Here is a 288358-nt window from a genome sequence, read left to right on the forward strand (position 1 = left end):
TTTAATAAGTACTCAGGGTTAGAAGAGCTGCTAAAGCAAGCCAGAAGAGTCTGTAGCTATTGCAGGCGGTCATATAAAGCCAGTGCTCGGTTGGCTGAAATTCAGTGGGAATTCCACCTGCCCGTAAACCGCCTGATTTGTTACATGCCCACCAGGTGGAACTCAACTTTGGTAATTCTGCAACGGCTGCACATGCAGCAGAGGGCCGTCAACAAGTACTTGTGTGAGTATGGCACAACGTCAGACTCAGGGTGGCTCTGCTTTTTTCCCCCACGCCAATGAAAGGGTGCATGCACTGTACTTTCACCATTTGAGGAGGGCATAAGGATGGTGAGCCATGACAATGCATGCATCAGTGACACCCGTTGTGTTCCTGCTGGAGCAGACTCTGCATAGCATTATGGACAGGGCACTCAAGGCAAAGCAACGGGAGGAAGAGGAGGACTTATTTTCCTCTCAAGGCCCCCTTTGTGCAGACACCATTCTTCCTTCGCCACAGAAAACACAAGAGGAGAGGGAGGAGGAGGAGGATACTGGCAGTTTTGGAGGCATTGAAGCAGAGGAAAACTTCAGTTAAACCTTAGGAGATGGTTTTCCATCCCCAGAACCCTTGGGTAGTACGTGGCTGGGAGGAGGCAGTTCCAGATACTGTAATCCTCAGTGACCTAGAGGAGTCTGCTTCTCATGCCTCCGCAAACTTGTGGTGCATGGGCTCCTTCATGCTTCAAAGCCTGTGAACGGACCCAAGAATACGTGGCATCAAGGAGAAGGATCACTATTGGTTGGTGACCTTCCTTGACTACCCTTACAAGAGGAAAGTCTCAGAACTCACCCCGTCCCCACAGAGGGTGCAGTAGATGAAATCTCTTGAGGATACTTTAAAGAGGAGTTTATCTAACGTTTTTCCTGACTTTGGTAGGTTACAGTGTCAAACTTAGTTTTGAGGCTTCTGTTGGTCAAGAGAGGAGCAGTGGAGAAGGGGGCCGCCTAAGTGATGCATTTCACAATATTTTTTAGTCCTTGCCGCCCAGGGCTCTTAGCTTCCACATCCCATCAGCAGCATCTGCATCATATGGTGGGACGATTATCTAGGGGTGAAAACAGAGATGGAGAGTTTTACAGTTGACGATCCACTGGGTTACTGAGTCATGAGAATAGACCACTAGCCAGAATGCAATTGAGCTGCTCTGCTGCCCTTTATCCAGGGTGCTTTCCAAACAGGCATTTAGTGCTGCTGGAGGTTTTGTTACTGGTAATAGAATGCGCCTGTTCACAGACTCCATGGACCAACGCTGTATCTTGGCCTAGGCCAACAAGGCCCAGGCCTAGGGGAGCACATTGCAGGGGGGGCAGCACGGAAAGAGTCCCCACCGGCTTGCGCTACACTTTTAGTGAAGCACCAGTCTTATGAAGCAGACTGGGCCAGGAGAAAAATCAATCTAGCCCCCCCATATGTGGCTGGCGGGCGTTCTGCAAGTGTGTGTGTGTGTGTGCGTTGCTTCTAATTTTGTATGATTTAATCTAGGGATGGTGCAGACACAAGGGACACTGGCATGGTCACCTATACCTGTGGAAGGGTAGGTAGTAGTACTTTCCTCCAATCTTTTGCTTACGTCAGTTACACATATTAAGAAATCTTAATTTTATTTCTGTTAATTGCTTATGAGTAAAATAGATGGTTATTTGTTCCTGCCCCCAATCCTTCCTTTGCTCAATGCGTGGACCACCTACCCTTATCACTGTGCTATATGTTTTCTGCTGCCCCACTAGCATGGTTATATGCCTCTTAGTCTTCTTCATACATTTAGAAGAATTTGTGAACTAGAATTATGGGCAACACTGTCAGTTTATTTTTTGCCATCCCCATTAAAGATTTCCTTTACTTTCCTGCCCCATAGCCAAACAGGAAGTGAGAGGAAATGTCTGTAATTTAAGGGAATCCATTGCCCCTCCCCCACATCCCGCAGAACTAGTGTCCCTTCTGGAAAATTTTAGGGTGGGTCGCAGTGGCGGCCGGTGTATATGGGGTGCAGGGGCGCCACCCCCCCCCCATCCATGCGTCCGGCCCCCTAATCTGCATGCAGGGCACCAGACGCATGGAGCTTAATGGGGATTTTTTTTTTTAACATCACCTGATTAGAGCCAGAGGCTCTAATAGGGCGATGCAAAGGGTGGAGCCGGGGCGCAGAGCGTCCCGACTCCACCCATTGTGTGACAATAGCGAATGAAAATTCGCTATTGCCACACCGATCCTCCTCCTGGCCAATCAGGGAACACGTTCGATACACGCTTCCTGATTGGCCGCAAGGCAAACCCCTTGCCATTGGCCGAGGAGGAGGCGGGACCGGAAGTACTCGTGGAGACGCACAGGGGGACAGAGCGAGGAAAAGCCGCCGCCGCCACGACTGAAGAGGAAGCCGCTGCCAGGTAAGTGCATTGGTCTCGGGGGGGGGGGGGAGCCCACACTGGGGGAGGGAGGCACGCTGTGGCACTCTGCAATGATTGGGGACAATGCTGTGGCGCTCTGCAATGATTGGGGACAATGCTGTGGCGCTCTGAAATGATTGGGGACAATGCTGTGGCGCTCTGCAATAATTGGGGACAATGCTGTGGCGCTCTGCAATGATTGGGGACAATGCTGTGGCGCTCTGCATTGATTGGGGACAATGCTGTGGCGCTCTGCAATGATTGGGGACAATGCTGTGGCGCTCTGCAATGATTGGGGACAATGCTGTGGCGCTCTGCAATGATTGGGGACAATGCTGTGGCGCTCTGAAATGATTGGGGACAATGCTGTGGCGCTCTGCAATAATTGGGGACAATGCTGTGGCGCTCTGCAATGATTGGGGACAATGCTGTGGCGCTCTGCAATGATTGGGGACAATGCTGTGGTGCTCTGCAATGATTGGGGACAATGCTGTGGCGCTCTGAAATAATTGGGGACAATGCTGTGGCGCTCTGCAATGATTGGGGACAATGCTGTGGCGCTCTGCATTGATTGGGGACAATGCTGTGGCGCTCTGCATTGATTGGGGACAATGCTGTGGCGCTCTGCAATGATTGGGGACAATGCTGTGGCGCTCTGCATTGATTGGGGACAATGCTGTGGCGCTCTGCATTGATTGGGGACAATGCTGTGGCGCTCTGCAATGATTGGGGACAATGCTGTGGCGCTCTGCATTGATTGGGGGGCATGCTGTGGCGCTCTGCATTGATTGGGGGGCACGCTGTGGCACTCTGCATTGATTGGGGGGCACGCTGTGGCACTCTGCATTGATTAGGAGGCAAGCTGTGGCATTCTGCATTGATTGGGGGGCATGCTGTGGCACTCTGCATTGATTGGGGGCATGCTGTGGCACTCTGCATTGATTGGGGGGCATGCTGTGGCACTCTGCATTGATTGGGGGGCATGCTGTGGCATTCTGCATTGATTGGAGGCATGCTGTGGCACTCTGCATTGATTGGGGGGCACAATGTGGCATTCTGCATTGATTGGGGGGCATGCTGTGGCACTCTGCATTGATTGGGGGGCATGCTGTGACACTCTGCATTGATTGGGGGCAATGCTGTGGCACTCTGCATTGATTGGGGGCACGCTGGTCACTCATTTTTCTGTTTGCGCCCCCCCAAAAATTTTGAGCACCAGCCGCCACTGGTGGGTCGTAAACATGAAGGGGTGTGGCCTTGATGGGAAGGGATAGATCATAGGTTAGGGGGTGCAAGAGTTTAGTCAGGCCTAGGGCAGCACAAAACCTAAATACACCACTGCCGTGGACCGTGTCAAGGTCACTGATTAAATGTTTTTGGGATGTAGAATTTCTGCAAGACTTCTAGGCTGCCTAGTATTGTGGGTGTTGATTTAATCTGGAAAAAAAATTTGGTGTAGGTTTCATGGGCACTATTAAGACCAATTTTTCCGCAATTATTTGATTGGTATATATTATTTACATTTTTGACAGTTAGGCCTATTCTTGCTTTGATCAAGAGTACCTCTATAGCAGTGATGGCAAACCTTGGCACTCCAGATATTTTGGAACTACATTTCCCACATAACAGACTGAATGCCCATGGGTTTTGAAGCACTGCTAATGCTGGATCCTTTGGATTAAGAGAAAAGTATAGGTCTACTTCTCCATTGACTCTGCTTGCAGATAGATCAACCTCTGGTATACCCCGAAACATTGCAATTTGGGAAAAGATCTCTGGCTGTAAGGACAATTCCTGTTAAGATATTTCCTGACGCCCCTTCAGATGAATGGCTGTAGAGGCCCTGGTTATCACCATCATCATCATCTCCAATAGGGTGACTTTTGGGTCTCTCCCATAAACCACTTCCCTTGTGTCCACTGATATTTAAGATGGGCTCCCCGTACCCATCTGCTTGCATCTGTTGTTAAAGGATAAGATCACCATTTTTTTAAAAAAATTAATAAAATGCACATTTTTTTGCAGGTAAACAAAAAAAAATGTAATTTATTAATTTTTAGTAGTAGGAGTCTGGAAAGCATTGTGCCAGTGATCAGCAGATCACTGATACCATGCAGCAGGGCTCCTGTTAACTGTCAGTGCATTTGCTTACCTGACAACTATTAGGGGCTGTAAATTGGGCTCAGGGACTGCAGTTTCTTTGGAGATGGAACTTAAGGTCCTTTCCACACAGGTGTGCTGCTCCACTTCGTTTAGCTGAGGATCTGTAAGCAGACTGCCCATTAAATTGAAGCAGAATGGACTGGTGTCCCTTTTGTTCAGTATTTGTCTGCATTTTGACAGTGAACCTGTGTAGGATCTATGGACTGCCAGATCCAAATAGATTTGGGTCTGTTTACATAAGGCTCCCTCCAATCTGTTATGTTTAGGTCTGGGGAAAAAAAAAAAAAAGGATGCAGGCCTTTCCTGTATATTTCTCTATTTTTTTTTTTTACAAATTTCGGTGGACTTGGAGGTAGATAGAACTTCATGAAAATTATGATTAGGTCCACCAGAAAAACTGACAGGTGGTCCTGATGGTAAAGACCATGTGAAAAGGGCATTAGTCTATTTTTTTTTTTACAGCACCTTGATTGATAGATTTCTTTGTTTTTTTAAGTGTCACATGGACCTAATATTTTGCCTAATCGCATTATAGATTTAAAAGACAAGGCTTTAAATACTTTTTTTTTTTTTTACCGTAAAATCCATTTCTCTGATGTTCATTGATGGACACAGCTTCTGATATTCTTAACCATTGGGTTATACTGTCCCCTACAGGAGTAGGACACTAGGCAGCAAAGTGTCTGGCTACACCTATGGGCAGTCCTAGGGGGTATACTCCCTCTCTGCTATAGGTTCTCCGTTTTGTTACAGTGTCAGAGAAAATACAACTCCACAGAGGGGTGGGTGCTGGATCTGGCGATGAACATCAGAGAAATGGATTTTACAGTATGTCAAAAATCCCATTTTCTCTTTCATTCATTAACAGACACAGTTCCTGCTATTCTTAACCATTGGGATGTCGCAAGGCAGTGTTAAACATGAGGGGTGGGAACAGCAAAAAATTCCCAAGGCTAAAACAGTTGCCAACCAGGCAACAGGGGCTCAACCAAAACAAATGGAGCCCATCTGGAGGAGTCACGCCGTCAATCACGACAGCCGCAGCTTGCACTGCTGGCAGCCGCCGCTCTCCAGACAGAACTTGTATCTTTGTTTTTTTTCCTGTAAGTGCAATCGTTACTCTTCTAATAAATGTGGTAAAAGGTAATGCACTATTAGTCTCTTCCCTCATTTTCATGGTGCAACTTATATGAGTGTCAGTCCAAGAGAAGAACCAGGAAACACCAAGAGTCCCTCATTTATGTATCCAGAGAGAGTCTACACTCATTACATGTTTGGAAACAGTGGGATCTGGTAAGCAGCTCCCCCCACCGTCACACACGAGGGTGGATTCCAACATAGCACTCCCTTTGGTTATCTACAGAGGTCCCTTTGGATTCATATTCTGTCTATCTGCCCTAAATCTACCTAAAGCTGGTAAGCAGTGAATTCACCAGGTGATGGGATTTTCACGTCACGTTCGTTGATTTGCAGCAGCACTTGGTTTTCTCACGGCCACCAGTGATTATTTTTGGAATTTACATGAACACTGGACTTCATTTGCACATTCATCTATTTAGCTTTTTTCTGGTGGAGCTGTTCACGGAAAACACATTATATTGATTTGCAAGAGAAACCAGAGACTTTGTTCACTCACATTTTCATTTGTTTTAAATTGTTTCAACAAATTGTGTGTACATCATTTTGTATGCATGATTGACATTGTTCATTTTATTGCAATTTAGTAGCGCACCAGACTTTTTTACAGCCTTTAAAAGACGGCCGCCGAACTACACAAACATGGCCGCCGCATATACATGTAGTCATTCATGGCAAAGTAGCGGGTCCCAGGACCCCCAGGTACATCTGAACAGTGAGGGACCACCACCCCAAAAACCCATTTTGTGCAGTCGGCAGCATGCCCTCCAGCACCCACTCAACACCCCTAAACAGAAAAAACAGGCATGGTCGCCCCAGGGGGTAGCTAGGCATGGGTAAATGGGGGGGGGGTGACCCACAGAGGGACCCCAATAATGAGGGGGTGACATGAGGGAGGGAAAGGCACTCGATGGTCCAACAAGCCCAGGGAGGGGCCCACCCCGAAAAAAAACACCAGAAGGGACCAGGCGGGCGCCACTCCAGGCAGACCACCGCACCATCTTGGAATGGGGGTGCTGCGGGCCAGAGGTACGTGGCATCCCAGGTCATTACTAGGGCTGTGACCAGGGCTATGCGTCCTCGCGAGGCGTTTAACTCGCCGGCCAGCCCCCGTCCAGTTGGGCTATGTCACGGGCCAACCTAGCGCAGCGCTAAGGTCGGGTCACACTTGCTGGCCAGACTGGGAAGACCGTAAGGATCTAGAATAGATAACTGCCAGACTTGGTGAGGCACTGATTGCAGTTCTCACAGCAACAGAAAATAATAAAAAGGAAAAAAAAAAATCAGTTTAAAAAGAAAAATGCTAGGACAAGAGATCCCAGCAAGGAACTAGGTGCTTACTCCAGAATAGGCAGAAGAAAAAAAAAAAATGAAGGCCTATAGCAGGAAGTGGGAGTATACCCCCTGGGACTGCTCTATAGGCATAGTCAAATTTTTTCCACCTAGTGTCTTACTCCTGTAGGGGGCAGCATAAACCCAAGGGTCAAGAAGATCTGGAGCTGTGTCCGTCAATGAACATCAGAGAAAAGGATGGCGAAATCCCATTTTCGCTTTCGTTGATGGACACAGCTCCTGGTATTCATAACCATTGGGACTTCCCAAAGCAAGTTAAACATGAGGGGTGGGGAAAAAAAACCCAAAAAATTACCAAGGCTAAACATTAGCCAACTAGGCAACAGGAGCTCAACCAAACAACCGGAGCCCACTTGAAAAAAAACAATACACCCTCAGAGGATCAGGTCCTCCTAAACAGCAGCCTGCAAAGCCTTGTGGCCAAAGGAAGCATCCACAGATGCCAACACATCAACTTTATAAAACTTTGCAAAAGTGTGCACCGACGACCGGGTGGCAGCCTAGCAAATCTGCGTCACTGACGCTTGATGATGGAAGGCCCAGGAGGTACTAAGCGCCCTAGTAGAGTGCGCCTTGACAGGGAAAGGAGGAACCTGACCCCTGATGAAATAGGCCTGAACACCCGTCTGTCTGATCCATCTGGAAACGGTCGCAGAGGAAGCAGACAACCCTTTGAGGTCCGCCCGTGAGCACAAATAGAGTCTGACTTCCTGAAAAACTATGTATCTGCCAGGTACACCCTTAATTGCCCACAGCACATCAAAGGCATGCAAGGAAATTTCCTTTGGATGTTTAGGCCTGGGACACAGGGAAGTCAACAGAACGTCTTCATTCAAATGAAAATCAGACAACCTTTGGAAGGAAAGGCAGACAGGGGCGAGGAACTACCTTATCCCTGTGAATCACCAGATAGGGCGGACAGCATAACGCCACCAGTTCAAACACCCTGCACGCAAAAAGGCCACCTACTGGGACAGCGTAACCAGGTATATCTCCCGAATATTTTCAAAAGGAGGCTTCTGTAGAGCTGAAAGCACTAAATTAAGATCCCAAGGCGGCAACGGAGCCCACACTGGAGAGACCCCTGAAGAAAGGTACGCACATGGGAGAGTGTGGCCAAAGGACGTTGGAAGAAAGGCCAACTTCTGTTCAACCCCCTGTTGAAGGAAGGTTAAGATCCAAGCCACCGAGAATGAACGAAGATGAACCCCAAGCAACACCACACAATGAACATCTTTCCACGTACAATGGTAGATCTTCCTAGAGGTAGATTTCCTAGTTTTCAACAGTGTAGAAATCACTGATTCAGATAAACCCCTATCCTTCAACACCTGGCGTTCAACAGCCAAGCGGTCAAAGCCAGTGACTGTAAAGCAGGATGAAAGATCGGTCCTTGGGACAGCAGATACTGCCTGAGAGGAAGCTTCCAAAGAATATCGGCGATCAGCCACACCAGATCGGTGTACCAAGCCCGATGAGGCCAGACCGCAGCCGCTAAGATGACCGGATTCCCTTCTGCCTCGTTCCTGCATAAGCTTGAGAGGAGGGAAGGCGTAAATCAGCCAATACTGACCCCCCACGGGCGCATTTGTGGTGTTCACCAGAGGATCCCTTGAACGAGCCACAAACTTCTGTACCTTTCTGTTGAGCCGAGACGCCAACAGATCTACCTCTGGGATGCCCCACCGGAGACACAACTGATGAAACACCTCCGGATGAAGGAGCCACTCCCCCTGGTTCAACGCCTGCCAATGGAGGTAATCGGTCTGCACATTTTCCACCCAGGAATGTGTATTGCGGAGAGGGCTGAAACGAACCGTTCTGCCCATCTTGGAATGACGGCTACCTCCAGCACCGCAAGGACACTTCTTGTGCCCCCTTGGTGATTGACATAAGCCATGGCCCTGGCATTGTCCAATTGAATGCGCACTGGACAACCCTGAAGATGATGCGTCCAAAGATCCACAGTCTGATCGCTTGGAGTTCCAAGACATTGATCAGTAGTCTGAACTCTTCCAGCGTACAGATTCCCCTGAGCAGAATGCTTTCCGAGAACGCCTCCCCAGCCAGACAGGCTGGCATCATTGGTTACCATTGTCCAATACAAAAGGGAGGAAGGTTTTTCCCAGCCGAAGCACCGGAGATTGAAGCCACCATATCTTGAACTCCCGCATTCTCCCTGACTCAGCCGGATCTGATTGTCCAGACTGCGGAGTCTTATCCCATTTGGTCAGAATCTCCCTTTGCAGGGACTTCATATGGAACTGTGCAAACAGAAACGCCTCTAAATGGGTAGACACCATCAGGCCCAGCACCTGCATGCAAGTCCGGAGGGATGACCATCTGTTGGACAGCAGGAGGCGAATTGCTGCCTACAATTTCTGGAGTTTGTCCAGAGGAAGGACCACTCTGGCTAAGGCCGAGTCCAGAGTCAAGCCCAGATAGTCCAGCTTCGTGGACAGAGCCAGAGCAGACTTATGAAAATTCAGAATTCAGCCGAACTCCCACAGAGTTCATATTGTGATCTCCAGGTTTTCCACCAGAGCAGAGGGAGACTCCGCTCGCAGAAGGAGATAGTCCAGATAGCCCAGTACCGCGATCCCCCGTTGGCATAGCAAAGCTAGCACTTTTGTGAAGACCCAAGGAGCAGAGGCGAGACCAAAGGGTAACGCCACAAATTAATAATGCTCCTCTCACACAGGAAAGCTGAGAAAACGCTCGTGACTGGCACATTTTGGAATGTGAAGGTAGGCATCCTTGATATCGAGGACATGTCCCTGACGCAGGTGTGCCACCACTGTTCTAATGGCCTTGAGGTCCAGGATTGGATGCACTATGCCTTCCCTCCTGGGGACTGAACAGGTTTGAGTAAAAATCCTGAAAAGTTGGAACTGGGACAATCACCTCTTGAAGTAACAGGTCTTGTACCACCTCAAATAGACCCTGTAAGCAGTCTGGGGACAGGTGCAAGTTGTAAAGAAAAAACCTTGCCAGGGGACAAGAGCGAAACTCAATTTTGTAGCCAGACTGAATGACTGTGGACCCACTTGTCTTGCACATGGGAAGTCCACGGATCAAGAAACCAGTGAAGACGTCTCCCCACCCCCCATACAGGTGAGGGTGCACCCTTCATGCTGAAGGAGCCTTATCCACGGGTTTGGAGAAGCCTGATCTTGGCTTTCCAGACCAGGTTCATTTGGATCCTCCTGAAAAGGTTCTGAAAGGCTTCGAGCCTTTGTCAGTCGACCCTGACGGACAAAAAACGTATGAGCTGAGAAGGAAGGCCCACATCTACAACTAGGTTCCTTGCCCTTAGTAGCCTGCAGAATACAAAAGTACTCTTCCCCAATGAGGTCATTCAGGATAGCTTCAAACAGGCAATCTCCTTAGAAAGAAAGATCAGTCAAGGCCTTTTTTGAAGTCTGGCCTGCAGACCAGCGCTTGAGCCAAAAGACACGAAAGACCACTGCCATAACAGAGAGGCGAGAAATCAGGGGAGCTGCATCTAAAAGAGGCATCACAGATAAACTGGAGCCCCAGCTTGTTCGCCAGCTCAGCAAAGGCACGAGGGAGCTATTCCTTCTCTAGGTCACGGCATAAGAGCTTAGCTCACTACCGGTCTCTTGCCGAACCAGCCTGAGTGTACATATTGCGGGCCACAGCCTTCGCCTTACGGTCAGTCATTTCCAAGGCCAGGGACTCTTCAACCAGAATCATGGTGGCCTTGTTTAGTCTGGAAACCAAGGGGACGCTTTGGTCGTCCTCACTCTTTAGCGACAATTCTGTCAAAATAGGCAGGGAAAGGAAACACCTTTGCCACTCTGGATGGCTTGCAAGTGCCAAAAGGGAACTTGTGCCCCTGTGGCAGCTTCAGCTGTGTCCACCATCTTTAGAGTCTTACCCACGGATACAATCAGTGCATCCACCAGCGCCTTTTCGCACTCAGACGTGGATGAATCATCCTCACTATCAAGAGGATTCCAGCTGCTTGGTTGCAGGCCCAGCAGGGTGACCCACGTCCGCCGAATCAGATTCAGGATCAGATGAGGTAGGGGAAGGCAGAGGGGTGCTTTTTTTCTAGCCCCTGCCCGCAAGCCACCTCCACCCAGGACACAAGGGACTCCAGGACTGCTGTCCGTGCATGGATGGATGGTTGGGACCCGGAGGGCCCCGCAGCCTCAGAGAGGGGATCACGTGGAAAAATGTGCTCCAAACACTCAGGGGGACCCCACAAAAGGTGTAAAACACTGTTAAGGGACAACCCCCACTGTGCTGGCAGCACCACCCGGTCGCCAGGCACAAGCACCAAGCGATCCTCAGCAGAGAGGGTGAGGACCTCAACAGACTCATCACCTGCAGAAACAAGCACCTGCAGCCACCAGAATAATGCACTACACATGCGACGATCAGGAAGTAAAATCATCCAGAAGTCAGCACCAGGGGATGAGGGGCTCCCACCGCTGAAATCACTGCCGAAATCACCGCCCACAGGACTCCACTGTCACGGCCACCGCCATTTTCAATGGCAAACCACAGCAAACTAGCTGCTGGACTACACAAACATGGCCACTGTTTATAGGAATACACAGGCTACAACAAAATGGCGGCACCAAGAGACATACAGGGACCCAGGAGGTATACCAGGCCTCAGGGACAGATCCAGGCAGGATGGGAGGTCCTGGCAGGAGCCCCCACCAGGTACAACACCCCCCCCCCAAAGTTGACCGTCCGGTCGCCAGCAGCGCACCTGCCTTGCCCCCGCCCCAGGAACAGTGGTCAGACCACCCAAACAGCCCCAGCATATGTGGAGGGGGGGGGCAGGTGAGAACTCAGCGAGGGGGGTTGCCTGTAGGAAGGAGGGGAACCCGGGGGTCCGACCGTCCAAAGGAGGGGCCCATGTCCACCCGAAAATCCTCCAGGGGTAGAGGGGGGAGACACCTACTAACCATACCAGGAACCAGACGGGCACCGCTCCAGATAGAACCCCTCTCCATCTAAATGGGGGGGGGGGGTCAGTCGGCCAGAAGAAAGACTGTGACTTTGGTCGAGACCCGGTCGCATGTGACCTCAACGCATTTAACTCACAGGCCAGCCTCCATCCAGTGGGGCTGTATAGAGGCAGCCCTAACGCGGAGCCGATGTCTGCGCGCACACTCGCTGGCCAGCCTGGGGTGACAACTGGATCTAAATTATCCAGCCCGTCGCCTATAGGGTTATATCGCACCTTACAGGAGTAGGAAACTAGGCAGAAAAACACTTGGCTACACCTATGGGGAGTCCTAGCTGGTATACATCCCCCTCCCTGCTATAGGCGTTCAGTTTAGTAACAGGCAGTGTCAGAAGTATCAAAATTCCATAGAGGGGTGGATGCTGTGTCATTCAACAAATGGATTTTGACAGACACAGCGCTCCATATTCATAATCATAGGGTTGTCTCAAGCAGTGCCACATATGAGAGGTGGGACAAAAAAAAAAATCCCAAGGCTAAATACAAGAGCCAAATAGGTAACAGGAGCTAGACAAACTGGAGCTCAACCTGAACAATACACCCCCCCCCCCCCAAGACGGAACAGACCCTATAAACAGCAACCTGCAGAAGAAGCAGACAACCCTTTTATAGGCCCATCCGTGATCACAAACAGGGAGTCTGACCGTCGAAAAGACTCAGTGGCTACCAGATACAGCCGGGATGAGTGGGCCTGGGACACAGAGAAGGCAACACAATGTCTTCATTCAAATTGAAGTTCGACACCACCTTCGGTAGGAATGATGGGCATGGACGAAAAACCACCTTATCTTTGTGGATCTCCAGATAGGGGGTACAACAAGATAACGTCGCCAGTCCCGGCACCCTGCGATCAGAGGTGATGGCCAGCAAAAAAGCTACCGCCAGAGAGCGTAAGCAGGGAAATCTCCTGAATAATTTCAAAGGAAGACTTTTTGAGAACAGAGCGCAAAGTTCAAATCCCAGGGGGGTAGAGGAGACCGCACTAGCAGAGTCAAGTGTCAAACCTCTTGAATAAAGGTACGCACCAATGAATGCATGGCTAAGGGTCGCTAAAAGAAGACACCTGACCCTTAGATCAACCTCAAGATCAACTTCTGCTAAACACCTCATTGAATGAAGGTCAAAATCTGAACCACTGAAAAAGAAGGAGGGTTTAGAGAAAGTGGGTGTTGGGTCGCTTCTAACCAAACAAGAGGAGGGGGGGGTCCACCGCAATAAGAGGGCACAGGGGATGTCTCCTGGTTCTTGATGTGAACTGTCCAAGATGGCTGGGTACAAGGCAGCACTGGCGGGAAAACTCCGGGAATTCCGCTGGCAGAAGTGAGATTCAGGAGATTTCCCTGCTTACGCTGTCTCAGGCGGTAGCTTTTTTGCTGGCCATCACCTCTGATCGCAGGGAGTCGGGACTGGCAACGTTATCTTGTTGCCCTACATAAATGCGACTGCAGGTGGCGGCCTCTCACGCTTGAAGAAGGAGCCGAGTACGCATGCTCCGAAACGCGTTGCATCATTTCCGGTAGCCTGCGCTCCATTGCGGCTTCCGGCGAAACCAGCTCCTCGGACCAGCTTCACACGACGTCACTTCCGGGTCGGTGGACGGCCGGATCGTGCGGCTGAAGGTGTTGCTACATGGACTGGCTTTTACCTCTGTGTAAGTTACTATGTGATTGTATGCAATAAAACTTTTCGGCTTGATACAGTGGCGCCTGTTTTTCCTCTCACTGAAAAAGGAGGGTGAACACCGATCGACTCAAAATGTACGCTTTCCATGTACGATAGTAAATCTTTCTAGGAGGTAGATTTCCTAGCCTTCAGCAGGAAAGGAATCACTGACCCAGGTAAACCTCTATTCTTCAGCACCTGGCTTTCAACAGCCAGGCAGTCAAGCCAGCAACTAAAGCAGGATGGAAGATCGGCCCTTGGGACAGCAGGCTGTCTCAAGGGACATCAGTGACCAATCACACCATAACAGTCCGGGACCACCAGAATTACCGCAATCCCTTCAGCCTCGATCCACCCACGGGATCACCAGAGCATCTGTGGCATCTGTCAGAGGATCCTGTGACCTTGCCACAAACCACGGTACCTTTCTGTTGAGCCCAGATGCCAACAGATCCACCTTGGGGGTGCCCCACCACAGACAGATTAAAAACGTCCGGATGAAGGGACCACTTCCCTCTTGGTCCAACGCCTGCTGACTGAGATAGTCTGCCTGCCAGATTACCACTCCTGGAATGTGTACGGCGGAGAGGGCCAGAATGAAGCATTCTGCCCACCATTACACTTTTCGTTCTGCCCTGGTGATTGACATAAACCACCGCCGTGGCACTGCCCGACTGGATCAGTAACTCTGAGCAGAGCTCAGTCCCAGGACACCTCCCCACCCAGACAGACTGGCATTCATAGTGACCACTGCACAGTACAAGGGGAGAAAAGATTTGCCCTACCAAAGAGCCAGAGAGCGAAGCTACCAGGTCAGGAAACCCCTGGTTTCCCAGCTCAGCCGAATCTGATTGCCCAGAGAAGTTGGACACTTGTCTCATTTTACCAGGATCTTCCTTTGGAGGGACCACATATGGAACCACCTCGAAGGTAGACCCCATGAGGCCCAGCACTCGCATGCAAGTCCGGCGGGAGGACCACCTGCTGGACAGCAACAGATGAATCACAGCATGCAACTTCTGGAACACTTCGACTAGAGCTGAATCCAGAGTAAAATCTAGATAATCCAATTTTCTGGATGGAATCAGAGCAGACTTCTGGTAGTTTAGAAGCCAACCAAACCCCTTCAGGGTCTGTATAGTGATCTCCACGTTGTTCATCAAGGCAGAAGAGGACTCTGCTCGCAAGAGGTCATCCAGGTAGCCCAATACAGCAATCCTCCCTCTGACGATGCAACACCAGAACCGGGGCCAACACTTTTGTGAAGACCCAAGGAGCAGAGGCGAGACCAAAGGGTCTAACGCCACAAACAGATAATGCTCCTCTCCCACAGCAAAAACGGAGAAAACGCTGGTGTCAGACACATTGGAATGTGCATAAAAGCTAGAAAATCCCTCTGATGTAGTGATGCCACTACCGTGTGAATAGATTCCATTCTTAATTTCTGTACCCGCACAAAGCAGTTCAGGGCCTTGGGGTCCAAAATCGGATGGACCTTGCCCTCCTTTTTTGGGACAGTAAACAGGCTTGCATAAAATCCCTGAACTGTTCGGATACCAGGACAATCCCTCCCTGAAGTAACAGATCCTGCACTGCCCCGAAGAGAGCTTGCAATCCGTTCGTGGACAGACGTACATTGGAAGGAAAGAACCTTTCTTGTAACCGGACAGAATCACTTTGTGGACCCATTTTTCATTTACCAAGGAGGTCGACGGGCCCGGAAACCAACAGACGTGTCCCCCCCCCACCTCAGGCATGGGTGAGGACGCACTTTCTGCTTGCCAGACCAGGGCCGCTTGGAACCACCTGAGGGGGGCTTGAAAGGTTTTGTCAGTGGACCCTGAGGAACTAAAAAAAAAAACGGAATTTTTGTAAAATCTTACCTGTAAAATTCCTTTCACCGAGTCCTCCGACAATCGCCGCCACTTCATATTCATCACTAATGGGGTTATTGACCTTTGCTCCGCAGGAGTAGCTAGGCAACAAAATGTATTAATATCAAAGCTTTTAGTATATCCCACCCCTAGGGGGTGGTCCCCTCAGTCAATACCTCCCTGCTTCCTGCATTCCCAACTCAGTTTCAGTAGCATAGCAGTAGAGTACATAAACCCCAAGAGGGGTGGGGGCGGCGACTGTCGGAGGACTCAGAGAAAGGAATTTTACAGGTAAGATTTTACAAAAATTCAGTTTTCTCTTACGTCCTCCGACAGTCGCCGCCACTTCATATTCATCACTAGTGGGGACGTCCCATAGCAGTGCAGACATGAGGGGTGGGAAAAAACGCAGCCGCGCCTAAAGCAACGCAGTACCCACATCAGAGAAAAAAGGAACCTTACCAAGGTAAGGAAACCAACTGGGCAACAGGAAAAAAACGTGCTCAACAGGAGCAACAACCCAGGAAAACAAGTAACCTAGGGATAAAGACATCCCAACAGCCAAGGACCCAAAACAAGGGACCCTAAGGCACTGCCGCACTAAGAACTTTGCGGCCAAAGGAAGCATCCGCCGATGCCTGAACATCCACCTTGTAGAATTTGGAAAAGGTGTGAACTGACGACCAAGTCGCCGCCTTACACACCTGGGCCACAGAAGTCTGATGACGATAGGCCCAAGACGTACTCAGAGACCTGGTAGAGTGCGCCTTCACAGGGAAAGGAGGAACCTTCCCCTTCAAAGCATAGGCTTGCACAATGGTCTGTCTGATCCATTTGGCGATGGTCGCAGCCGACGCTGCCATGCCCTTCCGAGGACCCTCTGAAAGGACAAATAGAGAATCCGACTTGCGAAAGGATTTCGTCGATGACAGGTAAACCCTGATCGCCCGAACAACATCCAAGGAATGCAAAGCCACCTCCTTCGGATGCTTAGGTTTCGCGCAAAGCGAAGGCAAGACAATGTCCTCATTGAGGTGAAATTCCGAGATCCTTTTCAGAAGAAAAGAAGGGTTAGGTCGTAAGACCACCTTATCCAAGTGAATCACCAACTAGGGAGAGCTGCAGGACAAGGCTGCCAGCTCCGACACCCTGCGAGCCGAAGTGATCGCTACCAAAAAGGCAACCTTCTTGGACAACAGAGACAACGAGATCTCCCTGATCTTTTCAAAGGGAGCATGCTGTAACACGGACAGAACAAGGTTCAAATCCCATGGAGGTGAAGGATCCCTCCGAGGAGGGGCCAAGTGTCGCACCCCTTGAACAAAGGTGCTAACCAAGGAATTAGACGCCACAGGGCGTTGAAAGAGAACGGCCAGCGCAGAAATCTGACCCTTAATCGTGGCCAACGCCAAACGCTGGTCCACGCCCGTTTGAAGGAAAGCCAACACTCTCGATACCGAATATGAGCGAGGGGAATACCCCCTGGACTCACACCAGGCAAAATACGCCTTCCAAGTACGGTAGTAAATCTTCCCCGAAGAGGCCTTCCTGGCCTTAATCAAAGTGGGAATGACCTCAGGGGAGAGACCCCTATCCTTCAGGACCTGGCTTTTAACAGCCAGGCCGTTAAAGCCAGCGACTGTAAAGCAGGATGGAATATCGGTCCTTGAGACAGGAGATCCTCTCGAAGAGGCAGACGCCACGGAGCGTCGACCGACAGATTCACGAGGTCTGCGTACCAAGACCGGCGAGGCCAGTCCGGCGCCACCAGAATCACCGTGTGCGGTTCCGAGGCTAACCTGCGAAGGAACCTGGACAACAGTTGAATCGGTGGAAAGGCATACATCAGACGATACTGACGCCAGGGTGTCATTAACGCGTCTGAGGCGTCTGCCCGAGGATCGCGCGTCCTTGCTACGAACCTTTCCACCATGTTTAGACAAGACACGAACAGGTCCACATCTGGGGACCCCCACTTCGCGCACAGCATCTGAAAGACATCCGGGTGAAGGGACCATTCTCCCTGGTCCAGGGTCTGGCGACTCAGATAATCCGCCTGCCAGTTCTCCACCCCCGGAATGTGAACTGCCGTTATCGCCGGGACATGCGTCTCGGCCCAAGACAGAATGTCGGCTACTTCCCGAGCCGCTCGGGCACTCCTGGTGCCCCCTTGGTGGTTAATGTAGGCCACCGCTGTGGCATTGTCCGTCTGCACCCGGACCGGACGGCCTTGAAGCCTGTCCGTCCAACGCCGAAGGCAGAGATTTATCGCTCGCAATTCCAGAATGTTGATCGGAAGAGAGGATTCCTCCTCCGACCAAGTTCCCTGGGCGGACAGAACGCCCAGAACACCACCCCAGCCCGACAGGCTGGCATCCGTGGTGATCAGAGGGCAAAAAGACTTGCCCCCCGACACCGCCGGGGACCGGAGCCACCACAGAAGATCCCTTCTGGTACGATGACTCAATGAGATCCGTAGATCCAGAGATTGCGGTCGCCCGTCCCACTCGGCCAGAATCTCCGCCTGGAGACCCCGCGTGTGAAACTGGGCAAAAGGAATCGCCTCGAAGGCCGAGACCATCAATCCCAGACACCTCATACACGTCCGGAGGGACGAGTACTGAATGTCCCTGAGGGACTGAACTGCGTCCTGAAGCGTCCGGAGCTTGTCTTCCGGCAGGAAGACCTTCGCTTGAGCAGAGTCCAGGATCATTCCCAGGTAGGGAAGACGAACCGACGGACACAGAGTTGACTTTGGAAAATTTATCGTCCACCCGAACTCCTGCAGAGTCTGCACCGTGACGGACAGGTCGGTCACCAGGCCCCGACTGGTCGCAGACCGAATCAGGATATCGTCCAGATACCCCAGGACAGAAATGCCATGGGCTCTCAATAAAGCCAGAACCGGTGCAAGCACCTTGGTGAAGACCCGCGGAGCCGAAGCGAGACCAAAGGGTAACCCCACAAATTGGTAATGATCCTCCGCAATGGCGAATCGAAGGTACCTCTGGTGACCCTCGAAAATGGGAATGTGAAGGTACGCATCCTTCAGATCGATGGAGGCCATGAATTCCCCCGGAACCAGGGCAGCCACCACTGAGCGCAGGGATTCCATGCGGAACTTGCGAACCCGCACAAAGCGGTTCAGAGCTTTCAAGTCCAGAATCGGATGTACCTTGCCCTCCTTTCTGGGCACAGTGAACAGATTGGAATAGAACCCCCGAAATCTGTCCCGGTGAGGCACCGGAACCACCACTCCCTGGGCCCGCAGGTCCCGCACCGCTAGGTGCAGATCCTGCAAGCGTTCCGGAGTCAGCTGAAGGTTTGAGGGGAAAAATCTGCCCGACGGCCGAGAGAGAAACTCGATCTTGTATCCAGAACGAACGATTTCCTGAACCCCTTTAAGACGCGGCCGCTATTGTGACCGCGCCGCGCTGTGATGGCCGCTGCAGCCCCGAAGTCTTTCCAACGTGACGTCAGCCGCTATGAGCGGCAGGACATCACATCTGGCGGGAGCGGCTGCGCGGCGCCGGCGGTGGATCATGTGACTCAGCAGCAAGACGGACCGCCACGGCGCCGAGTCCCACAACACATCCAGTAATGTGTCTGTCAGTACACACACACACAGACGCCAGCAGCATGATCGACGGACCAAGTCAGTAATAAAAATCAGCAGCAGTGCAATTATTGGTCCCATCCTCCGACCTCCACTGCCCCCTGCTGATCTCACCACCCCCACTGATTCTCCCCCCCCCACCACCCCTGCCACTGATGCCACCACCCCTGTCACTGATCCCCCCCACCACCCCTGCCACTGATGCCACCACCCCTGCCACTGATCCCCCCACCACCCCTGTCACTGATCCCCCCCCACCACCCCTGCCACTGATGCCACCACCCCTGTCACTGATCCCCCCCACCACCCCTGCCACTGATGCCACCACCCCTGCCACTGATGCCACCACCCCTGCCACTGATGCCACCACCCCTGCCACTGATCCACCACCCCTGCCACTGATCCACCACCCCTACCACTGATGCCACCACCCCTGCCACTGATCCCCCCCCCACCACCCCTGCCACTGATCCCATCCCCCTCACCACCACCACTGCCACCGATCCCATCCCCCCACCACCACTGCCAGCAATCCCATCAACCTCACCACCACCGCTGCCCCCGACCCCACCCCCCCTCATCACCGCCACCGCTGCCACCGATCCCACCCCCCTCATCACCGCCACCGCTGCCACCCCCCTCATCACCACCACCGCTGCCACCCCCTCACCACCACCCCTGCTGCCACTGATCCCACCCCCCTCACCACCACCACCGCTACCACCACCTCTGCTGCCACCGATCCCACCCCCCTCACCATCACCGCTGCCACTGATCCCACCCCCTTCACCATCACCACCGCTTCCACTGATTCCACCCCCCTCATCATGTCTACAACCCCTGACATCTCCTGTTCCATGTCCGCACAGCCCCTGACATCTCCTGTTCCATGTCCGCACAGCCCCTGACATGTCCTGTTCCATGTCCGCACAGCCCCTGACATGTCCTGTTCCATGTCCGCACAGCCCCTGACATGTCCTGTTCCATGTCCGCACAGCCCCTGACATGTCCTGTACCATGTCCGCACAGCCCCTGACATGTCCTGTACCATGTCCGCACAGCCCCTGACATGTCCTGTACCATGTCCGCACAGCCCCTGACATGTCCTGTACCATGTCCGCACAGCCCCTGACATGTCCTGTACCATGTCCGCACAGCCCCTGACATGTCCTGTACCATGTCCGCACAGCCCCTGACATGTCCTGTACCATGTCCGCACAGCCCCTGACATGTCCTGTACCATGTCCGCACAGCCCCTGACATGTCCTGTACCATGTCCGCACAGCCCCTGACATGTCCTGTACCATGTCCGCACAGCCCCTGACATGTCCTGTACCATGTCCGCACAGCCCCTGACATGTCCTGTACCATGTCCGCACAGCCCCTGACATGTCCTGTACCATGTCCGCACAGCCCCTGACATGTCCTGTACCATGTCCGCACAGCCCCTGACATGTCCTGTACCATGTCCGCACAGCCTCTGACATCTCCTGTACCATGTCCGCACAGCCCCTGACATCTCCTGTATCATGTCCGCACAGCCTCTGACATCTCCTGTACCATGTCCTCACATCCTCTGACATCTCCTGTACTATGTCCGCACAGCCCCTGACATCTCCTGTATCATGTCCGCACTTTTAACTATAATTTGCTCTTTTATATATAAAGCCCTGCTTTTATATCTATCTTATTTATGATAGTACACTCTTCAAATTTGCTTTAAAATGCATGGTTTTCCCTTTTATGAACAAGAAAATAATGGCGTTATGGTTTTGGGCCAGTATAATAATGCTATGGGGCTGGTATGACATTTTTTCCAGGGCTGAATTTTATGCCCAGTCCGGCCCTGCCCCTGAGAGGGCCTAAACGAGGTATTCTTCTTACCACGACCAAACGTATTCTTGTGGGTTTGGGGTAAGAGAGTGCTCTTACCCCCAGAAATTCCCTTTATCAGAGTATCCAAAGAGTCGCCAAAAAGGCGGGATCCCGCGTAGGGCAAATTAGCTTAAGTCTTGCGAGAAGATCGGTCAACAGACCAACATTTCAGCCAGATCAGGCGACGGTTCAATACCGCCACACTTGAAAGACGCGCAGCCAAAGGGACTGAATCCAAGTCCGCATCACATAGATACATGACACCCCGATGAATTTGATCCACCATAGCCAAGGTTGTCGGCGGGGCAGAGTCAGCCACCAGGGTGCGCCTGAGCACCTGTGTCCAATCCGCAATAGTCTGGGCTGCCATAATGGAAGCAAAAATAGGCTTCAACATAGAACCAGCAACCGTATAAGCATGACGGGCCAGAGACTCCAATCTCCTGTCCGTAGGGTCCCGGAACACCGGGGTATCCTCAGCAGGAATCGCAGTAGATTTATTTAAAATCGCCACTGCATGATCCACCTGAGGCAGCACACACCAACGCTTATCAGTGGCGGGTGTAAATGGATAACGCAGCTTGAACCTACTCGGCACAGCAAAAGGCTTCTTTAAATTGCGCCATTGCTCATCAACTGCGCGCTGAAATTCCGTAGAGCAAGGAAAAACCTGCGATGTTTTGCGTTTCCTTTGCGTCCCATAAGAGGACATCAAAGCAGGAGGACATGGTTCATCCTACAAATGCAGCGTTTGCTTGATAGAAGCAACTAACTCATCCATGAGTGCAAGCTCTTCAGACGAGCCAGGGGGAGAATTATCAACCCCTTCTACCTCAGCCTCCCCCTCAGACCCCACAAGGTCTAGAGATGAGTGAGACCCCGAGAAGGGCACTCCAGCCATAGCAGCCCCATCGCCCTCTGAATCAGAGGAAATAGACACTCTGGGCCGTTTAGTGGATCGATCAGCCACCAGCATCTGCACCTGAGCAGCCAAGTTTGCCACAATAGTAGCCAGATCAGCCCCCTCGGGGGAAGCAGCAGCCCCTTGGCCCCCCACCAAGGTGGGAGGAAACTTGCAATCCTGAGAATCCATGCCCCAGCAATATTAGGAAAAAAGGAGTACTGTCCCATTAAGATCGCGGCGAGCGCAGCCCACCGCACCCACTGAATACACCGACCCCCACAGGGATAAGAACACTGGGCAAGGAATACAGGAAAATGAAAGGGAAAAACCTGGAGAGATCACACAGGCTGCTGCCACCGATCGCTGTCCCAGAGCAAAAAGGAAGTGATGCAATGACTGACCGCCCTATAAAGCCTATGTAAGGCTACACAAACATGGCCGCTCGGCTGAGGATTCCTGAGGCAAATAGAAAATGGCGCCGACATGTGGCCTGATCGATCGCCGCCAAAACGCCGCGCCTTACCACACAGGACCGGCCCCATAATTCTGCCGCAAAAAAATGGCGGGTCGCCGCACAGCATGCCTAAACACAGACTGCTTCATGCATTCACCCAGCAGAGCAGGAGAGCCCCCCCCCCCCCCCCTCGCAGCCCACACACAGGCAGCAATTCCACACAGGAATCTGACAGGGAGCTCAGCAGCCACACAGACATGCAGGGTCACACAGTCCCAGACTGACACCCAAATAGACAGGTCCCCACATAGAGTTACACTTACCAGTCCGGATGGCGTGGGGAGCCTGCTCCAGTGACCAAACCGCTGCACTGATGACAGGGAGTGTTGCAGCCATGACGCAGTGGAACTGCGGTGCGAAACCGCAATGGCGTCCAGTGAGGTAGCTACCTCACAGATAGCATCCCTGCAGCGAACAGGGATGGGTCGTTCAATATGCAAGGGTAAAAACCTAAGGTGAACGCTCGATGGCAGGCTGGGAAGCCCCTGAGCCCTGGGAACCAGGGAGGCCAGACCGAGACCCAGCTCCGCACGATCATCTTCATCAGAAGAATCTAACTAATGCTGAAAACAAACAGCTAAGTAAAAGAAAGAGAAAAAGACTCAAAATAAAATCAAAAAGAGAATAAAGGCTGAGACTGAGAGCCCCAGCACAGGAAACAGCCAGCCTACCCCTAAGCTAGGCATTAGAAACTGAGTTGGGAATGCAAGAAGCAGGGAGGTATTGACTGAGGGGACCACCCCCTAGGGGTGGGATATGCTAAAAACTGAATTTTTGTAAAATCTTACCTGTAAAATTCCTTTCTCTGAGTCCTCCGACAGTCGCCGCCTCTTCATATTCGTCACAATGGGGTATTAGACTTTGCTCCGAAGGAGTAGCTAGGCAACAGAATATGTAAACATTAAAGCTTTTAACATATCCCACACACAGGGGGTGGTCCCCTCAGTCAATACCCTCCTACTTCCTGCAACCATATCTCAGTTTCAGTGGAATAGCAGTAGAGTATACAACCAAACCCCAAAAGAGGGGCGGGGGCGGCGACTGTCGGAGGACTCAGAGAAAGGAATTTTACAGGTAAGATTTTACAAAAATTACGTTTTCTCTTACGTCCTCCGACAGTCGCCGCCTCTTCATATTCGTCACAATGGGGACGTCCCAAAGCAGTGCAAACATGAGGGGTGGGAAACGCAGCCGTGCCGTAAGGCAACGCAGTCTCCACATCAAAGAAAGGAACTTTACCAAAGGAAGGACACCAGCTGGGCAACAGGAAAAAAACTTGCTCAACAGGAGCAACAACCCAGGAAAAAACAAATAACCCAGGGATAAAAACGTATCCCAACAGCCAGGGGTCCAAAACAAAAGGACCCTAAGGAACTGCCGCACTAAGAACCTTGCGGCCAAAGAAAGCATATGCCGATGCCTGAACATCTACTCTGTAGAATTTTGTGAAAGTGTGTACGGTCGACCAGGTCGCCGCCTTACACACCTGGGCCACAGAAACCCCATGACGACAGGCCCAAGACGTACTCAGACATCCAGTAGAGTGCGCCTTCACAGGCACAGGAGGAGCTTTCCCCTGCAAAGCATATGCCTGTTCAATGGTCTGTCTGATCCATTTGGCGATGGTAGAAGCCGACGCCGCCATACCCTTCCGAGGACCCTCCGGAAGGACAAACAAAGAATCCGTCTTGCGAAAAGACTCAGTCGATTTAAGGTAAACCCTTATCGCCCGAACAACATCCAAAGAGTGCAACCTCACCTCCTTCGGATGTTTAGGCTTCGCGCACAGCGAAGGCAAGACAATATCCTCATTGAGATGGAATGCCGAAACTCGCTTCGGAAGAAAAGAAGGATTAGGTCGCAAGACCACCTTATCCAAGTGAATGACCAGATACGGAGACTTGCAGGACAAAGCCGCCAGCTCCGAGGGGACCACGCATCCTTCAAATCGATGGAGGCCATGAATTCCCCCGGAACCAGGGCAGCCACCACCGACCGCAGGGATTCCATGCGGAACTTGCGAACCCGCACAGAGCGGTTCAGAGCCTTCAAGTCCAGAATTGGACGAACCTTGCCCTCCTTTCTGGGCACGGTGAACAGATTGGAATAAAACCCCCGAAATCTGTCCCGATGAGGCACCGGAACTACCACTCCCTGAGCCCTCAGGTCCCGCACCGCCAGGTGCAGGTCCCGTAAACGCTCTGGAGACCGTTGAAGATTTGAGGGAAAAAATCTGCTCTCCGGCCGAGAGAGAAACTCGATCTTGTAACCAGATCGAACGATCTCCTGAACCCATCTGTCCCGCACGTGGGCCAACCAGGGCTGAAGAAAACCGAGCAAGCGTCCCCCCACCCCAAAACTGGGTGAGGGCGCCCCTTCAGGCCGCACTGTTATGGGCTGCGGATCCGGATTGACCGGACTTCTGTTTTCCAGACCAGGGCTTCTTCTGAGAGCCTTGACCTTTGAACGGTTTGCCCTTGTAGTGCGACCGAAAGGCACGAAAGGACCCCTGAGGGGGCCGAAAATTAGCATGCTTCTTCCCAGAAGCCCCCTTAGCCTTGGGGAAATGGGGCAAGAGAGTGCTCTTACCTCCGGTGATCCCCTTAATCAACACATCCAAGGACTCCCCAAAAAGGCGAGACCCATCATAAGGCAGATTGGCTAAGGTCTTACGTGAAGACTGGTCCACCGACCAACATTTCAACCAAACCAGGCGGCGAGACAACACCGCCACGCTGTGCACACGTGCAGCCAATGGGACTAGGTCCAAGTCCGCATCACACAGATACATGACACCCTGGTGGATTTGATCCACCATATCCAGGGTCGCCGGCGAGGCCGAATCGGCCACTAGGACGCGCCTAAGCATCTGCGTCCAACTTGCGACCGCCTGGACCGCCATGAGAGAGGCAAACAGAGCCTTAAGCATAGAACCCGTAACAGAACAAGTATGATGGGCAAGAGACTCCAATCTCCTATCCGTGGCATCAGGGAACACAGGGGAATCCTCTGCAGGAATCGCAGTGGATTTGTTTAAAACCGCAATTGCGTGATCCACTGGGGGTGGCACACACCACCTTTCATCAGTGGAAGGCGAGAAAGGATAACGCAGCTTGAACCTACTTGGTACAGCAAAAGGTTTGCGCAGATTGCGCCATTGTTCCTTAACAGCGCGCTGAAAATCATCATTGCAGGGAAAAACCTGCGGCGTCCTGCGTTTTCTCTGCGTCCCATAAGCCGCCAAGGCAGCGGGGGGACACACTTCATCCTGCAAACGCAGCGTTTGCTTTATGGAAGCAATCAATTCATCCATGATTGCAAGCTCTTCAGGCGAGCCAGGGGGAGAATTATCAACCCCTTCAACTTCAGCCTCCACCTTGGACCCCACTAGCTAGATCCAGGGAGGAGCGGGACCCCGATAAGGAGGCCCCCGCCATAACAGCCCCATCACCCTCAGAATCAGAGGAAAGAGAAACTCTGGGTCTTTTAGTAGATTGAGCAGCCACCAGCATCTGCACCTGAGCAGCAAGGCCAGCCACAATAGTGGCTAAATCCCCCCCTGGGGGGGAAACAGCGGTCCCCTGGCTTTCCACCAAGGCGGTAGGAAATTTGCCCTCCTGAGAATCCATTGCCCCTATTACAAATGCCGGATAATAAAGGGTTAACTGCCCCTTTAACAAGCGCGGCGAGCGCAGCCCACCGCACAACACACAAGCACAATGAGACCCCCACAGGGCCAATAAAACTGACACAGGCAATGGATAAGAAGGATATAACCTGAGGAGACCCTCGCCGCTGCTGCTGCCTCGATCGGTGTTCCTGGAGAAGAGGAAGTGATGCTGCCAGGGCGCTCTATGAAAGCCTATGGGAGGCTACAAGAAAAATGGCCGCCATGCATGTAGAACATGCGGCCGGAGCGAGTGTAGGCAAAATGGCGCCGTTTGGCGCCGAAACCGCCGCTCCACAGTACAGTAGTGCACACATGTCATCCATGTATAAAAAAACATGTCAGATCGCCGCAGCGATAGCTGTATAGTGCCCAAACATGCCCAAAACATGCCCCACAGCACACAGCTTCTCACACTGACAAGGCTGACACACACAGTGTCACACAGCTCCCCCCCCCCCTTGCAGCCCACAGCATGCAGCCGAGTGATAGGGAGACAAACAGTGTGAACAGAGGCAGGTTACACAGTCCCAGACTGACACCCCCCCAGACAGACAGGTCCCCACATAGATACACTTACCTCACAATGGCGTGGGGGACCCGCACAGGCGAACAAGCCGCTGCACATGAGGCAGGGAGAGTCGCATACAAGACGCACAGAATGGGGGTTAAGAAACCGCACAGGGTCCAGTGAGGTAGCCACCTCACCAATCATCCCTGCACCGAACAGGGATGGGTCGTTCACTGTGCCAGGAGCGTTACCTGGCTGAACGCTCGATGGCAGGCTGGGAAGCCACTGACCCACGACCTGCGACCAGGGGGATCAGCCCGAGACCCAGCCCGCATGATCCTCTTCATCCGAAGAACTAACGCTGACAAAAAGAACAGCTAAGTAAAGGTAGAGAGAAAACTCAAACAAAAAATCAAAAAAGAAGAAAGAGTCTGGGGCACAAAGCCCCAGCACAGAGAGAGCCAGCCACTCCCGACAAGCTAGACATTGAAACTGAGATATGGTTGCAGGAAGTAGGAGGGTATTGACTGAGGGGACCACCCCTTGAGGGTGGGATATGTTAAAAGCTTTAATGTTAACATATTCTGTTGCCTAGCTACTCCTTCGGAGCAAAGTCTAATACCCCCATATGTGACGAATATGAAGAGGCGGCGACTGTCGGAGGACGCAAGAGAAATATATATATTCGATATGTTTTTGTGCCTGCTGAGATTTTCCCAGTCTTCATTATGCAAATAAGCTCCCTAGAAAGATCTGACAACCGGAATAATCAGCTGTGTCATGGCTGCTCTCTTTAGGAAATGAGACATTTCTAACATACCCAGCATTTCTAGTACAGTAAGTTGACATCTCTTATTGGTGCTGCAGATCATACACGCACAGCACCATCTAGTGGCTGGAAGATGACGGAATGTAGATGCACTGACTTACCCAGAAGTAGAAGCCATAAAGTCAAACTGAATGTGATTTTCTGTTTATAAGTGACTAGAAGAAATGTGTGGACCCAAAACAATGCCGTTTAACAAACAGGGTAACTGTTCTTCAGAAATCACAGTTAAATCTTGTTAAGGGAAGAGTTTAGACACAAATTCTGCTTCCTGCAACCCTTCTTTAGGGAACTTGGTCCAAACAACTTCTGTAAGAAAATTGTTCAAACTGCATATAAAAAAAAAAAAGTACATCATAAAGCAGTTTCCAAATGTATTTTAATATCAGTATTTTTTTTTTTTTTTTTTTTAATTCTTGGATGTTTTCTCCTAAACGTTCCATTATGAATTAATACACATTTGTCCTTCAAGTCAAAAATGAACAAAAAAATAAAAATGAAAACAGTATTTTTATTATAATTATTCCTAGAGCAAAGTGAAACCCATATTAACAGAAACTAACTCAGGCAAAGATAAAAAAAAAAAAAAAAAACACTGAGGAGGAAGGGCAGGGTGGGAGTTAGACATTTACCAGGTGAGGTTATTCTTTATATCAGGTTTCATCTATGTTGCAACACTGGTGTCACTACAAGTGATGTTCCATTAAAAAGAGAAACATTTTAAAGACTTCGGTAAACATACTAGCAGATACCACTTTCAAGACCACGTAGCAAGTAGCACCCCATGTCGCAGTATGGTAGTTTACATATAAAAAAGATAGCATATTATAAAGTCCAGTTTGATACATTAGCTGCAGGTTTGTACCAAATAAAGGCTTTTAGGGACTGTCATGGGTGCTTCCATCACCCCCCAGGGCCATGTGTGTATGGGGAAGTTTAATATAGCCAGTGAAACACATCCTTAAGAGAAACAATTTCTAGTCCATGGAATGCAAGTGTCCATGACCATTTCTATCAGCACCACAAAATATTGTGCTCAGTCCAAGTAATGTCCAAAGCACACCCAGCATTTAAAGTGACCTTGTCTTTTGCCCATAAAGTGCAAGCACAAAGTTATTGGATTTTCTCCCACCCCAGCAGCACACACTCGTTTTTCGCTATCACCTTTGGAGCATCAGTAGTAAGGAAAAACAGCACTGTGTAAGCTTTAAAGCAGAACCAAGTCCCATGATCCTTTACACCAAAAAAAAAAAGTTGCCATCTTTACCTCTCTTTGATATGCAGTCGCCATGGTGCTGCACATGGGTATAACTTCAGCCATTTGACAGGTTGAGAGCACAAGCAAATGTGACAGTTATTCATGGCATGCCTGGAATCTACGTGTTTTGGTGAACAGTTGAACTAATGGGTTTAGTCCTACTTCAAGCTGTGTTAGTGCTTGCAGAGGGCTGAGGATTCTCGCTCTGTCACAGCATTTGGCAACTCACCTGGCACCAGTGCTATCACATAGTAGATAAGTAAAGCTGGCCATACATGGATCAAGATAGGGCCAGCAGGAACTAGCCAGATTTCAAACTATGTATGGCCATTCTCATTAATGTGAAGTCGATCCATTGATCAACTTTTCATGAACCGGCTTGTTGGAAAATTTTGCTTTGATCAGCTCATAAGCGTATTCTGACAGCAGGGGAGTCCCAATGTGAGAATACACTGACACAGCAGGTAGGATTCCCCCATCTACCTTGAATGTATACATGAGGGAATTCGTTTATTTTTTTTGTTCAGCTAGCTGGCTGAATTAAAAATAACTGAACCATGTACAGCCAGGTTAATTCACACATTCCTACATACACAAGTTCTGAGTATTTCTTTACTCCAGGCAGCTGAAAAAAGCAGGATAGTATATGCTGCTGGGAAAGTAAGGGAAGGGTATTAAAGCGGAGTTCCAGTCTCCTAGACAAAATTATCCTAATCACATCATTGAGAGCGTTGTAACTCAACATAACTGCAATTGACAGAGCTGGCGGCCATGTGCACATTATAATGACTTACTATGAGGATTTCTCTTTTCTCAGGACAATTCTGGTTCCGGCCATGGAGGATGTGGGCCAGCTGAAGGCAGCCTGGCTTCATTTCCTGGATTTTGTGCAGCTGGCTACCCAGCATGCACCTCGCGCCTGAGCAGTAATGACACTGCAGGCACACCTTGTTGCGGTCAGGAAATCTCGTGACATCTGGGATCAATGACAGATTTCCCAAGAGTCAACGGGCCAGGCTAAAGATGTAGTCGCCTAGGCGGCCGCGACCCGAAGTTGTTGGTAGGGGTAAATGAGAAGCTGTAGCTTTGGAAAACAATTCCAACAAATACATGGAAATATAATCAAGTTATCCAAAAGGCACAGTAATCAGCTTTGTATATGTAATATGGGAAACAATTCTGCCTAAGAAAACCCTTTTCTTTTAGTCTAACCCTTAATATCAAAGACCAAGTTTAACAACCCTTATGATCCAGCTCCCTTTGGTTAATACATTTTTAATAAAGGGCTTATAGGATGCAGAAACACCTCACTTGGTACTAGGATTTGAATACTTGGCTCCTAGACTTCTACGTTTGTCCACTTCCCTTTAAAAGGAAGAACACAAGCACCTTCCTCAACATATTTGTAATTGATACAGGCCACAGATCTACACACATAAAATGTGAAATATGCACTGCACTCCTACTCTCATTTTAACCACAGATTAGAAACTATTTCGAAAGATGTTAACACAGTTTAGGTACAGTTGATTTTATACTGGACATACCACAGGAATGATCAGACATAAAATTGAAAAAAAATTAACTTGGGTTTGCAACACCTCCTACGTGGTCTGTAAAGCCTCAACAACCTACAAACCAACGGTCTGTAAAATGAGTCACTACTGCTGTGACCCCAAACACAGATAGCACGTTTAGTAATGGTTGTTACTAAGGCATCTATATTATTTTGGCTAAGACAAAATTTGTCATTCATGATCAAAGCGCAAAAGGGAGAGTGAGCTTTCAAAACTCCTTTGGTTTCAGCCACTCACAATGTCTGTGAATGTATAGACTCAAATGCCAACAGCATCGATGCCACAGCAGGCATTGTAGAGGTGCAAGCAGGCAAGTTACACACCAGCATTGTGTGAATGTCAGCATTTGCAATGTTTTTTTTTTTTTTTTTTTTTTTCTTAAGACATGTTTCAGCAAGATTCAGAAAAAAACAGAAAGGCTCAAAGCAATTGCCACCAAATGTGAACAGGCTTACAGTGAAATTACATTTTTTTTTTCTTTACAACAGTTTGCAAAAAAGTGTGGTATATAACACATGAAGAACCGCCCGAACTATGTTCGCTGCAACTGAACCATAAACATGGCTCAGCAAAAATCATGGACTCTTCAGGTCAGCAGTTACTACAGCATGCAAGGTTGTCTGCTGCTGAAACACACCAGGATGTCAACCATGGGTAAGGCTTCCTTCTCAGATCCAGATTGCCATCTGTCTAGTATTTCAAACACAGCAAAACTCCAAAGAACAAATATTAAGACCCATAATATTCAAAACTTTTTTTTTTTTTTTTTAAACTGCCTGTAAAAGTTGTACTGTGAAGATGAAAAGAAACACTAACACTTTCCTCTGTCCCTAGTAATATGGATTTCACTTTAATAAAAAACCTATGCTCTGCCAGATTTATCTTCAAAGTGGACCAATCGCCTACATAAAACTGAGGCAACTTCTTTTTTTTTGGTCTGAACCAATATTCTAGAACTAGAAAAAGACAGTGACATGACCAGCTCCTACTAAACTTAAAGAATATCAGTCTAGACTAAAAAATAGATGTCCCCAGTCTCTGCAGGTGATGGATCGACTTTAAAAGGTAACAAAATATCTCCACTTCTAGGAAGGGCCTCTTGGCTTCTTATGAACAAGGGAGGCCGCAGGAATTTCATGTACCTTTCTGGCAAACTCACTTGTATATTTCATTAAATGACGAAAGGGGAATCAGAACAGGTTTAAATATCAATAAGGAGGATGGGGGAGGGGGGGAGGGGCCCCAAGTCCAGTCAACTAGGATCCGGCTCCTGAAAATCTTCTTAACAAAAAGTTTATTTTCGTTTAACGGTTGTCAGCTGAGTAGAGGGATAAGAAGTCCACAGAGAGGGAAGGGAGAGGTTGTATTGTCCAAGTTACAGATCCAAGTCTACTGCCTTGTCATCTTTTTTTGAGGTCCTTGCCAAACATAGACTCAGGCTTCCACCCGACAGGGGTTTTGGATCTGTTGCAAGGCTCCATTTCAAATCCAGCTTTTTGTGGCTCTAATAAGCCAGTAATTGAAATGTTCCATGGAGCACTCGCTGCTCTCCGCCAAAAGGGAAGAAACATATTCCAAGGGAGCCGTGTAACTCCTCTGCTGCCATTAACACAATGTGTAACACAACAGAGAATTAAATCTCATGCCTCATCCATGCTCTCTCAGTTTGACAAGCTGTTGTTAGAGGAAGCAGATGTTGATGCTACTGCAGCGGTGGCTGGGCTATTGGTGGAAACCGATTTACGAATGTGCGGCAGTAGGTAGGGGTCAGATGCTAGCTGGTGGACATCTATCCGATCCTCCTTCCTATAGGCAAGGCAACGTCGGATAAAAGCCTGTTAGAAGAGAGAGAGGATATATTGTGAAAACCAAGGTAACTTCCATCCTTCTGGATGTGCACACAGAAAAAAAGAGTATAGATACCTTGGCTTCTGGGGTCACAACTGGCTTTGGAGGAAACTGGACCTCTGTGGCTTTTAGGATGGTATTCTCTTGTAAGATGTCCTGCTGAGACTGGTTGTGACCAAAAGGCTGCAACACAAGTCAAACATGTTTCTGGTCACTAGTTTTTAATGCAGGAAACAAAAACAATAAAATTGTATTTTTCACCCAGATCTGGATAAACTAGAACCCATCAAGATGACATTTTTGTGTATCCTCCTGGGGAAAGTTTCCCTTTCTGACTTGGTGACTATCATCAATAAGACAGAAAGCAATGGGTAATCCAAAAGTGAACTGATTGCAAAAAAAGCTCTGGCTATACCGACACTTAAAGCTTTTGTTACACTTTATATACATAAACTATTTCCCTTACCAACTTGTAAGGTCCCTGGATATGCTGTAAAAAACTGTATGTAGCGGAGGCAACACTCCGCACTGTGGCCCGGGTGTGGGCTGAAACCTTGTCTCAAATCCGGGACACAAAAGAATATGAGCAGTGTTCAGCCATTCAAAGAAAACTATATATTCTAGCAATGAATACAAAGCTTTCCCTGATTGGCCGAGTCAAAGGTTGTGACATCAGCCCGCTTCTCTGACTCAGCCAATTAGAGGAAGCTTTGTATTCATTGCTAGAATACATAGCTTTCTCTGAATGGCTGAGCGCCGCTGCGATTGACTCTATTGTGTTCAGGGTACGAGACAGGAATTCTCGGCTCAAACCTGGAACATAGCCTCAGCTACGGTTTATATTACACATCCAGCGGCCCCACGTTAGTGAGGGACATAGTTCATTTGGGCCAGCTTGGCCCAAACAAACTATGTAAAGTGAAGGAAAAGCTGGAATTCAGCTTTAAGTTTGTTAGGGTAGACTTAATTTATAAACATAGTGGACATTTAAAGTGATTCTAAACCCTGCTATCACTCCAATATTTAAATAAGGCACACTACCATTCATTTACATCATACCTACTTTAACCACTTGTCACTGGGAGGACGTCCTTGAGTTGCAGTGGTTAAACCAGGGTGCAGGCATCATCCCGATATAAAAATATTCAGCTGATGATTCTCTTTCCAGCAGAAGTGATTTGAGTGGCAGAATCTATCACTTCTGTGAGTGGCAGAAGAAGGTCCTACCCACCTCCCCCCAGGATCATACGGCAGTGCTCGGGAGTGATGCGACCGGCGCCGATGGCTGCCCAGAACAGAGAGTGAGAGGAACAGACATTCTGCTCTCTGTGAAACCAGAAAAAGGAAATGACAAGGTATGTCGTCACTTCTGGTTCCTCCTCTTTGGAGGCCAGAGGAGAGATTTGAGTCCTCTCCAAAAAAAGGACCTGTCAGGGCCCATGCTGTCACAAGAGATGTTGTTCATCCCTTGTGAAAGTTAATCCAAAATAAAAAAGGTGGTTTTGTATAAAATAAAAATTTAACACGCCCCTGTCTAAATGTGAACGCATATATTACTCCTGCACACATGTAAACAGTGATCGAACCACACATATGAGGTATTGTCAGAGCGAGTGCAATAATTCTAGCACCAGACCGCCTGTGTATCTCTAAACTACTAACCTGTAAATGCATTTTAAGTGTCACCTATGGAGACGGGCGCAAATTTAAAAGCATGATATATTAGGTATTTATTTACTTGGCATAATATCTTTTATATTTAAAAAAAAAAAAATAGGTATTATATTGGGTTTTAACTATTGTGTTTAAAAAACCGCTGCACAAATACCGTGTGCCATAAAAATTGCAATGACCATTTTATTCTATAGGGCCTCTGCTAAAAAAAAAAATGGGTTTTAGACTTACTGTAAAATCCATTTCTCTGATGTTCATTGATGGACACAGCTCCTGATTCATCTTAACCATTGGGTTATACTGCCCCCTACAGTAGTAGGACACTAGGCAGGAAAAAACTGGACTACGCCTAGGGGCAGTCCCAGGAGGTATACACCCACACTCCGCTAAAGGCACTCTGTTTTGTTACAGTGTCAGAAGAAAGCCAACTGCACAGAGGGGTGGGTGCAGTATTTGTCAAACAGAGAAATCCCAATTTCTCTTTCATTTATTGACGGACACAGCTCTGAAATCTTAACCATTGGAATGTCCCAAAGCAGTGTTCAACATGAGGGGTAAAAAAATAGCAGAAAAAAATTCCCAAGGCTAACCATAGCCAACCAGGTCACATGAAGCTCAACCAAAACAACTGGAGCTCACCTGAAAAAAAAAGAAATACACCCTCCAAGAGGACCAGGACGTCTAAACAGCAGCCTGCAAAAACTTGCAGCCAAAATAAGCATCTTCAGATGCCAACACATCCACTTTAAAAAACGTTGTAAAAGTGTGCACAGACAACCAGATGGCCGCCTTGCAACCCTGCACCACTGATGCCTGATGACTGAAGGCCCAGGAAGCAGTAAGCGCCCGAGTAGATTTCCCTGTCAAAGTGCCGGAAAACGAAGCCACCTCTAAAAACTGTGTATTCTTGTCCCATTTCACCAGAATCTCTTATTGCAGAGATCTCGTGTGGAACTGTGCAACGGAAGTAGACATGATCAGGCCGAGCCCCTGCATGCAAGCTCGGAGGGATGACAGTCTGCTTGACAACAGAAGCTGAATTGCCTCCTGCAATTTCTGGAGTTTTTCCAGAAGAAGCAACACTCTGAGGCTGAATCAACCCAGATAGTCCAGTTTTGTGGATGGAACCAGAGCAGATGTCTGAAGGTTCAGAATCCAACCGAACTCCCTCAGAGATCGCAGAGTAATCTCCAAGGTGTCCATCAGAGCAGTCAGACTCTGCTCGCTGAGGAAGATCATCCAGGTACCCCAGTACCGCGATCCCCTGCTGACGCAACAATGCTAGCACCAGGGCCAACACTTTGTAAAGACCCGAGGCGAGACCAAAGGTAAACGTCACAAACTGATAGTGCTCCTCGCCTACAGCAAAGCGGAGGAAACGCTGGTGACCGGCACATATTGGAATGTGAAGGTAGGCATCCTTGATGTCGATCGAAGCGAGAAATTCCCCTAGACGTAGGGACACCAATACCATGCAAATGGACTCCATTCAGAACTTCTGTACCCGCACAAAGCAGTTTAGCGCCTTGGGGTCCCGAATTGGATGTGCCTTGCCTTCCTTCTAGGGAACTGTAAACAGGTTTGAGTAAAACCCCTGAAAACATGCCTAAGCCGGAACCGGGACAATCAGCCCATGAAGTAACAAGTCTTGCCCTGCCCCAAAGTGACCCCGTAAGCCACAGATGTCAAACACAAGGCCCTCGCACCTCTGTTCTGGCTACGCCTATGGCCACCCTCTCCTGCATAGGATGTCAGTTTTGTATCAAAAGCAGTGTCAGAAAGTAATACCAACTCAACTCAACCCAAAATACAGGGGCGGGTACTGCTTCCGTCAATGAACTTAAGAGAAAAAGATTTTACGTTAAGTCAAATATCCAGTTTTCTCTCTCGTTCATTGACGGACACAGTTCTCTCTGAGTCATATCAGTAGGGACATCCCAAAGCAGTGCCATAAAATAAGGGGTTGGAACAGCAGAAAAAAACAAGTCCCCAAGGCCAAACACAGCCGACCAGGCAACATAGGACTTATCAGAACAAAAGATGAGGCCCACCTGAAAACAAACAGTAAAACATCCTCAAGGCAGGCCAGGGGGGGGGGGGGGGTCTGGAAGAACCGACTGCACCAACCAAGGTCCCCAGTTGGCAACGGAGGTCGCACTGTAAGAACCAAGTGTCGCACCCCTCTGGAAAAAGTTATGCACCAGGGAACGGGCGGCCAATGGCCTGTGGAATAAAAATTACCAAAGCCGAAACCTTGACAATACTCACAGCCAACTTTTGATCAACCCCCCCGTTGAAGGAAGCCAATATCCAGCCACTGAGTAAGAGCGAGGGGGAGCCCAAGAAGACTCACACCACGCAATACACGACTTTCTCATATGATGAAAAAAAAATTATCAGACGCTTCCTACGCTTTACGCAGGGTGGGAATCACCAAAGCAGACAACCCTCCGTCCTTTGACACCTGGCTTACAACAGCCAAGCCAGCGACCGTAAAGCCGGACGGGAGATCGGCCCCAGAGATAAGAAACCCTCCCTGAGAGGAAGCCTCCAAGGAGCGTCAGCAGCAAGTCTGACCAGGTCGGCGTACCAAGCTCTGCGAGGCCAGTCCGAAGCCACGAGAATGACCGAGATCACTTCCGCCTCGATCAAGCGAATGATTCTTGGCAGCAACTGGAGAGGAGGAAAGGCAGTCAGCAGCTGACACAGACCCCGGCCCATCTGTGAGCACTCTCGAACGACCATGCCGGCGTCAGCCTTGCACAGGTGACCACGCCAAACTTCTCAGCATCGTACATATTGAACCTAGCGAATGTTCTTGCCCATGACAGAGCCCATGGTGCAACCATTGCACCCGCCAGAGGGTCCTGGGAGCGGGCCACGACCTCTGCACTATCCTGTAGATGCGATGCCAACAGGACCACGTCCAGAGTGCCCCCAAAGGAAGGTACAACTGCTGGAACTACTCCGGAGGAAGGGACTATAGCCCTGCATCTGATGGCCTGTCGACTGAGGCAAACCGCCTAGCAATTGTGTATTTTCCCCACCTGGAAAGGGAACAGCGGGTAGAACCGGAACAAGGCACTCTGCCTAACGAGAATCATCACTTCCAAGGCCGCAAGGACACCTTTGGTGCCCCCTTGGTGAATGACAAGCCACGGTCACGGCGTAGTCAATTGAAAGTGCACCAGACAGCCGCAGTTGCCCGATCCAGTGAACTAGGCAAAGCTGGATCGCTCTCAGCCCCAGGACAATAAGTGGTAACCTGGATCCTCCACGGACCATAATCCCGAAGCAGAGAACCTGCCGAGGACTTCTCCCCACCTGGACAAGCTTGCATCCGTGGTGACAATTGTTCAGTAGACAGGGAGAAAGGATTCTAGAGCAAGACTCCCCGGCCACCCGGCCCAGCCGGATCCGCAAGTCCAGACAGTTTGGATTCCAGTCGCCTTCAAGAAGGATTGCCTCCTGGGGGATCCCCAAGAGGGATTGAGGGAAAGGGACCGTCTTGAAAAAAACACAACCATCAGTCCCAGAACTCGCATGCAGGACCAAAGGGAAGAATATGTGTTGGACAGCAACAGTCGAACGCAATCTAAAGTGCCAAGAGTTTTGACCCTGGAGGGAGAAACACCCTGACCGAGGACGAGTCCAAAGTCATGATCAGAAAGTCCAGTCTCATGGAAGGGACCAGGGATGATTTCTGAAGGTTCAGAACCCACCTGAACTCCACCAGAGTTCTCACGGTGACAACCAACTTCGTTGTCAGCACCGTAGGGGACTCCAAACTGAAAAGCAGAGTGGCCAGGAAATAAGGACCGATACGCCCCGCTGCCGCAACAGCGCCAGGAACGGAGCCAACACCTTTGTGAAGACTCTAGAAGCATAAGCGAGACCAAAGGGTAATGCCACAAACCAAGAGATCTTTCCCCACGGCAAAAAAAAAACAAAACAGAGAATCCATAGCTGTCCAGAACATAACGGGATGTGAAGGTAGGCAGCTTGATGTCTATGGAGCCAGGAAACGGATAAAAACTCGATCTTGCAACTGGACCGCATGACCTGAACCCAGTCAGCCTGGGAATCGGGCCAGCCGCAGGTCCTCGACCAGCAAGAACTTCCCCCAACCCCACAGATGGGAGAGGAAGCACCTTAAGGCCGAGTAGACTTTGTCCGCAGGTCTGGAAAAAAAAACAAAAAAAAAAAAAAAACAATCTCATGCACGCCAGACCCGGGCCGTCTGGAACCCACGTGGAAGTCTGGAAGGACTTCGCCCATCGACTGTCGCTGAGGGACAAAGAAACTATGAGCCGACTGTGACGAAGGCCCTCACCCTTGAAGAAAAGACTCTTCCCCCCCCCCCCCCGTCCCGCGAGACTCTTACATGATGTCATCCAGGGCAGCGACAAACAGGCAATCCCCTTGAAAAGGGAGATCCATTAAGACCTTCTTAAAAGTTTGATCCGCAGACCAACACTACACTACGGTCAAGAAGACTCCGGTCAACCACCGCCGAAAACGACAAGGTGACTATACCAGGGAGCCTTGACCAGCACGGCATCGCAAAAAAAATGCAGATAGCACAGAGCGCAGGACAAAGCCCACGCCATCCTATCCCCCAAGTCCTTAAAAGGACGGGGATTCCTCCACCGGAACAATGGTAGTCCCATTCAGCTAGAGACCATACGTCCACCAAAGGCAGAACAGTCCTCTGTACCAGAAACTCCCCCAGAAGGGAACGACTAACGGCTGCTTAGACACCACAGGGGAACGTCTCAGACGGTCCGCTCCTACATGAGCAGCCAGCAAAATGAGCAGCTCCGGATGGCACGTGAGCCGCTGCGACCCCCAAATTGCAGGGTGCCACGCACCGGAAACAGCTAGTGCGTCCACCAGCGCCTGTCGTGGCAGGGGAGGTGGAAAGGTCATCCTCATCATCCGAGGAGACAGGGTGCGAGGCAACAGACCCTGGCAGGGAGGCCCACGTCAGGGGCGGCTGAGCCAGAGACATCAGATGAGTCAGGGGTAGGTGGAGAAACGTTTTAGCGCACCTACCACCACCCCCCGAGCCCAAATGTGTCCTGAACTGCCCAAAAGGCATCGACGGACAATGGAGAGCCCTGCGGCCTCCGTGAGGGGGTCAGGAGGGAAAAAATGGCATGCAGGGTCTATGCTTAACCTGAGGAACCCACCAGCAAATTTTTCAAAGAAGAAAAAATGACAAAAAAAAAACACGACCTCACAGCGCCCCCCGGAGGTCAGGCACGTGCTAAGGGACCCCAACAGAGAGGAAGAGACCACCCTCAAGACTCACTGTCCAGAAAAAAATCTACAGCAAAAAGGCTGAAAACAGGTGTAACCAGATGGCTGCCTCCATAGAAGCAGACAGAGGCTACAACAAAATGTCAGCGGCGCACGGGAATCGCGGTAATCGGGACCCACAGGGTCGCTGCGACATAAGCCTCGACCCCGTCATGTGCGTCCTGGCGAGACGTTTAACTCGCGGGCCAGTCCCAGTCCAGTGGGACTATGTCGCGGCCGAGCCAGCGCGGAGCTAAGGCCTGCACACGCTCGATGACCAGACTGGGGTGACCACTGGATATGGGGGTCCAGTCGCCCAGCCCGGCATAATTGCTTGAAGATCTCACAGGGAAAAAAGTTTGAGAAAAAAAGGCTAGCTAAAAAAAATCTACATAAAAAAATACTTTATATGCCAGGACCAAAGATCCCAGCAAGGAACTAGGTCCTTAATAGGCAGAAAAAAAACTGACATCCTATGCAGGAAGAGAGGGTGTACCCTCCGGGACTGCCCATAGATGTAGCCAGAACTTTTTTCTGCCTAGTGTCCTACTCGTGTAGGGGGCAGTATTACCGTACTGATATGAATCAGAGAACTGCGTCCGTCAATGAACGATAGAGAAATGGCCCACGTCCACGACAGGGCTCTTTGCCCTCGGTAGCCTGCGGAAAAAGGGTACTCTGCCCCCCTGTGAGACCCTAATGATGTCATCCAAGGAAGCTCCAAACAGGCGATCCCCCACAAAGGGGAGATCAGATAAGGCCTTCTTAGAAGTCTGGTCCGCAGACCAGCATTGTCAGGCAGATAAGATGCAGAAGGACCACTGCTGATACAGACAGTCTAAAATCAAAAGGAGCCACATCCAAAGAGGCATCACAGATAAACTGTAGCCCCTGGATCAACTGATCCACCAGCTCTGCTAAGCCAGGGGGAAGCCTTTTCCCTCCAGATCTCGGTGTAAAAGTTTAGCCCACTCATCAGAGTTTGCAACACCAGGGCAATAGTAGATATCGGCCTAAGCCGAACCAAACCATGCATATGAAACATATGGCGAAATGGTGAAACATATGGCGGGCCAGAGCCTACGCTCTTCTATCAACCAGATCTTTAAAGGCCAAGGATTTAAGGTAGCTTTAATTGACCTGGAAACCGCGAGTCCACTACAGGTGGGACCGACCACTATTTAAGTAAGGAGTCCATATAAAGGATACCGCATAGCAAAACGCTTAGGGACCACAAGAGTGCGTTTTGTACAAGCCCACTGTTATGTGACAATGTTGTCAAAGTAAGCAGGAAAAGGAAACACCCCTGCCACAGTGGAGGACTCCGACGCAGCATCTCAGCCATGTTTAAAATTTCACTCTCTGACACAATCAGTGCATCCTCCATCGCGTTTTAACGCACGGCTAGAGGAGCAGAGGAAACATCCTCTTGCGTCCACAGCAGCGGAAACAGATTCAGGATCTGATGGACAGATGAGGCAGAGGAGGGCGGTGGACGATATATACCAAGGTCACCCGGAAAAACAATAAGGGGAGGGCCGCCAACGGCAATCCCGCAAGGGGAAAGCCGACCCAGGGTCAACGAATGGACCACCTACTGGACCCTGCAAAAAATAAGGGGGTCGCCTTCTGAGCCCCTCCATTGAGGCCTGCAAAATAGCCCCCTTAAAAGAGGGTTGCCCGCCGTAAGGCAGATGCACAGGCAGGGTACCCTGATGGTCCTGCAGCGCTAAAGGGGGTAGGTGCCCTCCGCAATAATAGCAACATGGTTGCCATCAAAAATTAAACCGCCCCCACAATGCCACCGCTTCCAAGGGAGGGGCCAAGCTGGCCACATGGCCTAGTAGGCTGCAGCCTCAATTTGTGTGGGTGCCCAGCCGCGAGCTTAGGCGGGGCTGACCACCTAGGGGAAGGTGGACACTCAGGTGGAGGCTTCAGCCACCCTCATTGGGGCCACCCCCCATAGCTCCTGACCAGTAAGCCGCGGCCTTAATTTGGGGCAAGACCAAGCAGCGTGAGGCGCGGACCTGCGGATGCTAAACTATCCGCTCCCCCAGCCCAACAACTGTAGCAGGGAGCCCAGAGGATATCCCTGACCTAGTCACCAACCCCTAGGGAGGGGCCCACATCCACCCCAAAAACCCTCCAGGGGTAGAGGGGGGACAGCTACTTACTATACCAGGAACAGGGTGGGCACTGCTCCTGACAAACCACTGCTCCATCGAGATATGAGTGGCTGTCGGCCAGGAGGAACGCTGCGACTCAGGTGAGGCTAGGTCCTATGCGCCCTCGCGAGATGTTTAACTTGCAGGCCAGCCCCTGTCCAGTGGGGCTATGTCACAGCCGACCTAGCACGAAGCTGGGACCTGCGTGCGCTCACTGGCCAGACTGGGGAGACCACAGGATCTAGATTATCCAGTCCGTCCCCCAATCCAGCAGTTGATATTAGATTCCCACAGGAACAAAACAACAAGGATAGGAACAAATCCATTTAAAAAGGAAAAAAATTGCCAGGACAAGAGATCCCAGCAAGGAACTAGGTCCTTACGCCTGATTAGGCAGAAAAAAAAAAAAAAAACCTGCCTATAGCTGAGTATGGGTGTATACCCCCTGGGACTGCCCATAGGCGTAGTCCAGTTATTTTCCTGCCTAGTGTCCTACTCCTGTAGGGGGGCAGTATAACCCAAATGTTAAGAAGAATCAGGAGCTGTGTCTGTCAATGAACGAAAGAGAAAATATAGAGCAGTAACGTTCTAGCAAAAAAAAATAAAAAGTAGATTTTTACTTGTAGGAGCAAAGGGTCCGAATTGGCTCAGATGGCAAGTGGTTAGTACAAGCAAAAACATAATTTTTATAATTAGGTCACGACTTTATTTACTGCAGCACAGCCCACACTGGGGGTGAGAAGGTTGCATGTCCTCCCCCAGGCCATGCAAAGCAAGGTAAAGCCATCAAAGGACATGTGACCTGCTTCAGCTTATACCCACCTCCAACCAAGGCCATATTAAAAGAGACTGCCAGAGGATTTCCTCTACGGTAAGGCTTGCGTAGAAACTGCTTACTTACAGAGATCAAAAGGAGCATGTATAGGTTTGTGGCAACAGTGCAGAGGCTCTATGAGCCCACAGAGAATTGCCACCAACAACAAAAGAACTACTGGTGACTGTCATGTTACCCAAGTAATTTATTTATAACGATTTTACGCAGGTTTACACAGAAACATGAAGATCTTCTTACTAGTTAATGAGTAAATAGTCTAACATAATTTAATAGGAGTTTTTTGCACTCAAAAGCCTTTTCATGGAGTAGCTAACTGGGTGATGCGGCTCAAGAAGAATGCATCCTGTGTTCCCCAATGAACATTGGAAGAACTATTTATCTGTGATTCTTAATCCTCAATGCACAATAATTGCCAATATCCAAATCTGAGCACTGTGTTCATCCCTGAGAACACAGCGCTCAGTTTAAGACACATCTAACGGATAGAAGACATCATATATCACATTAAAAAGTTCCAGGTAAAGTACCTTTGACAGGACACAAGTAGCTAAGAGAATGCAGCAGTGTCAAACTCCATTCTTGACAGCCAGTGACTGTGATACAATGGATCAGACTCCACACCAGATCAGACTACTTTGAAAATGAATTACTCGGTACAGGACTCAAAGAGCAGGCGAACTTCGCCAAGTACTTTTTCTATTTTAATCTGACTTAAGATTTCTGTAAAATCTGAATGCTAAATGCTATAAGTCAGAAATTAAAAACTTTTGACTACAAGGGCTACCATATTTTAAAAGTCTATTACATTCCTGTCTAGGCACGTTGGAAAATGTCACAGACATTTTTTTACGGTCAGAACTGCTACAACAGTTGCTGTGAATGGTGTGTGTTATAATTGAAAAACACATGGTGGCAGCTAGTATGTGTGCGCGTGTGTGTGTAAAGGGTTAACTGCTTGATCCTTGTGACAATCACTGTTGTCTGTGTCTAGATGGTTGCCCTGCAAGCTAGAAAACCTGTGCAGGGTGAGGCTGAAAGCGCAATCATCAAAACACCACTGTTTTATCTCCAAGAGTACCAGAGTTTAACAGGTGAAAGGAGATGTCAGTAGGGTGCAAATGAACATTACCTTCCGCCCATACAGACACTGGTAGAAAATGACTCCTACAGACCAAACATCAACTTTGTTTGAAATTTTTGGGGGCTCTTTACCAACCACAAAACATTCAGGAGGTAGGTACCTGAAGAAAAACAAAAAAAACCAAACAGTCTTAGGGTTATAGAGTAAAGCCTTTTAAAACACTCCAGGTACCATTAACAACCATGATAGAATACCAAGAGTAACATTGACACATCAAGTTACAATATGTTCACATGTCTTCCTAAAAGGCCTACAGTATTTATCCACAATAAAGACATTCTATAAAGGGAATGTGAAGTCATCATGCCTAAAAAACTGAATTTTTGTAAAATCTTACCGTAAAATTCCTTTCTCTGAGTCCGACAGTCGCCGCCCACTCATACAGTCTTCACCAATGGGGAATTGACTTCCTCTCCTTAGGAGTAGCTAGGCAAAAGACTTGTTAGAACAAAAGCATTTCCATAGACACACCCATGGGGGCTGTCCCACTGGTCCAATAACCCTCCTGCAATAGCCATCTCAACTCAGTTTGGTATCAAAGCAGTTAAGTGTATAAGAGCGGGGGCGGCGACTGTCGGAGGACTCAGAGAAAGGAATTTTACGGTAAGATTTTACAAAAATTCAGTTTTCTCTTACGTCCTCCGACAGTCGCCGCCCACTCATACAGTCTTCACCAATGGGGATGTCCCAAAGCAGTGTAGACATGAGGGGTGGGAAATGCAACCATCAGAAAAGGCAACGCAGTACCCATCTCAGAGAAAGAAACCTTACATGAACAGAAAGGTAACCCTCTGGGTAACAGAAAAGCTCAACTGGAGCAAACAACCCAGGAAAGCAAATAACCAAGGGGTAAACAACCCCAACAGCCAGGGACCCACACAAAACCTGGGTCCCCTACTGGACTGCCGCACAGAGAACTTTGCGGCCAAAGGAGGGATCCGCTGATGCCAGAACATCAATTTTGTAGAATTTGGAAAAGGTGTGCACTGACGACCAAGTCGCAGCCTTGCACACCTGGGCCACTGAGGCTTGATGCCAGAAAACCCAGGACGCACTCACCGACCTGGTAGAGTGCGCCTTGACAAGGAAGGGTGGTACCCTTTCCCGCCACGAATAGGCCTGAACAATTGTCTGTCTGATCCATTTTGCAATTGTCGCCGCAGACGCATCCATACCCTTCCGCGGTCCCTCAGGAAGGACAAAGAGGGAATCCGATTTCTGAAAGGATTCAGTCGATGACAGGTAAACCCTGGATTGCCCTGACAACATCCAAAGAATGCAAGGCAATCTCCTTAGGATGCTTAGGATTCGCACACAGCGAAGGTAAGACAATGTCCTCATTGATGTGAAAATCCGAAACCACCTTTGGAAGAAAGGACGGGTTAGGTCGCAAGACCACCTTATCCCTATGAACCACCAAGTAAGGGTAGCGGCAAGACAACGCCGCCAACTCCGACACTCTGCGAGCAAAAGTGATCGCTACCAGAAAGGCAACCTTTTTCGATAGCAGAGGTAATGAAATTTCCCTGATGTTTTTAAACGGGGAACGTTGTAATACGGACAGAACCAAGTTCAAGTCCCATGGAGGCAGAGGCTCCCTTCTAGGAGGGGCCAAGTGACACACACACCTTGAATGAAGGTGCGAAACTAGACGCCACAGGGCGCTGAAAAAGAACAGCCAGTGCAGAAACCTGGTCCTTAATCTTAGCCAACGCAAGGCGCTGGTCCACACCAGATTGGAGGAAAGCCAACACTCTCGCCACCGAGTATGAACGAGGAGAGAAACCCCTGGACTCACACCAGGCAAAATAAGCTTTCCACGTACGGTAATAAATCTTACCAGTCGAGGCTTTCCTAGCCTTGATTAAAGTAGGAATGACCTCTGAGGAGAGACCCCTGTCTCTCAGGACCTGGCTTTCAACAGCCATGCCATTAAAGCCAGCGACTGTAAGGCAGGATGGAAGATCGGCCCCTGAGACAGCAGATCTTCTCGCATTGGTAGCCGCCATGGAGGCTCAACGGCCAGGTGAACGATGTCCGCGTACCAGGACTGGCGTGGCCAGTTCGGCGCCACCAGAATCACCAATGTTGGTGCCGAGGCCAACCTGCGAAGGAACCCGGACAAAAACTGAATGGGAGGAAAGGCATAGATGAGACGATACTGACGCCAAGGCACCACCAGCGCATCCGAGGCGTCTGCCAGAGGATCGCGCGTTCTTGCCACTAATCTGCGAACAGATCCACATCCGGGGATCCCCACTTCGCACACAGCATTTGAAATACCTCTGGGTGCAGGGACCATTCCCCCTGGTCCAGGGTCTGCCAATTCTCCACACCCGGAATGTGAACTGCCTATATCGCCGGGACATGAGTCTCGGCCCAAGACAGATAATTGGTCACTTCCTGGGCCGCCCAGGCACTCCTGGTGCCCCCTTGGTAGCTACCGCAGTGGCATTGTCTGTCTGCACCCGTACAGGACGGCCCTGAAGATGATCCGACCAGTGGAGCAGGCACAGCCTGATCGCTCTCAATTCCAATATGTTTATCGGAAGGGAGGATTCCTCCTCCGACCAAGTGCCCTAGGCAGACAGGTTGCCCAGGACGCCACCCCAGCCCAACAGGCTGGCATCCGTGGTAATCACCGTCCATAGCAATGGCAGAAAGGATTTTCCTTCCGACAAAGCCGGGGACTGAAGCCACCACAAGAGATCCAATCTGGTTTGGCGACTCAGACACTCTCACGTCCAAGGACTGAGGTAGTCTGTCCCACCTGGCCAGGATCTCCGCCTGGAGAGATCGCGTGTGAAACTGAGCAAATGGTATCGCCTCGAAGGCCGATACCATCAACCCCAGAGACCGCATACAGGTCCTGAGTGACGAGGATTCGTTGTCCCTGAGGGACCTGACCTCGGACTGTAGGGTCCGGAGCTTGTCCTCCGGCAAGAACACCTTTGCTTGAGCAGAGTCCAGAACCATTCCCAAATACGGGAGACGAACCGAAGGAGACAAGGTCGACTTCTGAACATTGATTGTCCAACCAAACTCCTGGAGCGTCTGGATCGTAGTGGACAGATCGTGCAGCAGGCTCTGACTGGCATTCGATCTTAACAGGAGATCGTCCAGATAACCCAAGACCGCAATGCCCTGCGCCCGCAGCAGCCCCAGAACAGGAGCCAGCGCTTTGGTAAAGACCCTTGGAGCCGAAGCGAGACCGAACGGTAACGCCACGAACTGCGAATCCGGGGTACCTCTGATGACCTTCGAATATGGGGATGTGTAGATACGCATCCTTCAGGTCGATAGAGGCCAGGAATTCTCCCGGGCTCAGGTGGCTACCACCGAGCGGAGCGATTCTATGTGGAACTTTCGAATGGGCACGAAGCGGTTCAGAGCTTTCAAGTCCAGAATCGGACGCACTTTGCCCTCCTTTCTGGGCACAGTGAACAGATTCGAGTAAAACCCCTGAAACCTGTCCCGATGTGGCACCGGGACGATTACCTCCCGAGCGAGGAGATCCTGTACCGCTTGATGCAGGTCCTGTAACCGCCCTGGGGTCAAATGAAGATTTGAGGGAAAGAATCTGTTCGCCGGCCGTGAAAGAAATTCGATCTTGTACCCTGATCGAACGATTTCCTGAACCCACCTGTCCTGAACTCGGAGCAGCCAAGGTTGGAAGAAACCATGTAAATGTCCCCCCACCCCCTGAAATGGGTGAGGGTGCCCCTTCAGGCAGAGGCGGACTGGGCCGCCGCACCAGCTTGGCCGGATTATTGTTTGCCAGCCCAGGGCTTTCTCTGGCCACCCTGGCCCTTGAAGGGTTTTCCCTTGTACTGTGACTTGAAGGCACGAAAGGAACCCCAATTAGGTTTAAAGGCGGGACCCCGCTTGCCGCGGAAAAACTTGCCCTTAGGATTCTGGGGTAGCAGAGTGCTCTTGCCCCCAGTGACTCCCTTAACCAATTCATCCAGGGATTCCCCAAAAAGGCGAGACCCCGCATAGGGAATGTCAGCCACCGCCTTCCTGGATTTCTGGTCAGCAGACCAGCTCTTCAACTAGATCAGCTGACAGCTAAGCACTGCGACACTGGACAGGCGCACAGCCAAAGGGGCCTCATTTAAGGCCGCATCGCACAAATACATGACCCCTTGATAAATCTGGTCCACCATCTCCACGGTAGTGGGAGGGGCAGAATCAGCCACGAGTGTGCGTCTGAGCACCTTGGTCCAGTCCGCCACAGCCTGAGCCGCCATGACAGAGGAGAAAATAGGCCTGAGCATGGAACCCGCCACCACATAATTGTGGCGGGCAAGCGATTCCAGCCTCCTATCCGTAGGATCCCTAAATACCGGAGAATCTTCAGTAGGAACCAGTGTAGCCTTGTTCAATCTGGCTACAGTGTGATCCACTTGAGGAGCCACACACCAGCGTGCAACCGTAGCAGACACAAAAGGATACAGAAGTTGAAACCTCCTAGGCACCGCAAAGGTGTGTTTCAAATTGCGCCATTATTCATTCACAGTGTGATGAAACTCAGCGGGGCAAGGAAAAACCTGCGCCATCTCACGGTCCTGTGTGTACCAAAAGATGACACAATGCCCGGAGGATTGGGCTTATCCTCTAAATGTAGTGTTTAATGGCAGAAATCAGCGCATCCATAGCCGCGCCTTCCTCCGGCGTCCCGGGGGGGAATTATCCACCCCTGTAACCTCCGCCTCCCCCTCAGACTCTTGCGGGTCCTGAGAAGAGCGAGACCCTGAAAGGGGCACGATACCTACAGCAACCATGTCACATTTAGAATAAGAAAAAGAAATCCTAGGCCTTTTTCTAGCAGCGCGTTCAGACATCAGCACATCCATTTTGGACACCAAAGACGCCACAAAAGCAGCCAGATTAGTCAGAGTAGAGGATTCAGAAGAACTCGAATCCCATACCGAAGCTGGAGAGAATTTTCTATCCTGAGATTCCATTGCAAAAAAAGTGTTTTTTTTTTATATAAAAGGTACTGGCCCTTTAAGAGCGCCGCGGACCCCCGCAGCACACCGCTACAATGGCTGTGGAACACAGACCCCCCGCAGGGACAAACTGAGCCAGGAAGATTGCACAATGGAGGAAAAGAAAAAGGACAGCAGGATAGAGCCCCTGAAGTATGTTACCAGCTCCTTCGGTCGCTTCAGAGTAAAGGAAGGAAGGGTTGTCACCGCAGAGACTGAACAGAGGCTGCAGGCTAAGGAAACATGGATGCCTATACAAAGCAATGGGAGGCTTCGGCAAGATGGCCGCCGACATGTGCTCTGAACGATCGTTGCCACACACAAGATGGCGTCGCAAGGTGCCAAAATACACAAAACACAATGCTATACAAGCGCCCACAGTGAAGCCAGACATGCTGTCCACACCTAAAATGGCGGACCGGCAGTTTTTAACCCCGCAGCGGTCGCCACGCTAGTCTGTACCTCCAAGTACCTCAGTGACACAGGAGAGGGATCCCCCAAACCCCACACAGCGCAGGCTGTGAGAGAAAAAACCCCCGCAGGGACCAGGATCAGGGAGCCCAAAAACGCACAGACATAGGGGACACCACAGACACAGTGGACTGCCAACCCCAGACAAAGGCAACACACAGAGTGTACTTACCTGTACCCGATGGCGTGGGGTGCCTCATAAGAAAACGGAAAACCGCCCACCCTCAGATGGCAGGGGAGTGCCGCCAGCCAAAAACGCAGGACACCAGGAGTGCACGGACGAACCGTGCATGTGTCCGGTGAGGTAGCCACCCCACAAGGCTGCATCCCTGAGGACAGGGATTGGCCGTTTATGAGGCCAGGGCGAACAAATAGCCTGTGAAACGCTCGATAGCGGGCTGGGATTCCATCTGATCCTCTGTCCTGGAGAACCAGGACGACCAGTCCGATTCCCAGCTCTGCAACTCCATCTTCATCCAAAGATCCGACTAACTAAAAGCTGACAAAATAAACAGCCAGCAATGCATAGAAAAAAACGGAATTTTTGTAAAATCTTACCTGTAAAATTCCTTTCTCTGAGGCCTCCGACAGTCGCCGCCTCTTCATATTCGTCACATATGGGGTATTAGACTTTGCTCCGAAGGAGTAGCTAGGCAACAGAATATGTTAACAATAAAGCTTTTAACATATCCCACCCTCAAGGGGTGGTCCCCTCAGTCAATACCCTCCTACTTCCTGCAACCATATCTCAGTTTTAGTGGAATAGCAGTAGAGTATACAACCAAACCCCAAAAGAGGGGCGGCGACTGTCGGAGGACTCAGAGAAAGGAATTTTACAGGTAAGATTTTACAAAAATTCCGTTTTCTCTTACGTCCTCCGACAGTCGCCGCCTCTTCATATTCGTCACATATGGGGACGTCCCAAAGCAGTGCAAACATGAGGGGTGGGAAACGCATCCGCGCCGAAAGGCAACGCAGTCTCCGCATCAAAGAAAGGAACCTTACCAAAGGAAGGAAACCAGCTGGGCAACAGCAAAAAACAAGTGCTCAACAGGAGCAACAACCCAGGAAAAGACAAAAAAAACAGGGGATACAAAACTTATCCCAACAGCCAGGAGTCCCCAACAAGGGACCCTAGGGAACAGCCGCACTAAGAACCTTGCGGCCAAAAGAAGCATCCGCCGATGCCTGAACATCTACTTTGTAGAATTTTGTGAAAGTGTGCACGGTCGACCAAGTCGCCGCCTTACACACCTGGGCTACAGAAGCCCCATGACGACAGGCCCAAGACGTACTCAAGGATCTAGTAGAGTGCGCCTTCACAGGTACAGGAGGAACCATTCCCTGCAAAGCATAGGCCTGTTCAATGGTCTGCCTGATCCATTTGGCGATGGTAGAGGCCGAAGCCGCCATGCCCTTCCGAGGACCCTCTGGAAGAACAAACAAGGAGTCCGTCTTACGAAAAGACTCAGTCGATTTAAGGTAAACCCTTATCGCCCGAACAACATCCAGAGAATGCAATCTCACCTCCTTTGGATGTTTAGGCTTCGCGCACAACGAAGGCAAGACAATATCCTCATTAAGATGGAATTCCGAAACTCGTTTCGGAAGAAAAGAAGGATTAGGTCGCAAGACCACCTTATCCAAATGAATAACCAGGTACGGAGACTTGCAGGACAAAGCCGCCAGCTCCGACACTCTGCGAGCCGAAGTGATCGCCACCAAAAAGGCGACCTTTTTGGACAACATAGACAACGAGATCTCCCTGATCTGTTCAAAAGGAGCACGTTGTAACACAGATAGAACGAGATTCAAGTCCCAAGGGGGCAGAGGATCCCTCCTAGGGGGAACCAGATGCCGCACACCCTGAACAAAAGGTGCCAACCAAGGAGTTGGAAGCCACGGGACGTTGAAACAGAACGGCCAGCGCAGACACCTGACCCTTTATCGTAGCCAGCGCCAAACGCTGATCGACACCCGTCTGAAGGAAAGACAGCACACGGGAAACCGAGTACGTGCGGGGTGAAAACCCCCTGGACTCACACCAGGCAAAATAGGCCTTCCAAGTACGGTAATAAACCTTCCCCGAGGAAGACTTCCTCGCGTTGATCAAAGTATGAACGACCTCTGGAGAGAGACCCTTCTCCTTCAGGACCTCGGTCTCAACAGCCAGGCCGTCAAAGCCAGCGACTGTAAAGCAGGATGGTAAATCGGTCCTTGAGACAGTAGATCGTCTCGAAGAGGCAGACGCCACGGGGCGTCGACCGCCAGATTCACGAGGTCTGCGTACCAGGACCGGCGAGGCCAGTCCGGTGCCACAAGAATCACCGCGCTGCGTTCCGAGTGCAACCTGCGAAGGAACCTGGACAGCAACTGAATCGGTGGAAACACGTACATCAGTCTGTACTGATGCCACGGGGCCACTAACGCGTCCGACGCGTCTGCCCGAGGGTCGCGCGTCCATGCCACGAACCTACTCACCTTGTTGTTGAGACGAGACGCGAACAGGTCCACATCTGGAAGACCCCACTTCGCGCACAACATCTGGAAGACAGCCGGGTGGAGAGACCATTCCCCCTGATCCAGGGTCTGGCGACTCAGATAGTCCGCCTGCCAGTTCTCCACCCCCGGAATGTGAACCGCCGTTATCGCCGGGACATGAGTCTCGGCCCAAGACAGAATGTCGGCCACTTCCCGAGCCGCTCGGGCACTCCTGGTGCCCCCTTGGTGGTTGATGTAGGCCACCGCCGTGGCATTGTCCGTCTGCACCCGAACCGGGCAGCCCTGCAGCCGGTCTGTCCAGCGATGAAGACAGAGACTTATCGCACGCAATTCCAGAATGTTGATCGGAAGGGAAGACTCCCCCTCCGACCAAGTCCCCTGGGCGGACAGAACGCCCAGAACTCCACCCCAGCCCGACAGGCTGGCGTCCGTGGTGATCACCGTCCACGAGACAGGACGAAACGACTTGCCCCCGGACACCAACGGGGACTGGAGCCACCACAGAAGGTTTCCTCTGGTGCGATGACTCAACGAGATTTGAAGATCCAGAGATTGAGGTCGCCCGTCCCACCTGGACAGGATCCCCGCGTGTGAAACTGGGCGAATGGAATCGCCTCGAAGGCCGAGACCATCAATCCCAGACATCTCATACACGTCCGCAGAGACGAGTGCGGAACGTCCCTGAGGGACCTGACTTCCTCCTGGAGAGTCCTGAGTTTGTCTTCCGGCAGGAAGACCTTCGCCTGCACCGAGTCCAGAATCATTCCCAGGTAGGGAAGACGAACCGACGGACTCAGTGTTGACTTTGGAAAATTTATCGTCCAACCAAACTCCTGCACAGTTTGCATCGTGACAGACAGGTCCTTCTCCAGATCCTGGCTGGTCGCAGACCGAACTAGAATGTCGTCCAGATACCCCAGGACAGAAACGCCCTGGGCCCTCAATAATGCCAGAACCGGTGCAAGCACCTTGGTGAAGACCCGCGGAGCCGAGGCGAGACCAAAAGGCAACGCCACAAACTGGTAGTGATCCTCCGCAATGGCAAATCGAAGGTACCTCTGGTGACCCTCGAAAATGGGGATGTGAAGATACGCATCCTTCAAATCGATGGAGGCCATGAATTCCCCCGGAACCAGGGCAGCCACCACCGACCGCAGGGATTCCATGCGGAACTTGCGAACCCGCACAGAGCGGTTCAGAGCCTTCAAGTCCAGAATTGGACGAACCTTGCCCTCCTTCCTGGGCACGGTGAACAGATTGGAATAAAACCCCCGAAATCTGTCCCGATGAGGCACCGGAACCACCACTCCCTGAGCCCTCAGGTCCCGCACCGCCAGGTGCAGGTCCCGCAAACGCTCTGGAGACAGTTGAAGATTTGAGGGAAAAAATCTGCTCTCCGGCCGAGAGAGAAACTCGATCTTGTAACCAGATCGAACGATTTCCTGAACCCATCTGTCCCGCACACGGGCCAACCAGGGCTGAAGAAAACCGAGCAAGCGTCCCCCCACCCCAAAACTGGGTGAGGGCGCCCCTTCAGGCCGAACTGTTATGGGCTGCAGATCCGGATTGGCCGGACTTCTGTTTACCAGACCAGGGCTTCTTCTGAGAGCCTTGACCTTTGAACGGCTTGCCCTTGTAGTGCGGCCGAAAGGTACGAAAGGACCCCTGAGGGGGCCGAAAATTAGCATGCTTCTTCCCAGAAGCCCCCTTAGCCTTGGGGAAATGGGGCAAGAGAGTGCTCTTACCCCCGGTGATCCCCTTAATCAACACATCCAGGGACTCCCCAAAAAGGCGAGACCCATCATAAGGTAGATTGGCTAAGGTCTTACGCGAAGATTGGTCCACCGACCAACATTTTAACCAAACCAGGCGGCGAGACAACACCGCCACGCTGTGCACACGTGCAGCCAACGGAACCAGGTCCAGGTCCGCATCACACAGATACATGACACCCTGGTGGATTTGATCCACCATATCCAGGGTCGCCGGCGAGGCCGAGTCGGCCACTAGGACGCGCCTAAGCATCTGCGTCCAACTTGCGATCGCCTGGGCCGCCATGAGAGAAGCAAACAGAGCCTTAAGCATAGAACCCGTAACAGAATAAGTATGACGGGCAAGAGACTCCAGTCTCCTATCCGTGGCATCACGGAACACAGGGGAATCCTCTGCAGGAATCGCAGTGGCTTTGTTCAAAACCGCAATTGCGTGATCCACTGGGGGAGGCACACACCACCTTTCATCAGTGGAAGGCGAAAAAGGATAACGCAGCTTGAATCTACTTGGTACCGCAAAAGGTTTGCGCAGATTGCGCCATTGTTCCTTAACAGCGCGCTGAAAATCATCATTGCAGGGAAAAACCTGCGGCGTCCTGTGTTTTCTCTGCGTCCCATAAGCCGCCAAGGCAGCGGGGGGACACACTTCGTCCTGCAAACGCAGCGTTTGCTTTATGGAAGCAATCAACTCATCCATGATTGCAAGCTCTTCAGGCGAGCCAGGGGGAGAATTATCAACCCCCTCAACTTCAGCCTCCACCTCAGACCCCACTAGATCAAGAGAGGAGCGGGACCCCGATAAGGAGGCCCCCGCCATAACAGCCCCATCACCTTCACCCTCAGAATCAGAGGAAAGAGCAACTCTGGGCCTTTTAGTAGAATGAGCAGCCACCAGCATCTGCACCTGAGCAGCAAGGCCAGCCACAATAGTGGCTAAATCCCCCCCTGGGGGGGAAACAGCGGTCCCCTGGCTTTCCACCAATGCTGTAGGAAATTTGCCCTCCTGAGAATCCATTGCCCCTGTAATGCCAGACAACAAAGGGTTAACTGCCCCTTTTAAGCAAGCGCGGCAAGCGCAGCCCACCGCACCACACTCAAGCACAATAAGACCCCCACAGGGAATATGCAAACTGAACACAGGCAATGGATAGCAAGAACAGAAGGATAAAACCTGAGGAGACCCTCGCCGCTGCTGCCGCCTCGATCGGTGTTCCTGGAAAGAGGAAGTGATGCTGCCAGGGCGCTCTATGTAAGCCTATGGAGGCTACAAGAAAATGGCCGCCATGCATGTAAAACATGCGGCCGGAGCGAGTGTAGGCAAAATGGCGTCGTTTGGCGCCGAAACCGCCGCTCCACAGTGCATTAAAACACACATTACATTCCAATATCAGAATACATGTCAGATCGCCGCAGCGATCGCTGTATATGCCCAAACATGCCAAAAAAACATGCCCCACAGCACACAGCTTCTCACACTGACCAGTCTGACACACACAGTGTCATACAGCTCCCCCCCCCCCCCTTTGCAGCCCACAGCATGCAGCCGAGAGATAGGGAGACAAGCAGTGTGAATAGAGGCAGGTTACACAGTCCCAGACTGACACCCCCCCAGACAGACAGGTCCCCACATAAATACACTTACCTCACATGGCGTGGGGGACCCGCACAGGCGAACAAGCCGCTGCACATGAGGCAGGGAGAGTCGCATTCAAGACGCACACAATGGGGGTTAAGAAACCGCACAGCGTCCAGTGAGGTAGCCACCTCACCAATCATCCCTGCACCGAACAGGGATGGGTCGTTCACTGTGCCAGGAGCGTTACCTGGCTGAACGCTCGATGGCAGACTGGGAAGCCACTGACCCACGACCTGCGACCAGGGGGATCAGCCCGAGACCCAGTCCGCATGATCCTCTTCATCAGAAGAACTAACTAACGCTGACAAAAATAACAGCTAAGTAAAGGTAGAGAGAAAACTCAAACAAAATTTTAAAAAGAAGAAAGAGTCTGGGGCAGAAAACCCCAGCACAGAGAGAGCCAGCCACTCCTGACAAGCTAGACATTAAAACTGAGATATGGTTGCAGGAAGTAGGAGGGTATTGACTGAGGGGACCACCCCTTGAGGGTGGGATATGTTAAAAGCTTTATTGTTAACATATTCTGTTGCCTAGCTACTCCTTCGGAGCAAAGTCTAATACCCCATATGTGACGAATATGAAGAGGCGGCGACTGTCGGAGGACGTAAGAGAAAAGACATTTTCACAAAATAAAATCATAAAATAGAAGAAGGCTGAGACTGTAGCCCCAGCACAGGGAAGCCCGACTACTCCTGAACTAGGCAAAGGACAAACTGAGTTGAGATGGCTATTGCAGGAGGGGTATTGGACCAGTGGGACAGCCCCCATGGGTGTGTCTATGGAAATGCTTTTGTTCCAACAAGTCTTTTGCCTAGCTACTCCTAAGGAGAGGAAGTCAATACCCCATTGGTGAAGACTGTATGAGTGGGTGGCGACTGTCGGAGGACGTAAGAGAAATATATTTTAAGTCACTCTGTGTAATAGAAATACTATAATGGGCAGTGCCATTTGACACAAAATTCCCTTCTGAATGCCCCAATTCACTTGTCCTCAGAACACAAGGGATAGCACATCGACCCAAGGCATAAAGGAGGGGTCACTCTGGGTTATGAATAAAAGAAATAATGCGTAGGCTAGCAGTAAAAAATTTCTTCAATGATAAATAATTTAAAAAAATAAAGCTGCTTTTCACTTACCAGTAGGTTCCAGCTCCTTGTGATGTGAGCTCCATGCCATCCACTGAGTTGTAACTGTCATCATCCATTATTTTAGAGAGTCCAAAATCTGTGATTTTTATCTCTCCGCAGGCGGTACCATTAACCAAAAGGATATTACCTAGCATTGAGAGTACATTACATTAAAAAAAAATGTATTTCAAAAGAAATGATTTTTTACAGTATGGGAAAATCTTACAAACAATGGCCGTAGTTTAACAGTTGCCCATTAGTAAAACTTGTATTCCTGGAGAACTAAAAATATGCTCAACTATGTCTCCATGCAAGATGAGAGATTAAATAGGATTTTTGTCTTACCGTAAAACCATTTCTCTGATGTTCACTGACGGACACAGATTCTGATCTTAACCACTGGGTTATACTGCACCCTACAGGAGTAGGACACTAGGCAGAAAAAAAGCTTGAAATATACCCATGGGCAGTCCCAGGGGGGTACACTCCCACTCTCAGCTACATCCACTCAGTTTTGTTATGAGCAGTGTCAGAAGAAATCCAACTACACAGAAGGGTGGGGTGCTGTGTCCGTCAATGAACAGCAGAGAAATGGATTTTACGGTAAGACAAAAATCCCATTTTCTCTTTCATTCATTGATGGACACAGGTCCTGATCTTAACCATTGGGACGTCCCAAAGCAGTGTTAAACATGAGAGGTTGGAACAGCAGAAAGATATTCCCCAAGGCTAAACCATAGTCAACCAGGTAACATGGAGCTCAACCAAGAACAACTGGAGCTTACCTAAAAAAACAATACACCCTCAAAGAGGACCAGGTCCTTCAAACACCAGCCTGCAAAACATTGCAGCCAAAAGGATGCATCCGCAGATGTTTTATAAAATTTTGTAAAGGTGTGCACAGTTGACCAGCTAACCGCCTTGCTAACCCACATCACTGATGCCGGATGATGGAAGGCCTAGGAGGCACTTAGCACCTTAGTAAAGTGCGCCGTAACAGGGAAGGGAGGAACCTGACCCTTAATTGAATAGGCCTGAAACACCATCTGTCTGATCCATCTGGAAATGGTCGCAGCAGAAGTGGACAACCCCTTTCGAAGTCTGTCCGTGAGCACAAATAGTAAGTCTGACTTCCTAAAAGACACTGTAGCTGCCACATCCTTGTACACTCTAATAGCCCGGACCACATCCAAGGAATGTAAGGCAATTTCCTTAGGAAGTTTTGGCCTGGGACACAGGGAAGGCATCATGTCTTCATTCAAATGAAAATCAGAGACAACCTTTGGAAGGAAAGATGGACAGGAGCAAAGAACCGCTTTATCTCATTCTGTGAACCACAACTTAAGGTGGACAAGACAACGCCGCCAGCTCCGTCACCCTGCGTGCAGAAGTGATTGCCACCAAAAAGTCCACCTTCTTGGATAATGTAAGGGGAACCTTCCTAAAATTTTCAAAAGGAGCTTTCTAGAGGACTGAAAGCAGCAAATTAAGGGCCCAAGGTGGCAATGGAGACCACACCGGAGGAGCCAAGTGATGGAACTCCCTGGATAAAAATACGCACCAAAGAAAGTGTGGCCAATGGTAGTTGAAAGAAGACCGCCAAGGCCGAGACCTGCCCTTGATAGTACTAAAGGCAAGGCACTGCTCAACCCCCTGTTGGAGGAAGGTCAAGATCCGAGCCACCGAAAAGGAGCGAGAATGAACCCCAAGAGACTCACACCACGCAACGTACGATGGTAGATCTTCCTAAAGGTAGATTTTCTAGCTTTTAACAGCGTAGGAATCACTAAATCAGACAAACCTCTCTTTCAGCATCTGGCTAAGCCATTAACCACTTGCTGACCGCCGCACAACTATTTACGGCGGCGGTCAGCCCCTCACAGGCAAAGCGACTTAGGGCTACGTCGCTAGCCTGCGAGGCTCTGGGGAGCGAGCGCGCGCCACCGGAGGCACGCTCCCGCTCGGTCACGGACCCCCCCCTGCACGTGTGCCCGGCGGACCCGATGTCCGCCGGGCACTCGCGATCGTCCGTTACAGCGGGAGAAAGGCAGGTGGCTAGTGTAAACAAAGCCGCCTGTCATTCTCCCCTGTGTAAGAATAGTGATCATACGGTTCTGCTATGTAGGACCGTTGATCACTGTTCTTACACATCAAGCCACAACCAATCACAGTTAGAAACACGCCCCTAGGGACACACTTAACCCCTCCCTCTCAAAAAAAGTTAACCCCTTCACTGCCAGTGTCATTTTTACAGTAACAGTGCATATGTATAGCACTGATTACTGTAGTAATGTCACTGGTAACCCCAAAAGTGTCAAAAATGTCAGTCAGGGGGTCCAATCTGTCCACCGCAATGTCGCAGTCCCGCAAAAAAAAAAAAAAAAAATCGCAGATCGCCGCTATTACTTGTTAAAAAAAAAAACAACCAAAACGACAAAAATCTTTCCCTTAGTTAGTAAACGCGATAACTTTTGCGCAAACAAATCAAAATACACTTTTTGCAATTTTTTTTACAAAACATATGTAGCATAAAACAAATTGGCCTAAAATGTTAAAAAAATCTAGATTTTTACATTTTTTTGGGGAATTTCATATAAAAAATGTGAAAAATATTGTTATTTTTGCAAAATTGACGCTCTTTTTTTGTTTAAAGCGCATGATCAAAAAAAAAAAAAAAAAAATCACACAGGTGATCTAATACAACCAAAAGAAAGCTCTGTTTGTGGGGAAAAAAGGACGTCAAATTCGTTTAGGTACAGCGTCGCACGACCGTGCAATTGTCCGTTAAAGTCACGCAGTGCCGAATCGCAAAATAGGCCCTGGTCAGGAAGGGGGTAAAATCTTTCGGGGCTTAAGTGGTTAAAGGCAGTGACTAAAGCAGGATGGAAGATTGGCCCTCGGGACAACAGATCTTCCCTGGGAGGAAGTCTCCAAGGCACATTGGCGACCAGCCGTGGCATATCGGCGACCAGCTGTACCAGATCGGCGTACCAAGACAGACGAGGCCAGTCTGGAGCCACTAAGAGGACCGGAATCCCTTTTGCATCGATCCTGCGCAGAATTCATGGCAGAAGCTTGAGAGGGGGAAAGGCAATAAAAATATTCTTATTATACAGGATTCAGACGATATTGACCCCACAGGCCCACCAGCACATCTGTGGCGTCTGCCAGAGGATCCCGAGACCGTGCCACAGACCTCTGCACCTTCCTGTTGAAACGAGAGGCCAACAAGTCCACCTCAGGAGTACCCCCTCAGAGGCACAACTGATGAAACACCTCCGGATGAAGTGACTATTCCCCCTGGTCCAACGCCTGTCGACTGAGGTGATCCGCCTGCCAAATTTTTCACCCCCGGAATGTGTACAGCAGAGATGGCTGGAAAGAAACGTATTGCTCACCTTAGAATTCCAGGTGGTTTCTTCTTAGGCCACAGATTGAATTTGCAATGGACCCCCCTGAAAATGATCTGTCCAATGATCAAGACAAAGTCTGATCGCTCGGAGCTCCAGTACATTGATTGGTAGTCTGGACTCTTGCAGTGACCAGACCCCCTGAGCAGAATCTCTTCGGAGGACACCTCCCCACCTGGACAGTCTGGCATGCGTGGTGACCACCGTTCCAAGTACAGAGGAGAAAGGATTTGCCCTGGCGAAGTGCCAGAGAACAAAGCCGACCAGATCAGGGACCCACTCATAACCTGGCTCAGCCGGATCAGATTGTCTATAGACTGTGGATTCTTGTCCCATTTGACCAGAATCTCTCTTTGCAGAGATCTCGTGTGGAACTGTGCAAATGGAACCACCTCAAAGGCAGACACCATCAGGCCCAGCACCTGCATGCAAGTCCAAAGGGATGACCGTCTGCTGGACAACAGAAGTTGAATTTCTTCCTGCAGTTTCTGTTTTTCCAAAGGAACACTCTCGGAAAAACTCGGCTAAGGCCGAGTCCAGAGTCAGACCCAGATAGTCCAGATTTGTTGATGGAACCAGAGCAGACTTCTGAAGGTTCAGAATCCAACCAAACTCTCCCTCAGAGTTCGCAGAGTATTCTCCAAGTTGTCCACCAGAGCAGTCAGAGACTCCGCTCGCAGCAGATGATCTTCCAGGTACCCCAGTACTGCGATCCTCCACTGACACAACAATGCCAGCACCGGGGCCAACACTTTTGCAAAGACTCGAGGAGCAGAGGCGAGACCAAAGGGTAATGCCACAAACTGATAAAGCTCCTCTCCCACGGCAAAGCTGAGGAGGCGCTGGTGACCAACATATATTGGAATGTGAAGCTAAGCGTACTTGATGTTGATAGAAGAAAGAAGATCCCCCCCTGATGCAGGGATTCCACTACTGTGCGAATGGGCTCCATTCGGAACTTCTGCACTCACACAAAGCAGTTTAGCGCCTTGAGGTCCAGAATTGGACGCACCTTGGCCTCCTTCCTGGTTCTTGCACTGCCCCAAGAGGTAAGCGGTCTGGGGACCAGCGCAAGTTGGAGGGGAAAACGCCTTTCCGGAGGGTAGGAAATGAAACTCAATCTTGTAGCCGGACCGTATGACTTTGGATGGATCCACTTGTCCTGTACCAGGGGGGTCCAGAAACCAGCGAAGACATCCCCCCCATCCCACATACCGGTGAGGGCGCCCCTTCATGCTGAGGGAGCCTTGTCCGCAGGTCTGGAGAAGCCTGCTCTCTGCTTGCCAGACCAGGTTCGCCTGGATCCTCCTCCTCCTCCGGAGGCCCCGAAGGGTTTTGATCGCTTGTCATGAGACCCTGGGGGACAAAAAAAAGCCGAGAAGGATGGACCATGTTTATGACAGGGCTCCTTGCCCTTACTAGCCTGCAGAAGAAAGGTACTCTCCCTCCCCCTCCCCCCCCCCTGTGAGACCCTTAATGGTGTCATCCAGGGAAGCTCCAAACAGGCGATCCCCTATGAAGGGGGGGGGGGGGGGATCAGATAAGGCCTTCTTAGAAGTCTGGTCCACACACCAGCATTTAAGCCAAATAACATGCCTAAGGACCACTGCTGAGACAGACAGCCTTGCAATCAGAGGAGCCACATCCAAAGAGGCATCACAGACAAACTGCAGCCTCTGGACAAACTCGTCCGCCAGCTCAAAGGCAGGGGGAAGCTGCTCCCCCTCCAGGTCCCAGCATAAAAGCTTGGCCTCTCGGTCAGTTTGTGACACCAGGGCAATAGTAAAAACCGGCCTAAGTGCTGAACCAGCCATAGTGTACATATGGCGTGCCACAGCCTCCGCTTTTCTGTCAGCTGAGTTCTTAAAGGCTCTGGGGACTCAACCGGTATCATGGTTGCTTTGTTTACCTAGAAACCAGAGAGTCCACCACAGGTGGGACAGTCCACTTTTTAAGCAGCGAGTCCTCATAAGGGTACTGCATAGCATAACGCTTAGGGACCACAAGGGGGCTTTTTGGACAACCCCACTGTTTAGCGACAATTTTTCAAAGTAAGCGGGAATGGGGGGAACACCCTTGCCTCTCTGGAGGGCTTATGGGTGTCAAAAGGAACCAACACCACCAATGCCGCATCCTCCATTTTTAAAGTCTCATGTAGATACAATCAGTGCATCCACCAGCGCCTTTTCATGCGTGGCTACAGGAGCAGAGGAATCACCCTTACTATCTGAGAAATCAGGGTGTGTGGACACCGACCCAACAGGGTGACTCATGTCCGCATCAGATTCAGGGTCGGATGAGACAGATGAGGCAGGTGAAGGCGGGGGACATGCATTGCTAGCATGTTTTCCCAGGACCAAATCCACCTTGGACACCACAGACTCCAGGACCTCCGCCAGTGCAGTAAGGGATTGTGGGGACCCAGAGAGCCCGGCAGCCTCGGAGAGGGGATCAGGTGGGGAAATGTGATCCAGGGACTTCATGAGTGAAAAAGGGGGACCCACAAAAAAAGGTGTAAAAATACTGCTAGGCACAACCCCACCACGCTGGCAGCACCACAGGTCATCAAACGATCCTATTGCAAAGAGGAAGAGGACCCCACCATACTCAGTACCCACCAATTAGGCACCACAGCAACAGGCAATCTGCACACACGTGGCGATCGGGAAGAGAAAGATCCATGAGTCTGCACCAGGGGATAAGGAGGGGCTCCCACCACCTAAATCACTGTCCATATATGCTTCACAGTCATGGCCGCCGCTATTAGCAAAATGGCTGCTGAGGCTACACAAACATGGCCGCCCAATCTACAGTGCACAGGCTACAAGAAAATGGCAGCGCCACGTGGCTTCCGGGGTCCCAGGATGGGTCCCAAGAGCCACGAAAATGACACCAGCAAGAAGGGGGGCCCTGGCAGGAGCCCCCACCAGTAACAGACCCCCTCCCAAAAGCTGATCGTCCGGTCGCACGCACACTTTCTGTCTAGTGTCCTACTCTTTTAGGGGGCAGTATAACCCAATGGTTAAGAAGTTTAGGAGCTGTGTTCCGTCAATGAACGATTGAGAAACTTGATTTTCTTAATTTAAACTTTTTTCTTATATACCAGCTCAGAGAACAGTTTAAAAGGTGTAAGACTGCAACTAACCACAAGGTGGTGAAAGCTTCAAATGAAGGAGAACTTAATTTTACATTTATGGCACAGTACACCTTTTTTAAATGTATGCAGCCCCGAACCCCCACTACAGCTGCTTCCAAAATTAATGCAACACCTTTCTTGTGTTTAAATTAAACAAGCACTAACAACACATGGTACCTACCTGGCTTTAGGTCATAGTGTATTATTGGTGGCTTGATCTCATTCAAGTACTTGAGAGCATTTACAATCTGCATGATGATGGAGCGGGCCTCCTTCTCGGACATAAGCTTGTGCTGTTTCAAGTAGAAGTCGAGATCGTTGCCCTCGCAGTACTCCAGCACTGTGCAGAACCTGCATAATTAGAATTTTTTTTTTTTATAAAAGAAGCCAACAAAAAATCCAGAGGCTGCTGAAATTATCAATTTAAGCGTAATACCTATCCATATTTTCCTATTCTCTGTGCGATTGTAGGAGCAGTTTATATATAATCCAGTGTTTAACACTTAACAAATGCGTGCAACACCATCATTTTTGACTGCACAATTCACTGAATGAATTTAGACTTCACTCAAAAATGTACTAAATAACCATTTCAATTATCCAATCACTTGAAAAGCATCTGCACATGATTGGGTGTTAAGTGAACTGTTCAAAGGCTCTTTGCTATCTGCAGGCTTCAGGACAGTGCCTGGATCATGAGCTCCTTCAACACATAACCGTCACTTGGACCTCACAGCCCGCTACTTACCATCTGGCTTCACTGTGGAGACCCCCTTTGGACATCACATATGCTGTTCTTGTTTTATCTACATGACCGCCACTCAGGGCTCTGATGAGACCATTCCCTACCGGACCCACTGTGGGGACTGTTCATCCTAACCACACATGCTGTCCTTTGGAATGCCTGTTTTTACATGCAAGTTACTACATTAAAATTCTCATCTGTTCATTCACCTCTATGACTTGACGCTAGAGCTGCACGATTCTGGCCAAAATGAGAATCACGATTTTTTTGCTTGGAATAAAGATCACGATTCTCTCACGATTCTCTGTGTAACATCTTTTACATTATAAAAAAAAATTGGGATAACTTTACGGTTTTGTTTTATTTTTTTATTCATTAAAGTGTATTAATTGCGTTTGAAAGACTGCTGCGCAAATACAGTGTGACATAAAAATTTACAACAATCACCATTTTATTCTGCAGGGTCTCTGCTAAAAAAAAAAAAAAATATATATATAAATGTTTGGGGGTTCTAACTACTTTTCTAGGAAAAATAAACTGATTTAACTTGCAAGCAACAAGTGTAGGAAAAAGGTTTAGTCTTTAAGAGGTTAAACTTCCTTCCTACGGCAGAGGGAAAGAAAAGATACAATGTAATCATTTGTGTTTACAGTTCAGTGGGAGACTAATGCTGATAGGCTTTTTTTTTTTTTTTGACAGCTGCTCCCTCACAGATATGTAAAGAATCAAGCAAGTGTCATGTTAAGATCATCAGGGGGAGAGAATCGCGATCTCGATTCTGTTACGATTAATCATGCAGCTCTACTTGACGCCCTTGTTCTTTCTTTTTCTTTGCTGCACATTTGGAGGGAATCCCTACCTCTTGAGGAGCTGCCTGTCTAACTCTCACCCCAGCACCCCGATTTGAACTTTATGATTCGTCCACAGCAGGACTGGTCTTCCTCATGATCATCACAGGATTGAAAAGGACTTCTGCAAATTTGAGGTTCATGTATTTGTCTGCCCTGTATCAATTTATTGAGTTTTTGTGTTGTTTATTGGTTTTAAACATTTTTTTATTTTTTTTTTATTCATCATTTATATATAATTTTTTCACTCATTTTTATTTTTTCTAATTGATTCACATCTTGTGATTCACATTTGTGGTACCACCGGTGCTGTGGTTCCTTTCATTACACTGGTACAGTAAGCGCTGACTCACTAATTTAGGTCAGTATTTTGTTTACTATTTATAAAGGATTTGCTGTGCGATTCGCATTCAGTATTTAACAGCGTTTGTCTATACCAAAGAGGATTTGCCCATTTTGACTATAATTTTCAAATATGATTTACCCATCAGTATACAACCCAATAGAGAGATTCCAACAACAAACAAGATTCACCAGTCACATTTAGGTTCAAACAAGATCATCAGTCATGAAATTTCATATATAGCGAATTCTGCAAAGATCTTTGTAAGTAAAAACGAAAGTTCAAATAAAAAAAAATTAAAAAATAATAAATGACGATAGCAAAATCCTCTAAAGCACCTTCATTTTCCAGACATCACATGGTACAGCAGCTGGCTCTGACATAACTAGATGCATGACTGTGTATGGTGCCACATAAACAGAAGTGCACACATAGATACTTACGAGTCTGTGTCGAGAGAAAAATAGTCATAAAGTTTGACTATCCTGGGGTGATCAAGCTCCTTGTGAATACGATATTCCCTGCAGGCATGCCTAGAAGATGCAGCATAAAAACAATTAAAGCTTGAAAATTGATAAGTAACAAGTCACAGACAGCTGCTGAAAAACAAGTAGATAAGCATCAGTAAAGTGCCTCTTTTTAGGATAATTACATTTGTGGTGACCTACCTGAAGATTAATTTAATTTACAGCCCTAGCCTAGAGGATAATGTGTTGCCAAAAGTCTAGAATAATAATGAAGGGCCAGTTGACATCATGAAACGCACAGGAAAGCGCTGTGCGTTCCTGTACAATTCACATGCAATCCGGGTGCATTGCGGTTTCAGCCCACTAATTTAAAAGGGCTAAAATTGTTTCAGAACCGTAAAAAGTAGTGCATGCAGTAAGGGTGACACCTGCTGCAGATTTTAAGTGTAGTGCATTTTGAATGTGGTGTGGGAAACACGCACAGAACACGTGTTCTGGTGTGAGCTGGACCTAAGTGTCACTGCAAAAACCCCTATATGACAGACATGGCAAAACTAAACATGACATGAAACTTGCTGCCGGAGCCGTTTTTTTCACACGTTTAAAATGACATTTTAGCCCTGAAGATTGCATAAAACCAAAAAGGATATATTTTCTGAAAGCAGACAACACCCTAGAGAATAAAATAATGGTAGTTCCAAATTTTTCTGTTGCACAATATTAGCACAAAGGTCTAGGAAATGCTAAATTTCAGCAGAAAATACACTAAAGTTATTATAGGGCACACAAACACAATAAATTACCCTGTGTTTTGTAAGATATAAAAGATGAGGCTGCGCTGAGTAGACACCCAACATGTCAAACCCTTAAAATTGTAGTAAAAGGGATAACTTCTTCCGGACCACCCGCCACTGATATACTGCGGCAGGCTGGCCCTCCTGCGCGAACCGGCGTAGCCCTACGTTGGTCGCACTCCTGCAGCTAGGGGACGAACGCGCGCCTCTGGCGGTGCGCTTCTGCCCCACTTGGCAGCGGGGACTCCGATGCACGGGGCTGGCGGCTCCGATTGCCGCTAGCCATCCGTGATTGCTCCTTACTGAGAAAGAAGGATGGGCAGCTGTTGTAAACACAGCTGACCGTTTTTCCCTCTGGAATGATTACCGTGCGCCTGTGATAGTGCTATATAGGATCACAGGTCTCTGATCATTTCAAAAGCCCAACCCCTATACAGTTAGAAACACGCCCCTAGGTACACTTAACCCCTTGATCACCCACAGTGTTAACCCCTTCCCTGCCAGTGTCATTATTACAGTAATAGTGCATATTTTTTAGAACTGATTACTGTAGTAATGTCAATGGTCATCTCAAGTGTCAAAAAATGTCAGTTCGGTGTCCAATCTGTCTGCCGCAATCCCGCTAAAAATCAAAGATCGCCACCATTACTAGTTTGAAAAAACAAAACAAAAACAAAACAATAAAAATGACAAATCTTTCCCAGTAGTATGTAGATGCAATAACTTTTGCGCAAACCAAAATATGCTTATTGTGATTTTTTTTTTAATCAAAAATATGTAGCAAAACACAAATTGGAATAAAATGGTTAAAAAAAATAAATTTTTACATTTTTTTGGGGGGAATGTTTTATAGCAGAATGTGTAAAATAGTGTTTTTTTTTTTTTTTTCAGAATTGTCGCTATTTTTGTTTATAGCGCAAAAAAATAAAAAAAAAAATCGCAGGAGGTGATCAAATACCACCAAAAGATAGCTCTATTTGTGGGGGAAAAAAAATGACATTTTATTTAGGTACAGCGTCGCACGACCGCGCAATTGTCCGTTTCAGTAACGCCGTGCCGAATCACAAACAATGGCCTGGTCATTAAGGGGGCAAATCTGGTCCAGAAGTGGTTAAAGGGTGCTTTTTCATTTTTTTTTTTTTTTTTTTTAACACAGATATGCAACCATATCAGCAATGCCAAATCCGCAAGCCTCACCAAAGCCTGCTTAAGTGATAACAAAAGCCATCTTGTGCCAACATCTGCCTCTAACAATTTAACTATAGTGGAACTATAGTCAGAAAATCAAGTCCCGCTAGATCACTTCAGGATGGCCCCTTCTGCAGGTATAGGTATGGAGAACATTAAAAATAAGTGTCTACAGTAATACACTGTCTCGCCCTGCTCTGCACTCAGTTGCGCTCTTTTAGGCACTGCCGAATTTGTAGAGGCCAATCTGCTGACTGCCTTAAAGTAGGACTATATGCAAAACCTTTTTTTTTTTTGCCGTTTTGGATAGAGCAAGGGAGGATTAAAACCCTTTAGATTTTTTTTGTTCACCATCTTTTTCCCATTGCAGAGATTTACTTTCACTTCCTATCCCATACCCAAACAGGAAGTGAGAGAAAATTCCTGCAAATGAAGGGAATTCCTTGGGGACCCCCAGGTCACCAGAACTAGCGATTGGAATATTTCCCCTCAAATACTTTTCTGGGGCCAACACAAAAATGTGTTTTTTTTCTTTTACTTTCACTTTCAATAAAAATGGTAAACAGTACAAATAGAGGACACAGATAGCAATAAAATCTGACAAGCATTCAAATCCAACTCCACTCTATCCAAAACTTGAAAAAAAAAAATAAAGTTATACTTTAAAGCGGAATAAAAACTTCATATCCTTTACAGACAAGGAAGCTGCTTTTGATTAATCTGCAAATACCATGGTGCTGCACAAGTGATCAGTTATGACACCAGCCATTTGATGGTTTGACAGCTGCATTGAGGACACAAGCAAATATGACAGTTAGCAATCCCAGCATTCCAGGAATGTAACTTTTTTGAAACCGTTAAATCAATGGGTTTAGTTCCACTTTATAATTTACTGCTGTTCAGGGACTCTGGGCTTCAACAAAACGGCAGCCTCTGGCAAAAAAGAACAGCAGTGATGCTGAAGGCAATTTACAGCACACACTAATTTTAGTAGCATAATTATTAATGTGGAATGTATGTTGCTTGCTAAAGAACATTCATTTTAATTAAGTGGTTATGTGTACAGTTCCACTTCAACATTCAAGTAGATATCCCTCAGTCGCAGGAAATGCTCACTTCTCCATACAGGGGAGACTATGGTAAAATTAGGCCTAGTCTGCAACAGGCGTTCAAATTCACAAAAAGTCACCAGTGTATTGATATATTAATCAAACGTATTATTCAACATAGTTACATTTAAGCTTAGGTTATGCATGTTAGAAGAATGTGTTAACCGCAAGTTTAACTACTCACTTGTGGTAGTTTTCTTTCTTTTCATCCCTCCAGTTCTTATTCAACTGGTGGATTTTCACAGCTACATATCTTTGCTCCGTTAGGTCAAATGCCTACATAATAAAAATAAAGTGTTATTGGACAGAACAGGCTAACTTTTCTGTGTTTTTATTTTAAATATAACAACTTTAAGGCTGGATTTTCACCTTTACTGTAAACAGACCTTACAAAACGCACAAGCAGCATGGATCACATCAGTGAGTTATGGTGTGCTTACATGCAATGACACCACAAAGCACTGCATTACACTTACACATACTGGTGGGATTAGACAAATAAAAATATTCTATGTCATATGGAAAACAACATTTTGCTTGTAACGTCAAAATAAAGCAAAATTTTATTTTGGCATCACATGAGGTGTAAATGCATCCTAACAGCAATTACCTACCTTGTATACTTCACTGAAGCCTCCTCTACCCAACAGATGTAGCAGTAGATACCTGTCATTTAGCGTGGGATGGTCTTTAAATCTAAAATATTAAAATGAAAATCAGATATTTCTCATTTAGGACAATTTATTTGAGATACTAAAAACAGGATTTTTGACTTCCTGTAAAATCCTTTTCTCTGAAGTTCATCCACACCTTTGGGTTATGCTGCCCCCTACAGAAGTAGGACACTAGGCAGGAAAAACTTTTATCGCGCCTATGGGCCAGTCCCTGAAGGCATACACCCACTCACTCTGCTATAGGATTCAGTTTTGTTGCAAGCAGTGTGAGAAGTAAAAAACCCCAACCCACTCAGAAATAGAGGGGCAGGTGCTGTGTCTGTCAATGCACTTCAGAGAAAAGGATTTTACAGTAAGTCAAAAATCCATTTTTCTCTATCGCTCATTGACAGACGCAGCTCCAAATGCTTCCTAACCATTGGGACGTCCCAAAGCATTATCTGCATGAGTTGGTGGGAAAACGCAGAGAAAGAACGCAATTCCCCCAAAGGCTAAACTTAGCCAACCAGGAAACATGGAGCTCAACCAGGAACAACTGGAGCTCAACCAGGAACAACTGGAGCTCACCTAGAAACATATACCCTCAAAGCGAAATATTTGCGCTTTTAAACAGCAGCCTGCAAGACCTTGCGGCCAAAAGAAGCATCTGAGGATGCCAACACATCTACTTTGTGGAATTTAGAGAACGTGTGCACAGACGACCAAGTTGCCGCCTTGCAAACTTGTATTACCGACGCCTGATGGCGAAAGGCTCAAGAGGCACCCTAGCAGAATGCGCCTTCACAGGGAAAGGTGAACCTTCAGTGAATAGGTCTGTACCACCGTCTGCCTGATCCATCTGAATATGGTCGCATCAGACGCAGCCAATTCTTTCCGAGGTCCTTTTCCGTGAGGACAAAAGGAGAGTCTGATTTCCTGAAAGACTCAGTAACCGTCAGGCAAACCCTAATTGCTCGAACCACAGGCAAAGAATGCAAGTCAATTTTCTTGGGATGCTTGGGCTTAGGACAGAGTGAAGGCAACCAGGGCTGAGAAGTCAGAGGAAATTTTGGGTACCTGGAGTCGGCAAACAATGCACCAACTCAGACTCCTACTAAATTTAGATTGGAATTAAAAAAAAAGCAAGTTTAAATGTCCCAATTCACAAAGTAATAATTAATGGACTTAGTATAAGGAAACTCATAATTGAGGAGGCCAAATGTAAAAAGGAAGAACTACAGAAAGTTCTGAAAGGACGTTTTGTCTTTAAAATGGATGCATGCACACGTCACAGAGTCAATTATTTTGCTATTAATGTTAGATTTGTGGATGAAAATAACAAAATAATAACACAGACCCTCGGATTGAAGGACACTCAGGCACATCACACCAGTGATTACCTTCAGAAGTTAGTGGAGGGTGTTCTAGAAGATTTTGAAATTACAAAGGAACAGATTTTATGTGTTGTGACAGATAACGCTTCTAACATGTTGAGCACAATTGAGAAGATGAACGCAGATGAAGAAGGTAGCAAACAGATATTAGAGTTAGAGGAAGACAGCTCTGTAAGTATTGGAGAAAGTTTAGAAACTGAAGAGAATGCTGACATTTTTTTAGACAACTTTGTTGAAGAAGCATTGAAGCTTGCTACTATTCATCATATGCGATGTGCTGTTCATACACTGCAACTTGCCATAAGAGATGGATTCAAAGATCGCCATGCAGCTACACTAATTGGCAAATTACGGCAAGTAACTGTTGCAGCCAGGGCCCCCGAAAACGGATGCAATTTTGAAAAGACGTGCAGGAAAAGGAGCCATTTTGGATCAAACAACTCGCTGGGGAAGCACTTATTTAATGGTGAAGCGTTTGCTTGAACTTTGACTTCATAGAAGAAATGGACAATGAAAATCTTGCATTAACTGAAAGCCAGTGGACACAAACAAAAGAGCTGGAGAACCTTCTTTCTCACCCCTTCACTGTCACCAAGAGGTTGCAATGTGACCCTGGGTAAATTCCTCTTGGAATGGAAGAGCCTGTTATATCGCCTAAACAAAAATGGAGGGTTAATAGCTGAGGGCATTGCATCTTCAATTATGAAAAGAGAGTCTTTTGCTGGAAAATTAAATCTTGTTAGCGGCTATTTATGTCGATCCAATGAGCCGACTTTTGTTGAACAGTGACCAGACTGCTACTGGGAAAAAGGCCCTCTATGATGTAGCAGTTTGCATGAAGGGATTACGACCTGAAATACCTCCACAGGATGAAGTTCTTTTAAGCAATAGTGGAAACTCAGGATCATCTTTTTCAAAACGAAGAATTAGACTTTGATTCCTTCTTAGACAAAATGGAAGTTGCTAAAGGAAAGCGATGTCGCATAAGCGTTACAGAACCAGTAAATGTCCAATTTAAAAAATTCCAACATGAGTTTTATAAAGCACTAAAAGGAAGTTGAAAAGTATGATCGCTCATCAAAACTTACTGTTGAAGAAGCCATCCTTGTTTATCCAGAGATCGTTAGTGATGTGGCCAGAATAGTTACTGCAATGCCACCCACCCAAGTCAGTGTCGAAAGATTAATACATATTAATACAGAGGAGTCGGAAGTACAAAAAACTGAGTCGTCTGAGTATTTATCTACCGACTCCACAGACCTGAAGGCAACACAATGTCTTCATTAAATGGAAATCAGAAACCACCTTAGGAAGAAACAACTGATTAGGTCGAAGTACCACTTTATCTCTGTGGACCACCAGAGACTGAGAACAGCAGGACAACGCTGCCAATTCAGGCACACTGCGGGCAGAGGTAATAGCCACCAAAAAGGTTACCTTCTGTGACAGTGTAAGCAGAGGAATCTCCCTAAGTTTTCAAAGGGAGGTTTTTGAAGAACAGTACCAAGTTAACCACTTAAGCCCTGGAAGATTTTACCCCCTTCCTGAACAGGGGGTAGTTTGCGATTCGGCACTGCGTGACTTTAACGGACAATTGCGCGGTTGTGCGACGCTGTATCTAAACGAATTTGGCGTCCTTTTTTTCCCACAAACAGAGCTTTATTTTGGTGGTATTTGATCACCTGTGCGATTTTTTGATCACGCGATATAAACAAAAAAAGAGCGTTGATTTTGCAAAAATAGCAATATTTTTCACATTTTTTTTATATGAAATTCTCCCCCAAAAAAATGTAAAACCAAAATTTTTTAACATTTTCGGCCAATTTGTTTTATGCTACCTATGTTTGGTAAAAAAAAAAAAAAAAAATTGCAAAAAGCGTATTTTGATTGGTTTGCGCAAAAGTTATAGCGTTTACTAACAAAGGGAAAGATTTTTGTCATTTTTGTTGTTTTTTTTTTAACGCGTAATGGCGGCGATCTGCGATTTTTTTGCGGGACTGCGACATTGCGGCGGACAGATCGGACCCTTGACTGACATTTTTGCCACTTTTGGGGTTACCAGTGACATTTCTACAGTAATGCTGTACATATGCACTGTTACTGTAAAAATACACTGGCAGTGAAGGGGTTAACTTTTTTTGAAAGGGAGGGGCTATGTGTGTCCCTACGGGCATGCTTTCTACTGTGATTGGCTGTGGCTTCAGATGTATGAAGAGTGATCAATGGTTCTACATAGTAGAACCGTATGATCATCCTTCATACACAGGGGAGAATGACAGGCAGCTTGTTTACATAAGCCGCCTGACTTTCTCCCTCTCCCCCGCCGATCGCAGAGTGACCGGCGGACATCGGGTCCGCCGGTCACACGCGCGGGGGGATCCGTGACCACGCGCGAGCGCGCCTCCGGCGGCGCGCGCTCGCTCCCTAGACCCTCACAAGCTAGTGACGTAGCCCTACGTCACTTTGCCTGTGAGGGGCTGACCGCCGACGTAGATAGTCGTGCGGCGGTCGGCAAGTGGTTAAGAACCCACAGAGGTAATGGGGACCGTATCGGAGGAGCCACATGACGAACTCCCTGGATAAAAGTCCGAATCAAAGAATGCTTAGATAAAGGGCGTTGTTCTAAAACACTGCCAAAGCTGACACCTGGCCTTTATTAGTACCCAAGGCTAACCGCTGCTCAACCCCTCTTTGGAGGAAAGCCAATATCCTAGCCACTGAAAAGGAGCATGGATGCACCTTAATCGATTCACACCATGAGATGTACGATTTCCAAGTACGATGATAAATCTTTCTGGAGGTAGATTTTCTAGCCTTCAACAGTGTAGGAATCACTGAGTCAGAAAGACCCCTATCTTTCAATACCTGGCTTTCAACAGCCACGCTGTTAAAGCCAGTGACTAAAGCAGGATGGAAGATTGGCTCTTGAGACAACAGATCTTCCCTGAGAGGATGTCTCCAAGGAGCATCGGCGACCAACCTTACCAGATCTGCATACCAAGACCGACGAGGCCTGAGTCAGAGTCTAGGTCCCCTGGACACAATGCTGTCCAGGTAAAATAAGAAAAAAAAAAAACAAAGACGTTCCCCCCCCCCCCCCCACAGGGGAGAGGGCGTCCCTTAATGCAGATAGAGATTTGTCCGCAGATCTGGAGGGGTCTGTTCTCGGCTTACCTGACCACGTCTTCTTGGAACCCCAAGATGACCTAAATGGCTTAGGTCCTTTCGTCTGCGTGCCGAAGGCACAAAAGGGCCGTCTGTGTGCTGAGAAATAAGGGCCCCGTCTATTACGCAGTGACTTGCTCTTAGCAGATAGATGAAGAAGAGTACTCTTCCCACCTGTGAGTCCTTTGATCAGTTTATCCAACAAAGACCCAAATAGGCGGTCCACCGTAAAGGATTGTAAAATTGCGTTAATTTTGTCACAGCATGCAGGAAAAGGGAGCACCTTTGCTGCTTTTAGGGGATCTGCAGGCGCCCCCCCATGTTAAAATTTTCTGCCCCGATACAATCAGTGCATGTGCACTAAAAAAAAAAAAAAAAAAAGGAATCATCCCCACCGCAGAGCACCCGAAGTGCGTGGACGCAGACCCCAGTAGAGTCGCTATATGCCAAGCTCACCCTTAGAAAATAAGCCGGAGAGGTCGCCGACCACAGTCCCACAAGGAGATGCCAGCTCAAGTTCCACGAAAAGGACCCCTAATAGGCCTAAGGGTCACCCACCATAAAGGACAAAAAAGGACATAGCCCACTATAAGGGGAAGAGGGGGCCCGCCATGACGCAGACGCGCAAGCAGATTACCCCCATACAACAATGTCCCTCAGGCAGTCCATATGTATCACCCCAGTCAGCAGCTCAAACAGCCTGGTCAGCAGCTCGAACAGCCAGCCGCGAGTAGGCCACAAAGCCGCGGCCTAAATTTGGGGCCCGATCCTTTTGAGAGTCCGCCGTCAGATCTGTCAGCTTGATTAGCAGCTCGGAAAGCCTGGTCAGTCGCTTGGACGGCTTGGTCAGTCACTCAGACTGCCAGGTCCATCAGCCGCGAGTAGGCCACAAGCTGCAGGCTCAATTTTTGGCCCGATGCGGCCACGTAAGGCATCTGCCGGTCAGCTTGGTCAGGCACCTCATCTAGGTCAGCTCGGTTCAAGTACCCAGGCAGCCGCGAGTAGGACGCAATGCCGCGGACTAAATCTTCGGCGTGACCCAGACACGTGAGGCGTAGACCCGTGGATGAAGAAACATCCACTCCCTCCAAGCCTATAACTACCACAGGGAGCCCAGAGTCACAAACCCCCAGGGGGTCGGGAACTTGCCCAAAGACCCCCGTGTCAATCCTGACAGCCCGGTCAGCAACAACCGCATCCACCCCCCCTTACTGGAGCAAGTGGCAAAGCCAGCTCCTACCTAACCCCGGGGGGGGGGGGGGGCATGGGGGTAGGTTGGAGCCAAAAGACCACCATGACTGTTAGAGGGGCTGGGGGAAATGGAAGGGGCCCACATTCACCCTGAAACCGCAAGGTCTATGGGGGGGGACACTACTCACAGGTGGGCGCCACTACGGACAGACTACATCTCCACTTGGGGTGGGGGTGCTGATGGCCAAGGGGCACGCTGCGACTCAGGCCAAGCCAGGTCGTGTGCGTCCTGGCGAGGTGTTTCACTTACGGGCCAGCCCCCGTCCATTGGGGCTCTGTCATGGCGAGGCCTAGCACGGGGCTATAATCTGCATGCGCTCGCTGGCCGGACTGGGAGGCCTTAAGGATCTAGGATATCCAGTCCGAAACCCAGTCCGGCTGTTGATTGCAGTTCTCTCAGGAACATAACTAGCTAAAAAAATCCAAATTTTAACAAAGGTTCACTTTAAATTACAGAAAACAAGCAAAGACAGAAGTCCCAGCCAGGAACTAGGTCCTACTTCTAAACTAGGCATAATCAAACTAAATCCTGTAGGAGAGTGAGTGGGCGTATGCCTTCAGGGACTGCCCCATAGGCGTAGTAAAGTTTTTCCTGCCTAGTGTCCTACTCCTGTAGTGGGCAGCATAACCCAATAGTTATGAAGAATATCGAGCTGCGTCTGTCAATGAACGATAGAGAAAAATTGTTTTACATGCGGTGATAAGCTCACAGAACACTTTCAATGCCCTGCCAATTCTTTATAAATAGACCACTTATTACTGTAACTATATTAAAAAGGTAAAAAAAGGTGGAAGCCATGGAAAAGTGTCACGAAATTGTAGGTAGAAAAAAGTAGCTTTTGTATCACAACTTGTTTCCACATTAAAGGCAATGTCCCTAATGGAGCAGTTCTCAAAATCAGTGCTAGAAGAATTCGGTCTTTAAGCTGCAAACAATTGCTACACATTTTCCCTATTATCAGGCAGGAACACAGCTGCATTAGTAACCTGTGCAGAACACAAATACTTTGTCACATCTGTGAAAACTGTAAAGCATGTGCATTGCTATGAGGTTTCTTCTTGACCCAAGCATTGTTTTGCATGCCATGGTTCCTTCCACTGCCCCTACATCCCTTCTGCATTCTGTATTGCCAACAGGCGCAATGGAAGCAAGCACAGTGCACAACCAGGGACCAGGCATCCACCACACCTGGAAGTGTGCTAGATGCGAAGAGGCAACTGCTCTGCAAGAGCAACATATTGGAGAACATGTGGCGGAACAGGCGATTATAAAGCCTCTTCTGCAGGTAGTTTGCTTCAAAATTTTAACCCTGCAATAGCACCCCCCTGGAGACTGAAGGGGATCACGGTTACTTTTCCAGACCAGGGCTTCATCATGAGCTTGCTGTTCTGGTACATTATTGAAGACAATTATATAATCCCAGACTTGTGACATGACACTACAAAAAGTTTGTCACTTGCTAAACTAAACATATTACATCACAGAACAAATACTGTGCATGGCAGCATTTCCATAGAAATTGTTTAGCGTTTGTGTGCAAATCTCAGCAAACTATCTCTTTTCAAAGTCTGATGCACTTACTGTGAATTATCTTCATTATGTATTCTTTTCAACTCCCTAATGTGCAAATTTCTGACCCTTTCAAGTCTTTCTAGTTCCGCTTGTATCTCAGCTTCTTCCTGCAATACAAACACCATGAATTTGTTGGGGTTACCATAAAAATGAACAAGGATATTGGGATGGGTAACTCAGACTTGGTTACTTACTTTTTTAAGGTGACCTAATCGCAGTTTGAATATCTCCTCTTGTTCGTGATATTCAGCTAATGTTAACCTAAAAAAAAACATATAATAATCAATAGTAACGTACAACTACTGATAAAGAAGACTAAGACACCAATCCGTAACAATATGAGAAGTCTGTAAACGCTTGCTAAGAACAAGGACTTATCCTAAAAGGTAAACTGCCATTTCGCCCAAGTCACCCCCCCCCCCCCAACAGATTTTTTTGGATTACAAAGAAGAAAGTAGGAAACTCAAATTACTACGAAAGCATATGTATTTTAAAATGCTTGCTAACAAGGAAAAAAAACAAACACATGGCAACCTTCACTAACAGGCACTATATCTTACTTACGCTTCATTCTCTGCACCATTGGTCTTATTTTTGCGCTGCTTTTGCTCATTGTTTGCAGGCAGGGTTTGTCCCATTGCTGGGGGCTTCCGTTTAGCCAGCAGCTTCCGTTGCCGTTCAATCTCTTCCCTTTGGGAGTTTATCCGTTCTTGTTGTCTAAAAGGAAAAGGGGAAAAGTATAATACATAAATACACATACAACAATAGGACTTACGGATACAGCACAAGCAATGCTGCAAAACGAGAATGGAGAAGTATTTCTGGGTATGGAAATGGGGAGGGGGGGAGAAGAGGGATGTGATATCACACAAACTTCTGTAAGTGAACCTGTTATGCCTCCTAGAGGCAAAAATTGAATCTTTGACTTACCGTAAAATCCATTTTTTGTATGTAAAATGACAGACACAGCTCCTGATCTTCTTAATCATTGGGTTATACTGGCCCCTACAGGAGTAGGACACTTGGCAGAAAAAAAAAAGTCTGGCTACGCCTATGGGCAGTCCCAGGGGGTATACTCCCTCTCTGCTATAGATACTCAGTTTGTTACAAAGAGTATCAGAGAAAATACAACTCCACAGAGGGGTGGGTGCTGTGTCCATCAATGAACATCAGAGAAATGGATTTTACGGTAAGTCAAAAATCCCATATTCTCTTTGGTTCATTGACGGACAAAGCTCCGCATTTTCTTAACCATTGGGACATCCCAAAGCAGTGTTAAACATGAGGGGTGGGAACCGCAAAAAATGACCAAGGCTAAAAACAGCAGCCAACCAGGCAACAGGGGCTCAACTGAAAAACAAATGGAGCCCACCAGAAAAAAAGTCAGGCTGCGCCTATGGGCAGTCCCGTGGGGGGTATACTCCCTCTCTGCGCTATAGGGTACTCAGTTTTGTTACAAGCAGCGTCAGAAGAATTATAACTCCACAGAGGGGTGGGTGCTGTGTGTCAATGAACTTAAGAGAAATGGGTTTTACAGTAAGTCAAAAACCCCATTTTCTCTTTCATGCCTTAACACAGCTCCTGCTATTCTTAACCATTGGGATGTCCCAAAGCAGTGTTAAACATGAGGGGTGGAAACAGCGAAAAAGAAACTCCCAAGCCTACCAGCTAAACAGGAGCTCAACTAAAACAACTGGAGCTCACCTGAAAAAAAATAATACACCCTGAAAGAGGACCAGGTCCTCTAAACAGCAGCCTGCAAAACCTTGTGTCACTGACGCCTGAGGACAGAAGGCCCAGGAGGCACGGAGCGCTCCAGTAGAATGCGCGTTGACAGGGAAGGGAGGAACCTGACCCCTGATGGAATAGGCCTGAACCACCGTCTGTCTGATTCATCTGCAAAAGGTTGTAGAGGAAGCGGACAGCCCTTTCCGAGGTCCACCTGTGAGCACAAACAGTCTGATTTCATAGAAGATGCTGTAGCTGCCAGATACACTCTAATCACCCAGGCCACATCCAAGGAACCCAAAGCAGTTTCCTTCAGATGTTTTGGCCTGGGACCCAGGGAAAGCAACACAATGTCTTCATTCAAATGAAAATCAGAGACAACCTTTGGAAGGAATGACGGACAGAGGCAAAGAAGCACCTTATCTCTGAACCACCAAGTGAGGTGGACAGGATGACGCCACCAATTCCAACACCCTGCGCACCCTGAGGGGAAAGCCCCCAAAAAGGGGCACCTTTTGGGACAGCATAAGCAGGGGAATCTCCCGGAGACCAAACTGGAGGGGTCAAGTGCCTAACTCCCTGAAGAAAAGTACGCACCAAGGAGTATGTTGCCAAGGGCCATTGAAAGATGACCACTAAGGCCGACACCTGACCCTTGATAGTACTCAATTGAGCCAGGACGCGAACAGATCCACCTCGGGGATGCCCCACCGGAGACACAACTGAAGAAACACCTCCGGATGAAGGGACCACTCCCTTTTGTCCAACACCTGCCGACTGAGGTAATCTGCCTGCCAGTTTTCCACCCCGGAAACGTGTACGGCGGAGAGGGCTCGAATGAACCATTCTGGGGTGCTATTGGAGTGCTATTGCAAATCACGGGCAATGCACAGAGGTCCCGCGATTTGCAATGATTTCCAGATCGCGGGCAGAATCACAGTGATTCTGCCTGCGATCGCTACGCTCACATGTGAACGTAGCCTTAAAGCACACTGGACATCCCTGAAGACGATCCGTTCAATGTTCCATGCACAGTCTGATCACGCGGAGTACCAAGACATTGATCAGTAGTCTGGACTCCGCCAGTGTCCAGACCCCCTGAGCAGAAATTTTGCCGAGGATGCTTCCCCAGTCGGCAGGCTTATATCTGCGGTGACAACAGTCCAATACAAAGGGAGGCAGGATTTTCCCAGCCAAAGCACAAAGCCACCATATTAGGGACTATTTCATCTCCTGGCTCAGCCGGAACGGATTGTCCAGAAACTGCGGATTCTTGTCCCATAATCTCCCTGGAACAGTGCAAACAGAACTGCCTTGAAGGTATACACCATCAGGCTCAGCACCCACATGCAAGTCTGGAGGGATTACCATCTGTTGAACAGCAGGAGACTAAATGCAAGCCTGCAGTTTCTGGAATTTGTCCAGAGGAAGGAGCACTCTGGTTAAGGCCAAGTCCAGAGTCAGACCCAGATAGTGCAGCTTTGTGGACGGAACCAGAGCAGACTTCTGAAAATTCAGAAACCAGCCAAATACTCTCAAGCTTGTATGGTGATTTCCAGGTTTTCCACAAGAACAGTAGGAGACTCCGCTCGCAGAAGGAGGTCGTCCAAGTAGCCCAGTACGGCGATCACCCATTGGCCTACAATGCTAGCACCGGGAACAACACTTTCGTGAAGACCCAAGGAGCAGAAGCGAGACCAAAACACTGCTTTGGGATGTCCCAATGGTCAAGAAGATTATGGAGATGTGTCAGTCAATGAACGAAAGAGAAAATTTGATTTTGGTCTTACCGTAAAACCTTTTTCTCTGATGTTCGTTGACGAACACAGCACCCACCCCTATATTGAGTTGGTTTACTTTTCTTATGACACTACTTGCAAAAAAACTGAATGCCTATAGCAGAGTGTGGGAGTAGACGCCCTGGGACTGACCCATAGGCGTGGTAAAGTTTTTTTTCCTGCCTAGTGTCTTACTCCTGTAGGGGGCAGCATAACCCAATGGTCAAGATTCTGGCGCTGTGTCAGTCAATGAACATCAGAGAAAATGATTTTGCGGTAAGACAAAAATCAAATTTTTTTCCTTCCACATGTGGTAGAAGGAAAGAAAAATGAATTATCTATGGGCTGCTTCGGTGAGCAGATGAATCAAAAACTGATGTGCAACATCCAGCAGACAGTACAAGTCCTGGAGCGGTTCAGTTGAGAACTGAACCTTCAGAAATCAGCCTCAGTTCTGCCTTAATTCCTAGAAACCTTTGGTTTAGTCCTAGATAAGGCTCTCAAGCTCATATGGTGATTTCCAGGTTTTCCAGAAGGAGACTCCGCTTGCAGAAGGAGGTCGTCCAAGTAGCCCAGTACGGCGATCACCCATTGGTGTACAATGCTAGCACCGGGGACAACACTTTCGTGAAGACCCAAGGAGCAGAAGCGAGACCAAAAGGGTAACGCCACAAAAAGATAATGCTCCTCTCCCACGGCAAAGCGGAGAGAGCACTGGAGACTGACATATTGGAATGTTAAGGTAAGCGATCTTGATGTCGATGGAGGCAAGAAAAATCCCCCTGATGCAGGGAAGCCACCACCGTGCGAACAGACTCCATTCTGAACTTCTGCCCTAGCACAAAGCAATTCAGCGTCTTGAGGTCCAGAATTGGACGCACCGTCTTCCTTTCTGGGGATGGTAAACAAGTTTGAGTAAAACCCCTGAAAATGTTGCGAAGTCAGAACCATCACCCCTTAAAAATAAAAGGTCTTGCACCGCCCCCCCCCAAAAAAAAAAAAAAAAAAAAAAAAGAGCCTGTAAGCGGTCCGGGGGACAATCGCACAATGGAAGGAAAAACCTTACCGGAGGGTAAGAACGAAACTCGATCTTGTAGCCGGACCAAAATTACCTTGTGGACCCACCTGCCTTGTACCAGGGGAGTCCATGGGTCCGGGAACCATTAAAAACGTCCCCCCACCCCAGATATGGGTGAGGGTGCACCTTCATGCTGAAGGGGCCTTGTCCATGGGTCTGGAGATGCCCGCTCTTGACTCGCCAGACCAAGTTCGTGGGTCCCTGCCCTTAGTAGCATGCGGAAGAAAAAAGGTACACTTCCTTCTTGTGAGACCTTAAATAATGTCATCCAGGGTAGGACCAAACAGGCGATCTCCTTGAAAGGGAAGATCAGTCAAGGACTTTTAGAAGGCTGGTCTGCAGTCCAGCATTTAAACCAAAAGACACGGTGAAGGACCACTGACGAAACAGACGAGGTACTAGGGGAGCCGCATCTAAAGAGACATTACAGATAAACTGCAGCCCCTAGACCAGCTGGTCCCCCAGCTCAGCAAAGGCAGGGGTGAGCTACTCCCCTTCCAGGTCACAAGGCAAAAGCCTAGCCCATTCGGTCAGTCTGTGACACCAGGGCAATGGTGAATATTAGCCTCAGTGCCAAACCAGCCAGCGTGAAAATATTGCAGGCTACAGCCTCCGCCTTTCTGTCAGCTGGGTCCTTAACCACTTAAGCCCCGGAGGATTTGGCTGCTCAAAGACCAGGGCCTATTTTGTGATTCGGCACTGCGTGATTTTAACGGACAATTGCGCGGTCGTGCGACGTTGTACCCAAATGAAATTGATGTCCTTTTTTTCCCACAAACAGAGCTTTCTTTTGGTGGTATTTGATCACCTGTGCGATTTTTACTTTTTTTGCTATAAACAAAAAAAGACTGAAAATCTTGAAAAAAAACAATATTTTTCACATTTTTTTTTATATGAAATCCCCCCCCCCCCCCCCAAAAAATGTAAAAATCTAATTTTTTTTTTACATTTTAGGCCAATTTGTTTTCTGCTACATATTTTTGGTGAAAAAAATTGCAATAAGCGTATTTTGATTGGTTTGCGCAAAAGTTATTGCGTTTGCTAACTACGGGAAAGATGTGTGTCATTTTTAGTTTTTTTTTTTTTAACTAGTAATGGCGGCGATCTGCGATTTTTTTTGCGGGACTGCGACTTTGCGGAAGACAGATCCGGTCCTTGACTGACATTTTTGACACTTTTGGGGGTACCAGTGACATTACTACAGTAATCAATGCTATACATATGCACTGTTACTGTAAAAATGACACTGGCAGGGAAGGGGTTAACTTTATTAGAGATCCAGAGGTTATGTGTGTCCCTAGGGGCATGCTTCTAACTGTCAAGGGGCGTGGCTTTTGATGTAACCACAGAGACATACGATCCTACATAGCAGGATTGTATGATCTCTGCAGTTACACCAGGGAGAATGACAGGCAGCTTTGTTTACATTAGCCGCCTGCCTTTCTCCCTCTCCAGCAGGAGATCGCGAGTGACCGGCGGACATCGGAGCCGCCGGTCACTCGCGCAGTGATGGCAGCGAACGAGTGGGGGCTCGCCCGCTATTGGCTCGCATACCGATATGTCACTTTGCCCAGGAGGGGCTGACCGCCGCAGTATATGTACTTGCGGCGGTCGGCAAGTGGTTAAAGGCCGGGGACTCTTCAGCCTCAAGGTTTCCTTGTTTAATCTGGAAACCAAGGGGACGCTTTGGTCACCCCCAGTATTTAGTGAAAGTTCTTTCAAGATCGGGGGGGGGAACACTTTTTCCGCTCTGGATGGCTTGTGAGTGCCAAAGGTAACCTGTGTCCTCCATCTTTAAGGTCTCACGCACAGCTACAATCAGTCCGTCCACCAGTGCCGTTTCGTATGCGGTTGCAGAAGTGGAGGAATCCTTCTCACTATCTGAGGATTTAGGGTGCGCGGTCGAAGACCCAGCAGGGTGACCCACATCCACGGCAGCCGAATCAGATTCTGGATCTGATGAGACAAATGACGTAGGGGAAAGCAGGTGTGCTTTTTGCCAGCCCGTCGCCCAAAAGTCACCTCCACGCAGGACACCAAGGACTCCAGAACTGCTGTCATTGCATCGATGGATGGATGGGACCCGGAGGGCCCCGCAGCGTCAGAGAGGGGATCAGGTGGGGAGATGTGTTTCAAACACTCCATGAGTCACCAGGGGGACACTACAAAAAAGTAAAAAAAACACTGCTAAGGAACAACCCCCACTGCTCTGGCAGCCCACCCAGTTGCCAGCCATAGAGCACTAATTGATCCTTAGTAGAGAGGGAGAGGAACCCACCAGACTCACCACTCTGCAGAAACCAGGCACCGCAGTTACCAGGAGAATCTGCACTGCACGAACAGCGATTAGGAAATTAAAAGATCCAGGAGTCAGCATCGCGGGATGAGGAGGGGCTCCCTCCACCGAAATCACCGCCCAGAGGGGACCAATGGCATGGCCGCCACTACTTCCAATGGCAAACCACTGAAAAATGGCCACCGGACTACACAAACATGGCTGCCGTACATTAAGCATACAGGCTACAAGAAAATGGTGGCCCAACGAGGCTCCCAGGGACCCAGGAGGGATCCCTCGGCCCCAGAAAACAGCACAGGCAAGAAAGGAGGGGGGGGGCCCTGGTAAGGAGCCTCCACCAGGTACAGTGCACCCCCCCCTCCACCCGATCACTCGGTCGCTTGCACAGCACCCTGCCCCCACCCTAGGCGGTGAACAAGCCCACCCCACAGCCCCAGTGAAGGGGGGGCACGGACAGGGGGTGAGATGGCCCACAAGGACCACTAGACCGATGAGGGGGGTGCCTAACATGGAGGGGAGTCCGGGGGTCCAACTGTCCCAGGGAGGGGCCCACATCCACCCCAAAACCCTCCAGGGGGAGAGGGGGGACAGCTACTCACCATACCAGGAACCAGGCGGGCACCGCTCCAGACAGAACCTCCTCTTAATCAAAATGGGGGGGGGGGGGTCTGTCGGCCAGGAGGAAGGTTGCGACTCCGGTCGAAACCCGGTCGTATGCCACCTCGCACGACATTTAACTTGCAAGCTAGCCGCGTCCTGTGGGGCTATGGTGCGGACGACCTAGCACAGAGCTCAGGTCTGCGCGTGCTCGCTGATCAGACTGGGGTGACCACTGGATCTAGATTATCCAGCCGGTCGATCAGTCTGACAGTTGATTGTAGATCTCACAGGAAAAAATCCAGTAGAAAAAAATTATATTTAAAAAGAAATAAATTAAAATACACCTAGGATAACAATTAAAGACCCTTCATTTAGGAGACCCAGAAACAAAACAGACCAGTAAAAGGACCACATGGAGGGCAGCTACCATCTTTCCCAGCACGCCCACCCATGCTCATTTTAATGCACCACCTTCCATTGACCTCAGGAACTCCAGAGATTTGAAGAGACAGGCATTTTTCCTTCAGAAGCATTACCTTCACCTGAGCCTTATCTAGGACTAAACCAAAGGTTTCTAGGAATTGAGGCAAAACTGAGGCTGATTTCTGAAGGTTCAGTTCTCAACTGAACCACTCCACGACTTGTACTGTCTGCTGGATGTTGCACATCAGTTTTTGATCCATCTGCTCCCCGAAGCAGCCCATATAGAATTCATTTTTCTTTCCTTCTATCACATGTGGAAGGAAAAAAAATTAGATTTTTGTCTTGCAGCAAAATCATTTTCTCTGATGTTCATTGACTGACAGAGCGCCAGAATCTTGACCATTGGGTTATGCTGCCCCCTACAGGAGTAGGACACTAGGCAGGAAAGAAAACTTTATCACGCCTATAGGTCAGTCCCAGGGCGTATACTCCCACACTGCTATAGGCATTCAGTTTTGCTGCAAGTAGTGTCAGAAGAAAAGTAACCCAACTCAATATAGGGGTGGGTGCTGTGATCGTCAACGAACATCAGAGAAAAGGGTTTTACGGTAAGACAAAAATTGAATTTTTTCTTTCGTTCATTGACGGACACATCTCCAGAATCTTCTTGACCATTGGGACATCCCAAAGCAATGTTAAACATGAGGGGTGGGAAAAAGACACGGCAGAAAAAAATCCCAAAGGCTAAACCTAGCCAACCAGTTAACATGGAGCTCAGCCAGAAACAACTGGAGCTCACCTAAAAACATACACCCTCGAAGAGAGCTAGTCCTCTTAAACAGCGGCCTGCAAAACCTTGCGGCCAAAAGCAGCATCGGCAGATGCCAGCACATCTACTTTGTAAAAGCGTGCACAGACGACCAGGTGGTCGCCTTGCAAACCTGCATCACTGACGCCTGCAGCGCTTTTGTGCTCTGCCGAGGAAGAGCCTTACCTGCCAGCAGAACACAATGATCACTGCTGGCAGCTGTAGCATGAAAGGAATCCGACAATGGATCGACTTTATTACAACCAGTTTGCCCATGGATGGATCTGGCCAAGATCCAATCAATCTATAGCTGGCTTTAGTAGCAAGCCATCTAGGTATCTAAGCCAACAACACCTTGGTAAACACAGTGACCTTGGAAAACACAGTGGGGGGAAGCAGATAGGCAATGCAACAAACTGATAGTGGTGATCCTCCATTGCAAAACACAAATCGTTGGCGAGGTCAGAAAATTTGCTACTTGAAGCAGCGCGATCACTGACTGGGTGGGTCGACTTTATCTTGAATTTTTGTACCTCAAGACCTACCAGTACTAGTGAGCAAACCCCTTTTCCCAGTGAGCCCAATCGGAATACATCAACTTCTTTTAAGGGAGGGTGCTTCTGGGAGGGAGCTGAGTCCAGGTGGAGTCCCTCTTAGCCTGCTGGCTGTAGTGACAGATCCAAATAAAGCTAACCCCTGCCTGAGAAGGGTTGTGAGGAAAAGGCTCAGAGATGTAATTAAGCCTCAAAAAGTAAAGATCTTCAGAGAGATGCATTAAAGCTAGTTAACCATCTAGAGCAGGGATCCTCAAACTACGGCCCTCCAGCTGTTGCTGAACTACACATCCCATTAGGCATTGTAAAACGCCGACATTCACCCACATGACTAGGCATGATGGGAATTGTAGTTCCTGAACAACTGGAGGGCCATAGTTTGAAGACCCCTGATCTAGAGGCTAGATGTACTGCCTTTGAATATGGCCTAAGTGGGCTCTGAAATTTGTCGAATCAGTCATTATATGGAATTTCACTGAAAAATACATACAGTACCCAAAACAATGGATAACTTACTCCTAGAGCCCCACAAAATGGTATACTGATACTCAGAATAACCACAAAAAGCCTAAGGACCAATGATCTACCATCTAGTGAGGGTTACAGCCCACACAGGAGCAGCAACTTTCAAATGCCTGGAGCTATTCCCCCTCTCAGAGAACACATGACAATTACACACTCTTTAAGACGTATTCAGGTCAAGGCTCTAGTGGGGAAAACAACATAATTGATAAATAATAATCATATACAACAGTCTTCCTTACTTTATGAGGTTCTGAAAGGCATAACCATCGGTCCACTGCTCAGTGAAAGAGGCGCCGTGACGGACTGTAGTGAAATGGCCCAGCCGTAGGCGATCCTGCATGCTTTTATCCCGACATGCCATCTTTTCCTGTTTGGACTAACGAGAAAACGAACGATAAATCATCAGATCTATACACTTAATGAAAAATGTAAAACACAGGACATGCACAACCTGTAAAGCAATAACACTGGGCAGACCACTCCGAAAATCAGAATGCCCTTTGCAACGTATGGTATGAAGAAGCTTTAAGTAAAGTGTAAATAAACCCTTGTATGCTTTACAGCCAAAGAAGCTGCCATCTTAGCCACTGGTGTGCAGCTGTCATGGTGTTGCATATGTTGAGCAGCTATGAGATAGCTTGACAGTTTGGTTGAGGGCACACATAAGCACTGCAAGAACTGTAACAGTTCATATTCAAGGTAGCCTTCAACCTGTTTTGGGAAACCGTTAAAATCAGTGGGTTTTTATTCTGCTTTAATACATGTAAATTAACTAGCTCCATCATGATCTGCATTTAAATGTTTCATTATATTTTAACCTTGACCATGTGATGGAAAAAAAAAAAAAAAAAAAAGGAGAATTGGGAAGTCCACCCAGTTCATCCCTGTATCAATGAATCAGTTTAAGGCCCTGTGCAAATAACTTCAATATCCACAAACGACTTCTATGTATGAAGGGTATAAAGGGAGGCTTTACCCAGAGAGGTCCATGTGGTGTTTTACATATCACAGGACATACAGCAGAAAGAATTGTTAGCAGAAATTTGCTAGATTTCCATATCCTTGGCAAGTCACATGAACACTCAAATTTCCTCTAAATAAACCTTTTCCCTGGGGTCTCAAAAACTCCTGAATAACTGGGAGCAAGTGAAAGTTATCTTTAATGTTTAACCACTTAAGCCCCAGGCCTATTTCGGACACTTTGTTTACAAGTTAAAAATCAGTATTTTTTCCTAGAAAACTACTTAGAACCCCCAAACATTATATATATTTTTTTAGCAAAGACTGAAGAATAAAATTGCGGTCATTGCAATATTTGTCACGCGGTATTTGCGCAGTGGTCTTTAAAACACCATTTTTTTGGGGAAAACTTTCAAAAAATCACATTTTACTGCATTTAAAAAATACTAAACAGTAAAGTTAGCCCATTTTTTTGTATATTGTGAAAGATGATGTCACGCCGAGTAAATAGATACCCAACATGTTACGGTTTAAAATTGCGCACACCCGTGGAATGGCGACAAACTACGGTCAACAGAAATCTCAATAGGCAACGCTTTAAAACATTTTAACGGTTACCAGTTTAGAGTTAGAGTGTAGCTCTTTTTTTTTTTTAAATAATTGCTCAAGCTCTGGCGATCGCGGCTATATCGCACGTGTGGTTTGAACAGTGATTTCATTCGCAGCTTGACTTCCATATACGTTTTCTTTCGTGCGCGAGCTAACGGCGAAGGGGGCGGCTAAAAAATTTTTTTTCTCCTATTTATTTTTTTTTTTAACTTTATCACTGGTTTAAAAAAAATCTGATCACTTTTATTGCAATGTAAACATCCCTTTTGACAGCAATATGCAGTGACAGGTACTCTTTATGGAGGGATCGAGGGACTAAAAGACCCTAGACCCCTCCACTACACTTCCATGTATTCAAAGCGCCGAAAACGGCATTTTTGAATACACATTTTTTTAATCTGCCGCCTTCAGCAGCAGAGTAACCCGGACGTGACGTCATGGACGCCGCCTCCGGGTTACGTCATCGGAGACCCGATCTAAGCCGCATCTGGCTTAGATCGGGACTCCATCCAGCCGGCGGGACAGGAGACCCGGGCAAAGCCGCGGGACGTCCTCTCCCGCTCGCCGGGGTATTGATTGAGTGGCTTCCAAGCCCCATCGGTCGTTACCCCTGGAAAGCTGACCGCCGGCTCTACACAACGGTACCGGGATGATGCCTCTAGCTAGAGGCATCATCCCGGTATAACCCCGCAAAATCAGCCGGCGTACCCATACGTCACTTAGCGGTAAGTGGTTAAAACCATTGCTTACATGGATGGGTGTAAGAAGGGATGGCCTTCACTTCCTAACCCCTTCCTGTTGCCACCTCCGAGCCCTCCAAGAGGTTGTAAATTCCAGGAGGCTGAGGCAGACATTCCGATCATTTGACCACTGTAAATGGCTGTCACATGATCGGAAAGCTCCCGATCGCAAGTAGGCATCGGGAACTCTCCGGTAACTGTGCTGGGAGTGCACAGAGCGTGCACTCTCAGCACAGAAATGTTTACGTTTGGAATGCAAATAAGTGGCCTCTCGGCGATAAAGCATATGACTAGTGGGAAGTGGTTAAAAACAACATGGACTGCAACACCTTCCAAAGTCTAACATTGATGTTCCGCATTCAACTATTTCTCACAAGCAGCTAAAAGCCTCTTTATTATCCAGATCTGTCTGCACACTAATCTGTCAAAACACCAGGGAGGCAGAAAAAAAATAAAATAAAAGTTTTACTCTTTGCAACTCCAAGATGATCATATATGGCTAAATACTTATTAGAATACAAACTACACAGGACAAAAAAAAAAAAAAAAACTGAGCACTGACACTCAACTCTGGAATTAATATGTTGAAATAAGATTTTAACTACAGTATTTTGTTATCTGCAAAGTCAGTCCTGGATGCACACAGTTTAGAAGAGGCCATGCCCGACTGACCTCAGTGTAATATGGATTCTTAAAATGAATGACCTATGTTTTATATAAAGACACTGCTAGCCGCTATTCCTGCATAAATGGGTGAGTGTTTTTTACATTAAAGGATAAGTCCAGGCAAAACCTAACGCTAAATCTGCTCTTTTCCACATTCTAACCCTAATCTATCTAACCCTGTAAGCTAAAAATCTCTGTACTTACCTATTCTGCAGCTGGTCTGGTCCAGTCTCCAGCGATAGAAACTCTGTGCCAAAGAGGACCGACAACGGCTGTAAAATGCCTGGGAAGTGATGTCACCCATCGAGTTACTATGGGGCTTCCATTGTCGGATGCCTCCCCTGTACCTGCCTCCACGCTGAAGCCGCCGCTGACAGCTGATGCTGGGACCGAATCGGCTGCAGAATAGGAAAGTACAGTGATTTTTGCTTTACAGGGTTAGATAGATTAGGGTTAGAGTGTGGCACAGAGCAGGTTTAGTGTTATTTAGGTTTTGCCTGGACTTATTCTTTAATTATTGAAGTTACTTCATGTTCCTTTGCATACCGTAAAATACCTTACTAGGAACCTGCCCTGGAGTGCAGAACCTTTATGAGCCCAACAGTCTCTGGTTTAGATTTCAAGTTGATTGCTGCAGCCCCTTGTATCTCATGTCCAGGCTGTAGAAGGGACCTTGACTTCTGCACATTCTAAATAATGACTTACCTGCTACTGACAGAAAGTTTTGAACCCTTTCATTTAACTGTTAAAAGCCAAAACTACAGTAAGCAAAAGCACTAGCCTCAACCTGACAGCTGGATTACAAATGTAAACCACTGAAATGTGCAAATACAAGAAACCTTCCTTTTTTCCTTACTCTGTCTCTGAAGTCTAAGAAGGCATCCGATTTGGATTTGCTTCACACATTGCAGGGCTAAGGAAAGGACCGAGTATTATCACATGACCAGTAGGCTGGGTTCTCTACCGGACCACGGCTATCCGAATTCCCAATGAAGGAGCATCAAAGTAGTTAAAGCAAATTTGTTAAAACCACATGAATGAAGAGAGATTAGGTAAAATATAAAATCTAAAAGTTGAAAGGTCACCTTTTCTATAAGCAGTTTTTTGCTCATTGTCACACATCTGTTTAACCGTTCTTTGTACTTTTCCAACATTTTCTTCTGCTCATCCATTTGCCGTCGGAGGTCACAATTTACCTATATGATGGTTATCGCAAAAAAAAAAAAAAAAAATAAGATTCAATTGTAAATTGAGCTTTGATAGTTTACAGCCAACTAAAACATGCACATACAGAAGTAAAGCAAAAATATATCTGGGCCTGTTCAAAAATTAGTTGCATGGCTACTTTATTGAAAGATATCTCGCCCATTGAGAACCAAGATTTCCCAGAATGGGTCAAGGCTTTGCAGTGATTGAATTTGATTAGCAGAATGAAGAACAATACAAAAAGTAATATGGAATCTTCCTTTACCCTCAAAATCCAGAAAAACATATCCTTCAAAATGTAACACTACTGGCAGACCTAAACACCCAAAAGAAGTTGCCATATTTTGATAGCTCCAGAACCCCAGTAGGTTTCCAATTTATCCAATTGGATATGACATACAAAGCATCCAGAAAGTATTCACAGCACTTCAATTTTGAAATAAGGCTGGAACACAAAAAATGTGGAAAAAGTGATTACATTTGTTAATTTCCTCAAAATTTCCTCAAAATTCTTCAAACAATACCCCATAATGACAACGTGAAAGAAGTTTATTTGAAATCTTTGCAAATTTATTAAAAGAAAATCCCATGTACATAAGTATTCACAGCCTTTGCTAAATACTTTTTTGAATCACCTTTGGCATCAATTACAGCCTCAAGTCTTTTTAAGTATGATGCCACAAGCTTGGCACACCTATTTTTGGGCAGTTTCTGCCATTCTTTGCAGGACCTCTCAAACAGCATCAGGTTGGATGGGGAGCATCAGCACATCCATTTTCGGATCTCTCTAGGGATGTTCAATCAGGTTAAAGTCTGTGCTCTGGCTGGGCTACTCAAGGACATTCACAAAGTTGTCCCGTAGCCACTCCTTTGTTATCTTGGCTGTGTGCTTAGGGTTGTTGTACAGTTGGAAGATGAACCTTTGCCTCAGTCTGAGCTCCAGAGCAGGTTTTCATCAGGGATATATGTCTGTACATTGCTGAATTCCATCTTTCCCCTGATCCTGACTAATCTCCCAGTTAATGCTGCTGAAAAACATCCCCACAGCATGATGCTGTCACCACCATGTTTCACTGTAGGGATAGTATTGGCTAGGTGATATAAGTGGTGCCTGTTTTCTTCCAGACATGACGCTTGCCATTCAGGCCAAAGAGTTTAATCATTGTTTCGTTTCATCAGACCAGAGAAGTTTGTTTCCTATGGTCTGGCAGTCCTTCAGGTGCCTTTTGGCAAACTCCAGGCAGGCTGTCATGGGCCTTTCACTGGAGGAGTGGCTTCCATATGGCCATTCTACCATACAGGGCTGATTGGTGCAATGCTGCAGAGATGGTTGTTCTTCTACAATGTTCTCCTCTCTCCACTGAGAAATGCTGGAGCTCTGTAAGAGTGCCCATCAGGTTCTTGGTCACCTCCCTAAATAAGGCTCTTCTCCCCTGATCGCACAGTTTGGCCGGGTGTCCCGCTCTGTGAGAAATGGAAGAAATGCTGCATAAATTTTTCTGTACCTTTCCCAGATCTGTGCCTCGATACAATACTGTCTCAGAGGTCTACAGACAATTCCTTGGACTTCCTGGCTTGGTTTGGGGTCTGACATGCACTGGTAACTTTGGGACATTATATTGTTATTTTTATGTGATTTTTTTTTCGTTTTTTTAATTTAAATAAATTCAAAGATTTCAAACCAACTTCTTTCACATTGTCATTATGGAGTATGGTTTGTAGAATTTTGAGGAAATTAATGAATTTAATTCCATTTTGGAATAAGGCTCTAACATAACAAAATGTGGAAAAAGTGAAGCGCTGTGAATACTTTCCATGTGTACTGTAAAGGCTCTATAAACTAGTATTTTAAAATGGAAAAGGATCATGCTGAAACCATAAAAAAAAGCAAAAAAAAATAAAATAAAACCTGTCATTAAAGAGGATCCCCAACCAAACCATAAAATTGTTTTGGATATAACGGGGGAGGGCTAGAAACAGTATTGCATTTTATTTACACCTGTGTCTGCTTTTAGGAGATTTTTTCATGTTTTGTCCAGTTACTTGTACAATATTAATACTGGAAATAAATAAAAATATATATATATATATATATATATATATATATATATATATATATAATTTATTATTTATTTATTTTTCTTACAACAGACAGCAGTTTTGTAGTAACCTGAACAATGATTGATACTTTTCACCCAAATCATTAGAACTCACCCTTAATAAGTCATCTATCCTTCCCTCCTTTTTCTCTAGGTCAGAGTTTTTGTTGTTTTCGAGAGCGGATATTTTATCCATCGTGAGGTCAGACTAAAGAGAAATAGTTACAGGAAGAAAAGAAATTTAACAAAATGGCATGAGGTGACCCATCTTTAAGCATCACTTAGCCCACCAAACAAATGCTCATTGATATCTTACAGTTCAACTCTAAACAAAATCTTATTTAAACCTATTCCTAAATAGATTAAAAGAATGTCAACTGACTGAGCACCAAATCCCGTTGCAAACCCACATACTACCTGGTACATGTAGCAGTGACATCACTGTGCTGTACATGGCCAGTGCAGAGGGGCTCGGCAGGCTCCAGCTACTACAGGCTGCCTACAGAAAACGAAATAAGGGGGCAGAGACCAGACCAGACCAGTCACCCTGCACAAGGAGAGAGAGCAGCAGTGACTGGTCTTTATTACAGGAAGCTCCTGCACAGAGACAGGAGGAGTTTCATGTTCCCTTACAGCACAGATCTGGAAGAAATAAACAAAGGACACCAGGAAAGAATACATGCAGCTCTTGTTGATTTAAGCTTTAAAACAGCAAATCGAAGAACACGAATCCAAAATTTAAGAGCAGCCAAGCCCATAGAAGAGAACTGCTGGTTGGTTGCTTTATGATGCCAAACATTACCCATTGCCATTTTCTGTAGTGAATGTCCAGAACAAAATTATTATACATTAGGGCGGCACGATTCTGGATAAAATGAGAAGCATGATTTTTTAAGTTATACGAAAAAATTGGGCTAACTTTACCGTTTAATTTTTTTTTAATTCATTAAAAGTGTATATTTAAAAAAAAAAAAAACTGCATTTGAAAGACTTCTGCGCAAATACAGTGGGACATAAAAGATTGAACAGATTGCCATTTTATTATCTAGGGTCTCTGCTAAAAATATATATTTGGGGGTTCCAAGTAATTTTCTAGCAAAAAATACTGATTTTAACTTTTAAGCAACAAGTGTCAGAAAAAGGCTTAGTCTTTAAAGCGGAGTTCTACCCGTTTGTGTGTTTATTAAAAGTCAGCAGCTACAAAAAGTGTAGCTGCTGACTTTTAATGAACACATACTCACCGGTCCCACGGTCCAGCGATGCAGCCGGCAGGAGCCTCGGTTCTCTTCCCTCTTCTCCCCGCAGCGCTGGCATCTTTAGTGCGGGCACCCGGCTGTGACAGCTTGCGGCTTCCCAGCTGGGTGCGCACTGCACATGCGCGAGTTGCGCTGCGCGTCCTGGGTGGACGGGCAATCTTCTGGGACTGGTGATGTGTCCCAGAAGATTGCAGGGAGGGGGAGAGGAGAACTTCTGCTCAAGCCGCCTAGGCAAACGTGGCATGTCAGGGGGCCAGGAGACCTTAAAGTGGAAGTTCTATTTTTGAGTGGAACTCCGCTTTATAGTGGTTAAACTGCCCTTACTTACAAACGGAAGTTCATTACTTTGATCTAAATTTTAAGAACGAAAAGATACATTGTAAAGCATTGTGTTTTATAGTTATTTAGCAGCTGGGAAATGTAAAGACGATTAAGTAAAAACCCTAAAAACTTTCCCAATCACCCCTTGAAGTAACAGGCCTTGTACTGCCCTAAAAAGACCCTGTAAAGTTTTTCTGCAACAGCTGGAGGGCCGCCAGTTTGACACCCGAGTGTAAACAGTCCGGAGACAGGTGCAAGTTGGAAAGAAAGAACCTTGCCAGAGGACAAGAGTGAAACTCGATCTTGTAGCCGGACCGAGCGTGGGAATCCCTGAGTCAGACAACCCCATATCCTTCAGCACCTGGCTTTCAAAAGCCAAGCCGTTAAAGCCAGCGACGAAAGCAGGATGGAAGATTGGCCCTTGGGTCAACAGGTCTTCTCTGAGAGGGAGTCACCAAGGGACATCGGTGGCCAGCTGAATTAGATCCACGTACCAAGACCGGCAAGGCCAGTCTGAGGCCAAAAGGATGACCAGAATTCCTTCTGCCTAGATCCTTCGAAGAAGTCTCGGCAGAAGCTTGAGGAGGAGGAAAGGCGTATATCAGACTGTACTGGCCCCAAGGAGTTACCAGTGCGTCCGTGGCGTCGGCTAGAGGATCCCAAACACCTTGCCACGAATCTCTGCACCTTCCTGTTGAGACAAGAGGCCAACAGGTCCACCTCGGGAGTTACCCACCGGAGAACATAGCTGATGAAAAACCTTCAGATTAGGTGAGCATTCTCCTTGGTCCAAGGCCTGTCGACTGAGGTAATCCACCTGCCAATTTTCCACCCCTGGAATATGCACAGCATAGAGAGCAGGAACAAAATGTTCCGCCCACCTTAGAATGCTGGCTACTTCCCAAGCTGCTAGGACACTTTTTGTGCCCCCTTGGTGATTGAAAAATGCCATGGCCTTGTCCGATTGAATCCGTACCAGACATACCGAAAGACGAACTGTCAGACATAGACACCATCAGCTTTTGGAGCTTGTCCAGGGGGAGAAACACCTTGGCTGAGGCAGATTCCAGAGTCAGACCCAGATAGTCCAACTTGGCGGACGGAACCAGAGCCAACTTCTGGAAATTCAGAGTCCCCCCGAACTCCTGCAGAGTCCGCACAGTGATGTCCAGGTTGTCGAGTAGAGCAGTCAGAGACTCTGCTCTTAGAAGGAGATCGTCCAGTTACCGCAGCTCCCACGCTCTTGCAACAGTGCTAACTCCGGGGCCAACATTTTTGTGCACACCGAAGAGCTGAGGCGAGACCAAATGGTAATGTCACAAATGAATAATGCTCCTCGCCCACAGCAAAGCGGAGAAAGCGCTGATGTCCAACATATATCGGGATATGGAGGTAAGCATCCGTGATATTGATAGAGGCTAGAGGATCCCCTTGATGAAGGTATGCCACTACCGAACGGATGGACTCCATCCGGAACTTCTGTACCCGCACAAAGTGGTTCAGGGATTTGTGATCTAGGATTGGACGAAAAACCCCAAAAACGTTCAGAGTTTGGAACCGGTATAATCACCCCTTGCAGTAGCAAAACTTGTACTGCCATATGAGACCACGCAAGCGGTCTGGGGACAAACGCAGGTTGGAAGGAAAAAACCTCTCTGGAGAATAAGACAAAATTTTAATCTTGAAGCCGAACCGAATCAGCTTGCGGGCCCACCTGTCTTAAAAAAACGAAGACGCCCCCCCCCCACCCCAGATACAAGTGAGGGCGCCCCTTGAGGCAGAAGGGGGCTTGTCTGCAGGCCTGGAAGGACCTGCTCTAGGCTACCAGGCCAGGGCTTCTTGGAACCTCCAGGGACTTTCCGAACTGATTTGGATCCTTTTTTTTGACACCCTTAGGAACAGAAAAAACGCTTATGAGCCTAGAAAAAAGAGCCACGTCTGCGATGAGACTCTTTGCCCCTGGAAGCCTGTGGGAGGAGAGTACTCTCACCCCGTGACTCCCTTAATGATTTCATCCAGGGAAGACCCAAATAGGCATTCCCCCACAAAGGGGAGATCCGCCAAGACCTTCTTGGAAGCTCGGTCCGCAAACCAGCATTTCAGCCATATCATGCGCCGAAGGACCACTGCTGTCACAGAACAGCCTAGAAACTCAGGGAGCCGCATCTAGCAACCCCTGGACCAACTGGTCCGCCAGCCTCACAAAGGTAGGGGGAGGCTGTTCCCCCTCCAGTTTCCTGAAGCAAAAGTTTAGCTCACTCTCTCAAGGTCTGGGACACCAAAGCAATGGCGAACACCGGCCTAAGGAATGAACCAGCCATAGTAAACATGTGTCGGACCAAGGTCTCTGCCTTCCCATCGAAGACTCCTCCACCGGAATCAGGTTGGATTTGTTCAGCCTGGAAAACAGGGAATCCACCACAGGTGGGAATGTCCACTTCTTTAACAGACTCTTCAAATGGGTACCTTCTAGGGAAAAGCGTAGGAACCACCAAATTGCGTTTAGGATAACTCCACTGATACGCGACAATTTTTGTCAAAATAAGTGGGATAAGGAAAAAAAACTTTCGCTACTTTTGAGGATTTTCGGGTACCGAAGGTGACCGGCGCCCCCACAGCTGCATCCTCTATTTTTAAAATTTCCCGCACTGATACAACCAGTGCCTCCACCAGCGCTTTTTCATGCGCGGCTGTAGTGGAAGAGGAATCATCCTCGCTATCAGAGTACTCAGGGTGCGTGGACACAGTCCCAGCAGGGGGACTCGCATCCGTGATGGCCAGATCAAACTTAATCTGAGGAGACAGAAGAGGCAGATGAGGGCAGTGGATGCTTTTTTTTTTTTCAGTTTTTTTTTTTTTTTTTATGCAGGACCCAAATCAACCTTGGACAATAATGTCTCCAGAGCCGCCGCCATTGCAGACAGGGTGGACCCAGAAGGGCCAGCCACCACTGAGATGGGATCAGGGGGTGAAATTTGCTCCAGGTACTCCATGTTAACCAGAGAACCACACAGGCAATCTAAAAAAAAAACAAAACAAAACAAAACACACTGCTGCTAGGTGACCCTCCACCGCCACACTAGCGGCACTACAAATCCCAGCACAGCTGAATCGCTGCTATAGCAGAGAGAGGGAGATCTGCTTAGGGCACCCACAATAACTCACCACCCCAGGTCAGCAGAAGTGCTGGATGCTATACACCATGCGGAGAGAAAGAGCAAGTCCAAGAGTCAGCACTAAAGGTCCACCGCCAGTCACCGCCTACCGGGCTCCAAAAACATGGCCGCTGTTCTATTTAACCACTTTACCACTAGAGGATTTTGCTGTCTTACGTCTGGGCCACTTTTTGCGATTCGGCGCTGTGCGACTTTAACTGACAATTGCCCGGTCGTGCGACGCCATACCCAAACGAAATGTACATCCTTTTTTCCTCCACAGAGCTTTCTTTTGGTGGTATTTGATCACCTGTGCGATTTTTACTTTTTGCGCTATAAACAAAAAAAATAGCGTAAATTTTGAAAAAACAACAATATTTTTCAAATTTTTTTTATATTTTTTTATAAAAAAAAAATGTAAAAATCAAAATTTTTTTAAATTTTTGGCCAATTTGTTTTCTGCTACCTATGTTTGGTAAAAAAATTCACAATAAGCGTATTTTGATTGGTTTTCGCAAAAGTTATTGCGTTTACTAACAAAGGGAAAGATTTCTGTCATTTTTGGTGGTTTTTTTTTTAACGCGTAATGGCGGGGATCTGCGTTTTTTTTTTGCGGGACTGCGACGGACAGATCGGACCCTTGACTGACATTTTTGACACTTTTGGGGGTACCAGTGACATTACTGCAGTAATCAGTGCTATATTATATATATATATATATATGCACTGTTACTGTAAAAATGACACTGGCAGGGAAGGGGTTAATTTGATTGGAGAGGGAGGGGTTAATGTATGCCTGGTGCTTACTGACATGTGTGGGGGGAGGTGACTGTGTGACACAAGGACAGATCCAGGGTTCAGCTATGCTGAACCCTGCAATCTGACCCTGCCTGTCACTTGGGAGATCCGCCCGCTTGTGTTTACACAAGCGGGCGGATCTCCACACTAGATCCTCGACGATCGGGGATGGCCCGACTCCCGCTGTGACTGAATACAGCGGGAGCGAGCCTCTGGCAGCGCGCAAGCGCTGCCGAGAAAGGGGAGTGTCTTGACAACGTAGTACTACGTTGTCAGATGATAACGAGCCACTTTGCCGCAGTAGTACTACAGTACTCAGACGGCAAGTGGTTAACGGGAAACCACAAGAAAATGGCCGCCGGACTGCACAAACACGGCCACCGAATATACAGCTAGCCATCTATGACAAAATCGCGGCTCCCGGGACATCCCCCGCCCCAGGACACCACTCCCCCCAGCCCCTTTTGCCTGCTCGACACCCCCAAAACAGGTGGTTCACAGGGGACCCAGACATATTGGGGGGGGGGGGGGGGACGCTGTGTGGGCAGGAGGGAAACCCAGGGGTCTGACCATCCGAGGGAGGGGCCCACGTCCAATCTTAAAGGCACCAGAGAAGGGGGGGCACTATGTACCATACCATGTAACCGGGTAAGGACCGCTTCAGGCAGACTACCTCTCCATCAGAATAAGGGTGCTGCGGGCCAGGAGGCACACTGCGACTAAGGCCAGGACCAGGTCTTATGTGTCCTCACGAGACGTTTAACTCGCAGGCCAGCCCCCCATTCAGTGGGGCTTTGTTGCGCCCAAACTAGCGTGGTGCTGAGGTCTGAACGCGCTCACTGGCTGGACTGGGGAGACCGCAAGGATCTAGAATATCCAGTCCCTCGCCCAGTCCAGCAGTTGATTGTAGTTCTCACAGGGACAGAAAATAAAGGAGGGAAAATTTTTTTTTAAAAAAGGAAAAAATGGTAGGACCAGAGATCCCAGCAAGGAACTAGGCTCTTACTCCTGACTAGGCAGAAAAAAACTGAATGCCTATAGCAGGAAGTGGGAGTATACCCCTTGGGACTGCTCCATAGGCATGGTAAAGCTTTTTCCTGCCTAGTGTCCTACTTCTGTAGGGGGCAGAATAACCCAATGGTCAAGAACAATCAGTGCATCCACCAGCGCCTTTCCGTGCGCGGTTGCAGATATGGAGGAATCATGCTCACTATCGGAGGATTCCGGGTGCGTGGTCACAGACCCAGCAAGGAGACCCATGTCTGCGGCGGCAGAATCAGATTCAGGATCTGATGAGACAGATGAGGCAGGGGAAGGCGGGGGGCTCTATTTGCTAGCCTGTTGCCCGAAAACCCCCTCCACCTGGGACACAAAAGGACTCCAGGACCGTCTTCAGTGCATCGATGGATGGTTGGGACCCGGAGGGCCCTGAAGCCTCAGAGAGGGGATAAGGTGAGGAAATGTGCTCCAAAGACTCCATGAGTCACCAGGGGGACCCCACAAAAAGTGCAAAATACTGCACAGGGACAGCCCCCACTATGCTGGCAGCACCACCTGGTCGCCAGGCACAAACACTAAGCTATCCTCAGCAGAGAGGGAGAGGACCCCACCAGACTGACCACCCAGCAGAAACAGGCACCTGCAGCCACCAGGATAGTCTGCCCTCCACATGAGGCGATCAGAAAGTGAAAAGATCCAGGAGTCAGCACCAGGGATGAGGAGATGCTCCCACCACTAAAATTGTCGCCCACAGGGCTCCACTGTCATGGCCGCTATTCTCAATAGCAAACCACAGCAAAATGGCCGCTGGACTACACAAACATGGCTGCTTTGCACAGAAACACAGGCTAGAGCAAAATGGCAGCACCACGAGGCTCCCAGGGACCCAGGAGGGATCCGTAGGCCTTAAGGACAGACCCAGGCTGGAGCCCCCACCAGGTACACAGACCTCCCTCCCCCCAACATTCGATCGTCCGGTCGCTGGCGGCACAACCCCCCCCCCCCCGGCCCCTATTGGCAGCACACGGCCTTGCCCCCACCCTAGGAGGTGGACCAAACCTTCCACACAGCCCCAGAATAGGTGGAGGGGGGTGCTTGACGGGAAGGAACGGAACCCGGAGGGTCAGACTGTCCCAAGGAGTGGCACATGTCCATCCCAAAACCCTCCAGGGGGAGAGGCGGGGGGGGGGGGGAAGGGGACAGCTAATCACCACACCAGGAACCAGGTGGGCACTGCTCCAGACCGGACCCCTCGCCATCAAAATGGGGGGGCTGTCGGCCAAGAGGAACACTGAGACTCAGGCAGAGACCCGGTCGTATGCGATCTCGCGAGGCGTTCAATTCGCAGGCCAGCCCCCGTCCAGTGGAGCTATTTTGCAACAAACCTAGCACGAAGCTGAGGTCTACAGGCACTTGCCGGCCAGACTGGGGTGACCACTGGATCTAGATTATCCAACCCGTCGCCCAGTCAAGCAATTGATTGTAGATCTCACAGGAAAAAACCAGGAGAAAAAAATTCTATCTAAAAAAAAAAATTGCCAGGACCAAAGATCCCAGCAAGGAACTACGTCCTTATTTCTGATTATCCTGATTAACCAGATTAACCAGATTTTTCTGCCTAATGTCCTACTCCTGTAGGGGGCAGTATAACCCAATGGTTATGAAGATCAGGAGCTGTTTCTGTCAATGAACAAAAGAGAATAATATGTTACTTTGAATCTTTCTGTAGTGTCTGAACTAGTATCATTTATAAACAAACATAGTGAGAGCCGGTTCACACTACCACGACCAGAAAGTCGCCCCGTGACTTGAAGAGACGTGTTTAGAGACTTGGAAGAGAATTGGAAGAGACTTGTGCACTACTTTGAAGAGACAGGCGACTTTGTCTGTGGGGAATGCCTGGCTAATCTCTTTCTTCTTCCTGGAAAGTCTGATAACAAGTCGTGTCAATTAAGATAAGGAGGCGACTCCCATTGAAGTATATGGGACAGTCGGATCACAGGTCGCCTCAAAGTAGTACAGGACCCTTTTCTGAAGTCGGAGCAACTTCAGTAGTGCCAATTAAGACGACACTGATTGATTAACATTGCTTTTGTTATGTCAAGCGACCTGGGGCTACACAGGTCGTCTCACAAGTCGTGCTAGTGTGAATGGGCTCTCAGACTGCTGCTTTTTATTTTTTGTTTTTACAGCGGACGCTGCCAACCTTCTCTGTAGAGATGAGCTTGGGCGTGTTTGAGTTGGTACATGCCCGATCCGCCAGGAAGTGGACACTGCACTCCACTAATCACAGGCAGTGAGACATTTACCGATCTGTGCAGCTGCGGATCGGAAAATGTCTCACTGCCTGTGATTAGCAGAGTGCAGTGTCGGCTTCCTGGCGGGATCGGGCACGTACGAACTCCAACACGCCCGAGCTCATCCCTGCATCTCTGTGCACACAACCATGCCCATGGCTTTGATTAATCAAATTGTTTACTGGGAGGGTTCCAGGCAAATAGAGACTGGATAAACTACACATGTTCTGTGTACAATGATGACTTTTTGGGGATGTGTAGCACACACAGTCTGCAACTAGTTAATTTCCCCCACAGCTTTGCTTTAAATGGTGGTCATCAGGAGGCAAGATCAGTACACACAGTTATAACAAAGAAGTTCAAGTGCTATCTCCTAGCATTCCAAAAAAAGCAGTGATATTACTTGAGAGGTCATCCAGGGAACATTATAACCAAGCAGTGACACAGGACAAGGAATCAGTATGGGCTTACATGCCACAAGCAGTACTGCTGATACATCTCTGGGCATTCCAGAACAGCAGTGATGTGACTGGAGAGGTTCACCCCAGAAAACCTAAGCAGCACTGACACCAGAAACACAACTGGTGCCAATTTTTGCATCGTCGCGAGCTCAGCAAAGCCAAACTACTGGACAATACTGACTGTATAGTTTCTAAGAGGAAGAAGCCAGGGAAAGAAAATGCAAGTACAGCAAAACTGGTTACCTTGCAAATGCTTTTTAATAGTGATGCACTGCAATTTTGGGCATCGAAAATTATCGTCTGAAAAACGGAATTTTTGTAAAATCTTACCTGTAAAATTCCTTTCTCTGAGTCCTCCGACAGTCGCCGCCTCTTCATATTCGTCACATATGGGGGTATTAGACTTTGCTCCGAAGGAGTAGCTAGGCAACAGAATATGTTAACAATAAAGCTTTTAACATATCCCACCCTCAAGGGGTGGTCCCCTCAGTCAATACCCTCCTACTTCCTGCAACCATATCTCAGTTTTAGTGGAATAGCAGTAGAGTATACATTCAAACCCCAAAAGAGGGGCGGGGGCGGCGACTGTCGGAGGACTCAGAGAAAGGAATTTTACAGGTAAGATTTTACAAAAATTCCGTTTTCTCTTACGTCCTCCGACAGTCGCCGCCTCTTCATATTCGTCACATATGGGGACGTCCCAAAGCAGTGCAAACATGAGGGGTGGGAAACGCATCCGCGCCGAAAGGCAACGCAGTCTCCACATCAAAGAAAGGAACCTTACCAAAGGAAGGAAACCAGCTGGGCAACAGCAAAAATAAGTGCTCAACAGGAGCAACAACCCAGGAAAAGACAAAAAACCAGGGGATACAAAACTTATCCCAACAGCCAGGAGTCCCCAACAAGGGACCCTAGGGAACAGCCGCACTAAGAACCTTGCGGCCAAAGGAAGCATCCGCCGATGCCTGAACATCTACTTTGTAGAATTTTGTGAAAGTGTGTACGGTCGACCAAGTCGCCGCCTTACACACCTGGGCTACAGAAGCCCCATGACGACAGGCCCAAGACGTACTCAGAGATCTAGTAGAGTGCGCCTTCACAGGCACAGGGGGAACCTTCCCCTGCAAGGCATAGGCCTGTTCAATGGTCTGCCTGATCCATTTGGCAATGGTAGAGGCGGAAGCCGCCATGCCCTTCCGAGGACCCTCTGGAAGAACAAACAAGGAGTCCGTCTTTCGAAAAGACTCAGTCGATTTAAGGTAAACCCTAATCGCCTGAACAACATCCAGAGAATGCAATCTCACCTCCTTTGGATGTTTAGGCTTCGTGCACAACGAAGGCAAAACAATATCCTCGTTAAGATGGAATTCCGAAACTCGTTTCGGCAGAAAAGAAGGATTAGGTCGCAAGACCACCTTATCCAAATGAACAACCAGGTACGGAGACTTGCAGGACAAAGCCGCCAGTTCCGACACTCTGCGAGCCGAAGTGATCGCCACCAAAAAGGCAACCTTTTTGGACAACATAGACAACGAGATCTCCCTGATCTGTTCAAAAGGAGCACGTTGTAACACCGATAGGACTAGATTCAAGTCCCAAGGGGGCAAAGGATCCCTCCTAGGAGGAACCAGATGCCGCACACCCTGAATAAAAGTGCCAACCAAGGAGTTGGAAGCCACGGGACGTTGAAACAGAACGGCCAGCGCAGACACCTGACCCTTTATCGTAGCCAGCGCCAAACGCTGATCGACACCCGTCTGAAGGAAAGACAGCACACGGGAAACCGAGTACGTGCGGGGTGAAAACCCCCTGGACTCACACCAGGCAAAATAGGCCTTCCAAGTACGGTAATAAACCTTTCCCGAGGAAGACTTCCTCGCGTTGATCAAGGTATGAACAACCTCTGGAGAGAGACCCTTCTCCTTCAGGACCTCGGTCTCAACAGCCAGGCCGTCAAAGCCAGCGACTGTAAAGCAGGATGGTAAATCGGTCCTTGAGACAGTAGATCGTCCCGAAGAGGCAGACGCCAGGGGGCGTCGACCGCCAGATTCACGAGGTCTGCGTACCAGGACCGGCGAGGCCAGTCCGGTGCCACAAGAATCACCGTGCTGCGTTCCGAGTGTAACCTGCGAAGGAACCGGGACAGCAACTGAATCGGTGGAAACGCGTACATCAGCCTGTACTGATGCCACGGGGCCACTAACGCGTCCGACGCGTCTGCCCGAGGGTCGCGCGTCCTTGCCACGAACCTCTTCACCTTGTAGTTGAGGCGAGACGCGAACAGGTCCACATCTGGAAGACCCCACTTCGCGCACAACATCTGGAAGACAGCCGGATGGAGAGACCATTCCCCCTGATCCAGGGTCTGGCGACTCAGATAGTCCGCCTGCCAGTTCTCCACTCCCGGAATGTGAACCGCCGTTATCGCCGGGACATGAGTCTCGGCCCAAGACAGAATGTCGGCCACTTCTCGAGCCGCTCGGGCACTCCTGGTGCCCCCTTGGTGGTTGATGTAGGCCACCGCCGTGGCATTGTCCGTCTGCACCCGAACCGGGCAGCCCTGCAGCCGGTCCGTCCAGCGATGAAGACAGAGCCTTATCGCACGCAATTCCAGAATGTTGATCGGGAGGGAAGACTCCCCCTCCGACCAGGTCCCCTGGGCGGACAGAACGCCCAGAACACCACCCCAGCCCGACAGGCTGGCATCCGTGGTGATTATCGTCCACGAGAGCGGACGAAACGACTTGCCCCCGGACACCAACGGGGACTGGAGCCACCACAGAAGGTTTTCCCTGGTGCGATGACTCAACGAGATCTGAAGATCCAGAGATTGAGGTCGCCCGTCCCACTTGGACAAGATCTCCGCCTGGAGACCCCGCGTGTGAAACTGCGCGAAAGGAATCGCCTCGAAAGCCGAGACCATCAATCCCAGACATCACATACACGTCCGCAGAGACGAGTTCGGAACGTCCCTGAGGGACCTGACTTCCTCCTGAAGAGTCCTGAGTTTGGCTTCCGGCAGGAAGACCTTCGCCTGCACCGAGTCCAGTATCATTCCCAGATAGGGAAGACGAACCGACGGACTCAGTGTCGACTTTGGAACATTTATCGTCCAACCGAACTCCTGCAGAGTTTGCATCGTGACAGACAGGTCCTTCTCCAGACCCTGACTGGTCGCAGACCGAATCAGAATGTCGACCAGATACCCCAGGACAGAAATGCCCTGGGCCCTCAATAATGCCAGAACCGGTGCAAGCACCTTGGTGAAGACCCGCGGAGCCGAGGCGAGCCCAAAGGGCAACGCCACGAACTGGTAGTGATCCTCCGCAATGGCAAATCGAAGGTATCTCTGATGACCCTCGAATATGGGGATGTGAAGATACGCATCCTTCAAATCGATGGAGGCCATGAATTCCCCCGGAACCAGGGCAGCCACCACCGAGCGCAGGGATTCCATGCGGAACTTGCGAACCCGCACAGAGCGGTTCAGAGCTTTCAAGTCCAGAATCGGACGAACCTTGCCCTCCTTTCTGGGCACGGTGAACAGATTGGAATAAAACCCCCGTAATCTGTCCCGATGAGGCACCGGAACCACCACTCCCTGAGCCCTCAGGTCCCGCACCGCCAGGTGCAGATCCCGCAGGCGCTCTGGAGACAGTTGTAGATTTGAGGGAAAAAATCTGCTCTCTGGCCGAGAGAGAAACTCGATCTTGTAACCAGATCGAACGATTTCCAGAACCCATCCGTCCCGCACACGGGCCAACCAGGGCTGAAGAAAACCGAGCAAGCGTCCCCCCACCCCAAAACTGGGTGAGGGCGCCCCTTCAGGCCGAACTGTTATGGGCCGCAGGTCCGGATTGGCCGGACTTCTGTTTCCCAGACCAGGGTTTCTTCTGAGAGCCCTGGCCTTTGAACGGTTTGCCCTTGTAGTGCGGCCGAAAGGCACGAAAGGACCCCTGAGGGGGCCGAAAATTCGCATGCTTCTTCCCAGAAGCCCCCTTAGCCTTGGGGAAATGGGGCAAGAGAGTGCTCTTACCCCCGGTGATCCCCTTAATCAACACAGCCAGGGACTCCCCAAAAAGGCGAGACCCATCATAAGGCAGATTGGCTAAGGTTTTACGTGAAGATTGGTCCACCGACCAACATTTCAACCAAACCAGGCGGCGAGACAACACCGCCACGCTGTGCACACGTGCAGCCAACGGAATCAGGTCCAGGTCCGCATCACACAGATACATGACACCCTGGTGGATCTGATCCACCATGTCCAGGGTCGCCGCCGAGGCCGAATCGGCCACTAGGACGCGCCTAAGCATCTGCGTCCAACTTGCGATCGCCTGGGCCGCCATGAGAGAAGCAAATAGAGCCTTAAGCATAGAACCCGTAACAGAATAAGTATGACGGGCAAGAGACTCCAGTCTCCTATCCGTGGCATCACGGAAAACAGGGGATCCCTCAGCAGGAATCGCAGTGGCTTTGTTCAAAACCGCAATTGCATGATCCACTGGTGGAGGCACACACCACCGTTCATCAGTGGCAGGGGAGAAAGGATAACGCAGCTTGAATTTACTTGGTACCGCAAAAGGTTTGCGCAGATCGCGCCATTGATCCTTTACAGCGCGCTGAAAATCAGCATTGCAGGGAAAAACCTGCGGCGTCCTGCGTTTTCTCTGCGTCCCATAAGCCGCCAAGGCAGCGGGGGGACACACTTCGTCCTGCAAACGTAGCGTCTGCTTAATGGAAGCAATCAACTCATCCATGATTGCAAGCTCTTCAGGCGAGCCAGGGGGAGAATGATCAACCCCCTCAACCTCAGCCTCTACCTCAGACCCCACTAGATCAAGAGAGGAGCGGGACCCCGATAGGGGGGTCCCTGCCAGAACAGCCCCATCACCTTCACCCTCAGAATCGGAGGACAGAGTAACTCTGGGCCGTTTAGTAGATTGAGCAGCCACCAGCATTTGCACCTGAGCAGCAAGGCCAGCCACAATAGTGGCCAAATCCCCCCCTGGGGGGGAAACAGCGGTCCCCTGGCTTTCCACCAATACTGTGGGAAACTTGCCCTCCTGAGAATCCATTGCCCCTGTACGCCAGACAACCAAGGGTTAACTGCCCCCTTTCAGCAAGCGCGGTAGGCGCAGCCCACCGCACACACTCAGGCACAATGAGACCCCCACAGGGAATATACAGACTGAATACAGGCAATGGACAACAGGAATAGAAGGATAAAACCTGAGGAGACCCCGCTGCTGCTGCTGCCTCGACCGGTGTTCCAGGAAAAAGGAAGTGATGCTGCCAGGGCGCTCTATGTAAGCCTATGGAGGCTACAAGAAAATGGCCGCCGTGCATGTAAACCATGCGGCCGGAGCGGGCGCCGGTAAAATGGCGTCGTTTGGCGCCGAAACCGCCGCTCCACAGTGCATAAAAACACACACAATTTCATCCCATTATATGGATACATGTTAGATCGCCGCAGCGATCGCTGTATATGCCCCAACATGCCATTAAAAACATGCCCCACAGCACACAGCTTCCCACACTGCCCAGCCTGACACACACAGTGTCATACAGCTCCCCCCCCCCCTTGCAGCCCACAGCATGCAGCCGAGAGATAGGGAGACAAGCAGTGTGATTTAAAGGCAGGTTACACAGTCCCAGACTGAGACCCCCCCCAGACAGACAGGTCCCCACATAGACACACTTACCTCATATGGTGTGGGGAACCCGCACAGGCGAACAAGCCGCTGCACATGAGGCAGGGAGAGTCGCAATTCAAGACGCACACAATGGCGGTTAAGAAACCGCACAGCGTCCGGTGAGGTAGCCACCTCACCAAACATCCCTGCACCGAACAGGGATGGGTCGTTCACCGTGCCAGGAGCGTTACCTGGCTGAACGCTCGATGGCAGACTGGGAAGCCACTGACCCACGACCTGCGATCAGGGGGATCAGCCCGAGACCCAGTCCGCATGATCCTCTTCGTCCGAAGAACTAACTAATGCTGACAAAAAACAACAGCTAAGTAAAGGTAGAGAAAAAACTCAAATAAAATATTAAAAAGAAGAAAGAGTCTGGGACAAAAAGTCCCAGCACAGAGAGAGCCAGCCACTCCTGACAAGCTAGACATTAAAACTGAGATATGGTTGCAGGAAGTAGGAGGGTATTGACTGAGGGGACCACCCCTTGAGGGTGGGATATGTTAAAAGCTTTATTGTTAACATATTCTGTTGCCTAGCTACTCCTTCGGAGCAAAGTCTAATACCCCCATATGTGACGAATATGAAGAGGCGGCGACTGTCGGAGGACGTAAGAGAAATAGGGTTTTCAGTGCTGTGCCGAAAGAAAACAAAAAAGTGCCAATAATGGCTGCAGAAAACACCTGCGATTTTGCCGCAATTTTACCTTGCTTGCACACAGGTGCATTTTAGATGTTTCTGATGCATTTTCAATGCATTTCAATGGGGAGGTGCGTTTTTTTCAAATATGAACCAAAAATGTAACAAGCAAGATTTTTAACACTGCTTTAAAAAGGTGCCAATAATGGCCGACAAATTCATATTCATTTAAGTGCATGATAATTAAAAAGTCAAATAATACAATTATTTATAAAAATAATAATTTTTTAAAAACTGTCGGGTTTTGGCCAAGTGCATCCTGAATTTTTGGTTTCGGTACCAAAATTTTCCATTTTGGTGCACCACTACTTTTTATTCATGTTGAGAGTGTCCAATGGCTAAAATAGATGACCAAGTTGAAGGTAATAGCAATAGAATTTATTTTGGTCACCCAGTCCCATGAAACTACAAATTGTTCTAAGCAATCTGCTAAAATCTAACTCTTGCCGGCTTTATTGTTCATAAAAATTATTGGAGGTAACAGACATCTTTGTACCATTTTAAGAGACAACTTAGATGGGGGGAAGCTATCTGCAGGTGTACAGAGACACTTCAGGATGCTTTATTTAAAGCAGAAAAGTGGTTCTAACCTGTATTTGTCTGTGCTGGACGGAAATCAGTTTGATGGGGATAGAGGAATGATCTAGGTTCAATGGTGTGGAGGAAGGAGGGCTGCTCTGCTGACTCTGCAAATAAAAGGAAACAGCTACGTTAAAAGCAGAATAAAGATGATCCAAAGTACAGGCATGAGTAAGAAAAGGTTAAAAAAAAAACAGAAACACCGCACCAGTCACTCTGAAAACCACAAATGTTAAGACTACAGACTGCTCTCCCCCATGTGCTGCAGAGCACTGCACCAAGTTAAGATAACTTGAGCAAAATGTTCCCTAAATAAAATATTACTGAATAAAAAACTACTACCTGCAAGGAAAGCTACTAAAACTAAGCAGATGTCAACTACCTCAAGAAGTCTAACAAAGTTATAGAAAACTAATCTACATCAGGTTTATAAAGCAGTTCTGCAAACCATCCAGTCTTCAGCTTCTGTTTGTTTTGACAGAATCGCCATACCCAACATGGCCCCAAAGTTGGCTGACAAACATGCCAAGCTTTCGCCAGCAGAGGCCCATAGTGAAGAATTTCCCTCAGACTGTACAGGCCATCTAGTAGCTTCCTTTTACCTTTAGGCTGCCTTACCAAACCAAGCCATCCTAAATAGCATTTTTTCTTTAAGAGCATCCACAATGCACAGATGTTTTACACTTTGAGTGTTTCATTGATCAATCATTTGCATAATGTCTAGCTTTAAAAAAAAAGGTGAAAAATGTTACCCAGCTGTAGTGACTACACTGGTAGACTTGTATATGCTAAACTGGTGCTGTTAAGACTACACTAAAGCCAGCCATACATGGATCAAAATGTGGCCAGTTCAACAGGAACCAGCAAGGATTCGATCCATCTATGGGCAGGCTGACTGTACCCAAGTCAATCCATTGATCGAATTGGGTCCAACCAGCCTGAAAGATTTTTTACATATGATTATTTCCGGAGGCTATACCGGCGTGCAGTAATCATTGTGCTCTGCAGGCAGCTATAGACCCTAGCAGCAATAATAGTTGCAGGAAGCATTCCCCCTTCAACACTGAGTAAGTTGAAGGGAGAATCGAAAAAACGGTAAGGGACCAGCCCTGAGAGATCACAGCTCCCCACAGGTGGTGTTTCTGCCAGGCCGGAGGAAACAAAAAAAAAAACTGAAGAGTGAGTGGAGGACTCCTTTTAAAGAATTCTGTGATGAGGAGTTTCCTGTTGTGGTTGGAGCCATGATCTCTCCAGGTGCTGTCCTGAAAGAAGTCTTGGGAAAAATCGAATAATCTATGGCCTGCTTTACAGCATAGCCCTAATTTCTATAAACGCGTATGTATACACTTTTTAGACTGATTGGTTGCTATGGGTGTCACAATGCTTTACAAACTAAGCTGAACAATCTTAAAGAACAATTTTTATCTAATGAACCCATGCAAAATTAGAACAGTATTTTAGCTTTCTCTGTGGTTGCTGGAAAACATCCAGTGTATTAAAACATGAGAAAAATTAAATATAGTTTCAGAATGAACAATGTCACAAGAAAAAAAAATAAATAAAAAAATTAGGTCACAAAATATCTGTGGGTGGATCAATAAAGAAAGATTTACCGTTAGAGGTAAAGGGTTTGATAAGGAATGTTGCGGTGAGGATCTGGCAACCGGTGGAACGCTTCTGCCAGGACTTGTCCCCGGGCCACTTCCCCCAGCAAACTGCATTAAAATATGAAATATACGTTACCATGTCATACCTTTCATAAAAGTATCTGGCTTACATAGATTAAACCTAACAGTATGTGTATCAGGGGTGCTAAATCTTTCAAAGAGCGAGGGCCACTTAAGTGATTTGGAAACCAGTTGCGGGCCACAATGAACTATGGGGTTTTACACCCCTCACCCCAAAAAACAGAAAATGTAAAGGAGTCCTTACTGTCCTGAGCCCCCTACAAGGCTGCTTACACATTGATGCTCTGTAGTTTACCCGCATCATGGGTGCAGGGCAGTAGACATGCAGATTTTCCGTGTGGGTTAGCTACACTGAGCCATAGACTTCTTTTACATCTTGCAGGTGTGGTGCAATTTCTGAAAGTGAACTACAATCCCTGTATTCAGAAGTGCTCAGTGCAGCTAACCCATAGGAAAGCCACAGGTGCACTGCCTGGCACCTGTGGATCAGTGGGAAGGCAGCCTAATAACTTTTTAGAAGTGCTATATACCAACTGCAAAAGTGCAGAGATGTTTTAATACACTGACCTTTTCCTCTTCCAGCTTCTGCTGGCAGGCTGATAGAAAGGTCCCTAGCAAAGCGCACTTGGTATCACTCCATCTGGGACAGGAGCTGGCAATACAGGGAAAGCATAGGCTCCCTTCGCCATGCACTCTGATGATCTGGAATGGAGGGTCGGCAACCTATTGATTACTATCTGGGCTTGCCAAACCGCCATCCCAGAGCATGGGCATGTGCTTCCCTGGTTTGAGGTCCTTGGCCACATCAGAGGGCTCCCTGGGTCACGTGTGGCCCATGGGACATGGGATGAGCACCCCTGATGTATATAGTAAATCTTCCTTACATGATTTCCAAATTCCAGACAAGCTGACAAGCTCAGATATTTCATTTCATGTTTCATATGAAGACCAATTTTAGAAACTTACCTCAAAATAATCACTAATTTTATGTCCTCTAGGAGTGTTTTTCCCTATAATAGACAGAAAATGAAGCTTTATTAAAATACAGCACATATGAAAGGAAAATTAATAAACCAGTTCTAATAAATTATTGAGAGAGAGAGAGACAAAAGGCATCCCTACACTTCTATATTTTGGTGCAGGGCGTAAAAATTCTGCCTATTGCATCTTAGATTTTTCAGCAAAATACACCTTCCGCAGGTATGAGAAAGCTAGAGTTATTACCTGATAACTCCATTTCCAGGAATCCTCCAGGGTGGTCACATGAGAGATAAGCTCCACCTCCTGCAGGAAACACAAGCACACACAACCTTTAAAAGACCGCCCTAGGCTGCCCCTTCAGTTGTACAAAGATTTCCTTGCTGCTAAATACTAACTTTCTGATATATGTAACTTAATATCTTCCATTAGTAAGGGTGGGGGTCTACCATTCTGAAGGATTCCTGGAAAAGGAGTTATCGGGTAAAAACTCTAGCTTTCCCCAGTCATCCTCCAGGACGGTCACATGAGACCCCAAAGAGTCATACCTAGGGTGGGACTACCACCTTTCGTCCAAAGGTCAGATCTTGGGCGGAGACCAAATCGATCCTGTAGTGCTTCACAAAAGGTGGAATCACTGGACTAGATAGCTGCTTGGATCGATGGAGGCCCCAGCTTTCTCTGCCCAGAAAGTAGCAATTGAGCGCGTGGAGTGCACTTTCAGGTTTGGTGAACAGATTTGATTTTGAGCGGCATAAGCCGCTTTTATCGCCCTGATCCATCTACCTATGGAATTTTTAGATGCTGGTTTTCCTTTGGGAATGCCTCCAAAAGGAAAGGAAAGGGTTTGGAGCTTTCCTAAATGGTTTAGTGGTGTCCAGATAGTGGTGGACGCACCTACTAATGTCCAAAGTTGTGAACGCTTCATCCCCTTGGTTGGATGGGTTCTGGCAGAAGGATGGTAATATGACCTTGTGTCCAGTGGAATGCTGTGTCAACTTTGGGAGTCTGTCCTGAGGACTATTTTATCTGGAAAGATTGTGAAAAAAGGTTCCTTTATACAGAGAAGTTTGCTTGCACGTCTAGCCGATGTAATAGCAAATAATAGGGCTACTTTGAATGTCAGGTATTTCAATGAAGTGTCCAAGAGTGGCTCAAAAAGGGCTCGAGTTAGAGCCCTGAGCAGCAGGGAAAGGTCATAAGGGGCTACCTTAATGCTTTCGCTCGGGCAGTTTCCCGAGATAGACTTGAAGAACTGTGACTAAAGCGTTCTTGCTAAGCTGTGTATCCAGAAAACTGAAAGTGCCGCCCTGTGAACTTTGCGCGTGCCTACAGCTATGCTGACTTCGGCCCCTTCGAGAAGAAAATTCAGCACTGTGCCCATGTCTTGCAAGTCTCTGTTTTTGGGTAGCATATTTGCTGCATACTTTTTCCAGACCTTCCCGTACATCTTCCTCGTTATTGGTTATCTGCTTTGTAGGAGCGTCTTAACTACTTTAGCAGAGAGAATGCGCCGTTCAAGATCCACACTGTCAATTTCATAGTTTGAAGTTGCGGGTGGGGAGGAACACTCTCGACTGCAGTAGAAGGTTGTCTTGGTTCTGTAAAGTCCAAGGGTCGTCTTCTGCCATCTTTTTTTAGTGCTGTAAACCAAGATCTCTTTGGCCAAAAAGGGTGCTAGTAGAGTCACCCTTACCTTCTCCATACTAATCTTCCTGATTGTCCTGGGAAGACGTTGTACCGGAGGAAAGGCATACCCTAGGTTGAACCTCCACGGGCACAATAGAGAATCTACCCCTAGTGAGTCTTCCTCTCTTTTTAGGGAAAAATACTGTGTTACCTCTTCTTTACGTCGCAAAAAGGTTGACCTCTGGAAGGCCCCACTTCAAGGTACGTATCGAAAAATTCTGTGGTTCCAGTTCCCATTCTGCTAGGTCCAGCTGTCTTCGGCTCAAGAGATCAGTTAGGGTATTGTAAATGCCCTTGATGTGTACTGCTGTCAGCGATGGCAAGTGAACTTCTGCCCAGGAGAGAAGGTTGTGTGCTGCTCTCATAAGGGGTCTCGATCTGGTGCCCCCTTGGTGGTTGATATATGCCACTGTAGTGACATTTTCTGATAGTATCTGTACATGATTTCCTGCTACTGACTCCTGGAAGGCTGGTAGCGCTTTTAACACCGCCACCAGACACTTTAAATTTGAGGAGACTTCCGACATCTCTGGTTCCCAGGTTCCTTGTCTGACCTGTTGCCCTAAATGAGCCCCCCATCCAGACACAATCACGGCTGTGGTAACTCAAACTTTAAAATCGTCAGGAGCCACACACAGTCTGCCTTTCTCCAGGGTGTCCTTTATTCAACATGCCAATGACCTTCTGATGACTCTGGAAACGGGAATCATTTCCTCCAATGATTTCATATTTGTCCCAGAGGTAGCACTGTAGGGCTCTCATGTGTAACTAGCCCCATTATACCGCCGGGATTGAGGCCCAAAAGGGACATTATGACTCTTCTTTTCCCGATTTGATGTTCTCAATTGTTTTGTCCCGATTTGATGTTCAATTGTTCTGCCATTTTTTTTTTCGTTGATTAGTTTGGCTATCTTGTTCTTTGGTAGGAGGATGATCTGTGCAGTCGTGTTGATTATGTAGCCCAGGAACGTAGCCTTTTGAGAGGGAATTCTGTTTGACTTCTCTGAATTGATTTGCCACCCCAGCTTGGTGAGGAAATGTTCTGTCATTTGTAAGCTCGTGTGAGAACTTCCTCTTGAGTTTGAACATAGATCAAGAAGTCATCCAGATATGGCACTAACTGGACCCCCCCTTTAATCTGAGCTCTTGCATGACTTCCGCCATAATCTTGGCAAATATACGCGGGGCTGATGAAATGCAGAAACCGGAGCGCTTGATACTGAAAATGTCGAGATTACCTGCCCTCCTGGATCGTGAATCTCAAAAACAGTTGATAGCCAGGATTGAATCGGGACATGAAGGTAAGCGTCCTTTAGGTCGAGGATTACTAGGAAAGCTGCTTCTAGGAGTAACGATCTTACCGAAAAGATCTCCATTTTGAACTTTCTGTAGAGGATTGTCTTTGTTCAGGTTTTTCAGGTTAAGAATTAAGCGGTGTCTGCAGGAGGGTTTTGCCCTCCAACACGTGGGAGTAGAATCCGCATGTTTGATGATAGATAGATCTCCGTTATTTTTTCTTTCAGTAATTCCCTGATTGCGTTCTTCAAGGGTATGCTTTGCTGTGAGAAGGCTGGAACCTTCATGGTTCGGAACTTGGTCGGAGGTCTCGAAGTAAATTCTATTTTGTATCCCTGACCTATTATGTGCAGGATGAAATGGTTTGAGCAGAACGCTCGCCATTGAGGGAGAAAACGTAGTAATCTCCCTCCCACCACACTGTTGACGTCATTGGGGTTTGTTGGAAGATGCCGACCTGGGGAACAAAACATTAGTTTTCTCCTTTTTCTTTTTGAAGACCCATCTTCACTGAGCTTGCGGCTTCTCTTTTTTTTTTTTATCTGTGTTTGTTTTTGCCGACAAAAAAAAAAAAAAAACTTTTCCTTTTGTTTTGATTATTTGAAAGGAAATCCCTTGGTTTTATCTGCCGACCTCTCAAACTTTTTCGAGTTCGGAACCAAACAGCCGTCAAAAGGGATACTACATAATTTATTCTTGGCGGTCTTGGTTTTCCGAGATGAGGCGGATGGTCATTCCTCCCCTTTCATCTTGTCGATGGCCAATTTAAATAGTGATTTAATCGTTTTCGCTTTTTTGAAAATCGAGAAAGTCCTTTGCCAAAAGCGGTCTCTCCTCACTACCAATTTTCATAATGCATCTGACTGACGCAAAGCAATTCATCACTGACGAATGGAATTTTTACTCCACATGAACAGCAATACTTTTTCTTTTTGGCTTGGTCAGCCCCATCTACCGACCCTTGGGTTTTGGGCTGCAGAGGAGACTACAGCAGAGAGAAAGTGAGAGTCAGTTCGGGGACCGCTGCTGCCCCTGTGGCCTTCCTCTTCCCCCCCCTCCTCCTTACTGTATGAAAGCTGGGGCATTGCTCCATAGCCTCTGGTAAAAGGCCTTGATTCTTCACCATATGTATTGCCTGGATGGAAAGAAGCACGCCTGTGTACTCCCGCTGCCTTAATTGTTCTGAATGGGCGCTTAAAAGAGACATCAGAGGCTCCAACCCCCATCTTTCACGCCCCTTGGTCTCTGGAATGGCTGCCGCTATTCACAGCCGTGTTGCCCTTCCCAAAGATGGACGCCTCACCACTTCTTGTAGTGGCGTCATCTTGCCAACGCCATATTCACCACCGGCCACCATGATGCGCATGGACGGGTCAGGAGACAGATGAGCAGAGTGTTGGCGTGCTGGGGGGGGGGGGGGGGGGGACACACACACGGCCTAACACAGGATCTCCTGGTCGTCACACAGTGAGTGTTCCTCTGGGCTTTTCACCCATCCTTAGCTTAGGGCAGAACCCCGCTCTCTTGTCTACGTACCTGATGTGGGGGTGTTCAAGGAGGGGGGGGTTCCGATTCATTGAGGGTTTAGCAGGGAATCCTGCATGCCTCGGGTCCTCCTTTCCTTCCCAAGACACCTGTGACTGCCTGCCTCTTCAGCTTGAGCACAGGGGGAGTGAAGGAGGTATCCAGGGATGCCTGCCCTGAACATAAAAAGACTGAGAATAAACTGGGGCTGTAAGCTCCCCTCCAGTTCCAGTGTTTGCAGGACGCAGGAAAACTGGATTTTTGACTTACGTAAAATCCTTTTCTCTGAAGTTCATTGACAGACGCAGCCCATTGGGTTAAGCGCCTCCCTTCAGGAATAGGTCAATAGGCAGAAAAAAAAAAATCTTTCACCACGCCTATGGGGCTGTCCCTGCAGACATAACCCCACACACTCGGCTACAGCCCTCAGCTTCATTGCAAACAGTGTTTAGAAGACAACAACCCCATTACCCTCATAATTAGAGGGGCGGGTGCTGCGTCTGTCAATTAACTTCAGAGAAAAGGATTTTACAGCAAGTAAAAAATCCAGTTTTCCAGTTGCGGGCAGAGGTAATAGCCACCAAAAACGCAACCTTCTGAGACAATGTAAGCAGGGGAATCTCCCTAATGTTTTCAAAGGGAGCTTTTATTAGGAACCGATAACACCAATTTCAGATCCCATGGAAGTAATGGTGATTGCCTCTGAGGCGCAATATGATGCACTCCCTGAATAAAAGTGCGAATCAGGGCATGCGTAGCTAAAGGACGTTAGAAAAACGCAGCCAAAGCCGAAACTTGGCCTTTGATAGTGCCCAAAGCCAAACGCTGTTCAACCCCTTTTTGAAGAAAAGTCAAGACCCGAGCTAGCGAAAACAAGCGAGGGTGCTCTTTCAACGATTCACACCATGAAATGTACGATTTCCACGTACGATGATAGATCTTCCTGGAAGTAGGCTTTCTGGCCTTCAGCAGTGTAGGAATCACAGAGTCGGATAGACCTCTATCCTTCAATTGCTGGCTTTCAACAGCCACGCCGTTAAAGCCAGTGACTGTGAAGCGGGATGGAAGGATCGGCCCTTGAGATAGCAGATCTTGCCCGAGAGGAAACCTCCAAGGAGCATCGGCAACCAACCTTACCAGGTCCGCGTACCAAGACCATTCTGGGCCCACTAGAATGACCGGAATCCCTTCCACCTCTATTCTGCGCAGCAGCACCGGCAGGAGTATCAGCGGAGAGAACGCATAGCTCAGCCGACACGGACCCCAAGTAGCCACCAGTGCATCTGTGGCATCGACCAGAGGATCCTTTGACCTGGTCACAAACCTCTGAACCTTCTTGTTGAGCCGAGAAGCAAGCAGGTCGACATCGGTGTCACCCACTGGACACACAGGAGGTGAAACACCTCCAGGTGCAGGGACCACTCACCCTGATCCAACACCTTACAACTCAGGTAATTCGCCTGTCAGTTCTCCACCCCCGGGATGCGCACAGTTTAAAGAGCTGGGACAAACTTCTCCGCCCAATCCAGAATCTCGACCACCTCCCGGGCCGCCAAGACACTCTTGGTGCCCCTTGATTGATGTACGCCGTGGCATTGTCTGATTGAATCCGGACCGGGCAACCTTGCAGACGAGCTGTCCAATGACTCGGGCAAAGCTTTATCGCTCTGAGCTCCAAGATATTTATCGGCAGCTTGCACTCTTCCACCGTCCAGGATCCCTGGGTGTAGAGTTTTCCCCAGCACTCCTCCCCAGCCTGACAGGCTGGCGTCCGTTGTAAACACCGTCCAATACAATGGCAGGAAGGACTTGCCTTGGCGATGTGCTGACGAGCAAAGCCACCACTGAAGAGCAGACTGTGTTGCGACTCAACCGAATCAAAAGTATCCAAGGATTTTGGATCATTGTTCCATTTGTTGAGAATCTCCTTTTGTAAGGGTCTCGTGTGGAACTGAGCAGACAGAACCGCCTCAAAGGTTGATACCATCAGACCCAAGGCCCACATGCAAGTCCGCAGAGGACAGATTGTTTGCTAACAATTGGATCGCCCCATGCAATCTTTGCAACTTGTCCAGGGGAAGAAAGACCCTCGCCAAAGTGGAGTCCAGTGTCAGGCTCAGTCTCATTGAAGGTTTCAGGGCATTGATGTTCCAACTGAACTCTTGCAGTGTTCGACAGTGATAGTCAAGTCGTCCAACAGGGCTGAGTGAGAGTCCGCCCTCAATAGGAGATCGTCCAGGTACAGCAGTACCAAAATCCTCCATTGGGGCAGTAGTGCCAACAATGGAGCCAGCACCTTGGTACAGACCCTGACGGGCGGAGGCGAGACCAAAGGGTAACCCAGGAAATTGATAATGCTCATCTCCTACAGCGAAGCGGAGAAAACTCTGGTGTCCAGCGTAGATAGGGATGTGTATATATGCATCCTTGAGATCTATGAAGGCCAAAAAGTCTCCCTGGTGTAGGGACGCCACTACCATGCGAATGGACCCAATCTAAAACCTCTGTACCCTCACAAAGTGGTTCAAGGCCTTGAGGTCCTGGATTGGACGCACTTTGCCTTCCTTACTGGGCACAGTAAACAGGTTGGAATAAAATCCTTGAAAACGTTCCCGAGAGGGAACCGGCACAATCACCCTTTGCAACAGCAGGTCTTGCATCCCCTCTCAGAGATCCCTTAAAACTGTCTGGAGATAGGCGCAGATTAGACAGGAAGAACCTGTCCGACGGTCGTGACCGAAATTCGATCTACCCTGAGTGGATCATTTTGTGAACCCATTTATCCTGAAACAAGGAAGTTCATGGTCCGGAAAGAAGCGAAGATGCTCCCCCCCACCCCAGAATCGGGTGAGGGCGCCCCTTCATGCAGTCGAGGATTTGTCTGCAGATCCAGATTGGCCTGTATTTGATTTACCTAACCATGTCTTCTTGGAACTGCCAGAGGATCTGAATGGCTTTTCTTGCGATCCGGAGGTACGAAAAAGCTGCCTATGAGCAGTAAAAGAAGGCCCCCGTCTAGCACGTGGTGCCTTGCCCTTAAGAGGATTGAGGGAGAAGAGTGCTCTTCCCACCCGTAAGGCCTTTGATCAACTCATCCAAGGGGGATCCAAACCTGTCCCGAGGTAAGGTCAGAAAGAGCCTTTTTGGAAGCCTGGTCCGCAGACCAGCTTTTTAGCCACACCGTGCATCTAATGGAAATCCCCACCGCGGACACACTGTCTACCAGTGGAGCCGCACCCAGCGACGCATTACATATATACAGAAGGGCTTGAGCCATTTGATCCAAGAGCTCAATGAGCCCCGGGAAGAGCTGTTCTGTTTCAAAGACACCTTTTAGTAACTTCACCCATTCTGTGACACCAGGGTGGTCACAAAAATTGGTTTCAATATTGAGCCCACTAACACATTTGGTGGGACAAATACTCAATCCGTCTAGCAACGGGGTCCATAAAGGCTAGGGATTCTTCCACCGGGACAACAGTAACTTATTCAGTCTGGAAACCGGATGATCAACCTTTGGTGGCACGGTCCACCGAGTGGAGACCTTATCCGCAAAGGGATAACAGCTTCATTGATAATATTGTCAAAAGGTTCTGCACACGGGAACACTTTGTCCAATTTCTGGGATTTGTGGGTGCCAAAGGAGACCTGCGTTCCTGACACCGTAAACACATCTGTCATTTTTAAAGTTTCTCGCACTGAAACTATAAGTGCTTTCACCAATTCGCTTTCCCGTGCAGCGGCTGACAAGGGGACAGGTCCTCTTCGCCATCAGAATGCGATGACACAGAGCCACCAGGCAAAGGGCGCTTATGGCTAGTGTTAAAAAGTAACACTAAATCCACTTTTGACACTAGGCTTTCCAAAACTTCTGTAAAAGCTGACAGGGGCTGTGACCCAGAAGGTTCCGCAGTCGCACTGAGAGGGTCCTGTAGGCGAGATTTTGTCCTGGGACTCCATTTACAGTAAATTTAAAAAGATGCAGTGTCACTCTGGTAGCGTTGTGTGTGAGGAAACCCACAAGAGACCCCAGAAAAACCTTACCAAACCGATCAGGAGGCTTGCAGGAACGATCTGTACAGCAGAAGAACGTTCTGACACAGGAATTGAAAGCACCTGGGTCATGCCTAGAGTGTCTGCCTGCCTATGCTGTCCAGCACCGTGGACCACAAGAAAATAGCCGCCCCATGCATTCCTATGGGGAAGATTTAGAAAATGGCTTCCCATACATTACAATGAGGGATTCTGACATTAATGCAGGGCAAGTCTAAAGCAAAATAGCGGACCCCACGGCACACCATACGGACTCCAGGACCCCTGGGTGGATCAGCAAACAAAGGTATCGGGTTGTCCCCAGGAGGGGACCCCACCAGAGAAAACGCCCTCCCCTCCGCAGAACCGCAATATATTTGCCCCCCAAAGTTAGGAACCTGTATGGGGGGGGGGGCCTGGTATACCCGAGAGGCCATGGGAACCGAGGGACCCCCGAGGGACCGGCTATTTCATGGAGGGGGCCCACGTCCACCCCGAGGCTGCCAGAGAATTGGGGGGACACTTACTCACCATACCATGGAATCACGTGGGCGCCACTCCAAACAGACAACCTCCCATCCGGGATGGGGGTGCTGCTAGCCAATGGGTACATTTCGACTCAGGGCGTTCAAGGTAGTTCCGAGTCCCAGTGAGACCGTCCACTCGCGGGCTCCTCCCCATCCACTGGGGCTCTGTCGTGGTGAGGCCTAGTGCTGGACTATAACCTGCTCTGGCCAGACTGGGAGACTTTAAGGATCTAGAATATCCAGTCCAAAATCCAGCCGTCTGTTGCTTGTAGTTCTCCAGGAACTCTACTTAAAGAATAAAGTACAAAAAAGGTTCCCAAAAAATTACAGCTAAAGACCGAAGTCCAAGCAGGGAGCTAGGTACTACTCCTAAACTAGGCAGAAAAAACTGAGGGCTGTAGCAGAGTGTGTGGGGTTATGCCTGCAGGGACAGCACCCCAGGCATGGCGAAAGCTTTTTCCTGCCTAGTGTCCTATTCCTGAAGGGAGGAGCATAACCCAATGGCTAATAAGATATGAAACTGCGTCTGTTAATGAAGGATAAATACAAGAACTGAAGGGGCAGACTTTTTAAGCTTGTATGTGCTTGTGTTTTCTGAAGGAGGAGAAGCCTATCTCATGTGACCGTCCTGCAAGATGACTGGGGAAAATGTACACAGTATGTCCGAAACACAGCACATGAAATGTGCAGAAGGTGCGAATGCAGTCCAAGTATTCGACCTTCCAGTCTGGACTCCCACTCTGCACTCTGACATGAGGTAAGAATGAAGTGTCATGTCACAACACGTTCATATCTACCTCCACAATGATTCAATGCAGTAGCCCAGCATTGCACTTCTGAAACCTCATTAGACATCTAATGTGTGGGAAAATCACAGACAGCCCCTTTTCCAGTTTGAAGATGCAGATGCAGGAAGTTCTCCCACTACAACACAATGCGGGGGTAGAAGGTAACAGAAGATAGGAAATCCAGTTCAGACATGTGGCCAAAATGTCACAGAAACAAAAACATTTTCCAACGGTAGATCTATGTAGCAAGGTTATACAGTTTGGTGGTTATACTGCGAGGGATGGTGCCTTTGGCCTGTGGAGTGAACAGAATTAGCCCTTTCATTAAAAAAAACATTCCTGTGGGTTTAAAGAAATTAACAAAGCACCATGTAACATAGGGGATATTTACTAAAACTGGTGCACACAGAATCTGGTGCAGCTGTGCATAGTAACCAATTAGCTTCCAGGTTTTCTGCCAAAGTTGAATTAAACAAGCTGAAGTTAGAAGCTGATTGGTTACTATGCACAGCACTAGTTTTTAGTAAATCTCCCACACAGTGTCTCAATCATTGGTGGGCATGGTGAAAGGTGGCTGTACTTACAGCACACAGGTTACTATGCATAGCACTAGTTTTTAGTAAATCTCCCACACAGTGTCTCAATCACTGGTGGGCATGTTGAAAGGTGGCTGTACTTACAGCACACAGCATTCTATGACAAAGTCTCGGAACCACAAAGGAAACTGGAAGACTTTCCTCCTCCGTAAGTTGCGATTGTAGGTCAGGAGCAGGTAGCTTTAAATTTCTAGCATGTGTTACTTACTACAGATTCTGCTTCAATGACTGAACTAGAAAGTATTTCCACTCAAGCCAACAGGCTCAGACATCTTACTAGTTCTAGATCACGAGTGTGATGGGCGCCCTCAACTCCCAACCTAGTTGTCCTCTACAGCAAACATCCACTCTTAGATGCACCTAATGCTAAAAATTTCACTCCCTTCCTGACAAACTTCAAGCACACTGATGCCTAAATCACAACAGTTTTATGCATACAGGTGTTATTGTGAATGCAGCCCACTGTTTTTGAAGGTCTGTACACACAGGCACGTAAGGCCCCGTTCACATACGAGCGACGCTACTTCCAGGGGCGACCTCAGAGGTCGCGGTGCGAGCAGCGCGCCGCGACCTCGGAGCGGCCGGCACGGACTTCATAACATAGAAGTCTATGGCGGTCGCCTCCTGGTCGCCCCAAAGAAGCTCCGGACCCTTTTTCTAAGTCAAAGCGACTTGTGTCGCTCCTATTTTAAACGGTCCGCAGCTTCCCTATGGAAGGCGACCTACGGCGACCTGTGAGGCGACCAGGTCACCTCACAGGTCGCCTTAGTGTGAACGGGGACTAACCATGTGCTGTGTATTGATCAGAACAAAAAACAAACACAAAAACATGCATTGCCAGACTGTATTGTATGTGCCAATATGAATAGGCGCATATTACACATTCCAATAACTAGAATTTTTACAGGGGTGTGCACGAAAATATGTAAATACACATTTTTTTGTTTTTAGGTAGATTTGTAAAATATAAAGCATATAATGTACCAAAAACTAAAGCAAAGAGCAGAGCAAAAAGGAAAGGAACTTGAGTCCACTCAATTTATTACTGCCATACGGAGCAAGAATCCATGTCCTAGATTTCCAACAGCACAGAGTATATAATCCAGTAGATCAGGTATTAAAGGGAGAGTCAAAATAAACCTTTTAGCTCATAACTGCATAGCATTACATATATATGCGCTAATGCACGCATTTACTTTACTGTCAAGCCTCACGTTTTTTTATGCAAGAATTTTCTAAATGGAATCGGATGTTCATACACCAGGAGTCTGTGTGCAATTACCCCAAAACAGTATATTCATATATGCTCTGCTTCAGCCAACAATCATCATGCAATTTCATGATGATTATCCAATCAAGGTGGTCACAGGATAGGAGGAAAAAAATCTTTTATGGCTGACCGTTCGTCTGCCTGATGTTTTTTTCCTCCAAGCTAATTTAGCTTCAGAGAGAAAAAGTGAACAGTTGCTTTAAGATAATTCAATAGATTAGAGTTCAGATTTAAGAAGATCCAAGGAAGTGTTTTTCGTTATCCAAAACATATAGAATTATCTGTGTAACATTTACACCAATCGAGAAGAACCTCCAATAAATTGACACAAGTCAGTGGGAACTAAATATGGCATGAGCTCACTCCCATTAAAATTGCATAAAACACAGGAGGGCGAGTTGGGTTTCCAGTCCCAACTCCTGGAACATCAGACCTTAAAGTAGAACTTCACCCTTATGGGAAAGTTTTGTTTTTTGCACTTCTCACCCCTCTTCTGTTTTTGGCACAATTTTTGGGAGTAGCTGGTTAGCTGGTTTTGACAAGTACCCACTCGCACTTCTGGTCAGATCGGCACAGCACCCCCCCCCCCCCCCCCCTCCACCAACAACCTTCTGGGACACGTCAAAGGTCCCAGAAAACTGCAGGACTATCCAAAAAGTGCAATGCTGCTCGTGCATGCGCAGTGGGGAGCCTAAAGCCATAAAGAATCACAGCCAGCTGCCCACAGATAACATGCTGACACCAGGAATTCGAACACCGGCAAAGAACCGGATTGGGTGAGCATGGCACTGGACCCCTGGACAGGTGAGTGTCCTTTTATTAAAAGTAAGCAGCTATAGAATTTGTAGCTACTGACTTTTGTTGTTTTAATACAGGTTAAAAAACTGCTTTATGTCAAGTACTCACCTGCCCTATTTTTTTTGCACTCTATTTATCCTATCAGGTTTAAACATAAAGATACTTCATGAAAAGTAGTGATGAATTCTCCCATTTTTATAGACATCTTTTCCACAATTCAATGGTTTTGGAAACTTGCACAGAGCGGTTCTCTTCATTTTATATTCTGCTTGTATAAATAAAAAATGTAACAAAGATTGAATCCTTTATATAATGCCTCTATTGTTACATGACTGTTTTATTGTATACTTTAACGATGAATAGCATGCATGTGTAAGAAAAAAAAATTGCAGTTCAAAAAGGCTTCTATGACGTGTCACTTGCTGCAGTCACTTTTTTTTGGGTATGCTTGACCTTTAAATGTAATTTAATCTATTTCAAGTACCTCATTCAAGTTATTTGAGAGCTTCAAATGAAGAAGAGACCCCTTAACGAGCAACTGAAAAACATACCAAACGTGAGAAAGCAAGCCCACCACCAAGCATAGCATACCTTGACTAGTTTCATACGGTTCAGCTTTTCTCTTGCGATTCCTCTGGTCATTCTGTTTTTTCTCTGGAGTCTGCTAAAGAAAGGTCTTTTAGAATGACAGAAATATGCATGTCTGTCCTACAGTACAGGGTGATATCCTGCCCACATGTGATCAGAACACATTTGTAGGATGCTTGGGACATGGTTCTTTTAAGTAATTTCCCAGCACTTTTTCAACAGATCACTAAGGATATGGTCTATGACAGTGATGGCGAACCCAGGGCACGTGTGCCACAGCTGGCATGCAGAACCCTCCCTGTGGGCACGCAAGCTATAGTCTTATGAGCAGCTCTGGGCACACACAGGCTCCTCATACTTCACTAGGGTGACAAAGCGTCCAGTGTCCGGACACTGTCCGAGCATTGCCTGCCCCCTCCATATTACACACAGCACTTTGACTCAGCGCACAACTCTTTGGAGAAAATGCTGCAGGGCTGCCTCACGGCCCGGCAGAAGGACAGTCAATCACTTCCCTCTGCCAGGGAATGTACAGCCAATCGACTGGCGTGGGAGGAGAAGTGGGTGTTTGTTTACCTGGGGGTTGCCTGTGTGCAGCTGCTTTGTTCCATTGGGGGGGGAAGCTCAGAGATGAGGTCAGAGCTGCCAGTGATGAGCCGTGCCACGTGACCCTGTTCTGCGCTATGGTGATAGAAGGAGAGGTGTGTTTGGGCAGAGGGAGCATGACGGGCTGAAACAATACAAACTTCTACCAGGAATTCTAAGAGGTCTCTGTTACAGGAAGACTTCACAAAACATCTTTATTACTGTAGATGGCAATTACACTGTAATTATTGCAATTGTGGCACCACTGTCCTACCGCAAGAGGAGGGGATGCTGAGCTGCAGAGGGGGGATCAGATGTGCGATGTGCTGCATGACAATGTTCTGCATGGCTATATGCTGCATGGCGATGGATGTTGGCACTTTCAAATAAATATGTTGGTTTTGTGTTGCAGTTTGGGCACTTGGGCTCAAAAAGGTTCGCCATCACTGGTCTATGATATCAAATCATATAAGTGGTTGGACTAAGAGGTCTGGTGTGTAATCATGGGGGACTAAAAGTTGATAGGGGTGATTATAGCTGTATTAATTCATCAAGTAAACAGATTCCAGCAAGCAAACATATAATTTTCCACATTTCTAAGAGAAAAAAAAAAAGTATATACATTTAGAGGTTGCCCACAAAAAGTACAGGCTTTTAAGAGTCTAAATGCCATGGAATAGCAGATTACTGGCATACATGTGAAGCTACTTGGTGACACAATAAGATGGGAAACACTGGTGCAAACATCTTACTAACCTTATCCCCCCCCCCCCCCAAAAATAAATAAATCATATAATCGCAGCTTATCAGTCAAGATTCTTCTTAACCATTGGGTTATACTGCCCCCTACAGGAATAGGACACTAGGCAGGAAAAAGCTTGACTACGCCTATGGGCAGTGCCAGAGGGTATACACCCACACTCAAATATAGTCACTCAGTTTTGTTACAAGCAGTGTCAGAAGAAAGCCAGCTGCACAGAGGGGTGGGTGCTGTGTCCAGCAATGAACATCCAAGAAATGGATTTTACGGTCAAGTCAAGAAATCCCATTTTCTCTTTCGTTCATTTACGGACACAGCTCCTGATTCTTCTTAACCATTGGGACGTCCAAAAGCAGTGTTCATGAGGGTTGGGAAAAAAGCAGAAAAAAATTCCCAAGGCTAACCACAGCCAACCAGGTAACATGGAGCTCAACTAAAACAACTGGAGTTCACCTGAAAAAACAATACATCAAAGAGGACCAGGTCCTCTAAACAGCAGCCTACAAAACCTTGTGGCCAAAAGAAGCATCCACAGATGCCAACACATCCACTTTTTAAAACTTTGTAAAAGTGCACAGACAACCAGATGGTTGCCTTGCAAACCTGCATCACTGATGACTGATGACAGAAGGCCCAGGAGGCACTAAGCGCCCGAGTAGAGTGTGCCTCAACAGAGAAAGGAGGAACCTGATCCCTAATAGAATAGGCCAGAATCACTGTCTGTCTGAGCCATCTGAAAATGGTGACAGCAGAAACGGCCAACCCTTTTCAAGGTCCAACGATAAGTACAAATAGTGAGTCTGACTTCCTAAAAGACTCCATAGATCCCAGGTACACCCTGATTGCCTGAACCACATCCAGGCAATGCAGAGTGATTTCCTTAGGATGTTTAGGCCTGGGGCATAGGGAAGGCAACACAATGTCTTCATTCAAATAGTAATCAGAGACGACCTTTGGAAGGAACAATGGACAGGGACGAAGAATCACCGTAGCTCTGTAAACCAACAGGCAAGGTGAATGACAAGACACCGCCAGCTCCGACGCCCTGCACGCAGAAGTAATAGCCACCAAAAAGGCCCCCATCTGGGACAATGTAAGCAGGGGAACCTCTCAATAAGAATAAATATCGAAGGGAGATTCCTGGATAACTGACAACACTAATTGAGGACCCACGGAGGTAATGAAGACTGCACTGGAGGAACCAAGTGTCGAGCTCCCTGGACAAAAGTACGTACCAAGGGAAGCGTAGCCAATGGACGTTGAAAGAAAATCACTAGGCCAAAACCTGGCCCTTGATGGTACTCAAGGCAAGGCGCTGCTAAACCCCCTGTTGAAGGAAAGGCATGATTTGAGCCACCGAAAAGGAGCGAGGGAGAACCCCAAAAAAAAGACTCATTAAAACCAGCGACTGTAAAGCAGTATGCAAGATTGGTCATTGAGACCGCAGATCTTTGAGAGGAAGTCTCCAAGGAGCATCGGCGACCAGCCGTACCAAATCGGTGTACCAAGACCAGTGAGGCCAGTCTGGAGCCACCAGAAAGACCGGAATCCCCTGCTGCCTCGATCCTGCACAGGAGTCTTGGCAGAAGTTTGAGATGGCATAAATCAGATGATACTGATGTCAAGGAGCCACTAATGCGTATGTGACGTCGGCCAGAGGATCCCGACCATGCCACAAACCTCTGTACCCTTCATGGAATGAGTACGGCAGAAAGGGCTGGAACGATTGCCAGCTACTTCCCGATCCGCCAGGATACTTCTTGTGCCCCCATGGTGATGGACATAGGCCACGTCCGTGGCATTATCCGTTTGAAATTCGTACCGGACACACCTGAAGACAAATTGTCCAATGATCTAGACAAAGTGTGATCACTCAGAGTTCCAGTACATTGATCTGGACTCTTCCCGAGTCCAGACCCCCTGAGCACAAGCTGTGCCGAGGACGCATCCCCACCCGGACAGGCTGGAATCCATGGTGAAAACCACCCAGTACAGGGGGAGAAGATTTCCCTGTCGAAGTGCCAAAGAACAAAGCCACCTCAGGCCAGCCCCCATCCAGTGGGGCTATGTCGCAGTCACACTAGCGTGGAGCTGAGGTCTGCGCACCCTCACTAGCCAGACTGGGGGGACCCTCTGAATCTAGATTATCTAGTTCGTCGCACGGTCTGGAACAAAATAATAAAGATGGGAAAAAAATTGCCAGGACCAGAGATTTTAGCAAGGAATTAGGTCCTTACTCCTGACTAGTGACTAGGCAGAAAGAAAATTGAGTGCCTATAACTGAGTGTGGGTGTATACCCCCCGGGACTACCCATAGGCATAGTCAGACTTTTTCCTGCCTAGTGTCTTACTCCTGTAGGGGGCAGTATAACCCAATGGTTAAGAAGAATCAGGAGCTGTGTCCGTCAAAGGACGACAGAGAAATCAAGAAATTATAGAATCATAGCTTATCAGTCCGTAGATGACTGCATTAGTTTCCTTTTTTTCAGACTTTTTCCTTTGTCGCCTGGTAATTCTGCAAATAACACTTCTCGTCCCAGGGTGGCTACACTCGCTCATTACAGTGCATCTATGGCTCATAACAGCCATGGCTGTTACCAGATAAATCAGGGGAACGGATCCCCGATCCGTCTATTTTTGGCGGATAAGATCGGATAGGATGTTGGCACAGGTGTCATGTGTTCGACACCCGCTGCTCCATAAAAGGCAATGTATGATCCAATCAGGTCTGCCTAAAAACCTGACAGGTGGACCTGATTGGTCTGCGTGTGTGAAATGAGCCTAAGGAAAGTACAGCAAAAAGTGTAAGAAGTTTATACTGGCATTCAGAAGGTTGCTGGATACTCGTCCTAAGGTAAGGCAACCTATTTAAGCAAATGTGGAGAATATGGTCTCCATGCAGAGTGTGGACTGATCACTCTATGCACGTCAGGGTTTTCCAGAGATTCCTGCATTGCTCTAGGCTGATCAGGACTGGTGAACAAAAGTAAAGGGGATGAGGTTTTGAAATCGAACCAATGTGTGGCTAGGAGAGGAGCCTATTAAAAGGGGACTCCAAGTGGATTCTTCAGGAATGTTGGTATTTATTGATCACAACAGTTTAAAACATGCCGTTAACGCATTTCTTGGCTCTTTAGGGCTCTTTCACACTAGGATTCCGTCAAACTGTTTCCGTTTATCTCAGCGGGGGATCGATCCGCCAATACCCCACTGAGCAGAAGGATGACAGCTGTTCTCTGCGCTGTGTGCGGAGACACAGCTGCCAGGTCCCCATGCATCTCTATGGGGCAATCAGATGGGAACGAACTGTCTGTCCGTTGTCATCCGATCTGATCCGCTGGACGGATGGAAAATAGGGTTTCCATCCGTCCAGATTTGACGGATCGGATGTCAGCGGACATGTCTCCATTGACATCCGATGCCACATAGACATGCATGGGGTGACCGTTCAGATCCACAAAAAAAACACAGACAGGCAGATCTGAACGGTCCCCCTGTGTGAAAGGGGCCTTAGTGGCCTATTCATCATGAAAAGGTGTACAGTACACTTTATTGGATCAGCGTGCATTCTCTCAGCCCAGAATATGCAACAGTATGTGTGTGGGTGCTTCTGCTTACCACACATTGGTTACATTTTGGGTCCTCATCTCCTTTGTGGTTACTACTCCACATCTCCATTACAAAGGGACACATTCTTTTGACATTTACCCAAAGTAGCTGAGAAAACTGGTAAGACCATATCTGATACAAGATTAATAGATTAACAACCACATCTAAGAAATGGTAATCTGCAATACATACATGCTTGCATCTGGATAAACTTTAAGGCTGCATTCACACCAAAGCATTTACTGAAAGTGCTAAACATGGCAAAATGAGCAATGCACTTGCGCTGCCATTATTTCTTAATAGCACCCCAAGCTTGGGTATAAGTTCAGCAAATTGTCAGGAAATGCAAAACTACTAACAAATGTAATAATGGAACGCAAATATGCATTCACACAATTTCCATAACCAATTATACATAGTCCCTGTTAAAAATAGGAATTCACAAAAAGCTAATTGAAAATGTAAACGGGCAAAACTCATACATACCAGTGTTCTTTTTTATTCTTACAACTAAAATTGGAATGAGCTTCTCACCTCAAGTTCTTTGTCGCTCAGAGAACCCAGACTACATAGACTTTGGTTAGAAGATTCACTGTTCAATTGTCCCTTAAAAAAAAAAGAAAAAAAAAATGAAAATAAGGCTCAGTTTAGAGAATTGTAAATGTTTAAATTCAATTAATGAAGAAATGCTTTCACTGACTGAAATTGCCAATATCAGCACTCACAATAAGTTCTATTTCACATTATTACTTGAGACTGATACAAAGAACAGCCATGACAATGAAATATTATTTTGCATGTCAGGTGAGGGAATGGCTCACAGCAAGGGACTTTTTACGCCCAAGGTTTTAAGGGCTTTAAGGAATTCCCTCTAACTCCATTTTTGCAGATCTGCATATTTGTTTCAGATAATTGACTTAGAAAGCTCCGAATGCAGTGGCTTGCCGTGATAGCCAGACAACTACCATTTTCAGAAGGAAGTAGAGGTGGCTCCTTATTTTACACTGAAACAACTCCCCCCATATATTTAGCATGATCCATTCACTTTTAACCACCAAATAACATGCAAAATATTTCTTGTACGTACTGATGTTCCTTCATTGTTAACCAGAGAAAACTTTTCAATACCCCGACTCATGAAGCAAATCTCTTGGCATAGTCTAATAATTCAATGGTGTCAAACATCGGCCTGCCTATTAGCTGCCCCCCCCCCACTAAGAGGAGCTCAAGTGTTCATCGGTTTTCTTCAGAGATTTTACCAGCCGTTGATTTCAAAGCCACATCCTTCATTAATTAGATTGAAGTTCTTTAAGAATAGGTTCATGGGGGTGTAAACAACGAGAGCAATTATCCATGGACAGAAGGAAGCTGTTTTTCTGACAGAATTGTCAGTGGGAAGCTGCTCCTTTGACATACACTTCTACCAGGCCTGTGAATTGCTCAATTTGGCGTTATGCTTTTACAAACCAACTGTGTGAGTATGGCATGTGCTATTTTCTTCTCATTATATCCCGTGAGGTGAACCTGTCTGCTGATCAAGGATACATACACTAAACAAAAACAACTAAATACTGCATGGACAATGCAGAATCTCAATTCAGCAGTAAAGCAATGCTCAGGCTGGTTCTGGATAAACAAGTCACAAAAATAATTGTTACAAAACGCAAAAAAAGATAATGACACTGAAGATATTATTACATTAGGAACCATATACTCTAACACAAGACTAATTTCAAATCTAGCAATTCTTGTTCAATATTTCTATTGAGGAAGGTAGTTAGATAACATACATCAGGCAAGAGAATCGGTCATACTGAAGAGACTGAAGGACTTGATGCAAAAATACTGATCATCAAAGAAATAAGCCATCTACATTTACGATGGGCATGGTGAGAGCTATCGTAGCATTGCCAGTCCAATTGTTCAATGACATAATTCTGGGGTTAAAGTGTGTTACTAAACCCAGGAGCCTGCTTTAACTAGATCTGATATCCCACAGTTCACAGAACATGGAAATGCAATTATTTTAGAAAATATAAACTGCTAAATATCTTCTCTCTTCAGTAGTATATAGCAGTCTTGTTACTTCTATGAGCGTCTGGTTAAAGCTTGTAGGAGGAATTTTCATTCTCCTCTGACCCTCAGTATGGAGAGTGCTGATTGGCCCTGTGCTAATCACATGCACCCTCCACAAAAAAAAAGGAAAAAAAAAAAATCTTCCTCCGGGCAATACATACCAAACTGAGCTTTGTAACACTTACGTTTTTTTTTTAATAAAAACAACAAGTATGTTAGATACTTCCTCTGAAGTGGATTTGCACAGAGAAGCCCGGATCCTCTTTTTCTCGGGTCCCTCTTCTGTGATACTGGCCCCTCCCTCCTGTTCAGTGCCCCCACAGCAAGCAGCTTTCAATGGGGGCACCCGAGCCAAGTCACAGCTCCGTGTCCATTCAGACACGAAGCCCCGGCCCTAACCCCCCTCTCTCCTGATTGGCTGACTTTGATTGACAGCAGCAGCCAATGCTGTGTCTGAGCCAGACAGGAGGGAGAATCTTGGACGACTGAGACACTCTGCATGGACATCGCTGGACAATATTAGGGGGGGCTGAAGCACACAAAGCATTTTTTATCTTAAGCAAAAAATGCATTAAGATAAAAAAAACCTGACTTTACAACCCCCTTAAAAACCTCTTAAATGGAAAGGGGAAAGATTCAGAGAAGATATATAGACGAGAAGGAGGACTGGAAAGAAGATACAACAGGGAGGGAAGGAAAGGGGGACCTAGGATAACTCATGGAGACATCAAGGTCAGCCATGAAGACGGGGTTATCTGAATATGTAATATAATTAGCCCAAGGTTCCCATGTTTTCTCAAATTGGTGGACCTGATGGTTAATCTTGCTAGCAATTTGTTCATGGACCATAATCCAAGTCCTCTTATGCTTCACTCTCCGTAGGGAAACCAAGGGTTTCTTCCATGCTCCCACTATTAAAATTTTGGCAGCAAGGAAAAAAAGATCAGTCGTCGCGAGCTATGAGGGATCCCAGAAACAGGTTAATTTAACAATGCAATTTGGAGTTGCTGCAGTATGGAGACCCCAGTAACTTGGCATTGCAAGGAAAAACCCTATTTAGAAACCCTGTATCCGTGAAAATCTCATACGAGATGGAGCATAGTGCCCCTCATAGAACACCCTCTAAAACAATAGGACATTTTAGCAAGATGGAAAGGGACTAGGTACCATCTAGTTAAAACCTTATTTTTAGCTTCTATCAGTGAAACATTTAGGACACCCTGGAAAGAGGTTTGAAAATGAGAGCACCAAGACTAACTTGAGGTCCATAGAAAGATCTCAGTCCCATTTTGTCAGATACGATAAGTTCCTGGGAAGGGGAGAGTACGAGCCTATACATAAGGGAAATCCTCCCTCCTCCCCAATAGGGTGAAGATTTGATAACAGCAACAATTCTTGGATTGGGGCATCTTAAAAGTAGTTTCACAAAGGATTTATTGGGTTTTTCTAAGAATTTACAAGAAAACTGTAAACAGGTAGTAGGACAGTAGGATAGTACAAAGGATCAAAGTAAGGCTTGCAAAATGTAAATCACAGTACGATAGCAAAGAACATGAGCTAGGGTGACTTCTATAAAAGCAGAAGAGTAGCTAGTAGGAAGAGAATCATATTAAAGTGAAGTGCAATACACTAATAAGTGCGTGGTTGAGTGGTAAGAGGAAAAGGTCCACCAACTATAGGAAGCACAAAGCAAGAGATGGGTAGGGATAGCGTGAAATCGGTACAAGCCCATCTCCTAATGAAGAACTATGACTGAGTTAGAAACAAAGAGGTGGGGAAACTTGCCTGGGAAAGAAGAAAGAGGGGAAAAGGGGGGAGGGGAGCCTCGTGGTCCAACCAGGAGGGAGGGGGTGGGCTCACTACTCCTAAACCAAGATGGTTCACAAAGAGCAGGTAATTATCTCTATTAGTCTGAGTGTTGTAATCGATTCAAGGACTCCAGACCTTCAGGTACTCAAAGTACTTATCTTCTTGGTTAGATGTGAGCTTCTCGTGCACCATAATGCCCATGAGTCTCTGTTTTATTTCAGCGATATTAAAGGAAAGGTTGCCTCCATGCACAAGCGAGGATTTACCGAGCAGCCAGCAACACAAACCCCACCAGTCTCCTCTGGTTCATTGAAAAGGAGAAGATTGAGTGCAACAGGGCCTCACAGGGGCTGCAAGACAGACAGACATAGCATGGACTTGCATCTAGAATCAAATCACCTTAGGGAAGGTCCATCAGATGTGCCCTGTAACCCCCGAAAACACATCATTCGCACTGAGGGTTTGTAAACTTGAAGATGCAGTCAGGAGTGGGCATCTCGAGAGTTGTAAGGCAATGCTGTATGGTGAAAGAACCCTTGCGAATAAAATGACAAATTCATTGATGAACCACCATCGAAAAACGATTTTGCATCCATTCTAGTGGGAACATGGGGCTTTTAAACATAAGAGCAAGTGGTGTTAAGTCCAAGACAAGGGAAGGTTGTGACCATAGTAAGTCTCATAGTGCGAAGAGAATGTGAGAACGTTGGGGTCATTATTGGGGGGTTGGTCTCAAGGGGTTTTCCACAACTAGAAAGCCATCATATAAGGACGTACAGCTTGTCGCTTCATATCTTCCCAATCTGGCTTTTGCCGCTTAGAGTAGACAAAAGAGAGGGCCGCTTGATAATAGCACCAAAATCTGGGCAACTCTAGCCTTCCATGAGACCAGGGGAAACAGTTTTGTTAGCTAACCTGTGGGACTTTCTTACCTCCAAATGAAACAAAAAATTTTAGATTGAAAATGCATGCGCTCAGTTCATCGTAGCAATACAGGCAAAGATAGCATGAGAGAGAAACATCTTTCCAGCTGTATGCTGTTTGACCTGTCTTGGATTGGCAGAAAATATGCAGTTTAAATAACCATCATGCCTAGGCTTCTATAACAGTTCATATAACGGAGGGTAGTTATATACAGACATAATCGTGAGGAGCAGACACAGACCCCAAAGTATAATAGGTATGGTAGCCCATCTTGCCACAGAAAGGGAAGACAGTCTTGTATTCTTGTAAAGGTAGGTAAGGGGGTGTTAATATCTAGTGCTAATGACGGTCTCATTTACCTGGAGCTCAGGAATAGATACAAATTCAGCGCTTAAATCCAGGGTGCTCTGCTATGCAAATACACACATCTCATTACTGGTTTATTACTAAGATAGGTGACCCCAAGTGTGGGAGACAAGAGGGTGTCAGAGCCGACTTTAAAGTGTACCTTTACCCTAAATGGCATCTTGTGCTGCCCTGCCTTCTCCCTTACCAATGGATATTTATGACAAAAAAAAAAAAAAAAGGCACCACATTTTTTTTTTTTATCGTCAACATTTTAACGCTCAGTTAAATTTTTCAAGGCATCATGATGAGAAAGATGATGGATTAAGCTTCAGTGAAACGTTGACCAAAAAAAAAAAAAAAAGCTGCTGTTTTGATCTACTTCCTTTGCAAGACCCCGTGAGTTCCTCTATACTACTTGTGGATTTGCATAGATCTCTTTGTGGGGGAGCACCTGGCCGTTTTTTGCAAACCTAGGGAATATCTCTACACACACACACATTCATTCTCCCCATGAGCAGTTTCCCAGTGCAAAGACTGGCAACAAGGATCATCAGCTCTTCCAAATACACAAAGGCCGGGCAGAGCTCCATGGGCACATCTACGCATGCACAATTATAATCAAAAAATGCTGCGCAATACGTAGCGAACCAATTAGTGACTCAATGTGATCCAATAATCCATCAAATATATAGTGATCATAAATACATAAATATATTGTGGTAAACGCATGTACAAAAAATCCAGTGTGCAAAAAATGCTGAATGAGCTAGTGAAAGTAAATAACAACCACTTAAAATAAATCTTCTAAAGTGCCACTTGTGCCAAATATGTGATAAAGTAAAAAAATCACAAAGAACTAATACACATGTGCAAAAGTCTATTTGTCCAAAATTATTCCTGTTGAGCCAGTGCAGGTACAAATGCAGCCTCTTCAAAAAGGTGCCAATAGTGCTGAATATGTGCAGATAGATAACAGAGCCATATAAAGTGACGAGTGCTCCAAGGTGACAACTTCTCACAGCAAACTGTGCACCCCCTTTTGAGTGGGCGCTCTCCTTATGAAGTGTGACTTCGCATTTAAGATATAGTCAGAGAGCACTTAGTGGAGTCTGTCCAATCCTCTCAGAAATGGATCCTTTTCCAAATGGATCCCCAGAAAATAGTGCCATCCTATACCCAGTACACCTATCACATAAGCAAAGGAAAAAAACGGAATAGTGCTGAAATCTTTTTAATTTTAAATGTATTGAAAAAAAATGAATCAAAAACACTCACATTTAAAAAGGTGCTACAGTGCACCAATCTATCATCAGCATCCGAATAGGATAGGTATCGTGTTGGTGTGGTGAGAACAGCAGCCCGATCTAGCGGTAGCAGCCGACAGCCTCACTGACTGTCAGGTACAGCGTTCCGTCCGTCCTTGCTCTTCCCCTACGTGTGACGACACACTTAAATGCCAAGTCAAACTTCATAAGGTGAGCGCCCACTCACAAGGGGGTGCACAGTTTGCTGTGAGAAGTTGTCACTGTCACCTTGGAGCACTTTATGTGGCTCTATTATCTGCACATATTCATTTTGCACAAATGGACCTTTGCACATGTGTATTAATTATTTATTTGTGATTTTTTACTTTATCACATATTTGGCGCCAGTGACACTTTAGAATAGATTTTAAGTGGTTGTTATTTACTTACACTAGCTCATTCAGCATTTTTTGCACTACTGGATTTTTTTACATGCGTTTACAACAATTTATGTATGTATTTATGATCACTATATATTTGATGTCTCTTGATGATTGGATCACATTGAGTCACTAATTGGTTCGCTACTTATTGCGCAGCATTTTTTGATACAATTGCTTACACTGTGTGAGATAGTGAAGTGCTTGCGGCAATTAACTACCTGGTTGCGCGTAGGATTTACTGATTGGATTTACGCATGCACAATAATTACCCGGAGGAGGGGGGGGGGGGACCCTGGCCAGAGCAGGACTGAAGTTCAACTTTAGAGGCTAAGTTAACCTTTTAAAATAAATAAATGCAAATATTTTTGTCAGAGAAAAAAAAAATGTGCATTTATCCTTTTTTTTTTTTTCCTGGAGCCTACAGAGCATTGCACCTGCAATCTGCTGATGTTAGGTTCCTGCAGAATCTCAGTATGGGCTCTTTCACACGGGCTTTCCGTGTGAAAGGTCCGCTGCGGGACTTTTTTTTTTTTTTTTTTCACGGAGCGGATGACATTTCTGTCATCCGCTCCGTAGGTCCGCATATCATCCCATCCGTTTGCGGATGATATGCGGACCTAATGTAAGTCTATGGGGATTGCGGATGTCAGCGGATGACACCGCTGACATCCGATATTCCTTCCTTTCCGTTTTTTGAACGGAACAAAAATAGGATTTTTTCAGTTCCAAAAAACGGAACAGAACTGACAGGAGGAAAATCGGATGTCAGCGGATGGTATTCCGCTGACATCCGCAATGCCATAGACTTACATTATGTCCGCAAATCATCCGCAAAAAAATAGGATGATTTGCGGACATACGGAGCGCCCGTGTGAAAGGGCCCTATAGCTGTCTGCCTGTATCTTTTGTAGGGGTAGACAGTTGCTGGAGAGCAGGGATCAATGAATTATGAGAGCGCTCAACAGCACCATAAAAGTTCATTGAAAACTACAAGCCATTTGCTGCGGTGGAAGACAGAAGTTGTAGTTCATTTATTCACAGATCACTATATAAAAAGAAGAAGGACATATGCCAGAGCCTCAAGGGAGTGAACCTGCATGCTCCCCCAGGGTGAACTAGTTTTGTATTAGTGAAGCACCGGAGTTCCGCCCTCCTAAAAAAATTAAAAGTCAGCAGCTACAAATACTGTAGCTGCTGACTTTTAAATAGTAGAATTACCTGTCCAGGGAGCCCGCGATGTCGGCACCCGAAGCCGATTTATGTATCGGCTCTCGAGTGCCGCCGCTGCCATCCAGGGTAAGGGAATCCGGCAGTGAAGCCTTTCGGCTTTACTGCTGGTTCCCTACTGCGCATGCACAAAGCGCGCTGTGCTTTGTAATTGGCCCAGCGGCGGAGGAAAAAGGAGGGGGCCGAACTTCCGAGGGACATCGCCACTGCGCTGTTTCCCAGGAAGTGGGGAAGGGTACCCGTCAAAAGCAGGAGCCCGTTCCCCCACCCCTGAAAAGTTCCAAATGGGGCACTGGAGGGGGGGGGGGGGGAGGAAGCCGATCAGCGGAGTTCCACTTTTGAGGAAACCCTGTATTGTTATTACGTTAGGATTATTATTATCTTCATTAGCAGGTGAATGGGACCCTCCAACGCATTCACATACATTGAATTCGGCCCCTAAGTGGAAAAAAATTGCTGACCCCCTGCTTTAAGCGGTTAAACTGACCTCATTTGCAGACCGAAGTTTATCCCTTTTATTTAAAAGAACCAAATGATACAAGGTTTCTTTTTATCGCTCAGCACTGAGCATGGAACTGCTCTGTACTTAAAAAGCGATTTTTTAAAGTTATATGATTGTTACAATGATTTAACGGTCGTGCAGCTCTACTTTCAGAATTGTTGCGACATGGGTTGCGGCGATATGCACGATTCTATTGCTGACAGAGGTGAGACTTCTCATGCAATTTGAAAGGTCACAGCGGTGCGAACAGTGGCTAAATGCAGGTGAATGGGTTTAAAATTATATTATTGACTTGGCATTAGTGAAGGTTATTGAAAGTTACATTTACTGCTTTATATACGTGCCCCTTATGTCTGACAAATGAACTGAAAAAAAAATGATACACACAGCCTTCCCACAAAGAAACCCAAATAGATCCGATCTGTGTGCATATAAATGGGAAACACTTTAACCTTCACTGTGCATAACAAGATAAATAAAAAGGTTAAAACACCCACTTCACAGAAAGTTAACAGCCTCTCTCCAATCATCCCCATGATAATAATTAAACTCCCATGTGTTGTATTTAGAACAAAAGAGAGTCAACCAAATAACACGTACTTGTCAGCTGGGACACAACCAACAAGGAGAGAGAAATGCTGGAGGAGCCTCTATTAAAAAAAAAAAAAAAAAAAAAAAACACTTAGCAGTGAGTGCCAACAGGCTGTCAACCCTATATTGTGGCCAGGTTTAAAACTTTAACAGCCAGCCCCCCGACCTTACACCACAATTTAAGGCTTGTTCATAAGAGAGGAAAACTTTTTTTTTTTAAACATCCCACAAACATTCATGAACAGCTCAGGAAGACACAATGTGCCATTTCCGAATGTTAAACTTGTGTTAGTAACAGCACAACTCCTGTGCAAAGTGTAAGGGCTCTTTCAGACGGCCGCTCCGCTGCTCTAGTCCGCTGCTGGACTTTTTTTTTCCACGGAGCGGATGACATTTGTGTCATCCGCTCCGTGTGCCCGCATATCATCCCATCCTTTTGCGGATGATATACGGACATAATGTAAGTCTATGGCATTGCAGATGTCAGCGGATGACATCGCTGACACACCGATTTTCCTTCCTTTCCGTTTTTTACACGGATGAAAAAATAGGAAAAAATGGAACAGAACTGAAAGGAAGAAAATCGGATGTCAGCGGATGGTATTCCGCTGACATCCGCAATGCCATAGACTTACATTATGTCCGCAAATCATCCGCAAAAAAATAGGATGATTTGCGGACAAGCGGAGCGGCCGTGTGAAAGAGCCCTAATCTGAAAAAGCCTTCAAAGTACAAACATGGGCTATGCAAGTCTACTGGGCTTGCAATTACGAAAACCGCACAAAGTAGCACTGAAAACAGACCTATTAAAGCTACTATAGCACAATCCCAACATTCATTGTAAGCGAATGACATGTCAAAGCTTACCTTTGAAACTCCGGCTCCTGTAAATCGTGCTTCCAACAATTCCTGGCGCCGAGGGTCCAGGCTATGCAATTCTTCCATCATTTCCACTACAAAATGATAAAAACGCAGGAAATTAGAGGTTATGGCCAATGAAAGCTTAGAACAGGCAGGTCATCAGAAATATCTGTGCATAGACTATTACTGGGTCACTTAACTTTCTGCTTACTGATTTTAGGCCCGTGTAACACTACAGTGACAGGAAGTACACATAAATGCCTGCTGCTAAAACAAAGTACTCAAATTTAAAAGAGGGGGAGAGAGGTAGGTTACATAAACCCCCGAGCCTCATACAAAATGATTAATGGCACGCTGGGATGCTCAGTCCTCAGCTAAAATCCGAGATACCTTCAGCCTGAAGGTCAAGCTTTGCAACAAAGACTTAATGGCTTCAACGTTTCCCAAACACTTTCCCTGAGCTACAAAAAAAATAAAAAATCTAAGTCTATTATCTTGAATAGAATAGTAGTGGAGCAATTTGCATCAAATAGGTATATAGTGAACATTGTTCTCTTTATTTCTTTATCTTTATTCCTCAAGGACACCATGTCACCTGGTCACACAAAAGCCATTAGCATTTAATAGACTACATTTTAATTACATCTGGCACCACAAGTGACAAATAAGCAGATAAATGCAAAATAAACATGGCAAGATGACCAGTCTGACCTACTTTAAAATTGATTTCTGCATTACAGTGAAGCGCCTTAAAACATGGATGACATCAGTATGTCTAATCCGACTTCTAGAAGACTCAAAGCTTAGAAGGCACCCAACACATCACAGTATGCAAAGTGGGATCTCAATACTGTAAATGGGCATGGTGGGATGTGATGGGGGCCTTTCACTACTGAACCACAGAAGATGAATTCTGCAGGCAGCCTGTAGTAACAGGTTTTCCAGTAAATCGGACAGGTGACTGTTCCCAGCCCAGATGATGATTGGCTTTGTGCACTCCATCCTGGAAGGAAGGGAAGAAAGTCACATGCTCCCACATACAAAGAGCCACTGAGACCTTTCAACAGCTCCAACAGATGAAAGGAATAGCAAGTGAGCAGGGCGAAGGCAAGTATTAATTGAGGGAAGCTTCACTTTTGATAACAAACAGGTGGCAAGACACTATGAACTGGGGAATAGGTGTGGTAGACCTCTTGCACGGTTACTGAAATCGAAGACAAATTCGACGTTTTGTTCCAAAATACGGACTACTGATGGTACGCTGGTCCATGATTCCTCTTCTATTCGAGGTACTTAGAAATCATCATGATTTATATAATTTGCCGGTTCCCTCGTTGCCCTTGGAATCAGATGCTAGGGAGGAAGGTATGGCAAAATATGTTGCCGAAATCCCTTCACCAGCTTTGGGTAATGAAACAAGAAATGCTTTGGAGGCCCACATTACAGAGAAGACGCTTATTTTCATTAACAGTATCATACCAGGGAAGAGTCCCGGGCCCAGGCTGTTTTACTCCAAAATTTTACAAACATTGTGATGTTCTCGCTCTGTTTTTTGGTTAAAGTGATCTAAAAAAAAGTCTCTCTTTTTAAAAAAACATATTATACTTACCTCTGTACAGTTGGTTTTGCACAGAGCAGCCCAGATCCTCCTCTTCTTGGGTCCCTCATTCCTGCCCCTTTCTCCTATCGAGTGCCCCCACAGCAAGCAGCTTGCTATAGGGGCACCCAAGCCCAGCTGCAGCTCTGTGTCCATTCAGACACGGAACTACCGCTCTGCCCCACTCCTCTCCTGATTGGCTCACTGACTTTGATTGACAGCCACAGGAACCAATGTCGTCACGTCTGTATCTCAGCCAATCAGGAAGGACAGCCGAGGGACTTGTGGACATCGCTGGACAGAGCGGGGGAACAGGTAAGTATTAGGGGTGCTGGGGAGGTAGCTAAACACAGAAGACTTTTTATCAATGCATAGAATGCATTAAGATAAAAAAACCTTCCTGACTTTACAACTCCTTTAAAGTCTTCAATGCAGTATGGCATTTCCCCTCAGGCCCTTGAATGACATTTCTCCGATACCAAAAACCTGATAAATATCATGCTTATTTTCAAATTTTTGACCCATTTCAATAATTGGGGTTGATCTGAAAATGTATTCCAAAGATGATCGCTAATAGAACACAACCTTTGCTTTAGGGTCTTATTATCCATCTGGTCCAGGTGGGTTTAGCTGCTGAGCATGAAGCACTAGATAATATGATTAAAGCGATGTTGCTAATGCAACACTCAGTCCTCTCCTGTTTCATGTGCCTCCTGTCCGTAGATGTAGAGAAGGCTTTTGATAGGGTCAGTTGGGCATTTGTGTGACATACATTGGTCCAAATGGGACTGGGCCCTAGGATGATCTCTAGTATCTTGGCTCTGTACTCATGCCCTTCGGGCAAGGGTGAGGGTCAATGGATCACTCTTCTCATGATTCCTTATTAATAAATTGAACATGTCAGGGTTGCCCCCTTCCCCCCTGTGCTTTATACAAGTGCATCTCATAAAATTAGAACATCAAAAAACTAAAATTTCAGAAATTCAATTCAAAAAGTAAAACTCATTTTATATAGATGTGTCATACACAGAGTAAGATTTCAAGCATTTCTTTCTTTTAATTTTATTAATTTATTATTTTTTTAGTGTTATGGAACCCTAGCTTGCTTTGATAGCAGCCTTCAGCTGGCCTCTCATCTTTCTCTTGACAATACCCCAGATTCTCTATGGGGTTTAGGTTAGGCGAGTTTGCTGGCCAATCAGGCACAGTGATACCATAATCATTAAACCAGGTATTGGTACTTTTGGTAGTGTGGGCAGGTACCAAGTCCTGCTGGAAAATGAAATCGGCATCTCCATAAAGCCGGTCAGCAGAGGGAAGCATGAAGTGTTCTAGAATTGCCTGGTAGAGGGCTGCACTGACTTTGGACTTGATAAAACACAGTGGACCAACACCAGCAGATGACATGGCTCCCCAAATCATCACTGACTGTGGAAACTTCACACTGGACCTCATGCAACTTGGATTCTGTGCCTCTCCACTCTTCCTCCACACTCTGGGACATTGATTTCCAAAATGAAATGCAACATTTTCCACAGTCTGAGGATTATAGGAGTTTCATTTTTTGAACTGAATTACTGAAATAAATTAACTTTTTGAGGATATTCTAATTTTATGAGATGCACCTGTATACTAACAATTGAGCACCTGGCCGTTATCATTAGGGGTAATCCGAACATCCCTGGCATATCTATAGGTTTACTTCAGGTCAAACTGTCCTTATTTGCAGATGATCTCCTGCTTTGCATGACTCAATGCCATATAGCAATGCCTTCTATTGTACATGAATTCAGAAAGTTTGGCTTTGGGAGTAAATTTCAAAGTCAATCTTTACAAATCTGATATTCTTAATGTCTTACTTTCAGTGACCACAATACAGACACTTAACCACTTAAGCCCCGGAAGATTTTACCCCCATTCCGACCAGGGGGTATTTTGCGATTCGGCACTGCGTGACTTTAACGGACAATTGCGCGGTCGTGCGACGCTGTACCTAAACGAATTTGGCGTCCTTTTTTTCCCACAAACAGAGCTTTCTTTTGGTGGTATTTGATCACCTGTGCGATTTTTTGATCACGTGCTATAAACAAAAAAAGAGCGTCAATTTTGCAAAAATAGCAATATTTTTCACATTTTTTTTATATGAAATTCCCCCCCCAAAAAAAAATGTAAAAATCAAAATTTTTTAACTTTTTCGGCCAATTTGTTTTATGCTACCTATGTTTGGTAAAAAAAAAAAAAATCGCAAAAAGCGTATTTTGATTGGTTTGCGCAAAAGTTATCGCGTTTACTAACAAAGGGAAAGATTTTTGTCATTTTTGTTGTTTTTTTTTTTTAACGTGTAATGGCGGCGATCTGCGATTTTTTTTGCGGTACTGCGACATTAGGGCGGACAGATCGGACCCTTGACTGACATTTTTGACACTTTTGGGGTTACCAGTGACATTTCTACAGTAATCAGTGCTATATATATGCACTGTTACTGTAAAAATACACTGGTAGTGAAGGGGTTAACTTTATTTGGGAGGGAGGGGCTGTGTGTATCCCTAGGGGCGTGCTTTCTACTGTGATTGGCTGTGGCTTCAGCTGTAAGGACACTGATCAACGGATCTACATACTAGATCCGAGTGATCAGTGTCTTAACAGCAAGGAGAATGACAGGTGGCTTGTTTACACAAGCTGCCTGACATTCTCCCTCTCCCCCGCCGATCGCCGAGTGACCGGCGGACATCGGGTCCGCCGGTCACACACGCGGGGGGGTCCGTGACCACGCGGGAGCGCGCGCTCGCTCCCTAGACCCTCACAAGCTAGTGACGTAGCCCTACGTCACTTTGCCTGTGAGGGGCTGACTGCCGACGTAGATCGGCGTTAGGCAGTCGGCAAGTGGTTAAGGCAAATTTTCCCCTTAAGAATCTGTTCAACTTCTTTAAAATGCCTAGGGATAAATATCCCACAGGATCAATCTAAGCTTTACTCTCTTAAGATGTGCTTCTACATAAAACCATTATTGATCTTCAAAACTACAATAGGAAAACCCTCTTGTAGTTTGGAAATACGCTGAAAATGGATGTTATTCCGAGATTTTTATACCTTTTCACAACTGTTCCAGTATACATTCTGGGTTTTTTTCCCCATATGCTGCAGAGGGCCTTTACAGAGTTCATATGGGGATCGAAAAGTCCCTGGTTGAAATCGCAATGTGCTTTCCCTACCTAACAGAGGCGGCGTGAATGTCCCATAGGTCTGCTTATAACGGTCCCATGACACTCCTATTCAATAATTCATCTTATCCTATAGGCATACATTGTCATGTTCTTGGTCCCTGCACTAAACTGACACATCGTCACTTGGCTTCAATCCTCTCCGCTGACAGCTCCCTCCCTAACCCTACAGTTTCTAATTCAGAGGAATATAGAATGGAAAATTGGTTTTTGCAGCAACAAATGAATTAATTTTTCTGCTTCAATTGTTAATAAAACAGAAACTTATCTCCACTTCTACTTCATTTGAAAATCTGCTACTGAGTGACTTCCCTCCAAAGCAAACAAATTTCCAAAATCTTATTTTATTTCTACTTTCCCATCCAAATCCTCTGGCTTATACTGTGGGAGAAGAAATTAAAAACCAGTGAGGAAGATTGGGAGAAGGCATTTATTTATTTTTTTTAACAGAAATAGGGAAAGGCATTTATGTTTCACAAGCTCTCTATAGCCAGTGTGCCACTAGAGGAAAATTATAAAATTCTGTCACGATAGTACAGGTGTCCAGATACTTTGCATTAGTAATTACCCCTCTGCATGTAGTGTGTGTTGGTGATGGGGGAACCAAGAGGGCACCATGCTTCATGTATGGGCTAAGTGCCCTCTGATTAAGAGGTTCTGGGCCTCGGTTTTACAATTCTACTGTAAAGTGACAGGGACCTTTATCCCCAATACGCCACAGATTACTTTGCTGTCTATATTGCCAAGTTCAAATAGAAAGCGCAAGACGTGACAAACTTCGCTACTTTTTGACAGCGGCTAGAGCAATAATTCCCCGAAACTGAAAATCCCCAGTAGTGCTTAATTTTGCTGAATGGGCAATGGAAATGGATTCCCTCATGGAACTGGAATATTTACTAGCTGTGGAACATGATAGCTTAGAGCATGTTTCAACTTGGGCTACCTGGATTACATATCCAAACACGCAAAAGTTTAGCTCTATACTTGTCTCTTGAGGCGGAGAGCATGTAGGGTGTGGGTTTTGTTTTGTTCTAGGTTAGCTTTTGATATTAAGTTTAGCTTGATTGTTTTCGTCTCTCCTTTTATAGGTATGTATTTATGGGTAATTGGTTACATGGACTTCATTTGGAGAGGACATGGCTTGTGTTTACTGGGCTGTAGGAGGGTTCCTGGACTCCTATATGTTTAAATATCTGGGGAGTGTAGCTGTTGTCCAGGATACATTACCGGTGTCTCATACACTATATACGTCATAACCTTTTATACATTTTATTACACAGAGTGGGGTTGATTTGCTGGGGTTCGGGAGTGCAGGATCTGGTGAGGCTCTGCGTGGGGGGCGGTCGGCTTTCATAGTTTTATTTATTTAGTTAAGTTTGGTTGAGCAAACTGGGGTTGGAGGCCGATTGTCTTCCGTGGAAGGCTGTGCCAGGTTCTGCGCTCTTCGGTTTGGTTGAATCAACCTCACTGTGAGGTGTAGCTGTTCTTGTGATATCTCTGAACATTTCTGATCTATATGGAGGAACCCAATTTGTTTAGCTGCTGTTTTGTACACTGTATACCTTTACTAAACGAGAAAAAAAAAAAAATAGAAATAAATATTATAAAACAAAACATTGACCATTTTAAATCCTTATACAGCTAGTATTAGTAGATAGATCTATATCTATTTACTGGTTTTAAACTTTTTTTTTTTTTTTTTTACATTTCTTTAGTTACTTTCTGGTTTACAGACCTAGGCAAATGTCATACATCCCAGGAGTCTTCAGGAGGGGCAGAGGGGCTTTCTCAGCGAAGCACGCTCTCCTGTCTGCATGCCTGAGCGAAGGGCAAATGGATTCCAGGAAGTAAATGCTACATGAAAGCAGAGTTCCGGCCTCAAAAACACCTTTGGGCCATCCGCTTGCTTTAAATCCCCAAAAAAACAAATGGATAGTGCCAATTTTTTTTCTTTACTTACCTTGTTTTTGAAGAAGATATACTTACCTTCCTTCTACTTCCTCCCTTTGTGGTCACGGCCGCGCCGTCACTTCCTGCTTGCATTGACTCCAGGGAGCGGAACGTTCCGCTCCCAGGATTCAATGCGCTTGCACCGGCCCCGTTCTTTAGTTCCGGGGCAGGCGCGTCATTCCCTGCTAAACAGCTTCTGGGCATGCCCAGAAGCTGTGCAGGGATGATGCCCCTTCCCTGGAAGTGACGAGCGGGGCCGGTGCAGGTGCATTCTGGGACAAAGAGGACATTGAAGAGGACGCGCTGGCTTCAGCTGCCCACACATGAGATGGCAGCGCTGGACAAGACATTTTCAAGGTAAGTATTTCTTCTAAAAGGCAAGTGTGACCTGGGACAGTTCAGAGGCTATCCATTCTGGAATGCACTAGCCTTGACTGTCCCGGGGGTATTTTTATCTCCAAAGCATTTCTGAGGCCGGAACTCCGCTTGAATCATCTGCTCTCACAGTAGATGGCTGCACCTAGAAATGCTAGGCAGTATATTTGTATATTCTTAATAAATGAAATAGCTTTTTAGGTTTGCTCACATACAGAGTAGTTCTGCTTTATGAGAACATTTTAATTTCTCTTCTACAATGCAACCAAGACAATCTTAATAAAGGAGTTCTTCACCCTTTTCTGTATCAAGACTGATCCCATAAAAAGTTGACTATGCTTCAAACCAGAATTGACAAATCTGCAAAATGTAACAGCTTTGTTTAATATTACTGCGGTTTCTCTCAGTATCTCAACCTCAACACTGCCTGCCTGGAGTTTGTATGTTCTCCCTGTGCCTGCGTGGGTTTCCTCCCACACTCCAAAGACATGCTGGTAGGTTAATTGGCTCCTGTATAAATTGGCCCTACTATGTGTATGTATGAATGTGAGTTAGGGACCTTAAATTGTAAGCCCCAAAAGGTTAGAGACTGATGTGAATGTACAATGTATATGTAAAGCGCTGCGTACATTTACAGCGCTATACAAGTACCTGAAATAAATAGAAACTATATGGTGTAAATTAGACTCTCCTCTGGCAAGCAATCCTATCTGGAGTGTACAAAAGAACTAATAAGGCAGAAAACTAAATAGAAGCAATGAATTTGCAGGCTCTGCTCTTGGCAAGTCAGAGCCAAGATGTCTAAACAAGTCATTATTACCCTGAAACACAATCCACACTGTAGCGTCTATCCCCCAAATACACAACTAAACAGTTATTTGGACTAAGGCTGCCAAATTAACATGTACCTGATCACAAGATAATGTCAGCTGAAACATGCTCCACTCTTAAGATATATTTAGCGATAATCACAAAATATGCTATTGAGTTACAACATTCACAAGAGCACAGACAGCAGACATAATAAAACCCAGAGGTCAGATAAGTCAAAGCAACTCAATCTATTTCTAGGGCGACCCCTCCTGTAAAAGGACAAGTTCACAATCGGGAGCATGTTACTCCCATATTTAGGGGGTAATGTGTAACATGCTCCAGTTCCTCTCCTCCCCCCCTGTCCCAAATCCTCCCCCTATGAAAGCAGTCACAATTTAAAAGTAGTGCAGCTGTGCGGAGCTCCACCCACAAAGCCGTGCCATTTATTCACAGCAATCTGAGAATGAATAGAATACAAGTACTGTCTTCCACTGTGGTAGACGGCTTGTAGTTCTCAATGAACTGAGAGAGCACTAGTGAGCGATATCGTAGATGAATGATCTACCTGCTCTTCAATAGCTGTCTATCTGTATGGGAGTTAAGGGCTGACAGCTGTACTGAGTCTGCATGAGCCTGACATTCCATCCATCATCTACTGGTCATGGGTGCAATGCTTTCCAGGCACCTGCAGGGAAAAATAATAAATGCACATTTTTTTCCTGCAGAAATAGGTGCATTTATTCTTTTTTCCCCCCAAAAAGGTGAACTTGGCCTTTAAACTTAAGGTGTGGCTGCAGTTGGGTTTTCAAGAATAGGTCAGAACAAAAAAGAAGAAATTAAAGCAGGCCTGCATCCTAAATGACATCCTGTGCTGACCAAAAAAAAAAAAATTATATTATATATATATATATATATATATATATATATATATATATATATATATATATATATATATATACACACACACACACATAGTATCTCACAAAAGTGTGTACACCCCTCACATTTTTGTAAATATTTTATTATATCTTTTCATGTGACAACACTGAGTAAATGACACTTTGCTACAATGTAAAGTAGTGAGTGTACAGCTTGTATAACAGTGTAAATTTGCTGTCCCCTCAAAATAACCCAACACACAGCCATTAATGTCTAAACCGCTGGCAACAAAAGTGAGTACACCCCTAAGTGGAAATGTCCAAATTGGGCCCAAAGTGTCAATATTTTGTGTGGCCACCATTATTTTCCAGCACTGCCTTAACCCTCTTGGGCATGGAGTTCACCAGTGCTTCACAGGTTGCCACTGGAGTCCTCTTCCACTCCTCCATGACAACATCACGGAGCTGGTGGATGTTGGAGACCTTGCACTCTTCCACCTTCCATTTGAGGATGCCCCACAGATGCTCAATAGGGTTTAGGTCTGGAGACATGCTTGGCCAGTCCATCACCTTTACCCTCAGCTTCTTTAGCAAGGCAGTGGTCGTCCTGGAGACGTGTTTGGTGTTGTTATGTTGGAATACTGCCCTGAGGCTCAGTCTCCGAAGGGAGGGGGATCATGCTCTGCTACAGTATGTCACAGTACATGTTGGCATTTATGGTTCCCTCAATGAACTGTAGCTCCCCAGTGCCGGCAGCACTCGTGCAGCCCCAGACCATGACACTCCCACCACCATGCCTGACTGTAGGCAAGACACACTTGTCTTTGTACTCCTCACCTGATTGCCGCCACACACGCTTGACACCATCTGAACCAAATAGGTTTATCTTGGTCTCATCAGACCACAGGACGTGGTTCCAGTAATCCATGTCCTTAGTCTGCTTGTTCTCCAAAAACGGTTTGAGGGCTTTCTTGTGCATCATCTTTAGAAGAGGCTTCCTTCTGGGACGAAAGCCATGCAGACCAATTTGACGCAGTGTGCAGCGTATGATTTGAGCACTGACAGGCTGACCCCCCACCCCTTCAACCTCTGCAGCAATGCTGGCAGCACTCATACATTATTTTCCAAAGACAACCTCTGGATAGGACGCTGAGCATGTGCACTCAACTTCTTTGGTTGACCATGGCGAGGCCTGTTCTGTGTGGAACCTGTCCTGGTAAACCACTGTATGGTCTTGGCCACCGTGCTGCAGCTCAGTTTCAGGGTCTTGGCTATCTTCTTATAGCCTAGGCCATCTTTATGTAGAACAACAATTCTTTTTTTCAGATCCTCAGAGAGTTCTTTGCCATGAGGTGCCATGTTGAACTTCCAGTGACCAGTATGAGAGAGTGAGAGCGATCAACCAAATTTAACACACCTGCTCCCCATTCACACCTGAGACCTTGTAACACTAATGAGTCACATGACACCGGGGTGGAAAAATGGCTAATTGGGCCCAATTTGGACATTTCCACTTAGGGGTGTACTCACTTTTGTTGCCAGCGGTTTAGAAGTTATTGGCTGTGTGTTGAATTATTTTGAGGGGACGGCAAATTTACACTGTTATACAAGCTGTACACTCACCACTTTACATTGTAGCAAAGTGTCATTTCTTCAGTGTTGGCACATGAAAAAATATAATAAAATATTTACAAAAATGTGAGGGGTGTACTCACTTTTGTGAGATACTGTGTATACGCAGTGTGATTTGGCACACGTTGCTAAACGCACCAGGCTCAGAGCCAAAATTTAGTACATGAGCTTTTTTTTGGTGCACTTGTCAAACATGGGCTGCCCTACGTGCAGAAACACATGAATAATACACAAAAACTGTGTGCTGGAACGAGTGTCCCTACTACATTACACTAGGGTGAATGGTGCCTGCCTACTATATTCTATTTGAAACCTACTACCTGAAAAATACCTTTGGGGCAAAGAAAACAATAAAATCCTGACTGAGTTTGTAAAACTTCCACGCTCTACTAAAAAGGTAGTCGCTTCTGTCCTACACCCATTAAATAGACAGGAAGTGCGAGTCAACCTTAGAGAGTTTCAAAATTCAGGTATTCAGGCCTATACCTATATATTGCAATTATAATATTTTAGGCTTGCTACTGAATTTTGTTTTATTTCAATTTTTTCCTGTGTACATTACCATCCTGCTTTTAAAAAGATTATTCAGGTACAAAAACCACAGAGTCAGCCTAGGCTCACACTTTGTGCGCTTTAGCAGATTTGAGGTGGTGCCATTAATTATTAAAGTAGCTCTGAAGGCACGCACTGTCTGCATGAAGGTAGCAAAAAAAAATAAAAAGTTCCACTGTGTGTGCCGATGCCACTCTTAATCCAGCGCTGTCCCTGCCAGCAGCCCAGCTCTGCTCTCTTCCTGCATTCAGACTTCACTTAGGGCAGAGAGAGCCATAGGCTCCTCTGCTAGTGTCAGTCAAATCCTGAGGAGGGAGCGGGGGGGGGGGGGGCTAAGCTACGCCGTGTGTGTCTATGGGTGCATACAGCCTGGCCTGGAAGCACACCCACACAAATGCCCCCATAGATAGCAGCTTGCTCTGGGGACTCTTTGAGAAGAGCAAGAGCCAAGGACACCAATGGGGCCCACCAGAAGAGAAGGTTCGGGGCTGCTCTGTGAAATACAATTGCACAGAGCAGGCAAGTATAACAAGGCTGTTATTTTAATTTTAAAAAATTAACTATACAATCACATCCTCAAGCATTTGCTATTGTGTGAGGCACTATGCAGTTCAGTGCGGCACGACTATGCAGTCCGCTAACCTTTAACCTTAAGCTGCGTAGGGGGTTTTTCACTGTCAGGGGGATAAGTATGTGGAACTCTCTGCCACAATTGGTGGTGTCAGTGGGGAGTATTGATATTTTTAAAGACTCTTGGACGTGCATCTTAGTGAACACAACATACAGGAATATGGGAAATTGTTGATATTGACACACATACACCTACAAAGGTTGAACTGGATGGACTATTATCTTTATTCAACCTCAACTACTATGAAACTTGTTTTGCCCATATTTTGCCCATAGGGTAGCCCCTTTAAATGAACAGGCTGCCCTACAAAAAGACACAAGGAATTGTGCTCATGCCCCATTGCAAGCACAAAGTGTGAACCTAGCCTTAACCACTTAAGCCCCAGCCCTATTTCAGACACTTTTTGTTTACAAGTTAAAACCAGTATTTATTCCTAGACTTTTTTCGGGACTCCAGCCGGCGAACGCGCCGGCTGGGTGCTTTGGGCTCCCGGTGGGACGGGAGCCCCCGAGCAAAGTCACGGAAGGCGGCGGGACGGGGGGCGGGGGTATGGACGTCCCCTCCCGCTCACCCAGGTAACGATTGAGCGGCTCCTGAGTCGCATCGGTCGTTACCAAGGGAAAGCCGACCGTTGGCACTAAACCACGGTACCGGGATGGTGTCTCTAGCTAGAGGCATGATCCCGTTATACCACTGCAAAGTTTGCCGATGTAGGGCTACGTCACTTTGCAGTAAGTGGTTAAACCCCAATCAGGCAGGAGGTCCAATCAGGGTCCTTTTGGCAGTTTTTCAGCCATACCCAAACCATATAAGGTCTATGGGCAAGCGGATATAACTGGATGTGCATTGATTTACATCCGCTTACCTACAAGTCTTTCTAGGTGTGATATTAAAAAAAAAAAAAAAAAACTAAATGAGACAGATTGGAGGTAGTCTGATGTAAATGTATGCAAGTCCTAGCCACAGTGACATCTAATATGGGTTCGGAAAACTTCGTTTTTTTTATGTGCTGGAGCGAAAACACTGAATAGAGAAAGATATCACTAACACCCCTTCTTATTCTGCTCCGGTTCAGCAAGGCAGCTATTGTGCAAATGCTTAGTAAAATCTGTTGACAACACATCATAATTTGTGTTCCATGCACTTTAACGTGTTTTCATTGACTTCTATGGGCCTCCAAAGTATTGCACTTCACTGAAGTGTGGAGAATGGAAAAGGCACTGCTGCATTCTTTGAGAGAATTGGACAGATCCATTTTAGCGAGTTGCAACACGTGTGCTAAATAAAATCCAAAATATTGTAAGTGGTCCCTCAAACTTTGAAATTCCATCTGCATTTTGCAGCGTGGCATTGAATATGAATTGAAGAGATGGAAGACATTTTGATAAATGGCATCCATAATAGCCTACTTCGATATTCTGCAATAATTGCAGTGTTTCAAGACAAGAACATACAAATATTGCTACCGATCCAAGATTTTCACAGCATAATATAGGTGTTCCCTTCCAAGTGTGTTCAGACCAGCAGCAGCACCGTTACATCTACCTGCAGAAAGATATAAAGCATGCCGCAAACATGAGGGCTCTAAATGGCTGACCTTTTCTCCTGCCTCAACAGTAAATCAATGCGGACAAAGAGCCTTTCTCAGAAGAGGAAACCACATGTAAAAACACACGTTTCATGTCATTTATATGCACAGGCCTCTGCATTCCCTATTAGGAAAGTGTTTCATAAGCACTACACTCTGACCTCCCTCCCTCTATTTATTAAATGCTGTCTGTCTTTCTCCAGGAGCAGACTCCATTTTACCTCACTTGCCACATAACTTCAAAACAGCTGCTGCCAAAAGATGGAGAGGCCAAAAGGATTTATCTTAAAATAAGATTTGATTTCCTGCATCCCCCTCGCAACATGACGGGATCGGCGCACACACTTTCCAACAACAGACAGTTAATACCGGTGAAGAAAAGTGTTGTAAACAGCAATAAAATAGAATTATCACATAAAAAGCACAGCTAGCCTCAGATATTGTTTATGTCTGCAAGTCCGGTCAATCCCCGTATTGGTAGCCACACACATCACTGACATTATTCAATAAAACAGTAAACAGAGCATTAATGAGCAAAGAGTAGCTCCAATCAGCAAGCAGACCTCTATTTACTGTCAAATCTTTAGGCCCCGTGAACACCTCTGAGTGTCCATATGGAAAGCCTTAGGTTTTCCGGATCAATAAGGCTGGATACACACTATACAACTTTTGTTGTCAGATTTCCTTTAGATTTACCTTCAACTATGTAGTGGAAGGGCCGACCTGATTGCATATGGATTGAAAGTGCTTAGATTTGACCTCATATTATATGGTTTTGGTAAATCTAAAAGGGAAAAAAAAAAAACGAAAGAAAATTGTGTAGTGTATAACCAGCTTAAAGCGTTCCGGGCACAAAAACGATATTTTTTTTTTTGTGCCCGTCCGCTAGTTCAGCCTAACCTGAAATGGAATTGGATAGTTAGATTTTTTTTTTTTTTAAAAACTCACCTTGTAATTGACGATCGTAAATACTCACCTCAGAGTACTTCCTCCCTCGGAGCCGCGGCTCACCCCGTCACTTCCTGCGCTGCAATGATTCCTGGGAGCTAAACGTCATCGCTCCCAGGAATCAATGCGAAGGCACCGGCCCCGCTCGTCACTTCCAGGCGACTGCAATTCCGTCAATTCCCCTGCTAAACAGCTTCTGGGCATGCCCAGAAGCTGTTTAGGAATGCGGCGCTGCACCGGAAGTGACGAGAGGGGCCGGTGCGGCGCATTCTGGGAGAAGAAGACGCAGAAGAGGACCGCGCCGGCTTCACCTGCCCACAAGAGAGATGGAAACGCTGTGGAAGAAATTTTATAAGTAAGTATTTCTTCTAAAAGGTAAGTGCGAACCGGGACAGATCAGAGGCTAGCCATTGTGGAATGTGCTAGCCCTGACTGTCCTGGGGGTATGTTCATTAAAAAATGACATCTGTGCCCGGAACTCCGCTTTAACTGATTTACTGAGCTTTCACTTAATATGGGCAAATGTTTACAAAAATCCACCTCTTCTGCTCTACACCTCGTCACGGATAGTGTCGAGGTGAAGCAGGGGCCTTGCCGAACTCAGTTATACCTAGAAGTCCCAGCTACTTGTGCATAGTTGTTCAAGTTGGAGTATCCCACTCATTCCCTTCTCCTATCCAAGTTCTCAAAACCACAAAAACCAAAACCCCTAGACTGTTTCCTGACTGAGCCAAGCACTTTAAAGTCGCTATACTATTGTGCTGTTGCTATGGGTAACCCAGGGGAACCTGTCACCATTAGCTCCCAAAGGAGTAGTGTCACACACACACACACACCGGTCACTTTATTAGGTACACCTGTTCAATGGTTAGGTAAAAAATTGCTAATCAGCCAATCACATGGCAGCAACTCAATGCATTTAGGCATCTAAAAATGGGGAAGAAAAGGTATTTAGGTGACTTTGAATATGACATGGTTGTTGGTGCCAGATGGGTATTTCAAAAATGACAAGCATTTCAAAAACTGCTGGTTTACTGGGATTTTCACGCACAACCATCTCTAGGGTTTACAGAGAATTGTCCAAAAAAGAAAATATCCAGTAAGCGTCAATTGTGTGGAGGAAAATGCCTTGTTGAGGTCAGAGGAGAATGGGCAGACTGATTTAAGATGATAGAAAGGCAACAGTAACTCAAATAACCACTTGTTACAGCCAAGGTATGCAGAATACCATCTCTGAACGCACAACACATCGAACTTTGAAGCAGATAGGCTACAGCAGCAGAAGATCACATTGGGTGCCACTCCTGTCTGCTAAGAACAGGAAACTGAGGCTACAATTTGCACAGGCTCACCACAATTGGACAATAGAAAATTGGAAAAACATTGCCTGGTTCGAGGAGTCTCGATTTCAGCTGCGACATTCAGATGGTTGGGTCAGAATTAGGCATAAACAACATGAAAGCATGGATCCGTCCTGCCTTGTATCAATGGTTTAGGCTGGTGGTGTAATGGTGTGAAGGATATTTTCTTGGCACACTTTGCAGTGCAGATGAGCAGCATGTGAAATGTAGTTCCAAAACATCTGGGGTGCCAAGGTTCACCATCACTGCCTTATAGTGTCTCTAAACTGGATGGGAGAGCAGCAGAGACAAAACTGGACAGCAGCAATGTCAGTCAGGTGAGAGTAGTGATTAGCAGAGTTGGGGGGAACTTAATTAACCAATTAAAGCTGAACTCCAGCTTAGACTGCTTAAGCAATTATATCAGCCCTTCTATTTTCCTTTTTGAATAAAGGTTTTTATATAAACAAATAAAAGCTGACCACTATAAGCAACCCCGACAGTGTTACATATTTGTCTCAACCCTCTAACACTTTTACTGGACAGCTTGGTCTGTTAAAGGAAGTTGAAAACTAACAGACTTATGGGCCGGATCAAGTGAACAGGTGAAAATAAAGAGAAAGTCTAAGAAATTAAAACAAATGCATCCACTACACAAGTGTTGATGAGTTGTAAAATAACTTTTAGGGTTCAATTTGGCTTTAGGCTACGTTCACATCTTGGCGTTGCTATTACAGGCGTTTTTTGTGCAGGCGTTTTTAGATTGAATAGAGACCAATGGAAAACGCCTGTAATCTGCTCAAAAAGAAGCTCATGTACTTTTTTGAGCGTTGGGCGTTTTGCTCACGGCGTCAAAACGCTCAGATGTGAACAGGGGCCATTGAAATGAATAGGATTTGTCTTGTTGGGCATTTTGAGAGCTGATCCTAGAGCAGAAAAACGCCCCCAAAACGCCTCCATGTGAACGGAGCCTTATAGACAAACTGTAAGGAGAGGAATACAAAAACTGTTGACCACCTTCTTAACTACTTGCCGACTGCCGCACGACTATTTACATCGGCAGTCAGCCCCTCACAGGCAGAGTAACGTAGGGCTACGTCGCTACCCTGTGAGGGTTTTGGGAGCGAGCGCACGCCGCCGGAGGTGCGCTCCCGCGCGGCCATGGACCCCCCTCCGCGCGTGTGCCCGGCGGACGGACCCAATGTCCACCGGGCACTCGCGATCATCCGTGACAGCGGGAGAAAGGCAGGTGGCTGATGTAAACAAAGCCGCCTGTCAGTTCTCCCTGTGTAAGAATGGTGATCAAACGATTCTACTATGTAGGACCGTTGATCTCTGTTCTTCTTACACATCAAGCCACAGCCAATCACAGTAAGAATCACGCCCCTAGGACACACTTAACCCCTCCCTCTCCAATACAGTTAACTCCTTCACTGCCAGTGTCATTTTTACAGTAGCAGTGCATATGTATAGCACTGATTACTGTAATAATGTAACTGGTACCCCCAAAAGTGTCAAAAATGTCAGTCAAGGGTCCGATCTGTCCGCCGCAATGTCGCAGTCCCAGGAAAAAAAAAAAAAAATTGCACAGGTGATCAAATACCACCAAAAGAAAGCTCTGTTTGTGGGGAAAAAAGGACGCCAAATTCGTTTAGGTACAGCGTCGTACGACCGCGCAATTGTCCGTTAAAGTCACGCAGTGCCGAATCGCAAAATAGGCCCTGGTCAGGAAGGGGGTAAAATCTTCCGGGGCTTAAGTGGTTAAAATGAAAGTTCCCTGGCAATTGTACTAATTCATTGACCAAAATATATGGGAATTAGCCCCCGTTCACACTAAGGCGACCTGTGAGGCAACCTGGTCGCCTCACAGGTCGCCTCCCATAGGGAAGCTGCGGACCCGTTCTAATAGGAGCGACACAAGTCGCTCCGACTTAGAAAAAGGGTCCGGAGCTTCTTTGGGGCGACCAGGAGGCGACCGCCATAGACGGTCGCGGTGCGAAGTAGCGTCGCTTGCATGTGAACGGGGGCTTACAAACTGGGACAAGAATGCAACAAGTAAAAAAACCCGATCTGCGTCTTCTGCTGGACTCCAAAATTATCAAAGCCATTAGACTGGGATTAGCCATTCAGTTATAAAAAGAGAAGTCCGGCCACTTTAGATTCAAATTACACTCGCGATTGGGAGATTGGAAAAAAAAAAAAAAAGCCTCCTCACCACCTGTCAAAAGCGCTCTGAAAAGCGATCCACCATAGATCACTCTTCAGAAGGAGACAATTATGTAAACAAGTCCTAAAGGCTTCCTTTCAAATTTATCAGGCATTTTCTAGCAAGTCAATGGAAAAGAAAAAAAAAACATGTAGCTGATGGCTATTTGAAAATCCTTGTTGGTTTATATGCAGGATTCATCAAAAATCCTATTTTCTCTTTTTTTGCAGACCCACAAAAGTTGTGCGTTTTCCATCAACATGCGCAAAACAAATGTCATCTCTTGTTGAGGGAACACACAGTTCCTAAAGTCTAAGGAAAGGAAACAAGACCAGATTACTATATAGTCCCAAGGTCAAAGAAGGGCAAGGCATTCGGCACTAGCAACAATCAACGCCATGAGAATATTCACAGCTCAGTTTACACTGCAGCAATCCCAAAGTTGTGAGACTTCCAGTGTGACTTTGCATTGCGATTTCATGCAACTTCAACGTGACTTCCTTCCAACTTTGGCAACTCATAACAATACGGCGTGCGACACATCATTGTACTTACAAAACCCTCATAAGTCGCAGCCAAAGTTGCAAAGATAAAGGAACGAATTCCTTGCGACTTTTGTGAACTGAACATTGCAGTGTATGGCACTCGTTACAATGAAGACACAGAATAGTGCAGGATTTTTTTTCATCTTTTGTCGCTGAGACTTGAGTCACAGCAATTAGGATGGCACCCATTGAAACGTGCAACACAAAGTCGCAGCAAGCCGAATTTAAATTGCAGCAGTGTTAACCAGTACTAAAGCAGAAATTTAGCCATCACAGTTTGACAATTCATTTAACAAAATAACATACATTCCACAATAATAATTATGCTACCAAAACGAGTGTGCGCTGTAAATAGCCTCCCGTTTCTTCTTGCAAGATGCAGCCATTTTGTTGAAGCCCAGAGCAGTCACTTGCTGGAAACATTTTCCCTCTCCTTGGTCTCAAAAACTGTCACTTTCCTATTTATTACAGAAACCTATATATCACTGTCAATTTACACACTATTGTATGCTTTTCTTCAGTAAAAAGAAGTACATTTCCAGCCTTGATTGTCTGTCTTGGCTTAGTTAGAGGATGGCTGACAGAAGCATTAGTGCTGAAGTTCACAGGCTGTTGATAAGGGAGAAAGGTGAGAGAATCAGGGGGGGGAATATAAGACACTATTCTTGTAAGTTTAAGGCCCCTTTCACACAGGGGGTGCGCCCGATGGACTCAGTATTTGCTCAGCGGGGATCGATCTGCCGATCCCCGCTGAGCAGGCGGATGAGAGCTCCGCTTACTTTGCAGAAACAGACCTGTCAGATCCCTGCTCTCCTCTATGGGAGATCGGATGAAAACGGATCGCCTCTCCGTTTTCATCCGATCCGATCCTCCAGACCGATGGAAAAAAGGCTTTCCATCCGTCTGGATTTCATGGACAGGATAGAATCCGATAGCAGCGGGTGTCAGCGGAGATGTCACTGCTGACACCCGCTGCTCCATAGGGCTGCATGGAGCATCCGATCAGGTCTGCCTGAGAAACTGACAGGGGGACCGGATTCGAAAACCCCGTGTGAAAGGGGCCTTACTCTTGTGTCTCCCAGGAAGCAGAGTTTGTCCAGGCACCCCTCTTGCTTTTCTTTCTACCCCTTTAGCAACAGTAAATCTTGAGACTGTCAGCCAATCGGCCTCAAGTGGCTCTGATTTCAGCACAGTGCATCGAATAAAGAGCAACTGAGCATGTCCACAGCAAGGTGAGCCAATGCATTACTGGATTTTAACCCTTTCATGACCAGGGTCAAGACAAACCTTAAAACCTCAAAGACCAATTTTGCAAACCCTGACGTGAACTGTGCAGGACAGATTGGGCTTTATCGCGTTTAATTTGTTGTATATTTTGATGCCATTACCATGACCCATCACCACCAAAAAAAACCTGCAGAATAAATTCTATTCCTGACGATCACGGTGATACCACACAGATTTGTGATTTGTTCTTTGTGCCCATAGTGCGTGTTTTTTGTCATACCTAAACACATTGACACTAAATATAAAAACTTTCTTCTCTTACCTAAAAACACACTGAAACACTGCCACCAACACTGACCCCCTACACTTACTAAGGCCCTTTCAGACCGACCAGAATCCATCCAAGCGGATATTCCTGCACAGCAGGCCGATGACAGGTCCATGTCCGCTCCGCTATGCAAAGCAGACACAGACACAGCCTGCTGTTCTCTACAAGGTGGTCGGATAGAAACAGACTGCCTGTCCGTTTCCATCCAATTGTCATCTGATCCGTCTTTTTTTTAGCGGACTGGATCTGATGCCGGTGTTCTTTCAAGAGCCAACTCGTCAAAATCTCCAATTACATCACTTTTGGTGACTCTTCAGCAGCAATACCTTCAGATTTCGACAACTTGGCTATTTTCACAGAACACCGGCAGCCTATACACTACGATAACACTATATAATGACAGAACATTTTTAGTTCGCCCCCTACTAACCAACATGGCCGCCTCCAAGGCGACGACAGCTTCTTTACTCCTTAGTTGGTGTTCCTTCAAAATAGACAAGTCGTCCTGTACCGCAGTGTAAAGGCTGCTGGTGTTCTGTGAAAATAAACCAAGTCATCAAAATCTGCAATTACTGCAGCTGGAGAGTCACCGGAAGTGACGTAATTGGGGATTATTACAGAACACCGGCTGGTCACAGCGAACACGTCTGCTGCCACCCACCGAAACATAATGAACAATGGGTGGTCCGATCGGGTCCACCTCAAAAACAGACAGGTGGACCCCATCGGTGCGATGGTGTGAAAGGGGCCTAAGCTAGATAAAGCCTTGAACTAGTTAAAGCGGAGTTCCACTGAAAAGTGGAACTTTTGCTTTAAGTACTCCGGACCCCCTGACATGCCACATTTAGTAGGTCTTTTTTTTGGGGGGGGGGGGAGCAGGTACCTAGTTTTGACAGGTACCCGTTTCCACTTGCGCTCAGGTGGCTCGAGTGGTAGTTCTCTCCCCCCCCCCCCCCCTCCCCTGCAATCTTCTGGGACACGTCAGAGGTCTCAGAAGATTGCCTAGCCATTCAGGAGGCACAGTGCGCACCGCAAGCTGTCAGTGATTCCGGTCCCGCCGAGAGCAGAGGGAGAGGAGGGAGGCTTCGGGCAGCTGCATCACTGAACCGTGGGACAGGTGAGTGTGTATTTATTAAAAGTCAGCAGCTACACTTTTTGTAGCTGCTAACTTTTAATAAACACAAACTGCTGGAATGCCGCTTTAATCTTTTTTTTTTTGTTTCTTTCCGTTCCAGACTTCTCCTTAGGCTTGCCACACATGTTCAATTTTTTTGTTCAATTTTCTGTTCGATTTACCAAAAACCACATAATAAAAAGGTCAAAACTAAACAACACTTTCAATTGTATTCTATAAAGACAGGCCTTTTGCAATACATAGTTTAAGGTAAATTGTATAATATATGGCCAGCCTTATGTCTCACACGTTCAGATAATCGTATGAAAAAAAAAAAAAAAAAAAAAAAAAAAAAAAAAATAAATCGCTTTTGACTTGATCGCACGATTATCTGATCCTTAGTACAGTACTCGGCTTTCAACAGCCGATCACGACAGTTTGTGCAACAAATCCGAAGGGACAAACACGAAAACGTATGTCGTACGATAGCCTAGCGAACGACAATCGTTTAATCAGTACAGTATGCATCCGATAAAAAATCGATAGACAAAGACCACGCATGCTCAGAAACACAAAAATAACCCAGAAAAGGCCTGGCTGCCATTGTTTTTGCACCATCTGATACGTAGCTACGCAACCAAGAAGCTTTTCCAGAATCGTATGAAAAAAAAAATCATACGCTAAGTACGCATTGTTGAATTCGATGATAGTATCATGCAACAAAATGTGAACAATAAGGCTCCATGTACACGGGACGTTGTTAAAAGTCCCTTTGAATGCTGGAATTTTTAGGACGTTTGAAACGTCCGTTTGGTCGCGTTTGTACCCGCGTTTAGCGGGCGTTTGCGTTTAGAACCCTTCCTAGAGGTCAAAAAAATTATTCCCCTTTAAAATGGAAAAACGTGAATGCCAAACGCGGGTCATCGCGTTTGGTCGCGTTTTTGCGTTTGAAACGCCGGGAAACACAGGTTCGAACGCAAATAATTGCGTTCTAAAAACAGTCCCTGAACGCAACTGCCCGCAAACGACCCCAAACGACCTGGTGTACATGGACAGATAAGATAAAATGTAGATGGGTTCAGGGGCTTCTAAAAAAAAAACGACCAACTGCTCCTAAACCGCCATTTCCAGCGTCCCGTGTACATGGAGCCTAAGTCGTACGATTATCTGAACGTATGTACAAGGCATTAGGGAAGAGGAGTAGATACAATGTATTATTTTCCCTCTCTAGCAGACAAGTCTGCTGGTTCTCCTCTTTGCAGAGGTTAGATAACACAGGGAAGGGCTATGAAGTGAGAAATCACTGGGATAGCAAATCAGAGACCATGATCTGGTTCCTCGAATCCTGTTCATTAGTAAAGACTCGGGGCTGTCGACAGCCTGGTCCCGGTGTTGGGAGCACACTCTCAGCACAAACACACATATGCAGTGCCCAGGTTTAAACCACTTCAGCTCCAAAAGGTTTACCACCCCCTTCACAACGAGGCCATATTTTGTGATACGGCACTGGTATAATACTTTAGCAGACAATTGCGCAGTCGTGCGACGCTGTACCCAAATAAAAATGTTTTTTTTTCTCCACAAATAGAGCTTTCTTTTGGTGGTATTTGATCACCTTTGCAGTTTATTTTTTTTTTTTTAATTTAAAAATATATATATATATATATATATATATATATATATATATATATATTTTTTTTTTTTTTTTAATTATTTTTTTCCCTTTTTCTTTTACTTTCTGCTATGAAACATATCTAATTATAAAAAAAAAAAATCTAAAATTTCTTCATCATTTAGGCAAATATGTCTTCTGCTGCATACAAACAAAATACCAATAAGCGTAAATTGATTGGATTGCACAAAAGTTATAGCGTCTACAATTATAGAATAGATTTATGGAATATTTTTTTTTTTTTTTTTAACTGTACAAGGCAAAAAGAGGGACAGGGTGCAAATCCGACCTAGTGTCAGATTTAGAAATATTGCACTCACATGTAGACTGGGGATTAAGGACATGCCAACAACCTCCTGTCCTTTTTGGCCTCTTTAAGTGAATCGGGGACCAGATTTGTGCTCCTGTGTTCTGGCGGGGTGAAGTCCATCTTCCGGTCTGCTGAAAGCGCGGTGCGCTCCGGCGTCTCCAGCCACTGCGCCTGGGCCTGACCAGACCTGGACAACCCCCGCTGCGCATGTGCAGAGAGCCTCCAACGTTCTGTACCATCAGGAGATGGATTGGGGACAGTGGAAGAAGGGGAGGATCAGAGAAGACAGGATCGAACAGTCTTTTTACACAATGCAGAGGATAACCTTTTAGGTTCCACAGCGAGTATAACAAGCATGTTTTTATATATATATATATATATATATATATATATATATATATATATATAGTGACTGATTTTATAGGTGTGGGTTTAGTAACACTTTTTTTTACAAGTAATGTAACTAAAGATCTAGAGAGAGAAAACAAAAGTTTTTTTTTTTCTAAACCTTAGCTATAGGTACACTAGTCATGAAAAAAATATGAGCGGTTGCCATTCCTAATCTTCCCCCCTATAAAAGCTAGTTGTCTGACAATTATGCTGAACCTCTGGCTTCACAACTCTGTGTTACTGACCCATGACAAGTCTGCAGATCAGGAAAGTCAGGGAAGAGTCAGAACTATCTATCTGTAAACTTGTTCAGGTCAGCAGGTGCGGCAGCACAGCAATGACAGCCACTTACTGTACTGAGCGATTTTGGATTGAGAGATTAGCAGGACCGCATCCATGCTACTCTCATAAGTAAATTCCTTGAAACTTCAAAAATATTTACAATATGAAAGCACAACCTGTTAGATTACATTTTACATTCCACCTCCCCAAAACTTTAGAAAATGGTGGTAAATGTACAAGGAAACATAAAAGAATTCAGCTGTATAAAGTAAACAGCTCATTAACCAATCGAACAAAAAGCTGAGAATTAAACTTTTTTCAGTACAGCTTCAGTCCCGGTAGTGAAGAACGTCCATGAGGTGCAGGCGGCCGGATCCTGTAGAAATGTCCGGTCCTCTTCCTGTCTCTGAACTTCCAGACCTGCGGAAGTGAAAAGCTTTAGCTGCTATGAAAAAGTTCCATCAGGGCACTGCCCCCGCCTCCTCATTACCTTCACTACCGATGGGGGGGGGGAATCGTGCGACTCTTCCCCATTCAGATATCATGTTGGAGGCAGTTTAAACAACAAAATGACTTCTCAATGAAGGAGGAGAATGGAGCGACTTTTTCACAGCAACAGCCAGTGCCCGTAGCTACTAACCATCACAATGCCGAAGTTCAGAAATAGGAAGAGGACGGGTATCCATCTTCCATATATCCCTGTACAGTAAGTCCCCTACATACAAACCTTCAAGTTGTGAACTTTCAAAAGATAAAACTTTTTTTTTTTTTTCATTCAGAGAGGGACAGCATTCAGTTGTAAACTGTCCCTGACTGCAGAAATTGCAATTTCACAATGATTAAACAACTTGAGCCTTAAAGGCTACCACCATATTTCTGGTCCGACCGCATCTGGAGTATTCTGTCCAGTTCTGGTCACCAGTCCTCAGGAGGGATGTGTTGGAGCTGGAGAGAGTCCAGAGAAGGGCAACAAAACTGATTAGGGGATTGGAGGACCTTAACTATGAAGAGCGGCTGCAATCGCTTGATTTATTCTCCCTGGAGAAGAGACGCCTGAGGGGGGACATGATAGCAATTTATAAATATCTCAATGGAGATCTCAGCTTAGAAAAAAAGCTGTTCAGTCGAAGGGATTGCATGAAGACTCGAGGACATACAATGCGATTAGAGGAGAAGCGTTTTAGCCTCAGGCAACGAGGAGGGTTCTTTACTGTTAGGGCTACAAGAGTGTGGAATTCTCTACCACAAGAGGTGGTTTCTGCGGGAAGTATGGTGGCTTTCAAAAGACTCTTAGACGTACATCTCAAGGATCAGAACATTCAGGGGTACAAGAGATGATTACAGCCACACACACCCACACAGGTTGAACTGGATGGACTATTGTCTTTATTCAACCTCACCTACTATGTATCTACCTTCTTATGTTGCTAAGCCGAATTCCCCCAAAAGCACCCCCACTCTCTCCCACAGCCGCTGGGCAAGGCATGTAATTCAGAGGGATCTGTGAATGAACTACAAGACTCATCTTCCACAGGGGCAGACAGACTTCTAGTGCTCAAAAGGAATTACAAGCTGCGGTGATGCCAGCATTCATAAGCTCCAACTGAAAGCCTATACCTCCGGACCGGTAGAGGGGAAGAGTGTGCAGGAGCCTGGCATTGCACCCGCCAATAACTGAAGGCAGGTGAAAAATTTTGCAGGCTGCTGTGTAAAAAAAATAAAATAAAAGCACATTTGTTTTCCTGCAAAAATATATACATTTATTGATTTTTAAAGGGTTAGTTAACCTTTATCAAGAAACTGCCTATGCAGATAAGGGGGTATATGTGGGTAAAAAACTGTGCAACTGTGGCCAAAGTTGAATCATGTCCCTGCTATAGATGAAGGCCATTTACGTACCTTATGTGTGACCTGAGGAAGGAGGCCATGACTCCGAAACGCATTGTTATGGCAACAGTGTGAGGTCCACACTCTTCCCCCTTCCCTCAACTCTAGGTTGAACGTCCATGGCTCCCCCTTCCCCTGAAGGGATATTGAAGTGGTTTAGGGAGTGCAGCCACAGTGGAATCTTTATTCTGTATCTATTTTCACAAAATGTGAGTTTGACCATTGTAGGGTTTTTAACTTTACCTTATTAAAGCCAAGTTACACTAGGGCGGCTTTGCACTCTTCATTTGTGTTTTACGCACCTTATGAAGCATGACTGGAAAACTCTCAGGACAATGTTGAGAGAGGACCCAGCTATTACTGCTCACCTCCACAGTCACAGGAGTGATCTCTCCAACGCTGACCTCAGAGTTACTGCATCAGGGAGGGGAAGGAGAGAGCATGCAAGGGGGTTTACATCAGAGAAAGAGACTGTAGACATGAGCAGTAATGACTAGGCCTCGCTTAGCAATGTCCTGGGAGTATTCCAGTCAGGCTTCAGGAGGTATGCAAAGGTCCTTCACCAATAGGAAGGGCATTATACAACTTTACTCAGAGCTGCACAGTTTTATCTACAAACAACCCTTACCTGCATAGGCAGTTTACATTTGTTTTGTGACCTAACCCTTTAACAATGAATCTAGCCTGTAAACCGGACCTTCACACTTTCCATCCACATTCTACCAGCATAATCACGACGACAGCTGCAAGAACCTGGAAGAGACAGTTGGTACTCCTGATTACATCAGAACATGATGGTTCAGGCTCATGTCTGCTGCAGCAGATCTTTGGAGAACACTGCTGGATTGCTGGACATATAAGCATGTTTTTAGTGCACAATTCAGCATTGAGCTTTAGACTTTTTGTAAGGCCCCTTTCACACTTGTGCGACCTGAAAGTTGCACAACTTTGACTGGACTTGAAGCAATGCCTGTGTAATATCTTGAGGTCTATGGACCTCGAGTCGCGACAAAGTTGGACCAAAGTAGTGCAGGGACTAACTTGAAGTCGCAGATATGAACAGTACTCATTGGAAATCATGGGGTATGATTTATGCGATCTTCCAGTCCCAAGTCGCAGGACAAGTGTGAACGGAGCCTAAACAAAAAACAAAACACAAGCTGCTAAAGACGCCGCAAACAACAATATACAGGGCCTTCAAATGAATTAGTACAATAGCTTCATTAACCAATATAATATGCAGAAGATCCATAAAGCATGCACTCTCAGGTCATTTTGAAAGCAGAGGAAATATACAATTATGTTGATAGGCAGATTTAGAACACTTTATGAAATTTAATTAAGAGAAATTACATAAGACACCTTTTTTTCCAAGCCCTGGAGCGATCAGCCTAGGTTTGTACTAGTAAAGTAGGTATGAATCCATAACAAAGGATGGCAAGTGGGTAATGCTAGTATGGCTTGTAAATAAGTTATTATAGCAGTATTACACCACAAAATGTACTATATAGCACTTTACCAATCCTTAGATGTGGTGGCTGCATTCCTTTTTAGGCTTTATTTCCCCTCCTTTTATTTTTATCTGATGATGCAGCCAGTAAGACACTTTGTCTTATAGTGTCTCCACTCATCCAGGAGAGGAGTAACATGGAAACCTTTAGACAGCAGCATTGCCAATCTATAGAGAGAGTAATGTTAGATGCACTTCACTGATCAAATTAAAGCCGACTTCCCACTAATTATTTTAAAGCAGGACTAACCCCTCCTCCTGTCGTTTACAACCAAGGAAGCGGCCATCTTAACCACGGTTTGATCTGCAGATGTTATGGTACCGAACATGTGTTCAGTTATCACACCAGCCATTTGATGGCTTGACAAGTTCAGTTGGGAGCACAATAAACTGACGTTTATTGACGTTCTGGAAAGCGGTTAAAAATTGATGGGTTTAGTTCTGCTTTAACCACTTAAGTCCCGGAAGATTTTACCCCCCTCCTGACCAGGGGTTTTTTTTTTGCGATTCGGCACTGCGTGACTTAATGGACAATTGCGCGGTCGTGCGACGCTCTACCTAAACGAATTTGATGTCCTTTTTTTCCCACAAACAGAGCTTTCTTTTGGCGGTATTTGATCACCTGTGCGATTTTTTGATCATGCGCTATAAACAAAAAAAAAAGTGTGACAATTTTTCAAAAACAACAATATTTTTCACATTTTTTTATATGAAATTCCCCCCCAAAAAAATGTAAAAATCTAAATTTTTTAACATTTTTGGCCAATTTGTTTTCTGCTACATATGTTTGGTAAAAAAAAAAAAAAAAAAAAATCACAATAATGTATTTTGATTGGTTTGCGCAAAAGTTATTGCGTTTACTAAGGGAAAGATTTGTCATTTTTGTGTTTTTTTTTTTAACGAGTAATGGCGGCGATCTGCGTTTTTTTTTGCGGGACTGTGACATTGCGGCGGACAGATCGGACCCTTGACTGACATTTTTGACACTTTTAGGGGTACCAGTGACATTACTACACTAATCAGTGCTATAAATATGCACTGTTACTGTAAAAATGACTGGCAGGGAAAGGGTTAACTTTATTGGGGAAGGAGGGGTTAAGTATGTCACTAGGGGCGTGTTTCTAACGGATTGGACATGGCTACTGGTGTAAGAACAGAGATCAACGGTCCTACATAGTAGAACCGTGTGATCTCCATTTTTACACAGGGAAGAATGACAGGCGGCTTTGTTTACATTAGCCGCCTGCCTTTCTCCCTTCACGGCGAACGATTGCGAGTGACCGCCGGTCACACGCACTGACTTGTTAGGGAACGAGCCAGGGGGGTGCACGCCTCCGCAGTCGCGCGCTCGCCCGCTACTGGCTCAGAAGCTAGTGACGTACCCATACGTCACTTTGCCTGGCCGGGGCTGACCGCCGCAGTATATGTACTTGCGGCGGTCGGCAAATGGTTAAAGCGGAGTTCCGGCCTCAGAAACGTTTTTTTGATAAAAATACTGCCCAAATAGTGATCCTTAGCCCTTAATATATCAGCTAATCCCGTAGTTTATATGTTTTGGTTTATCAGAAATTCTAACTTTTAAAATCCTTTGCTAAGCGCGGCCATCTTTGCTGGGGTTATACGAAGCCGCAGTGTATAGAGGTCTTCCCTTCTTCCTGGTTTGAGCTCATTGTGTATTGCAGAATGGGGCGCGAAATCTCGCGCACGCGCAGTACTATGCGATCGGTTTCCATATCATCGCGTCATTTCCTTTTTGCAAATAACGCGATGAGAGGAGCGGCCGGCCGCCTACGTCACTGCCCATTGCCTTCTGGGAGTGAAGAGTAAGAGCTCCCAGGACGCATTGCAGAACAGGAAGTGACGGCGCGGGCCGCAGAGGGAGGAAGTGGAAGAAAGGTGAGTATATTTTCTTCTGAATCAAGGTAAGTAAAAAAAATAAATAAAAAAAACGGGACCATCTAATTGTTTTTCAGGTTACACTCAGCAAGCGGATGGCACAAAATAGATTGTGTCGATTTTGAGGCCAGAACTCCGCTTTAAGCAGTTACAGCAACGTTTTTTTTTTCTCCTTTTGGAATAAACTTTTTACGTAAATTACCTTTGCAAGCATCCCTGGCAGTGTCAAAGGGTTTGTCTTACTAACTGCCACTTTTTCTGGACAGCTTGGTCTGTTAAAGGAAGTTGAAAAACAATATAACTACTGGCCAGATCAACAGACGAAAATGAAGCAGAAAAACTGGATAAAAGGAAACTAAGGCAGCCATCACATTTAAGGACTGGTAAACTGCAATAGATAAACATGTTTTGGGCTTTAATCCTGCACTAGAATCAAGGTATTATTATGAAGTTTAAATTAGTGATTGGCATGTAGAAGGTGCTTGCGTGAAGGTTAAAAAACTCTGCTAAAAAAAAATATATAGATAATGTTTGGTGGTTCTAAATAATTTTCCAGTAAAAAATACTGATTTTAACTTGTAAGCAACAAGTGTCAGAAAAAGGCTTAGTCTTTAAGAGGTTAAACTTCCCTCACTTACAGACCAAGTTTATCCCTTTGATCTACAAGAACAAAATGATACAATGTTTCTCTTCATCTCTCAGCTGCTGAGCAATGTTGTGGCACACTTTGTCAGCTGTTTTTTTTTCCTTGACAGCTCTGAGCAGAGAATGGATCTGCACTGTTACACGAATCCTGGAAATGGCAGATTAAGATCATGATGGGGCTTGAATCGAGATCATGATTTTTTTTTTAATTTAATTGTTCAGCTCTAAGATCGATAGATGATATGCAATGACTGGTATAGAAATAAATTTACACTATATTGTCAAAAGTATTGGGACGCCTGCCTTTACACGCACATGAACTCTAATGGCATCCCAGTCTTAGTCCGTAGGGTCCAAAATTGAGTTGGCCCACCCTTTGCAGCTATAACAGCTTCAACTCTTCTGGGAAGGCTGTCCACAAGGTTTAGGAGTGTCTATGGGAATGTTTGACAATGTAAAGGTCAGGCACTGATGTGGATGAGAATATATACAGAAGTGAGTACACCCCTCACATTTTTGTAAATATTTTCTATCTTTTCATGTGACAACACTGAAGAAATGACACTTTGCTACAATGTAAAGTAGTGAGTGTACAGCTTGTATAACAGTGTAAAATTTGCTGTCCCCTCAAAATAATTCACAAAGCCAATAATGTCTAAACCACTGGCAACAAAAGTGAGTACACCCCTAAGTGGAAATGTCCAAATTAAGCCCAAAGTGTCAGTATTTTGTGTGGCCACCATTATTTTCCAGCACTGCCTTAACCCTCTTGGGCATGGAGTTCGCCAGCGCTTCACAGGTTGCCACTGGAGTCCTCTTCCACTCCTCCATGACGACATAACGGAGCTGGTGGATGTTAGAGACCTTGCGCTCCTCCACTTTTCCTTTGACGATGCCCCACAGATGCACAATAGGGTTTAGGTCTGGAGACATGCTTAGCCAGTCCATCACCTATACCCTCAGCTTCTTTAGCAAGGCAGTGGTCTTCTTTGAGGTGTGTTTGGGGTCATTATGTTGGAATACTGCCCTGCGGCCCAGTCTTCGAAGAGAGGGAGATCATGCTCTGCTTCAATATGTCACAGTACATGTTGACATTCATGGTTCCCTCAAACTGTAGCTCCCCAGCCCCAGACCATGAAACTCCCACCACCATGGTTGACTGCAGGCAAGACACACTTGTCTTAGTACTCCTCACCTGGTTGCCGCCACACACGCTCAACACCATCTGAACCAAATAAGTTTATCTTGGTCTGGTCAGACCACAGGACATGGTTCCAGTATTCCATGTCTTAGTCTACTTGTCCTCAGCAAACAGTTTGCAGGCTTTCTTGTGCATCATCTTTAGAAGAGGCTTCCTTCTTGGACGACAGCCATGCAGACCAATTTGATGCAGTGTGCGGCATATGGTCTGAGCACTGACAGGCTGACCCCCCACCCCTTCAACCTCTGCAGCAATGCTGGCAGCACTCATACGTCTATATCCCAAAGACAACCTCTGGATATGACGCTGAGCACGTGCACTCAACTTTTCGGTCGACCATGGCGAGGCCTGCTCTGAGTGGAACCGGTCCTGTTAAACTGCTGCATAGTCCTGGCCACTATGCTGCAGCTCAGTTTCAGGGTCTTGGTAATCTTGCTATAGCCTAGCCCTAAGCCATCTTTATGTAGAGCAACAATTCTTTTTTTCAGATCCTCAGGGAGAGTTCTTTGCCATGAGGTGCCATGTTGAACTTCCAGTGACCAGTATGAGAGAGTGAGAGCGATAACACCAAAATTTAACACACCTGCTCCCCATTCACACCTGAGTCCTTGTAACATCAACAAGTCACATTACATCCGGGGGGGGGGGGGGGGGGGAATGGCTAATTGGGCCCAATTTGGACATTTTCACTTAGTGGTGTGCTCACTTTTGTTGCCAGCAGTTTAGACATTAATGGCCATGTGTGGAGTTATTGAGGGGACAGCAAATTTACACTGTTATACAAGCTGTACACTCACTACTTTACATTGTAGCAAAGTGTAATTTCGTCAGTGTTTTCACATGAAAAGATATAATAAAATATTTACAAAAAACGTGAGGGGTGTACTCACTTGTGAAATACTGTAATATAAATATTAACCGCTTGCCGTCTGCTCACATTGCTGCTACTGCAGCAATGTGGCTCTTTGTCGTCCAGCGACGTAGACCTACGTCGCTGGACTTCTCTCTTTGTGGGCGGCGCCCGCCGCCGGAGGCTCACTCCCGCTGTGTTCAGTCATAGTGGGAATAGTGGGAGTTGGGCCAGGGGAGAATCAGCAGCGATCGCCACTGCTCTTCCCCGATCGTCGGGGAATCGAGTCTGGAGATCCGCCAGCTTGTGTACACAGAGCGGGCGGATCTCCTAAGTGACAGGCAGGGTCAGATTGCAGGGTTCAGCATAGCTGAACATGCGATCTGTCCCTGTGTCACTCAGTCACCTCCCCCCACACGTCAGTAAGCACCAGGCATACATTAACCCCTCCCTCTCCAATAAAATTAACCCCTTCCCTGCCAGTGTCATTTTTACAGTAACAGTGCATATGTATAGCACTGATTACTGTAGCAATGTCACTGGTAACCCCAAAAGTGTCAAAAATGTCAGTCAAGGGTCCGATCTGTCCGCCGCAATGTCGCAGTCCCGCAAAAAAAAAAAAAAAAAAAAAATTGCAGATCGCCGCCATTACTCGTTAAAAAAAAAAAACCCCAAAAATGACAGAAATCTTTCCCTTAGTTAGTAAACGCAATAACTTTTGCGCAAACCAATCAAAATACGCTTATTGTGATTTTTTTACCAAACATAGGTAGCAGAAAACAAATTGGCCAAAAATTTAAAAAAAATTTTGATTTTTACATTTTTTGGGGGGAATTTCATATAAAAAAAACGTGAAAAATAGTTATTTTTTCAAAATTTACGCTCTTTTTTTGTTTATAGCGCAAAAAGTAAAAATCGCACAGGTGATCAAATACCACCAAAAGAAAGCTCTGTTTGTTGGGAAAAAAAAAGGACATAAATTTCGTTTGGGTACGGCATCGCACGACCGCGCAATTGTCAGTAAAATTCGCACAGTGCCGAAATAGCAAAAAGTGGCCTGGACGTAAGACAGCAAAATCCTCCAGTGGTAAAGTGGTTAATATATATATATATATATATATTTTTTTTTGCACACACACCAAAAAAAATTAAAGGAAAACTTTTAAATCAGAGTATACCGTAGCATTAGGTCAATTAAACTCCTGGGATATTGATCTGATCAGTTAAGTAGCAGAGGGGGTTGTTAAGCAGCTTCAGCTGCTTTGGTGTTAATGACATAGGTGCACACGATGGGCAACAATGAGACAACCCCCCAAAACAGGAATGGTTTTACAGGTGGAGGCCACTGAAATATTTTTCCCTACTAATTTTGACTGTTTTTCACTAGTTTTGCATTTGGCTAGAGTCAGTGTCCCTACTGGAAGCATGAGGCTATTGATACCTGGACCCTATAGAGCAGAGGTCTCCAAACTATGGCCCTCCAAGAACTACAATTCCCATCATGCCTAGTCATGTCTTTGAATGTCAGAGTTTTACAATGCCTCACGGGACTTGTAGTTCCGCAACAGCTGGAGGGTCGTAGTCTGGAGACCCCTGCTATAGAGGTTGCACAGGCAGTTCAAGTTCTCCAGGATGGCACAGCAATACATGCCAATGCCAGAAGGTTTGTTGTGTCTCCCAGCACAATATCAAAAGCATGGAGAAGATTCCAGGAGACAGGCAGTTACTCTTGGAGAGCTGGACAGGGCCTTAGAAGGTCCTTCACCCATCAGCTCCTTTGTGCATTGAGGAACAGGATGAGCACTGCCAGAGCCCTACAAAATTACCTCAAAACAGGCCACTGGTGTGAATGTCTCTGACCAAACAATCAGAAACAGACTTCATGAGGGTGGCCCGAGGTCCTCTAGTGGGCCCTGTTGTGCTCCCTGCCCAGCACCGTGGAGCTCGATTGGCATTTGCCATTGAATACCACAATTGGCAGGTCCACCACTGGCGCCCTGTGCTTTTCACAAATGAGAGCAGGTTTACCCTGAGTACATGTGACAGACGTGAAAGGGTCTGGAGAAGCCATGGAGAACGTAATGCTGCTTGTAACATCGTTCAGCATGACCGGTTTGGTGGTGGGTCAGTGATGGTCCAGGGAGGAATATCCATAGAGGGACGCACAGACCTCTACAGGCTAACACAATGGCATCCTGACTGCCATTAGGAATCGGGATGAAATCCTTGGACTGATTGTCAAACTCTGGTGCATTGGGTCCTGGGTTCCTCCTAGTGCACGACAATGCCCGGCCTTATGTGGCGAGAGCATAGAGAAAATTCCCGGGGAATGAATACTAATAAATTGCCCCCAGGCTTGCCTGACCTAAACCCAATAGAACACCTCTGGGACATTATGTTTTGGTCTATCCGACACCGCAAGGATGCGCCTCAGTCCGTTACGGAGCTCAATGATGCCCTGGTCCAGATCTTGGAGGAAATAACCCAGGACACCATCCGTCGTCTCATTAGGAGCATCCCCTGACATTGTCAGGCATGCATACAAGCACGTGGGGGCCATACAAACTACTGAGTACCATTTTGAGTTGACGCAATGAAATTTTAGCAAAATGGACTAGCCTGCTGCATCATTTTTTCACTTTGATTTTCTTGGGGTCTTTAATTGAGCCCTCTGTAGGTTGATAATTTTCATTTCTATCAAACGGTGTGGCATCCTTTTGTTTCTAACACATTACCCAGTCCTTAGCAGTATAGATATCCAGCATATTTTTACCCAATGTGATCTGTGTTTTCAAAATGTACCTTCAATTTTTTTGAGCTATATATACATATACACACACACCCCAAGCTTTGAACATCTTACAGAGCACTGTTCAATCCATCATCAAAAAATGGAAAGAGTATGGCACAACTGTAAACCTACCAAGACTTGGTCATCCACCTAAACTGACAGGCCGGGCAAGGAGAGCATTAATCAGAGAAGCAGCCAAGAGGCCCATGGTAACTCTGGAGGAGCTGCAGAGATCCACAGCTCAGGTGGGAGAATCTGTCCACAGGACAACTATTAGTTGTGTGCTCCATAAATCTGGCCTTTATTGAAGAGTGGTAAGAAGAAAGCCATTGCTGAAAGAAAGCCATAAGAAGTCCTAGTTGCAGTTTGTGAGAAGACATATGGGGGGGACAGCAAACATGCAGAAGAAGGTGCTCTGATCAGATGAGATCAAAATGTAACTTTTTGGCCTAAAAGCAAAACGCTATGAGTCGGTTCACACCAAGGTGACACGACTCATTACTACTTCGGGGGTGACTTGTGTATTACCATGCACCACGACTTCGGAGCGACTTGCAGGGACTTCACATAATGGAAGTCTATGCAAGTCCCTCCGAGGTCGCCCCGAAGTAGTACAGGACCCTTTTTCTAAGTCGGCGGGACTTGTGTTGCTCCTATTAGAACGGATCCTGTAGCGGTCAATGGACCGCGAGGGAGCGTGACTTGTCAAGCTGACAAGTCGCGGCAGTGTGGACCGGCTCTTAGTGTGGCGAAAAACAAACACTGCCCATCAACCTAAATACACCATCTCCACTGTGAAACATGGTGGTGGCAGCATCAAGTTGTGGGGATGCTTTCTTCAGCAGTGACAATAAAGATGGTCAGGCTTGATGAGAAGATGGATGGAGCCAAATACAGGGCTATCTTAGAAGAAAACCTTTTGGAGTCTGCAAAAGACTTGAGACTGGGGCAGAAGTTCATCTTCCAGCAGGACAATGACTTTAAACATACAGCCAGAGCTACAATGGAATGGTTTGGATCAAAACATGTTCATGCATTACAATGGCCCAGACAAATTCCAAACCTAAATCCAATTGAGAATCTGTAGCAAGACTTGAAAATTGGTGTTCACAGACACTCTCCATCCAATCAAACAGAGCTTGAGCTACTTTGCAAGGAAGAATGGGTGAAAATGTTACTCTCTAGATGTGCAAAGCTGGTAGAGACATACCCAAGAAGACTTGAAGCTGTAATTACAGGGAAAAGGTGGTTCTACAAAGTATTGACTCAGTGGGGATGAATACAAACAAACGACATACTTTTCACATATTTGTAAAAAGTTTTGAAAATAATTTATCATTTCCCTTCCACTTCCCAATTATGTACCACTTTGTTTATCACATAAAATCCCAATAAAATACATTTACTTTTGGGGTTGTAATATGACAAAATATGGAAAATTTCAAGGGCTATAAATACTTTTTCAAGGCACTGTATATATACATATACAGTGGGTACGGAAAGTATTCAGACCCCCTTAAATTTTTCACTCTTTGTTATATTGCAGCCATTTGCTAAAATCATTTAGGTTCATTCTTCTTCCTCATGAATGTACACATAGCACCCCATACTGACAGAAAAACACAGAATTGTTGACATTGTTGCAGATTTATTAAAAAAGAAAAACTGAAATATCACATGGTCCTAAGTATTCAGACCCTTTGCTCAGTATTTAGTAGAAGCCCCCTTTTGATCTAATACAGCCAGGAGTCTTTTTTGGGAAAGATGCAACAAGTCTTTCACACCTGGATTTGGGGATCCTCTGCCATTCCTCCTTGCAGATCCTCTCCAGTTCTGTCAGGTTGGATGGTAAACGTTGGTGGACAGCCATTTTTAGGTCTCTCCAGAGATGCTCAATTGGGTTTAAGTCAGGGCTCTGGCTGGGCCATTCAAGAACAGTCACGGAGTTGTTGTGAAGCCACTCCTTCGTTATTTTAGCTGTGTGCTTAGGGTCATTGTCTTGTTGGAAGGTAAACCTTCAGCCCAGTCTGAGGTCCAGAGCACTCTGGAGAAGGTTTTTGTCCAGGATATCCCTGTACTTGGCCGCATTCATCTTTCCCTCGATTGCAACCAGTCATCCTGTCCCTGCAGCTGAAAAACACCCCCACAGCATGATGCTGCCACCACCATGCTTCACTGTTGGGACTGTATTGGACAGGTGATGAGCAGTGCCTGGTTTTCTCCACACATACCGCTTAGAATTAAGGCCAAAAAGTTCTATTTTGGTGTCATCAGACCAGAGAATCTTATTTCTCACCATCTTGGAGTCCTTCAGGTGTTTTTTTAGCAAACTCCATGCGGGCTTTCATGTGTCTTACACTGAGGAGAGGCTTCCGTCGGGCCACTCTGCCATAAAGCCCCGACTGGTGGAGGGCTGCAGTGATGGTTGAATTTCTACAACTTTCTCCCATCTCCTGACTGCATCTCTGGAGCTCAGCCACAGTGATCTTTGGGTTCTTCTTTACCTCTCTCACCAAGGCTCTTCTCCCCCTATAGCTCAGTTTGGCAGGACGGCCAGCTCTAGGAAGGGTTCTGGTCGTCCCAAACATCTTCCATTTGAGGATTATGGAGGCCACTGTGCTCTTAGGAACCTTAAGTGCAGCAGAAATCTTTTTGTAACCTTGGCCAGATCTGTGCCTTGCCACAATTCTGTCTCTGAGCTCTTCAGGCAGTTCCTTTGACCTCATGATTCTCATTTGCTCTGACTTGCATTGTGATCTGGAAGGTCTTATATAGACAGGTGTGTGGCTTTCCTAATCAAGTCCAATCAGTATAATCAAACACAGCTGGACTCAAATGAAGGTGTAGAACCATCTCAAGGATGATCAGAAGAAATGGAAAGCACCTGAGTTAAATATATGAGTGTCACAGCAAAGGGTCTGAATACTTAGGACCATGTGATATTTCAGTTTTTCTTTTTTAATAAATCTGCAATAATGTCAACAATTCTGTGTTTTTCTGTCAGTATGGGGTGCTATGTGTACATTCATGAGGAAGAAGAATGAACTTAAATGATTTTAGCAAATGGCTGCAATATAACAAAGAGTGAAAAATTTAAGGGGGTCTGAATACTTTCCATACCCACTGTATATATAGCTGGTATGTATGAATGACACTAGAGAAAACATGAATGATGTTGGGATGGACACACAATGCCTAGTATGTATAGATCAGGACAGAGGGGTCTGGTGTATGGTCGATCTATGGGTGCTGTCGGGGTAAACATACAAAGATCAACACTTGACAGAAAAAAGAATATATATATATATATATATATATATATATATATATATATACACACATACATCAGTATGTGCTGTGGAGGTGTATATGAGTATGGAGGGGGTCTGGTATATATTGAGGTGATGTTGGGATGGACATACAATGCCTGGTATAGAAATTAATACATATCTGTTATGGCTGTGTCTATAGATCTGTGTGTGAGATTTTACAGGATTTATATAATGCCAGCAGTTTGTGCAGAACTTTACAAATGATATGGAGGTGCACCATGATGTGTATCTATAATCTCTGGGTGACATGATTGACATACACGGGTGTTCTGTGGTTGATGATGGGATGGACATACAATGCCCTGTATTAAGATGATCTGTTATGGATATATATTAGATAGATAGATAGATAGATAGATAGATAGATAGATAGATAGATAGATAGATAGATAGATAGATAGATAGATAGATAGATAGATAGATAGATAGATAGTGGGTGATGTTGGGATGGACATACATCTGGCATATATGGATATGTATAGAGATAATGGGTGTGAAGTGGAGATGTAGTAAAGCTCAGGGTGGAACGTCTGACATATATACAGTGTATATGGGGGTGATGGACATACAATGCCTGGTATAGAGATGACTATAGATCCAGTATGACTGTATACAGAAGATAGCTGTGATGATGGGGGTGTATACAGATGGTGATATATTATAGTGGGCTATGGGGTGCAGTGTCTGATGGGGGGCATAGCTAAGTGCTGTAGGTCGGGGGTGATGATGGGGGGGGTGTATACAGATGATGGGTGGTGTATTATAGTGGAGTATGGAGTGCAGTGTCTGTATGATTTTGGGGGGGGGGGATAGCTGAGTGATGAATGGGGTTGCATACAGATAGGTGATATTGTAGCAGGGTATGGAGTGTAGTAGATTGGGGGGGTGATGATGGGTGTGATGATATAGCAGGAGTATGGAGTGCAGAAGATTGGGGGGGGGGGGTGTATAAAGATGATGGGTGGTGTATTCTGCTGGCGTATTTTGGTGGAGTATGGAATGCTGTGTATTTATGATTGGGTGGGGGGGTAGCTGAGTGATAAAGGTTGGGGGGGTGATGATGGGGGGTGTATACAGATGATGGGTGACGATAATGTAGCAGGGTAAGGAGTGCAGAAGATGGGAGGGTGTATACAAATGATGGGTGTGATGATGCAGGGGTGTATTATAGTGGAGTATGGAGTGCAGTGTCTGTATGATGGGAGGGGGTTGCCGAGTGATGAAGGTTGGAGGGTGATGATGGGGGGTGTATACAGATGATGGGTGATAATATTTCAGCAGGGTATAGAGTGCAGAAGTTTGGGGGGGAGGGGTATACAGATGATGGGGAGGTGTATTATAGTGGAGTAAGGAGTGCAGTGTCTATGATTTTTTTTTTTTTGGGGGGGGGGGGGGGGGGATAGCTGAGTGATGAAGTTCGGAGGGTGATGATGGGAGGTGTATTGGAGTGCAGTGTCTCTATGATGAGGAGGATAGCTGAGTGATGAAGTTCGGGGTGATGATGGGGGGTGTATACAGATGATGGGCGATGATAATAAAGCAGGGTAAGGACTTGGAGTGCAGAAGATGGAGGGGGGTGTATACAGATGATGGGGGTGATGAAGGGGGTGCATTATAGCGGAGTACGGAGTGCAGTGTCTCTATGATTGGGGGGGGGGGGGGGTAGCTGAGTGATAAAGGTCAGAGGGTGATGATGGGTGTATACAGATGATGGGTGATGATAACATAGCAGGGTAAGGAGTGCAGAAGATGGAGGGGGTGTATACAGATGATGGGGGTGTATTATAGTGGAGTATGGAGTGCAGTGTCTCTATGATGGGGGGGGGGGGATAGCTAAATGATGATGGTCGAAGGGTGATGATAGGGTGTATACAGATGATGATAATATATCAGGAGTATGGAGTACAGAAGATGGGGGGGTGTATACAGATGATGGGGGGGTGTATACAGATGATGGGGGGGTGTATACAGATGATGGGGGGGTGTATACAGATGATGGGGGGGTGTATACAGATGATGGGGGGGGGGTGTATACAGATGGGTGATGGTAATATATTAGGAGTATGGAGTACAGTAGATGGGGGGTGTATACAGATGATGGGGGGGTGTATACAGATGGGGGGTGTATACAGATGGGTGATGGTAATATATTAGGAGTATGGAGTACAGTAGATGGGGGGGTGTATACAGATGATGGGGGGGGGGGGTGTATACAGGTGATGAATTATAGTGGAGTATGGAGTGCAGTAGATGGGGGGGGTGTATACAGATGATGGGTGATGATAATATATAAGGAGTATGGAGTACAGGTGATGATAGGGTGTATACAGATGATGATAATATATCAGGAGTATGGAGTACAGAAGATGGGGGGTGTATACAGATGATGGGTGATGATAATATATAAGGAGTATGGAGTACAGATGATGGGGGGGGGGTGTATACAGATGGGGGGTGTATACAGATGGGTGATGGTAATATATTAGGAGTATGGAGTACAGTAGATGGGGGGGTGTATACAGATGATGGGGGGGTGTATACAGATGATGGGGGGGGGGGGTGTATACAGATGGGTGATGGTAATATATTAGGAGTATGGAGTACAGTAGATGGGGGGGTGTATACAGATGATGGGGGGGGGGGGTGTATACAGGTGATGAATTATAGTGGAGTATGGAGTGCAGTAGATGGGGGGGGGTGTATACAGATGATGGGTGATGATAATATATAAGGAGTATGGAGTACAGGTGATGATAGGGTGTATACAGATGATGATAATATATCAGGAGTATGGAGTACAGAAGATGGGGGGTGTATACAGATGATGGGTGATGATAATATATAAGGAGTATGGAGTACAGATGATGGGGGGGGGTGTATACAGATGATGGGTGATGAGAATATATCAGGACTATGGAGTGCAGTAGATGGGGGGTGTATATACAGATGATGGGGAGGTATACAGATGATGGATGATGATAATATATGAGGACTATGGAGTACAGGTGATGGGGGGGTGTATACAGATGATGGGTGATGATAATATATAAGGAGTATGGAGTACAGATGATGGGGGGGGGGTGTATACAGATGGGGGGTGTATACAGATGGGTGATGGTAATATATTAGGAGTATGGAGTACAGTAGATGGGGGGGTGTATACAGATGATGGGGGGGTGTATACAGATGATGGGGGGGGGGTGTATACAGATGGGTGATGGTAATATATTAGGAGTATGGAGTACAGTAGATGGGGGGGTGTATACAGGTGATGGGGGGGGGGGGGTGTATACAGGTGATGAATTATAGTGGAGTATGGAGTGCAGTAGATGGGGGGGGTGTATACAGATGATGGGTGATGATAATATATAAGGAGTATGGAGTACAGGTGATGATAGGGTGTATACAGATGATGATAATATATCAGGAGTATGGAGTACAGAAGATGGGGGGTGTATACAGATGATGGGTGATGATAATATATAAGGAGTATGGAGTACAGATGATGGGGGGGGGGTGTATACAGATGATGGGTGATGAGAATATATCAGGACTATGGAGTGCAGTAGATGGGGGGTGTATATACAGATGATGGGGAGGTATACAGATGATGGATGATGATAATATATGAGGACTATGGAGTACAGGTGATGGGGGGTGTATATACAGATGATGGGGGGGGGTGTATACAGATGATGGGTGATGATAATATATGAGGACTATGGAGTACAGGTGATGGGGGGGTGTATACAGATGATGGGGGGGGGTGTATACAGATGATGGGTGATGATAATATATAAGGAGTATGGAGTGCAGTAGATGGGGGGTGTATACAGGTGATGGGGGGTGTATACAGATGATGGATGATGATAATATATGAGGACTATGGAGTACAGTATATGGGGGTGATGATGGGAGTATAGAGAGTCGGATGTGCCGGGCCATGTAGAAGAGGTGTTCGGGGCCTATGTCTGGGTCTCAGGCCTGGCTGTAGTATTCCTCCTCCTTACCTCCGTCCCTCGATGCGGGTGTCCCCAGGCTCCGGGGTATCTTGTTCCCCCCCGGTGGGGGTTCTTCTCCTCCGCCTCCCCTCCTCTCCCGGCCGTCGTGCTCCCCCCTCACACTCCGAACACTAGGCCGCAAATCCCCGAGCTTTCCTAGGCGCGGCTCCCGGGCCGCCCTTCCCCAGCGCGGACTAGCCGGTCATGAGGGGGCGGGGGAGGTGACCTCGGAGCGGCCCCCCCACCCCAGGGAGACCAGCTAGGGCCCCCGTCAGATGGAAGAAGCGATATTTTACGTCACAAATTACCGAAAAGAAACGATTTTTACGTCAGAGAGGGGGCGACCAGTGAGGTGGACTGAGTGAGTGGGGGTGTTGTATGGTGACTTCTCTGCGGGCTCGGCTCCGGAACCACCAGGCCGACTTAATCCGGATTGGCTCGGTTCGGATTATCGGGGGTAATGGGTTTAATTAGTGTAAACACGATAGTGAAACCGCTGGATTTCTCGCGAGATCCTGAGCACGGGGCGCGTCCACGAGAAGGGGGAAAAACGCGCCAAAATCGGGTCGGCGGGGGGCGCGCATCAGCTGCGGGAGCGCGCCGAGCTTTCCCATCGCACGAGGGAGGGGAAAGGCAAAGGGCCATTGGCCGAGGCGAGACATGTGGGAGGTTTCGGCGGGCCACGCCCTTAAGAAGAGAAGCCTGAGAAGGGGCGAGAGGCGATTTGGTAGTGTCTCCGTGCGTGGGTGGAGCGACTGGGTCAACGCCCTCCGTGTTACGGAGGAGAAAGGGGGAAGGGTCAAGGGGTGATTGGCTGCGAGAAGACATTTGGGAGGTGATTGCCTGCTCTGTCTGCTAAGGGCGTCGTCGAGGGAGGTCCTTAGCTGAATGAAAGATACCATTGGCTAATAAAGAATAGCAGACAGAACGCCCACTTCTTCCTTTTAGAGTATTGCCAAATTAGCATTGGTGGGGTGAGAAAGGCATTTTGGGAAAGCTGCCTTATAGACACGTGTGGCCAAATGACCTCATTCTGATTGTGAGTGACGCCCTAGTACAGTCTATATGATCTCCATCACTGCAATCACACATTAGCTTTACCAATGTCAATGGCACTTTAAAAGTCCTGGGTTGGACTGAATGGATTTGTGTCTTTTTTTTTTTCAACCAGACTATGTAATTAACCAGTTCTGGACCGGAAGATTTCCCCCTTAACCACTTAAGCCCCAGCCCTATTTCTGACACTTTTTGTTTACAAGTTAAAACCAGTATTTTTTCCTAGAAAACTACTTAGAACCCCCAAACATTATATATATTTTTTTAGCAAAGACTCTGGAGAATAAAATGTTGGTCATTGCAATATTTTTTGTCACGCGGTATTTGTGCATCGGTCTTTAAAACACAATTTTTTTTGGAAAAATTACGAAAAATCACATTTCACTGCATTTAAAAAATACTAAACAGTAAAGTTAGCCCATTTATTGTATATTGTGAAAGATGATGTCACGCCGAGTAATTAGATACCCAACATGTTATGGTTTAAAATTGCACCCCCCGTGGAATGGCGACAAACTGCGGTCAATCGAAATCTCAATCTGCAACGCTTTAAAAAATTTTAACGGTTACCAGTTTAGAGTTAGAGTGTAGCTCTTTTTTTTAAATTATTGCTCACGCTCTGGCGATCGCGGCGATACCTCACATGTGTGGTTTGAACAGCGATTTCATTCGCGTCCCGACTTCCGTATACGTTTTCTTTCGTGCGCGAGCTAACGGTGACGGGGAGCTGCTAAATTTTTTTTTTCTATTTATTTTATTTATTTTTTTAACTTTATTTCAGGTTTTTAAAAAAAATAAATAAATCTGATGACTTTTATTGCTGTCACAAGCAATGTAAACATCCCTTGTGACACCAATATGCAGTGACAGGTACTCTTTATGGAGGGATCGAGGGTCTAAAAGACCCCAAACCCCTCCACTACACTTTCATGTATGCAAAACCCCGAAAACTGCATTTTTGCATACAGTCGTTTTTTAAATCTGCTGCCTTTTGCAGCAGAGTAACCCGGAAGTGACGTCATGGACGCCGCCTCCGTGTTATGTCATCAGAGACCCGATCGAAGCCGCTTCCGGCTTAGATCGGGACTCCATCCAGCCAGCAGACGCAGCCTCATCGGTCGTTACCGATGGAAAGCCGACCATCGGCTTTAAACCACAGTACCGGGATGGTGCCTCTAGCCAGAGGCATCATCCCGGTATAACCCCGCAAAGTCTGCCAACGTACCCCTACGTCACTTTGCAGTAAGTGGTTAATGACTAGGTCATTTTTTTGCGATACACGGTACAGCACTGCCTTACTTTAACGGACAATTGCGCAGTCGTGCGACACTGTACACAGATTAAATCAATGTCCTTTTTTTTCCCACAAATAGAGGTTCCTTTTGGTGGTATTTGATCACCTGCGCATTTTTTATTTTTTGTGCTATAAAAAAAAAAAATATTTTTCATTGTTTTTGGTCAAAAAAAATCCCATTAGGTGTATTTTGATTGGTTTGCGCAAAAGTTATCGCATCTGCAAACTAGGGGAAATATTTATGTCATTTTTATTTTAATTTTTAACTAGTAATGGCGTCGATATGTGATTTGCCACGATTGCAGCGCAATTTGGGTGCCATTAAGTAATGGCATCGCACATGCTTCCTGCGATTCTGAATCGCGACGAGTCCATCCGCAATTTAAATCCCCCAGCTGCTAACGGAGCCTAAGGCCCCTTTTACACAGGTGGACCGTTCAGATTGGCCTGTCCGTTTTTTTGGCGGATCTGAACGGTCCCCCCCCATGCATCTCTATGGGGGATCAGATGTCAGCGGAGACATGTCCGCTGACATCCGATCCGTCAAATCTGGACAGATGGAAACCCTATTTTCCATCCGTCCAGCGGATTGGATCGGATGAGAACGGACCGACGGTCCGTTCCCATCCGATTTCCCCATAGAGATGCATGGGGAACTGACAGCTGTGTCTCCGCACACAGCGCGGAGACACAGCTGTCATCCTCCTGCTCAGCGGGGGATCGGCGGCTCGATCCCCCGCTGAGAAAAACGGAATCCGTCCGACGGACGGATAGTGTAAAAGGAGCCTTAGAGGAAGGGTCAAGTGATACAAAAAGGTAGTAATTGTGGGGGGTGATCTGATGGAAAAAATAAAAGTACAGTCGTTAGGTTGGGGCAGAATAGGCTTCTCTGAAGAGGAGGGTCTCAGGGATCATCTGAAAGCAAACAGAGTAGGAGATAGTCGGACAGATTGGGATAGGGAATTCCAGAGGATGGGAGAGGCTCATGAAAAGTTCTGGAGCTGAGCATGGGAGGAGGTGACAAGGTAACTAGGGAGCAGGAGGTCTTGGGAGGAATGAAGGGAATGATTTGGTTGGTATTTTGAGACCAGGTTAGTGATATAGCTGGAGGCCGATTTGTAGATGGCTTTGTAAGATGTTAGTATTTTGAATTTAATTTGTTGGGTGAGTGGAAGACAATGGAGGGATTGGCAGAGAGCAGCAGCAGACACAGAGCGGTTGGTAAGGTGGATGAATCTTGCAGCAGCATTCATGATGGACTGAAATAGTCTATGTAAAGGTAATCCCATGCAGAAGGAGTTGAAGTAGTCAAGGTGAGAGATGATCAGGGAGTGAACTAAGAGCTTTGCAGTGTCATTGGTTAGGAAGGAGCGTATTTTGGAGATGTTGCAGAGGTTGAGATAGCAAGATTTGGACAGTGATTGGTCGTGGGGCCAAAAGGATAGTTCAGAGTCCAGGATTACTCCTAGAACCCAGGCATGTGGGGACGGGCTGATAGTAGTGCTATCGATCTTGACAGAGAAGTCAGAGGAAGAAGCAAGTGGGGGAAGAAAAATCATGAGCTCAATTTTAGAAAGGTTAAAGCGGAGTTCCACCCAAAAGTGGAACTTCCGCTCTTTTGCTCCCCCCCCCCTCCGGTGCCACATTTGGCACCTTTCAGAGGGGAGGGGGGGGGGGAACAGGTACCTGTTTTTGACAGGTACCCTTCCCCACTTCCGGGAGACAGCGCCACAGCACCGTCTCTCGGAAGTTTGGCCCCTTATCTTTTCCCCACCGCCGGGCCAATCCAAATGCGCAGAGAGCTTCGCGCATGCGCAGTAGGGAGCCGTCTGTGAAGCTGCAAGGCTTCACTGCCTGGTTCCCTTACCGGCAATGGCGGCGGCAGCACCCGACAGCCGATGGAAACATCAGCTGCAGTGCCGAAATCGCTGTACTCCAGGACAGGTAAGTGTCCTAATATTAAAAGCAGCTCCAGTATGTGTAACTGCTGACTTTTAATTTTTGGAGGGGGAGGCGGAACTCTGCTTTAAGTTTGAGGAAGTGGTGTGACATCCAGGCTAATATGTCTGGTAGTAATTTAGTGATACATGAGGAGACTGAAGGAGTGAGCTGAGGGGTAGAGATATAGATTTGGGTCTCGTCAGCATAGAGTTGGTATTGAAAGCCATGGAAAGCTATTACCTGACCCAGGCAGGAGGTGTAGATGGAGACCAAGAAAGGTCCAAGAACAGAACCTTGGGGGGCCCCGACAGAGAAAGGGAGAGAAGGAAGTGGAATTGTAAGTAACAACAAAGGTGCAGTTGGATAAGTAGGATGAGATCCAGCGAAGTGTAAAGTCATGGAGACCAAAGGCGCGGAGGAGGTGTGTCACTGTGTCAAAGGCAACGGAGGGGTCAAGGAGTAAGAGTACAGAATAGTGTCCATTGTATTTAGCTGTTAGCAGATTGTTTGTTAGTTTTTGGAGAGCAGTTTCCGTAGAGTGTTTAGGGCGGAATCCAGACTGAAGGGGATCAAGAAGGTCCGACCAAGGAGTTCGGATAACAAGGGGAGCAAGGAGATGGGGCGTAGGTGGTTAAGATTGGTGGGGTCCAGTGAGGGCTTTTTAAATATGAGGGTGATTAGTGCACATTTTAGAGAGTTGGGGGAAGATGCCTGAAGAGAGGGAGAGATTGAAGATGTGAGTTATGGCGCTTTTCCACTGCATGGAACCGAACGGTTCGGCTTGCTTTTGTGCTTTTCCACTGCTGGTACCGCATGGTACGGTGTAGGAACGGTACGGTATGGTACGGCGGCACTTTTCCACTGCATGGAACCGAACGGTACGGCTCTCAAAAACAGTACCACCTCGATCGTGGTTCCAAGAGGTACCATATCCCACAATCCTTTGCATGCAGTCACTACTAGCCACTGATTGGTTAGAGAATCATTGTTATCCCACCCACTTAACTTTAGTACTACTTTGGTGGAAAAGCAAACCATACCATACCGTACTGAACCGTTCCAACACCGTACCATGCGGTACCAGCAGTGGAAAAGCAAACCGGGCCAAGCAGGGCCGAGCCAGTACTTGCAGTGGAAAAGTGCCATTAGAGAGTGTAGGATAGAGCCAAAGGTTGATCATGGCATTTGCGAGGGAATTAGAGAGGTAAAGGTATAGAGTTGACGGGGGCAGGATGATAAGTTAATGAGAGTGATAAAATATGTCTGCTTGGCAGTGAGGAAGCAGATTTATTATGGGCGAAATCTTTAGGATGTAATCTTACGCCACAGGCACTCAAGAACGCGGCAGTGTTTATTCAGACTTTTGGTGTCATCCGTTTGCCAAGGTTGTAGGGCTCAGGGCCTGATTCTGTGTGTAGTGAGGGGGGCTAGTGTTTCCAGGGTGCATGACAACGAAGTGTTGTAGATTGAAAGTAGCTGCAAAGCAGCAGCGGGGGATCCGTAATATTTAGACACAACAAATAGAGTTAACTTAATGACAACTGTATAGAATACACAGTTTTTACTTAGCAAACTAGGGTTCACGTCTAAAGCCCAAATTAACTTTTCATTTAAATGATCCAACACATTCCAGGTATATCAACTCAAAAGGTGTGCAAGGTCTTGGAGTTTTTCTTTCACAAGTTGTGTACGCTGGACGTGCTTTACACGCATAAAAAACCTTTATGGAAGTATATAGGGCTTGTGTAGTAAGCCCCGTTCTTCCGCCCTTCCTCCCCTCCTTTTTCCTGGCAATTCAATGCTGTCAAAATGACAGCCGGGAGTTGTTGATGGGTAAATACAACAGCTGCTGTCAAAAGAATCTGACACAGTGTTTATAAGCATTGATCAGACAGGAGACAGAGAGATACAAAGTAATATAGCTGCTTTTTTATCTACTCTGTTTTACTTATCTTCAGATCAAAGAGATATCCTTCAATCTTCCCACAATATCAGGTAAAGCAACATAACTAGTAAACAATTAAATGCAGAATAATTAAAAAAAATATTTTATATATATATATATATATATATATATATATATATATATTTTTTGTTCCTATTGCCTTATTTACTTTCAGATTACACTTATCAGACCTAATACTTTTTATCCCCCCTTCTTCCTAACTTGTTGATTTTGTTTATCAATTATTAGCCATTATAAATTCAATTTTTTTTTTTTTACTGTTTGTTAAACTTAGAAAAAACACAATGTTGAAATAAAACCTGTCACTTGTCAATATGTTCCCAACGCTTTGTATCAGAATCATCATTTTAGTATCTAGTATCACTTTAAAGAGAAGTTCTAGAATAGAATAGAAACCTTTAGTCCCAGTTCACACATATGCGATGCGGGAACCCTGCGAATCCACTGCCGGTTCCCGCATCGTAGTCAACTCGCAGTTCACACTGCCATATGCAAATCGGTGGGGGTGTAATACAAAGTTAACAACACCCCCAGATGAGTTCGCATATCGCAATGCAAACTGTCAGTTCGGAACAGGAATCGGATCGCATAGGTGTGAACACCCATGTGATCCAATTTTGGTGTGGACCAATAAAAGGGTCCTGGGCGAGTTGTGTCCAAATGCGATGTGAATTCAGCCATACAATGTGTATGGCTGAATTTGCAGAGCAGTGCGCCGCAAATCATATGCGATGTCTGTCATCGCAGATACGTGAACCGGCACTTATGGGCCATACACACTATCCAATTTTCTTTAGATGATTTTTTCCTTCAGACTTACCAAAACAATATAATATGAGGTCAAACCTAAACACTTTAAATTTGTATGCAATCAGGCAGGCCCTTGCACTACATAGAAAAGGTAAATCTAAAGGAAATCTGACAACAAAAGTTGCATAATGTGTATCCAGCTTTAGGCTTTATGCACATGGGTGCATTCAGCCATGCAGCATAAACATGCTGCATATTTCCGGTGTTCAGGATTTTCTGGAGCTGCATACAGATTAATAGGGAAAGGCGGCTGTACGCAACTATGTACCACTATCAGCATAAAGTAGCGTATGCACATGGGCATAATGTCCCAAACGCACTACTCGGCCTTCCGGTCCCAGGCAGATACCTGCAGCACATCTGCGCACGTGTGTAAGGGGGGGTTCCTCAAATGCACAGGCATGGGAAGGTTTGGGAATTAAATACTGCCCCATGCAGGCACATGAGCGGGACCCGGAGCCATGCAACACAGCTGTACATGTGCATGATCTGGGTGTGGGTGAATGCTGTTCCTGCCTAAGCTGTGTTGCAGCACAAAAGCACTATGAGGTTAAAAAAAATTCTAATATCCAAATGTGAGAGAGGAAAGAGGAGAAGGCAGGGGAAAGGAATTTTATATTTAGGGTGGAGGTCCACTTTAACTTTCATTTAGGATTCATGGTTTCCTGCCTGGCGTTGTATGGAGAGGAGGAGCTGCAAATAAATTTTCATTAATGAAATAAAGATGTGCAAACTGAGACAAACTATCTTCTTATATAAAACTTTGCTTTTACAACCTGTGCCTGGTCATAAAAGAAACCCAGTGGCTGCTTTTGCTGAACCTCCCACTGAAAATGCCATTGGCCTGGCTGCATCGCTGATCTTTTGGCTTTAAAACTTTCTGAATTATTGACCTGGTGCAAGTATGCAAATCTGGAATGTCAGAACTCCTAATCTGCCGCTTGTTCTGGATCCATGATACAAACTAATCTAAAGCGAAAGCATTCATTTGACTGTATTTTCAGGGTTAGCAACGGCATGCTTTGTGTTTTAGCCCCCGTTCACATCGCCTGATTTGGCATGCGATTTGACATATCAAATCGCATGCCAAATCGGAGACGATTGCTGGCAACGGCACCGTCCGAATTGGTGCAACACCAACTTTGCGGCGGGGCACCAATTCCCAAAAGTAGTTCCTGCACTACTTTTGGCGTTTTCGGGGGCGATTTCAATAGATATCTGTGCAGGAACCCGCACAGATGTCTCTCAAATCGCCACCCCCCAAAGTCAGACTGAAATGCTGGTTTGAAACTGAACTGAAAGCTGAACTTAAAAGAGGTTGTAAACCCCCAAAAAAATTTATTTTTCTTTTTGTAACCTGCAAGAGAAACACATAATGAGCTAGTATGCATCGCATACTAGCTCATTATGAAATACTTACCTTAGAATGAGCCCCCGCCGTGCAGTCCGCTTACCTGCATGACAGGCGACATGTCCAGTCGCCCGTCTTCCGGGATCGCGGCATCCGACCATCGGATTGGCCGGAGCCACGGTGACGTCACTGCACGCGCGCGGGAGCCGACGGTCACGGCACGGAGCTGCATGTAAGGTAAATATCTCCTAAACGGTACAGGTTTAGGAGATATTTACATTACCTATAGGTAAGCCTTATCATAGGCTTACCTATAGGTAAAAGTGTCAGAGGAGGGTTTACTTCCTCTTTCACACAATTTCAAACCCGCATTCAGTGTGAACCTAGGCCTAATGACAGTATTTCTTTGAAATGAATGTTAAAGCTGGACTCTGCGCACACATAAAATAACATCTTTGAATGCATTCAATTCTGTACAGCAAACAATTTAAATATAATGCAACTAGTTTAAAGGGTAACTCTAATTTTGTGATAAAAAGTAGTAAATAAAATTGTAATTGAATGTTCTTAAAAATGGTCTTTGCTTTTCAATCGGAAGCACTTTAAATTTCTGTAAAGTGCAATAGCCACCTGGAGGCATATTGTACACAGAAATGTAATTTCCTGTTTGTGTGATTGGCTTGCTGATTTTCCCAGAAGTCTGCACTAACTATAAGTCAGATTTTGGCAAAAATTTAATTTATGGTGAGATACTCCTAAAGAGAAATCCCATCTAAAGGGATGCACACCCTGCCTCTTTCCTCATTAGAGCCTTGCAGGTGCAGCAGCTGATTGATAGATATAAAATCACACTCATTCACATTCATTTTGCACATGGACACAGACAAACAGCTAATTCTTTAGAATAACAAAAGATAGGAATCTGCAACAAATATTGTTAAAATCCTTGCACTGTGTACTGAACATCCAAATGGGAGATTTTTATTGCAGCAAAAGTGGAGTTATTCTTTAACTACTTCAATTTGTGTTGATATCGGCCTTTCCTGTAAAGCAGAGCTAAGTCTGGGAAAGGGATGGGCTGCACTAGGGGCCAATCAGGTGTTGTGTATGAGCTGAGGAGGAACTTGTTGATAGAAGAGAGCAGAGGGATGAGCTCATCAGTAAGCTGTTGCTCCTTCATAGGCCAACCAAGGGTTGGTGGCAGGTAAATGTGTTAAATGACACTGTCCACCATCCAACTCAGAGGAGGTACAGTGCTGTATTTTGGAGTGGTTAACCTGGGGCTGATAGTGATGACGCAGAGGTGAGTTTTGCAGCAAGCACTTATTTTTTGTAATTTTTACATACTGAGCAAAATAAAAAAACATGGATTGGAGTGTAGTAGGTGTAGCACCCCCTAATAATTACCTAAGGCCTATCTGTATCCAGCGATGTCCACAAGTCCCTCAGCCATTTGGAACTCCCCCTCCTGATCGGCTGAGACACAGCTGCAGCACAATTGGCTCCCGCGGCTGTCAATCAAACTCAGCCATTCAGGAAAGAGAGAGGAGGCGGGGGCCAAATGGCAGCTCTGTGTCTGAATGGACACACGGAGCTGCAGCTCGGCTCGGGTACACCCACAACAAGCTACTTGCTGTGGGGGCACTTGACAGGAGGGAGGGGCTAGGAGCAGCAACGAGGGACCCGAGAAGAGGAGGATCTGGGCTGCCCTGTGAAAAACCAACTGCATAGAGGAGGCAAGTATAATATGCTTTTTTTTTTTTTTTTTTTTTTTTAAAGCAAGACTTTACAATCACTTTAAAGTAGTAGTAAACTCTGTTACACCACTTGCACTGTTTAGGAGATATTCAGAGCGCATGCAGCCGATGACATCATCGGCGCATGCGCTCTGAAGGTCCGACTTACAGTGCAGGACCTTCAGAGCCTGTGCCATAAACAGCGGCTTCAGCGTGCATGCACATGGGTGACGTCATTGCGCCCGCGGCCACTCATTTAGCTGGAGGCCGCAAACCCGGAAGGAGGACAAGGGGAAGATGTCAGCCGTCTCAGGAGTGACATCGCGGCACTGGAGGGCTTCGTTCTAAGGTAAGTCTATCATGTGTGCTTGTATGTGATGCATACTAGCACATTATGACATAGCCTTGCAGAGTAATTTTTTTTTTTTTATCCAACTGCGGTGTACTACCGCTTTCACTAAATATATAGTCATGTGACACACCACATCCCCAATCTTCCATTTTTAGATCCTTCAGGTGACCATGCTGCCTTGGTGACACTTCCTATTAGCTATAATCAAACAGTGTTGCGCCAGAAACAAATCGTGCATAAATCACCATAGATAAATACTCAAACAGTGAAATATATAATGTGCACATATAGTGAGAGAAATTAGTCTATCAAATAAAGTCCAATAAAAATAATCTCCAGTGGTTTCCACCTCAGTGATCATGTTAACAGACCCTCCACCCGTTACAGTGACCTCTCACCTCACTCTTAGACCCCAGAGTCACCAAGGGTCTAAAACAGTTATCCCCTCACTGGGGTAGAAAGATGATGATCACACCAGGGAAAATCGGTGAAGATCCACGCTCAAGTCCAGCTCAGTCATGGGCACATATTCGGGAGATAAGGAACACAATCTAATGCTCTCCATTTAATCATAGAAAGATCATTTATTCAGAGGTACACTTACAAGATCCAACACTCAATAGTGCATAACAAAGCGCAGTTCCGTACAACAGTCTGGAGGGGATGTGACGTCCAACATGCAGGCTCCGCCCCTATACGCGTTACGTCAGCTCGTAAAGCACTGACTCTTGGTAGGCCCCTACCTTTCTGTGATTAGACTGAGAGCATTAGATTGTGTTCCTTATCTCAGACAAGCTCCCCTATTGGATACAGTGGGGACACTCCCTCAGACCAAGTGAAGCACACCTGGACACATGTAACAGGCAAAACTAGAAATCCTGCTCCCTGATAAGAGCAAACAAATGCCTTTGCCTAGCACCTGACTAGGAGGGTGCTACACAGTTATCATCCTGCACAGAGAAAGCCATCCATCCTGTACTATGAGGTCTGAGGCTCTGGTAAGAAATTTCATGTGGAGGTTACTGGAGGACTGGAGTTGGTGGAAGTGGTTCAAGGGTTAATATTTCACCAGTGGGCGCACTGTTTGGAATTATTTTGGGACTTCTATTTAGAGACTTGTCTTACTCTTCACAGTTGAACTTCATGTAATATCAGTTGGGCATTTATATTTAACAACACAACACATTGTATGTATTGTCCAGTTTTTGCAGCTGAGGAAGAGAGAAACTCAAAAAGGGTTAAAAACCTGGGCATTTACAATGTTATATTAGGACATCTGGACAGATATAATAAAATGTTGATGATTAAGTTATCCATATGTGAGCATGTTGATGTCTTTAATAACTATGAATAAATGTAATACTTTTATCCACATGGTTGTTCCATGCATGTGGTGCTACTAATGTCCCGTGCACTCACAAACACTTTTTTTTTATATACAACGCTAGGTCACCAGTCTTTCCAATCGAAAGTGGCTGAGAAACACAGATAGCAGACTTGTCTGAGCAAAAGACAAAATTTGGAAAGGGGTTACTTTTTTATCAAAAAATAAAAAAAATTGAATAGGTGGGGGGAGTGATAAAATGGGAACAGAATATTCGGGAGATTGGCATTAACTTTTTTGTAAATCACATTTTATTTTTAAAGTTTTTATAACAAATACATTTATTAAAAAATAAATAACAAAAAAGAAAAAAAGAGAAAAAAAAAAAAAAAAGGGAAAACAAAAAAAACTAGAAACAAAAAGGGAATTTTAGGCTGGGTTCAGACATATGTTACATAGTTACATAGTAGATGAGGTTGAATAAAGACAATAGTCCATCCAGTTCAACCTGAGTAGGTGTGTGTGGCTGTAACCATCTCACATAGCCCTGAATTTTCTGATCCTTGAGATGTACATCTAAGAGTCTTTTGAAAGCCACCATACTTCCCACAGAAACCACCTCTTGTGGTAGAGAATTCCACAATCTTGTAGCCCTCACAGTAAAGAACCCCCCACGTTGCCTGAGGTTAAAACGCTTCTCCTCTAATCGCATTGTATGCCCTCGAGTCCTCGTGCAATCCCTTCGATTGAACAGCTTTTTTTCTAAACTGAGATCCCCATTGAGATATTTGTAAATTGCTATCATGTCCCCCCTCAGGCGTCTCTTCTCCAGGGAGAATAAATCAAGCGATTGCAGACGCTCTTCATAATTAAGGTCCTCCAATCCCCTAATCAGTTTAGTTGCCCTTCTCTGGACTCTCTCCAGCTCCAACACATCCCTCCTGAGGACTGGCGACCAGAACTGGACAGAATACTCCAGATGCGGTCGGACCAGAGTTTTATAAAGTGGAAGGATTATAGTCTTATCTCTGGAATACATCCCTTTCTTTATGCATGCTAATATTCTGCTGGCTTTGGCAGCTGCTGCCTGACATTGCATGCTGTTGCCTAATCTATCATCAACCAAGACTCCCAGATCTTTCTCCATTTTTGATTCCCCCAAGGGTTCCCCTTCTAACGTGTATTGTGATTTTATGTTTTTAGTCCCCAAGTGCAAAACCTTACACTTCTCAACATTAAACCTCATTTGCCATGTCGTTGCCCACTCCGTTATTTTGTCGTTGCCCACTCGTTATATATGTGATAAGGGAACCAGCGTGATTCCAGTGCGGTTTCCCATGTGGCAATGTAATTTGCTGGCAGTTCACACTGCTCTCTGCGAACCGCTGTGGGTGTCAATACAGAGTTAATGACACCCTCAAATTGGTTCCCAGAACGCAGTGTGAACTGTGAAATCGGACAGCGATCGGATCACATGGGTGTGGACACCCATGTGACCTGATTCCAGGGTGGACCAAAAAAAAAAGGCAAATTCATCCATACAAACTGCATGACTGAATTTGCATCACACAGACATCGCATGTGATCTGCACAGCAATGCGGTGCAAATCACATGCGATGTCTGTCATCGCAATAGTGTGAACCCAGTCTTAAGCAGAGATCTATTTTATCTGACAGGACAATAACATCATCAATACATTTGATTCATTATCTATTTTTCAAAGCTAAAAATTATTGATAAATATTAAAAAAATATTCCAGAGCAACCAGTATACTGTATTATTAGCATTATATATATTAAAAGACAGAAAAAAAAAAACTGTGACCATCCAACCCAGTTTAGTCTACCAAAGGCATACCTAGCCTTTATTCAAAAGTTGGAACGTGATGCATCTCTCCATTTTTTCCATATTTTTTTCAAAATTTTGATAGCATTGAGCATAAGTATGTTTCTCAAACATTACGTGCTCATCCATTTTCCGACTTCAGTCCCCAAGGGTAGAAGGATTGGGTGGCTTTAAGTTGGGAATGTCATACGCATGTCAAGTCCTATTTGTAGGTGCATTCCTGTAACATGTTATCATTTAGGAATATAGTATTACCAGACAAAAATATGAACATAAAGATTGTGATGAAGTCATCATTTCTCCTTTCCAACATCTCATTGTGTAAGTAGCCTCAGGCTTTACCACAAGGTATCCTATGCCTCTATTCCTTGTGACATATTGTATATATGATGAGCGAGGAAAATGACAGCACTCAGGGGGCAGGATTACCAGGATCAGAATTCAAATTTCAAGGTACCAGTGTAAAACTAACTTTAAAGTGTACTCTAGAACTGGGAGACATTTAGTCTGCTAACGTGCTTTGTATCAGAAACAAATCCAATGCTTGTATTCTTCCATATAATACTGTCATGCCACCAAACTGTGCTGCAATGAATAGAGAAGAAAACCCTTCAGCATCTAACGCTTCCTGGTATTTTAGGCTGGCCATACACAAGTTTGAATCCTGCTGAACCGGCCGAGATTTGAACCGTTAATTGGCACGTTGAATGTACTAAGTTGATCGATCGATCAACTTGGGTACAACCAGCCTGTCAGATTCTCTTGCAATTATCACTAGGGGCTGCTATAGCTACTATCAATAATCACTATCTTCTCCCAGTGGGGATGACTTCCCCCGCTGGCACTATATTGATCTTTAGCGAGACCTCATTTAACCACTTGCCGTCTGAGTACGGTAATACTACTGCGGCAAAGTGGTTCGTTATCGTCTGACGACGTAGTATTAACGTCGTCAGACACTCCCCCTGGGAGGCTCGCTCCCGCTGTTTTCATTCACAGCGGGAGTCGGGCCAGGGGAGGAGCAGTCGCCGCTGCTCTGCCCCGATCGCCGGGGATCTAGTGTGGAGATCCGCCCGCCTGTGTAAACACAAGCGGGCGGATCTCCATAGTGACAGGGAGTGACAGATCGGACTGTTCAGCATAGCTGGACATCCGATCTGTCCATGACTCACTCAGTCACCTCCCCCCCTACACGTCAGTAAGCACCAGGCATACATTAACCCCTCCCTCTCCAATAAAATTAACTTCTTCCCTGCCAGTGTCATTTTTACAGTAACAGTGCATATATATAGCACTGATTACTGCAGTAATGTCACTGGTACCCCCAAAAGTGTCAAAAATGTCAGTCAAGGGTCCGATCTGTCCGCTGCAATGTCGCAGTCCCACAAAAAAAAAAAAATCGCAGATCGCCGCCATTACGCGTTAAAAAAAAAACACCAAAAATGACAGAAATCTTTCCCTTTGTTAGTAAACACAATAACTTTTGCGCAAACCAATCAAAATACGCTTATTGCGATTTTTTTTTTTTACCAAACATAGGTAGCAGAAAACAAATTGGCCAAAAAAATTTTAAAAAATTGGTTTTTACATCTTTTTTGGGGGGAATTTCATATAAAAAAAATGTTAAAAATATTGTTATTTTTTCAAAATAAACGCTCTTTTTTTGTTTATAGCGCAAAAAGTAAAAAATCGCACAGGTGATCAAATACCACCAAAAAAAAGCTCTGTTTGTGGGAAAAAAAGGACGTAAATTTCGTTTGGGTACGGCGTCGCACGACCGCGCAATTGTCAGTTGAAGTCGCACAGCGCCGAATCACAAAAAGTGGCCTGGACGGAAGACAGCAAAATCCTCCGGTGGTAAAGTGGTTAAAATAGCATGTCCAGTTCTGGAGACCTCATTTACAGAAAGATATTTATAAGATAAAACAAGTCCAGAGATGAGTAAAAACAATGGGAAAAAAAAAATATTGAGAGTGACTTCAGGAACCTTATATGCACAGTCTGGAGGAATGAAGGGAAAGAGGTGACACTACTGAAACCTTTAAATATCGTACATCAAGGGGGTGAATAAGGTTCAGGAGAGAAGTCTTTCAATATGAAACTAAAATCAAGAAGAAAGTTCAAAACTAATCTTAGAAAGTATTATTTTACTGAAAGAGTAGTTGATGCTTGGAATAAACTTCCATCAGAGGTAGTGAGACAGTCAACAGAAAATGGCTTCAAACATGCTAGGGACAAACATAGATCCATAGTCAGACAATAAAGTAAACGGAAAAAAAAAAAAAAAAAAAAACACCCCCACCCCCCCAAAAAAAAAAAAACACAAAAAACAAATGGGAGACTCGATGGACTACTTGGTCTTTTTCTGCTGTCCATTTTCTAGGTTTCCCCTGCCAGGAGAAGACAAAGGCCCGGGAGGAGGGATTCCCACATCAACACGGTCTCTGTTGATGGGGGAATCAAGCAAATTTCATTCCTGCAACCCGTTTTTGCAGGAAAGAAATTCGCTCTGTGTATGGCCGGCCTTAGATACCTGGTCGTTATGCTATATAACCCCCCTACGCTCTCCCCTGTGTCACTGCTATGTGCTGTACTGATATAGGGGCTGGCGGAAGGAACCATAGGGTGCAGAGAAGGACCATAAAATTGACATTTAGGGATGGGTCAAATACAGATGATTTTCTATTCAACGCAGCACAGTTCGGCTGCACCAGTAGCAGGGCAGGTAAGTATTAATGGTTTGTTTGCAGGCAGCACTTACATTTTTTACAAGGTGAATTATGCTTAAAGCGGTAGTATCCCGCTTTTTGACACTTTTACCTACAGGTAAGCCTATAATAAGGCTCACCTGTAGGTACAAATAATATCTCCTAAACCTGCACGGTTTAGGAGATATTTGCAGTGCATGCAGCCGCTCGCGCGAGCGGCGCATGCGCTCTGAAGGTCCGGGGGGACCTTCAATTTTGTTTGCCGGGAGCTTGCCAGAAAATCACTCCCGCGCGCATGAGCGGGAGTGACGTCATCGCGGCTCCGGCCAATCATCGCGCCGGAGCCGTCTCTTCCGACCAATCACCGCGCCGGAGCCGCCGAACCCGGAAGAGATGGCGAGGGATCATGGCAGCGCCCACAGCGATGTCCGGGAGTCCATGTCGGGGCTTCGTTCTAAGGTAAGTTACACATAATGGGCTAGTATGCGATGCATACTAGCTCATTATGCCTTTGTCTTGCAGGTTTTTTTTTTTTTTTTCGGGTTTACAACCGCTTTAAAGGCATACTCCACCTTTTAAAAATGTAATGAAAGCACAATCAATTATCTAATAACAAATGTGCATTTATTTCATTTTTGCATTTGAAGCCTAAAGAAGATTGCAACTGCAACTGGTGCATCCTTCATTCGATGCACGGTCTAATGCATAGTTTACATCCCAGCCCTAGGCCTGTGCAGAGATACTTCTCCTGCTACTGCCTGATTATTCCTCCAGCCCTTACAGGAGGAAGCAAAGCTCTGCTTTTCTACCATGATGGCCGTCTTAAGAGTCGCAGTGCAGAACAAGGTATGGTAAATCGGTAATGAGGGGGAAAAAAAAATAAAAAGCAAGGAGCCTGCCTGCATTAGTGGCAACCACTTCAATCTATAACTGGCCTTTGCAGTAAGGTGCACATGGAAGAGCATTGCACATCACAAACAAACACAATATTTCCCAACACGCTTACCGACCAGCTTGCAAAACAACCAAATTGGCCCTGTCTAAAAGTTTGTTATATACAAAGGGTCCTAACTGCCTAACAATTGCCATTTTGCTCTTGCTGGGTGTTATGTACGTCTCTGTGCCCTTATGGAGGGCGGGGCTCCCTCCAGGCATACCTGCCCTTAATCATCCATTCTTATATGTGCTCCTACAAAGGAGACTCTGCAAATTCAGAGTTAGGCCACAGTATATACAGAGGTCCCTTGGCGCAGGCACTGTGGCTTATGCATATATTTGCAAACAAAACCCTCTGTTTTTAACGTAAACTGTTAGACAGGATAATTTGGTTGTTTTGCAGGCTGGTCAGTAGGTGTGCAAGCTGCTAAGAGCCTAGGCCAGCCGCTCCTGCCTCCACCACAGCCCAGTGCTTCAGTGAGGGGGGGTAGAGAGCCAGAGACTGACAGTCACCGGCTCTCTGCTCACGGTGCTCTGAGAACTGAGCGATCAGCGGCGTTTGATCACTTGATTCTCAGTCTTAGAGCCAGCGGGGGGCCCAATGCAGCATCCACCTAGGTAGGTATGATTTTGATAAAAAAACAAAATCAAAACCCGAACTTCTCTTAAAATTTATTTTATCCCCATTTCCACATTTTACAGGAATCAGAGGAAATGAGTCTAAATTTACTCCCAGTAGAGACCCAAGGTACAGGGAATGTAACCCTTTTATGCTTCAAGCAAATGAAAATAAAGTGGGCTTTAAAGTGCAAATCCTAGATCAGGTGAGCTTTAACAGGATGTGGATTTGCCAAGAAAACATTTTTTAATCTTGATCTGCAGCCTGAATATAAGAGTCTCCTACCTCTATTTAGTGCAAGGGCATAGTGGTTACTTGCTAAATGTTTGAAGAAAGCAGTAATCCCAACACTCAGTACCAAGTGCCAGTGGCCATCATCCCTAGTCAATGTATAGACAAAGATAAATCCCCATTGGTGTGGGACTGTGAATGCCACTGGACACTGTATATTGTAAATAAAATATAATGTTTATTTGATCAAAATACACAAAAAATATATTAAACAGACAAACAAGAAAGGGTGTCACAAATACATACAGGGCATATAAAATTTGCATGCAATTGACAGACCATGTACCAGACCACATTGAAGACGCTCAGATGCATATGGTGATCATAGAACCGGAAAATTACCCTACGCGTTTCGGGCATTAATTTAGCCCTTCCTCAGGCGTCAACCAGAGTTCCAGAAAAGCACCTATTATGCCTGTAAAAACTGAGAGCCTTTTAGTAGGTTATACACTAAATATACATATGTACAAAAAAGTCATAATGCTTATGTTGTAATGCGTGCTTTATGATCAAAACCTACCCTTTGCGTCTAAACAAGGGATTGGACAGGTCTGTCGCTTAAAAACGGTAGATCATACCGTGTGGGGGGATGCCCAGATTCCCATGAGCCCGTTTAGGGCAAAAATTAGTAGGAGAGGAAGAAGAGTATAGTAGCTGCCCAGGAGGACCGCCAGGGCACCACGATGATCGAAACGTATGGCTCAGCGGAGACCACTCCCATAGAGGGGTACACTCATATGATGAACCTAATTCAGATGACAAAATATGTAGGGAAGGGAGAAGGAAAAGGAAGAGTGGAATGGGTAAAAGAGTGGCATCCAAAATAATATTTGACATTAAGATGGCCATGTTTATATTATGACAAAGAATGTTATTTACCTGTGAGGTATGGAATGAATACAATGACAGAGGGTCACATATAGTAAAGAAGGAACGGTAATTCCGTATTGAAAAGGTCACAGCGTATGATTGTCTGTAGGGATAAGGAAGTATGTAAATAAATAATTAGGGAACGTACATTCCCCAGATAGATTAAATTGTAGCACAACTATCCATGCAAGTGGAAGTTGGAATAAGAGCGTGAGGAAAAAACTAGGGTAAGGGAACCCTAGGCCCCTACCTCCCAAAAGTGGGTGTGTCAAACCAAGAAAAGTGCATTGTGAAGAAAATACGAAAGTATGTAGTGATAGGAATAAAGATGAGCAACCACCTTATATAGAAATAAAAATGGTGAGTAAGGTGAACTATATACCAATATATCTGCATGGGGTATCTTGAGTATTTTCCAGGTAACACATCCTGTAATCTGCATAAGATATCCTAAGTATACCTCGGGTGATGCTTCCCATGATCACATGGGGCATCCGTTGTTTTAAGATGCAAATGTATATTCTATACATCCATCTAGTAAACCAATCAATGCAGTATATAGCTACAAGCTCCGGTGTCCGGGACGTTATATATCAGTATAAAGTGCCGGTGGTCCGGAAGGTCCAAACAACCTTGTATAAGAGTGGTGTTATACCAAAAATTTGGTATAACACCACTCTTATACAAGGTTGTTTGGACCTTTCACCTGACACAATACTATCTTTATGAAAGTTTGTCTGCATCTACGTGCTTCTTATATGCATACCACAATTTACATATGGTGTTTTCTGTCACCGGCACTTTATACTGATATATAACGTCCCGGACACCAGAGCTTGTTCCTATATACTGCATTGATTGGTTTACTAGATGGATGTATAGAATATACATTTGCATCTTAAAACAACGGATGCCCCATGTGATCATGGGAAGCATCACCCGAGGTATACTTAGGATATCTTATGCAGATTACAGGATGTGTTACCTGAAATATACTCAAGATACCCCATGCAGATATATTGGTATATAGTTCACCTTACTCACCATTTTTATTTCTATATAAAGGTGGTTGCTCATCTTTATTCCTATCACTACATACTTTCGTATTTTCTTCACAATGCACTTTTCTTGGTTTGACACACCCACTTTCGGGAGGTAGGGGCCTAGGGTTCCCTTACCCTAGTTTTTTCCTCACGCTCTTATTCCAACTTCCACTTGCATGGATAGTTGTGCTACAATTTAATCTATCTGGGGAATGTACGTTCCCTAATTATTTATTTCGAATTAAAGTCAAAGTTTATTAAACCACAAAATCGTACAGCAAATATAAAAAGGACAAGCGATAAATGCAATACTGTCTACCATATTTAAGTGGCATACTCAAAAAAAAACTCAAAAAAAAAAAAAAAACAACAACAAACCCCCCCCGCAACAAAATCCCCCAAAAAAAAAAAAAAAAAAAACTGCCATGGGGACCCCCACCCGGGCCAGAATGGCCCATCCAAGCCACATCATGCGTCTCAGCAGCCATCCAGTGCGTGCAGTATAGGAAAACATAACCTCAACTATACGATATGTAGAACGGACTCTTAGGTAGTCAGTGACGACTGTAGCCATCTATCCCAAATTTTATGGTACTTAGCCGGACACCCCCTATTAATATATATCAGCTTCTAATATGGCAGAGTAGCATTGACGTCAGCAATCCACGCGGCCAGGGTAGGAGGCGAGGACTGCATCCAACTACGAGCTAACAACTTACGGGCACTAAACAACGTTTCATGTATGAATTTCAAAGAATTTTTATCTACTTCTAAATCTGGGAACAAGCCCAGCAGGCACTGCCTAGGGTCCAATGAGACCGGGGAGCCCATTTGGTCATGTAGGAACTGAACAACTTGTTGCCAGAAACAATTAATACGAGGGCATTGCCAAATTAAATGCTCAAACGTCCCGGGGGAAAGGAGGCATTTGGGGCAATCCGGGGGATCGGGAAGGATCAAATTTCGCCATTCTGACAGGCGTAAGATAGCATCTATGTAAAATGTAGGTATGTGTTAGTCTGTCAGACATCTTGGGAGACACCAATTTACCCACTTCCAGCACCTCACTCCAATCATCATCGTCCATGTCACCAGCACAATCCACCCCACCCACGGGGCCTTAAGGGCATAGGCCAACTGCGTCGACGAGGGGTTAAGAAGCATATCATAAAACAAAGAGATCAGCTGCCGCGGTTCGTCCCTCTTTGCAACCAGCAGGACATCCAAAGGCTGCAAATGGGGACAAGCATCACCAAACTGTGCGGATAGGGCATGGCGCAACTGAAGAAAATCGGAAAAACATAGAGTTCGGTAGATGGAACTCGGCTTTCAGTCTGTCAAACGATTTGGGGCGACCGTCGTGGAGCACATGAGACAAATAAATGCCATGCTGTACCCAAATCCTCGGGTCAGGGATCAGCAACAGTTCCGTTAGGTGTCTGTTGAACCACAGGGGCGTATCGTCATGAAACAAAGGGCAACCCAATTTCACCACTGCCAGATCCCAAATCCGTTTGGAGTGAAACCTAAAGGTATGTCTGCCGGAGCCCCCCGGCGCTCCTCCAAGACCTCTGAGAAGATCACAAAAGGGGTGCGGGAAATGGCCAGGGGATTGCGTGCAGACCAGAGATTCATAGCGTAGCCTATCAAGTTTGTCAAAATAAAAAAAGTGAGAGAGTTGTGCAGCAATATAATACAAGCCGAGGTCAGGGACCGCCAGGCCTCCCAGTCTAGTGGGGCACTTCAGTGCCCTCCAAGACAACTTGTGTCTGGACGAACCCCAGATGAAAGACTTAAGGACAGATTCCAGAACCCGAAAATATTTCAGTTGTATATAAACCGGTGAGTGCCAGAGGATATACAGTATCTTAGGCAACAACACCATTTTCACCAAGCCTACACGACCCATAACACCCAAGGGCAATTTAGACCAAATCTGCGTCTTATTCTTAGTCAAGGAAATCAGGGGTTCCACATTTAGAGGGACATAATCTGAAAGGTCCCGAGACACTTGGATACCCAAGTACTTGAGTGAACTAACCCTCTGCAAGGGCAAGGATGCCTGTTCCAGTGGGGGTGGGAAGAGATCAATAGGTAATATCTGGGACTTCTCCCAGTTGATTTTCAAACCCGAGAAGGCCCCAAAGTCCTCGATGAGGCTGAGAGCAGTAGTCAGGGAGGGTCCAGAATCAGCCAAGTACAGAATCATGTCATCTGCATACAGACCGACCTTTTCTTCCAAAGAACACAGACCAGCGACACCAGGGTGTTCCCGCAAGGCCATAGCAAGTGGTTCAACAGCCAAGGCGTATAGAAGGGGAGAAATGGGGCACCCCTGACGCGTCCCCCTCGAGAGGGGAAAAGCAGCAGAGGTCCACCCATTCACCACCACCCTCGCTCTCGGGGAAGTGTAGAGAATGGAAAGCCATTTAACAAAATTAGGGCCGAAGCCGAGTCGAACGCCCTGGCTGCACCCAACGAAACTACCACCCTGGTGCCAACCTGCGAATGGGACGCCTGGATGTTCATGTGCAAACACCTGGTGTTAAACGCAGTATTCTTCGCAGGCATGAACCCAGTTTGATCCGCGTGAACAAGCGAGAGGATCACCTTGTTCAGATGCAGAGCCAGTACTTTTGCTAGTATCTTGACATCTATTTGCAACAAAGAGATCGGCCTGTATGAGCCCGGCTGGTGAGGATCCTTACCTGGTTTAGGAATCAGCACAATAAGTGCCTCCGTCATAGAATCCGGGAGAGCACCTGCCTCAAAGGCTGCCCGGTAAACCTCGAGAAGCCTAGGGACCAAGACCTCAGAGAAGGTTTGGTAGAATTCAACCGGCAAGCCATCAGACCCCGGGGCCTTAGAGCAGGCAAAAAGAGAAATCGCAGTAGCTATATCTGTTTCTGTAATGGGAGCTTCCAGCGTTTTAATTTGGTCATCAGTCAATGTAGGAAAGGAAAACTGGTCTAAAAACGTCAGGAGCTCCAAATCAGAATAGGTCGCCCTAGTCTTGTAAACATCCGAAAAGAACGCGACAAACTCCTCCGCCACTGCCGCCGGTTCCGACACCAAGTCCCCCGAAGGGGAAAGGAGCGAAACCACAACAGGGGGTCGAGAGTCAAGGTGTGCAAGATATGCCAATAATCTACCCGGGCGTTCCCCGTGCTCGAAAAACCGCTGCTTCGCAAAAAACATGCGACGCTTGGCCCGCTCGTAACACAATTGGTCAGTAACTCGAGTTTGCAGTCTGATATCAGCTAAGCCAGCAGGGGAGGGGGCCCCTGCATAGTCAGCCTCCAGCTCGTTAAGCCGAGTCAGAGCCTGAGCATAGGAAGGCTCGGCCCCCCGTTTATGCCTGTTAATATGCTCGCTGAGTAGATGCCTAGCGTGTGATTTAAACATGTACCAGACATGCCTGGGAGAGGCCGAGCCCACATTAGAGGTAAAGTAGAACTGCCACTCATCCGCCAGCTTGGCAATACTCGTCAAAATAGTCAGCCAGAAGGGGTTAAGCTTCCAAGTCACCATGGGGGGTTCTACCGTCCTACAGAGAGTAACACAATACGGGGCATGGTCAGACAATATACGTGGACAGAAAAATGCACCCTGCAGCCTGGGGAGGGGAGGAAGTGGCCGGAAACTAGAATGAGATCAATGCGGGACATGGACGAGTGAGTAGACGAGAAACAAGAATATGCCCTGCGGGCAGGGTAAAGGTGTCTCCAAGTGTCAACCAGTGCAAAATCTGACAATAAACGGGCAAAGCGGGTATCTTGAAGGGGAAGAGGGGCACTCCCGGGTTGCCCAAGCCTGTCCAGGCCCGGGTTCAGCACAGCATTAAAATCACCAAGCCACACGGCTGGGATAGTCGGGTGTCTAGATATGAAGGAAAACCCCTCTGTGAGGACACTCGAGCAATAGGGGGGCGGGATGTACCATGCCAGAAGCAACACAGGTGAATTATCAATAATAGTCCGTAAAAAGACATATCGGCCCTGAGGGTCCAGCTCGACCTCATGAACGGTGAACTGTACCGACTTGGCCACCAATACTGAGACCCCCCTGGAGAAGGTGGTGTGAGTAGAGTGAAACGCCCAGCCGATCCAAGGGCGCCGCAGCGCTCGCTGCATGGATCCAGCAGCGTGAGTCTCGACCAATACAATCACGTCAGCGCGCTGACGTTTCAAATAGGAAAAAACAGCCGTGCGCTTCACTCTATCCCCAATACCTCGGACGTTCTACGTCAAAAAGGTTAAAGATGGCATTGAAAAAGTAAAGTACCTATAGCAGCAGACACATTCAGTAGCAGGGGGGAACCCCCCAAATTAGCATGGTAGATAGGACATAAGACACACTGGCAACATACAAAGCCCCGAAGGGCAAGGTTAGGCAAGAGGCACAGAAAAACAGCATATGGGGACCCCATGGCAGTATAGAAACATGAAAAACAGAAAACCCAATCCCACCCGGCTCTGCACCACCCCCAACATGTGCGAGCATAATACCCAAACAAAACAGATAATGAAAAAGTAACACATAAGTCAATTCGCCGGCATCCCACCCGAGCCCCACGGCGGGGGACAGGTGAGGACCGGGGCGCTACACTTCGGTCATTTCCACATTCACACGGATAGCTTGTAAAAATTAAAAAAACAAATCAGGAGTAAAAATGGGAATAGCATAAAAAATCCAACAGCAGTATTCGGGGGCGAAAGTCTCACTGAGTAACGTGGAGAGAGAACAAGCCCCATTCCAAAAGGAACAGGATCGCACAGTAGGTCCAGTAGAGCTAAACAATGCTACCCAAAAAACAGCGATTACGGTAACAAGAGATGTACAGTTCCCAGAATAAAGAGAGGGAGGGAAAAAAGAAAAAAGTCCACCCTCCCAACAGTATCAACGATCTCCGGGTAAGTAACAGCAAGAAAAAAGCGGGGTACTAGAGGGTACAAGAAACGAAAAAGAGAAATGGGGGGAGCACAAAAAAAAAAGAGATAATCTGACCAGGCATCAGTCCCATCCATTCGGGATCCCCCTTTCTCTGCAGCAGGAAATCCAAAAGAAATGAAGAGGTCCAGGATCTTCAGCAGGGGAAAGAGAGGGGCTTCAGGCAGGGGCCACATTACGCCGATCCAACCAGTCCATGGCCAAGGCAGGGTCCTCAAAGAATTGGACTCGATCATCCACTTCCACCCGAAGGCACGCCGGATAAAGCATGGCATACTTCAGATGGAGAGCTCGCATGCGGCGTTTAACTTCCAGGAACCGGGCCCGTTGGCGCTGAACCTCCCCAGAGAAATCCGGAAACACAGCGACATGGCCTTGTTGGAAGGGAATGTTCCCCTTGTCCCTGGAGAGGCGAAGAATCTTATCCCGAAAGTTAAGGAACTTGACGATGAGTGTGCGGACCGGGGCACCAGGGGGAGGGGGACGTGCAGGGATGCGGTGGCCCCTCTCTACCGCAAACATCACCGAGAAGGAGTCACGGCCATAGGACTGTATGAGGAGATCCTCCAGGAATCCAGCCGGATCAGTACCTTCAGCACGCTCAGGCAGGCCAATGAACCGAAGGTTGCACCTTCGTAACCGGTTCTCCATGTCATCCTGCTTGGAATGGAGCTGCTGAAGTTGCCGTGTGAAGTCCCCGGCGGAGTGCTGCAGGGGATGCAGGATATCTTCAGCCGCACTGATCCGCGTCTCAGCCTCGGTGACCCGGTCACGCAACGCGGACATGTCCTGCCGGATCAACGAGATGTCGATCTTGACCTCCTCGATCTTGGAGGTAAGGGTACTTTGACATAGGGAGATAGCCTCCAGCACCCTGGAGGTCTCCGCCGTCGTAGGTTCAGACGGGGTGGAGGAGCCGGCGCCATCTTTAGCCGGCAAGGCCGGATCCTGCCGGCGAAATTTGTCAAGCTGGGAGCCGGCCGCCGTGCCTCTTTTAGGCGGAGACATGTTACCCGGAGAATCAGGAGAAGCCAGGGAACGAGGTAAGGTGAGTAAAGTCCAGGATAACGGATCAGGATGGGTAAATAGGAGATCGGGTAGACGGAGCTCTCACCACATGCAACTTATCCCATCACGCTCCAGGCCACGCCCCCCCTAATTATTTATTTACATACTTCCTTATCCCTACAGACAATCATACGCTGTGACCTTTTCAATACGGAATTACCATTCCTTCTTTACTATGTGTGACCCTCTGTCATTGTATTCATTCCATACCTCACAGGTAAATAACATTCTTTGTCATAATATAAACATGGCCATCTTAATGTCAAATATTATTTTGGATACCACTCTTTTACCCATTCCACTCTTACTTTTCCTTCTCCCTTCCCTACATATTTTGTCATCCGAATTAGGTTCATCATATGAGTGTACCCCTCTATGGGAGTGGTCTCCGCTGAGCCATACGTTTCGATCATCGTGGTGCCCTGGCGGTCCTCCTGGGCAGCTACTATACTCTTCTTCCTCTCCTACTAATTTTTGCCCTGAACAAGCTCATGGGAATCTGGGCATCCCTCCACACGGTATGATCTACCGTTTTTAAGCGACAGACCTGTCCAATCCCTTGTTTAGACGCAAAGGGTAGGTTTTGATCATAAAGCACGCATTACAACATAAGCATTATGACTTTTTTGTACATATGTATATTTAGTGTATAACCTACTAAAAGGCTCTCAATTTTTACAGGCATAATAGGTGCTTTTCTGGAACTCTGGTTGACCCCTGAGGAAGGGCTAAATTAATGCCCGAAACGCGTAGGGTAATTTTCCGGTTCTATGATCACCATATGCATCTGAGCGTCTTCAATGTGGTCTGGTACATGGTCTGTCAATTGCATGCAAATTTTATATGCCCTGTATGTATTTGTGACACCCTTTCTTGTTTGTCTGTTTAATATATTTTTTGTGTATTTTGATCAAATAAACATTATATTTTATTTACAATATACAGTGTCCAGTGGCATTCACAGTCCCACACCAATGGGGATTTATCTTTGTATATACTTGCTAAATGTTTTTTCATGCAGCTCAAGCACAAACTTAATGAGTGCCCCACTAATTGACCTCCTTTAAAACACAATTTAGACAACCATATTAACACTTCTGAGCCGTTATCAGCACCTACCTTCCAGGGAGCATACCAGATGCCTCTATAATGGAAAAGTAGTTGGAGCAGTTGGGATCCCAATGGTATACCAATAGGCAAATAGCTTCATGTTATCAAATCTAAGCTCTGCAGATCAGGTATCTTGAATATATATGTTAAAGGTAAAAAGGTATATATGTTAAAGGTAGGCACAAACTGCACCTACATCTGTCCAAAGGAAAATCCATGAAACAACTCATTTATGCAACCACCCACCCCAAATTAAAAAAGTTGTTTTGGAACTTAGAACATTTTTGAAGAAATAAAAAGATCCTCAAGTTATATATGATAAATACTATGACATTTTATTTTGTAAAAGTTTTAAAAAAAAGTATTTAAATTAGGTGAACCATTGCCACATGTTTACCTTCTGTACAGAGGATAAAGTTCAAAGTCCATGGAACAAGAATGTGTTTAAAATTGCTGACAGCTGGTCAAGGGTCACAATACATAAAATGTTACAGTGCAGGCAGATACCGACTATTCCAGTGCAATTTAGAAAAACGCACTTTTGCCATACTGACATATTTATGTGATCTGTGAAACTGGTATTTTTCGCTTTTTTTTTAATAGCAGACTCAATGTTTATCCATTCTCAAGTTTTGTGATCCCCAGCGATGAGTAAAATTCCAGACACTGAAGGGTAACAAAGGAAAAACAGCTGGTTTCCCCATCATTCTTTGCTTACCATTACCAAATAATTCTCCTTATTAACACCCCAGGATGACTTTCATCATACACTACAGATTATATTCTGATAAAGACGAATTGTCTTGTATTTTTATGTTGCATGGCTTGCGGTATTTACACTGGATCCAAACGCGATACATTGTCAGCTGTTTGCCTCGATTTACTTGCAGCCTTCGATCCACTATATTCTGAACTTTCTCCAAACCAGCTTTGGTAAACATGTCCCCAAGCTCATCTGAAAAGAGATTATGTTTCTTTGGTTATAAAAACAATGCCATAACCATCAGGCCAAATGTATAAGCTTTGTCACTAGATTAAAACTCAGAGTAGAACTAAAGGCAAAAGGTTTTTTAATTTTAGATAGAGTAAGGGAGGGTTATAACCCCAGTCTTTATTTTTGCCATCCGTGTCTCAGAAGGGAGATTTTTCTTCACTTCCTGACCCATAGCCAAAACAGGAAATGAGAGGAAATCCCTCCAAAGTGATTACCAGGGTCACCAGAACTAGTGTCCCCATTGTAAGATTTCCCCTCTATTATTGTTCTGGTGTCTACCCAAAATTTGGGATTTTATTGGTAGACAGAGAAGCAGAGATGGCAATAAAAACATAACAGGTTTTCTAGCCCCTCTCCACTCTGTTAAAAGCAAAAAAAAAAAAAAAAAAAGGGAAGCCCAGCCTGTAGATAAGAACTTGTAATTACCGCCTGTACTCTCATCCATTGGCCCTATAAAGCTGGTCATACATGGAGCATATTTCAGCCAGTTCCTGATGGGCCAGCTACGTGGCCTTGTCGGCTCTTTTCCACTTGCCACCCTTTGATCTGAAAATCAAGGGAGTTGGATGGAAAATTGTCCACCAAAAAATGGCTGAATAAAATCAAGTGCAGCCACAGTTCAGGTATTCTAACTGCTGCAGGAGCCAGCTGTCAAAAAACAATAGCCAGCAGGGGAGATCCTCGATCAATGCTAAAAAGGAGGAGCTTAAGTCACCACAAAGTCCCGTAATGACAAAGTTAGATGAAACTGCAGCATCCAGAAGTGTTGGATGCTGAAGACTCCTTAACCCTAACTCTAAGGCTTGGTTCACACTTGTGCTATGTGGAAACCAGTGCGATTCCAGTGCGGGTTCCTGCATCGCATCTCACTAGCAGGCAATGCACACACCTCTCTGCAAACCGCTGTGGATGTCAATGTAAAGTTAATGACACCCTCAAATCGGTTTGCCGAACGCAGTGCGAACTGTGAAATTGAACAGGATTCGGATCGCATGGGTGTGAACACCCATGCAATCAGATTCCAGTGTGGACCAAAAAAGGGTTCTGTTCCATTTTGGTCCAATGCGATGCAAATTCAGCCATACAAACTGTATATCTAAATTCGCATCGCACATACATGGCATGTGATGTGCACAGCAATGTGGTGCGAATGACATGCAATGTCCATCATCGCAATAGTGTGAACCCAGCCTTAAACAGTGAAGATCGGTAGCCTGGGTACCAGAACAGTTTATTTTCTTTCCAAGTTGTTAAAGCGGAGTTCCACCCAAAAGTGAAACTTCCGCTCATCTGCTTCCTTCCCCCGCTTCGGTACCACATTTGGCACCTTTCAGGGGGGAGCAGGAAACTGTTTATGACAGGTACCCTTCCCCACTTCCAGGAGACAGCTTTGCGGTTCAGTCCCTCGGAAGTTTCGTCCCCTTCGGTCCCCCCAAAGGCCTCATTGCCGGTTTCCCTTAGAGTGAATGGCGGCTGCAGCACCCGGCCTGAAAATTGGCTGGGGTGCTGACATTGTGGGCTCCCTGGACAGTTAAGTGACTATATATTAAAAATCAGCAGCTACAGTATTTGTAGCTGCTGACTTTTATTTTTTTTTTTGCTTTAAGTAGATTTCAGTCAGCCTCTATGTTGCAAGAGTTTCATGTAAGGGGATGACTACAACAACCCTCTTGGCAAACCATTGGCTCTTGTATGGGCACCTTTATAATCAGTAAACACAGTCTTACCTTGAGTAAAGAAGTAGACCCTTGTGCCATCTCCTCTTACATAGAAGTTTTCAGACAGACATCGTCCTGGAAGAAACGTGTGATAAAAAGGTATCATAAAAATGTAACTACACAGAGAAAAATGAAATTTTACTCCTAGGAATTAACCACTGCATATGCAGGGGGCAATTGCATATTGCAACTTCTGCTTTCACTGCCTGTATGCCACTTTACTTGCATGTAAAGAGACATTGTTTCCCTACCCATTCAGGGCAAAAATGACAGTGTGTGTAAGGGCCAACCCTGACCCCTCTATACTGACCTCTTCAGTGCGTAGAAATACCCAGTGCATCCTGGTATGGGGGGAGCATGTGACTTCCTCCCATGATGCAGCGATTAGCCACTAGGCCTGAGCTCTGTCACAAGATGGAGAGAGTGATGTCACTGCTTCATCCGACACTAACTATTTTGGTGAAAGGAATCATAGGGGGGTATATTGTAGTCAGAGGGTGGGCTTTACGCACGCTGTCCCTTAACCCTGAATAGATGAGGTGATGGCGTCTCTTTAAAACCGCTTGCCGACCGCCTCACTTAGAAGTATGGCGGCATGGCGCCATCGCTGCACTGGATCATGCATTTTGATACGTGATCCAGCACTTCCAGGTAGGGGGCATGTGCACACACACCCTGGCTGTGCTGTGATTAGTTACAGTACATGTCAATCAGCAGTTGCCGACCAATGATTGACCGCCAGCACCCGCTGATTGGCTCTGTCGTTCAGAGAAGGGAGCTCTGTGATGTAAATGACACAGAGCTCCGAAATAGGGACATACCACATAACACACACTTTACACATTGCACATATTTAACACCTTGATCGCCCTTGAGGTTAACCCCTTCCCGGCCAGTGTCATTAGTATAGTGATAGTGTTTGGCCTAAATTCATGAAGAAATTTGATTTTTATTTTTCAAAATTTTCTGTCTTTTTCGTTTATATTGCATGAAATAAAAAACCCAGTGGTGATCAAATGCCACCAGAAAATTCTATTTGAGTGAAAAAAAAAAAAAAAAATGACAAAAATTGAATTTGTGTACAGTGTTGCCTAAACGCTCAATTGCCAGTTAAAGTAGCACAGTGCTGAATAACAAAAAATGCTCTGGTCATGAAGGGGGTAAAATCTTCTGGAATACAGTACAGAACAGCATTTGCTGCTTTTTAGATCTTCCTGGATTTAGATTTAAAAGTATTACCCCCAGATTGTTGGATATAGTTATCAAATGCACCAAAGTAAATGACCCCTACAGAGATCTCACAATCTTGGCACCTGTGGGAAGTCAGTAATACCTTTCTTAAAGCGTAGCTGGGCCATGTCATATCGGCCATAGTCCCGCAACAAGATGCAGCCACCAGGTTTCAGAAGCCTACTTAAACGTGAAATGGCCTCTTGCATCCTGCAAAGAGAAAGAAAATAGAAAAGAGATGGAATTAGATGTAGCAAAAAAGGGTAAGTGGTGTCAATTGGCTGTGGAAGTTTTAATTAATACAGCTTTAGATTTGAAAAATATGTCCTATCTATTTTGCTTTAAAGTGATTTTTCCTTTTGGCTGCAGAACAAGGCCAGAGCACCATATACTCCCCACATCAGTAAGATGCCAATGAATGAAGTAAAGTGCCACCTTAAAAAAAAAAAAAAAAAAAAAAAACGTTGTGCATGCATGGAAGTTGCAGTATCAAAAGCTATCCATCTGACATGTAAAAAGGACGCTAGTACAAGAAGCAGCATCAGAGAAGAAGGCTGCACAGCAATGGAGCAGGAAAAGACAGCACAGAGCTGTCATTGATGGAACACGGCAAACACGTTATTTCAAGTGCTGCCTGAGAAATTCCCCCAAGTTGTGCTTTAAAGAGACAGTGGGGGAGATTTACTAAAACTGGAGAATCCGGACAGCTGTGCATGGCAGCCAATTAGCTTCTACCTTTAGCTTGTTCAATTAAGCTTTGACAATCAAACCTGGAAGCCGATTGGTTACTATGCAGAGCTTCACTAGATTTTGCATGCTCCAGTTTTAGTAAATCTCCCCCATTGTTAACATGCCTATATAGGGCAAAATGACAGTGTCTCTGCAAAGCCCCTCTGACTCCAATACACTCACCTTATCTGTGCTCCTTCAATGTACCTTCTGAGCAGTGACATCACTCCCAAGATCACATGACAATTGGGTCTAGCAATTGGCTGCTGGATCTATCACTGTCACAGAGCAGGAGATCACATACCTGGGAGTGCCGAGTACTGTCTATGGCTATAGAGGAAAAAGGAGTGGGGAGGGTGTGTTGGTATCAGTGGGTCAGGGGAAGCCTTTGCAGAGACACTGTCATTTTGCTCTGCATTGGCAAAGTGTCAGTGTCTCTTTAAAGTGATACTAAACCTAAAAACTTGTTTTTACATGAATTGCTTACATTAGGATAAAAAATGTTTTCAGTTTCCCTGTACGAAGCAGAGGAGAGGGGAGAAGAGATCACAGCATTCGAGCAGCAGCAGAAGCCATTGGCTCTTGCTGCCAGGGGCGTAACTACAGGGGTTGCAATCGCTACCGGGCCCCATGCTCCAGGGGGCCCGGTAGCAAACCAGTGGTGAACTTTCAGGATCGCAAAGGTCACACTTGCAACCGGACCCTGGCATTGCACCACTGTGGGGAGGCCCCAAGATTGTAGGAAGGGGGCCCACTGCAGAACTTGTGAAAGAATCCTGCTGCGGGACTGAAATAAAAGGCCATGCAACGAGTGTAAAGAGCCCCAGGATTAGTGGGAAGAGCCCTGGGCTTGAAGGTAAGGGCCCCGGCCAGGGGTCTGGGGGGCCCTTCATGGTTTCTTGCATCAGGGCCCTGAAGGTTCTAGTTACGCCTCTGCTTGCTGCTATCAATCAAATGCAGTGAAGAGAAAGTGGGGGCAGGCCTAAGTGTAAGTGCGGCTCCATAGATACACAGGTCGGGAGCGAGCACGCACTGCGTGTCCCCCTTAGCAAACTGCTTGCCAAGGGGACATAAGATCGTGGCCGGGGGAACTGAGAAGTGGAGGATCAGAGCCACTCTGAGCAATACCACCACACAGAGCAGGTAAATATAAAGTTTTTTATTTTAAATTTAAAAAAAAAAAAAGTTAGAAACACTTTAGGGGCTACATATTATGAAACTGTACTATGCATGATATAGCAGGAATATTTAAATTACACAAGTCTGCCATTGAAGCATATTAAAGTAACTAAAGAAGTACAATACAGACACCTAGTGGTGTTTTCATATACATTCAGATGCCTTCAAAATACAACCCAATACCCTCCACAAATCCTGTACCACTCCTTTAATAGAACATTAAATATAATAATAATAGCCATTCAAGTATTCACTGGCAGATAATCATTGGCACCACTTCCCTATAAAACTTTCCAAAACCAAACTTGCATTGAAAATTGGATTTTTTTTTATTGTGCTTCGCTCCATAAACCTAACTGAGCAATGTAACCTTTGGCTCCTTAAAAATCACATTTTCAATGCATATCTGGGTTTGGAAAGTATCATAGGCCAACCAGCTCCACTCCAGGCTTTCTATTTAAGAGTCTCAGCACTATCAGGGGCAGTCTTACAGGCAAAAAAAAAGTTTACAGGGTCAGAGTGAGGCAAAAAAAAAAAAAAAAAAAGAAGTGACACGAGTGTGACCATTCCCATTGACCACGTGAGAATGGAGAAGCATATCTGTTTATGGAAAAATGTATCTGCACCCATGATATATCAGCTTCTCCTAATCTGCTCTGTGTAATCGCTTCTGTCACACAGCATGATATAACTGGGGAGGATGGTGGACACACATGACTAACAAACTTTAAGTGCCGGTTCACACTAGGGCGACCTGTGAGGCGACCTGGTCGCCTCACAGGTCGCCGCAGGTCGCCTCCCATAGGGAAGCTGCGGACCCGTTCTAATAGGAGCGACACAAGTCGCTCCGACCTAGAAAAAGGGTCCGGAGCTTCTTTGGGGCGACCGCCATAGACTTCAATGTTATGAAGTCCGTGGCGGCCGCTCCGAGGTCGCGGCGCGCTGCTCGCACCGCGACCTCGGAGGTCGCCACCCGAAGTAGCGTCGCTGCAATGTGAACCGGCACTTAATGAATATTCAAACAGAGAAATTATTGTTAACATTTTTTTTTTTCACAATATTTTTCAATCCATGGAGTCCCCCACTGGAAATTGCTTGTACAGGTTTTTGATGCCAGATGGGTAATGGCAAAATATGATGAGGACTGTGCCAAACATTTTAAATTTGGCAATTTCTGGGTCTGTGGTTACTTAAACTGATTCAGAACAAAACATCAGTGATCGGTGGATCCCCATGACGCTTTTGAGCACGAAACGCGTCAGCGGGACCTACTCGCTGACGTCTCGGCCACGGTGTCCTCGTGGTTGGAGCGGCAGTCTTTCATGCGAGTTTATGGCCACGTTTTTTACATGTACATGTATTTTTAATATTTAATAAATACTAAACTATATTAGCATCATTTTGGCTGCTGCTTGTGAGCTTTTTTATGCAGCACATATCACATGATTAGCGACCATGGGACCAATCTAGCAGACTATGCTTCCAACATCCTGAATGACAACGTTACAGGGCTTGTATCATTCCAGCATCTGGTGAGTGAATTTGAATGGTGGAGGGAGAGCACAGTGAAGAAACCTTTGGTAACACACGAGGTGTTTCACTCTCTGTATCTAACGGCTGTTTTTTGGCTTATGTCTGGTGAGTGTTCTGGCACTCTGTGTCTGTCACGGGAGGAATCGTTCTGAATGTAACAAGCCAGGCAACTGACCTTTGATTGCTACACATATTTTTGGACTCTTTCTTTGGACTTTATACATACCTTGATCACTATATGAAGATTTTTCCTTTGTTTAAATTTACATTTATTTAATCACAGTTATAATTATTAGCGCTGCACTTATATTCATTATAAACATAAGAACAGCTTGCAGGGCCTTTATAAATGTCAGCAGATTCTGTTGACCGATCTGCTCCCCTCCTACTTACAAAGGATCCACACCATGCCAGGACATGCAATCCCAGCACCTGTTTACTCCTCAAAAGCCAGTAACAAAAGTTTTCAAACAAATCTGATTTCTTTTTATCAGGAGGTAAGTAAAACCTTGGACAGAGAGGTGGCTGTGGACACAATATACTTGGATTTTGCAAAAGCGTTTGACACAGTTCCCCACACACGGCTAATGTGTAAGGTAAAGTATACAGGCTTGGAAAGATCAGTTTGTAAATGGATAGAAAACTGGCTAAAAGATAGAATTCAGAGAGTAATGGTTATTAATTCCTACTCTGAATGATCTAAGGTTATCAGTGGTGTGCCCCAAGGTTCAGTGTTGGGACCCTTACTTTATAATATCTTTATAAATGATATAGGTCCACTTTTTAACATATTCATAAATGGTATAGGGTCTGGGGATAAAAGTACCATTTCAGTCTCTGCAGGTGACCCCAAGCTATGCAGTGGAATAACTTCCTTTCAGGATGTCTCCAACTTACAAGCAACCTCAATGCACTGTTTAATTAGGCAGATGAGGTTTATTGTTGATAAATGTAAAGTTATGCACTCGGGGCCTAAGAATATGAATGCTTCATACATACTGGAATATGTAGTTTTGGGCACTAATTCACAAAAAGGATATCGGGGAACTGGAGAAAGTGCAGAGAAGGGCAACCAAACTGATAAGAAGCATGGAGAAGCTCGGCTAGGAGGAAAGATTAGAGGAATGGAATTTATTCTCTCGAGAAGAGGAGAATAAAGCCCCGTACACACGTACCGATGGTCGGCTTACAAATGTTCCTCTTTTCTCCCCGGGATGTCGGTGTCTGCTGAAAAGTGCAAAGACAGCACAAGGACAGCACAAGAATTTTGTCCGCCGACTGCAGAAGTGATGTCATGTAATGGTTAACTTTCCCTGTGTTTTCTATTTTCTGAGCATGCCCAGTCTTGCAAATCTGCGGTCTGTCGGCCGAATTGTGTACTGACAGGCGAACAATCGTCCGTTCTGGTGTCGGCATACAAATATTTTCATGTTTGCACGAAAGACTTTTGTCCGCGGATTGTGCGCAGACATCTGTCGGAGGCACCATACTAACACGCGTACAATCGGCAGATCCTTCGTCCACCGACGTTTGTATGCCGACGATCGGTACGTGTGTACGGGCCTTAAGGGGGATATGATCAACATGTATAAATACATAAGGGGTCCATATAGTGAACTTGGTGCGGAGGTATTCACTTTGAGGTCATCACAGAGGACAAGTGGGCACTCTTTGCGCCTAGAGGAAAAGAGATTTCAACTACAAATATTGAAATCTTTTGTAGGCTCTTTTTATCACTTTTTTTTTAAATATTTTATATTTTTTTAGCCTTGACAAAGCAAAATGAGATTTTTCTGCAGAAGTAAATGGGTCACATAAATCAGGATAAATATGAACTAGAAAATAAAATATTTAAACTAAGAGGGAGATGTCAGGGAATTTAGAAGGGATTAAAAGGAATTGTAATTTTATCTGCCTTTCTTTAAAATAAACTTTAGATTAGGTTTTGTAAGTGTTATGAAACCTAGTTTGTTCCTTCTTCCTCATATCAGCACCTCCAGGATCTACATCTGGGTAGGCCATACGTGGCTTTAACAGTTACCAAAAGTAACTGTGATGTGGGACCACCACACAGGGACAGCAGAGCGGAAACCACTACACTGTCAATGGTCCCCGGCCCAACTGTTCACTACAACTAGCGTGTAGATTGCTTGAGATAGCACTCCAATGTAGGAAGGGACAGTTTTTTGTGGCAATATATTGCCAACAGGAGGAATATTGAACGGGAAAAGGGAACAGCCATTTTATTTATAAAACATTTATTGTGTTCAAAAGCCATTTACACCTCCAGCTGTATAGTTTGCTATCTAAGCCTTTGAAGATCTGTTCTTCCAAGGAGCCAAACTACTGGAAGTAACAAGCCTATGTGAACAACTATTCCGCATTTCAATCAAGATGTGACTTCAAAGAAACTTTAGATAGATAGGTCCCACCCTTTGAAAAAACATATAAATTGTATTACAAGTCCTTAGCCAGATAGAGCAATTGTTTTAAAACCATCACTTTGTAATGTGACTGTGATTGCTCTTCAAACATGTCGTTCTACCTATATGTTTGTAAAATAAATATATTTTTTATCTGGCTTCAACAGTCAAAATGTTACTGAAACCCATGAGTTTTGGGGTTTCCCCTACACTTTCTTCACAGTAAGAGCTCTGAAAATGTAGATTAGACCCCCTCAAGAGCTGGTTCTGGCCAGCTCAGTAGATTGCTTTAAAAAAGGCCTGGATAATTTTCTAAATTTACATCATATAACTGGATTCTAACATTTAGAGGTAAAGTTCATCCAGGGAATATCAGATTGCCTCCTGGGGGATCAGGAAGGAATTTTTTCCCCCCACTGGAGCAAATTGGATCATCCTTTTCTGTTTTTTTTTTTTTTTTTTGCCTTCCTGGATCAACTGCGGGTATAGGATTGTGTATATGGGATTGTTATGATTTTTTCCCCTTTTATTGGTTGAACCAGATGGACGTGTTTTCAACCAGACTAACTATTCTGATGTGGTACTGCATGGAAACAAAGAAACATGGTTTGAAAGCTAGACAGAAGGAGCAGCTAGATTACATCTGAAAGAAACCTGAAGAAATTCAGGATCCTAAGCAAAAATCTTCACTTACCTGTGCAATGGAAATAGCCTTAGGGGAAAGAGAACCTCCTCGTCTGCCTAGTGTCATCCTCCTAGGGGAAGATCCTGAGGTCTGCTATGTCCCCAATGAGCATTAAAGAAATGCAATGGGTTTGCCAAATCCCGTTCCTAGGAGAACCATGGTGGGTACCATCGCTGACCTCTCCTGAGAATAATCCTGGGCAAATTGCGGCTCCAGGGCCGAATCCGATCTTTTGGCTGTCCCTATTCGGCCCTCAATGCCTATATTGTCATCATGCCTCTCTGAGTCTGTCAGTTTCCTCACTGAGGAAGTGGACAGGCTCAGAGGTACGATGACATGTCTGTGTGAAGAGCTGCAAGAACAGGAAGGAGAGAGTTTAAAGAGCTGATCAGTACAGAGGGGAGGCTCAGTCCTGATAGGAGAGCATAGCCTAGGACAGTGATGGTGAACCTTGGCACTCCAGATGTTTTGGAACTACATTTCCCATGATGCTAAACTACACTGCAGAATGCATGAGCATTACAGGAAATGTAGTTCCAAAAACATCTGGGGTGCATAGGTTCACCATCACTGGCCTAGGAGATGTCCTGATGTTCTCCTGCCACTCTGCTATACAGGCAAATTCTTCATGTTCTTGCACCTGCATGTTGCAAACCCCAGGAGCTGTGCACCTCTTCACTCCAGGTCAGGATCTGCAGAAATCCCTGCTGTAACAATCTCAGGCTGTCTCCCTCCATTCACTCTGCTATTCAGAGGGCATTTGACAGGCAATGAAGAGGTGTTATTTTGCCTCCTCAGCGTCTGATTTTGCCCTATAATGCCGCACTGTAATTTCGTGCATTGCACGCTGTTGAAGCATGGCCCTATTAAACTCAATGGGCGAGTGTGACAAGTGGTGCCGCTTGTCAAACACTGCAGTCCAAGTTAAAATGGCCGCCTGTTATTTCACAGTTCAGGTGGGTGGCAAAACGGTGGCTCAGCTGCCAATTTTTTACCACCCCCTGACTGCCCGTCTCAAAGAGACCTATTCCATGAGCGGTTATACCTATTATTCCTAGCTTTACCATTTCTTCCTTTTTGATAAGCATACTTACTCCTAGTTAGGGACTCAAATTAGTGAGGTCAGAGGGTCTGCATAACAGCCAGGCAACTAGCTCCTCTAGAAGTCAGCAATGACAGCTTTTCTATGATCCCTAGGATCAGAGTTGCTGAACTGCTTAATCAGGAACTACACGTCACCTGCCTGACTGTGCAGTTTGGAAAATGTGTGAAAATCACAAGACTTACCAGAATGGCTGACCCTCAGCTGTGTATTTAGTAATTTGACTTTTATTTTAATAAACCCTAAAAAGTAAATCTGGTGAAAAGTTCACTTTAAATACTTCCCTTGAAGCGGTTCCTGTTACACAATGTGGTCAGGTCAATTTATTTTATAGAAAGGTACATAATAAAATCATTGGCTGCAAACTCAGCAGAAAGTCCACAGCTGCAGTTATCCATCTCAGTCCCTGGTGAAAAAAAAAGCTTGCTATTTTACAGGTCACTCACTTGCTTGGAAGGATGGCTGAAAGGACAAAGATGAGAACAATGACATCCAAGCTCTCCTCAGGAATGGGGTACTGCGAATTCTCATCCGATAGGTCGTGGACAAAGGCGAGGCATCGTGATGGATCATACTGAGGATTAGCCTGTAAAAGATGGAACAGAAACAATTACTTTCATGCATTTCTTTCACGCATAAACATTTGTACAATCAATTAACGCTTTGTTTATTAATACTTTTATGGATTTGATTGGAAAACGTTTTGCATCTAAGGTTGTCACCAGACAGTGCTATCAAAGCACTGAGGACTGTGGGACCAATTTAAAGTGGAAGTAAACCTATCCTGTCTATTTTACGCCATCTAAAGCATTATTAAATAATTTGCTGATTGCTTTTTCTGAAATCTTTCCTACCTTGCTTGTTTTCTTGTAATCCGTCCCTTTTTATTTAATTACGTGATTGGCGCATTCTCATATTGTCCTCTTTTTGCCCTGTAAAGACATGCCCGGGCTACATAAGTCCACGGCACAGCTCCGAAATCCCACAAGAATGAGTTCCCATTAATTCGCTTGGCTGAATAATTAATGTGCATACCCAAGATTAAAGACTGGGAGAAGCAGAAAGGGCGGAAGTCCAGCGCGCAGCAGATGCGTCAACAACAGTTAGGATGGCGGCAGCTGCACCAGGAAAGGAGGAGAATATGAACAAGCAAAGAAAATAAAAGTAAGAAACATTCTATGGGGCTTCACACTTGTTTAACATGATTTAATATAATTCCTTCTTTCAAATTTAAGTGTGTGGGGGGAGGGGGTGGGAGTTGACTTCCGCGTTAAAAAAAAAAATCAATCCTTAAAGTGATTGTAAAGTCTTGTTTTTTTCCTATAAAAATACAAACATGTTATACTTACCTTCTCTGTGCAGTGGATTTGCACAGAGTTGCCGGATCCTCCTCTTCTGTGATCCTGGCCCCTCCCTCCTGTTAAGTGCCCTTACAGCAAGCAGCTTCCTATGGGGGCACCCAAGCTGAGTCATAGCTCCATGTGTCTATTCAGACACTGAGCCCTGACTTATCTCCCCTGATTGGCTAGATGACTGATTGACAGCAGTGGGAGCCAATGACGCTGCTGCGGTTACATAGTTACATAGTAGGTGAGGTCGATTAAAGACAATAGTCCATCCAGTTCAACCTGTGTAGGTGTGTGTGGCTGTAATCATCTAACATAGCCCTTAATGTCATGATCCTTGAGATGTAAGTCTAAGAGTCTTTTGAAAGCCACCATACTACCCGCAGAAACCACCTCTTGTGGTAGAGAATTCCACAATCTTGTAGCCCTAACAGTAAAGAACCCTCCTCGTTGACTGAGGTTAAAACGCTTCTGCTCTAATCACATTGTATGTCCTCGAGTCCTCATGCAATCCCTTCGAATGAACAGCTTTTTTTCTAAGCTGAGATCCCCATTAAGATATTTATAAATTGCTATCATGTCCCCCCTCAGACATCTCTTCTCCAGGGAGAATAAATCAAGCGATTGCAGCCGCTCTTCATAGTTAAGGTCCTCCAACCCCCTAATCAGTTTAGTTGCCCTTCTCTGGACTCTCTCCAGCTCCAACACATCCCTCCTGAGGACTGGCGACCAGAACTGGACAGAATACTCCAGATGCGGTCGGACCAGAGTTTTATAAAGTGGAAGGATTATAGTCTTATCTCTGGAATACATTCCTTTCTTTATGCATGCTAATAATCTGCTGGCTTTGGCAGCTGCCGCTTGACATTGCATGCTGTTGCCTAATCTATCAACCAAGACTCCCAGATCCTTCTCCATTTTTGATTCCCCCAAGGGTTCCCCTCCTAACGTGTATTGTGTTTTTATGTTTTTAGTCCCCAAGTGCAAAACCTTACACTTCTCCACGTTAAACCTCATTTGCCATGTCGTTGCCCACTCCGTAATTTTGTCCAGGTCATTCTGTAGGATATCTGCTTCGTGCTGTGCAGTTATTGCCCTGGCCAATTTTAAGTCATCTGCAAAAACTGATAACGAACTACTGATCCCATCCTCAATGCTGTTTATGAATAAATTGAACAAGGTTGGTCCCAGGACTGAGCCCTGGGGCACCCCGCTTAATACCTCAGACCAGTCTGAGTATGAGCTATTTATTACCACCCTTTGGACACGCCCTTTTAGCCAGTTCCGTATCCAAGAGCAAACCCTGCTGTCGATACCTGCAGACCTTATTTTATAAATTAAGCGCTTGTGGGGAACTGTATCAAACGCCTTAGAGAAATCCAAGTACACCACATCCACTGGTCTGCCCCTATCTAGCTCACAGCTCACCTCCTTGTAGAATGCTAAGAGATTGGTTTGACAAGAACGCCCATTTGTAAACCCGTGCTGATTACTGCTGATGATGTTGTTGTCTTTAGCATACTCTACGATATAGTCCCTTATCATCCCCTCCAGACGTTTACATATTATTGATGTCAAACTGACAGGCCTATAATTTCCCGGGATATGCCTCTGGCCCTTTTTGAATATCGGAATCACGTTAGCCTTCCTCCACTCCCCTGGTACATCTCCTGTCCTAATACTGTCAGCAAAGATCAGGAACAGTGGTCTAGATATAACCTTACTGAGTTCCTTGAGTACTCTCGGATGTACGCCATCCGGGCCTGGTGATTTGTTTGTGTTAAGTTTATCCAGCCTTTCCCTGATTTCACCCTCTGTTAGCCATAGTGGCAAGTCCTGTGTATTACTACTAACCATACAGTCATGGTCAGTGTACCCTTCCTTTTCCTGCGTAAAGACTGACGAGGCTGTGTTTCAGCCAATTAGGCAGGAATATCTTGGTCAGCTGAGACACTTGTGGACATCGCTGGATAGAGATGGGTTCAGGTAAGAATTAGGGGGGCTGGGGGAAGGGGGTGGCTGCTGCACACTGAAGGCCTTTTATCTTAATGCATAGAATGCATTAAGATAAAAAGCCTTCTTACTTTACAACTCCTTTAATTTTTTAGGAAAAGAGATTGATCCTATAACATAAAAACGCCCGGTGTGTGAGGAAGAGGAGGACTGACTGACTGACAGCATATTACACTATGTTTGTCCCCCTCTGGTTTTTACCTATATCCGTGTTGGAGCTGGGATCTGGTGTATCCATGTTTGTTGCTCATCCATATGGATTCCATTGAGGTCATTTCATCCAGCTGGGACATCCATCTAATATTCCAACAGCTTATATGGTATCTGGGTCCTATACATCTGGTGAGCGCAATATATTAACTTTTATCGGTGTTGGGATTTGCTGCACATTGTGATCACGTTTTCTTATGTTGGATCCATTTCATCACACTACTCACTTGGGACTTTCATTTCCTGATGGACTTTTTATTATTTTCCAATTGGCTTATATGATTGGACATTTTACAGTTTATTTATATGTGTTATTTGTTTAATCACATTTTATTGATATCAGCGCTGCACATTTTTCTGTTTTTTATGTTTTCGGTCACTTTTTTGTCTAGTGATTAGTGCAAGCAGCTTTTTTCGTTGTTGTTAGCGCAGTAATCTTTGCCTTTTGTTGATCCTTTAACAATTGTAGAGGTTTACCAACATGTTAAAAACCTCTGGACACAAATATTCCTAGATCCACACAAACTTTAATATATTATATGTTTTTGGTGGCCAAAATAGCTATCGCTATTGCATGAAAAAGCCCCGTGATTGATTTGGATCAAATGAAGCAAAAACGTATTTGGATCATGCTACATGAAAAAAATTGTTAGTGTCAAGTGGGATAAACAATTCTTATTTGAAAAAGGTATGGACCCCCTGGTTCTCTTACCTACAGGTGCCCAATACTTAAAGTGGAACTCAAACACAAAAATCTGTAATTCTACAGGCATCCACGATCTAAGACAAACCTATCTAGCCCTGTCAAGAAGAAATCAGTATACATACCTTTTTAGGTACGGACTCCATCTGCGGAAGTTCTGCAGAGGGGACAGCCGACAACGGCTGGGAAATGACATTACCCATAGAGTTACTACGGGGCTTACGTTGTCGCCGCCTCCACTGCACCCGCCTCCACAGTAAAGTGGCCACTAACAGCTCAGCGTGGGACCAGACCTGAGTGGCTTCAAAAAAGGTATGTAAAGTGATTTCTTCTTTACAGGGTTAGATAGGTTAGTCTTAGATCGTGGATGCCTGTAGGTTGAGATTTCTTCTACTTGAAGATCCACATTGGTTTGTTTTTGGCAAACTCCCAGACAGGCATACTCCTTTTTCTCTCTTTCACCGTGCTTCCCTTTTTTTCTTCTTTTCCTTTATTTGCTTGGATTAGCTTTCTACTTTAGTACATTATGGGTCCTTTAACCAGATCTTTATCCTCGATTTAAGGCTTTTAAGTTCCATATGTGTCACACTACTACTAAGGATATGTAGCGGATATATTTGATACTCTGGCAATTCTTGATATTCACCTAAAAGCTACATAAGTCAATGGCTTGGTGCCATAGTGTTTACTAGAATAGTTAAAGTTACATTTTAGATTATGGTTTTTACTTGCCCAGTCGGAGGGGTGGGTGGGGGTTGTCCTGCTTGACCCTTTCGCTGGGCCTATAATTTTGACCTGAAATATGGCCCTTTTTTGGTCTAGCCCTTTCTAGAAATATAGAATTCATATGTTACGCTACATCGATCACTTCATGGTTGATCACTACGATTGTGTTTCTCATATTTGCTTATGGACTTTTTATATGTCCATGGTTGGACCCCCGCATTCTCCACATATGGTATGGTTGCCATTGTTTGTACATTGACTATGCTGACAGTTCTTTTTTTGTTCTTGACTTTGTTTGTTTACTTACAATGTCCTATTACTATTTAAAATCTTAATATAAAAAAATAAAAATAAAAAGATTGAAACAGAAAAACCTCTGGACACAAAAAAGAGCATTTATAAGGGGCTAGCGTTAACATTTGTAACAAGGATTGGCTTGCATGATAGCAAAGGAAGGCAAAAATTAGGAAATGTAAGAAAACTGAGAACTGACACAACAGCAGAAAATAGGCATAGCCAATAAGCCATACAGTCCAGAAGGGTCCTGGAGAGGTTCCCCAAAACAACGGGGCGTCCACTGGGCCCACCAATACCCATACATTGGTGCAATATACAGCCTATATAAATCCAAAAGAGGAAGAGAACACAGCAGAAACATAAGAGAAATTAGGCAAGAAGGTGGCGCTGCAGGGGAAGGGATTGCACACCTGAAAAGTGGGGAATTGGAGAAAAGACCAGGGGAAAAGGACCAGAAGTCCAGAGGCCAAGAAAAAAAGGGGAAGGTAAGGGCTCTGGAGCCCCAATTTGCTTTTATCGGGTATTTAAAATCCTACTTCCTTAAACTAAATCTCTACAAATCCAAGCTGAAAGTATTCCCCCCCGTGCCCCCTCCATGACTTTTCCATCAAAATCAATAATGCAACTATCAATCCTTCCCCTCCCCCCTCACGCCAGGGTTCTAGGTGTAATCCTAGACTCTGACCTGTTTTTTGAGCCCTAAATCCAATCTTTGTCAAAAGCTTGTAGACTTCACCTCTGTAACATCTCTAAAATTCGCCCCTTTTTAACTAATGAAACTACCAAAATACTCATTCATCCCTTTTTATCTCTCGGCTTGACTATTCCAACTCCCTTCTCATAGGCCTACCTCTCCATAGGCTATCCTCCCTTCATTCTATCATGAATGCTACTGCCAGACTCATCTACCTTAGCAACTGCTCAGTGTCTGCCACCCCTCTCCGCCAATCCCTACACTGGCTTCCGATCGCGCAGCGAATCAAATTCAAGATACTAACATACAAAGCCATTAACATCTCTGCCCTGAGCTACATCACTAAACTGGTCTCCAAATATCACCCAAACCATCCTCTCAAGACCTCCTGCTCTCTAGTTCCCCTGTCTCTTCCTCCCATGCTTGCCTCCAGGACTTCTCTATAGCCTCTACCATCCTCTGGAACTCTCTACCTCAGTCTGTCTGGCTATCTCCTACTCTGGCTGCCTTTAGGCAATCCCTGAAAACTCATCTTTTTAGGGAAGCCTATCACACCTCCAACTAATCTTTTATCACTTCCATCACCTCATCATCCACAGTTAAAACCTTTTGTACCACTTGCCCCACCCCATTAGATTATAAGCTCTTATGAGCAGTGCCCTATAACTGCACTGTCTATCTTTTTATATTGTAAAGTGCTGTGTAAACTGTTGGCGCTATATAAATCCTGTATAACAATAATAATAATCTATATCAGCCTATTAATAATAATCTATATCATGTACATTCACATCAGTCCCTGCTCTCAAGGAGCTTACAATCTAAGGTCCCTAACTCACATTCATACCTACACATTCTAGGACCAATTTAGACAGGAGCCATTAACTTACCAGCATGTCTTTGGAGTGCAAACTTCATGCAGCTAGTTATGTAGTTGGGATTTGAACTGACAAACCTAGTGCTGCTAGGCAAAAAGTGCTAATCACTAAGCTGCTGTGCTGCTCACTGCCACTGTGCTGACATGCACCAATCACAATGGTATATAGATGCGCTCATTACACTAAACTTTTCCTTTCATTTTTGATTAATTCCAAGCATTGAAGTTACCCTGACACATACCCATTTCGCCTAGACCACTTGCTTTACCTTTCACTCAACTCCATGGTGATCATCCACCAGACACAGTACAAAGAATCACCATGGAAAGGACACCTCAGAGAACTCTGGAGCACACAGAACAGAGAGAAACATGGAAGTCCCTGGCTAAGAGTTATATTAAAGTGATTGTAAAGTCTTTGTAAAAAACAAACTAAAACCACAACTAACATGTTATACTTACCTCCTCTGTGCAGTTGGTTTTGCACAGAGCAGCCTGGATCCTCCTCTTCACGGGTCCTTCTTCGCTGCTCCTAGCCCCTTCCTCCTGTTGAGTGCCCCAACAGCAAGCAGCTTTCATTTGGGACTTTGTCATATGTACAATTCCTATGGATTTTGCATATCACTCTTGCATGATAGCACAGACTTTATGAATTACAAAGTTTGTTATTATTATTATAGTGAATTTCTTTATTATATGCACATGGATGAATTGATAATTTATGGTTTCTAGGCACTCATATACACATTAAGGATGCTGGTTGCATGATAGCACGGAATATAACCAATTTTATTATGAATTTGCCTATCGCATTTATTTATAACATGAATGCTCTTACATGCATTTTAGGTGACAGTGCAAAAATGTCTCTCTCTTTATATGTACCTGTATTGATATGTGCAATACAGTGAGTGGAGCGGTCAAAACTATTGAATATTGTCACAATCTGTAGGTCATATACACTAAGCGCAGAAAATATTTTTAGAATTTAGTTATTAGTTATTTGCATTCAACTGGACTTGGTCAGTAACGAATGAGCCGTTAATTTGCCTTCAGCAAGTGGTTTCCTTAGTTCTAAAGTGTCGGGAACCTTCCCAGGTATGTATAGGCACATGGGTAAAATTATTCCCTTTAATTCAAGCGCCACGTAATCATGAAAGGTGTCAAGGCTGATGTCCAAGAACATGACAGAAGGTGTGAAAATCTGCCATGGCACATTTCTGCAGTGAGTGGGTCAGTCTGACAGTGTGCAATGATGAATCACAATATAAGAGAAAAAAAAAAAACGCATCAAGTTTACCAAGAAACCACATATTAGATAAATATGCAGCTACACAATATCTAATCCTACAAATCACGCTTTAAATTTCAATAAATAAATAGATGTATCTGCATCAGATGAAAGGTAAAGAAATCTTCATTGCTGCGTACCTTACTGACTGTTTATTTCTGCTGAAATGGGGGATTATTTACTTAAGGCACTACAAGTGCACTTGGAAGTGCAGCCGCTGTAGATCTGAGGGTAGGGTTGCCACCTCATCCCTTTAAAACAGAACACATATTAATCACACAGGTTCTGAGGCTGATATAATACAGATAAGGCACCAAGTGAGTTTAATTACCACCTTAATCAGCCACAGAACCTGTGTAATTAATGTGTTCTGTTTTAAAGGGATGAGGTGGCAGCCCTATCTGAGGGGGACATGCAAGGAAAATAAAGTATTTTTGCTTGCACATGATTGGATAATAGAGATCAGCAGAGCTTTCCCTCATTTCAGATCTTCCCCCTAGATCTACAGCGACTGCACTTCCAAAGGCACTTCCAGTGCAATTGTAGTGCACAGCGGATTTGCCTTTAGTAAATCAACCCCATTATGTCCTTTTTGTCCTCACATATGCAGCACAACAAATAAAATTCACTCACCATTAATTGTACATGTCACATATTTACATCTAAATTGGCCATGTAACATGATTCCAAGTATTCTTGGAGAATACTTACTGGTTAAAGAGGAAATAAACTTCCATCTTTAGGTTTTACCTATAGGTAAGCCTATATTAAGGCTTACCTAGAGGTAGTGTAAATATCTCCTAAACATGCACCGTTCAGGAGAGATTTACTGACCTAGCAGCCAAGTCACTGGCGCAGCCGCTCTGAAGGAATGGCCGCTTTTACCGTTTCTTCAGAGCAGTGTGCCCAGACTGATGGCTTCTGCACGCATGCGCGGGAATGACGTCATCATGCCTCCAGCCAGTCACAGAGCCAGAGCTGCGAACTCGGAAGGCAAACCGGGCATAGATGTACGCTGCCTTCAGTGATGGTATTGCATTTTTTCCACGGACCATTTTAAAAAGTTTATTTCTGTCAAGGTAAGACAATGGGGAGATGTACTAAAACGGAGCATGCAGAATCTTGTGAAGCTGTGCATAGTAACCAATCAGCTTCCAGGTTTTATTGTCAAAGCTTACGTGAACAAGCTAAAGTTAGAAGCCATTTGGTTACTATGCACAGCTGCACCAGATTCTGTGTGCTCCAGTTTTAATGTCCCCAATGTGTTTACTGCCATCCACCTACCTTCACAAGGTCCACAGCAGTGCTAGAGAAATCGCAGCAGTATACAAACAGGCCGGCGTCACTAAAGAAAGAAAGAAGAAAAAGAAAAAAAAAAAGCATCAGAATAAAAAAGGTGTTAACCTGCTCCCTGACCATTATATGCACGGTTGTTAGCTGTAAAACTGGTCCACACAAATGGTTCCTGATCACGTGAGCTCTATGTCAGCAAGGACGATGTAAGCTGAAAGCTTCATTCACAAAAAAATCTTTCAGGCTGCACTGCAGCCTCTAAATGTGTCTCTATTTAATATTGTAATCATGTAATGCAATTATAGTATAAAAAAGTCATAAGTGTATTTTTTTTAGTTTTGTCTACTTGTCAGACTAAAGTTGACAAAAAAAAAAAAAAAAAAGTTTCTATATAGGTCAATAAAATAAATTGTACAATTATTTAGGCGCGCAAATTAGTCAGTGTTAAAGTGGTTGTTAAAGAGGAAGTAAACTCTGCCCCTCGAGTGCTCCTTCCCAATGCAGCCAGTATAATAAATCTTTCCATTACAATTCTGCCTAGTTAGTGATCTCTTTGGATGTTTCTTACTGTTATTTGGTGCGTTTTTTATTTTCTTCCTTCATGTCTGAAGCCAGCGTCATCTTGTATATTGTCTTCCGAGGCAGCAGCGGTGTCAGCTTCTACCCTTTCTGTTTCTTCCTTCCATAATCTCGAGCATGCCCAGTGAGGTTTTAGCCAAGCCTCGTTTTTATTCCGGATTACCATGGCAACCCTATTAGGTGAGCTTCTCGCTCCTGTCCCATACTATGCATGGATAATTACACCCCCTGTGATGTTGCAAGTCACATGGGGGTGTAAACAGGAAATTCTGAATTGGTCTGTACTCTCGCAGGATTGCTGAGCAATGCCTCAGAGAGCACACGACGGAGCCACGGCATGTTACTGAAAGGACTAATAAGCATGATAAGCATGCTGTAAACAGGGGACATTCTGCGCACGCACCGGTGACGTCATAGAACTGAACAGCGACGAATTGCGGGAAAAGTAAGCAGATTAGAAGAGATCCAGAAACAGCGATTTATAGATTATGTGCAGGTTATTTAAATGGGGAAGATTGTATTTGGTGAGTTTACTTCCACTTTAAGTCACTGTCATATGTACATTTAATCCTCTTTGTTTCCTAATGCTATGCATCACAGTGTCTGTTTTATAAAAAAAATGCCAGCTTTACCTGATTTCAGATCATTGCTTGGTGCTCATGTGATCAGCCGTCTCGCTCCTCTCGCCCTGACAGTGGCAGCGGGCGGGGCGAGGATCACCCACAGACATCAGTCAGGAGCAGAGGATTAGAGGAGAGAGAGAGAGCCAGCCACGTGAGCACGGCGTGGCGCTCTGAAATCATAGGTATAGCGGCAATTTTTTTATAAAACACAGACACTGACACAAAGCATTAGGAAACAAAAAGGTTTATATTATGAATCAAAAGTAATTTCAGCAGCAGGAAGGGAGAGGGCGGGCACTGTTAAGAGCTGACAGGCAAAGGACAGGGAGAACAGAGGAGAGCTGCAGATAATGGAGACATATAAAAACTGACCACAGGGTCAGGGCTCAGCAGCCATGATAAACCGTGGTCAGTTTAAGGGGGGAGAGAACCAGGCAGGATCAGCCAGGTATTTCAGGTGATACAGGGGGCCAAATGACACAGCGCAAGCCCTGTGCTGTATAACATGCTTTAAAGAAACAGGATACTTTTTTTTTTTTTTTTTTTTTTTTTTTTAGGGTAACAAACACTTTAACTGACAAATAATACATTTACCAAAATTGGCCTGGGAAACTAGGCTTCAATGACATCTGCCCACAAAATATTTAATGCATGCTACATATAATATACTCACTTATTTGTCTGCAATATTGGAAAGACAGTGTTCCCGACACCACATCCCACCTATTATTGAAAAAGAAAAGAGCGGGTTATATATCATGGAGAAATAGGAAGGCTGGAGGGAAAAGGACACCTTGATCCACAAATAACAGTTTGTTACACCAAACTGATCAGATGATTACATCAGAACCTGAGCCAGCGCAATCAACAAGAACAGAGAGTGAGTAATCAGGTGATCTGTGTTGCATGAACAATACATATATATAAGTCCGACAGTTAAGGACATTGAAACTTAGCTATGTAAAAGGTTTGTAAAATGGATAACGCTTACTGCAGGTTTAAAAGATCACTTGATTACAACGGACAAGCATTAAAGTAAACCTATCTTCAGCACAGTAAAGGGAGTGCCATTGTTGACATCCTTTTGACAATGCTAATTGACTGGCTGTTTTTTTTAGACCCACTGTCTTTAGTACTTTCTGTGTCACAGATCTAGATGGTGTATGCAGATCAGAAAAATCAGATACAAATCAACAGTCTCTATCTATATATGTCTTTAGGGTGTGCAACTTTTTGAAATATTGAAGCAAAAGGGTCAGAGCATGGAAGAAGAGAGCTCTTTAATAGCAGCCTCCAGGTATCTCTCCCTAATGATTGTGTCCCCTAAGGGTAGCATGCTGGATAAGAGTTTAGAGCACTTGCCTGATTGGTGGAGATTAAAGCTGGAGAGTGCTGCAAGTCACATGAGCACTATTAGATATTTATTAATATATTACAGGTATTTATATAGTACCCAATACTTTATGCAGTGCTTTACCTCTAAAGTTCCCATCTCACCTGCATACAATTTAGACAGGAGCCAATTAACCTAGCAGCAGGTCTTTGGAGTATGGGAGGGGGACCAGAGTACTCGGAGGAAACCCACGCAAGCAGGAGAACATGCAAACTCCATGCAGATAGCGTCCAGGCTGCAATTTGAACCAGGGACCCTAGGACTGCAAGTCAGAAATGCTAACTATTAAGACACTGTATTGCTCTATTGGACTGCAGTCTTTGGAACTAAGAAGGACATGGCAAGTGGTTAATGCCAAAGCCCCAGCTGAAAAACAGGCAGATGTAAATTAAATGGATTAATACAGTTCTTTATTCATTAATAGATCATTTTATTCACGTACTGCATGCAAATGTCCTAATATGAAACTAGCCGAAAGGAGGAGAGAGAGAGACAAGGTAGCAGAGGGATGGTTTCATCAGTCTGCTGCTGCTCCTTTACTGTCCAATCAGCAGGCTAGAGAGTTGACACCACTGTATTCTTTACTGCAAAATAGAAAGTGGTGTTTTTTTGCTATGCTGGGCTGTGTGTCAAAGCTTTGTAAAATTCAGGAAGGAATGGGCAGCAGTTTGAATTCTTTGAATGGTAAAAAAGCTTTAATTTTATCTATGGATTTAGAGCTTCCTCTGTAGTTCAGTTGCTACATGCTACAGGGACTTCCATAGGACAAGAAACAGCTCCCCAAAAACCAGACTACTCTCCCCTTGGGGGACAAGCTTGTCATCATGAATAAAGGTAACTGGAGCAAAAGTAGTCAAATACTTTACCTGTATTTCAATTACATGAAAGCAACCAATATGAAATGGGTGTGTGAAATAAAGTTTTAATTAGACATTGCCAGAGTACTGTGTACTTTTGATACCACAAAAAAAACAAATCCAAGTCATCTGCAAGCGGCAGCCCATAAGTTCCTACACTTTACCTCCAAGATACGATAAGAAGCAGAGGATCCTGGGTAATCACTGTCTACATCCTCTCTTTCTTGCTCAGGATCCTTTCTGTGATATCCAGCAGAATCTGGAGGACTCCTACCACTGGGGGACAGCTCAGGGAACTCTGTAAACAGCCACTGTCTGTCTTTAAAGAATCGGTTTTCATGGATGGTGTAAAAGTCATCCCAGAAGTTGCTAGCTTTGTTTTCATAATCCTCTGTGGGAAAAGAGAAAAAATTACACAATGGTACATTATACAACGACCTTTATTTTATTAAGAGCCCAACCCATTGATCAATGGCAAGGCTCAGGAGTGACAAGAGGGTGCTGCTAAGCTAGACCTTTAGGCTTCTTTCACACGGGCACTCAGTTTATTTCGTCCGTTCAGTCATTTTTTTTACGGACATGGGTGACACTTGTGTCATCCGGTACGTATGTCCGCATATCATCCCATCCATTTGTGGATGATATACGGACATAATGTATGTCTATGGGATTGCGGATGTCACCACTGTCATCCGATTTTGCGTCCTTTCCGTTTTTTAAACGGAAGAAAAATAGGGTTCTGTTCCGTTCCAAAAAACGGAACAGAACTGAAAGGACGCAAATCGGATGTCAGCGGATGGTCACACGCTGACATCCGCATTCCCATTGACATGCATTATATCCGTATATCACCAGCAATTGGATGGGGTGATATATGGACATACGGAACGCCCGTGTGAAAGAGGCCTTAGGCCTTGTTCACACCATGTGCAGAGAGGTGTGTATTTCTGCACCTGTCTCTGCAAGGGCACAAAGAAAACAATTGTTTACTATGGGCCCTGTTCACACCACAACACTGCTATCATGCGTATTCTTTCTGTGCAGACATATGCAAAATGTAAAACTCATAACACCAACACTGAACAGGGCACATAGAAATCAATGGTTTTATTTTTGTCCTTGCAGGGACCTACTTTGGAAAAATGCATGTCTCTGCACATGGTGTGAACATGCACGGGCTATTCTATGCAAGTCAAATCTGCACATTTTTTCCATCAGTTTTTATGCACACACGGTCCGCCTCCGTAGGCGGATCCGTGTTGCTCAGCGGGGGATCGATCCGCGATCCCCGCTGAGCCGGCGGATGACAGCTCCGTCTCCGCTTGCAGAGCGGAGAGGGAGGTGTCTCAGCCCCCGCTGCCCTCTATGGGGGATCGGATGAGAGCGGACCGCCTGTCCGCTCTCATCCGATCTGATCACTGAACGGATGGAAAAATAGGGTTTCCATCCGTCCAGATTTCACTGACAGGATCGGATACTGATGGCAGCGGGTGTCAGTGGAGGTGTCTCCGCTGACATCCGCTGCCCCATAGAGCTGCATGGAGGATCTGATTGGATCGCCCGTGTGAAAGAGTCCTTAGACATTTAAATATAATGACTTTGCGGTGACAATGTGTCTCATGGCACATACAAGGCTAGAGATAGGGCCTGGAGAAATTTAGGGAAACATTTTTTTTGTTTTTCTTCAAGGCCATTTTTTGTTTTCTTTCAGAAAAAAAGGAGGGGGGGGGGGAAAGAAGTGTTAAATAATTTATTTTACAATGATAAATAATATATCTCTACATGGTATTAAAATGAGAGCACATGAAACTCTTGAAAGATTTCTGAGACTTTTTGTAAGGTATGAAACTATTGCAAGCCATTTAAGCTGGAGACAAGCAAATCCTGAAATACAATTCACGTACAGTGGGGATAACAAGTATTTTCGATACACTGCTGATTTTGCAGGTTTTCCTACTTACAAAGCATGTAGAGGTCTGTAATTTTTATCATAGGTACTTTTGAACTGTGAGACGGAATCTAAACAAAAATCCAGAAAATCACATTGTATGATTTTTACATTTATTTGCATTTTACTGCATGACATAAGTATTTGATCACCTACCAACCAGTAAAGCCCCGTACACACGCAACGATTATCGGCCGACCGATCGTCCGTCTTTTGTCCAGAGTTGTGTTTTGTTGGTTGGAATGTGCCTAGACTGCACACGAATTTTCTCGCCCAACAAAATTCTACTTCAAAAGTGATGTCATGTGTTGGTTTTCTTTCTTTGCGTTCTTTCTTCTCTGAGCATGTCCAGATTTTTCCCTGTCGAAATCTGTACTGACTGCACGAAAATCGGCCGTGTTTTGACGGCGGACAAAAATGTTATAGTCTGCACACCGACTTTTCGGCCGAAAAAAATCTGGAGTCGGTTGTCGGAAGCATCATACTAATAAGCCGAAAATCGGACGTTGGACGAAAATTCCCTGCCAATTTTCAACACGTGTGTACGAGGCTTTAGAATTCTGGCTCTCGCAGACCTATTATTTTTTGCTTAAGAAGCCCTCCCGTTTCTCACTAATTTTCTGTATTCACTGCACCTGTTTGAACTCATTACCTGTATAAAAGGCACCTGTCCACACACTCAGACTCCAACCTCTCCACAATGGCCAAGATCAGAGAGCTGTGTAAGGGCATCAGTGATAAAATTGTAGACCTGCACAAGGCTGACATGGGCTACAGGACAATAGGCAAGCAGCTTGGTGAGAAGGCAACAACTGTTGGCGCAATTATTAGAAAATGGAAGAAGTTTAAGATGACGGTCAATCTCCCTCGGTCTGGGGCTCCATGCAATATCTCACTTCGTGGGGGCATTATTGATCATGAGGAAAGGGAGGGATCAGCCCAGAACTACACGGCAGGACCTGGTCAATGACCTAAAGAGAGCTGGGACCACAGTCTCAAAGAAAACCATTAGTAACACACTACGCCGTCATGGAGTAAAATCCTGCAGAACACGCAATGTCCCCCTGCTCAAGCCAGCGCATGTCCAGGCCCGTCTGAAATTTGCCAATGACCATCTGGATGATCCAGAGGAGGAATGGGAGAAGGTAATGTGGTCTGATGAGACAAAAATAGAGCTTTTTGGTCTAAGCTCCACTCGCCATGTTTGGAGGAAGAAGAAGGATGAGTACAACCCCAAGAACACCATCCCAACCGTGAAGCATGGAGGTGGCAACATCATTCTTTGGGGATGCTTTTCTGCAAAGGGGACAGGACAACTACACCGTATTGAGGGGAAGATGGATGGGGCCATGTATCGCGAGATCTTGGCCAACAACCTGCTTCCCTTAGTAAAAGCATTGAAGATGGGTCATGACTGGGTCTTCCAGCATGACAAAGACCCGAAACACACAGCCAGGGCAACTAAGGAGTGGCTCCGTAAAAAGCATCTCAAGGTCCTGGAATGGCCTAGCCAGTCTCCAGACCTGAACCCAATAGAAAATCTTTGGAGGGAGCTGAAAGTCCGTATTGCCCAGCGACAGCCCCGAAACCTGAAGGATCTGGAGAAGCTCTGTATGGAGGGGTGGGCCAAAATCCCTGCTGCAGTGTGTGCAAACCTGGTCAAGAACTACAGGAAATGTATGATCTCTGCAATTGCAAACAAAGGTTTCTGTACCAAATATTAAGTTCTGCTTTTCTGATGTATCAAATACTTTGTCATGAAATAAAATGCAAATTAATTACTTAAAAATCATACAATGTGGTTTTCTGGATATTGTTTTAGATTCCGTCTCTCGCAGTAGAAGAATACCTATGATTAAAAATTACAGACCTCTACATGCTTTCTAAGTAGGAAAACCTGCAAAATCAGCAGTGTATCAAATACTTGTTTGCCCCACTGTAACACTGTACTCCTCAATGCAGAAGGCAACAACTGTTTTGGTGTGACTGAGGCCATACGAGCAAGAGGATAATACTATGTACATTTTTATTTATACAGAAAAGGCACAATGCTTGCTTGAGATTTGGAGATTTACTAAAATAGGTGCACTTAGAATCTGGTGCAGCTGTGCACGGTAGCCAATCAGCTTCTAACTTTAGCTTGTTCAATTAACCACTTTAGCCCCGCTCACTTTGCTGCTACTGCAGCAAAGTGGCTCGTTCCCGTCCAGCGAAGTACGTCGCTGGACTCCGCCCCTTGTGGGCGGCGCGCGTGCGCCGCCGAAGGCTCGCTCCCGCTGTTTTCAGTCACAGCGGGAGTCGGGCCAGGGGAGGAGCAGCGGCGATCGCCGCTGCTCTTACCCGATCGTCGGGGATCGAGTCTGGAGATCCGCCCGCTGTGTGTAAACACAGTGGGCGGATCTCTGAAGTGACAGGCAGGGTCAGATTGCAGGGTTCAGCATAGCTGAACCCTGGATCTGTCCTTGTGTCACTCAGTCACCTCCCCCCCCCACACGTTAGTAAGCACCAGGCTTACATTAACCCCTCCCTCTCCAATAAAATTAACCCCTTCCCTGCCAGTGTAATTTTTACAGTAACAATGCATATATATAGCACTGATTACTGCAGTAATGTCACTGGTACCCCCAAAAGTGTCAAAAATGTCAGTCCGCCGCAATGTCACAGTCCCGCAAAAAAATATCGCAGATCGCGACGCCACCATTACGCGTTAAAAAAAAAAACACCAAAAATGACAGAAATCTTTCCCTTTGTTAGTAAACGCAATAACTTTTGCGCAAACCAATCAAAATACTCTTATTGTGATTTTTTTTACCAAAAATATGTAGCAAAAAACAAATTGGCCAAAAATTTAAAAAAATTTTGATTTTTACATTTTTTTGGGGGGGAATTTCATATAAAAAAGTGTGAAAAATATTGTTATTTTTTCAAAATAAACGCTCTTTTTTTGTTTATAGCGCAAAAAGTAAAAATCGCACAGGTGATCAAATACCACCAAAAGAAAGCTCTGTTTGTGGGAAAAAAAGAACGTAAATTTCGTTTGGGTACGGCGTCGCACGACCGCGCAATTGTCAGTTAAAGTCGCACAGCGCCGAATCGCAAAAAGTGGCCTGGACGGAAGACAGCAAAATCCTCCGGTGGTAAAGTGGTTAAGCTTTGAAAATAAGGCTCCATTAACACTTGTGTGAGTTGTCATGTGACTTTGGCTCCCAAAGTTGCATGAAAAGTCGCACCCCATGTTTATCTATGATAATCGTTCATTTCTGGAGGGACTTCAAAGTAGTTCCTGCTCTACTTTGGTCAATCTTTCATGCAACTTGAAGTGATTGTAAAGTCTTTTTTTTTTTTTTAAATAAAAAAACACGTTATACTAATCTCCACTGTGCAGTTGGTTTTGCACAGGGCAGCCTGGATCCTCCTCTTCTCGGGTCCCTCTTTGTAAGACTGCCCCCACTCGACTGTATGGCCTTTGAGGACCGGAACGATGTCATACGTCGCTTCCGCCTAATGACCTTAAAAGGGCCTATTTTTTTATGATTAAACAAAAAAAACAAAAAAAAAAAATACTTTTTTACTGCTTTTAAGGGTAGATGTGAGACTGTAATGTGGGATTTTTGACCCCGAATCTCACATTAAAGAGGACCTGGCCTGCTTTTTTTCTATTACAAGGGATGTTTACATTCCTTGTAATAGGAATAAAAGTGATCAAAAATGGGTTTTTTTTTTTAAAAAAGGGACAGTGTAAGACCCCATTCAGACGAGCGCAACTTGTCAGGCGACTTGTCAGCCTGACAAGTCGCGGTCGGTCGCTCGCCATTGAGTAGTACAGGACCCATTCTAATAGGAGAGACACAAGTCGCTCCGACTTAGAAAAAGGGTCCTGTACTACTTTGGGGCGACCTGGGAGTGACTTGCATAGACTTCCATTATGTGAAGTCCCTGCAAGTCGCCCCTCAAAGTCAGATTGCCTCAGTGTGAACCGGCTCTTTAAAAGTAAAAAATAAAATATACAGGTCCCTCTCAAAAAATTAGCATATTGTGATAAAGTTCATTATTTTCTGTAATGTACTGATAAACATTAGACTTTCATATATTTTAGATTCATTACACACAACTGAAGTAGTGCAAGCCTTTTATTGTTTTAATATTGATGATTTTGGCATACAGCTCATGAAAACCCCAAATTCCCATCTCAAAAAATTACCATATCATGAAAAGGTTCTCTAAACGAGCTATTAACCTAATCATCTGAATCAACTCATTAACTCTAAACACCTGCAAAAGATTCCTGAGGCTTTTAAAAACTCCCAGCCTGGTTCATTACTCAAAACCGCAATCATGGGTAAGACTGCCGACCTGACTGCTGTCCAGAAGGCCATCATTGACACCCTCAAGCAAGAGGGTAAGACACAGAAAGAAATTTCTGAACGAATAGGCTGTTCCCAGAGTGCTGTATCAAGGCACCTCAGTGGGAAGTCTGTGGGAAGGAAAAAGTGTGGCAGAAAACGCTGCACAACGAGAAGAGGTGACCGGACCCTGAGGAAGACTGGGGAGAGGGAAATGCCAAAATGCCTGAACTTTATTGTTTTAATATTGACGATTTTGGCATACAGCTCATGAAAACCCAAAATTCCTATCTCAAAAAATTAGCATATTTCATCCGACCAATAAAAGAAAAGTGTTTTTAATACAAAAAAAGTCAACCTTCAAAAAATTATGTTCAGTTATGCACTCAATACTTGGTCGGGAATCCTTTTGCAGAAATGACTGCTTCAATGCGGCGTGGCATGGAGGCAATCAGCCTGTGGCACTGCTGAGGTGTTATGGAGGCCCAGGATGCTTCGATAGCGGCCTTGAGCTCATCCAGAGTGTTGGGTCTTGCGTCTCTCAACTTTTTCTTCACAACATCCCACAGATTCTCTATGGGGTTCAGGTCAGGAGAGTTGGCAGGCCAATTGAGCACAGTAATACCATGGTCAGTAAACCATTTACCAGTGGTTTTGGCACTGTGAGCAGGTGCCAGGTCGTGCTGAAAAATGAAATCTTCATCTCCATAAAGCTTCAGCAGATGGAAGCATGAAGTGCACCAAAATCTCCTGATAGCTAGCTGCATTGACCCTGCCCTTGATAAAACACAGTGGACCAACACCAGCAGCTGACATGGCACCCCAGACCATCAAGGACTGTGGGTACTTGACACTGGACTTCAGGCATTTTGGCATTTCCCTCTCCCCAGTCTTCCTCAGGGTCCGGTCACCTCTTCTCGTTGTGCAGCGTTTTCTGCCACACTTTTTCCTTCCCACAGACTTCCCACTGAGGTGCCTTGATACAGCACTCTGGGAACAGCCTATTCGTTCAGAAATTTCTTTCTGTGTCTTACCCTCTTGCTTGAGGGTGTCAATGATGGCCTTCTGGACAGCAGTCAGGTCGGCAGTCTTACCCATGATTGCGGTTTTGAGTAATGAACCAGGCTGGGAGTTTTTAAAAGCCTCAGGAATCTTTTGCAGGTGTTTAGAGTTAATGAGTTGATTCAGATGATTAGGTTAATAGCTCGTTTAGAGAACCTTTTCATGATATGGTAATTTTTTGAGATGGGAATTTGGGGTTTTCATGAGCTGTATGCCAAAATCATCAATATTAAAACAATAAAAGGCTTGCACTACTTCAGTTGTGTGTAATGAATCTAAAATATATGAAAGTCTAATGTTTATCAGTACATTACAGAAAATAATGAACTTTATCACAATATACTAATTTTTTGAGAGGGACCTGTATAAGCAAAAAAAAAAAAAAAAAGTAAAGTGCCTAGCCCCTCTGAGCTTGTGTAAAGAAGTGAACGCATATGCAAGTCGCGCCCACATATCTAAACGGTGTTCAAACCACATATGTGAGGTATGGCCGCAATCGTTAGAGGGGGAGCAATTATTCTAACACTAGACCTCCTCTGTATCTCTAAACTGGTAACCTGTAGAAATTTTTACAGCGTCGCCTATAGAGATTTTTAATTATCAATGTTTGTCGCCATTCCACGATATTTGGGGGTTCCAAGTAATTTTCTAGCAAAAAATACATACTGAATTTAACTTGTAAACAAGTGTCAGAAATAGGCTTGGTCCAGAAGTGGGTAAAAAACAAATAAATATAAGTCCCCCGAAGTATATTCATCGTCAATCACAACTCCCGCTGCCAGCGCCGACTAGAGATAAAAAAAATCTGGCCCAGATGAAGGCTCCCACTGTCTGCCTGCTCCACCATGTAATAACTCTTAAATAACTAAGGGGCGTGGCCACCCGGTGATGTCACAGGGTGACCCTGCCCCTTGTGATGTCACCAACTCAACATGCCCTCGGTTGATTACATCACAAGGGATTGGTGTCATCTAGAGACGTCACCAGGTGGCCACCGCCCCTTAGTTATTTAAGAGCTGTCACATGGCGGAGCAAGCAGATGGTGGGAGCCTTCATTGGGCCAGAGTTTTTTTTATTCTGTTGTCGGGTCAGCGGTGTGATTGACGATGGATCTACAGCAGGGGACATCTTTTTTTTTTTTTTGATATTTTAATAAAGGAATTGTCAAAAACGATTGAACCCCATACTCAATACTTAAATGGGGCCTCCAGATTCCAATAAGCCCCCGCTTGCAGACCCCCACAACCACCAGCCCCCCTTTCCTGGTCTGCCGGGCTGCGTGCTCGAATAAGAGTCTGGTATGGAATGGATTTTTTGGGGGGGGACCCCACAATAATTTTTTTTTCCCATCGCTGGCATTCTTTTTTTATTCTTTCAGCTGTCAGTGCGGAAACCCGCTGACAGCTGATAAGTCATTGGTTGCTAAGGACGCAGCAGCCGGCTTCCTGGTCCGCTCCTTAAAAACCAGCTATTCTTCACACAGAATTTAAATAGGTCAATCAATTTTTCGACCACTGCAAATTCAAATCCTTTTGAAAATTTGGAATTCGTAAGAAAACAAAAAAACAAAAAACAATTAAAACGAATATTTTCGTATTGCACATGTCTAACGACTTTGTAGAGCACAAACAAAAGGATCCCATTGGTCAAAGGCAAAGTCGTACTCTTCCAAAGTAGCATCAAAATGAAAATCACAAGATTTTTAAGTCGCACAAGTGTGAATGGACTCTAAAACCTGGAAGCTGAATGGTTTCTTTGCAGAGCTGTGCCACATTTTGCACTCTTCAGTTTTAGAAAATCAACCCCATAGTAAATAAAATGGCAATTCAGCACATAACTGTAACAAGTGGCCTCAGTGCTACATCCATTATATTCTTTTTCAACCCTGAACACAATATACAATGCCAGAAAAACGTCCTTAAATTTTGCAGGGTGTGCTGATGTATATTAAGCAGGCCATAGATGGTTGTAATCCTGGCCGGTTCAGCAAGGACCAGCTGAGATTCAAACCATGTATGGGTAGGCTGAACGTACCATTAACTTGGGTACAACCAGCCTGTCGGATTTTACATTGCGGCTATTGTAGCAGTAATTATGGTGATCTCTCAGCGCAGAAGCCATCCCCGCCAGAATAATGTAACGCCTCCAGGAAAGAAAATCGTTCCATCTATGGCCAGATTTAGATTTTTACAACTCTGTTTCTGCTATCTCAGAAGCCATAATGTCACTGCCACTTACCTTGCTGCTCTAATGATACAGGTTGGCTGCTGTTTTCAAGAACCTTCTTTCTAGCTGCAGCTTCCTGCTCCTCGGACCACTGTACATTGTCCCTGAATATACACATAAAATTAGCCATCAGTTTTCCAAATGTAAGTGGTTGTAAACCCTCCCATATACCCAGTAAAGTGAACAGCCTCAGATGATATACAGAGATGAAACAAATCCTCCTGCATAGGTTTTACTTGTTTATCTGCAGTCTTCTCTTCTCTACACCCATTCAAAAGTGCAGAATCATGTCAAAATCCTTCTTCATCTGTCAGGAGCAGAGAGGAGGGGGCGGAGAGCTGCAGTTAGTGTGTGAGACCTGACTGGAGGAAAGGGACACACCCCCTTCACATAGCACACAGGAGCGAAGGAGCTGTGTGCTGAACTCTCCTCTCCCCTCACAAATTTATCTCATGTGTCAGGAAAACTTCTCTGAAGTGACTCATGCTGATAACAGAGGGAGGAAATCCCACACAGAAACCACACTCAGCTTTGGGGAGAGATAAGTAAACACTACAAATACAGGCATACCCCACTTTATGTACCCTCACTTTACGTACACTCGCGAGTACAGACACACTGGCATCTATGGAAAATCTTGGTCAGCTTGACATGGCACTGCTCCCGGTTTTTAACAATGGCATCTATGGGAAATCTTGGTCAGCTTGACAAGGCACTGCTCCCGGTTTTTAACAATGGCGTCTATGGGAAATTTTGATCAGCTTGACATGACACTACTCCCCACCTTTACCATGGTCTATGACAAATCTTGGTCAGTTTGACATGGCACAGCTCCAGAACCATAATTGACAGGGGTATATCAAACTTGGGGAGCACCAAGATGAGACCCAGGTCTACAATATATCTGATTTTGGGGTTGGCCAGCTTGCCTAGGTAATCTACAATGTCGTAGTCCTGGGTCCCCTTAACGTGCTCCCCAAGATTGGTATCCTTGTCACTTATGGTTCGGGAGCAGCGCCATGTCAAGCTGACCGAGATTTCCCAACGAGCTAGGGTGTTTACATACACTGAGAAATGAAAAAAGGTATTGCTTCACTTTAAGTACATTTTCGTTTTACATATATGCTCTGGTCCCATTGTGTACTTAAAAGTGGGGTATGCCTGTATACAGGTGCATCTCATAAAATTCGAATATCATCAAAAATTTAATTTATTTCAGTACGTCAATTCAAAAAGTGAAGCTCTTATATTATACAGATGCGTTACACACAGAGTAATATATTTCAACTGTAACCATTTTTGTACACAGTCTATTTTCAAGGGCTCAAATGTAATTGGACAAATTAATATAATCAAAAAAAAAAAAAAAAAAAGTACATTTTAAATATTTTGTTGAGAATCCTTTACTGGCAATGACTGCCTAAAGTCTGTAACCCATGGACATTACCAAAGACTGGGTTTCCTCCTTTCTGATGCTTTGCCAGGCTCTAACTGCAGCTGTCTTCAGTTGTTCTTTGTTTGTGGGTCTTTCCGTCTTAAGTTTTGGCTTCAGCAAGTGAAATGCATGCTCAATTAGGTTGAGATCAGGTGATTGACCCAGCCTTTGCAGGATATTCCACTTCTTTTCCTTCAAAAGCTCCTGGGTTGCTTTTGCAGCGTGTTTTGGATCATTGTCCATCTGTACTGTGAAGCGCCATCCAATAAAATTTGCTGCATTTAACTGAATCTGGGATGACAGTATATGTCTAAACACTGCATAATTCATCCAGCTGCTTCCATATTCTGTCACAGCATCAATAAACACCAATGACCCAGTGCCATTGGAAGCCATGCATGCCCATGTAATCACACTGCCTCCGTCATGTTTTACAGATGATGTTGTGTGCTTTGGATCATGAGCTGTTCCAAGCCTTCTCCACACTTTTTTCTTTCTGTCATTCTGGTGCAGATAAATCTTAATTTCATCCATCCAAAGAATGCTTTTCCAGAACTGGTCTGGCTTTTTTAGATGTTTTTTTGGAAAGTCTATTCTGGCTTTTCTATTCTTCAGGCTTATGAATGGTTTGAACCTCATGGTAATCCATCTGTATTTTCTCTCGTTAAGACTTCTCTTGATTGTAGACTTTGACAATGATATGCCCCCCTCCTGGAGAGTGTCCTTCACTTGTCTGGATGTTGTGAATGGGTTTTTCTTTACCATAGAGAAGAGCCTGCAATCATCCACCACTGTTGTCTTCTGTGGACGTTCAGGCCTTTTATATTGCTGAGCTCACCAGTGCATTCTTCTTTCCCCAGAATGTAACAAACTGTTGATTTGGCAACTCCTAATTTGGCTGCTATCTCTCTGATTTTGTTTTTGAAGCCTTACAAAGGCCTGTTACACTTGCATTGACAGCTCCTTTGAATGCATGATGTAGGTTCACAGCAATAAATTCCAAATGCAAATACCACACTTAGAATCAACTCCAGACAAATTGATGAAGAAGAAATAATGAAGGAGTAGCCCACACTGGCCATTAAACAGCTTTTGATTCAATAGTCCAATTACTTTTGGTCCCTTGAAAAAGGGGGGACGACTATTCTTAAGAGCTGTAATTACTAAACCCTTCCTCCCATTTGGATATACATACTAGGGCTGCACGATATTGGGGAAAAAAGTATATCGCGATATTTCGTTTTTAACGATATATATCGCGATATTTCTCCCAGACAGTCTCCGGAGGAGGGATCCGTTAGCAGAGCTCAGCTTTCTGCCAGGGGATCCACCACACTCGTAGAACTTCTCCCGCCCGAGCCTTGTGTCGGAGCCAGAGTGTAGAGGAAGCAGGCTGTCGGTAGCAGCCTTTGTCCCGCGGTGCTCCTCCGCCATGCTCCGGACGTCTCTCCCCCCTCTCCTGCTGCAAACACTGTAGCCTCTCTGCCGCCATGCAATCCGCCCCGTACTCCAGCCCTCCCAGCTCTCCCTCTTAGTCAACAGCCGACCATTACTCCGCCCTGCTCCGCCCATTGTCCATTGAAAAATATTACAGCCTGATCCCGCCCCCGATGCAGCAAGGAGAGACAATGGGCGGAGCAGGGCGGAGTAATGGTCGGCTGGATACTAGAGGCAGAGCTGGGAGGGAAGTGTGGGACGGATGCAATCACTGCGAGTCCTCCTCCTCCCCCCGAGTCCCGACTTCTTCCCCGCCCTGCCTAAAGCCTGAATATCGTGGCTTCGGCGATATGAATATCGCCCGTGCCTGCAGAACGATAGTCGATATCACATCGACTATCGTTCAGCCCTAATACATACCCTCAAATTAAACCTGAGAGTGTGCACCATCAGCCCATATATAGCCATTATATAACTATAGCTTGAATAGGATTTGGTAAATACCTGAAAAAAAAAATGTGATTATGTCCAAATATATATGGACCTTTGTGTATTTCTTCTAATTTTTATGAGTATAGCTTACAGCTAGTGAAAACCCAAAATCCAGTATCTCAAAAAATTTGAATATTACATAAGACCAATAATACAGAGATGTTGGCTTACTGAAAAGTATGTCCACGTACAGTATAGTATGCACTCAATACTTGGTCGGGGCTCCTTTTACATGCATCAATGGGCGTGACATGGAGGCGATCAGCCGGTGGCACTGCTGAGGTGTTATGGAAGCCCAGGTTGCTTTGATAGCGGTATTCAGCTTGTCTGCATTGTTGGGTCAGGTGTCTCTCGTCTTCCTCTTGACAATATCTCTATAGGGTTTCGGTGAGGGAAGTTTTCTGCCCAATCAAGCACATATACCATGATCATTAAATCAGGTATTGGTACTTTTGGCAGTGTGGGCAGGTGCCAAATCCTGCTGGAAAATTAAATCAGCATCGCCATAAAGCTGGTCAGCAGAGGGAAGCCTGAAATGCTCTAGAATTTCCTGGTAGAGGGCTGCGCTGACTTTGGACTTGATAAAACGCAGATGACATGGCTCCCCAAATCAACGATGACTGTGGAAACTTCACACTGGACCTCATGCAACTTGGATTCTGTGCCTCTCCACTCTTCCTCCAGACTCTGGGACCTTGATTTCCAAATAAAATGCAAAATTTACTTCCAGCCAAAAAGAGGACTTTAGACCACTGAGCAACAGTCCAGGCCTTTTTTTCTCCTTAGCCCAGGTAAGACGCTGCTGACATTATCTCTTGTTCAGGAGATATGTCTGTGTGTGGTGGCTCTTGAAGCACTGACACCAGCCGTAGTCTACTCCTTGTAAATCGTCCCCAAATTCTTGAATGGCCTTCATTTCACAATCCTCTCAAGGCTGTGGTTATCCCTGTTGCTTGTGCACTTTTTTCCACCACACTTTCTCCTTGCACTCAACTTTCCATTATATGCTTGGATACAGCACTCTGTGAACAGCCAGTTTCTTTAGTTATGCCATTTAGTGACTCACCCTCCTTGTGGAGGGTATCAATGACTGTCTTCTGGACAACTGTCAAGCCAGCAGTCTTCCCCGATTGTGTAGCCTACTGACCCAGACTGAGAGACCACAGAGTCTCCGGAAACCTTTACAAGTGTTTTGAGTTAATTAGCTGATTAGAGTGTGATACCATGAGTTTACAATATTAAACTTTTTCACAATATTCTAATTTTCTGAGATTTGGGTTTTTACTAGCTGTAAGCCATAATCATTCAAATTAAAAGAAAGAAATACTTGAAATATATCAAATATATCAAATATGAGGTTCACTTTCTGAATTGAACTACTGAAACAAACTTTTTGTGATCTATTTTTTTTTTTTTTTTCAATATGTTTATTAGAAGAAATTTTCGGTAGGTTACAGCAATGCCTTAACATAGGCAACAGAATTCTACTTTTTTTTAAATACATGTGCTTTGTTCAGATGTCAAGACTGAAGTTTGCAACCACTTTTAACAGTTCAGCTTTAAGAAACCTACTTTCTATATCTTATCAACTTTATTTTACACTCCCCATATCCCACCTCTCACCATGCGTTGTGCTGGAAGACCTGGCTTGGATCCTTCAGGAGACGATTCCCAAACTGAGGCCTCTTCCCCTCCACACCAGGACTAGAAGCCATTGATGTCACAGAGATAGTGAACCCTCTAGAGAAAATCCAATCAGCAGCAGAAAAAGTACATGGCCAATGGGGAATAAACCAATCAACTGTCAAAGTACGTCTCAGCAGGACATGGAAGAACTTGGAACTTCTATGCTTGACCAAGGGGAGCATCTGAATAAAGGAGCTATTGGAAGACAGACATGTGAGAGGAGATCAGTGCAAAATAAAGACCAACATAATTCCCAATGGTGGTTAGTTTGACAATAAAGACAAAAACCTTTATTCAGTGTTTCACCATCTCCCGAGCAGTCTTAAGGAAAGATTCTCTGGTCTATGAGCAGTCTCCTGTGATGTGTCTCCAGTCTATGACCATCTCCTGAGCAGTCTCCTATCTATGACCATCTCCTGAGCAGTCTCCTATCTATGACCATCTCCTGAGCAGTCTCCTATCTATGACCATCTCCTGAGCAGTCTCCTATCTAGGACCATCTCCTGAGCAGTCTCCTATCTATGACCATCTCCTGAGCAGTCTCCTATCTATGACCATCTCCTGAGCAGTCTCCTATCTATGACCATCTCCTGAGCAGTCTCCTATCTATGACCATCTCCTGAGCAGTCTCCTATCTATGACCATCTCCTGAGCAGTCTCCTGTAATGTGTTTCTAGTCTATGACCATCTTGCGAGCAGTCTCATGTGATGTGTCTCCTATCCATGACCATCTCCTGAGCAGTCTCCTGTAATGTGATGGTCTCTAGCCTATGACCATCTCCTGAGCAGTCTCCTGTAATGTGCTTCTAGTCTATGACCATCTCCTGAGCAGTCTCCTATCTATGGCCATCTCCTGAGCAGTCTCCTATCTATGACCATCTCCTGAGCAGTCTCCTATCTATGACCATCTCCTGAGCAGTCTCCTATCTATGACCATCTCCTGAGCAGTCTCCTGTAATGTGCTTCTAGTCTATGACCATCTCCTGAGCAGTCTCCTATCTATGGCCATCTCCTGAGCAGTCTCCTATCTATGACCATCTCCTGAGCAGTCTCCTATCTATGACCATCTCCTGAGCAGTCTCCTATCTATGACCATCTCCTGAGCAGTCTCCTATCTATGACCATCTCCTGAGCAGTCTCCTGTAATGTGTTTCTAGTCTATGACCATCTTGCGAGCAGTCTCATGTGATGTGTCTCCTATCCATGACCATCTCCTGAGCAGTCTCCTGTAATGTGATGGTCTCTAGCCTATGACCATCTCCTGAGCAGTCTCCTGTAATGTGCTTCTAGTCTATGACCATCTCCTGAGCAGTCTCCTATCTATGGCCATCTCCTGAGCAGTCTCCTATCTATGACCATCTCCTGAGCAGTCTCCTATCTATGACCATCTCCTGAGCAGTCTCCTATCTATGGCCATCTCCTGAGCAGTCTCCTATCTATGACAATCTCCTGAGCAGTCTCCTATCTATGACAATCTCCTGAGCAGTCTCCTATCTATGACCATCTCCTGAGCAGTCTCCTATCTATGACCATCTCCTGAGCAGTCTCCTATCTATGACCATCTCCTGAGCAGTCTCCTATCTATGACCATCTCCTGAGCAGTCTCCTGTAATGTATTTCTAGTCTATGACCATCTTGCGAGCAGTCTCATGTGATGTGTCTCCTATCCATGACCATCTCCTGAGCAGTCTCCTGTAATGTGATGGTCTCTAGCCTATGACCATCTCCTGAGCAGTCTCCTGTAATGTGCTTCTAGTCTATGACCATCTCCTGAGCAGTCTCCTATCTATGACCATCTCCTGAGCAGTCTCCTATCTATGACCATCTCCTGAGCAGTCTCCTATCTATGACCATCTCCTGAGCAGTCTCCTATCTATGACCATCTCCTCAGCAGTCTCCTATCTATGACCATCTCCTCAGCAGTCTCCTATCTATGACCATCTCCTGAGCAGTCTCCTATCTATGACCATCTCCTGAGCAGTCTCCTATCTATGACCATCTCCTGAGCAGTCTCCTATCTATGACCATCTCCTGAGCAGTCTCCTATCTATGACCATCTCCTGAGCAGTCTCCTATCTATGACCATCTCCTGAGCAGTCTCCTATCTATGACCATCTCCTGAGCAGTCTCCTATCTATGACCATCTCCTGAGCAGTCTCCTATCTATGACCATCTCCTGAGCAGTCTCATGTAATGTGTTTCTAGTCTATGACCATCTTGCGAGCAGTCTCATGTGATGTGTCTCCTATCCATGACCATCTCCTGAGCAGTCTCCTGTAATGTGATGGTCTCTAGCCTATGACCATCTCCTGAGCAGTCTCCTGTAATGTGCTTCTAGTCTATGACCATCTCCTGAGCAGTCTCCTATCTATGGCCATCTCCTGAGCAGTCTCCTATCTATGACCATCTCCTGAGCAGTCTCCTATCTATGACCATCTCCTGAGCAGTCTCCTGTAATGTGCTTCTAGTCTATGACCATCTCCTGAGCAGTCTCCTATCTATGGCCATCTCCTGAGCAGTCTCCTATCTATGACCATCTCCTGAGCAGTCTCCTATCTATGACCATCTCCTGAGCAGTCTCCTGTAATGTGTTTCTAGTCTATGACCATCTTGCGAGCAGTCTCATGTGATGTGTCTCCTATCCATGACCATCTCCTGAGCAGTCTCCTGTAATGTGATGGTCTCTAGCCTATGACCATCTCCTGAGCAGTCTCCTGTAATGTGCTTCTAGTCTATGACCATCTCCTGAGCAGTCTCCTGTAATGTGCTTCTAGTCTATGACCATCTCCTGAGCAGTCTCCTATCTATGACCATCTCCTGAGCAGTCTCCTATCTATGACCATCTCCTGAGCAGTCTCCTATCTATGACCATCTCCTGAGCAGTCTCCTATCTATGACCATCTCCTGAGCAGTCTCCTATCTATGGCCATCTCCTGAGCAGTCTCCTATCTATGGCCATCTCCTGAGCAGTCTCCTATCTATGGCCATCTCCTGAGCAGTCTCCTATCTATGACAATCTCCTGAGCAGTCTCCTATCTATGACCATCTCCTGAGCAGTCTCCTATCTATGACCATCTCCTGAGCAGTCTCCTATCTATGACCATCTCCTGAGCAGTCTCCTATCTATGACCATCTCCTGAGCAGTCTCCTATCTATGACCATCTCCTGAGCAGTCTCCTGTAATGTGTTTCTAGTCTATGACCATCTTGCGAGCAGTCTCATGTGATGTGTCTCCTATCCATGACCATCTCCTGAGCAGTCTCCTGTAATGTGCTTCTAGTCTATGACCATCTCCTGAGCAGTCTCCTATCTATGGCCATCTCCTGAGCAGTCTCCTATCTATGACCATCTCCTGAGCAGTCTCCTATCTATGACCATCTCCTGAGCAGTCTCCTGTAATGTGTTTCTAGTCTATGACCATCTTGCGAGCAGTCTCATGTGATGTGTCTCCTATCCATGACCATCTCCTGAGCAGTCTCCTGTAATGTGATGGTCTCTAGCCTATGACCATCTCCTGAGCAGTCTCCTGTAATGTGCTTCTAGTCTATGACCATCTCCTGAGCAGTCTCCTATCTATGACCATCTCCTGAGCAGTCTCCTGTAATGTGTTTCTAGTCTATGACCATCTTGCGAGCAGTCTCATGTGATGTGTCTCCTATCCATGACCATCTCCTGAGCAGTCTCCTGTAATGTGATGGTCTCTAGCCTATGACCATCTCCTGAGCAGTCTCCTGTAATGTGCTTCTAGTCTATGACCATCTCCTGAGCAGTCTCCTATCTATGACCATCTCCTGAGCAGTCTCCTATCTATGACCATCTCCTGAGCAGTCTCCTATCTATGACCATCTCCTGAGCAGTCTCCTATCTATGACCATCTCCTGAGCAGTCTCCTATCTATGACCATCTCCTGAGCAGTCTCCTATCTATGACCATCTCCTGAGCAGTCTCCTGTAATGTGTTTCTAGTCTATGACCATCTTGCGAGCAGTCTCATGTGATGTGTCTCCTATCCATGACCATCTCCTGAGCAGTCTCCTGTAATGTGCTTCTAGTCTATGACCATCTCCTGAGTAGTCTCGAGTGACCATAGTTTAGGTCCTCTCTAACAAATATGTCACCCACCACTAAAACAGACCCAATTAGGTGACAATAATATGCAGAAAACTATGCCTGGATCCATCAACACCAGCAAACCCTGACAGCACCAATAACCCCTCTGACCAGGATCCCTGTGATCATAAAGAAGTCTCATAATATCATATCAGCTGCCTACCAATGAAGAGCCTCTCCTCTATTGTACAGGATGAAGATCCACCAATCAGTGTAGATGGACGGAGAACAGAACATACATTACAATCATCACACCGGTGACACCGGCTCTAACCTGCAATCACTCAGCTCTCCCAGCAGCTTCCACCGTACATGAGGACAGGGAACTTCCACTATACAGGAAGAGGTGGAGGCCGGGGGCGGGGCTGAGTGTGCGGGAAGTACCGGGGAAAAGATGATTGAAGCGCTCAGCTTAGGGGAGGGAGGAAAGGGCGGGGAGAAGATGATTGACAGCGCGTAGCTGAGGGGCGGAAAGACACAGATGATGTAGCGGGCGGGTAGAAAAAGATGATTGATAGCTGCAAGGTTAGGGGCGGGGATTGAGCGGATAGACGCAGATGATTGAGCGCTCACACAGAAAGGGAGGGGGTAGTGGGCAGAGAGACACAAATGATTGACAGCACGCCCTGAGGCGAGTGGGCGGGAAGACACGGATGATTGACAGCTCTGTCCTGAGGTGAGAGGGCGGGAAGACACAGATGATTGACAGCTCCCACCTGAGGTGGACTGAGGTGTGTGGGGTCAATGCGGTAGGTACAGGTCCTGTATGAAATTAATGAGATTCCAGGCAGGTCAGTATAGTGTGAGCAGAGTGCTGGAGGGACAGTTATCAGTGTAACCGCCTCCATACTATTTTGGCACTCTGCACTTTCTTGTAAAAATCATAATTTTTCTAGCAAATTACTAAGAACCTTTTATATATATATATATATATATATGCAGTGCCTTGCGAAAGTATTCGGCCCCCTTGAACTTTGCGACCTTTTGTCACATTTCAGGCTCCAAACATAAAGATATAAAACTGTAATTTTTTGTGAAGAATCAACAACAAGTGGGACACAACAATCATGAAGTGGAACGAAATTTATTGGATATTTCAAACTTTGTTAACAAATAAAAAACTGAAAAATTGGGCGTGCAAAATTATTACTTTCTTTTTTTTACTTTCAGTGCAGCAAACTCTCTCCAGAAGTTCAGTGAGAATCTCTGAATGATCCAATGTTGACCTAAACGACTAATGATGATAAATAGAATCCACCTGTGTGTAATCAAGTCTCCGTATAAATGCACCTGCACTGTGATAGTCTCAGAGGTCCGTTTAAAGCGCAGAGAGCATCATGAAGAACAAGGAACACACCAGGCAGGTCTGAGATACTGTTGTGGAGAAGTTTAAAGCCGGATTTGGATACAAAAAGATTTCCCAAGCTTTAAACATCCCAAGGAGCACTGTGCAAGTGATAATATTGAAATGGAAGGAGTATCAGACCACTGCAAATCTACGAAGACCTGGCCGTCCCTCTAAACTTTCAGCTCATCCAAGGAGAAGACTGATCAGAGATGCAGCCAAGAGGCCCATGATCACTCTGGATGAACTGCAGAGATCTACAGCTGAGGTGGGAGACTCTGTCCATAGGACAACAATCAGTCGTATACTGCACAAATCTGGCCTTTATGGAAGAGTGGCAAGAAGAAAGCCATTTCTTAAAGATATCCATAAAAAGTGTCGTTTAAAGTTTGCCACAAGCCACCTGGGAGACACACCAAACATGTGGAAGAAGGTGCTCTGGTCAGATGAAACCAAAATCAAACTTTTTGGCAACAATGCAAAACGTTATGTTTGGCGTAAAAGCAACACAGCTCATCACCCTGAACACACCATCCCCACTGTCAAACAAGGTGGTGGCAGCATCATGGTTTGGGCCTGCTTTTCTTCAGCAGGGACAGGGAAGATGGTTAAAATTGATGGGAAGATGGATGGAGCCAAATACAGGACCATTATGGAAGAAAACCTGATGGAGTCTGCAAAAGACCTGAGACTGGGACGGAGATTTGTCTTCCAACAAGACAATGATCCAAAACATAAAGCAAAATCTACGATGGAATGGTTCACAAATAAACATATCCAGGTGTTAGAATGGCCAAGTCAAAGTCCAGACCTGAATCCAATCGAGAATCTGTGGAAAGAACTGAAAACTGCTGTTCACAAACGCTCTCCATCCAACCTCACTGAGCTCGAGCTGTTTTGCAAGGAGGAATGGGCAAAAATTTCAGTCTCTCGATGTGCAAAACTGATAGAGACATACCCCAAGCGACTTACAGCTGTAATCGCAGCAAAAGGTGGCGCTACAACGTATTAACTTAAAGGGGCTGAATAATTTTGCACGCCCAATTTTTCAGTTTTTTATTTGTTAAAAAAGTTTGAAATATCCAATAAATTTCGTTCCACTTCATGATTGTGTCCCACTTGTTGTTGATTCTTCACAAAAAATTACAGTTTTATATCTTTATGTTTGAAGCCTGAAATGTGGCAAAAGGTCGAAAAGTATGTTAGCAGAGACCCTAGGGAATAAAATGGCGGTTGTTGCAACTTTTTACATTACACAGTATTTGTGCAGCAATTTTTAAAGCTCACTTTCTCTATCGTTCATTGACGGACGCAGTAGGGTTATACTGCCCCCTACAGGAGTAGGACCGTAGGCAGAAAAACATTTCTGACTATGCCTATGGGGCAGTCCCAGGTTCTATACTCCCTATCCCTGCTATAGAATCTCAGTTTTTTTTCAGCCTAGTCAGGAGTAAGGACCTAAGTTCCTTGCTGGGATCTCTGGTCCTGGCAAAAGCTTTTTTCTAGTTAGTTTTCTTTCTCTGGATTTTTTTCCTGTGAGATCTACAAGCAACTAAGCCAGATCTGGGCGATGGGCTGGATATATAGATCCAGTGGTCACCCCAGCTGGCCAGCGTAGCGTGTGCAGACCCCAGCTCCGCGCTAGGTCGGCTGCGACATAGTCCTACCGGACTGGGACTGACCCCGCAAGATAAACGTATCGCCAGGTCGCATACGACCGGGTTTAGGCCCAAGCCACAGCGTTCCTATGGGCCGACGGCCCCCCCATTTGGGGGGAGAGGGGTTCTATCACGAGATGGTGCTCGCCTGTTCCAGGTTTGGTGAGTAATTGTTCCCCCCTCTCCCCTGGTGGGTTTTTGGGGTGGATGCGGGCCCTTCCTTAATACAGTCGGACACCCGGGTTCCCCTCTGTCCTGTCATACACCCCCCTTACCTGTCCCCTCCCCTCACTTACTGGGGCTATGGGGAACTTGAATTACCCCCGGGGTTGGGACCGAGCCGACGGTGGGGGGCGGGTGCGCCGGCGGCGACCGGACGATCGATCGTGCGGGGGGGACTCACCTGTCACTACCAGGGCCCGCCATCCAGTCGATCTCGTGCAGGAGGCTGGGGGGTCCCCTCGAGGGCTCCCAGAAGCTCCGCAGGCCGTGCGGGGCCGCCATTTTCATGTAGTCCATGTGCTAAAAAAGATCGGCGGCCATGTTTGTGTAGCCTGGCAGCCTGGTAACCCATTGAAAATCAATGGCGGACATGTTTTTGGAGTCAATAGAGGCGTTTTCTTGGCATTGGAGCCCCTCCTTTTTCCCTAGTGCTGACACAGGTTTCCTTCTTATCACAGATCACTGCAGACACATGCTGTATAGACATCCTGGGCCTTAATGGTGCATCTCTGGTGCGGGTGGTGAGTCTGGGGGGTCTCTCTCTCTCTCTCTGCTGGGAGTCTTCAGTACTTTGTGCCTGACCTTTTGGGGGCGCTATAGGGCGGTGGGACGTTAAAATTTTATTTTTTTTTCAAATTTTTCTGCGGAGTTTCCCTGCTGCGACATGGACTCTGTGGAACACGTTTACGCACCTGACCCTCTCTCGGAGGCCGCAGGGCCCTCCGGATCCCAGCCATCCATAGATGCACTGTTAGCGGTCCTGGAATCCTTTGTGTCCCGGGTGGAGGTGGCCTTTAAGGGGCAAAGTACCAAAAAATGCCCCCTGCCTACCCCTGCCTCATCTGATGTGTCAGATTCTGACTCTGATTCAGCCACCGCAGACGTGGGTCTCCCTGCCGAGTCTACTACCTCGCTCCCTGTCTCCTCTGACAGTGAGGATGACACTTCTCCCTCCGCTACTGCGCAAGAAAAGGCGCTGGTGGACGCACTGGTTGTATCTGTGTGTGAGACCCTAAAAATTGAGGACACAGCTGCGACTGAGGTGCAGGTTATGTTTGGCACTCACAAGCCATCCAGAGTGGCAAAGGTTTTTCCCTTTCCTGCGTATTTTGACAATATTGTCAAAAAAGATCGGGACCGCCCCAAGCGTCCCCCTGGGGTCCCTAATCGGATTGCTAGGCGCTACCCCTTTGAGGAGTCTCTTATTAAAAAGTGGACTGTGCCACCTACAGTGGACCCTCAGGTCTCCAGACTGAATAAAGCTACCATGATTCCCCATCCTTTAAGGATCCGGCGGATAGAAAGGCGGAGTCTTTGGCCCGCAATATGTACTCCCCGGTGGCGTCTGCACTGAGACCAGTGATTTCTATTGCCCTTCTGTCACAAACTTTGACTGAATGGGCTAAGTTACTGCGCCGTGACCTAGAAGTGGGGTTCAACTTCCCCCTGCCTTTGCGGAGCTGATGGACCAGTTGGTTCAGGGGCTGCGATTTATTTGCGATGCCTCGCTGGATGCGGCTCCACTAGTGACTCAACTGTCGGTTTCGGCAGTGGTCCTCCGGTGTATACTTTGGCTAAAATGCTGGTCTGCGGATCAGACCTCTAAGAAGACCTTGACTGATCTCCCTTTTCAAGGAGATCGCCTGTTTTGGAGTTACCCTTGATGACATTATTAAAGGTCTTACAGGGGTTAAGAGTACCTTTCTCCCACAGGCTAACAAGAGTAAGGACCCTCGTCTTAGACGGGGTCCCTCCTCAGCACACAAAAAGTTTTTTCGTCCCTCAGTGTCGAGTGATAAGGGATCAAAGTCTTTCAAGGCCCCCTCGGGTGGTTCCAAGCGACCCTGGTCTGGCATACAGAAATCGGGTTTATCCAGACCTGTGGATAAGACCCCTTCGGTCTGAAGGTGCGCCCTCATCCATATCTGGGGTGGGGGGAACGTCTTTGCCGGTTCCCGGACCTGTGGCTATCCAGGATACAAGACAAGTGGGTTTGCGAGGTCATAAGGTCCGGTTACAAGTTCGAGTTTCGATTTGTCCCTCCGGTAAGGTTCTGCCCTTCCAATGTGCGACTGTCCTCGGATCGCTTACAGGCTCTCTTCGGGGCGGTACAGGATCTGTTACAAAAAGGAGTAATAGTTGTAAATAATTTCAGAGACTTTCCATGAAGCAGATGCAAGGAAGTACCCAACTAAAATGGTGGAAGACGCCAATCCACCCTATGCTGAGTAGGCCATTGCAACCGCGACGTGGGAAGTCAGAGAATCACAAGAAAGGGAGGGGGCTATGCGGGATTTTGATGGTGTTTTACACAGATTATAAAAACAAGGCAATATAAATAAAAAGTTATTTTATTACATCAGAAAATGACATTTAAAAGTGTAAAAGACAAGATGAGTACATCCAAACAAGTAAATACATTCTCACAGGTAGGACATGGAAAAGTGCAAATTTTTTTCAAAAAACCAGAACATCCGGTAAATTGGTAATACAAAGGATCCATGTCCATCCACAAGACTTTACATGTTTTGCGGTATTTAGACCGCTTCTTCAGAAGTGTTTTGTATAAGCAGGTGCATATGCTATAGTTACAATGAGACAAAATAATAGCGTCAGTAACATAATTCATATACATACATTGTAGAAAAGCAGCTCATTGATTGCGTCCCAGAGGCCAACACCAGTGTGCGTCCCCCCTACGCCCAAGCCACAGGGAGTCTTTTCTCTACGAGTAATAGTTCTGGTTCCATCTTCTGAACGTTTTCAGGGTTTTCTCCGCTGACATCCGCTGCCCCATAGAGCTGCATGGAGGATCCGATCAGATCCGCCTAAAAAACTGACAGGCGGATCTGATCGGATCGCCTGTGTGAAAGAGCCCTTACCGTAAAATTATTTTCTCTGAAGTTCGTTGACGGGTGCAGTACCCGCCCCTCTATTTTGAGTTGGGTTGATATTGTTTTCTCTGACACTGCTTTGTTACAAAACTGACATCCTATAGCAGAGAGAGGGAGTATACCTCTTGGGACTGTCCATAGGCGTAGTCAGAACTTTTTTTCTGCCTAGTGTCCTACTCCTGTAGGGGGCAATATAACCCTACTGTTCTGAAGAACAGTGACTGCGTCCGTCAATGAACTTCAGAGAAAAGGATTTTACGGTAAGACAAAATCCAAATTTTGTTTTAAAAAAAATGAATTCATGAATTAATAAAAACCAAAACAGTAAAGTTAGCAAGCGTAATATGAAAGATGATATTAAGGCTGAGTAAATAGATACCTAATGTGTCAGTCACGCTTTAAAATTGCACACACTCGTGGAATGGTGCCAAATTTTGGTACTTAAAAATTTCCATAGGCGACACTTTAAACATTTTTACAGGTTACCTGTTTAGAGTTACAGAGAAGGTCTTGGGCTAGAATTGTTGCTTTCGTCCTAACGATCGCGGCAATACCTCACTTGTGTGGTTTGCACGCCATTTACATATGCGGGCGCAATGTACATATGCGTTCACTTCTGCGTGCAAGGACGGGGGCGCTTTCATTTTTTTTTTTTACTGGTTATTTTACTTTTATTTTTTAATTGAACACTTTCCCTTTACATTTTTTTTAATCGCTTGTATTCATATTACAAGGAATGTAAATATCCTTTGTAATAGGAATAGGGTATGACAGGTCCTCTTTATGGAGAGATGTGGGGTCAATAAGTCCCTACATTTCTTCTTTAGGCTGGAAAGCCTGAGATAAAAAAAAAAAAAACGATCCCAGGCTTTCTATCCGAATACATGGCAGTGTGTACATCTGCCGGGGTCGAACATGACGTCATAACGTCGCGCTAAGCCTCCGAGAGTCATAGAGATGGCCAGGGACCATCTGGTCCTCAGTCAGCTCTCTAGTAAACTTCATAAGAAAATAGCTTGGCTAATCCTGTCAACACCACATCCCAAAACATAGAAACATGAAAAAATTTGGAAAACAGGACTTTGACAGTGTTGCCCTCCCCCTTCAGTGAAACTCAAAATAGACAATTATATAATAAAAATTCTTAGTTTATTCAATCATAGAAAATATTTTTAAAAAGTCCTGGTCACAGACCATATGATATAAAATCAAATCCAACAATTGATGATATTGTAAACCATAATGGATAACACCCTCTGCATACTGAAGGAGTTCCCCCCTTTTTTCCAAATCTGCTGTATATTACACTGTGACCAGAATGTCAAGAGGACGGAAAACTCTTCCCCACGTGTTTTGCCTTATGGCTTCTTCAAGGGTGTTTGTAAAGAGGGTTCAGGTGGGTTACTACAAAGGAAAAAATATATACTAATACAACATTTACTTAAATATGATTTACACTGCACCTAACATTCAAAATTATTGTAAACTTACAAAATTGAATTATAATCTCAGAGGGGATTAAGGTACTCGCTTCAGTTCGGTCAGGTGGTCTCCCAATGATAAAGAAACCAGGGTGGGGTGAGTCTGAGTTCAAGGAGAGGGGAGGTCCGACCAAACCAGGTATCCAACCAAGGCAAGAGGAGACAGATAGCTCATCTTTCCTCAAGCAGCCTAGTTAAATAGTGCTGTTCAAAAGAAAAGAGGAAAGCGGAGAGGGGGGGAAAGAAACAAGGGGGGTCAGTGTACCCATTAATTCTAGAATATACAGTGCCAACAGCCAAGCCATGCTCTTTAGTAAACATACCTCATCTCCAGAGTATAGGGCCAGAGTCAAATTCTGCTCTTAAAGGAAGCAATAATAGGTCCAATATATCTATTTAAACAAACAAGAAAGGGTATAAATTCCCATTCCTAGGGTGTAGTCATTCCGAGAAAAATAGCAAAAGTCCCATCCATGTACAAGTATCCAATGTATATTACCTTCAAACACTGCCAATAGCTCCAGATACCACATTACAGGTCCCCTCAGACGTCTCCCTCTAATACCTCACTGTGAACTCAATCCCTTTAAAAAGGGCAATTGGAGCCAAAACGTCTCCCTGCTCCACCCCCCGCCATCACCACCTCCAGCGTATATATGCCGGAAGACGGCATGTAGGAAAATGCTACCACTCTTGCGCGATCTCTTGCGCATGCGCAATAAGGGTGGGGCACACGGTCACCGCCCCCAGCCCTCCCGCCGCTTCATCCACTGCCTCCACCACAAGGGAATTGGCAGGGGAGGCAGGAGAAGGCAGAGAACAGAAAGAACACCGCCACATCCCACCACAAGCCTGAACCCAGGCTCCCCCATGCAGAACATACATGCATTACCCTAGATCAGTGATGGCGAATCTTGGCATCCCAGATGTTTTGGAACTACATTTCCCATGATGCTCAACTACACTGCCGAGTGCATGAGCATCGTGGGAAATGTATTTCCAAAACATCTGGGGTGCCAAGGTTCGCCGTCTATGCCCTAGGCCTAGAACAACCTCTTACCCAAAAATACAAGGAAAAACAAAAGCCTTGCTGTCCTCCCATCCGGACAGCATATGCGCGCCATCTTGTGGCCAGAAGACAAATCACAATTACATTCTCCAGATTCTAAAATCCAAATGCCTACATGCAAATGCTGCTGTGATCATTTACCGCAAGATATGTAAGATGCACCATAAATTATGTCATATCATAGTTGGTGAATGACAGACATTATCCATTAATGTAGATTAGGTTATCATATAAATGGTACACACTGAGGTATAAGCACCATGATAGGTCTTTTTGTGCTGTGAAGATGACACATTTCCCTCTACCAGTATTAACCACTTGCCTACAGTGAACTTTCACCCCCTTCCTGCCCAGGCCAATTTTCAGCTTTCAGCGCTCTCACATTTTGAATGACAATTGCTCGGTCATGCTACACTGTACCCATATGAAATTTTTATCATTTTTTTTCACACAAATAGAGCTTTCTTTTGGTGGTATTTAATCATCTCTGGGTTTTTTATTTCTTCCAAAAAAAAAAAGAAAAATTTTGAAAAAAAAAAAAAGTTTTTCTTATTTTCTGTGAGTAAATTATGAAAATAAATACATTTTGCTCCTTCACTGATGTGCGCTGATGAGGCGGCACTGATGGGCACTAATAGGCTGCACTGATGGGCACTGATGAGGTGGCACTTATGGGCACTGATGAGGTGGCACTTATGGGCACTGATGAGGTGGCACTTATGGGCACCGATGAGGTGGCACTGAAAAGGAGGTACTAATATGCCGCACTGATGAGCACTGATAGGTGGCACTGATGAGCACTGATAGGCGGCACTGATGAGCACTGATAGGTGGCACTGCTGGGCACTGATAGGTGGCACTGCTGGGCACTGAGAGGCGGCACTGATGGGCGGCACTGATGGGCACTGAGAGGCGGCACTGATGGACACTGATGGGTGGCACTGATGGATACTGATGGGTGGCACTGATGGATACTGACGGGTGGCACTGATCAGCACTGATGGGCAGCACCATCAGTGCCCACACTCAGTGCCCATAGTGCTGCTAGTCAGTGCCCATCAGTGCCTAGATGAGCAGGCACTGATGGGCACTGACTGGCAGCACTATGGGCACTGATGGGGGGGCACTGATGGCGGGCACTGTGGGCAGTTATGGCATTTTTTTCCCCTCTTCTGTAATCAGGGCACTGGTGATCAGTGCCCTGATTACATTCCTCTATGTCCCCTTACCGGTGATCGGCTCTCTCCTTCCTCACACTGCAGTCTCTGTGTGAGGAAGAGAGCTGGCGATGAGAGATGATCTCATATGTTTACATATGAGATCATCTCTCATTGCACGGTCCGATCACGTGGTAAATGGCCGCTGTGATTGGCCATTCACCACGATCTGTGATTGGCTGTGTCCAAGGGACACGGCCGACACAGATTTTCCCCGATGCGCGCTCGCGGGAGTGCGCGGGGAGCCTGTTACTGGGAGGCCGTTTAAAGACGGCCTCCCGGAAATTAGAGCCCGCGCTGTAGCCGTCTTTCGGCTATAGCGGGGGCCGGAAGTAGTTAAGATGTTAAGATATATATAAATATCAAAAAGCATATGTGTTCTAATCATTTGAATTCCTGCAAATGAGGCCCCCCAGAGGACAGGCTTACACATTCCAAATCGGATACCAAAAGAAGGGGTGGGACATCCCCTCCAAAACACGTTGACCAAGTTGACAACAACCCCCCTGTGTGTTCCGGGCACCAGGAGGACCCCATTCCTAAGGAAACAAACCCCATCCCTCTGAGATGATTAACTAATTCCAACAAGGTATACATATCAATTTTACTTTTGAGCATTTAGTACAGGAATACTCTTCAATAGAAGACATATATATATATAGAAAAAAATACTACATATTGCAAAGTCTCATTCTTTCTTTGACTTTTTTCTTTAGAAAATCAATGCACGGTAGGATAGAGGGGTCACAAACCTTTATAGCTAACATTTTCATTTAAGCCTTGTGGTTTTTAGCATTTAGCTGAAAAATCCATTGAGTTTCCAGCTGTAACAGTCGTTTATCAATGTCTCCTCCCCTCGGAGACTCCTTGACATGCTCCAAAGCAAAGAACCTCATATGATTTAGCTTAAAATTATGGTACAAACCAATATGGCGACTGATGGCTGATTCCATCAAACCATTTCTTATTTCCTATATGTAATCCTGTATACGTTTATGAAAAGGTCTGTTTGTTTTTCCTACGTAGAATACCTTACACAGGCACTCCATGTAGTATACAACTCCTATCGTTTGGCAATTAATTGATTGTCTAGGGGACCATGTTTCACCGTTAGGCAGATGTATTTTGTCACTGACCCAGATCCAGTTACAATAATTGCATCTGCCACATTTTGATGTACCTCTTTTTTGTTGATCCAAAGATAGATTATGGGTGTAAATGACTGTGGGTAAGATGGTCACTCAGCGACTTGGCCCTACGGTAAGTTATTTGAGGCCTGTCTCCAATATATTTTGCCACTATTGGATCATCTTTAAATGCCAATGACGTGATAGAATTCCCTCCAATTGGGTATGTTTTTGGGAGAAAAGAGTGATTATACGTGTGAGTTCTCTTGCTTTGGGTTTATGATGAGTATAGGGCAGGGAGTCACGAAATCTCTGTTTTGTTCTGTTGAATGCCTCTTTTTAGAAGGTGCTTTTGTAAAATCCTTACCTGGCAGAAGAAATCCTCCTCCCTGCTGCAGTTTCTTTTTAAACTCAGCTATTGACCATAGGGTATACTGTTCTTTAAAGTGAGAGGATGAGCACTGGAGGCATGCAGGATGGTATTAGCAGCTGAAGGCTTGCGGTAAAGATCTGTTATTTACTTTCCCTCTGGAGCATTGAGGATCTGAATGTCCAGAAAGGTCACTTTTGCCTGGTCACAATCCATCGTAAATTTAAGATTGTATGGATTGCATCCAATCCAATCCAAGGAATTATCCAGTTCTGTTCTGGTGCCAGTCCAAATGAGCAAAATATTGTCTATGTACCTGTACCATGATAATATATGGCAAAGGTGCGTGGACGAATCCCCTCCAAAAAAGATAGAATGTTCCCACCACCCCAGGTACAGTTTAGCGCATGACGGGGCACATTTCATTCCCATCGCCGCTCCCTGCACCTGGAGGTAGTGGGAAACATTAAGAGGAATACATTTCTAGAAAGAATATATTCCAGTAGTTCTAATACAAATGCATTGTATTTCCAAGTGGAGCGATCCCGCTCCCTGAGAAATTTCACATCTATAGCCACTATCTTCGAATGAGGTATTGAGCAATATAAGGCCTCAACATCTATTGTGACTTACCATGCATCACTAGGTATATCTGTGTCTTCTAAGATTTTTAGGAGGTCTCTCGTGTCCTGCACATATGACGGCAGTGATGTCACAAATGGTCTCAAACAGTCATCAATCAGCTTGCTAGCATTTTCTGAGACACAGCCATTCCCTGAGACAATTGGTCGGCCTGGAGGGGTTTTTGTGTTCTTTTGTATTTTCATTAATGAGTAAAATGTTGGTGTGACTGGATTCTGAACATTAAAGAAATCATATGTGTTTTATTGATTATCGTACCAGCATATGCTGTGGTAATCCTATCCCTAAATTCCTGATGGAATTTTTTGACCTGTAATTCCGAAATGCATCTATACCAAGATGCATTATTGAGAATATCCATGCACATCTTGATATATTTGGCCCGATCAATTAACACTACCTTCCCTCCCTTGTCAGATGGTTTTATGACTAGCCTGTCATTTTTCTTTAGATTTCTAATTGCCTTTTGCTGTTGAAAGGTCACATTTCTATTGTCAGTCACAGTGATAGGCATAGATCTTAAATCATATAGTGCTTTCTGGATAAAAGACCAGATGTGCACATTGCGCTGCAAGGGGGGGAATGATTGTGATTTGTTTTTGTACTCCGGAATCAGTTCTTTCATTGCTTCCATAGGTATTTCATGGGTTTAAACAGACTCCCCTGGGTTACTTTTCTCCCAGAGTTGCATGAGGTCCTTAAGGGCTCTGAAGTCATTAATTGAAAAATCCTTCTATAATTACATATCTTGAGCTTTATTTGGCCTGAAGGGTAAGGGTTTTGTCATGTATCACATGAAGGGTTAATTTTCTCTCAAAAATGATGAGATCTCTTCTTGCTAATAAAACTTTTTTATTGTTGTCTGTGTCTGTATGGGAGGAATCCTCTGTCATGGTGACCACAATTACGGGAACAGGAAATCTCCTCAGTGGGGACATAGAATGCTCTAAAAACTCAACACAAGTTCCTATCTTCCCCACTCTGTCCAAAATGAAATAAAAAGGAACCTTTGACTGGAGTTTACTTTAGTGAGATATAAATAAAAATGATTTTGCAGACATTTAATTGCATTTTTCCTTAAATATACACCTTCACGGGCCGTATAACCTAAACAGCGATGATCACAAATGATATCCTTGACCATGAATAGGGGAATGTAGAGACATCCGACATGTTTAGAAGATGGGGTTTTATGGTTCTTCTTTACGGATGCTCATATATGGGTACAAGGGTATTCTATAATAATTCTATATTAACCTTAGGCTTCATACTCCTGGCACTCGCTTCCCCCCTAAAGGCCCAAGTGCATGTGTTATCCCCCTTTTTTTATCTTCTATTTTTCAGAAGTCTTCAGGCTGGTCACATGATGCATGGGGGTCTCTTCCACTTTGGATCTTTTGCCGGCTGTGGGCAGTCCTTATTGATGCAGACGGCGGTGCTGATGTGATGATATCAGTGCCACCCTCTGCATTATTTCACTATGAGTGAAGGGCATCCTGATAAAACGCTCTCAAATGGATAGTTCCGTGACACTCTGCACTCATAGAATGTCCCCAGTCTTCTGGGTTGACCAAGGACATTTAGAATGACAAAACAACATTTACCCAGAGCTGGCCTTTTTAATGCATGTGTTATGTGCATTGGTTTGCATTGCACTATTCATAGGTATTTGAGTGTTGTGGAGTGCCAAAGCATATACGCTTGCTATAAAAGAAAGGAAACACCATATGATGGATATGTAGTTTTGGGGAGGGGGCACATACTTCATATAACCCTTTCGCTACCACCGAAATAAGGCTTATGCTGGTGGCAGCAGTGGCATTTCCATGGGTTGCCAGAGTGTATTTGTGTGTACTTCTTCAGCCAACTGTCAGCTATAATTTGGAAGAGATCTGGAAAGGTGTAAAGTGAAAAAGGAAGTTTAAAAAAATGAAAGGTTAAAAATAAATAAACATTTTTAATGCTTCCCCACCCCACATGCATGTCTGTGTAAGAAAACAGCCTACTAGGTATCGCCGCACACGCTGAAGTGAAAGCAATACCTCTAGAGACATTGTTCACTGTGAACTCTAAATTGATAGCCTGGGAAATTATAACCTATGGACAATTTTGTGTAACAGAGTTTGTTGCAGTTTCACAGGCACATGCAGTTTTAGGTCAAAAAACAATATTGGGTAGAGAAAATAATAATAATCAAGATAAGGTATCCTCACCAAAAGGTTTGAAACCTCTGTGTAGCTTCCCACTCACCCAATGATTGTGTGGGACTCAATGGCCAATAAACATATACAAAAAAATAGGCAGTGATCAAAGCATTGCCCTAACCACCATATATGTATGAAGCATCGGGGATTGGTAACAAGAAATCAATGAAACCTCAAAATTAGGTATTGATAACAAATGTATTGATAAAACAATTAAAAAATAGAAAATTCTAAATACAAAAACCCAGAACCATCCACTGTCACCAATAAAAAGACAACGTTGTCTGTTTGTGCAAATCGGCACACCAGGCGCCATACACACATTGATCACGCTACAAAGTCATCCCATTAGATACATGGACAAGACTAGTTGGGAAGTAAATCCATTGAATAACATCAATGTGAGACATGAGGTGAAGGGCCAGTAACACACCAGTCAACCTTTACATGAAATTCAAAAAATGAACCTCAGTCTAATGTGTGGAAATAACCATCTCAAATAGATGAATGACCAACTGACAAGAGCCTAACATGGGGGAAAGGGCTGATAGGTCTGTCAAGGTGCAGAACCAATAATGGCAAACCTAGTTGCAAAGGATGAGGATGGATTGATTCCACTGTGAGGTAGTGTAGCAAATTATGGCATAAGACATATGCTGGAATCCACGGATGGATGGTTTGATTATATCCAGATAGTAAAAGGCCAGTGACAGTCTCATAAATTCTCATAAATTCAATAAGCATGAGCTGTTAATAGGATATGCAGTGAGCGCAGACAAGCTAGCTGTTACACCTGGTACGGCTACTGGCAAAAATGTGCAGACATGGAGCGAGGATTGAAGGCTAGTACATAAAGTCCTCAGTGGCGCTTACCTCCACGCTCTCTGTGACTGATAGTACAGTCAAGGCTTTACCTTTGTCTAATGCAGCTTGCGATACCAGGCCTGGTAACAGATCATTCCAAATCCCTCTGGTAACCACTCAGGTGGGTATCCACTCCATTGTCAGTGGCTGATGGTTGCTTGCTGTGTAACGCCACTTTGAACATCTGTAACGCCTCCAGGCAGGATTCCATAACAGCCGCCCATGTGAATAGCTCGTGGGGGGCCGGATTTAAAGAAACTGCAGCTTCAAACCTCTATGACGTGTTTCAGTTTCGCCGCGTTCAAATCAATTAACTGGCGCTGCGGCGAATTGGCGAGTAAAACAGCAATAATGAATTCCGCCGTCAGCGGGATTCACTTACGATCGCGGCTTCGCCAATTCGCAAACTTATGTCTTCGTGCTTATAGCAGTTTCACATAGCGATGTGGGCTAGTGGATTAGTGCACACATCACATGTCTGTAATTCATCTCCCTCTGCTGTAGGTTCGAGGCTTACCATCTCCACCTACTTTTTTTATTTTCTTTTTTTGTTTATATTGCTAAAATGTAACGGATTACATCATATATATTGCTAAATAATGTTACACTCAGAAGCGCTTGCAAGCTTACACCATTTTAAGTGTTTTTTTGATCTTGTCTGTGTGTCGAATCGATCTTATGAAGGAAAGTACCAAAGGCAAGTGACCAAACCCCTACCCTACTTCAGGGCAAGATGAAACCTCACAATTTTACCATGGTCTTCTTCCCACATTCCATACAATGTTTAGTTCTTTAGCTATATGTGCTTTTTAGCCTTAACACACTCCATTTTTTCCACCATACAGCTTTATTCTGCACAATAGCTAAGTGCTTTGCAACTTCACTGCAGTTCACAACGTCATGGGTTCAAATCACATCACTACACTTGGGATCTCTTTTCACTCTCATTTTTTTAAACAGTTTTTTTAAACTATCTTGAATTTGGGGGGGGAGGGGGGTGTCCTACCCAAATTTCAAGCACATCAATGGAAACAACACAATTTTGATTTTATGAGTGTGGTCCTAGTTTTATCGAGATGCAATTCTTTACATATTTACCATGGTTCTTACAATTTCTTGACCAATAAACATAGGTGTCTGATATTGGACTCTCTCCATATTTCAACAACACAGGCCCTCATAGTCCAACACTACATTTGCCTCACACCTCAACACAACACTGTCACATCCCTACTCTACATTACAACCCCTCACATCACCAGTACAAGCAGCATGCAAAGTGCAAAACTCCGGCCTTGGCAGCTTAATGGGCCATACACTAACAATTTGTCTAGACTTTTTCCTGTAGACTTAACCAAACCATATAATAGAAGCTCAAACCTCAACACTTTCAATTTGGATGCAATCAGGCAGGCCCTTGCACTACATAGAAAATGTCAATCGGAAGGATAAAGTCTTCTCTAAATCTTACAGTGTGGATGGCCCTTTTGTCTGTAGGCACCCACACAAAACAAAAAAACACATGTTCAATTCTAATGTATTTATTTATTTGAGAATGACAGCAGAAGGAGGGATGCAGCAAAAGAATATTGTCACTCTCCAGTCCGTGTGCCTTTACAGCGCCAGACCACGATCTTTGCTCCATGGCTACGGGATTCTGATGTCTTCCACAACTTCCGGCAGAGTTCAGAATCCATTCTGCACCTCTACCAGCTCATAGGGGACAGGCATGGCAAGGTTGCTGGGCAGCTTCCAAGCCACTTTCGAAGTTCCAGGGTGTTCATGTTGGTCATTGGCCATGTGCCTTACCAAATATCCACTGACCACAAAAGAAAATGAGTGGAGTCCATCAAGGTGGGTTTCTACCACCTACACCCGCAAGCAGTACCACTCCTGGAAAAATAAAACAAAGGATAAGACATTTCATTATGAAAATCACATCTTAATGCCTGTTTGCTTCATTCTGAACTTCATTTAATTTCGACATCACGAGTGAAATAACACATTTTATGCCAACTTACACAAACCAGAAATCATTAATGTAAACATTTGAATACACACCTGTGACGCCAGACAGCCCATCACCACAGGCTTCCCATGGTACGTGCCATGATTCCAAGATGTTGATGTTCTGGAAAATTACAACACCATAAGATACCAAGCAGCCGTTCATGTTATCAATAACTACACAGGTGGCATAGACACAAATAAACACCTGCCAGCTCTTCTCAGCCCTTTACACTATTCACAATACCAACATGTTTATGGTTAGAGGTGCATGTTTTTGCTCAAGTAACACAATTTTACCAATGTTGACTACACTTTATCTACAATGGCAAGTGTCATTGGCAGATGATAATCACCCTCTGTCTCCCTGTGAGTGGCACCTCTGCTAACTAGCTAATTAATACACATGCCCTATCTTGACCGGTTACAGTACTTACATGTAAAGTGGCTAGCAACCAGGGTATTCCGGGTGGCCATACCGGCAGCGGTGCTCCGCCGCCTGGGGGCCGCCGGCTGACGGACCTCTGGCTCCCTCTCCTCCGTCAGCTCCCAAGAATCATCCCGGGCAACGCACATGTTGTGCAACACGCAGCACGCCAGGATGATCTTGGAAGCCTTTGTAGGAGAGTACAGGAGTTCACCCCCAGGCCGGGCCAAGCAGAGAAACCGGGACTTGAGAAGACCTATGGTCAACTCAATGATACTCCGGCTTCTCCGCAAGGCCCTGTTGTAATTCCTCTCTGCTGGGCCCTGGGGGTACCTGATTGGAGCCATCAGCCACGTCAGCTGCGGGTAACCAGCATCCCCTGAAAAATAAGAAAAATATACATTAGTTCTTCCTATCATGTGACTTTAGATGACTCCTCAAAATGGGAGACAATTAGGCATTTTACTAAACAACCTGCTCGTCTGTTTGCAAAAAATCATATGAAACATCTCAACTCTGTCTAACTGCCTAAATCACTAATACAAATGGGAAAAAGGACACACAAAGTGGTGGGTTTCTCTTGCAAGTTCCAACTTGGCCCCTATTTTGTTCCTATTACATTAGCCTAGGTCTTACTTCTGGAATATATCTGCAACTAGAGTGAGGAAACCAATATTGACTCACTTATGCAAAGTACTTTGGGGATATGGCAATACCATTGGAATCATTTGTAGGTTTTCTTTGGGTGGCTAGAGGACACCATTTACACATTGGTTAACCACCTTCATTGGACTCAAAGACAACTTTGCAAATCTTTCTTTTGTGAGCTGCTAAGCTGCTGATCTGGTTGTGTGTGAACAGCCTGACAACTAATAACACATCCATTTTAGGTAGGCTTTGCTTAAATCAGGGTGTACACCGATGTAGCTTATTCCTATGTCTATGTAATCTTACAGTTTATGTTGTTAAGACAAAATACTTTACCAATAAGCCACCCTTCGGGCATTTGTCCACTTTCAAACACCTCGTACAGAGTACTTGTTCTTAACATACTGGAATCATGGCACGACCCTGGGTGACCAGTGTTGACACTCATGATGCGCTGTTTGGCGTCACACACTAATTGGACGTTCACAGAGTGGTACTGCTTGCGGTTCCGGTATTCACTTTCGTGGCTCCTTGGGGGCCTAATGGCTATGTGGGTGCCATCGATTGCCCCTAGGATTTGCGGCATGTGTGCCCGCCGGTAGAAACCCAACTTGACTTCATTCCACTCATTTTCATTCTGTGGCCAGTGGATAAAATTGGGCACTATATCCACTATGGCATTAATGACCAACATGAACACCCTTGAAACTGTGGGCTGGCTAATGCCCATGATACTTCCCGAAGTGGCTTGGAAGCTGCCACGCCCTAAAATATACAAAGTGGCCAGCAATCTGGCCATGCCGGGCACCGCATGGCCGCGCTGTGTGTCCGGGTCAATTTTCTCTGCTATGAGCTGGTAGAGGTGTAGAATAGTTCCTCGCTCGAGCCGGAACTTCCTCCTGACATCAGAATCCCGCAGCTTGTCCAAATAGATCCTTGGAGCAAAAATGCGTGGCTGGCGAGGTAAGGGCACACGGACTGGAGGTGCTGCTGCTGGAGGTGCTGCTGCTGCTGCTGCTGCAGCTTCCCCACCTTCTGCTGCCTCCTGTGCCAGGGCCTCCTCAAACAAGGCACCAATAAATGCCAGCATTGCACCATCTAATGCGTCTGGGATATCGTCCTCCATTTTGAACGCGCAAATTCGCGAATGCGCAGATATATATAGAAACGGCCGCTAATTATCACACCTGTGAGCCAGCTATAAAAGGAGCACATGGCCAATATGGCTGCTGGATGTTATAGATCGATGTTTCTTATGTGCTAGCAAGACCCTGTGACCCACAACCTACATTATCTGGAGGTAAGACAATTGTATCTCTCTCTCCCAAAAAAAAGGAAGGAGACAATTTGTACTTATCTTGGGTGTGCTTAAGTTGTCTATGGTGAATCCCCTCCAACCCACAATAGCTTGGGAACCCCTCAAGTGTCTTTTAATCATTGGCAGTTGGCCCCATGTGCATGTGGTTTGGACATGTGTTTTCTCATGTTTGTTAAAGGTGTGCAGTCTAGATTTGGCATCTAAACCTGCCCCCTTACCTTCCCAGCTTCCAAAGACACCATTTTTGCTTTCCTGATAACTGTAATTTATTATGTGCACGTATGTAGGTCATGCGATTTCTCATGTATGTTTAATGTTTGCAGCCTCCTTTTGCCTATAAAGGATTACACCACCACCACCACCACCACTGTGTTTGTGCCATTAGGTAAGTGTTTGGAGGGCCTCGTGTGATTTGTACCCCTATGCGTTTTCTTATGTGTTTTTTTTTTACATTTCTTTGCAGCCTCTTCTGCTCTTTGCCACCACCACCACCACCACCACCACCACTGTGTTTGTGCCATTAGGTAAGTGTTTGGAGGGCCTCGTGTGATTTGTACCCCTATGAGTTTTCTTATGTGTTTTTTTTTTCCATTTCTTTGCAGCCTCTTCTGCTCTTTGCCACCACCACCACCACCACCACCACCACTGTGTTTGTGCCATTAGGTAAGTGTTTGGAGGGCCTCGTGTGATTTGTACCCCTATGCGTTTTCTTATGTGTTTTTTTTTTCCATTTCTTTGCAGCCTCTTCTGCTCTTTGCCACCACCACCACCACCACCACTGTGTTTGTGCCATTAGGTAAGTGTTTGGAGGGCCTCGTGTGATTTGTACCCCTATGCGTTTTCTTATGTGTTTTTTTTTTACATTTCTTTGCAGCCTCTTCTGCTCTTTGCCACCACCACCACCACCACCACCACCACCACCACCACCACTGTGTTTGTGCCATTAGGTAAGTGTTTGGAGGGCCTCGTGTGATTTGTACCCCTATGAGTTTTCTTATGTGTTTTTTTTTTCCATTTCTTTGCAGCCTCTTCTGCTCTTTGCCACCACCACCACCACCACCACCACCACCACCACTGTGTTTGTGCCATTAGGTAAGTGTTTGGAGGGCCTCGTGTGATTTGTACCCCTATGCGTTTTCTTATGTGTTTTTTTTTTACATTTCTTTGCAGCCTCTTCTGCTCTTTGCCACCACCACCACCACCACCACCACCACTGTGTTTGTGCCATTAGGTAAGTGTTTGGAGGGCCTCGTGTGATTTGTACCCCTATGAGTTTTCTTATGTGTTTTTTTTTTCCATTTCTTTGCAGCCTCTTCTGCTCTTTGCCACCACCACCACCACCACCACCACTGTGTTTGTGCCATTAGGTAAGTGTTTGGAGGGCCTCGTGTGATTTGTACCCCTATGCGTTTTCTTATGTGTTTTTTTTTTACATTTCTTTGCAACCTCTTCTGCTTTTTTTGCCACCACCACCACCGTGTTTGTGCCATTAGGTAAGTGTTTGGAGGGCCTCGTGTGATTTGTACCCATATGCGTTTTCTTATGTGTTTTTTTTTTTTCCTTTTCTTTGCAGCCTCTTCTGCTCTTTGCCCACTACTACCACCACCACCACGACCAAGTCTGTTTGTGCCATTAGGTAAGTGTGTTCTGTAACTGTTCACTAATTATACTGTATATGAAGAGCAATCTGCAAATCCTGTTTTTTCTGTTTTCTCTTTTGTCATTTCAGATTTAGGAGTTTGGGGCTCTTTGCTGCTGCTGGACAGCCAGATTCTCTGCCCACCTCGTGCTCCCATGGCCCCACCCACTGGAAGGATGAGAAGGGGCAGGGTGGCCAGGGGGGCCAGGGGGGCCAGGGGGGGCAGGGGGGGCAGGGTGGGCAGATCGTCTGGCTCTGGTGTGAGGGAGGCTCCAGCTGTATCCATGAGGGAGTCCACCATCCCCATCCCGGAGGAGGAAGCCGGGGGAGGTGTTAACACACCAAGTGGACAAGCTGGCTCTTCTGACAGTAGTCCTGGAGCGGGTCCGTCCACCAGAGTCAGCTTGTCCACATTACCCCGGCTTCCCCGTTTCACCCACAATCAGTGCTGTGCCCTGGTCCACGCCTATATGGCCAGATATCAGGCGATACATGGGACCAGGGCCGCGTCTTACTCAGTAACAGAGAAGAACAGATTGTGGGATGAAATCCGGGATGCTGTAAATGCACTGGGTGAAGCACCTCGCCACCGTGACAGTGTGCGGAAGAAGGTCAACGACATCTGTGGGTCCGTTCGGAAGAAGCTAATTGCATGGGCTGCGGAGGGTCTTTATGACCGTCAAGGTCGGCTGGATGAACGTGCACGAAGTTCTCTCTGGGATTATCAATTACCTTTCTTGAACATCATAGGACCCGATACCATCTTTCCCAGAGAGGACTTAGATTCGGATGCTTTGCACCGAGGTAGGATATTATCTTGGATGTCAATTGTGTGAGTTGTTTGGAAAAGATTAACTACTATCCTATGTGTGACATTAAGAGAATGTGATACTTGCCCTTCCAATTGTCCTTTTTTTGTTTTCCCCAACCTGCAATTTGTTCATCTGTAGCACGGATCTCAGCCCCTCCACAGCCCATGCAGCTTGGCGAACCAGACGGACTCACAGGTGTTGACATCAGTGCTGACCCTCCTCCTGGTAGGTCCAATATCATACTGTGCCAAACAATGTAGATGTTTTTTTTTTGCCAAGATAGCTCATATTGCTATGTCCTTTACAGAAGATCCGCAGCAGGGAACACACCCAGTGCAGCTAGGCCTGGAGGAAGGTGTTGGTATGTCTAGTCAAATAATGTTTTTTTGAATCTTATTAACCCCATTAACACACATGTTTTTTCTTAGGAAAGAGTGTTGCCTTTTAGATGTTTACCCTGCAAAACACAGTTGACAGCATTAATGGGTGCCGTCATTAGTAGGCAGACCAAGCCTTCTTAACCTTTGGGAGGGTTTAGCAAGTGTCCTATGAGCCCAGGAAAGCACTTTTGAATGTTTGGCCTCAATGCTTCATTCATGAAGCTAGGAGGGCAATCTGGCCATAATCATTACTGACTAAGGTTATGTACTAAACATGTTTTTTTTTTTTTGTTTTTAAAAGAACATCAGGCCCCTCTTGACGTTGCAGCTGGAGTTGGATCAGGAGCTGGCGACGATTCTGCATCCAGTGCTGTGGTATGTGATATAAGGGAACAAGGTGCACATGTAACATTTCAATGGTAGCATTGATTTTGGACTAGATGTGGCTTACATTGTGTGTGTTAAATTAGTGCTATGACATTCTGACGATGCACCAGCACAACAAGAGTTCTATCTTGAACATCAGGGAATTATGTTATAATTTGGTGTGCCACTAATGTTCCAAAAACATCCAGGATCTTTAAAGTCCGGCCCGTCTTTGATTTTCCAGGTCCAAAATCATGGGTATCGTTTGGTTGGGTTGTCCTGTAGCCGATTGATGGCAAGATTTTAGACAACATACGTAGATGTATAAAGTCATTGGTGTAGTAACAGATTTACCAAAAGCATAAACAACCTACCACACCAGGGTTAATTGGGAACACCTTCATGTTGAATCTTTTTTGCCTTTGTCATATTAGTCACACCAATATAATATGTACCCATTATCAGAAGTGTTGCTAGCTTGGATAATCTTACAATGAACAAGTACTCATTAGAAGCACATCAAACTTTTCAACGTTCTGCTTGGGGTGTTAAGTTGTCAAACTAATCTGAAATATTTAGTCATGATGTTTGATAATGATTTGGTCTATTTCTTCTGCTTTCAGGTAGCCTTAGATGCAGAGGGATTGTCACCTACCCAACTTCGTCCATCTATGCTGGATGTAGCCGAGAGGCTGCTTGATGAGTATCAGGTCCAAAATGAGTTAAGGAGGCGTACTCAGCAATCTACTGAGGCAGTACGTCTGCTCGGGCTCATACAGGAATCTGTAGCAACTATGGTACAGGTTCACCAGGATATGTTACAGGTTCAACAGGATATGCGTAACAGCTTGGTAAGTTTAGCAGACCAGCATCAACGGGATCGGCAAAGTGTTGACACTCAGGTGCTGGCCACACGCCAATGCCTGTTTGGATCTGAAGATGCCCCATTGGCAGAGCCCTCCCAAACATCTCACTCACCTGCCACTGCAGGTTGTGGTAGTGGGAGGGTAATGCCAGTGTTGGCCACTTGTCAGGCAGCTGGGGATGGGACAATTCCTCCTGTAGCCACTCCTAGCACTTCACACTCCGTTCGGACTCCCACACCCCTCAATGAGCAATCCTCCTGCACAACCTCAATGCGCACTGGTTCCACAGTACCCCTTCCACCTGACTACATTCCCTCCACACCTTTATCACTTCACTCCTCCCCAGGCCGTTCTTCTTTTTTGTCACCAATGCGACATGTCGTTTGCCCCCGCACCGTGGACCACAACAAACAATCAACCACCACTCCCCACACATCTTCACAACCCTTGCACCACCAGCAGCATCAAATAGCCTTGGAGCAGCAACGATCCCATCTCATGGTAATGGCACACGTTGCCCAAATGCTTAGGCTGACCCCAGAGCAGATGACACTATTGGCCGAACATCTTCTGTCTGGGACATTTCCAACGTTCAACACCCTGCATCATCAGCAGCCTCAGACAGAAGATATGATCCTAATGGGCCACTTGAGCACAACTCTACAGTTAACCCCAGACCAGATGGAACTCTTGGCACACCATTTGATGGCAGGAAACTTAACAATGCTCACCACACTGCTTCAGGCACGACCACCAACTTGATTTTTTGTTTTTTTGTTTAATTTGGTTTAGTTTTGTTAATGATTTACATTGGCCAATTTTTTGGGCCATTTTTTTTTTTAATTTGAGGGTGGGACAATATGATTTATTATAGTGCTTCTTTTGGGGATGCAATAAAATTTTATGCAAAATGATTAGTTTGTGTTTGCTCTTTGGTTTTTTAGGAGTGTTGGTGGCCAAGTAATGGCCCTGGTTAATGTAGGCATTTATACACACGTGCTTCTCTATCTCCAAACATATGATTTCATGTAAATTTAGATAACTCAATGTTCACATAACGACCCAAGAAAAGGTCTCCCTTCAAATGTAGCTTCAAAACAAGTCTCAAGGCTAACATAAACCAAAGCCAACATACTAACAATTACAGACCACACCACTCAAGTAAACAAATACAACACAAAAGACATTCGATGTGTACACCAAAAAGAAAACTTGGGTAATAAAATAAATGTTTTAATAACACATGTGGGTGTCTACCAACTGTAGCGTACAAAAAATATATTACAATATATAATAGAATGAACTAAATTGCCAATGTAACATTTGTGTTGCAAAGAGCAACATACTTAAATTTAATTTAGATAAACATTTTAAACATTTTTTATGTTTTGACATCATTTTTTGGAAGGTTTTCACAAAAACAATTCTTTTTTGTAAACATTTGTGGTTTTGTCCGTTGCCATAAAAACAACAAGGCTTTTTTGTAAACATTTTTGGTTTAGTTTGTTACCAAAAACAACAAGGCTTTTTTGTAAACATTTTTGGTTTTGTCGGTTGCCATAAAAACAACAAGGCTTTTTTGTAAACATTTGTGGTTTTGTCCGTTGCCATAAAAACAACAAGGCTTTTTTGTAAACATTTTTGGTTTAGTTTGTTACCAAAAACAACAAGGCTTTTTTGTAAACATTTTTGGTTTAGTTTGTTACCAAAAACAACAAGGCTTTTTTGTAAACATTTTTGGTTTTGTCGGTTGCCATAAAAACAACAAGGCTTTTTTGTAAACATTTTTGGTTTAGTTTGTTACCAAAAACAACAAGGCTTTTTTGTAAACATTTTTGGTTTAGTTTGTTACCAAAAACAACAAGGCTTTTTTGTAAACATTTTTGGTTTAGTTTGTTACCAAAAACAACAAGGCTTTTTTGTAAACATTTTTGGTTTTGTCGGTTGCCATAAAAACAACAAGGCTTTTTTGTAAACATTTTTTTTTTGGTTGCCAAAAACAAGGCTTTTTTTGTTTTTTTTGGTTTTTTTGGTTCCCAAAAAAAGGGTTTTTTAAAAATTTTTATATTTTTTTTGGTTGCCAAAAACAAGGCTTTTTTTGTTTTTTTTTGTTTTTTTGGGTCCCAAAAAAAGGGTTTTTTTATAAATTTTTATATTTTTTTTGGTTGCCAAAAACAAGGCTTTTTTTGTTTTTTTTTGGTTCCCAAAAAAAGGGTTTTTTTTAAATTTTTAAATTTTTTTTGGTTGCCAAAAACAAGGCTTTTTTTTTTTTTTTGGTTTTTTTGGGTCCCAAAAAAAGGGTTTTTTATAAATTTTTATATTTTTTTTGGTTGCCAAAAACAAGGCTTTTTTTGTTTTTTTTGTTTTTTTGGGTCCCAAAAAAAGGGTTTTTTTATAAATTTTTATATTTTTTTTGGTTGCCAAAAACAAGGCTTTTTTTTTTTTTTTTTTTTTTTGGGTCCCAAAAAAAGGGTTTTTTTTTAAACTGTTTTTGATTTTTTTGTTAGATTTTTGTTTATAATGGGCAACAATTACAAATGTGACATTTCTTTGTGTTGCAACGTGCAACATAAGTAAACAAACAACCAAAAAAAAATACTAGGATCTTTTTAAAGGTGTGACATTCCTAACGAATGGCTCCTTAGGGTCTGGATCCACGCCACAAAGGTGTTCCAAATAGAGAATTCGGTCTCCGCACCACCTCATATAATCCAGGAGGACCTCGTAGGTGAGGTGGGTGTGCCCTGGGTAGAAAAAAACATGACAATTAGTTTTAGGCAAAATGATCCAAACAAGGATTGTAATTAATGTGCCTCAACAAATATGCTTAGGAGTCTATTGGTTGGCTTTTATCAACACTCTGAAGCAAATATGCTAAATTGCTGTTGTAAACCTTAAACTCAAACTTTCACAGCAAATTGTTCAAAAGGTTACATAAGATGGCTTGGAATGTTAGTAGCAGTTCCACCAAAGCTAAGTAAAATGCTTTTCTGCATGTAAACACAAGCAATCATTTTGAAGAATGTAAGGTGTTTTGGGTTCAATTGGTCAACACGATACATGTGCACACATTTATCTCTATCACCATTGGAATCTGTGGAGCGTTCTCTCTCACTCTTACTGTCTATAGATTGAACCTGACACATAGTAGAGACTCACCCTTAGGAATTTTGAGGGCCAGTTCTGGACGGAGCAGATGTGTCTGCTCCCCTGATCTCCTTTCCGCCATCCCAGCTGTGTTAAGAGAGAAGAAAAAGTTTATCAACAAATGGACTCACGCTAACTGTAGGTTACGCAGTCATGAAAACGCTCTAACACCCACTCATTACCCCTCCACATTTCCCTGAAAGTTTTATTTAGACATTGATATGGTGGTGATGCAGATTTGTACAGTGCAAGCGTCATTCTTCTGGGTGAAGCTTGTAGCGTTAAGGATACGTACTCCCTGCTTTTGTGCTGATTGTGTTTTTCTGATGTTTTTGGTGCCTCAGCCCTGCCTGTTCTAAGTGTTGGAAACATATCATTTTGGGAGGGCTGCGGAAAACTAATCAGGTTAGACTTACACTCTCTAGGTTTTTGGGGACAAGAGAAATAACAATCCTCCTTTTTACATGGCCCCTGTACACACCTCTAGGCACCTCCCTCCTGTTGTTTGACCCCACAGCAGGCAGCTTGCTATGGAGGCACATGAGATGAAGCCAAGCACCCTGTGCCTGTTCAGGCACTAGGCTGTGAGCCAGCCTTGCCCCCCTCCCTTCCAATGGTCTCAATGATTAGGAGTGACAGCATCAGGAGGCAATATTGGCATGCTGTCACCTCAGTTAAGGAGGAGGGGGAGTCTGTTCCAGACAAGTATTAGTGCAAAAATTTGGACCGTAAAAAATGGTCCCAGTAAGTCTTAGGGGGAATATGCACACCTATCACTTGGAATACTAATGCATAGAATGCATTCACATAAAGAACCCGCTGCCTTTAGAACAACTTGAAGCCTGAGCGGGGACATACACAGTTAGCATTTCTCCACTTACTAAGTAGACACATTACTGGAAAAGCACACAACTTACCATCATCAGGTTTTTTTGGGGCCCCTGAAGTGGATGGCGTGGCTGGCTCTGGAGAAACTGCACAAAAAGAACACAAATTGTGAACTGGAATGTGGTACATTACCGAGGAAGAGTATTTATGAAAGATTGACAAACACACATTTTCAGTGTTGACTAAATCAGGACATGATTAAATTACAATGTCCCCTAAAAATTTACAAGTACAAAGCACACCATTTCCAATGTAGAGAAACTAACACCAATTTAGAATAGGGTGGCTTGAGATAACTTACAAAAGATAACATGTCCTGTAAAGCTCCCCAAAACCACCTTTCAAACATGAAGGTTAAGCAAGAGTGTTTCATGACCAACCTTCCTGTCACATATAGCAAAACTACACTTGCTTTGACTCCAACTTAGATTATCCTAGATACACATCATCCTAGCACACACAATTCATGTGAGAATCTAATTTTAGGTACTTACAGACTAGTTCAGGGGAGCCTGGAGTGGGGGAGGATGGGGGAGACCCTACATGGGGGGATGGTGTCCCTTCATGGGGGGATGGCGTTGTATCTCCTAGAAACACAAAGACACAAATACAATCCTTGAACAAAAGCTATTTGATAAAGGCACACAGAAAGTAGTCTGGAAACATTGAAGGTAGTAGTTACAGTGGACTGGGTAAGCAGTGGCCCCTCTTCCCCAGTCCTCCACAACAAACATCCTCAATGTCAGCTGCTACAAAACCCCAATGTCAAAATATATATATTACAGCCCTTATATTTACCAGGACACATTGAACACACAAACACATGTAGAATACTTACTTCCCCTTTGAGGAGAGCCCAGGTCCTCATCCGAGTCGGACCAATTGGCCTCTTCTTGGCCAACAGTTTGTTCCTGGCCCGGATCCAGGCGACTTGGCCCTGCCTGAGGCTCCTCTCTTGCTGAAGTTACATCAACCACAAAAGAAAACAAAACAAACAATCATTCCTCCAAGTTCGACCTAATACACAACACACCAGCACATCCACATTACTTACAGGGGGCCTGAGAAGGCTGAGCCGCAACATCCTGATCACTGGTTTCTAAAATAAAAGAAAAACATTATATATTATTTATGGACACAAATAGGCAGTAACCTCTCATCATGCTAGCACCATACTCAATGCCCCTACAATTCAGAACATAGAAGTGCACTTACACCAATGAGATGCATTGACCATGTTTTAAAACAGGAGGGCACCATGCAAATTAAGCGGGCGCCTAAGGCCTCGCACCTACAGGGGCCTTGCGGCCAGTGGCGGAGCACCAACATTTCGAAGGGCGCAGTCAGGGAAATCTCCCAAGTAAAAGATTGCTTTCAATCCTCGGATCAAAAAGTTGCAGCAGTGTGCTGCAGTCCCTTCACTGCGTCTGCCAGGTGTCTGTTGTCCGCTGACACTTACTCCTCCTTCTCTGCCTGGGGATTGGCCGTCTGATCATGTTATCCTAAGATGTGGAGGAATCGGTAGGTGTGTACCTGCACCAGTAGGAAGTGACTGGCCGGTCAACTCACTCTGCTATCATCAGTTGATGCTCTGGGAGGAGAGCTCCGCCCTGGACCCGGAACATACAGGTAACCAGGCCCAGACTTGATATTTTGCAGGCTGGTCATAGATTTGTTGTGTCCACTATGCAAAGTGGTTGAGTAGCCCCAGGGAAGTTGGAAGAGTCTGAAAATGGTTGGTGGAGGAGGAGGAGAAGAAGGCCCTGGGTGGCTGGGGGACAAGGAGAGGGCCCCTGGGGGTTTTCTAGAGGAGGAAAGATCCACAATGACGCCAGAGTCAATTGCCAAGGAAGAGAGTGGAGCTGAGCAAGTCCTGCCTATCTGACATGAAAGCCAAACATGGTGTAGATGGAGCCCTTTGCCCTACACAATGACAGCACCAGAGGTGGAAGGTGAGTGGTAGCGGGTCTTTGACATTATAGAGCATATGGACTCTGTCCATTATTGGTAGTTTTGTTTGGAGTTGTCCTTTAGATGTTTAACTGTGTTGTTTTTGACCCGAGCTGTGAGGGACTGAGGTATGACAGCCCACTATGCTGAGACTTATAGTGCCCTAGAATGTTGAGGACTGAGGAATCCTTAGTCCCTAACAGAGGGCACTACAAGTCTTAGCATAGCAGGCAGTATTTCCTCATTCCCCTACAGAGAGGATTACAAGTCCAAGCAGGTAGCCTTCTGCAGTGGGACTTGTTGTGCCCTTGACTGTGGTGGACTGAGGAAGGGAAGTGTAAGAGGGTCTCTGTAAGCTCAGATGTATGGGGGAGCTTTGGGGAACACAGAGTTCCCTTTTACACCAGAGTCCCCAGCTTCCCCCCTCAAATAATGGTTCCCAAACTCTCCTTATATCAGAGTCTTCACACTTCCCTCTTACAGTGTAGTAAGTCTGGAGACTCCGATGTAAAGGGGGCTCTGTAAAATGTGATTAGAGATTAGAAATTTCTAACATTTTTATTTTCTACTTACGATCCACAATTTTCAGCTGCTCAAATGGCTCGCTGCCTCTGACTGCATATTGGAGTGTGGCCGTCCTCCTCCTCCCCTTCTTCACCAAAAGCACAAGAGGGTGCCGTCCGTCCGCTTTGGCTAGAAGCAGAAGAAAAAAAAAAAACATAAAAAATACGAATGTACATAGTAGTATTAAAGGTTGTGAAGAGACACTTGATGGGGTGTTGGTATTAGTGTTGTTGCATAGCTAAACACATGTCCACCTACCCAAAAAATTGTAACCTATCTGGTCACATGTAATGTATATTTTTACTTACCGGAGATTTGCTCCACAGCCTTTAGCAGGAGCTTGGGTGAGCGCCTTTTGGCATCACTCCAGGCCCGCTGCAGATCCACTATCTCAGGCAGAAACTGAAATCTCCGCTGCAGCCTCATCCGGAGACGACACATCATCTTGTGCTTTTGGTGAAGATGCGTATAAACTTTATCATACCCCCAGAGGAGGAGGAGCTGTGGAAAGAGCAGTGTATGTTTGAGTCCAAGTATGTCCAAAATAGTACAGTCTTCAAATAACATGCTAGGTCGTCTTTGAGATATTGTAGAACAAAGAATTCCATTTCTGGTGATACATATACATCGATGTCCAAATCTACCTCCATGACATAGGTTGCCCCACACTGGTGATTTCCTCTACATGATATAGCCATTTTCTCAATTGGCCTTTCATAACACACCCAGGGCCGCCATCAGGGGGGGACAGGCAGTCACTGTATTTACAACCTTATTGCTGTCCATTTAGCAGGGTGCAAGTAACTTTACACACATGTAGCATAGGTATCAACTTTTGTCACCATGTTAAAAGGACAGCAGTATGGGTAGCATTACAGTGACTGTTATTAGTCCAGGCTCACTAAACTAGCCAATGCTTGGAAAAGCAAGCCATGCAGATTGCTTTTCAGGTCCCTTTTAACACGAGCTGTCTGATTGGGTGTGGCTGTTAATTTTTGACGCAGACCTGATAAGCCCCTCAATTCTCCTTTATGGAGTGTTATATGTAAATGGGATTGCTTCATTTGAGATGCAGATTTAAACTGTGTATGGCCAGGCTGAAGGTACCCAAGTTGATTGGTCGATCACCTGGAGGACAACGTACAACCAGTCTGTCAGATTTTACACACACTTATCGCTAGCATCTCTTGTAGCCACTAGCAATAATCACTGTGTTTTCCTGGCAGGGGCAGCACCAGGAGAACACAATGGCTCCGCAGGAGGGTTTCCCCTGTCTGTGTTGATGGTGGAATCAAGGCAAAATGTTTTTCCTGCAAGCCACGGGACAAACAAAGATAGTTTTTTAATTAATCCATGATTTTGCCAAAATGGAAAAAAAAAGATGTTTGCTTTGTATATTCTTAAGTTTGCTACATAACTAGAACATGTAACAGTGTTATATCATTGCAGGAGATTTCCCTTCACTTCCTGTCTTGGTGTCACCAGGACAGGAAGTGAGGGAATCTCCCGTGGGGATATAGCCAGCAATTCTTTCCTTTTATATATACTATGGACATTATAAGGCAACAATTGCAAGCTATTTCCCCACAGTGATATTCCCCTCACTTCCTGTCTTGGTGACACTAAGACAGGAAGTGAGGGAAAATCTCATGCAATGATATCACCCTACTAGAAATTGTAGTTCCGTCTAAAAAGTATACATAAAGTAAGCACTTGGTTTCCAAAGTGGCAAAATTATGGAGGAGTTAAAACCCCATAGTGTGATCGGGTAATCTGACGGTGTGTTCCTACACTCCTCAATGTGTCTGTTCATTAAGCTGTGCTGAATTATCCTTGATTCACAATTCCTGCAAGAGTTGCACATGGTATGTGGGAGATGCAAATTTAAGGTGGCATAATTATCCACACAATCACACATAATCCTTTTTAAAGGTCACCAGCAGAATTTGATGGCATAGTGGTTCACAGCAGTGCCATCATATTCCAGTTAGATCTGTAAATTAACAAAGCAATGTGATCTGGGGGTGTATTTAACTTGCAATGGACACCCCCATTCATTATCATATGGCAGTGTGAGATGGGTGTGTTGGGAATGTGATCCATTGAGACAAGTGATTATACACTCATGTGTTTCTTTTAGAGGTGATTTGTTCAAGGCAATCCTTTGAAGACATGACCATTCCAGATTTTTGTGATCACTGATTCCATCTCAGGTGAACCAATTAGCTGCTGTGTGCAGATCCAGCTTATGATGGTAAGAGTGTCAGACAAGACAAACGGGGCCGAGCTTGCAGTGTGTATGGATGTATGTAAGGCAATAATTTTTGGCATTATGCATTTAGGGAATATAATGTTTCTAATCTTGCATATATGAAAAGGGTCAATACATTTGTCTTTATCTAGATAGATTCCAAAGCGTCAGAGCAATCTGTCACAGATAATTGGGTTTCATTTTGTGTAAAAGTTGAAACGAATCAAATCTATCTATATACAGGCATAGCCCACTTTAAGTACACAATGGGACCAGGGCATGTATGGAAACTGAAAATGTACTTAAAGTGAAGCAATCCCTTTTTTCTTTTCTCGATGCATGAAAATACACCAGCTCCATTGTAAATTTTGGCCACATTGACATAGCCTTACTCCCAAACCATGTGGGAGCATGTTAAGGGGATCCAGGACTATGACATGATAGATTACCTAGGCAAGCTGGCCAGCCACAAAATGGATATGGTGTAGTCCTGGGTACCTGGGTACCCTGTCGTTGCTCCCTAAGTTTGTTATCCCTGTCACTTATGGTTTGTGAGCAGTGTCATGGCAAGCTGAACAAGCTGTGTCCTTACTCACGATTGTATATAAAGTGAGTGTACTTAAAGCAGGGTATGCCTATCTATATCTATATAGAAAGTTCAGAGATGTGAACCTGTTCCCTATTATATACACTAATATATGGTATATAACATATTCTATAATGTATCTAATGTATATATATTGTATATAATATATACATAGTATATATATTGTCTAATATATATATTTTTTAGATACACATACATACATCTATATATATATATACACATATAATATATATATATACATATAATATATATATATACATATAATATATATACATATATATACATATAATATATATACATATATATACATATAATATATATACATATATATACATATAATATATACATATAATATATATATATATATATATATAATATAATATATATATATATATATATATATATATATATATATATATATATATATATATATATATATATATATATATATATATATATATATATATATATATACACATATATATATATATACACACATACATATATATATATATATATATATATAGGGAACAGGTTCACATCTAGGAAGTTTCTATAACAGGAAGCTTCTAGATCACGTCTAATAGGCAGAAAGTGCATGCGCAGATCAGCAGACCAAAAGTTTCTTGCACACCCGCTAGATAAGCGACCCACCCAGCCACCATCCCCCATCCCGCACCCTGCACACTCACACCCCCTCCTTACCTTACACACAAATGCCACGATTTCGGCTGTAAACAGTGCAGGAGCCATGATGCACACTTACGACAGGGCCTGGACAATTTCCGGAAACGTGTGCACGCAGCAAAAGTTTCGTTTCCGGTTTCATGTATAAATGTGAGAACGCGGTTTTGTATATTCGCGAATTCGCGAATAGTGAACATACACAACCATTAAGCAGATTTAACTTAGAAAAAGAAATACAAATACATACATTTGTGGACACCAGAAAACTTTATTTAGACACATGAAGACATTTTAAAAAAAAAATTGGAAACATGCTGTTTATTACATTTGTATTTTTCAAACCAAAACAACCTTTGTACAACATTTAGACCATATACATCGACAAAGAGCCCATAATCAACAGATGCATGTGCAGATTGACAGAATTATGTTAACAGCAATAAATACTTACAGAGAGTCAACACACAACACAGCCAAATCTCACCTCCATAAATAACAAAGGGCCAAAAATGTTACCCATAAAACATGTGACACACAAATATATTGGACCTCTTCGTAGGTCAAATCTTTCCTGATGTCTGAGTGAGCTATATATAATCCAAGCAAACACACCCAGAATGGTAACGCCCAGTCCAAAAATTAACTGTGTGTATCCTGTGTGTTTTGGAGCATGCTCAGTTGCCAAAACAAGGGAAATAGAAATGAGGAATAGAAATGTATGTAGGTGTGTATAGTATATGTGAATTGAAAAAATTCTCTCTTGAAGTTTGCTAGTCATTATTTAGAATGTTTAGATACAGGAATACATACATATATATACAATTACGTGAGAGAGAGAGAAATATATATTTAGGGAAACAATTGAAACACACCTTTTGGGATTTGAGAAGTGAGATTGTGACGATTGACCAGATATGTAAGCCAACAATCTGACTCATCACTCATGAACATCCCTAAATTTGGCGTGGCAATTATATCAGGCGTTCTTATGTGCATTTTGGCTGGCGTTTTCACAGGCGTTTTGACATGCATTTTTTGGGCAGGCATTGTTATATGAAATCACCTACAAAAGCCCCAAAAACAGACCACAAACACGTACATGTGAACGTAGCCCGTTTGGGGGCGTTTGAGGGGGATTTGTCCAGCTCAAGGATCAGCTCCCAAAACAGGCAAAAAATCCAATCCTATTCAGTTCAATGGCCCCTGTTCCCATGTGAGCATTTTGACGGCATGAGGAAAACACCCAACGCTCACTGAGAAATAGCACAATGATTAGGGAGTCTGCCTTCCTGCTGTAGGTTTGTAAGTTCGAATCCGGAAGGTGCCCTCTGTATGGGCAACACTTGGATATCTCCAATCCTCCAAATGTTGACATCATTAATTTTGTTCATGTTTGAAAAAGGCATGTGTATCAGCAAACTTTTAATCCAAAGACATGAACAAAATACAAAAGATGCCCCATAAAGTCAATATGTAGCAATATTGTGAGCTAAAGCTCTATTTGTTTGTTGGGCATACTTTGCTAATTAGCCAAGTATAAGGGATATATATATATATACCTTCAGTTAAATGTGTAGTAAAATGGTAACACTTGGCCATACCCATATGGAAGAAAAGGTAGTATTTGCAATATATTTCTAAAAACATTCTTTGGAAACACATAAAATATTGTCAAAATTGTGACATTTCCTTGATATGTGTGAAATGCTAATAATCTTTCTTTGAAATATGTTTTACATCTATTTTTTTTCTATCTGACGACCAATTCCCCAATGTAATATTTTGTGGGTTTTTTCAGAGAATGTGGAGGTTCTATATAAACACTGTAGATTTGACTGCTATGATTTCGGAGTTAGCAGGAAAGGTGTATGGAATGTGATGGTGTTTACTAAAGGATCCCTTGTTGGAAGTGTGCATGTTTTTCCAATTCCGCCGGTTTTTGCCATTTTCTATGGGCGAGACAGCGGATTTGCAAGCGGTATTCAAAAAAAAATTGACCCAAAATCGCGCTGGCGAAATTTTTTGAGCCAATTTGACGTTGCGCATGCGCACATTCGCGAGTTCGCAGCTCGCGGCTGGAGGAGCTGTTTAACCTTTCCACACTTTCGCAGATATCTCTCTTTCTAAGTCAGTTTTTGAGATTTTTTAAACGCAAGTCATCTCCAAATTGACTTCCACACCTTCCACAGTGATTTGGGATTTTTGGGGGTACAGGGGAAAATTTGGCTAAACTTTAGTCGAGCTTTTAGCTGGCGTGGTTTTAAGTCGCGCTCTGACCATATTGCATCTTAATGAATCTCACACTAGGCGCTATTTTCCGCCCGCCGTTCTTTGAATGCCAATTTCAGACTTAAATAATCGCCGCTTCGCAAAATCACGCCGAAACGCCAATTCGCCGTACTATGAATCAGGCCCATAGTGTGTAGCATGTGAACGGTGGCGTTGGAGTGCACCTACATGACATAAACGCATTTTTACCAGAAACCCAGCTTCTTCAGGTCCTATTTTTGAATTGGTTTATCAATAAATTTGTTATCAATACCTAATTTTAACATGCATATTTAGGGCTGGAATGTTTCAGAACTGTTTGCAGCCAGTTATTGTAAATGTTCCCAAAAAATCGAGTAATTTATTGTATTTGTATGTAATGTTTACTGGAAATATAGATCTGATGAATAGTTGCTCAAACATCTTTTGACATACAAATTTGCAAGTACCAGTGTTTTATTCTATATGGTCTCAGCTTGCAGAACATATAAAATGCTTTTGGGTTTTATCTAGGGATGCACCGAAATGAAAATTTTGGGCCGAAACCGAAACCGAAAATGCAGGATGCCCTTGGCCGAAAATCGAAACCGAAAATGACTTTTTCCCCCAAAAAAAATTTAAATGGATAGAACAGGGGCATACACCAAAAACAGGCAGCGACGTACAACTGTCACTGCCACCCTGTCACAGTATATGTACTGTGATGGGTTGGCAAGAGGTTAATTTAATTACCAATGGTATTTGTATTATGAAGCATGAGGAGTTAATGTATTGTCACTGCTGGTCACTCATCTATTAGTGACCGACCAGTGGCAGTTAATTAACCCCTTTGTGCTGCATTAGTGCAACCAGTATCAGTGCAACCAGTGTTAATTAACACTAATACTGGTTGCACTAATGCAGCACAAAGGGGTTAATTACCTGCCACTGGTCTGTCACTAATAGATGAGTGACCAGCAGTGACAATACATTAACCCCCTCATGCTGCATAATACTAATATCATTGGTAAGCTGCCTCAGCTCCCCCCCCCTGCCTCAGCGTCCCCCTCGGCAGTACACCCTCCCCCCCTCTGGCTCAGCATCCCTCCTCGGGTGTCCTTCATTCAAAAGCCCCGCCTCTGGCCGGCGGCCCGCCTCCCGGTGATGTCACTACTACGATCTGTGTTGAATGAAATGACATACCGGGCGGGGGGGGCGGAGCGAGCGGCCGCTATAGATAGAACTATGT

At 45.6% G+C, this 288358-nt stretch overlaps 2 protein-coding genes across 6 annotated transcripts; both read right to left on the reverse strand.

Moving 5' to 3' along the window:
• Positions 1–31235: 31235 nt before the first annotated feature.
• TLK2 (tousled like kinase 2) lies at positions 31236–181394 on the reverse strand. 4 transcript variants are annotated; one of them, XM_082271298.1, is made up of 21 exons: positions 180717–181391; positions 139002–139087; positions 129505–129576; positions 124020–124092; positions 110897–110940; positions 109856–109957; positions 108254–108349; positions 92097–92189; positions 89762–89872; positions 85941–86077; positions 76476–76628; positions 76106–76172; positions 75921–76018; positions 68490–68571; positions 68060–68151; positions 64761–64850; positions 62563–62732; positions 55845–55983; positions 43325–43436; positions 32296–32403; positions 31236–32207 (listed from the first exon to the last, which is right to left on the reverse strand). In XM_082271298.1, the coding sequence occupies exons 2-21, from the start codon at positions 139080–139082 to the stop codon at positions 32034–32036; spliced, it is 2094 nt and encodes a 697-aa protein (XP_082127424.1). In that variant the 5' UTR covers positions 139083–139087; positions 180717–181391; the 3' UTR covers positions 31236–32033. The 4 variants fall into 4 exon arrangements, with proteins under 4 accessions (XP_082127424.1, XP_082127425.1, XP_082127426.1 ...); XM_082271299.1 differs by having other exon boundaries at positions 124020–124089; positions 180717–181389; XM_082271300.1 differs by lacking the exon at positions 109856–109957 and having other exon boundaries at positions 180717–181394.
• A 26953-nt stretch (positions 181395–208347) lies between these two features.
• On the reverse strand, positions 208348–251623 carry METTL2A (methyltransferase 2A, tRNA N3-cytidine). 2 transcript variants are annotated; one of them, XM_082271713.1, is made up of 10 exons: positions 251497–251623; positions 247041–247298; positions 242066–242157; positions 232639–232865; positions 230898–230947; positions 229014–229074; positions 220019–220158; positions 212025–212131; positions 210701–210766; positions 208348–208934 (listed from the first exon to the last, which is right to left on the reverse strand). In XM_082271713.1, the coding sequence occupies exons 2-10, from the start codon at positions 247283–247285 to the stop codon at positions 208750–208752; spliced, it is 1173 nt and encodes a 390-aa protein (XP_082127839.1). In that variant the 5' UTR covers positions 247286–247298; positions 251497–251623; the 3' UTR covers positions 208348–208749. The 2 variants fall into 2 exon arrangements, with proteins under 2 accessions (XP_082127839.1, XP_082127840.1); XM_082271714.1 differs by having other exon boundaries at positions 251487–251604.
• Between the last annotated feature and the right edge of the window lie 36735 nt (positions 251624–288358).

The sequence above is a fragment of the Pelophylax lessonae genome (assembly GCF_965119305.1).
Source record: "Pelophylax lessonae genome assembly, chromosome: 11".
Classification (NCBI taxonomy): Eukaryota; Metazoa; Chordata; class Amphibia; order Anura; family Ranidae; genus Pelophylax; species Pelophylax lessonae.

Coding starts and splice junctions, on each gene's coding strand:
- TLK2 (XM_082271298.1), bottom strand. CDS start 139,082: ATGATGGAAGAATTGCATAGCCTGGACCCTCGGCGCCAGGAATTGTTG. Junction 129,577..139,001: donor CAGGAGCCGGAGTTTCAAAG/GTAAGCTTTGAC, acceptor TTTTTTTTTAAG/GGACAATTGAACAGTGAATC. Junction 62,733..64,760: donor TTTTCTCTCGACACAGACTC/GTAAGTATCTAT, acceptor CTAATTATGCAG/GTTCTGCACAGTGCTGGAGT.
- METTL2A (XM_082271713.1), bottom strand. CDS start 247,285: ATGCTCCCCTTGGTCAAGCATAGAAGTTCCAAGTTCTTCCATGTCCTG. Junction 230,948..232,638: donor CTTCTTATCGTATCTTGGAG/GTAAAGTGTAGG, acceptor TTTCAATAATAG/GTGGGATGTGGTGTCGGGAA. Junction 212,132..220,018: donor TCAGCCATCCTTCCAAGCAA/GTGAGTGACCTG, acceptor TTCTCTTTGCAG/GATGCAAGAGGCCATTTCAC.